Source organism: Mustela nivalis, assembly GCF_964662115.1.
Source record: "Mustela nivalis genome assembly, chromosome: 11".
In the NCBI taxonomy this organism is placed as follows: Eukaryota; Metazoa; Chordata; class Mammalia; order Carnivora; family Mustelidae; genus Mustela; species Mustela nivalis.
The window spans coordinates 48,338,373-48,626,730 of NC_139030.1; the positions used below are offsets into that span (position 1 = coordinate 48,338,373).

At 40.3% G+C, this 288,358-nt stretch overlaps 1 protein-coding gene across 1 annotated transcript; it reads right to left on the reverse strand.

The window, feature by feature from the left end:
* Nucleotides 1-35,573: 35,573 nt before the first annotated feature.
* Nucleotides 35,574-236,685, reverse strand: MYO3B (myosin IIIB). The gene is made up of 18 exons (XM_082689208.1): nt 236,556-236,685; nt 235,128-235,281; nt 233,914-234,002; nt 232,095-232,224; nt 203,312-203,391; nt 196,059-196,136; nt 193,315-193,520; nt 177,618-177,729; nt 176,518-176,680; nt 174,899-174,979; nt 160,688-160,789; nt 149,161-149,245; nt 122,341-122,401; nt 121,339-121,438; nt 40,589-40,689; nt 40,168-40,214; nt 39,203-39,376; nt 35,574-35,890 (listed from the first exon to the last, which is right to left on the reverse strand). The coding sequence occupies exons 1-17, from the start codon at nt 236,679-236,681 to the stop codon at nt 39,238-39,240; spliced, it is 1,854 nt and encodes a 617-aa protein (XP_082545334.1). The 5' UTR covers nt 236,682-236,685; the 3' UTR covers nt 35,574-35,890; nt 39,203-39,237.
* Between the last annotated feature and the right edge of the window lie 51,673 nt (nt 236,686-288,358).

Sequence of the window (288,358 nt, forward strand, 5' to 3'; positions counted from 1 at the left end):
AAAGAGAGGCAAGAAGAAACAAAGCAGAGGTGGGAAAATGAGCAAGACCACTGGACATGTCCAAGGCCACAGTGGGGTGGAGGGGTAGAAAAAAGCGTGATTAAAACAGGGTCTGTTGGTTTCAGGAGGAAACTTTGAGTCTCTACCTTCAGAACTGAAGTGGGCACAGGAAGCAGATTATGAGATTAAGAAGCAGCTAAAACAACCAGCAGAGTCAGGGCAAAAGTGTTTGTGCTTTAGGATGTGGAAAAAGGAAACAGTAGAAAGTGGGGAGCTGTAGGTGGGAAGCTTAGAATCTGGAGGTTTGCAGCAGAAGTCTGAGAGTTCCCTCTAATGAGGAGAGGAACCTCTCCTTCCCAGGCAGAGAGCAGCCAGCAAGTCGAACTGTAGGGAACTCCTGACCAGGCTGTTGCCAAACAAAACTCCCAGGAGAAGCTTCTCATTTATTAATCTGAAAGTAAAAGGTGAAGTTATTGCTAAGAGTGTTTGGGGTGAGGGGTTCCCACATTAAAAGTGCAGTTGGAAACTGGTTACGGATCAGGATGCTTACATTGGCTTGTGCCAAACCTTGTCTTACCTGTTTTACTTGACCACATCCAAGCTTCACACACTTAAACCTTTTCTTCTCATTCACTCTGATGTCATTTGGATTCCTCAGACAAGAACAGGGACCTTCTCCTTACTTCCTTGATTTGCAAAGAGAAGAATATTGCTAATGTCCTCCAGTGCGGCTTTTGAGCAGGGCAGAGAGAAGGGTTGGGGTGCCTCCCATGGTGGGGAGGTCCACAAATAAACATGCTTTTTTTGGCATATAAAATTGCTGTTGGGGAACCTGGGTGGCTTACTTGGTTAAACATACCACCGTTGGTTTCGGCTCAGGTCATGATCTTGTGGTGGTGGGATCGAACCCGCCTAGAGCTCTGTGTTCAGCCTGGAATGGGCTTTAGATACTCTCTCCCTCTCTCTCCCACTCACTTACTCTCTCTCTCTCAAATAAATAAATAAATAAAATCTTTATAAAAAATTGCTGTCAACAGCATTGCTCTGAGCCATCTATAGGCCCCAAAAATGTCCCCATGCCAAAAATCCATCTTAGGAAAAGATAGCACCAAAATTTATTTCCTAAGCATATCTTTTCCTTCTCATTTTATCCATGAATATCCATATTTCAACCCTATGTTTTGATTCATCACATGAGCCACTGGATGTCAAGAGAAATAAAAGAATAAAGAAGCCCAAGGACGAAGGTCATGGCAGGAGACTGCAGGAGCACAAGATACCATTTTGTGGCTCTGTCTGCCATCTTTCTTTCTAGGTACAAGGAACTGAATCTCTGTGGATTACAAAGGACATCTGCTCAGGAGAGCTCAGGCATTGTGGAGGACTCCCAAGATAGAAGATGAACTCTGCCCTTTGGACTATCTGGAATCCAGAGCCGAGGAAGAGCAATCAGAGGGCAGGCACAGTTGGGTCCCAGCATCTTAAGACGGTGAGAAGGGCTGATAAATGTGATGAAGCCCAAAGAAGTGAGGTGGTTTCCTGAGATCACACAACACAGTGAAAGAATTGAGTTATGCATTATTTTTCTATGCTGATGGGGAATGGGAGTACTGAGGGAAAGATTCTCCATGATTTAATACTCATTTGTGGGGTCATTTATTCCCTTAAAAGAGACAAAAGTGACAAATAGAGCAATAAAATGGATACAGCAATAAAAGAAAAACATGCATTATTATACAGGAAAATCTCTTTGGGTGCAAGCCCAATAAAGATCCTGTGTGCATATCCAGAAATGATAATAACATCTGGACCCTTCATTTCCAACCCTTCAAGTCCAGCACTCCTGAATAGAAGAAAGAGTTGGCTAAATTAGTTGGAGAAAGGAGTGCTGGTGAGGTCATGGGTTTGCATCATGGGTCTGCTCTGGTTTGCTGGTGGTGGTCTTTGGGGTAGCCCTGTCTGTGAACACAGACACTTTCACTCGTAAGTGTGCTTATGTAACCATGTGGCTGGAGGACCATGATTCTGTGGCCAACTACAACTCTAAGAAATCTCATCAGCTCTCTTACTCACCTGATTTTATGGATGGGGAAATTGTAGCATAGAGGAGTTAAATAGCATGCCTAAGATCCTACATCTTGTTATTGGTGTTGAATCCGGCTACTGCTTTTAATCATCAGATTAGAGTGTCTCCCTAAGTGAGTGCAAATTTCTATCATTGGAAAAGCAAATGAGTGTGTGGGTCTTCAGTGATATTATTATTTTACAAGATTTACTTATTTATTTTAGAGCGGGGTAGGGGCAGAGGGAAAGGAAGAGAAAGCCTAAAGCAGACTCTCTGCTGGGTATAGAGACCAACCTGGGACTTGATCCCAGGACTCAGGAGATCATGATCTGAGCTGAAACCAAGAGTCAGATATTCAATCCAGGAGCCCCCTGTAGTGATATTATTAAATAAGAAGTCAGGGATAATTTCTTAGCCACATTACAAGGTGCTATTTGCTTTGTGATAAGAATGTCAGTCTCACATGTGATGTTTTAATCTGTGTTACCCAAGGAGAAATGTGGATTTTCTTTTTTCCTTTTTTAAAAGATTTTTATTTATTTATTTGACAGAGAGATTGAGATCACAAGTAGGCAGAGAGGCAGGCAGAGAGAGGTGGGAAGCAGGCTCCCTGCTGAGCAGAGAGCCCGATGCGATGAGGGGCTCCATCCCAGGACCCTGACACCATGACCTGAGGCGAAGGCAGAGGCTTAACCCACTGAGCCACCCAGGTGCACCGGAAATGTGAATTTTCAGGGTTACAGTTCAGATCAAGACTGTCCTTTAACTTCTAGAATTTTCTTTTCTCTCCCGTGCCCTTTATTTACCTTTACCCCAAGCCACCAGGGGGCACACAGAATCAGCTCTCTATTTTAGAAGTTTTAAGGCTCCAGTTTTAAGGATACAGGTAAATATTAGATGGTATCTTTATGGGTCCAGCTGAGGACAGACTAACACAAATGTCAGGTCTCTGCATGTCCCCAGTTCCATTTAAAAGGTCACCTCTACTTCGTATAGCTCTGGCAAGAGTCTTAACCTATGGGTCTTTTGGTTTTGAGAAACAGTGCCCTTATTATTGGGGTTCTAGGATCTCAGTTTAGTTTCAAGTTGGAACTGTTCTTTTTACTCAGATGCTCCCTTTCAGGGTTTCAGCGCTGATCTCCCTCTCTGTTTGCTCTACTTCCCTCTCTAACCTTTTAATGGCTGCTCCCTGGAATAGTCCTAATTCGTTGTTTCTCTAAGATTCTCCTAAGTGGCTGCAACAAGAGTCTCCAAGCCCTACATCAGGATCTCTTGCTCACCGTATTGGTAAGCAACATATTCAAATGTCTTAGGGACCGAGTGGCGATCTAAAGAAACAGAGTCTCAGATGAGCTTTTAGGAAGGCCTCCCAGAACCACACCACAGACCTGGGTTTACAAGGGAGCCACTGCCCCTGCTGGGATCAGGCTGCGGTGGAATCAGAAAGCTGCCTGCCTTCTGGAAAGCCACAGAATCCTGCCACCCCTACCGTGGACCTTGCCTCTGTGACAACTACCGTAGGTAAGGCGGTGACATCAGGACCTCTGTTACAGCTGCCACAGAAACAACGAATGTGCTGCACCCGCGCTTACCAGCAGGGACAACAGGAGTGCAGTTCCTACCTCGGCTGTGTGCTTCTGTCTCCCAGTTTTGGGATGCTGCATCTGACTGGTCCAGTCTAAATCATACACCACAGAAATCTAGCTGCAAGAGAGTCCAGGGAATATAATTTTTAACTTTCTGGCCTTGTAAGAGATTGGGACAGCTACTGAATGAACCAATCCAAGCTGTGCTACATTTGCGGACTATGAAGTTGCCTCACTTGAATTCCTGGTCTCCTTTCCTAGACCCTTACTTCTCCAGTAGGGAATGGCTGAAGTATGGATATGCTCTTTCTTCTCATTTCAAACACTGACTTGGCCCAGATACTCTGGTCCCAGTCACAGTGGGGTGATGTCATTCAATCAGTATTTATTGGATTCCTACCATATGCACTCTCTGATCATCTCCCCCTCTCATGACTCCTAAGTGTGTCTCCAGCATTGACTTTGGCCGTTCTCTAGAGCTCCAGCCCTGGATTACTAACTTGATTACCTCCTTGATGTCTCCTCCACAAGAATGTCCCATCAGATCTCCAAAATAAATATATCCCCAGGAAACAACACCTCTTCCCAATTTTTAAACCAACACATCTTACCAAGATATCTGATATGTGATTTTTAAATTGGTGCAGGTCGAGAGTCACTTGGCCTTTCTCCTTCCTCACTCCCTACTTCATCATTACTAATTCTGTTTCCATACTATTAATCAATTCTTACTTTTCTTTTCCAGCTTCCATTTTCCTGGTTGAAGCTTTCATTATCTTTAACTCCCTTTAGAAGGCCCTTGTGACTGTAGACTGTATTTTCATGGCAGACTATTTGCAAGAGATGATCCCAACTAAATCTCTTGTACAAGCTGGTCGGCCTTAATGACTTGCTTAGAGTCAATGGGATGCAGCAGAAGTAGCCATTAAGGCTAGGTCAGTAAAAGCCAAGTGGCTTCTACTTGGTTCTCTTGGAATGTTCACTCTCTGGTTGCCCCTCTCCCTGCCTTGATATTCCCCTTCTTGGAACCACCCAGCTGTGAGAAGCCTGAGCCATGTAAGAGGCGAACTCTAGGTGCTCTGGTCAACAGTCCCAGCTGAAGCCAGCTTTCTAATCACACTAGCCCAGAAGCTGACATGGGAGTGAAGAAGCCTGTGGGTAATTCCATCCTTCAGCGGTTTGAATTACCCCAGCTGAGGTGCCAGACATCGTGGAGCAGAGATGAACCATCCTCTCTGTGCTCTGTCCAAATTCCTGACCTGGAATGTCCACGAGCACGATGAAATGACTGTTGTTTTACTCCGTTAACCGTAGGGTGGTTTGCTCTAAAGCAATAGGTAATCAAAAGAGCCTTCAAATCTATATTGCATTGTAATGTAATCTGACGATTACTTTTCTTAAACATTGAGCAGCTTATATTTTTGCTGGGTTCAAAAACCTTAAATGTCTCCCCACTGAATAGGGAATTAACTGAATGTTTTCCAAGCTTGCATTCAAGATGCAGCATAAGTTTTAATCTTCCTGCCTTAGCTTCCACTTTAGCCTTCATTCCGTTTTTACCACGCATTAAATCTTCGCTTGGCCAGGCCTAAAGCTTTCCTTCCTCCATGAACATTCACAAGCCTTGGCTTTTACTTGGAATCTTTATTTTCTGTATCTATCAAATTCCCACCTATCCTTCCCTGAAGTCCAGCTTCGACCTCACATCCCCTAAGACTGTGTTATCCAATAGGGTAGCCAATAGCCACACAGGGCTATTCATATTTCAAGTTAATTTTAATTTTTTAAAAGATTCTATTCATTTGTTAGAGAGAAAGAGAACACAAACAGGGAGAGCAGTTGGCAGAGAAGGCAGAGGGAGAAGCAGACTCCCTGCTGAGCAGAGAGCCTGATGTAGGGCTCAAACCCAGGACCCTGGGATCATGACCTGAGCCAAAGGCAGACGCTTAACCCACTGAGCCACCCAGGCATCCCTCATATTTCAAGTTAAACCGATTAAATTAAGGTTTCAGTTCCTCAGTCTCAATGGCCACATTCTAGTGCTCAGCAGCCACTTCCTACAGGAGAGCGCTGCTCTGAAAACCTTCTCAGCATTTTCTTTTCCAATTAATCTCTCTTTCCCCCACAGAATCTTAAATCACAACTTTGGCAATGTTGACTTGAATATCTTGAAAAATCATGTAATCCACTACCATAAAATCTCACTGCATTTTGGTTTTCTACCATTCTAGTGTGCTGCTCTGAACACGGTGGGCAGCTCAAACACTTCCTGAGTTACAAGGAAGCAGCAGTGAATCTCTAGCGAAGAGGCTTGGGTCAAATGATCTCTTAGGTCCTTTTCCAGTAAAATATTCAATCAACAATACAAATCACATATTTTCACCCATATATAGTCTCCCTGGAAAGCTGTTTTTCAAATCATAAACGGTTTGGCAGCAGGAGGGTCTCTGGGGAGGGGTATCCCAGTGTAGCCTTTTCTGCCTTCTCTACCTTTTCCAGCAGCTAATGCTTCTAGGGATCTAACTGTTTTGGAGTGTGTAGTGTGCATGAGTGTGTGTGTGTGTGTGTGTGTGTGTGTGTGTGTATGTGTCTTTTGTCTCAGATTAGGCCAATCTTTGCCCAGTCCTCATGGCATCTTAATCTATATGTCAACTCTACATACCGTCAATCCAGTGAGGGATTTCCCGTCAATCCAGTGAGGGATTTCCTTCTCACTGTTCTTTCTCTGAGCAGGAAGGACATGGGAATAATCTGCTACCAGATGATGACATTCCATGCAGTTTAAAGAAACGTTATGGCTAGTCCAAAATACATAAAGCAAAACTCTAAAATTATATACTATGTGATAAGTAAGACTACTTCATCATACGTGTGTGTGTTTGTGTGTGGAAATAGAGAGTTTTTTTTTTTTTTTTTTAAGTAATCTCTACATCCAACATGGGGCTCCAAAAACTCACAATCCCAAGATCAAGAGTCCAGTGCTCTACCAACTGAGCTAGCGAAGTGCCCCAGGGGGAACGAGAGAAAGAGAAATTTTCAACTTCACTATCTAAATTCTTTACTGGTCCAATAAAGAAAGGTCATTAGGCATGTGGTAGATTCCCTGGGCTCAAGAGCACAGCCTTCTCCAAAGCCTGTAAAAGAGATGAGCTTTGATGATTTTTATGTGTGACACTATGTGCTCATGTCAACGGTGTTTTATTATTATTTCCCTTCGCTTATAACCACAGAATGAAGCTCCTACTAAACTTGGGACATTTTTGAGGTTAATATTTACTTAATCGAAACATTCTATTTAAAATAGAAAACCTGGACTCTGTACTGGAAACACTTCTTCAGTTACTCAATAACCTTACTTTCATTGGACAGCAATAAATGGGAATTTTTAAAACTGTTTTTGGGATGGATGCTGAAGATTAGGATATTGCTGCCTGGTTTTGGATACAGTGACTTTCCAATACCTTTGGGGCACTCTCACTTAGCTCTCCCTTTAGAATAATTATTAGTTAGCCCCAAATGGCAGTATTTTAGGCTTGGTTAGTTAGGATGGGTTTTTAAGATGCAGAAAGTATTAACTTCTCTTGATATTTTAGAATGGTGCCCTTGGGTCTCAGCATTATTATGAAGCAATGTAGGTTGATGCCCTTGGGGCACAGGCAAAGTAAAACCCGGCCTGGGGCATCTCAGTGTGGCCCTGGGTAGGTGCATCACCGCCCATCCTGCTCTCCTGCTGGGGAAGGGCTGTGTCCTGGTTTTTTCCTCTGCCCAGCAGGTGGTACCCAGGACTCCCAGTCTAGCAGCTGGAGAGGGTTTTAATAACTTGCTGTGTCATTTCTCATAATGGCAATATCACTCTTCAAACCTCAACAAATTAAGAATATGCTGGCTTAAACTTAAATCTAAAATGAAGAGCTATATAAAATACTGCTATATTTTGTTCTCTATTAATATAACTAATAATTGACAAAAATATTATTTCTCTCCTCTCTTGGCATAATATGAAGCATTAATACCATTTTATTAATATCATTTTCTTCTAAAACCAGTGTAGGTTTTTAAGATTACAAAATAGTGGGGCGCCTGGGTGGCTCAGTGGGTTAAAGCCTCTGCCTTCAGCTCAGGTCATGATCCCAGGGTCCTGGCCAGAACTCAGGCTCTGGAGATTTGCCCCTAAAGTACTCCTTCCACCGCAGGATATGGGGGGCTGCATTTTGGGACATTCTAAAAGAAGGTGAAGAGGTTTAAAATAGCATTAGGTAGAAGGGAAAATAGCATTGATTATGCTGGAAAACAAAGCATGCCCTTGGGAATGTGGGGCAGAGCTGTGGGAAGAGGTTGGGGCAGGAGGAAGGGATGGCAGAGGAGAAGGAGAGGGAACACTGATCTGGGGAGGGGGGCAGTGAAATGGGGGGAAGGAAAGAGTGGGGGCAGGGAGAACAGAGCTTGTGGGGGGAAAGGGGGAAGAGCCAGATTGGAACCTAGCGACAAGAAAGACCCAGACTTGGACGCCTGGGTGGCTCAGTTGGTTAAGCAGCTGCTTTCGGCTCAGGTCATGATCCCAGCGTCCTGGAATCGAGTCCCACATCGGGCTCCTTGCTCAGCAGGGAGCCTGCTTCTCCCTCTGCCTCTGCTGCCACTCTGTCTGCCTGTGCTCGCTCTCTCGCCCTCTCTCTCTCTGATAAAAAAAAAAAAAAAAAAAAAAAGACCTAGACTTTAAAAGAAGCTAGTGAATAAATACAAATATTCTGCCCTAGAGTAGCTAAAATAGGTTTACCTTAGGCCTACCTCCTCCAATCAGCTAAGTTTAGTGAAAAATCATGGAGTTTGCTATTGTTCCTCCAGGCCCCAACACCTGTCCTTGTGCTCAAAATACTTGAAAACAGAATCAAGGCTTTCCGTCTTAGATTGCAAATGCCTAGTTAGGTAACACATTGATTGACATACTGCCCATTAAAGTACAATCAACTAAGACTTCAACAACTGCATGTGATTTTTGTCAGGCTTTCTTGTTTGGGATTGTGGAGCAGAATTGGGAGTTGCTGGGATTTCTAGAAAGGGCAGTATTAATTGTGGAATGACCAGAAAGGGGAAGCCCCAAGTTGGGACCCCTGTGTTCTTGTGCCTGGAGTCGGCCTTGTTTGCTTGTAGTTGCTACAGGCTTGGGGATTTCGAGGCAGATCTGCCTTGACCAGAACAAGATGATTGTGGGCCCAGAATTTCACACAATTTATGAAGATTTTACTTTTCAACCCCAGTTAATTCCTTGCACAAGAAAGCTTTGTCCCAGGTGCTTCATAAATAGCGGGATCAGGCAATAAATGTTATACAATATGTGTTTTATAGACACCCAGAATGTATTTGTGCATAGCCCTGAGAACTGTGATCTGATGTTCATTTAGTTTGAGAGTCTTTGTTTTCTAAGAACTAAATCTTCAAAGACTTGCAGAAGAGAGCAGAAGCCACCTTTACGGTGGACACAATTTTCTTCCTCTCCCATGCTCTAACTCCTGGCTGGCTATAAAGCTATCAGACTCATTTCCATATCAAACAAAGAGGAGGCAGGAAAATACTCCCCTGATCGACATAAAAAGGCACATTACTGGAGATTGTCTAAGAACTTGTTTTTATGGCCAAAATTAGCAAATTATTCACAGTAATAGGTGAGTTGGATGACAATAGTGTTTAAGAGAACAAAGCTACTCATTAGGACTTCGACCCCAAATCTGCCCCATGGTGGGTCCCCAGCTGCCAGAACATCTCTCTGAGCACAGACAGCCAAGAGGCTATAAAAAAGAAAAAGAGGCAGCCAGGAAGTCTGCCACTTACCCAGATGCAGCTACCAGAAAATGCATTCCAGGGCTCATTCCTGCAGCTGCCCAGAAGGCTCCATGGGTGGCCACTGTGTTAATGTGGGGGCACACGTGGCTCCCATCTTGCTAGCGGTCCCAGGGAAACTGGGGAGCTTCAGATGCCCAATATCTATTTCCTCTCTTGAATTGAAACTCTTTCGGACATTTTGGAGACTTTCAGCGGAAACCTAATCTGCCAGCTGCCAAGCATAAGTGCTTGATTTCTTGACCTGCACTTAATCAATACCAATTTAATAACCCTTTTGAAAACATTCATGTGCATTGTGTTGCAAGGTGGTGAAAAGACGCTTGGCACCTTTCTGTATGAGGCCTGTCCCAGAGACAGTTTATCACATGGTAAATCAGTGTTAGCCAGCTGGGACTCAGCGACCCTTCCCATGAGGCATGGTCAAAGAGTCGATAGACAAGCCCTTGAAACAGGCACTGCTAAAGGGGCCCTCCAGGAGGGGAAGAAGTCGTAAGGCAGGACCAGCAATCCGACTGTGGACATCTGGGCTCAGACTTCCAGGGGTCACATCAGCAAGGCGAACCAAATGGGGATTTATGCTGCTGCTCACTGTTCACTCTCTCTGCTCCACGACATAATTAATGAGGGCCTGTCTGCTGTCCTGGTCTCCCAAGGACATGTCTTCTCTTGGGTAACAGTGAGGGGAACTCATAAGCTTCCTCTTATGTTCTACTCGGGGCTCTCGAAGACCATTTTCTGAACTCAAAAGAGAATACCTCCAGCTGTAGGATTCTGGGCACTAGCTCACAGGAGCTTGCCTCCGGCTGCAGGTGAGAATCATTTGAGGAGCTTCTCAAAAGGTATGGAACCCAGGCCCTACCCGGATTAATTAAATCAGAATCTGTGAGGCCTGGCCATTGGCATTTCAAAAAAACCTTTATTTTGAAATAATTACAGGTGAATAGGAAGTTGCAAAAAGAGTGTCAAGATGTCCCATTAGCCTTCATCCAATGTTCCCAATGATTATATAGCTATGGTACATACACCCAGGAAACCGACGCTGGTACAGTATGTGAGAGTAGTTCTATGTCCCTGTGTCACGTGAGATTAGTGTGACCATCACAATGATTAAGATGCAGACCCATTTCATCATCGCACACCTCCTTCTTGCCACCCGTAGAGTCCTGCCTGGCCACATGCCCGGTCATCCCCAACCCTTAGGATCTGCCCTTCACTGTCCTAATTTCATCCCTTTGAGAATATTATACAAATGGAACTGTATGGTGTGTGACCTTCTGATGCTGACTTTTGTCACTCTGCATAACGCCCTCCAGAGCTGTTCAAGTCGTTGCATGAATCAGCAGTCGCCTCCTGTTTATCTCTGAGTCGTGTTCCGTCACACGGATATGGCTGAATTTACCCATTTACTTCTTGAATGACATGTTGGTTGTTTCCAGATTTGGTTATTTCCAATAAGGTTGCTATAAAATTCATGTATTGGGTTTTGTGAAGACACAGTTTTCATTTCTTTAGAGCAAATTTTCCCATTCACTTCTCAGGCCATTTCAAGAGGGAGCAGGGCTAGGAACTCTCAGACCAGGGAAAGTGAAAAAGTGGCTACCAGATGTCTCAGACATTTCCTAAATGCTCCATGTGACATTGTGCTAAGCGGCAGGGAGTCTAGAAGAGTAAATAAGAGCGTGGATGTGGGTGTCGCCCTGCCAGGGTTCATACTCTAGCTCTACAACTTTAGGGCTTGGTCTCTGTCTCACTAGTGCATCTGTAAAATGGGACAGTCACATCAACCTCAGAGTAGGGTTGTTAGCATGAATGAGTATTGCTACGGCCCGAATGTTCGTGCACCCCCCAGTTCATGTGTTGAAGGCCTAATCCCCAAGGTGACAGTATTTGGAGGGAGACCTTTAAGGGGTTACTACTTTAGCTGAGGTTGTGAAATGGAGCCCGCATGATGGGATTCATGCTCCTGTAAGAGGAAACCAGAGAACTTGCTCTCCCCTTCTCTCTGCCATGTGAGATTACAGAAAGACAGCAACCCTCCGCCAGAAGAGAGTTTTCACCAGGAACAGAATTGGTCGGCACCTTGATCTTGGACTTGCTCAGTCTCCAGAGCTGTGAGAAATAAATTTCATTCAGTCTGTGTATTCTAACAGCCAGAGCTGACTAAGAAATAAAATCAAGTATAATTCATGAAGAAGCTTAGAACATATTAAGAGCTCAATAAGTGTTATTAGCACTTACCGTTGCTAGGAAGTGAATTTAGGTCACATGAGTTTCTGGCTTTAAAACTCTAAAGGCTTCGAACAGGTGTGAAATGACTATTAAAAATTTAAAAACACATAAATACAATGGGAACGAAGGATTGTGGAGACAATCAAAATCACAGCCGTGTTGATGCTAGCAAGGCTTCCTGAAAAAGACTCCATTTGCTGTCTCCGTCTGCCTTCACTATGCCACACTGTGATAAATATCTGGAAACCGGTGAGGCTCGAGCAGGGAGTGCTGGACACCACGCGACCCATCCGCTCAGGAGGGACCAGAAGTTGCCACCATCTGATGTCTGTCTTGTGGCCGCATGAAAGGAGTTGGGGGTATAAGTCCAGTTCCTGGTGGACAGGTGTTGGAAACCCAAAGCCATCCTTACAGTTGGCACCCTTGGTGAGGCCTCCGCAGACAGGCAAGGATTAAATCGAGGGGAGATGGCATTGCTCTTCCACTCGGAGCCGGTGGCCCCAGCAGGGCAGGGCTGAGGCTGACTGACAGAAAGACCAGCGTGAAAGCCGCCACTGTGCTCTGTGCCCTGAGTCGCAGAGGAATCACGAGTTCTGGTCCCCAGAGCAGTCAATCCAGCAACTTTCACACATACTGTCATATGCACATTATACTTCCATCTGGCCACAACTGTTTCAAAGAATTAGAGGCATCCCTTTTATTATCAAAAGAATAATATAATTAATGCAAAGTGTTAGGCTCTGAATTCTGCTGTCAGAAATGAAATAAAAAAAGCAGTGCCCTGGACAGTACCTTTTCTTCAGAAGTTTTTCTTAAAGTCAAAGCAAAGAATGCCAGGAGGAAAGGAGTTTTGAGTTATCTTGCTCTCGTTTCCTACTAGGTTTTCTACAAGTTTAGAGTATTGATTTTGTTACATGGAGATTTTCAGAACCCGAGTGGGGTGTAGAGCCAAAATCAGCAACAGGAAGAAAACACCTCCCTCTGAAATGGAGATCACATGTACATGGATGACATTGTTGCATCTCTGGAAATCTCTCAAACAACCAAGAAATTATTCACATATATGGCTGCGGAACATTGTTTCCAACTCTCATGTGAACGTGTGACTAGCACAGGCTGAGCAATATCGTGATGACTGGTGTTTTGCCTGCCCCGGGACAGTGCTGTAAGGTCAGAGGATCATGGTAGAATATTGGAAACAATTTTGAAGCATGAAGTATTTGTCAGTTTTAAGAAGATGGTGCTCTGCCAGTGGACACAAGTGGCCTTCTATGAGAACCTGTCACCAGGCGGGGGCCTGCTGCTGGAGGCGGTGCAGACTCAGATCAGCGAGCATGGGGGTTGGCGGGGTGGGGGGGAGAGGGGGCGCTCTGCCCACACCTTGTCTAGCCTGCCTTGTTTGTAAGACCGGTGGTTCTCAGCTGGAACTTTGAGAAATGTGCACACTGCCCCTCTAACTTGTTGACTTCATCCTCCCCTGTCATCTTGATCTTTTAGAGTCTCCACTGACAACAAATTGGTATCCTGTTTCATAAATCTGTCTTCTGCAAGATTAGTGAGACGGAAGTTTCAACTTGCCTACAGGCCTAGGTGTTCAGTGGTGTTCAGAGGTGCCTAGGTATTTGGGGTTGAGAGCGGGAAGAGGGGGAGCAAAGGCCCTCCCTTGGTGTTTCACAGACTTTTTTGACTTCACGAGAAGGCAAGCTCTTGACAGAAAACATTCTGAAAACCATTGAATCAAGTAGCCCATCCCTTTTGAATGTTTGTAATTATGTTAATTATAGCAATTAAACTAGAAACAATTTAGTTTTTGCATGTACTGCTAATTTGTTCATTAATTTGTCAAATTATTCCTTTAAATGTTAAGAATTTAACTGTTACTGATTATACGATTTAAGAAAAGAATTTTTCCTATTAAAAAATGCCTTGTACAAACATAAAGGGTTCTGGCACTGTTTTTTGTTTGTTTGTTTTTAATTCCAGAGTTTTCTGGGTATTTGGAGAATTCTGAAATTGATGACATTTCTTGACAATCCTAAGAAAATGTATAGGTCACTATTTATTTATTACCTTTTAATGGGCTTCATTAGCTCATCATTCCTGGTTTTTCATTAGAATCAACTTTTGCTTTTGTCTTTGCTAGGCATGTTACAGTTCACTATCTCCAGAGAGATGCGGTGGTAAGAAAAATGATGTCAAATATAGCACTTATTTATGAGAGAACATTTGAAGGAAGCAGCATAAATCCAAGGACTTGGTTTATTACAACAGCTGGTGGAGTGGCACTGAGATGAGTCCTAGGGTTGCTGCTCTGGGTGCTCCCTTTTCCATGGGCTACTCCAAGGATCACTGCTGGGGCTCTGCTGGCAGCCAGGAGGGGACATGGTCCAGCCCCGGCAGTGGGTGTCTAAGACCGTGGCCAAGGCGGCAAGCTCTGGGTGCTTATCTCACTGACAGACAGGGAGCCTCATGTTGTTAACCTGAAGACATTGGAAAGGGCCACGAGTCCCAAATCCCATGCTGTTCGCTAATGCCAGATCACCTGTTGATCTGATCCTATTGAAAGAAAAATAAAAGTATAATTCCCTATAGAGAAAGAGGTGAATTTTGCGGTACCTGTAAAATCAATGAATTCGTTCATTCTTTTCTCTTGCTCACGGCCAACTACATTTCTAAGTTCTGGAGAATCTGATAAACTGGTGACAGTATTTAAATGGACTGTGGTGCCTGTAGGTGGCTTATAGGACTGAAATAAAGGTGTTGGAGTTTTGGAGGGAGGGACTGGAATTAGTGGACAAGATCCACATTCTAGCCATGAGACCAACCTAGTTTTCAGACAGTGTTAATGCTTCCATTTCTAAAAGCTAAAGCTCCATTTCTTTATTTTTTTTCCTACTTGAAACTGTTTATTCCTAATGGTTTAGAAAAGTGCCCTAATGTATATGGATAATACATAGGATTTCTGGGAAGATCACACTTTAGTGGGTGGCTAACAGTATCTGTGTGAAACCAGTGACTGGAAAACAAAAAAACGATGCAAAGCCAAGCCAGAGGTTTACTAAGTGTTGCTGGAAAGAACATGTAATTGCTTCAGCTCTCTTCCTTCGTGGCTTTCCCCTAAAAAGGGAGGGCAAGTTCCTTCTCCCCTACATTTAATTGTCAGACTCATCTGCATCTTTTTTTTTTTTTTTTTTTTCTTAAGTTGGATAGACCAAGCCTAAAACATTCTGGGGGTGGAGGGTTTCATGTCTACAGCATTTTTCTCACTCTTGACACAGTGAAAAAGAGGTCATGCCAGCTCTCAGAGCTCTGGAGCCTGGTCTCTCATGTTCACCTCCGTATCTTCCGTTCCTGGCACAGTGCCTGGCCTGTGGTAGGTGCTCATTAAACATAAGTTGAATGAATGGTCATGTGGCGTTATGGACTGGAGAAAGTACCCCCCAAGGAAGAACTGTAACTTGTCCTATGCACTTCACAAATTATGGCAATTGAGAATTAGAAATGGCATTCTGTTAATTTTGGAGACTAGATGGATAACTGAACTTACTTATTCCAGATGACTGAGCTAACTCATGAGAGGTGGAATTCTTCATTATTCCTTTCTCTGTCATCTATACCTTTCTTACCGTTTAGAAGACACACATCATTAGCAGTCCCCAAATTAGCAAGCTGAAAGCTAAGCAAAGATTACTAAATATAATGAAAATTTCACATGCTTTAGGCATCTAAAAAGGTGTGTCTAATGTCTCCTAATTTAAAAAGAGTTTATGTTTTGTAGTTTAATTAATTTATTTAATGCAAACACTCTCAGATCTGTAATAGGCCTGTTGATAGAATAAAGCTTTGTCAAATAGAAGGGGCTGTTGCTTAGCCAGCATTCACCCATGTTTGCAAAGAGTTGTGTCTGCGGCCAATCAGGGGAGAAGTTTTGTAAATAAACAGTCTCTCTCCTAATTGAGAGTTGCAGTTTAACTGGTAGGGAAATGCCAATTTTACAAAATATTGGAGGCACAAAAGCAAAATCTCTTAAGTCTTGTCCTGAAAATAACTTGACATGAACATTTTTTTCCCCCATTCCGAAGGTCTGGAGCTGGGCTCTGTAATTTACATGACACGATGAAGATGGTTATATGCCATTTTAGACTATTTATGTAAATTGGAAGGAATTTACTCCTTCACTCATTATGGCAAAGTATTTACTGTTTATGTGTACTAACTTTAATAAACGTTCAGTTTGCTCCTTTTTGTAGCTGTGGCTAGTTGCCTTTAAGTGCTCTTAATTTGTCCGTGATAACCAGGCATCTCTTTTTGAAAGATCGAAATTAAAATCCTGGATAAGGATACAATCACAGACAAGGCACCAATACAAAATACATTTTGCCAGTAGTTAGTCATCTAATTTGGCAGAGAGGAATTTGTTTTTGTTGCTGTTCCCTTAGAAGATACAATGACAATAATATAGTTGATTAGATTTTTTTTCCCCCTTTTAACTTTTTTCATAACGTTTCCGGGCTTTACTACTTGGCAAAGACAACTTGGGACAGATTTCTTTATTTTCTCCTCTGGCCTAAAACGAAAAACCCCCACTTTCCAAACTGTTACCACCGAAGAGTTTATTAAATGGCTGAAAAAGACAGCTGGTCCCACCATCTGTTAAAATTTTTCAGGGGCCAAATAAAACAGGTTACACCTTTAGCCATGCCAAGTCTTGCAATACCCCCTTCCTCTCACAGCCTGGGGAGGGCTAATCTGAATTTCACGCTCTGATTTTGCTATTGCTAATGCCTGAGCTGCATATGTAGCTTCTCCATGTTGTTTCTATTACCTCTCTTTTTTAGGTACAAAGCTATTCTCACATTTCAACAAAGCTTATTTGCAACCCATTGCCTTACACCTCCAGAGTCTGTATAGTTACACCCAGCAACAAGAAGGAAACCCACAGATAACTAACTATTTTCTGACTTTTCAAGCAAAAGGGGAGGGCCAAAAGTATGTTTCCGTTGTTTTGCAACCATTTTTCTATAAATGCTAATGGAGGTAATTCAGATTTTGGAACAAAGGCTTAGCTCACGACATACTGCAGGTGTGAAAGGGTTGAAACAAAAGAGATGCTAACCCTAATGGTATTTCTTGTCATTAACAATTCTTTGATGTTCACACTGGAGCCTCCCTTTTATCTTTTAGTTTTTCAGCCATCTTTGTTAACACTCAGCTCAATTGAATCTTTTTTTTTTTTTTTTAACCTCCCCCTGGCCTTTAAAGACATCTGCAAAATGTTTATGCTAAGTTAGTTTCCACCGCATCTTTTAGTACCAAGGCAAAGTAAAATGAGATAAAGCTTGTGAGGTTATTATTAAAACATCAGTAAGTTTCTATCATTAAGCTGAAGGGGAAGATCAATAAAAAAGGAGCACTTAATGTTACTTTAATAAGGATGAGTTTCCTGTAACAGGATTTGGGATTAACATTAGTATCACTGAAGTGGGCTTTACGCTAACGTTGCCGTGATGAGAAGAGTTTGACTTGCCTTTACCCAATTAAACAGTTTGCAAATACTTTGAATGTACTTGATCTATTATTTCCTGTTTCTTTGAAAGCTTTCATGATATAGCATATTTTAAGAATATTTGACTAGAGCTTTTTCTTCTTTGTGGATGAGTCCCTGGCAGGCTGCCAAAGACTTTTGCAGGCAGGTTTGCCTCTGTCTGTCCTTCTGTCCATGGAGGATTGGGGAAGGAGGAGGTGAGATGACAGGGAGTGGAACTGCAGCTTTGAGAAAAGTTTAACTCACTTTGATGACAGCAACATGTAGGGAACAGTCAACACTACATAATATACCGTCCTAAGCTATTCAGGGGCAGGCTCTGGGACTCGGAGCATGGGTGCAAAGTAGAATCATATGTTTCCCACGAAATGGTTTGGCTGATCTTACTATTCATTAATCTATTTTTGCATTGTTTTGAATAAAGCAGAAACGTTTATTAATTGCTTCTGAATTAAAACACCTTTCCTTTTAACTGTTGGCGGAGATGCGAATGTTTAACTAGATAACTTGAGTGCAAGTGGGGAACCTCTCTGGACAGTTGATTTATTTTTACTTGAGAGCTCATGTTTTGGCAAGTATTAATTTGGAGCTAGTTTAATACTGTAGTTCGGGGTTGTAGTAAACCAGGCAACTCCCTCAGCCTTTATATACCTAGTTCTGCCCCAAATGTCAAATGCTAGGGGGCAGATAATAAGAAAAGATAAAATACAAATTAATGTTAACAATGTATCTATTTTATGATTTTCCTCTCATATTATTTAATAATTCTTAGCATTTATATGATACTTTTCATCTTCAAAGCACTTTACAAATGTTAGCTAATTAACCGCAAGGTAATGAGGCCTGGGTAATCATGTAGCAGTAAATTTTCTCTAGCTCAGATTATGAAGTAAAAATGGAGATCATGTATTCATACTTCTTTTTATAGCATTAGGTGGTCTTGGAGATTTTGTGAATCTGAAACTCAGGCAATTTATCTTTGTGTAGAACTTATGTTTCTCTGTAAAAAATCTTGGGCAATTCAGATGCTCATGAACTGGAAGGATTTTCCCATCTAGCAGGTGGTTAACAAACTTTTTTTTAATCTTAGCTTCGTCTGTTCTTATTCCTCGTTATTTTCACCTTGATCGCTCTCTTCTTGTCTAAGAACAGAGAAAGGTCCAAAGGGAAGGAAGGACATTTACTAGGAGGAATTAGGGACAGACATTTTGGTTTTTTCCCCAAATTCCCCAAGTTGTTTTAGTTTATGAGCTGCATGCTAAAACATTGGTGCTATTTTACATGGCTTGGTGTAATGCTGCTAGTGCAGGAAGGTTTCAGTAGTTTAGAACGGGGTGTGTGTGTGCACTGTAGACAGTCGGGCTTTGTATAAGGCCTAAATTAGGTAAATTTTCAAGAAAAGCATACTTTATTCTACACAAAATACCATCTGATATAAAATAGACTCTAGGAAGGAGAACGAAGGCAGCGTATTTCATGGCAGACTAACATTACAGACTAGTAAACACACTGCTTTCTGAGAATGAACTGCTCGCTGTACTCGTGCTCCGAGGGCTGGTCTTACTTCCCTGAACTCCTGATTTTGGAAAGCTACTAAAGTTAATCAGATTCTCCTAGTCATAGATAAGATCCTGATGATTCAGAAGGAATTTTATTTGAACCACTGAGGGTCCCACAGACTACGTTCTAAATTAGAACAACTTAACGAGGATTTATTCTATTTGTTAAACGCTTTCCTCTCCTCCATCTAGGAATTATATATTGGGCTATGTCCACATGCCCCAAACACAAGACTGAGAAGTGGAGGTTCTAGTCTCAGACCTCATCCTCCTGAGACTTGGGGAACACACTGATACTATTTGGAAAAAGCCAGATAATGACTGGTGCATGACAGACTACAATGTCCAGGTGATGGATTTTTTTTCACTTTTCAGTCTGATAGCTTTAAAGTCCTGAGCACCAAGTGCCAGCCTGTATGCCTTTATAATAATATAAATCATCAAAGAAAGAATCAATTGCTACAATATTCTGAATCTGGGTCTACATATGCCTTAATGATATGGCCTCTCTACCGAACTCATGCCTGGTAGCAGACTGAAGATAAAATATACTGTTATCATCAAACTAGCATCCCTCAAAGAAATTAATTGTATGCTTAACTCATAAAGACATAACTTGATCAGCTGGAGCTTACAGTATGCTGGTCAGGGACAAGTGTTTCTGTCATAAATCACGACCTTGTTCTCACCTTTTGTTCCTAAGCATACCCTTAGCTTGGTGTGCCATCAGGATGGCCCCAGTCTTCAGATGGGGGTGGAAGAAGGGTCAGGAAGGAGGAGAAACAAAATAGGAATCAACCCTTCTTGTCAGTGACACCGACCAAGCCTCTTTCCTATGTGTAGGGGGAAAGGAATGGACCCCAGTGAAGATGGAAACCAAACCAAGTACTTTCATATTAGTCCAGTGAAATCTCTCAAACACTTCCTCACCCACTGATTTCATTTCTGTTGAGATGATGAATTTTTACATTTTGGAGAAATATTATTCATCAAGTATTCCTAATCTGCTTTGCTTACTCTGTGGCACCCTTGTTATCTCTGTATATTTGTACTCTAGAAACTTTCTGTCTCCGGCAAGAATTCTTGCATGGAGACTTAGCATAGATTCAATTACCAAGAAAGGTTTAACCCCTGGCCCCCTTCTCTCCATCTGAACTCCAAAGCCGTGGCTCCCTTCTTTTATTAGAGCAGAATCCATTTAGATGGAGAGATGTATCCAAGTGGGAAAGGAGTATGACTACGTAGTGGACTACTGTGTATACCCTGACGTGAAACTGTCCATAAAATTTACTGATTCAAAAATACCACATGGTATGTGCAATATGATACAATTCATGTTTTAAAAGCTTCTATGTGAGGGCGCCTGGGTGGCTCAGTGGGTTAAGCCGCTGCCTTCGGCTCAGGTCATGATCTCAGGGTCCTGGGATCGAGTCCCACATCGGACTCTGCTCAGCAGGGAACCTGCTTCCTCCTCTCTCTCTGCCTGCCTCTCCATCTACTTGTGATCTCTGTCTGTCAAATAAATAAATAAAATCTTTAAATAAATAAAAGCTTCTATGTGCTAAAGAAAAGCATGAGAATATGTATATTATTTCAATGTTTTATAATAAGGCTATATAGGCTTTTAAAATCATATGCTCTTGACCAACTCCCACACTTGTTCAAATCTTACTCAAATGTCTCTGGTTCAGTCAGATCCATCCTGGCCACCCTGTTAAACTGCAATCCACTCTCTGCTCTCCCTGTGCTCCATGGTCCTTAGCATCTTCAAACATGAAGGGTGACCATGCAACTTGCTGATCAAAGGGAACGTTTTTGCAAGTGAGAGGGAGCATTAACTGGAATTGAAGGGGGCCAGAATAATGTACATAATCTGAGACTATTTTGAGCAAAGCAGAATGTTTGATTACTTGAGATACACTATGTAGTTGGTTTATTTATTATGTTTATTGCTTATTGGCTGCCCCTCAACCCGGATTGAAGCTCCATGGCAGCAAACAGGCAAAGCTTTTTGTCTGTTTTTATCTATATGCTTACTGGTGTATCCCAAGGCCTAGAGCAGTGCTTGGCACACAGTAAGTGTTTAATAAAGATTCACTGAATGGAGGAATACAACAATAAATGGATAAATACACTGAATGAATGAAAATAGGAAACTCATTTTGGGGAAAAAAAATGGTGTATAAATGTGAAAGTGTTCTAAGCAAAGTCACAAGGCTCTGAATCTTTGCCACATCCATGACACTTTGGGGAGTGTTCTGCACATAGCAAGAATATGCTGAATGAATGTTTCCTGATTCCGTGACTATTGAGTCTGGAATTCAGTGAATTCTCAGAACACCCATTCCTATTAAAATGACTAACTCAAAATTTGTTCCAAAATCAAACCGTGATGCTATTTTCATGGAACAATGGGCTGATGTGCTATTTTCCTTCTGTTAAAAAGCAAAATTCAACTGAGTAAATTTGAAGATCTAGATGGGTTTATGCAACAATTCACAAGCCAGGCAGTATCCCTTCTAGCAGACAGAAAGGAGCTCCAAAAGGAGCTATATAAAATGGAAGACATTTACAGGCAGAAGGAGGCAGGCAAGAGTGATATTCTAGCAAAGTGGGTTATTTCAGGCAGGGTCACCTTTCATTGGAGGAAGGTAGGGGTCTCTCAGGCAGATTTCCTCACTAGTTATGACTCAGGAATTCCAGATTGACCGGTTAAGACTATATTTCTGGGGAAGACTGAAACTGCTCTTATGTTAGGTATCAAGTCTTTGTTTGCTGGCATGGGGCTTAGTGCAAGTGAGTCTATTTTGGGCTTGTCTTTTTCTTTCTTTTTTTTTTTTTTTTGTTTAACATTTTATTAGTACAGATAAATGATGAATGACTTAACTTGGAGAGCAATTTCATCTTTCAGTAGGAAAAGTTTTCTATTTACATTTTATTATTTTTTCATATATGTTTTATTTTGGGGGGCATGGATTAAAATATTAATTTACAGAGGGCCTTCTCATATGGTCTGATTTCAGGTTCTCCCTAGTGTTTTTCTTCTCTCAGGTATGAATCAATAACTCATGCTAAATTAGTTCCTATGTAGTTTCCATTTCCTTTTCTCATTTTACCACTACAATGTATTTATACAATATCTACCTTAACACCCACGTGTGTTTTTCATATGGTCAGGAGGAACACCAGAAAGACTGTTCTTCAGGATTAAACATTTATTCTTATATTGCTTTTATTCAACCCTCTCCCTTATTTTGGTGTGATTTAAAGCTTGTCTGGGTTACCCCACAAGACAATATTATGAGGACAACTGTTATTCTCTTTCTTCAAAGTCCAGGTGGCACTTGGACTTACTTTAAAAAATGATTTAAAATGACTTTATCATTAAATGCCTTTTGTTTAACCTAATGTTCCCAAAGGAAGCCCCTTGTCTCATTTGGGAAATGTTTTCAATAATGTATGGAAAGGACAGTGTTTAGAGAAAAGTAAGGGGCCTGGGAGAAAAACTGTACACTTAAGGCAGGTCAGAGAGAGGAACAAGAGAAGGCATGACCCCAAAGAGCTGTGTTTATAGTTGAACATCTGATTGGGGTGTCTTTGATTGCTGTCTCCTATAGATGGCATGAAATTGGAGGCATCTCTCTTTCTAAAACCATGTGGAGTGTGTAAAGGAGAGTAGGAACAAGTAAGTTAGAAAGGTAGAGGGAGGACCCGGCCATCGGTGGAAGAATTGCCAATGGAGCAAAAGGCTTCTGAGAGCAGCAGGCTGAGTATGGAAGAGACCACTGGTTGTCAGTCTGATTAGACAACACAAGAATATGTTAGAAAGAGGGACTGGGGAACAATCCTGTTCTCTTGGTGGGGATAGCACACATTGTCGTAATAATTATTAAGAAGTTGAGCTTCTGAGATAATTTGGAAGGAAGTTCCTATTTCAGGCATAAACTTTCCAGTCTTGTTAATTTTTACAGACAGAAAGTAATATATATTTAAATAGTTAGGAAATGTTTACAACAGAAATGCAAATGCTTTGTTCTCTCTGCTGTTCTCCTTTTGCGGACATTTTGTTAGCCTTGAGCTGGAAATGTTTGTGCCTGCTCTGCATCTCACCTTTAGTCTTTGTGCAGTTGCTGCTACAGTTGCTTTGTTGTTAGCTCTAAGGCCTCTTCCTATGGGAAGAAAAGAAGAACAGAAGGATCGGGGAGTAGGGAGAGAGACAGAGGGATTTGGAAAGAAGAGTGCGGGAAGGGAGAAAGTCGGACACCCAGTCCAAGGTTAATTTTTGTTGTTCAAGATGATGCTTTAAGGACTTGAGTTTTAATAAACTCCACTCTAATATCTTCTACACCGGTTTAAATCAATGTTTCAGTTCATTCAAAGTTAAGGACTTGTAATTTAACTCAAGCTATAAAGATGTGCAGCAGGGTTTCTCATACTTTTTTGTGCACAGGAGTCACGTGGGGTAGAGATCCCTCCTGTGACCTCCAGAAGTTCTGCTCACGTAGGTCTGGGTGGGCCCAGGAAAAGGCTGTCTTTAGCAATCTCCCCTTGTGGCTCTGATATTCTGAGCCAGAGACACTTGGAGAAGCACTGGGTTTGCACTCATTATTCTTACTTCACCTGGATTGGGTTAGGCCCCAAGAACCTCCTCTGACCTCTCTTTTATTTCTGAAGAAGGAAAAGTGGCTCTCACTTCTCTCTGCTCTCTGGAGGTAAAGGAAACAACTAAGTTCCTGTGACCCCAACCTCATCCCTTTCTTTTATTCTCATGGATGTTTCAAACATATCCTGAAGCTAAACAAGCAGCCTTCCTTTCCAGGTATCAATGGGATGGGAAAAGGGGGCACTATCACTGAAGTATTGTTTAAATATGTTTTGACATTCTGAGCCCCTGAAGCTAAGCCTATTAGATGAAAATGAATAATGCCACTGATGTCCTTGTAGGAAGTGATTTCCCCCCTGTGATCTTTATGTGAAAATCTCAAGAGGACAGCTCTGTATTTAGCAGAAAAATCACAGAACTTGCTTAGTGTGGCTTATTTTAACAAGAACATGGAAACAAGAGAAACTCAGAATAATATAAGGGTTTCACATAGAGTGTAGTTGCATAGTTGGAGGTGTGAGTTCAATTCCTGGCATAGAGTAGTTATTTATTTTGTAATATTTTTGAAAGATTTATGTATTTATTTGAGAGAGAGAGTATGTATGTGTGTGTGCAGGGCGAGGAGTGGAGGGAGAGGGACAAGCAGATTCTGTGCTGAGTGTGGAGCCTAATGATGGGCTCGATCCCACAATCCCAAGATCACACCCAATTCAAAATCAAGAATTCAATGCTCAACCAACTAGGACACCCTGGCGTCCCTAGAGTAGTCATTTAACACACATTTGCTGAATAAATGAATATATTTTAAGATAAACTCAAGCCTTGTTTCCAGCTACATAATACTAGACATAAGAGATACACAGATAATTCCTACTACACTTCTTCAGAGACCTATGACAAATTTTCAATCTCAATTGAGCTCTTTGGTCATATCATTACCACGATTGTCAAAAATCTATAACTACCCAGTTGCATGCCCAATTATGTGATGCTCTTAACTTGACCCCAAATGGATAGGTTAGCTTGCAGTTAGTTGTTAAGAACAGTATCTTGTCACATTAAGCTTATGTATTAGTATTGGTGAAGAGATGTAGATTTGCTAGCAATTAAAATCACTCAGACATATTACACATAAGTGACTGGAGAGATCTAGCATCCTGAATGGACACTTCAGTGGTTTGATGATTGTTGACAGTGCCGTTCAATAACATATCTAAATCTGGGAGTGAATGCAGGGTGCTGGGTTTCAGGACATGATGTCTTGGGATTTTGTGATGGATGGTTCAGGAAAAGCCAAGGACGTTAATGACTGAGGGTCCTTGGAAACCCAGGTGTAGGCTCTAGAGAAAAGCCTAATGTCCTAACTCGACAGGTGAGGAACTACAGCTTTGAAAGGAATCTCTCTGCTCTTTCTCTTTCCAGCCCCTTAAACCTTGTTTCTCCCTAACCCCCCTTTTTTTTCTGAAGGGTTGTTGGTGATCTGTTAAGCATTCCATACAGCCTTCCTTCTGCTCACAGTTATTGATAATACGTGGTTCCTTAGATAGGATTACATCATGAACTCATACCCCATAGGCCTATTTGTATAGTATAGTATTAATCATGCAACTTAAGAAAAAAAGAAAAAGGCAATAGAACCGTATTACTAGGCTTCTTGTCCAAGGATTTTTCATGAGGCCAAACCTTTTCAGTAACTCTCAGAATGGTTGGAAAGTGGCTAGAAAAAAGTTTTCCCCTCAGTTCTCTAGGTAACAGTCTAGAGCAGGCATTGGCAAACTTCTGTAAAGGGCTAGATAGTGAAGAGTTTAGGCTTTGGGGGCCTGCCATTGTGGTGTGAAAGCAGCCATGGACAATATGTAAACAAATGGGTGTGTGTGTGCTCCAATAAAACTTTATCCATAAAAGGAGGTTGTGGGCCAGAAGTGATCCATAGGCTATAGCCTATCAAAATTTAGCCTTGAGAAATACCATTTCCCTGGATGGCCAAGATTAGGAAAAATTTCTGCACTTCAGTAGTTGAGAAATTTGGTGTTATTTATTTTTCTCCCTGGAATTAAACCCTCAATAGCTGAGGAGAAAGGCTGATGAGGTGTATTGATTTTTTTTCAGTCTGAATGTTCTGTGAATGAAAGCAGAATTGACTTAACTGAAAATTAATGTGACATAGGAATAACATGCTATTTTCAATGAAAGACTTAAAAAGAGAGACAGTATGTGTTTAGAGCTATATTACTATGTCAGTTGGATATTGGACTGGGTCTTTTAGTTTAGGTTTTTACAGTTGGAACGACAGAATTGAGAGCCAGTGGAGTTTTCTCCAGAGTTTCCCAGTTTTCCTTTCAGCTTCACGTTGCCTGTGGGCACTGTTGAAGCTCCATGCCTATAGCTGCCTCTGCACAACTTGCCCCTGACTTCTTACTGCCCATCGGTCCCCAGCAAACTTATTTTTCCTAGTGCACTGCTTCAGGGTCAGCTCTCAGAAGCGAACTCATTTGAGAAACCCCTTACACAAAAGTGTAAATTGCGACAATAGTTTTTTGCATTCTTTGGGATAGAAGACGGTGCAGGTTGGTTTCCACATAGAAAGCTCTCCACCATTTTTGTCACTGTCTTGTTAACTGTCACCAAGAAATCAGGAATTTCTCTGGAAATCCCCAGCAAGGCTATTCTGCATTGCCTCAAGAACTTCAATAATTTCCTGTTTTATAAACCAACAGTTGGTTCAAGTTTCTTCTCAACTTGGCTTTCATAGAGCCTTTGGTAATCTAGTCAATGTTCTTGACGGAGCCGCCACTTGACCCTCTCTGCAGGACTCTTCCTGAGGTTGTGGGTTTTACATGGCAGCATGGAGTAGGGATTAAGGGATACTCCGAAGTCACACTGTCTGGGCTCACATCCCAGTGACACCACACTCCAGGGTCTTGGGCATGTCACTGAAACTTTCCTGTCAAAATGGCATAATGACAATGACAGCATATATCTATCTAATAGGTTAATGTGAAGGTTGAATGGAGCGAGAGGAATCAACACAGGACTTGACGTATAATAACTACTCAAGTGTGTCCGTTATATTGTTCTCAGATAAAAATCCGATGGAATCCTCGGCATTATTCTATATTGAACTGCATTTTGGTTATTGTCACCCTGGGCAGACTGTCATTGAACTGATAGCATTCCTTGAAGGACAGTGAAAAACACAGGATGCTTGGCTCCTGGAAGGAGTCTGGTTTGGGACTCTGACACGGCTGGGTTTGCGTATTGCTCCCCCCTACAGGCTCTCTGACCATGTCAGGTAACATAACCTTCCTGAGCTTCCCATTTATGCCTTTTACCTACTTAGCATAGCTGGTGTGAAGACTATAGGAGAGAATGCCAGTGAAACTGCATTAAATAAATGCATTAAGAGGGGCCTGAGTGGCTCAGTTGGTTAAGTGTCTGACTCGATTTTGGCTCAGGTCATCATCTCAGGATTGTGAGATCGAGCCCCCCATTGGGCTCTGCACTGGGCATGGAATCTCTCTTTCCATCTCCCTTTGCTCCTTGGCCCACCACTCTTAAAAAAAAAAAAAAGGAGATAATAAATAAATAAATGTGTCAATTTTTTTTTATTTCAATAATGGCTTTATTATTGAAATAAAGGGCTGGCATCAAGCGTCTTCCATTGGGAGAATTAGGGAAATATTTTTGGCAAGAAAATCAAAATCTCTTTTCTAAGCAAATTATCTGCTTAGAACCAATTAAACTGTGTATAAATGGGGCTGGTCCTAGGTTATATGACATCACTGGGAAGCTGGATAGTTTGGTACAGAGACTCCAGAATGTAGAATAAACTAACCTAGATTTTTGTCTTTACTCTGTTACTGACTCACATTGGGACCCCTGGGTAAGTCACTGGCTGTCTGCTCTGTCATCTGTAAAAAGAGTGATGTTGGCCTAGTATTTTCTAAGTCTTCTTATTGTTCTAAAGTAGAATGTTCAGGTGTAGTGTCAGGTGCAGTGACAGGTCATTTTTATGGGACTGATGTGGCAAGTGACTGCCAACCATCCAGTGTTAACAAGGGAAGGTTAATTGGTAGAAACATTTTCTTTGCTTTTAGCATTGTAATGGGAGTGGCAACAAGCCTTTTGTTCTTTGCTTTGGTTTTGTTCCTCTCCTTTTATTTTGAATGACACATGGCCCAGTAAAGCTACAAGAGAGCGTGAATGAAGAAAACATTCTGGGGGCACCTGGATGGCTCAGTTGGCTGAGTATACGACTCCTCATCTCAGCTCAGGTCTTGATCTCAGGGTCATGAGTTCAAGTCCTGAACTGGGCTCCACACTGGGCATAGGGCCTACTTAAAAAATTCTGTGTGACTCAGAAGATTAGCATTCTTTGCTATCATGGATCAAGAGGCTGGTTTGGAGAACAGTAAATACCAGAGCTTCACTTAAGTGGGAAACATTACCCAACTAACTAATAAGCATAGGCTCTTCCCAACTTCTCATTTTATTCATAAGTTGTCACTGGTTCCTCGATGACATGTATAAATGCACAAAATCCTTCTCTTCCTTTATCAGAAGCTGAGTATACCGAAAATAAGATTTGGCTGGGCACTTCAGTTAAATTGCCAAACTGGTGTTTACGCATAGATGCAGTCTGAACTGATGACTGGGTTAGTCATTCAACCAATTAACCTGATCAATAACCAGTCCATGACCTTACAGAGAGATCATCAATGGATCAAATGTTTCAAACCACTGGGTGTGATTAAATGTGGTCTTGTGAATGAGTCATGGATACAAAGAAAATATTTAAGAGGAAACATCTCAGCATCTCTCTAAAACTTCTACTTCACAAAAATTTGTCTTAGGATGAACATTAATGTAATTAAATAACACCTACATAGAAAAAGAGCATGATATGTTTAAAAAAAAAAAAAAAAAGGAATCCCCAAACATTTCTTTTAGGAATACTCTCTGAACTTTGAAATATATGTAAGTTAATATATATGATGTAACAGTCCCTTTCTCTTGAAGGTTATTTTAACTGTCATCGGGAACTGACAATAAATACATTACAAAGTCTCAGGAATCAACATTGGCAGTGTGAAAAACCAACAAACACAGCTCTGAGAAAACCACCTTTCAAACTCTTTTAATGATTAACATGTACCTGAAGTCCAGTTATTACACGATTTATTTAACTTTGAATCTCAGCTACTCTATTAACATAAAAAAATTACTATTACCCATCTTCAGTGTGAACCTTAATCCTTACCCTTTTCTTCAGCCTGCTTGCATCCTACAAATCTGACCAATCCTGTAACCCCCTCCTTGAATCACCTTTCTTCCTCTTTCCTCCTTTTTAACCACTGAGCTTCTGGAAAATTAGCCAGCTGCCACAGGAAACTAAAGTGACTGTCCCAGTCACCCAGCTGATAAATTGCAGATAAGTTTCAGATTTCAACTTATTTCTTCTGCAAGGAATCATCTTTATCTTTCCTCCACCCATTACTTCCCCAGTCCTTACTACCCAATCTGCAAATGATATTTTTACAGGTTGTACTGGTTTCACACTTCTTTTATTCTCCTTCCGTCATTCTAGCTTTGGTCTTTAATACCTTTGGCTGAACTGCCACCCCATAAGTCTTCCAACTGATCTCCTCGCCTCTCACGTCGTGCTCCTTTGCAATACTGCCAACAAGCTCCTTCCAAATTCCAGCTGTTCGTGGCATTCCTTGGAACACAATCCCCAGTGGTTTCTTGTTGCCCAGTAAATAGAGTACAAACTCCTTAGCACAGTATTCAAATTCCTCCATAAACAACTTCCACAGTTTTACCTCTTATTTACTTTCTATGCTCTGTCAAACCAGAACAGGACCTGAATTTTCTTGATGCCTCAGGCTGACTAGGCTCTTCCAGGACACTTGGTTGTTCTATTTCTATAAAGACGCTTAGAATGGGGGTGGAGAGGGACTTTTTTTTTTTTTTGCTAATTTGCATCAAGGGCTAGCAGCTACCCTTGTGTTTTACTTTATAGGATGCCAGTTTATTCTGCCTTTGCCCATCTCTGCTCTACCAAATCTATTCAAGATTTGGGTTAAATGCTGATTCCTTTATGAAACATTTCTTTATGCTTCCTCTCTGCTCTTACTCTGCCATTTCCTACTGTAAATATCTGTATATGTGTCATATCTCCTCTTCTATATTATAAACTCCTACATCAGCTCAACAATAGTGTCTTAAAACAGTACTATCTGGGGGGTGCCTGGGTGGCTCAGTGGGTTAAGCCTCTGCCTTTGGCTCAGGTCATGATCTCAGGGTCCTGGGAGAGAGCCCCACATTGGGCTCTTTGCTCAGCAGGGAGCCTGCTTCTTCCTGTCTCTCTGCCTGCCTCTCTTCCTACTTGTGATCTCTGTCTGTCAAATAAATAAATAAAATCTTAAAAAACAAAACAAAACAAAACAAAAAAAACAGTACTGTCTGGAATTTAATTGTGTGAAACTAATAATTCATTATTAATAATAGTTCAAATATACTGAATTGTATACTTTAAAAGGGTGAGTTTTATGGTATGTGAATTATTTCTCAATAATTGATTATAAGAATAATAGTTCAAATACTAATATTTGTATATGACTCAATTAATAATAATTTTAATTATTATTAAATAGGATAGGTGACAGCAAGGCAGATATAGCATGCACACATTTATATCTCCTATTTCCTGAGATCTCATTTAAATGGCAGTAAGGTAGAACTAAGAAGAATAAACTCACAATAATGATGAGAATAGAAAAGAGAATGATCAAGGGAAGAGAGATTTCAATATATTTCTGGAAGATGAAAAATAGGTAGAAGAAGTCACCTGGTTGCCGTAATAAAGGACTAGGTAGTTCAAACTGTACTCTCCTTGAGCCAAATAGTAAATTAGGACAAAATTTAAAATACACTAGGATTTAAGGCACTGAAAAGCTAGCAAGAGAATGAAAAAATATCGAATTAAGGTCGAGAAAAAAACAGAAGTTCTGAGAGAAGAGCTTGGCATTGGGGGGAACTTTTCTTGGAGGCATTTGCCAATTCTAAAGAGACAACTAAGAAGCTGTGAGGCTGAGCAGCAGGGGGAAGCCAAGGGACAAAAGTTAGAGTCTTAAAAACCTATGTTCCCAGGGTGCCTGGGTGGCTCAGTGGGTTAAAGTCTCAGCCTTCGGCTCAGGTCATGATCTCAGGGTCCTGAGATCGAGCCCCACATCGGGCTCTCTGCTCGGCAGGGGAGCCTGCTTCCTCCCTCTTCTCTCCCTACCTGCCTCTCTGCTTACTTGTGATCTCTCTCTGTCAAATAAATAAATAAAATCTTTAAAAAAATATTCTTCAAGAATTAAGATGCAATTAAAACATTTCTTAGTTAAACAAAAACTTATAGCAGCCAACTCACAGTAAGGGAAACACTAATGGTGCTCTTTAGGCAGAATGAAATGGACCTCAGAATAAAGGTCTGAGATGTGGATATGGAAGAAATAAAGAGCAATGAAAACAATAATAAGATCTTGCAGGATTTAAAATATATATAAAATTAAAACATACCACAATAGGGGCACCTAGACAGCTCAGTTGGTAGAGCATGTAACTCTTGATTTTGGAGTAGTGAGTTTGAGTCCCATGTTGACCGTAGGGCCTACTTAAAAAAAATATACCACAATAGGGGCAATATAATCAAGGAGGAATATGTAACATAGATAGAGATTTTGGTAGTGTTTTAAAGTCCTTGAATTCTTGAATTGTCCAAGAAGAGGGTAAAAATGTACAAGTAATATTAGATTTTGGTTAAGTCAAGGATGCATGCATACTGTAATTTCTTAGGTAGTCAAAAAAAAAAAAGGTAAAAGTATGTATATGTACCTAATAATAAAGATTTAAAATACATAGAGAAAAAAATTGCCAAAACTAAATGGAGAGGGGCAGCTGGGTGGCTCAGTCATTAAGCATCTGCCTTCTGCTCAGGTCATGATCCCGAAATCCTGGGATTGAGCCCCATATTGGGCTCTCTGCTCAGCAGGGAGCCTGCTTGTCCCGCTCCACCACCCTTGTATTTGTGTTGGGGAACTATCTCTCTCTGTCATAAAGTCATAAGTAAAAAAACAAAACAAAACAAAAAACAAACAAACAAAAAAAACCACCAAAGAAACAAACAAACAAGATAAAAACACCTAAGTGGAGAAATAGACAAATTCATAATCATAGTGGGATATTTTAACATACATCTCTTAACTGATAGAAAAAGCAGTAAAAGAAAAATAAGTGAACATTGAAAAGATGAGAGTTAACAAACTGGACCTATTGTGCATATATAGAAGACTGCAAAATATAACTTATTTCTAGTATATGTGGAATATTTGTGAAAGTTTTACCAAAAAAATCATATGCTGAGTCATAAAATCTCAATAAATGTCAAAGTCTTGAAGTAATACTGAATTTGTTCTCTGGCCATTAAGAATTATTAAGCTAGAACCCAATTAAGAAAAGTATAGGAGAAAATCCTTGTATGTTTAGAAATTAATAAACTGAAAATCTTATGAGTTAAAAAAGAAATCATAACTAAATGATAATAAAATGCTTCCATTTGCTGCTAATTTCATACTTAGAGGGAAAATTATAGCCTAAATAAATATATTAGAAAAGTTAAGATTCCAAAAAACCAGAAAAAATAACAGCCATTTTTACCAAAGCAGAAATATAATAAGCCTAAGAACAAAAGTTAGTGAAGTAGGAAACAAATTGGTAATAAAAAAAATAAGTAAAATCAAAAGTTATTTTCGTTAAAACACTAATAAAATTGGCAGATCTGGTAAGAATAATTAAGGAAAAAGAAATCGCAAATCATCACCATTACAAAAGAAGGAAGGGGACCTGACTATAGATTCTACAATATTAAAAATATCTATAGACTTTTTTGAATAATTCTAACCAAATTTGACAATGTAGAAAACCAGACAATTTTCTAGAAAATGAAAACCTAACAAAACTGACATAGGAAGAAGTAGAAAATCAGCATAACCTTAACATTAAGAACCATATGAACCTATCAACCATAACATTAACAAAATATAGGAGTAAAATCACAGAATTATTTAAAAACAAAAAATAAGCATGTGATAAAATAGAACATCCACTTATAAGGGGGAATTCCTCTTGAGAATAGAAAGGGACAGCAAATACTATAATTAATGATAAAATACTGAATGCTTTCCCTCTTTGAGATTGCAAAAAAGACAAGAGTACTTACTATTAGCTCTCCTAACCAACCTTGTACTGAAAAACTTAGCCAGATCAGTCTGGTATTTTGAATAAGGAAAAAAAAAAAAAGACTCCAATTCTCTACTTTTCCTTGTATCTACACCCTTTGCAATGTAATGGGACTCTGAAGCCCTTCTTGAATCCAAGCCGGCTTTGTATTTTGCTTTGGTTAAAAGAATATGGCTAAATTGACAATGTGCCATTTCTGAGCCTCAAGAGATATTTTTCTCACTCTCCCTCTCCTCCCTTTGTTTTCCAGAGACTCTGGCACTGCCCCTGGGGATAATAACAAACTGGAGGATGAAATCATGTTGAATAGAACTAAGGTGGCCAAGCTGTCCTTGCTGTGGCCCTAGATATGTAAGAAACCCAGCCAACATCAGCAAAGGCGCTTAGTTGAACTGCAGCTAATCACAGATGCACAAATGGATCCTGGCAAGACTAGTTCAAATCAGCAGATATAGTCATCCAACCACAGACTTGTAAGAAATAATTTGGGGTGGTTTATAATGCAGCAAAAACATTATAAAACAGACAGTAGGTCAAGGAAAAAAAAAAAACAACAACCAAGGTATAAAAGGAAGTATGAAGTATGAAAAAGGAAGAAAATGTCTATAGTTATTTGCAGGGGGTAAAACTATGTAGAAAATCCAAAAATATCTAGCTACATTATTGGAATTAATGACTTAGCAAAGTTGATGGATCTCAAATACAAAATATCCATTACACTTTCACATAATGGCAATGTCTTAGTCTATTTGGGCTGTCATAACAGAATACTATAGACTGGGTGGCTTAAACAACAGAAATTTATCTCTTACAGTTCTGGAGGTCTGGGAAGTCCAAGATCAAGGTACCAGTAGATTTGGTGTCTCGTGAGCATCTGCTTGCTGGTTCATAGATAGGCATCTTTTCGCTGTGTCCTCATGTGATGGAGGCAAGCCTGGTCTCTGGGGTCTCTTTAAAAGGATACTGATCCCATTCATGAAAGCTGTACTCTCATGGCTTACTTACGTCCCAAAGACCCCACCAACAAATACCATCACATTGGAAATTAGACTTAAGCATATGAATTTTGGGGGGACATAGACATTTAATCTAGAGCAGGCAACCAACAGTTAAAAAACTTAAAAAACACTTCTAAATACTATAAAATTATATATGTACATATGGATAAAACTAACAAACTATGTGTAAGATTTCACAGATAAAATTATTTGTCATTATTAAGGGAAGAGAAGGAATAACTACATAAATAGAAGGATATACCATGCTTTGGAAAATTCAATCTTGTAGACATGACAATTCCTTCCAAATTGACTTACAGACTGAAGATAATTCCAAAGAAATACCAATAGTTCTTTTTTTCCGTAAGTTGACTATTTGAATCTAAAATATGCAAAGAGCCCAAACTAATCAAGGTTCTCCTATAAAAGAAAAACCATGTTAGAAGACTTGCTCTGTCTTATACCAAAGCCTATTTTGAAAGTATAGGATTTACAGCAAGGATAAAAGGTCAACAGAACAGAATAGAGAATCTGAGAACAGATCCATGATTACTTGATTTATGTAAATGATACTATTTTAGAGCAGTAGAAAAGAGATGTACTTTTCATTAAATGGGGCTTTGACAGCTGAATATCCATTATTAGAAAACATGAAAATTTGTCCTTACCACACAGTATTCACAAAATTGATTCTGGGTGAGCTGAAGATCTAAATGTGAAAGGCAAGACAATAATGCCTCCAGAAAATCCTAAAGGTAAATACTTCTATGACCTTGGGGCTGGACAAGATTTCTTAATAGGCTATAAGAAAGTAGTAATCAAACAGGAAAAGACTGATTAAGTTGTATTATGTTAACAGTACAACACTTTTTTTTTTTTTTTTTTTTTTTAGCACAAGATACCTTAAGGGAATGAAAGGACAAACCACCTAGTGGAGAAAATATTTGCAACACATATAACTAACAACATATAATACATTTCTTCAAATTAAAAGAAAAAACATAGTTAACCCAAATTAAACTAGGCATATCACAAAAGAAGGTATCTAAAATGGCCATTGAAGTATGAAAATGTGCTCAATATCATTATTAATCAGAGATATGTAAGCTAGAAATCAACAGTGAAATTCTAATATATATTCATTGGAGTATCCGTATGAGGACTAAAAATAACAAGAATCGGGGAGAATACAGAATAATGGAAGCTCTTTTATGTCACGGGTGAGACTGTGAATTGGTAAAATCACTTGGGAAAACAGTTTGGTATTACCTACTGAAGTGCAGATATGGGTACCTTAGAATTCTGCCATCTTAATCCTAGGTACACAGCCAACAGATATGCATGAAAGCAGACACCAAGAGACATACAACAATAATAGTAGCAATGTCCAGAATAACCCCAAATTGGAAATAATTCATATTTGTCTATCAAAAGCAGAATGGCTAAGTCAGTTGCTCCGTATTCATATACTGGAATGCTACATAGTTTTGAAAATAAATGAGCTACATTTATATTCCACAACATAGATGAATCTCACAAATAAAACACCAAATAAAAGAAACAAAACCCAAAAGATTATATACTACGTGATTCCATTTATAGAAAGCTCCTAGAACCTAACATAAGAAGCCAAATTTAACTATAGTGTTTAGGGATGTGTGTAAATGGCAAAATTATAAAGAAAACCAAGGAAGTATTTATACCTGTCATGAGAATGCTTGCCTTTGGAGAGGTGGGTGATTGGGAATGGATAAAGGGAGACTTCTAGTATGCTGACAATGTTCTAATGGACCCACAGATAGTTTATATATATACTTTCTAATAACCTTCAGCCTGTAGGAGTGGTTACACAGATAACTTGACTGTAGGGGCAGTTATGTAGATACCAATTTTCTGATAACTTATTGAGTTGAGTCTTCTGATTTGTGCCTTTTTCTGTATTTGCATGACATTTAAAAATAAAGTAAGTTAAAGTGGATGGAGGCATGTCTGCAGATGTACCAAAATGGAAGAAAAATCAGCAGCTCACAACATGAACACCAATGGTTTTGCAATGAAGCTTTTAAAAACTGTGGTATTCCCAGGATGATTTCTGTTTCGTCCAGGGTCAGTTATTTTGTCTTGACAGCATTTTTCACCTTGTTGGTTTTCTTCATGTCAGGTATTCTTGCAGAGATACTATCTAAAGTCAATGACATACAAAAATAGGTGTTTAATTATATAATTTAAAGTTTAAAAGGTAATCAACAAAAATTTAAGCATCAAATTATAAGCACTGGAAGAAGGGCAGGGAGAATTGAAATAAATGCACACCTTTCACAGAGGGGGAGAGTAAATATTATTGAAAATAATAAACCAAGAAGATGGAAGTAAATTATTCACCGACGTGATGGAAACTATTCAAAGAATTAGAATTAGAAATAATAAGACATGGTTGTTTCAGTGGGGAGGGACTAAGGTAGGGACAGGGAGAAGAAGATTGATTTCCATTATAAACCCTCTGGACTCTTTGATTTTTGTTTTGTTTTTGCCATATGCATATTACTTTAATAAACTCATAGGACATTTCTGAGATTCCAAGTTGCATCATTCTCATATACTTGATCTAAGAACTGCTTCTTGAGTTCGTGGCATTATGACTAGTCCAAGAGTAACATCTACAATCTGTTGATGGTGTAGCTGGTAGTGAATCCCATTTCTAAAGTACTGTTAGGAGTAAGAGCTGTGGCAAAGACTATTTATTACAGATCTTCTAAATTATAATTTTATAATTATTTGTTTCCTTTTAATTTATTTATGGAAATATTTAATTAGAAACAAGGCAGATAACTATTATATTGTACACAGACAAATGGGAAGTTAGGAACACTTTTACTCAACAGTTTGAAAAACAGCTAATATTAGCAAATCAAAAGTAGAAAAGTCAGTGATAAAAGTAAAACTTCCAAAATAAGGAATATCACCTCATACCAGTCATAATGGTGTGATAAGAAATAGCAAGAGTTGGCAAGGATGTGGAGCAAACAGAACCCTTGTGCACTGTTGCTAAGCATACAAATTGGTGCAAACACTGTGGAAAGAAGTAGGGAGGTTCCTCAAAAAATTAAAAATAGAAATATCCTAAGATCCAGTAATTCCACTACTGGGTATTTACTCAAAGAAAATGAAAACACCAATTCAAAAATATCTATGCAACCCTATGTCTATTGCAGCATTATTTATAATAGCCAGGCTATGGAAGCAACCTATAAATCCACTGATAGATGAATGGGTAAAGAAGAAGTACTGTGTATATGTATGTGTGTGTGTATTATATATATATGTAATGGAATATTACTCACCCATAAAAAAGAATGAGATCTTGGCATTTTGTGACAGCATGGATGGACCTATAGGGGTATTATGCTATGTAAAGTAAGTCAGAGAAATACAGATATTGTATAATTTCATTTACATATGGAATCTAAGAAACAAATAGATGAACAAATGGACAAACAAACATAAAAACAAAAACCAGAAACAGACTAAAAAATATAGGGAAAAAACAGTAGTTGCCAGAGGGGAGGGGTGGCAGGACAGGTGAAATAGGTGAAGAGGATTAGGAGATAACAGACCTCTAGATGGATTGATAGGTTGGCTGGTTGATTGATGGATGGAGGAGAGGAGAGGGAGAGGGAGAGAATTTTAAGCAGACTCCACGCCCAGTGTCTCACAACCCTGAGATTGTAACCTGAGCCAAAATCAAGGGTCAGACACTGAACTGACTGAGCTGCCCGGGGGTGAGGGGGCAGACTTCCTGTTTCAAATACTAAGTCACAGAGATGAAAAGCGAAGCACAAGGAATACTGTCAAGTATGCGGTATGGTGAGAGATGGGAACTACACTTAGAGTGGTGAGCACTGCACGAGGCACAGAACTGTCGAATCACTATTTTGTACACCTATGCTATACTCCAAAACAAAAATACTTACCTTAAAATAATGTTAAAAAGCTACATAGACTACATATTTTTTAAACAATGAAGTTCATTTATGTTTCTTCTGCTGTACTTGTATACCTTAATAAACATTACATTTGGGGTGAATATGTGAGGAAAAAAATCAAGGCTCACTTTTTTAAAAAGTAAACTATTGGATAATTGGATTTTCCTATTTCTTTTTCTTTAAAAGTATAATTTCTGAGATCTTTAGATGCCTCGTTTCAGTATTTTATCTTTGTAAAATGTGTATTAAAATTGTCCTCTCTGTAACTCTGGCTAACAATTTTTTCTATTTTTTCCACTTATTTTTTTCCCCCAAACCTGGGTACTCCCACATGTATGATCTGCCAAATATTTTAAAGCAAAAAAAAAAAAAAAAAAAAAAAAAAGAAAGAAAGAAAGAAAGAAAAATCCGAGAACATCTGTTCTAGAGAAAAGGTCTTGTAGGTTTTTTTGTTTTTGTTTTTGTTTTTACATCATAGAGCAATCTCACACATTGTTTTGCATGGAGTAGTTGCTCAAGAGATGTTTGTTTTATTGAATCATATTATATATATTATAATATATGGTATAACATTACTATAATAGGACTAGCCCAACCTGGAGTGAAAAATCAGAGCTTACAGTGTAAGAAAAGTGATTAATCATGAGGAAGGCACAATTGACAGCTACTTTCCTGTCACATATGTAACTAAGTGAAGTCTCACCATTCATGTAAGGCCACTTACTAGATGTCCATTCTGTGCCAGGCACTGTCCTAGGCTCTGCCCACAAAGACAGGCACAAGATAAGATCCTTTCCCAAAAATTACTCACAGCCTCATGGACACCACTGACCGGAGAATGGGAATTTACTAAGCCATGTGACATAGACTATGACAGGTCCAAATTTTCTTTCCCTCTAATTTCTTTGTTTTTACTGTGAAGATGATGGAAGTAAAGAGTCAAGTCTTTATCAGCATAATAACTAGCAGGAGAGGGGTTCATCAGCCTTAGATAAAGATTAGGCCTCTCCCCCTAAACACAAAAAATTATCCTGGCCTAGGAGACCTTGAGTGGGGACACACTCCAGTGGAATTCTGACTCTGGAGAGAGGCCTGAAGCATCTCTCGGAGGAGGTGGGGAGTGCAGGGGAGAAGTGAGGTGAAAAGGGAGGCCTGGATTTTCACAGGGGCAGATTTTGCATGGACTGATGTGGCAGGAAAAATGAATATCATCAGCATTCATGATTGGCTTATTATCCTCTTAGATGCTGAGGGCACGAATGATGCTTATTGCTGTAGTCTAGAAGGATGTTCAGTGTCCCACAGGTACCCATGAGATGAGAAAAGGAAAAACTGCCCAGTTCAGGTTGCACTGCAGATGTGGGGAGGGCAGTGGAGATTTGAGAAAATGGTTAGGTATCTGAAAATTATTTGGCAAGGCTCAGACCCAGACTATGTGTCCAAAGAAGCTGGCCCCATCACACCTCTTTCTTATTAAATGATAGTCAGTCAATTACCATGATTGTTCTTACCCTGAACAGACTGGGTGGGGGGCAGAAAGTACACCTCAGAGCTGAGCAAAAGATGCTCCTTTTGAGGGTGAGGAAGAAAGGAAAGGGCAGGATGGGTTATCTTCCTCAGGAACAGAGTCCACAGGTGACAAAGATTTGTAATATTCGTCTTCTCCATCAAGCACTTTGATTTGGCTGCAACAAAGAAAAGAGTTTTCAGCAGAAAAAAAAGGAAAAAGGGTACAGTCATCACTGCAGCAGCTGAAGTTGCATATGAGAACAGGATTGGGTTCCCCCAGTGGGAAGGAAGGACAGCTTAGGGTAGGTAGCTCAGGCTCTCCCAAAACACAGGAACTGAGGTCTGATCCACAAAGCATTTCACCTCAGGGTCACAGGCCGATATTGGGCCCAATTTAGTGGGGTCTGGAAGTTGTGATCAAATTACAATTTGCCTGCATTGACTTGTCTGTCCCTGTTTGGTTCCTTCTAGAGGAGAAAGTTCCCTCCTGTCCTCCTCCAGTTCTCAAACTGGTACCTTACCTATGTCACTATATTCTCTATCGGCATACTAACAAACCAGAAGAGTCCTTTAACCACTGGGGGAGATTTCCCTTTGTGTACCTTTAAGGTCCAGGGGTAGGGTGATGTGGGAACTGGCATATTTGCATTGCATGGAATGCTCTTATTTGTGGAAGAGTCTTATACAGTCTGCTACATCTGCAATTATGAGGGAAACCCCAATTTCCTGGGATAATTGTGAAAAATAACATTTGCCTTTAGGTGACAATTTCAGCCTTTTCGGACAGAATAGATTCAAGTTTTATAAAGCTGCTACTGTGAAAAGTAGTTTCCAATGTCAATAATAGGGGTGATATCCCTATTTGCATATTTTTAGAAGCTTCTCTGAAAAGTTTTGCATTTTCTGTAATATCACAAAGGACCCCTTCTGTTTACAGTTGCTTAGAACTAAGAAGACAGATATTTACCCAAGTTTTCTTGGCTTCCTCTTGCTCCCTTGATATTCTAGAGTTCCCTGTGGAGAGGGCCAAGAACACACAGTCAAAGCAAAGCAGCAAGTCGTTAATTTTTAATTCAAAGTGATTTTGTGTTGAATGCAAGCAGATGCTGATAATATCAGAAGTCACAGCATAATTTTTTTGATCAAAGGGCTCAAGTGAGCCTGATGAAGCATGCATCTTGCTCGTCTTTGATAAACCACATCAATTATTCACCGTGAAGGCAGACATCCTGACATGAAAGCAACAGATAAAGAGCCTAAGCACATGTTCAAGAAGAGAGCATAAGAGAGTGGGGGTGGGGCTGGAGGGGCTGGAACAGGTATTAATAACAGAATTATTAACTGGAAACAAAGCCAGTGAAACAGCTTTATGACCACTTTGAACTCACATTTAACTGGTTATAGTACATGGTGTCCTCAGGGCTACTCAACATTTTGGGCTGCTGACATCTTCGGCGAGGTGTTCGCTGCTTCTGTATAAGACCGTTTTCTGAAATTGCAGCAAGACAGCAAAACTTCACTGTAAACCATTCAAGGTGTTGGGAAAATCAGGTAAAAAACTGCTCTTCACGTAGATGCACTTAGAGGAAACCGTGTCCCGTTTTAACAGGTATGCTAATATTGGCAGAAATGTCATGCTAAGACACATATGCACACACAGGAACTGCTAAGGCTAAACAAGGACCACTATAACTTTGCCTTCGTCGCTCTTATCCAAGTCAGCCGTCAAGAGTGACAGAAAGCAAACTGGGTTCATCCATGCTGGTGAAGCAGAGGTTGGTGGTCAGCCTTTGTAGAGTGTGGAGTGGTAGCTTAGTGCGATAACTCAGGACAACGAAAGCAATCTGGGATAGTTTGTACCACATTCTACATTGAGGGTTCAAAGACATCTGGAGCACACACACTCCTGGGTAGATGAGAAGCAAACCTTTCAGTGGGATACATTTTGGAGGGAAAATGGCTTGAACCAGTATTTACTGAAATGCTTTGAACAGTACCATTGATCCGTGCAATCTCTGGAAATACAGTGGAAAGGAGAAGGGGAAAAGATAATTGCATGGCTTCACAGAGAAGTCTCTCTGTGTTAGCCCTGATTTCAGAACCCTGGACCAAGAGTGAACTGAAGATTAAGAACTAAGTGTCCAGGGGCACCTTGGTGGCTCAGTGGGTTAAGTCTCTGCCTTCTGGCTTGGGTCATGATCTCAGGGTTCTGGGATTGAGCCCCTCATTGGGCTCTCTGCTCAGCAGGGAGCCTGCTTCCCCCTCTCTCTCTGCCTGCCTCTCTGCCTACTTGTGATCTCTCTCTCTCTGTCAGATAAATGAATAAAATCTTTAAAAAATAAAAAGCAAACCACGTGTCCAATGAAGTCATGATTTATTTCCTTTCCAAGCAGATGATTTTCGTGGAATCTGCTGTCCTTTTCACACTATATCTGAATCAGGATTTAGCAGCTCTAACTTCTTGCCAACATACACGCTTGCGCGCACGTGCACACACACACGCATGCCCCAGAACTGCCACAGGATATTGTTCACAAATGTGACAGTCTAGAGAAGAGATATAACTTTCTTCTACCAAGTGTATATCATATTCATAAAGTGGAGTTGGAGATTTGTACTTGGAACTATAGCTTGACTTCACTAGAGGTTCCTACTATTTAGGGAAATTCTGGGGGAATTTTCTAAGTGAAGATTGACTCAGCAAGGGGCATTATGAAGAGCAAATCAGCAGTTTCCTAAGTATGAAGTTTTGCATTTGCACTTTTCTCGAACAGGAACATATCTATCTTGAACAAGGTGATTAGAACCATACAGGACTTTAGCAACCATTTATTCTAAACACGCATTTTTTTTTTGAAAAGAAAACTGAGGCCCACAAATGTTGAATGACTCATTCCAGATGAAGTGGTAGAATGAGGACACAACCCTAGATTCTTTTTTTTTTTTTTTTTTTTTTTTACAACCCTAGATTCTTATCTCCTGTTCTAGAAGTGTTCTTTTTAAAACTACAGCATATTGTTTTTCTTAACAAGAAACTTTTTTTGTAAGCTAAGGTGTAAGTAAAAGTAAGCTCCATGAAAACATATTATTTAGCATAGCACAATGACGCATTGCTTGCAGAGGGCTCGAGTAGCCTTTAAAGGTATCCCTGTCCATATCTTCAGGAAGTCTGTGCAGAAGGCCGGACTCCAGCTCTCATGCTGCCGTTGTCCTCAGAGTAGAAGGAATCCAGGATGGAAATCGGTTCTTTCTGATATTTCCAACATACCTACCTCCTGCTTGCTTTGTGAAGTCCATAAACTGTGATATGGTAGGACACAAAGTCCCTTGTGTCACCTCCTCTGATTTATAGATTAATGAAGAGAAGTGCCTGGAGGTAAGGTTGTTGGGGTGAACACACACTGGAGATCTGACATCTATTTTCCCTTAGACTTCCTAATATTATGGGAATTCCAACCTTGGAAACTCAAAAGGCTGATCTTAATAGTTTCTGAGTTCAGCTGGAGTTCAGCCCAGTTCAGCTGGACTTCATGTAGTGTTTACATTTGATCAGAAGCTTTTATTTATGTTCTCAATTGGGTATGCTTGATATAAGATGTGGTTTTCAACTTTTGCTCTCGATGAACTTGCTGTTCCATGGGTGGGTGTTTTTTCATATTCTTAGAAGAAATTAAGTTATTGGGTAGAATCTTCTCAATTTTAACATTTCTCCCACAAATAAAAAAAAAAACGACGGTTGGTTTCTGATGGCATCTATACTATACTACAATCTAATGTAAGTTAGTGTCTGATTTAGCATCAAGTTTTAATTTTCATTATTGTAGCTTAAATATCTCCATGTTTCATGATGTTTTACAGAATGCCATAACTTCGAAGCATTTTGCCATTGGAAGAAATATGAGTACCACTGATATGTGATCAATAATAAGCAACCCAATAAATATTTAGGAAATGAATCATTATTTAATAAATGCTGTTGGAACAATTTCATAGTAAGATGCAAAAAGTATAACTTGAATATAGACCTTATAAAATTTATCCTGTATGTAATATAAATATATAAATTTTATAATTTACAAAATTATAAATATTTTTTATTGTGGGGGAAAAAAGGAAAATAAGACAAGGTCCCTATCTTCAGTCTAGTAGAGAGCACAGGGTCTTAAGAGGTTGAGTGACTTGTCATAAGTTAGTGCTGCTGGACTCCAGTTAATTTTAAAAAATTCTAAATTGTTTACTTTTCTCAATATGCTTTTTGATTCTCACAGGCCACAATAAATTCCAGATGTGTTATATAGTTAAACATTTTAAATATTCCTATAAAAACCTTAAAGGGAATGAAATGGATTATCTTAACTATGGAAGAAGATATTAATGACAACGATGGGTTCAATTATAATATAAACAAGAAAGTAAAATATTCTATATGATGGACAGTAACAAAACTAAGATGAAAGGAAGTACATTAGAAAGATTATAAACAAATTTAAAAATATATACACACAGAAGTCTACCAACCATAATGTGGAGAGGAAGGCAAGAGAAATATGGAGACACATTCATACATATTGAAATACAATTAAATGAAATGGGATACTGAAATGGTTTAGCTATCCTGACAAACAGCTTCAACTAAAACAACTACTACTGCTTTTCTATTAATTAGGATAAATTAAAGATCCAAAGACAATGTGGGAGTGGCCCTACATACACAGATGAGCCCATAGGCTCCACTTTGCCTGAGAGAATAAATAACAACTTGACAACAAATAACACAAGCTAAGCAACTTGTTCCAAGAAACATGTCCCAGTGAAGGAGACCAGACGGAGAGAAAAAGAATTTATATGAAGATGGATTATGATGACACTTTTGTAGTGGAAAAAAGCTAGAAACATGACAAATATTTAATAATTGGGGAGAAGATAACTCTGGGATATGGACATGATATTCCCATGTTCCCACGAAGGCATCAACAAAGATCAATTAATTTATGCTGTTGAAAGATGAAAATTCAAAATTCAGAAAAAGAAGAAAAAGACAAAACAGCATATATCACATTGATTAAATCTAAATAGGTGTGCACATTGAGAAGTTTATCATGAATTTTTTCCTTTAAAAGTTAAAAGAAAAAAATTAAAATAAATCAATGAGGCGTGTAGGGCAAAATTATTCTTTCTTTCTGTAGATGAAGAAAGTATAGCTAAGAAAGTTAAATCTCAAAGAGGCAAAGCGGAAGCTAGAACCCCTGTCTTTTGGCTTCCAAGGCAAAAGTTCGTTTCTAAGAGGTATGAAACAATAGGGTATGTGGCAATTTACCTAGTTCATTTGACTTGTTTATGTAGGTAAATGGGTAATTCAAGTTTGAAGATAAACATTAGTATATGAGTCATTTGAAGACAATGATGTTCATAATCTGAAAGTGGCCTATTTCTGTCTAGCTCACGCAAACGTGTGTAAGCCAAGCGAATGTTCCAGTTTGTAATCCTCTGGAGGTTACCTCCTCTTAGCAGTTTTTGAAAGTATATGATGTCATGGATACCATTTGACACACGTCTTTTCCCCTTTCAAGAATCCCTGCACCTTCTTTTCCCCTTGCGTCTTCTGATTTCATATTTGAGACCTGAGCACATCTTTCTCTTAGGAGTTCTGTCCCAGAACCTTATTATAAACTGCAGATAAATTCATTGCAAAATGGAAGACTTGTAAATGGCATCTCAGTCAGGAGCACGGGGTCAGGCATACTTCTGGATCCCCAACCCCAAATCATCACACTGTGTTTGCACAACGGGCTAAGCCCTTGATGGTTCAGTTGCCAGCTTCGTCGCAAAACTTCAAACAGCTGATTTGGAAATTTCATATTTCAATTCTCTTTATTGAACATGCAGGTATCCCCACACTAGAGTTGCCAGATCAAATACAGAACACCCAATTAAATCTGAATTTCAGATAAACAACCAATACTTTTTTTTTAATCTAATAAAACCCTGTGCAATACTCAGGACATACTTGTATTAAAAAGTGATCAGTTGTTCATTTGAAATTCAAATCTAGCTGGGTGTTCTGTATTTTTTTGTTGTTGTTAAATCCGTGCAGCCCTGATTCCAGCACCATTTCAAGTCACAAATAAGGCCTTTTGTTCCCTCAGAGGGTCTCAGAGATGAAGAAGGAAACTATTTCCCACTCTGACCTGCTGAGTTACAGGTATTTTGGCTACAAATGCTCTTCCTCCAGACTGTCCCCTAACAGTTTGTCCCCTAGGGTTTCACTTTTTTTTTTTTTTAAGATTTTATTGATTTATTTGACAGACAGAGATTACAAATGCAGAGAGAGGAAGGGAAGCAGGCTCCATGCTGAGCAGAGAGCCTGATGCGGGGCTCGATCCCAGGATGCTGGGATCATAACCTGAGCCAAAGGCAGAGGCTTTAACCCACTGAACCACCCAGGTGCCCCGGGTTTCACTTTTTATCACCCATTACAGATGGTTCATTTTGATCTATTTTCTAACAGGATCATAATGAGGGGAGGAGCACCACAAGGGAGGGCAGGATGGGGCATACAGTCCAAATATTCCCCTTCTTAGTGGGGCAGCATGGATTCTGGGCCCCTGAGGAATGGACAGGCAGTGGGCAGGGTTCCTGCGAGGAAAGGGAGAGAGCACACTGGGAGAACCATAGCCCCGCACACACTCCCTGTGGGCCCTCCTCAGGCAGGAATATGTTCTGGGCGGTAAGACTGCTGATCTGATTGCCGTTTGTGGATGAGGCATTCCCTTGGTTTTACTTGCCAAGTAAAACATCCCCATGAAGCAAACAGTGTTCAGTGTTCTAGATTTACAAATGGCAAATCCCATATGGGGTTACTAGATATATCCCTGGTGCACAAAACAGAATTAGATTTATGCAATTAACTTACAGAGCTCTGTCAAGTCCGTGCATAAAGGGGGTACATCATTTCTATGACCAAAGTTCTCAGGGCGGATGGGGGTGACAGCAGCCTAGCTGTCAGCTGGATAATCTCTCTCCTCCATGACTGCTGACCATGCTGTGTGGTACTCCACTGGACACTTAATGAACTAGCCTCCAATGATTTGACTTGTCTTTTCTGGCCCTATGTCTCTTCCACTTACCATTTCATTTTTATGGATCAAGTCTTGTTTTACAAAGTAGCTTTTCCTTCATTTATTCTCATTTTTGGGAAGGATGACAAACCCCAAAGAGATGACAGAGGCATAGGGAGATCAAGAGATCACACAGCAAGTTAGAAGCAAAGGAGAATTTGGGGTTCCAAATGTCCCAAAGATCATTTTCTTTACGTTATACCAGTAGAAATACTGGTGCCCAGGTCAGGACCTAGGCACTGATGTACCCCCCCCCCCCCAAAAAAAAAATCTCCTTGGATTGTTCTAATGTACAGCCCATATTAAATCTTTCCTTACGGATAAGAGCCACATCGGTAGAGTCTGCGATAATCTGTACTACCTTAAAAATGCTGTCTATGGAAGAAGCTTCTCGATGTGTTGTAAACCACTTGCTCCTGATATACCCTTAGGTGCAGGCTGTTTTGGGGATGCCCAGACCCCTGACAGGGAACAGGAGGGAAGATATTATGCCCTGGGAGTTCAGATTTTCCAATTTAAGTCATGGCATGGAGGATGATAAATCTCTGTGGTTTGGCCCCTTCCTTTTATAGCTAAGGGGTCTAAGTCCGGGGAGCACGGGCCTCTCTCTGGTCTCCCTTCAGAGCCAGGGCTAGCTCAGGTCTTTTGATTCAAAAATCTCAAAGCCCAGGCCGTGGCCTTTACTATGATGCTTGTTCTTTTACAGAGACATTCTTAGAAGTTTTCACCTCGCCCTGTCTAACTTCAGGAGGGACTAAGGAATTCAGTGTGCTTTTGTAAAACACACACACAACCAGAAAGAGAGATTTTCTCCTGGGGTGCATGTAATTCAGATCTTCCTTTCGAAGATGAAAGGAAAGCTACAAATTTTCCCAGTTGCCGTGTTATGTCATGAGCAATCTTCCTCAAAATTGCAAAATTGCTACAAAGAAAACATCCCTGAGTTAAATTAGTGCCTGTGGAAGATGGTGGAGTTATAAACTGTCTACATGGAATTTTCTCCTTACTAGTTAGGGAAGTGGTAATAACTTCCCCTAAAACTATTTTATAGCTCAGGGCTTGGTACACACTTAACAAATAATGAATGAATACACGGTGACCGTTCACTATTTTTGTTAAGATCTGTTCCATCTATGTGGCTCACTCTTTGGTTCTGTCAGTCAGAATATTACTGTCAGGGCTTCCAATAGAAAAAGGGCCTCTCCTATCCTTGGACCCCTCTGGGGAAACTAGCCTACCAAGGGTGGAGATGAAGTCAGCTTCTTAAAAACAAAGTTGATTGTCACTGTTGTATTTTTTTTCTTAATACCCTTTCAAGATTTTTCTAGGAGTATGTATTCATTTTTCTTCTTTTCTCCCCCCCTCCCTTATAAAGAATTAGTTTATTTATTTGGGGGAGAGAGAGTAGTAGGGGGGAGGGAGGGGGGAGGGGCAGAAACAGAGGGAGAAGCAGGCTCTGTGCTGAGCAGGGAGTCCAAGGCAGGGCTCAATCCCAGGACCCTGAGACCCTGACTAAGCCAAAAGCAGACATTTAACCTACTGAGCCATCCAGGTGTCCCTGCGTTCACTTTTCTTAACAACAAAAAATTTACTTGTTATTGCTTTCCCCTCTACTTAACAATAAAGTCATATTTTCCATGATATTAACCTACTTGAAAAATAGTGTATTTCTTTGAGAGTTACATTTTTTTTTTTTTTAAGATCTGATTTTTTAAGGAATCTCTACATGCCAACATGGGGCTCAAACTTACAATCCTGAGATCAAGAGTTGAATGCTCTACCAACAGAGCCAACCAGGCGTCCGTAGAGCCACATTTTTAAAGTAATAAATGAACATGATGTTCAAATAAATTAAGCACAAGAGTCCATCTTTCTTCTCCCCTCTGTGATTCCATCCCCCCAAACAGCAGTAAATCCTGGAACAAGTTACTTGTCTTCCAGATTGGTCTCAATGGAATCATTTCAAATGGTTGTATGGTATTTCATTTAATGGATGATGCATGATTAACCAAAATAATCTCCTATATTCAGCATGAAAGTTGTGTCCAGTGTTTTTCTCTAAGTAGTGCTTTGAGAAACATCTCATGATATGATCTTTGATAATAATCCACATTATTAGTTTCTTAAGATAAATTCCTAGAGGTTGAACAATTGGCTAAAAATTATACATATTTTTAAAAGTCATGATTTATCCCAATTGCCATCCAGAAAGTATGTAGCAAATATCCTTCTACCATCTGAACCTGAGATTTATCCATTTCTGAAGGCCCTCACCAGATGGGACGGCATCCTTAAGATAAAATCTGATAACTGAATAGGTGAAAAATGGCACCTCATTTGTGTTTTGATTTTCATTTCATTGATTACTTGAGAGGACAGTGTCTGTTTTTCCCCCCTCCCTGTTTATTAGTCATTTGTGTTTCAGGATTGCTTGTGAGCTAAAAGCAGTAGCTAAGTTTCCGGCTGGACCTACCCTGGATGGAATGAGCTTTGCCTGCCTGTTGCGATGGGATGATAGAAGAGACTTCCCACTGGCTACCAGGTGTGGAGATGCCCCTTTTGAAAATGAGCATGTTGTTGGAAAGCATATCTCAACCTTCTGTCATCATCCACCACTTAAACATTTTTTGCTATATTCAAGACACCTGTACTATTCTTCATGTAGTATTTTTAAAATCAACTACATTTTTTTTTTTTTACTTAAACACATTAAAAAAAAAATGAATCCTAATTCACTCCTGTGCTAAGTGGAAAGCCAGTGCCATCTGCCATAAACAGAAGTAAATCATGAAGTAAATACAATGAAAACAAAAACAGTACTATCACACCTGAACTAGATTCTATTTACCACAGAACGTTCTGGGCTTCTTTAAAAGGTTTGATAAAAGGAGAGGTAAGTGTAAGAGGAATTTAAAACCTATTAATACAGTCACGATTTTCTCCTTAATATGAAGAATTTAAACCAGAACTGAAAAAGGAGTAACTTTCTTTTACACAATCAGTGTTATTTAAGGTCACATTCAGACACCATCTAAAATCAACTTGCAGACCACTAGAGGACCGTGTCCCACACTTTGAGAACTATCGGTGTAGTGAAAGAAAAAAAACCCAGCAGGTTTAGAAAAACTGGAGTCTGAATTCCACCTCTAGCACTTACTAGAGGTCTGACTTGGTGATGATGATCACCCAATTAAGGTTGTGGTGAAGATGACAGATAACACACGAAAAGAGAAAACCTGGCACCCAAGGCAGAGGAGGTGCTCCTAAAGGGTTTGCCCAATTCTGGTTATATGGGGGGTGGTTCTCTACCCTGGCTGCATGTTAGAGTCCTCTGAAGAACTTTATAAAAAGTACAAATGCCTTAGACTCACCCCTGGACGTTAGTCAAGTTAGTCATTCAGTTAGTCAAAGGTAGAGCTCTGCTTTTAAACACAGCGCCACCCCTTCCCCCATCCCTTTCCAGAAGATTTTAACTTGTAGCCAGCTTTGGAAAAACTAAGGACTTAAACCTCTCCTAAAAGCTTAGATTGATTTCACAGATCAGCTAGCCATCATCTGTGGGGCGCCAGGGGTGGGAGGGGGTGGTCGAGAAGTTTCAGTTGGGCTGGAGAAATTGTGGGGAAGGGACAGCAGCTCCCGGAGGACTACTAGCACTGTGAGGTATTCACTTTGTGCCGGAAGCCACGTCAGATGGCTTGAGCTTAAAGCTATGGACACCGGGAAAATCATTTTTCATATCCCAAGAGAATAGTTTTGTCGACCACAGGAACATTATCTCTGGTGTCCAGAGGGAATGATGCTGCTCAGTGCTCTCTGGCAGGTTTTGGTGTGAATGAATGACAAAGCTGAAAAGCCATTCTGCCCTACTAAACTCTTTTTAAGTCAAACATAACGTAGGGCAAAAAGCGCTGGAGTGTCGGGAGGGTTGAAACAAGTAAAAAATGTTTAGAAGGCACAAGCTTAGAATCGGTAATATGGATTCAGCAATGGGTTGCTGTTGGTTTCTTTCTTTCTGCTTTATGTTTCCTGGTCAGCCTACTCAGAATGCTCGCATCATGTCCCATCGCTCTGCTTTTAGGAGTTTTTAAACTGCTTATTCTGAGCTCTCGCAATGTTCCCTTCCAGCCACGCGTCTTCCCGTGGGGATGACTGACTTCATCTGTTACCGTTCCTGACAATGGCTATTCCCTAACTTTGGCCCTGTTGGGGGTGTGGGGGCAGGAATTAAGGCCAAAATGGCCACCCAATCTCTGCCCAGTGAAAAGCAGCACTAATTCAGCTTTTTCAAAAATGTCAATGTGAAAAAAATCCAAGACCTGATCTGATGCTTAGCAGACCCACAATGCTAGGCAGCAGGCTGGAAGATGTCATTTCTGGAACTCCTAATGAGATGCAAATCACCTAGTGAACTACTCGGGAGCTGGGAAACAATGTCCTGGGTAAAAGCAGATAAAAATGGAACGAAAGAATGTCTTTGAAGATTGGAACGACATTTTAAATGCTTGAGGATATGGGACACCAGATAGTGCTGGTTTTAGTAAACTAATTGTGACTGGGTCTTTGATTCCTCATGGCAGGGGATCCTGGGGCATTCATCCCCAGCTCTGCCTTGCTTTCTAAGTTGGGACCTGGTTCTGCTTTTTGCTATTAGTGTGCAAAGAGCAGGTCAGCTGTAGTGAAGCCAACACTGGACTTGAGGTCAGAAGGCCTGGGCATAGTTCAATTTCTGGAACTCTCTGGTATGTGACCCAGGTGAACTGCTTACTTTTCTGGCTGCCATGTTTTATCTGTGAAACAAGGGGTTGGACCAATGGAATGATTTTTCGACAAAGGGTGGTAGTGCACATTTTCTTGCCTGGAGATTTGAGGCTGTTATCCCTGAAGTCATGCTCCTTCCCTGTGAGTGTCTGTGCATAGTGAGAGATGTACCTGATGAGAGTTAGTTGTGTGAAAGCAGGAAGAGAGAGAACCATCAGCCAAGAGACTCTTTAAGGTCCATTCCAAATTTAAGATGTTATGGTTGCCAAATTCCAGCCATTCATTTTCAAAATGGACATAAATCCTATGGACCCTATTGGCCTTCTTGGAATTTAAAGAAGACCCATCAAACTGCAATCAGGCTTCAGGATGGAAAGTTCTTGGTAACTATACCAGAACGTCACTGTAATATGATTCATTCACTTCATGGGCAATGCTGCACAAGGGGGTGCTCACCCAAACCCCTTTCTTGGTCATTTGGTTACTGATGGACTAAAAGACCACACTTGAATCTCACCCACCCTTCCCAGCTGTGAGCAAAAACTGCAATGCACAGGTTAATGCCGTACAGCTGTACAAACACCCACCCAGGTTCACAAATTGTAAAATATTTTTACATACAGAGAGCAGTCGTTAGTATGATGGACTTGGTTTGGGGGAGATTATATGCACAAATGATTCGGAACTCTGTATGTGTGTGTATTGTGTGTATATGTGAAATTGTAAAGAATGGAATAATAGACCAAATGAAACCACAGTTGTGATTTTTGTTTTCTTTATACTAATAAGATGCAAAAGTGGAATCAATGCAGTATTAATGGTGAAAAATGAGATCACTCTGGTTCTTTCTGTTTTAATCTCCAAAAGCCAATAAATAGGAAGTATCTGGGGGAAATAAAGTTAAAAAGAAAATAACTACATTTGGGTTATTGTCCTATTTTTGTGCAAGTTGGAAAAAATTTCCTTGGTACACTGTAAATTAAATTTTGCCCAACTATCTAGTACATCTTTAAGATTTATAAAAATATTGAGACACAGAGGTTTCAGTTCTCTGCTCCAATCAAGAGTTTAGACTCTAGTTCTTCCAGGTCATACAGAACTACTAAACTTCTTGGCCCTGTTTTCTTACAATCTGATATGAGCTTAATCCATAATGGAAACAATATACAGACTAAGAGCCTCTCATACCCTCCCTTTCCCTTTATTCTCATGGGAGGTTATCTTGTCATGAGGAGGTCATAAGAGATCTGAGTCTCTCCACAGGACTCAGGATCTCTCAAGAAATTAACGTCATCAACATTTTTTTCCCATTTAAATTGCACTTCTCTGAATCACTTGATCAGTATAGCTATAAGCCCATTCCAGCATGTCAAAAACAAAACAAACAAACAAAAAAAAACAAGCCAAGCTTAACAAAGTAAAAACTTAGTTGTTAGCATATCTGAAAATGGGTATCTCCTGCATTATACAGTTATTTAGGCCTTGAAAAGGAAATTAATTACCACTTTTACTCGGGCTTCTGTGCAGTGACTTTGTATACTGACACACTGTGCTCTGACCACTCGGTCTGACCAGGCTAAACGACAGGTTCAGTGCATTTAATTTTAAGTTTACAAACTAACATATTTTAGGGAATCTGTATCAGCTGTTCTCCACTCTTGGACCTTAAAGGAAACACTCTTTCAGGGACTCTGGTATCTTGGCTTAGCCAAATAAAATATTAACAATCAGAAACCTGGTAGCATTTATCTGACAATAAAGAAAATCATATTAACAGGAGCTCTCCACTGGAGCGATCTTGGACATCCGTGATGGCGCCGGGAAACGCGCCACTACCTCTGAAAGAGCGAGAGGTCCAGGCTGACTTGGCACCTTCCCACTTCCAGCTCTCACTGCCTCTCACCCTGCATGAGATGGGAACCCAGCAGAGTGGGGTTAAATGGGTTGGGGAGCCAGTCCAGCTGGGGGTCATTAGCAATCAAGGACCAGCATTAAAAGGCAGCAGGAGACTAAGGGTCTCTGACAGCCTTGGCTCCACGCACCATCTGGAAAGAAAGAGGCTGTAGAAGCTGGATTTAAAAAAAAAAAAAAAAAGGAAGAAGAAGAAGAAGAAGAAGAACTTCATGGAGATCCCTTCTTGGAGATTCAAATATAAAAAGTGATGTTATTTTCAAAGGGGGTCCTTCATTTTTGAGAGTTGGGCCAGGTAGCCACATTTCCAGGTCAATCTCTGGCGATAATGACAATTTACTGGTGCCTGGGTTGGGACCAGCCCAGGAAACTCTGTCTAATGGTTTGATAATGGCTAGTAATCAGAACATCCATGCTGGATAATGTGTGAAGCCTGAAGTATGGGGGGCAGGGCTCATACCAAATAACACATTTAGCTGTACTCTATACCCTATAGTATGATCTGTGATTAAGAGGAGAAAAGCAGAGAGCTTTACTTTGGATGTGCCCAAATTGATAATTTAAACTGTTAATTTTTCACACAATGAACATGTTTTTTTAAAGATTTTATTTTTATTTATTTGACAGACAGAGATCACAAGCAGGCAGGGAGGCAGGCAGAGAGAGAGGAGGAAGCAGACTCTCCTCTGAGCAGAGAGTCCAATGCGGGGCTCGATCCCAGGACCCTGAGATCATGATCTGAGCCACGGGCAGAGGCTTTAACCCACTGAGCCACCCAGGTGCCCCAACACAATGAAAACTTAAAAACAAGCTGGGACTCACTTTCTAAGGTCATTCTAAAATAATCTGTATAAAGAGGTGGCAGTCATAGATGTCACATAGGGCATATACATGATCACTAACTTTGGCTGACATTATTAAGTTGCCTCTCTCTTTTTTGCCGTTTAGACTTTTGGATGTCCCTCCTCCTTAATTGTAAATACATAAGAAAGAAAATGTGTTTAAAGTACGGAATTTTATTTCTTTTGATCATACATTGTTAGACTTACAGAACAAAGAAAACTTACAATGTGATCCTTAAGATGTATTACAATACTAATTTAGAATGAGCTGTTATTCTCACAGTAAGAATCACTAATATAATATTATAGTTGAATTCAAGAGAGGAATTTGCATTCCAGCTCATTACTGTGTGGTTCTAACATTAATCTTCAGAATACCTTTAGTTCTGATTACAAAGCAGCCAGTGCAAGGAAAAGAACTCAGGCTTGTATCTGTTTTTAGATGGTGAATGTACTTTCCTGATATTGTTAAGAATGAATAGTAGCTAAAATTATCCTCATGAAGGTTTTGGAAAGGTTCTAGATGCCTGGGCTAGGGAAAAAGTAATGGGAACAATCTAGGACATCATACTATCTCAGATTTAGGGTCACGTGATGGGGGGCTCAGATGACACTGGCTGCTGACTCAGGGAGTAGACATCATGTAGAGAAGAAATCAAGGTGGTTATAGACCAGCAGAAATGTGCAGTTCTGAGCATCAAATCTCAATCATTTTTTGTCCTTAACTTTGGATAAATTTACATTCATTATTGGCCAGCCTATCAGAGATAGTGTTTTACTTAAAGCTCTAGTCACAAAGAACAGAGTTTTTTAAAAGAGACATACAGATCCCCAGAGGGAGAACACTGTGGTCATAAGACATGGACAAATCCTATTCTTAAGGTTCTGTAGTTGGGCTCATGTTAATTTTGACAGTTCTCCTGAAAGCTTTTAGTTTCTTTTTTTAGGTATATAAGGGTGACAATGTGAATGTGACTTTTTTTTTTTTTTAAAGATTTTATTTTATTTATTTGACAGAGAGAGATCACAAGTAGGCAGAGAGGCAGAGAGAGAGAGGAGGAAGCAGGCTCCCCGCTGAGCAGAGAGCCCGATGCGGGACTCGATCCCAGGACCCCGAGATCATGACCTGAGCCGAAGGCAGCGGCTTAACCCACTGAGCCACCCAGGCGCCCCATGAATGTGACTTTTAAATCATGGAAACCCAGTACTGATTAGAGTTATGGGTCTCTAGGAATGGATATGAAGGGTTTCTTTTAAGTAGGTAAAAATACCCAGACTTGATGTCTACTGCCCAATCTCACACTAAAACTTCATAAAAGACTTGTACCTTGATTTGGTATGGAAGATTGTTAGTACTAACTTACTCAAGTTCACTTATCTCTGAGAAGCAGAGAATAGAACCCAGGATTCAATTGGCAACAAAACCCACACCCTTTTTGTTATGGCCTATTGCTCCCCTACACTTCACTGGTGAGAGAGGGGGAATGGCAAGGGATTGAAGAGAGTGGGGAAAGCTTGAAATAGATGCAGAATGGAATGGGAGTGGGTCCTGGTATGGGACTAGTATTTGGGGAGCATTATAGGTCCAGCCAGGATTGGAGATGATTATTTTGTGAAGGGCACAAAACTGCCCAGGTAGGATTTTCAGCAATAATTCTTAGGAGTACAAGTGAAATGCAGAGGAGGAAGGATTAATCTGGAGCTTGGATATTCCACATGGTGGAGGGAAGGACCTAAAGTTTGTCAGAGTAACTGAATTCTAGTCTAGGCTGAAGGCAGGTAGAAGGCAAGCCAACAGAGCTTGGAAGGCAATGGGAGAACAGCTGAGACACGGGTGAGAGAGCTGGAAAGAGAGGTTGTGTTCCTATGGGGAGCAGCCCTTGATGGGTCAGGTCAATGTAGCCATTGGCCATTGAGGTAGATGCCTGGTGGAAAAGAGATGAAGGTCACTGGTGTGAAAGGGTAGGAAGCAGTAAAGTTTAGGAGTTGGACAGATTGTATGGCTGTGAAAAAATCTCTCTAGTTGGTGGTGAGATTTGGGAATAGAGAAGATGATAAATTAAATACCCAAATGCTCACTGAATGTGAAGTGACCAGGATAAGATCAGCAAACAACAGGAACAGAGGGTGATCAAAGGAGATATAGATAGCAATGGCAAGTTAGCAGGATGTGAATTTTATCCCTGACCCCTCCCCCACCCCAAGGTCCTGCTGATGGGGCTCCACTCAAGATTTCATGGGAAATGGTGGCCAGTAGAAGCGGCAAGTCAGAGGAGAGGAAACCCAGAAAACGGTGGATAAGCAATGACACCACGGGGCGAGTAGAGTGCCTTGAGTTTTGAGGAGTAGCCAGTGGTGACCAGCATTCAAGGCAGGCTAGAGAAAGTCAGCTTAAGGTCTCAAATGGAATAACCTTTGTTGGGAAGTTCCATCAGTGCCAGCGGGAACTGGTAATCATGGAAGCTAAGCGCCAGCAGGCTGAATGGTTCAGGACTCCAAACCACTGATTGGTGAAAGGTTATTTTCATGCTCCTGAAAGGCAAATCCTGAATATGGGAGAGAGATTAGTAATGATTAATTTATTATTGGTAGGCCAGTTTGTGGGAGTTTGAAAAAAAACTGGGGATGAGGGCAGAAGAAAAAGAGAGGAGACGCACCAAAGTCCAGGTGGATGGAGAAAGGGGCTGGACAATGGCCCTCTCTTTCCCATTACCAGATTAATCTCTGGCCCCTGGTGTGAGGTGGGCCCCTGGTCCCAACTGCTCTGCAGGACCTTTTTTTTGTAAAGTGAGAAGGAAGACATCAGGGGCTCATGTCATGCTCTGCTGAGAAAGGGTTGTTGGTTGTCCTTAAGCATTATGGAATTGAACAAGACCTCTTGCTCATTTCATAAACACAGTGTCTTCCTTGTCAGCAGGCCTGCCGCAAGCCTTGGCACAGTGGGATGAACCCAAATACCAATGGTCACGCTACATCAGAACCGTGACTCTCTGCTAACCCCTGGCACCGCTGGTGAGGGTAAACATGTCTTTTTCTCCCTGAAGGTGAAATCTGTCCCTTATTGCTTACTCAATTTTATTCAGGGTCTATTCTGTGCCAGGCCTTGGGAATGGGGCAGTGAACAAAGATCTCTGCCCTCAAAGAACTCACCAGTTGGTAGGGGAGAAACACAATAAAGAATAAGCATAGGGGTGCCTGGGCAGCTCAGTGGGTTAATCCTCTGCCTTTGGCTCAGGTCATGATCTCAGGTCCTGGGATCGAGCCCCGCATGGGGCTTTCTGCTCAGCGGGGAGCCTGCTTCCTGCTCTCTCTCTGTCTGCCTCTCTGCCTACTTGAGATCTCCCTCTCTGTGTCAAATAAATAAATAAAATCTTTAAAAAAAAATGAATAAGCGTAGTGAATTGTATGGTATATGCTAGAAAGTTATGAAGATTATTAACAAGAACAATAACAATAATGATAATAGGGCAGGGCACAATGACTAGCCCATTGTCCTTAAGGTCCTGAGCACTGGTGCTGCTGGGCTTCCTTCCCCAAGGTCTGATGACACCCCCACAAACCCTCAGATGCAAATACACACCACAGGTGACTCTTTCTCCACCAGGCTTCACCTGGGCAGTCATATGTTCCTCCTTGTAAAATTTTTGGTTCGTGGGGGGATGGACCAAATCTGTGGACCAGGTGACAGAGAAGAGATGCCTTGGCATCTGGGCTACCTGGTAGAAGTGGAGCTTTGTAGGGAAGGGGTGGCTCAGTACAGGCTCTCTTTCCTGTCCAAGTGTCCAGGGAAGGTTTCACCCAGGAACCCATTGCTGCTCCATGGGTGGAACTCAGTGTCCATGAGACCAGCCTGGGGATCCACTAGGTTGCTAACGACATGGTGTTTTTCTGTTCTTCAATGTCTCTTGAGCCAACGAGGAAATGAGGTTCACAAAAATCAATTCATGAAATTTGAAATGTGTACATTTTGATGGAGGTCCACAGAGGAAGCAAAGAAAATACATAAGCCCCTCACTGAAGCTACAGGGAAAGAGAATCTGACATTTCCTACAAACAAGGGAAGGTATGTAGAAGTTAATCGTGCTATACCCAAGGTTACTGTTTTCAAAGATTTATAAGATATTATTGCTGTTCTCTTTAGTGTGCCTTTTTCTATTTATTTTATTGGATGCAATAGTAGGAGGCTTTTGAATTCTGCCTCCTCCTACACCATCCCTAGGAATGGAGCTGAGCCTCAGAGAGGAAATATGAACTACTCTTTTTAAATTCATTATGATTTTTTAAAAGATTTTATTTATCCATTTATTTGACACAGAGAGAGAGAGAGAGGGATAGAGAGAACAAGCAAGGGGAGCAACAGAGGTAAAGGGAGAAGCAGCCTCCCTTCTGAGCAAGGATCCCAATGCAGGGCTTTATCCTGGGAGATTTCAGGACCCCGGGATCATGACCTGAGCAAAAGGCAGACACTTAACCAACTGAGCCACCCAGGCATCCCTGAACTACTCCTGATTCCATTTCTAATCTGTAGTATTCTCATACGTTTCAACGTCCTCGACACTCCCATTTTGTGCAAATACAGTTCCGCTCCAATAAATGTTAGCCCCAGAGCTGGTTGTTGGAGATCCCATTTTGCTAAATGACTCTGGCCCTTCTCCTTAAAAAAAAAAAACAAAAACAAATAAACAAACAAAAAAGCATAATCACTAAGACATACCACTTGTTGATAGAAGCTTCCCTGAAGTAAGATTCCTCAAATGTGGGTTAAATGTCTGTGTGGAGTTATGTAAGTAATTTTGAGGCAGAATGTCTTTAATCAGCCAAATTTCTGCTTCATAAGGACCTAGGTGGTGCCTCATCTCGTTGCCAACAGGGTCGACCTGCTAATTCTCTCCATTCCAGAACATGGTTGTTTGTAGTTTCGATGGATTTGCCATGCTGTTAGCTGGGGTTAATCTGCGATTCCTACATGAAGGTTAGGATGCTGCGAGCTAGGCTTATCCTCCACCTAGAAGGCAGATAGACTCTTGGACGCTTTCTGACCCCCCAGATCTGCAACGGCTTGCTTTGGAGACTTCAGTCTCTTTCCTGTGATAACACATCTTTTTTTTTTTTTTTTTTAAAGATTTTATTTATTTACTTGACAGAGAGAGATCACAAGTAGGCAGAGAGGCAGGCAGAGAGAGAGGAAGGGAAGCAGGCTCCCTGCTGAGCAGAGAGCCCAATGCGGGACTCGATTCCAGGACGAGATCATGACCTGAGCCGAAGGCAGCAGCTTAACCTACTGAGCCACCCAGGCACCCGATAACACATCTTTGAAGAGTATATTTTCACCTCTGTGTCCTCGTACTGAGAATTAGATAAACTAGCTTCACAATATATAAATTGTTCAATAATTGGAGCAGGCATCTCACATCAAAATATGCAATTCATATTTTATCTACTACCCAAATGCAAAATTCTCAAGGGTGTTGAGTTATGAAATTATTCAAACACAGAAATTAGCATTTTAAAAAGTTCTCAGCTGATAGAAAAGTACTGTTCTCTGATACTTTTCCCCATGTGTAACTTAGCAAGTACTGGATATTTAGAGCCAACACAACCCATGAAGCAGAACAATACTTCAGGATGTAGCAGCAAGCAAAAAGAACATTATTTTATTTGACAGAGCTACCATATCTGGAAGAAGAAATGTATATAGGTATCTCATTTCTATATTCAAGACCCCCAGAAGTTTCTGTTTAGAACTCAATGGAAAATTACTGACCACCTGATAGAGGGCAATAACTTTTCTAACAAAAGTCAGACTTCCTATAAGTTCCTAGAGATCTCTGCCTTGGTCTCCCTTCTGAGAATCAGCTACACTGAGGAACTGAGCAGTTTGAATATAATGGAAATAAAACTCTCCAGGCGGACATTGTTTTGCCCTCTGATTCGGTTTGAGAGCCTCCTCTTTACTGTGGGGACCATATTTGACGTATTTGCATGTGACTGATCCCCCCTCCTCTCCCTCTTCCCCAGGTTCAGGTTGAACCTGTAGCCCAGGCCTAGCCCAGCAGAGTTTTTTTTTTCCTTTCCCATGCACAGTGGTCCGTTCGGGGGTTGGGCACGCAAGCCAGGCAGGGCTAAAGTTCCTCTAAGAGACCTGAGATAGGGCACTGGAAAAGAGAGTGCCTTTGTCCTTCGGGATCTTGAGACAGGATCAGTGGTCATTTTACCAACATTGAAAAATGACAGCCCCAAAGGGATAAGCAGCACTGAGAAAGGGAGACGCAGGAGAGAGGGAGAGGCCTAAAGCCATTGTTTAAATCCCAATAAATTACATTTTGAACTAAGTTAGTTTGAGACGGGTTTCTGGTTCTCATATCTAAATGAGTCCTTTCATAGTTTTTATGAACACATAACTTACATAGTATTGCCCTTCCTGATAATCATTAGCTTTGACACTCTGCACTCCACAGTGAGGAGCACCCTAGGGTCCTTTCCCTTAGCCTCTTGGACAGCTCTAATGCATCACGGATTAGGTCATTAGGTCTTTTTGAGCCACTAAAATTTAATATGTGGATGTCCCTGAAGGAAAACCCGCTTGGTGTGTGTGTGTTTGTGTGTGTGTCTGTGTGTATGGCATTTCATTACTTTAATATTAGCTAGAGGTAAAACAAGCTCAGCATGCCAGTGTAATTTGTGAGACATCCATTTCTTATTAATGAAGTAAACAGAGGCATTTGTGAGGAAGCATGAGCAAGGAACTCAGCAAGCACGTGGGCGATTTCCCACCTACACCAGACGAAACATGAAAGAGCAACTCTTAATTACAACCAAATATTAGCTCTGGCTCCTGGGAACTCATCATCCCATCTCAAGGTCTATATTTATGAAAATTTAAGCAATGTCTTAAAACATGTTAATTTGTTCTTTGTTTATTTCTCTCCCTGACAGATTAATTTATTCCAAGGGACTTTGGTTCTCAAGCGCTAATATATTGATCGGGCCCATGTACGACATAGCTAATAGCCTGGGGAGGAGATTTTGGTGGAAAACAAAAGTCTTTCTTGTACTTTTCCTTAGGTAATTAACTTTTATTTGTGGGCCCTGGAATGCTTCCAGTTTTCTCTGGATTTGCATCTCTGACTTTCAGATCAATGGTTGATTTCATGAGAAAGGGGCCGGAAGCACTGAAAAAAAGAATTACACGTTAGGCTTGAATGAACCAGTCAGATCACATTGAGGCCAAGAAAAAAGTTACGAGTCTTTCCCTATGGGGTGATATCCTTTCAAGAACTTCTATGTAAAGGACATTCAGACAGTCATAAGAATCCAAAGTATGAGAAATACTGTTTATCATTTATGGAAACTTCTCTTGGTGAGTTTTGGAACCTTTGGTCTTGTCTAGTCCCACTGGAAACTCAAAGCAATGCTCATAAAGTGCTTTCCTTTTAATGTCTATTCCTTGATTCTCAGTTCTTTTGTAGCTCGTGAATTGTCCTGAGAAGTCTGTGGAACTTACGCACCATATATCTATATCTGTATCTATATCTGTATCTATAGATATATATCTATATCTTGCAGAAAGAGAAAGTACATAGCAAGTAATAAATGAAATTAGCTGAGAACCTATATGTTCCCAAACAACCTAATGCTTTTAACTATCTGTATCATTAGATGAAGTGGAACAGAAAGTCTCCAGAATTGCACCTGTTCTCAAAATTCAGGCAACTCCTTAAACAGTCTTGGATTTTAGTTTTAAAGGTCTGCAAGTTTAAAGCAGTACATGATGGGGCACATGGCTGGCTCAGTTGGTGGAGCAGGCAATTCTTGATCTTGAGGTTGTGGGTCTGAACCCCATACAGGGTATAGAGATTACTTAAAAATAAAGCAGCACATCAGAAGTGAGTGACTCCTAATTATATTTCCCTTTCACAAACAAAATCTCTCTCTCTTTTAAAAGATTTTATTTACTTAATTGAGAGAGAGAGCATGAAAGGGGAGCGGTCAGAGGGAAGCAGACTCCCCGCCGAGCAGGGAGCCCAATGTGGGACTTGATCTCGGGACTTCAGGACCATGACCCGAGCCAAAGGCAGTCAGTTGCCCAACCAATGAGCCACCCAGGCACCGCCTTTTTTTTTTTTTTTAAACTATCTTGAACTATATCATTTTTTAAAAAGATATTTTATTTATTTAATTGACAGAGAGAGACAGAGCTAAGAGAGGAAACACAAGTAGGGGAGAAGAAGAAGCAGGATTTCTGCTGAGCTAGGAGGCCAATGTGGAGCTTGATTCCAGGACCCCAGGATCACGACCTGAGTTGAAGGCAGATGCTTAGCGGCTGAGCCACCCAGGCACCCCCACAAACAAAATCTTTGTAGTTAGCAAGCCAACTAGAGAGATTTCTGTCACTCTTAGAATTCCTGAATTCTACATGCTTTGTGCCTTGACCTAGAGCTTCTCACTAAATACAACAAGCATACATCATTACTTATAAAGTGCTAAATACAAGTCAGAATGCTAATGTAGATATTTTTATTATGTAATATTACTTTTACAAATAGGTTAAATGGCATAAACCATGTGCTAGGATATATGCCTGAAATTCAGGTACCTACTATCAGATAAAAGCAAGAGTGGCTTGGAATGACTGTAGTAGACTATGTAACTTTTATACCAAATATTCCTCTTGCTACCACTCAAGTGCATCTCCCAGCAGGAAGATTTACGTCCCCACCCTACTAAACTCAGGAGTGATCAGGTGGCTTCTCTTGGCCAGTGAAATATACATATGTCAAAAGGATGTGTGTGTTTCTATATAGAAGCTAGGATATGATTGGCCAAGTCTCTGCCACAACTACCAGTAATGATTTAGATAGAAATCACTCCAGCAGACTGGGTCCAGAAGTGAAGATGCCATAAAGCAGAGCCACGGCTACAGCGGGGAATCATGAGTGAGGAATAGGCCTTTGTGGTGACAAGCCCCTAAGATGTGGGGGGTATTTGTTTCTGCAGCATAAACTAAGCTATTCTGACCAAGAGCTTAAATTAAATATGTATACTCTATTGATTTATTAGTTTGATCCTTATGACATTACCATTTGGAAGTAAAAACATGATCTAATAGCAGCAATCTCATATGATTCAATTTATTATAACTGAGAAAAACTGGAATATGAATTTCTACTCATGAAACTCTATGTACTTAGAGTATGTCCTTAGTATAAATACCACTTATAAGTTGTACTTACATACAACCATAAGTACTTAGTAAGAGAAGGGCATATTTATTACTTTGATTCTTTTTATTAAAAAGATCATATCAGAGCTAGAAAAAGGGTTGCAAAAAAATATACATTCCCAAATCCACAGTGTTAGCAATAATCAATGGACAGGTCATCTTCCAGGTGATAGTTCCTAGGGATGCACTGGTGAGCAAATAGACATGATTCTGCCTTTATGGAGATTTTGTTCTTTCTAATGATGGTGTTCAATTTTGAACAGGTCAGTTACTACAAATCTTGGTGCTTTCAGTTGGATTTATGTAGGAAAGGGGACTAAAGAGGGAGACAGCCCCTCAGGAATGACAGAATGACAGAAGCTAGCCATGTGAAAAGCGGTATAAGTGGGGGTCAGAGAGCATTCCAGGCTGAGGAACAGCATAGGCAAACACCATACTCATGACCCTGAGGGAGATCAGATCTGACCAGTGGGGATGGACTGTAGTGAGAAAAGGAATAATAATATGTGATAAAGCTGGAAAAATGTGCTGTGGACAGGTCACGCAGGGCTTTGATGGCTATGGAAGAATTTGAATTTTAAGTCAATGGGAAGTACTGAAAGAGAATGGGAAGAAAAAAAGAGAGAATTTATTTCTTAGCAAAACCCACTGTCTCTAGTGGGAGTTCCATATAAGTAGAGCAGAAGAATGGAAACAAGGAGACCATTGAGGAGGCTATGGTGGGTCAGAGGCAATGCTTGTCTAGACTGTTGTGCTGAAGAGGGAGAGAAGGAGACAGAAGAGATGTGCAGGAAGTCAGAATTTGCTGATGGATTGGATGTGGAGGGTGAAGGAAAGGGAACAGTTACTGATAGCTTCCAGACTTCTGATGTGGGTCATTGATTGGACAGCACACCATCCACTGAACTAGGGAAGAGCAAGGGAAGATTAAGGTTCTGAGGTCATGAGGAAATCAAGAGTTCGATTTTGGACATGTTAAGTGTGGGATGCCTGAGAAACATCTGAGTGGAGAGATCAAGTGGGAAGCATTTCTAGAATCCAGAGAAACAATCTGGGCAGGGCATAGGTACTGCAGAGTCATCAACCCATCAATGGAATGTCAGGTTTGGGGAATAAATGTAGAGGGAGAAGAAAAAGGGTTCTTGGAGGCCCAAGGAACTCTAGCATTTCGAGGCTTTAGTAGGAAACAAAGAGCAGACATGAGGCTCGGGGACTGCTCTAGGGGTGAGTCAGTAACTGAGAAAAGAGAGTGTTTTACAAAGGGTGAGGTGGTCAGCTTTATCAGAGCTGCTGAGAGTTAGAGTAAGAAAAGGACAGAGAAGGTTCTCTGAATCTGGTGACCTGGAGGTGGTCAGCCACCCTGACAAGTGTGTCAGGAGAGTGATAGGCCCAGGGGATTCTGTAGGGGAGGGAATACAGGCAATACATCTAGTCAAAAATGTTTTAAAATTTGGCTGAGAAGAAGATAAGAAAGAAAGGTGAGGGAGGAGAGCCCAGAATTAACAGTATTTAATAAAGAGATATTACAACAAATCCTGGAAGTGGTTGAGTTTACCTGGAAGCTACCAGACTATTTTCCACTATCAGCAAAAATGTTGGCTTGAGAACTAGCTAACTAGTTATAATCTTGCACATCTGTTTTACGTAGCCTCTTTCTGCAAAACCATGTTCTTCAAGTGTCATCTCCTCCACTTTCTTTTCCTAATATTTCTGGAAGGCATCTGTTTGGGTCACTGTAATTAATATAGCTTTTTCTAACCTTGCTTGATCTTATTTTGTCTTTTAAGCTCTGAAAAATATGCTGTCGTTGAAGAATGCTCTTCTGTTTAAGAGGGCTTTATTTTTTTCCCTCTAACTCCACAAATGCTGACCTAGTTGGTTTCTGTATCTCTTGGTACAGTTCACTTCCCTCTTAGCTTAAGTGTTGTTAAATGAGAATAAAATTTCATTACAAATTTTAGTCAAAAATGTTTAATTAATATTTCTAATAAAAAATCCACACATTTTAGGTATAGGGAAAAAGTCAAATAGCACAAAATACTGCTGAATGGAAAATAAGTCCTTTCTAGAACCCTAGATTCTGCTTTAGAGGCAACCACTGCCATTGCTGTATTGTGTGACACAGTCTATGCGGACATATTCCTAAGGCTCTATAGTGCTTGTCCCCAAAACAAAACCACAACTGATAAAATTTCAAATGTGAGCATACTTCTATACTCTGTGGCTTGCTTTCCTTTTTTTTTTTTATTTTTCAAGATTTTATTTACTTATTTGTCAGAGAGAGAGAGAGAGCACAAGAAGGGGATGCCATAGGCAGAGGGAGAGAAGCAAGTTCTCAGCTGAGCAGGGAGCCTAATGCAGGGCTCCAACCTAGGCCTCTGGGATCATGATCTGAGCTGAAAGCAAACGCGTAACCAACTGAGTCACGCAGGCTTCCCTGCCTTGCTTTTCTCACATTTTGATGTAAATGGAGGCTACTTGAGAATATATAGAAATATACCTCACTCCTTTCCATGGCTCCATGTTTATGGCTTTACCACCGTTTAACAAGGTTTCCACAGATGACCCCTTAGGTTTTTCATGGCACTTTATTTTTATTTATTTATTTATTATTTATTTATTTTTAATCTTTTTAAAGATTTATTTTTAAGTACTCTCCACACCCAGTGTGGGGCTTGAATTCATGATCCCGAGATCAAGAGTCACATGCTCTATCAACTGAGCCCGCCAGGTGCCTGGAAGTTTTTTGTTGCATTATAAAACCATAAATGTTCTTAAGTGATTACACAAAACCTCTATCCAATATTAATTAAACAATTATTAGCCCTAATCCCAAAGCAAGTTAGGTTGGGAATAAATGCAATTTTTATATAGTTTGTGATAAGGAAAGATGGCTGGTGTTTTTATGACTCATCTATGAAATTTGAGTATCAGCAACCATAATCTCTAGGAATAATATGAATAAGTCATAGGAGAGAATGAATATGAAAGTTTTAAGACATTCAGAAAAGTAATCCTTTAGAATAAAGAAGTATGCGTTATCAAATGGCTTACTCAGTAAGTGCTTGGTGTTTTGTTTTTTCTTGGATAAATGCTATTAGATTTTTCTTCCAAATAGCAGTTTTCTAAAAATGTTTTCTTTCACACTTTATAGTACATGGACAATTAGTATTTGCAATTTCAAACAATACTACTACTTTTATTTGAGGGAGTTTTTCGTGGACCTAATTAATGTAGTATGGAGGCAAAGTGCTTGTAGGCCTACCCCTAGAATCACCACTAATTATGAAGGTGTGTTTCAGGGGCAGGGAAGTGGAGACTTTATTTTGGAAATACATGAAGTTTGGTTGTGAAGGTTTGGAAGTCAGTTTTAAAGATTCTGTCTTTTATCTCGTGGGCCCTAGGGAGATGCTGAGGCTTCTGATCAGGAGAGTATCATATAGTACTAGCAGTGTTTGGATTGGAGGAGGGACAAAAGGAAGAATAAAAAAGGACATTGCAGTAGTCCGAGCTAAGGTAATGAAAACCTTGGCTGGAGTGAGAACAGCAGAAACAAAAGTGAAAAGGACCCAAGAGTGACTCTTTAACCCTCTTTCTTTGCTCCACCACTGTAGTAAAGTAAGACAAATCCCATTAATTGACAGTTATTCACTCTGTATTCAAAATTTTGTTATAAATGCAGCAGAAAACCCAATTATAAGGCTAAGCCATTAAAGTGTGTCACAACAAATCATTAAATTATAAATAAATGAGGAAGTGATTGTCTTCAGAGTTTTCTATTGTGTATGCTGAGTAGGATGCTTTTAGCTTTTACCTCCTGTCACTGGTGCCTTCCATGAGCCATCACTGTCATAAAGTAGCAAGGCAGGACTTCCAAGAAGGGAAAATAGTCAACAATGATGATTGATTTATGAAGTAAATCATCTGTGCTAGATAAATTCTGATAGCTCAAAGGTAAACATTTCAAGGATATTTATATTAAATCTAAATATTAAAAACAGTGCTTAAAATGATAAAAGAAGATATGTGTGAATATATAATCACAAGGGTGGAAAAGATTTCTCTAGGCATAAGTAAGACCAAAAGCAGATAATCTAAAAGAAAATAATAATTGACTACATTAAAAGGAGAAAAAGAAGCAAGAAACAGCAAAACAATCAAAAATAGCTAAAACCCAAAAACAAATAAAAACTAAACCCAAACAAAACTGAAAGGCAAAAAATAAAGTAGAAAAATATTTGTAACATCTGTATTTAGCAACATGTAACTACGTCTAATAGATAAAGAGCTATTATAAATCTTTGTTAGTCATTGGTTTCCTATCTCGAGCTCCCTTTGGAAAATAAAGCAGACTGGATATACGCCTTTTCTCTGATGTATAGGCAGCCAGCCATAACGGCCCAGAGTGTGGACAAATGGGTACCCCCAGCACTAAGAGAATTATGCCTTGACTTGATATAGTCCTTTCTACTGGGTAGTAAGGGGATAGAGGGTGACTAAGGAATGTGCCACAGAGGTGGGGGGAAGGTCTTGCAGGGTGAAATAAAGTCAGGTAAAGGCAGGATGGGTGGAGACACTGAAGAAAATGAGTAGTATACTAACTCTATTTTTTAAGCGACACACTACACCACGAAGGCTGTAAAAGCATCTAAAACATAGGACCCAGATTGCAGTAGGCTTTAGTAAATTTATATGTTTTGAATTTAATTAAGCAAAGGCATGACAGGACTAGAAGCAAAGAGGCAGAGACAATAGATCCTGCCTTTAATAACAATGACAACAGTAGCTCGTTATGTTATTATAGCTTACTATGTACCCGATCTTTACCTTAGATCTAGACATGGATTACTTTATTTAAATCCCACAATAACACTGTAAGATTAATACCAGTATCACCATTTTATAGATCTAGAAACTGAAATGCTGTGCTCAAATTCACACGACGAGAAAACGGCCAGGTGATTTAAGTTTGACTACCGACCCACGTTTTTACCACTACGCTCTACACTTCCTCACTGGCTGTCCCTCACCATTAGGTTGACCACATGTGGTCCAATGGACCGGTGTCCTCGGTCTGCAGTTACAAATGTGATTCTTAGAATGCTGCAGTTCTGAATTTCCGTACAGGATCGCTGAATTCCCCAAGCCCAGGAAGATTCAGGTTAAGCTAGTAGCCTGGGAGACTGAAACAGGAAGAGTTGCCAAAAAATAAACAGTCTTTTGGGCATTCTTTCTAGTGACCAAACTGTACTTTGTTTGTTCAGATGGAGGTGGGCCCTGGTGCTAAGCACTGCACACGTTACAGGAGAATTTGTGAGGGCCTTTGATGTCACATGCATCCCAGGAACAGCCAGCTAAAGCAGAGAGCTGCTTCGTGTTTACGCCTCTAAACAGAACCATTTGAGTACACATACCGAAAGACCCTGATCTGGGAGCACTGTGTTTTCTCCAATAGAGTGATTCATTACTAATGTCTTCATTTTGGACACTGCAGTTGAATGTGAAGCCATATGCTTTAAATTAAAAGCACACTAAGCAAATCACAAGTTTCTCAAGATGGTTCTTAAAGTCCGCTTTGGCATCTGCTGGTTGCCAAAAGACCCACATGATCCTGTAATTAAACGACAAATATTTTCTGCAAAATCAATCATTTTTGCTGTCCTAAATGCTGAGATTATGATGTTTAGATGCTATGTTGAGAAATAAGTTGCACAACTAGATCCTTGTCAGGTTATTTGTTCTCTACTCCAATATTGCTCTGCTCTTTCTCTAGCCATCTTATTACATTTGATTATATCAGAAGCAAAGCTTTTTAGTTGCAATGAGCAATAAACACCAGAGCCGCAAAGCCAGAAATGTGGGCAGCAGAAGCACCACAAATAGGGACTATTGTATCTACTCTACCAGAAAATTTATTCACCATGAGGTAGGTATCAGAGTAAGTCAGGGGTCTTGGATATATAGTCATTAGAAACCAATTGAGACCATCTTAAGTGAAAAGGGAATTACTGGGAGGAAGTCAGGGATTCAGGAAGTTGATGGGGAGGCAGAGAAAGAGCCCAGGCTGGACAAGAGGCAGGATCAAGGGACACTCTGGAGAGTCAGAGAATGGAAAGAGGCATGGCTACCGCCGTGCTGGTGATTTGGCCTTGCCACGTCCTTGCGTGGTTGACTCTAGAGTATGGGGAGCACCAGCGTGCCAGGGCTTCTTTTAAAGTCCATTCTATGGCCATTCTGTAGTGGAAGAGAGAATGGTGTTCCCTAATTCCATCGAGACAGTGAGGAGATTCCCCAGTGAAGATGAGAATGCTGAGGGCAAGGGAAGGTGAACACCAGACAACCAAAAGTTCTGGTACCACATTCCTAAGATGGAGACCAATTTTCATTTTCCAGTCATGTTTTCCTCCTAAGCAGAAAAATGTGTGGCCAGAAAACCAATGGCATAAGGCTCACTCCGAGGCAAAGGTAGATCATATTACCTACCTAATGAGCAGGGGCTGGCAAGGAGAAGAGACCTATTTCTAAAGAAATTCAAACTTCTTTCATAGGCTTGTACCTGGTGAATGTATGTTAAGAACAATGGCTTCCGGGGTGCGTGGGTGGCTCAGTGGGGTGGGGCCTCTGCCTTTGGCTCGGGTCCTGGTCTTGGGATCCTGGGATCGAGCCCCACCCCCTGCGTTGGGCTCTCTGCTCAATGGGGAGCCTGCTTCCCCCTCTCTGTCTGCCTGCCTCTCTGCCAACTTGTGATCTCTGTCTGTCAAATAAATAAATAAAATCTTTAAACAAACAAACAAAAAAAGAACAATGGCTTCCTGGGCCCACCTCAGGTAGGAGATGGCCTTCTACAAAAGTCATTGTTTTTCCTTTCCTTTCTTTTCTTTTCAGATTCTATTTATTTGGGAGAGAGTGAGCAAGAGCACAAGTTGGGGGAGAGGCAGAGGGAGAGGGAGAAGCAGACCCCCTGCTGAGCAGGGAGCTGGATGTGGGTCTTGATCCCAGGACCCCAGGAACTTGACCTGAGCTGAAGGCAAACACTTAATTAATTGGCTGAGCCTCCCAGGCGCCCCATAAAGCATTGTTTCTTATCCCCTTCAAGGGCCTGCTCTGCCCTGGAGGGCAGATTAGCTATGCAGTCCGGGTGTGTGAGGTGGGGCAGAGGAGAGAAAAAAAGAGAACAGAGGAAGAGATACTCATTTAAAATGAGCCATTCTTCCTCCTATGAATCTTTTGGGTGGGAGAAAACGTATAGTCAGAATTAAGGAATTTCATGGCCAAATCAAGTCCAATTAGGAATGGGCGGTAATGCTTAGGTATGTGGAACAGCTAGAAACAGTGTTCTGCACGATTTACGTTGAGTTCTGAGGCCCAGCTGAATTTAGGTAAAAGTGAGCTAAATGAAGAGAAGGCAGAGGGAGCCCCAGGGGCTGGTAATGATCCACAGAGGGACCACCTAGGAGGAGAGACGTGAGGGGTTCAAGGGCCAGTCCTCTTCCAAGCCTGGTACCAGAAATGACAGCTTTCTGGGCAGGGGTGGCCGAGGTGGGGATGGTTAAAATAGAGGCGCTGCTCAGCATGGTTGCATTGGGGCTTTTTAGATTATTTTCAGTATTATAACAAACCCAGCCAAAATCATAGGCAAATTGGAATTCTAAATTTCTTTCCTTTGGACCTGAAATGAACTCACTCAGTGTAGCAGCATTGACTGTATCATGCTGGTGAGTTAATCCGTAATGGCAACCATTCCCATGATTAATAAAGTGAGAAAATTAATTTTAGTAAATAAATTACACCATTAGGAGAAGATAGAAATTCAAAATATAGCACAACAGAATAACAGGTGTTATAAATGGCAAAAATGTTGCCTGGATTCAGGCAATTTTACCACAAAGGATCCCCACTAAAATGCAACCATATTTGGGAAGAGCGGGTTCATTAGCAATAGTGACCACAGGAACCTCGATCATTCATCAGACAAGCCGAGAAAGGGGTAGGGGTTAGTTAGGGTCAAAGTGAGAAGGAAGACCTATGAAGGGGCAGACGGCACATTCTCTGGAACTAGGAGACCCAGGAATGCTCTTAGAGAGTAACAGTAAACAAGAAGGGGGCAACACAAGAGGGTTTGCAGAGATAGAGGGTGAAGAATGGTCTCAGAATGTAGTCTTGCCTGTCTAAAGCTGTGCTGGACAGCTTACCTTCCCAGCGGCCATGCTACTCCCACCGACCATCCGGCCATCTTCAGGTAAGACAGCAGTGCTTCATATTTTGAACACCTGCATGCGAGAGGCTGGACTGCGTGGATGGCATAAATTCTCTTTTCCCTGCACCACAACCCTGCAAGACGGTGGTTCTTGCTCCCATTTTAGATGAAACGTGTCTGAACTCGCAGCTAGTGAACGCCGAGGTGGCTGGGATTGGAGGCGTCAGAGCCCCTGTAACTCCTGCACAGGCTTTCTGGAGCCCGGGGCATAACTCTGCCCTCAGGCTTCTCCACACCACGCTCTTAGCAGAGAAGTAGCCGATGGGGATTTAACAATCACACCTTCTGTACCCAGTACTGGGCGCCTTTTAGTAAAATAGATAGAAAAGTGACAGAGTGTCAATCCAGCTCAGCAATGATGGGTGTGGATGTGCTGGGAGAGAGTGTGTGCTTGGAGCGGCCATGAGCCAGAGAGAAAGGCGAAGGAAGAAAGGCTGCAAGGAGGAGGTGGGACTGAAACACAGGTGGGACTGGGGTTGGTGCAGGAGGCGCAGGTCTTAGCGGGACGGCAGGGGGCTCCTTGAGACACACCATCCTCCTCAGGGTAATGATTAGCACAAAGTTAGCTGTTGTGTTCATTTCCCAAATACACAGGGTAAAATTCCCATTTGCTATTAGAAAATGTATTGGATGTCTGTTGGCTCAAGCGATACAAACCATCTTAAATTAGTTTAGGTGACACATGGAACATTTGATGGAAGAGTCTGGAAGAAGAACTGGCTTCCAGGATTCCCGGGCTTTAAATCACGTCACCTGGGTTTTCTCTGTTTTTCTGTCCCTTGCCTGTCTACAGCTCACTTCCCTCCATCTCTTAGCTCTGCTCCTTCCTATGTATCGACAACGCTCTCTTTTACTTTATACAGATTTCTCTACTTGACAGTGGAGGTGGCAGTGGGGGGAGAAGGGTGAGAGGGTGGGGATAGGCAATTCCAATAGACCAGCCCCAGGGCAGATACCCGGCATTTTGACCAGAAGTTAGCATAATTCGCCGGAGAGCCTCATCAGAACCACATGAAGTATGTGTGCTTGGGGACAATTTCCCAGAAGAAGTAGGTGATATCAGAGGAAGTGAAGGCGAAGGAATGCTGGGCTAATGACACTAACAGTTGTTGGCTACAGTGTTATTATGAATATCACAATGTGCAAAATCAGTGAGCTCCATGAAATAATATGGATTTTCCGTGAAAAATGGTTTGCCGTCCCATGACATAGGAAAATCTTACAGATGCTCCTGACTAATGACTACCAGAGTGCACATCAGAGAGAGCCGGAAACAAGACAGTGGACATCTAAGGCTGCATCATGTTCAAGTGTATGGAGCATTTATTTTAAGATGTGCAGTTCTCTTTTAATTATGATACTTCACAGCATACTGTAAGTGGATCCCAGCATATTTTGTGAGAATAATGACATCATAGGACTAAAAAACCTCTCTCAGATCTCTTGTTCTCCAGCTCTTGCTAAGACTTGGGAGAGAGGCAGTGAAATGTGATACTTACATTTGTGTATCTGCTTGGAGATTTATGTTTTCTACACTGATGTGTGCAAGGAGTTGTGGGCTCTGGAGTCAATGGGTAAACTCTGTGAATGTGAGTCACTGAACCTCAGTTTTCTTATTTGTAACATGGAGATGGTAAGTCTTTCCTTAAAACTGGGGAGAATTCATTCATTAATGTATTCAAACAGTGAGTGATATTTATTGAGCATCCACTATGGTGATGTGAGGGGCACCAAGGTTAAATCACTAAAGAGGACAAATAGCATCCTTGCCCTCAATGAGGGAGACAGGAAAGGAAATGATATTCAAAAAGCACCTGGCATGGGAGCCTGGTACACAAAAAGTGCTCAGTAAATGTGAGTTGTCTTCTCTACCCTTTCCCTGCCAATTCAATCACTCATCTCATCCTAACCTAAAAATGGTATCAAGTCCTTAATTTCTGAAAGTCTCAGTTTTCTTTTGGGTTTATTAAAGGGGTGGAAAGACCTTCTGATGTTTCCACTTGTTCTAAAACTTCTGCAACTCTTTGGTTCCCTTTCCTCTTCATCCAGAGTACAGAGAACGTGAATCTCACTGGGGACTACCACCTAAATCCTGTCTTTGAAGAGCAGCTTCCTTATTGTTGCAAAGCTGCCTATGAACCATCATCTTGAACCCAGTTTAAAGCTTATTAGGAATATTTCCACCCCATCCCACCTAAAAAGTCCTCAAAAAGTTCCTGTATCAACAGAGAGGCTCATGTGAGAGTGATTTTAAAATGCACTTAGGAGGCAGTGTGGTTATGATAGGGCTTTGGGTCAGATAGGCTTGGCTGAAATCTCAGCACTTAGCTATAGGATTTTGGATTTAACCTCTTCATGCATCAGTTTCCACCTGTATAGATGGGAATAAAAAAATCTATTTCAGCAGGGTTACTGTAAGGATTGAATACAATAATGTATGTGTGTGGAGGGTGTGGTGCCTGGTGTGGAGTAAGCATTAGAAAATGGAGTATACTCTCCTGGGTTGAGAAGGGAGTGCATGTTTATTGCAATATGGTAGGTGTAAGAGACTTCTTGTTAGTCTTGCAAGAGACTTTATTTGTAAGAAACAAGTAAAGCTCTAAATTTATGCTATCAAGCTTAGTGCATTTTTAATGAGTTTAATACAGAATATTTGTATATTCTGCATATACATTATTTTTTAGCCAAAAACTAGAGGAAGAGACATTTAGAAAGTATGGTGCTCACCTGTAAATCAAGAGGCCTGTACTAGATCTCCTCTAAGATCCTTTTTAATTCTAAAGCTCTATGATTCCAGGCTTTGTTGAAAATCTGTGGGAAAATTTGTCAAAAAAGAAAAAAAAGTCTTTTGTCCTGCTCTGCTTCCCTCTCTCTTCCCACACTAGACCTGCCAACTCATGACTGTTAGCCATCCCTTGCATCACTGACCTCTGTTGTCATTAACCTCACGTTTTCATAGAAAATCTCTTTTGTCCACTGAAATGTGAAAAGGTGTGGTTTACAACCCAACACCTCTTTGATTTTTTATTTTTGATCTCAGAGAATGGGGTTTGAACTCATTTAGCATCATCATGGGAAATAACAGAGGCCCTATGTACCTTTAACAGAGAGACCCAAGAGTTTTAGGCCTTCTGGGAATGAGATTAGCATTTCTGAAGGTCTAAAATTGCAGGCACATATTGACACTATTCAAGCTCTTAAATCCACAGGAATCCGCTGGTGCTCCAAGGAGAGCAATCAAAAACCTAAATTAAATAATTGTATCAATAGATTTCACTCAGGAAAGAAAAAATTATCATGCCTGAGGCTATTGGGAAAAAGTAAAAGTTCTAAGCAGGGAGGGAGAAATAATAAAGCATCCAAAGGCCCAGTTTGATGCTGTTCACACTTTTTACTGTTAAGAGCAAAGGTGGTAATATGACCTTTTTCCTCCACCAGCCTGTTGTAGCAGGAATCTGCGGCCTCTGAATACTGAGACATATTCTCTCCAGGGCACCCTGGCAAAGTCAAAAGTCTTGAGGGACTGTGAGTGTGAAGAGAAAGTCTTGAGGGACTGTGAGTGTGATGAGAGCGGTTTGGCCAAGGGTTTTCCCCAGCACCATCCTGGTCCTAAAGGAAAGAAGCCACTTGGAATACTACAGCCCATATTCCAGAAAATTCTAAATTTGGTATCAAAAGTGTAATACCCCGTCCACCCTCCCTGCCTGGGTTTAAAAGAGAGCAGCAGACTTTTTTTTTTTTTTTTTTAAATCTCCTCCTTTTTTCTTTCACCCTTTAAGCTAGATTTTCTTAGCTCCATGACCTGTCCTTCATGGAGGAAAATGTACAGATAAAGAAAAAAAGTTCTCTTAAATGATTGGATTTTGCTGATTAAGAGAATTCAGAGCCCCCCCCCCCCCAAAAGAGTACATTACTTCTGGTAATAGAAATGGAAATGTTTGGAACAAAGTTTAAAGAAAGTAGCTTTAGCTGGTGTATGGACAGAAGAAGAGCGTTCGGTTGGTTGTGGTCTGCTTTGTGCCTGTCTCTCTCAATACAAGTAGCTTCAAAACGAAATAATGTGGGGTGTGGGCATAATGAAAAATTTCATTTGATGCAAAACAAAATGCAGAAAACTATTTCCAGTTGTTTCCAAACAGCTTGGGTAACAACTCTTATACTCAAAAGAGAAAAATTAAGATGGAACTTTTGAGGAAAAAACCTGAATTTTGAATCTTTGTCCTTTTATTCATAAGAAACATTCATTCTTCTCCTATTCATTTTGGCTGTTTTCAAAGAAAGTAACTCTATAAAGATTTTGTTCTGGACGGGAATGTCCTATTTCATATATATATATGTGTGTGTGTGTGTGTATATATATATATATATATATATGCACATATAAATATACGCAAAAGGAAATAATGTATTATACATACAAACACAGATATGTGTATATACACCTTTTGCCTCTGATTTAATTTGGACAGTGATTGTGATAGAATATTAACTACAGAAAGTGAAAGATTTGAGTCATATTTTGACCAAGCTAATAAAGACATAAATCCTTTAAGTTTCTGTGTTTGGGAGTAGTTGTTTCTTTCCATTACCTGTGTAAGTGTGAATTCAACAAAACCACTTTAAAGACCCATGTCATGCACTGTTGTTTCACAAAGGTAGTTACAAAATGCTATCTAAATGTGTTCTATTACTGTTAGTTGACATTACTTTTCTACATCACAAAGTGTACCTACAGCTAACATGCTGACATTCAGCTTGTTTGGCACTGACCAGACTTGGCAAGACAGAGAACCAATATGCTGATTCATTTTAAAAAATCCAAATTGAGTTCCAAAACTTTTACTTAAGTGATGCTTACACAAACTGTTAAATATTTGGATAATCAAGTGTCAGAGTGGCAGTTCCTGGAAGAATCATGTTCCACGAAGTTAAAGCATCTCATTTTTAAAAAAGATTATTATTATTATTGTTATTATTTAAGATTTTATTTTTAAGTAATCTCTACACCCAACGTGGGGCTCAAACTCACAACCTGAGATCAAGAGTCACACGCTCTACCCACTAAAGCCAGCCCGGCATCCCCTGAAGTATCTGATTTTGACATAAAAATTAATTTCAAAAATTTTAGATTTAGTTTAAATCAAATTTAGATTTGATTCAGGGTCATAAGTAATTAAATTTTATGAGAACACAGCAGTATCTCTGGTGCCTGACAAAGTCTTCAGGGCAACTGAGACCAAAATTTCCACCATGTGACCTTTATTCAGGGGCAGCTCTGCTTTTAAATTAAGAACTTTTCCTCTTACAGAAAATGGAAAATAATGAGCAATTTCTTTGGGTCACATATCTCTATTGCCAGAAAAATAAAAGACATCAAATTTTTCAGTAACATACATAACAGGCACCATTTTTGCTTTTATGTAAAGTATCAATTCCACATGTAATTGCTGAATATTTTCTAAATTAAGAGCCCATGTGGTGAGCGGGTGCACACAAAGAGATAATCAGAAAAATCTCGGCATTAAAATATAGTCTCCAAGTAAAAACACATAAATCACTTTGGTGAGGCCGAGTCTGCTGTGAAAAGTACTGCTCTCAGCCCATTTTTTCAGTTGGGTCTAGTGCAGAGGAACTGAAAATCGACTGGGCCCAAGAACCTTAGGTCATGAACTAAAGGGAACATAACAAATGGCTGCATACCAGAAAGTCAAAGGCCAAAGACATGCAGAGATCTATAAGTGAGTTATAACAGAAGAAGACCTCTTTTTATTTTCTAGTTTTCATTCCACTGCTTAGTAAAGTTTGGATCCCTTGGGTCTGTTTTACTGCCTACAAATGGTACCCCGAATGCTGGCTGGTCATCTCACAAATGTCACAAGGAGGTAAGCCTGTGAGCCTGGCTGTACCAATGTACAGTGTTCGCTCCTGGGAAACCATGGAAGGGTATGCAAGAGAGAGCGGTTCTGTCAGAGTCAAGACTCAAATGCTGGGAGGAGGTACGGATGAGCAGACTGTTCATACTGGCTGCTCCTTCCTGTCCCGAGCTCTCCAGAGGTGAGCCAGGTATAAGAACAGATACTTTTTGCTCCTCCATAAAAGAAAGACATGCTTGGGGGCGCCTGGGTGGCTCAGTGGGTTAAGCCGCTGCCTTCAGCTCAGGTCATGATCTCAGGGTCCTGGGATCGAGTCCCACATCGGGCTCTCTGCTCAGCAGGGAGCCTGCTTCCTTCTCTCTCTCTCTCTCTGCCTGCCTCTCAGTGTACTTGTGGTTTCTCTCTGTCAAATAAATAAATAAAATCTTTAAAAAAAAAAAAAAAAAAAAAAAAAAAGAAAGACATGCTCAAGTGATTCCTGAAAGCCCTCTTGGCTGTTCACCTGGGATGTATTATTCAGGCTCACAGAAACATTTGCAACCCGAGGACATGCTGGAATGTACGTGTAAGACTTACTTATTATCAGACTTCTTCTCTGTGCACATCCCTAGAGCTATAATTTTCAGCCTTGGCTGCACAATAGAGTCATCTGGAGAAATCTGAAACAATTCCAATGGCCAGCCACACCCAGAACAATTCTATCAGAATCTCAGGAGGTGAGGCCCAGGCAGGTGGACATTTTTTCAAGTTTCCCTGGCAATTCCGATGTGCAGCCAAGGTTGAGAAGTACTGTATTAGAGGAGGAACAGTCAGGGGCATGGGTCTGCGAAGGGTGGAAGTGTTCTCAGGCTGACTTGCTGAAAGCATCCCAGATTGCCAAGGTAACTACCTAATGTCTACTGAAAACTGATTTCAGTTTTCCTCCTAAGGGTCAGAATCAAAGGCAGACAGCCTAAAAATAACTCATCAAGCAGCCTGTTTGGCTGATGGCAATGCTGGAAATTCTAAGTTGCCTTTTAACTTCAGCTTATTGCCTTTTCCCTTTGAAATCCTTTAACTATTAAGAATCAAGTTACAGATCAATAAAAGGTCTTGTTAACCATGTTAACAAGTGTGAAAGGTCCAAATCAACACCCAGTCCCTGAGTAGGCCCCGGTACTTATGTACCCCTTTACCTAAAATTCAAGAGACTTAAAGGGAAAAGACAGCAAAGATAGCTGAAGAGAACTGTATTTGCTTAAAGGAATGACAAGTGATACATTTTCCATACTAATTTATATCTGCCCTTCATCTCCACAGGCTCAATTAATAAAAGCTATGCATAAATCATAGGAGAGATCATTAAATCAACCAGTTCATAGTGCTGACTAATTGGTAAATAAATACTTCATGAAAATGGTTGATGGGTGTACAGAGTCCGAGAAAAAACAAACCAGAAAAAAAAAAAAAGCTTCATCTCTAGCTCTGATAGAGTTGTCCACACCTCCTCCACTTCAATTTTGTAATTTTTTCACGTTTTATGAGGGAGATATACCATAAAAATAGAACTCCACAGGGAGACCACGTCCTAGATGAGAAGTTTAAAATCAAATTTAAAAACCCAGATTCATTTCGTTTGTCAGCTGCCTGGTGGCAGGCACAGAAGACACCCTAAATCTGGGTGCTGCCACCTTTTAAGTACTAGTCTAGTTGTGTGCTGTTGTGTGACCGTGACTGTAGGTGGAGGACAAGGAGGGAAGACAGGCCCATATTAGACTACGCTGAATATAAAACAGGTGCCTCCGAAGTCAGCTTGCTTTTTGAGGTTTAATTTTTTCAAACTCTATTGCTCTCTATAAAAAATAACATCTTTAGAGAGAAATTTTTCCCTCCTCACCATGAGACCCGAGTGTAAGGTTAGGTGGTACTGTTCGCCAGCTGTGGGACTTTGGGTCTTATAAAGATGTTTTCTTATTTAAGACATAATGTGGAAAAACATTATATGCCCAGGTGAGGGCATAGAGTAAAATCCTCATGAAATAGCGGTTACTGTTTTTGTCATTTACTATGTGTAGATAAGCCTAGTACTGATCTTCACTTTCCCAGAGAGCAAAGCAACTCTTCAAAAATGGATTTCTCAAGCAAAGACCTGGATTCAGGGGTGAACAGAGAACAGTGATTCTAAATTGAAGATTCAGAAAAGGGATGTTCCAAGCTTGACCTATCGTTGCCGTTTCTCACAGAGACCCTGAATGAGGCCAGTGGAATGGTGAAGGCAAACTCAGAAGTGATGTGACGGTCCCATGGCCGTGAGGGAGAAGAGTCTGCAAGAAAGGAGCAGACGACTCACTGAGGGTCGCTGCTGCATGACCACAGGTGAGGCCGAGACCTCTCTGGACTCGATGGGGACCAGAGGTGGAATGAGACCATCCCCATTCTCAAGAATCTGTCAGTCTGGTAGGGGACACAAGGGTTAGTCACCCACACAGATAAGCTCAAACACTGAAATGGGAGCCCATCCGCATTCTGTTCGGGCTCTGCAGTGTGCAGTCTTGGGGGAGAGCCTGGCTCCCAATCCTCTGGCAGGGGCTAGTTCTGCAGCCACGGAGAGGGGTCTTGTGCCCTCACCAAGTGCTGACTTTTATACCCTCCGAAGCAAGCTGCTGCTGAAAAGGGTCTGTCGACCTCCAGCGAGCAAGCTCAGGAAGGGATCCCATGGGAGCATGAAAGAGAACGTCCTACTGTGTCTCTCCCCTGGGCCCCAAGAGAGAGCAACATCAACTGTTTTTCTTGACAGAAGGTTTAAATATTGAAGGCCTATTGCAGGGTACTCACTGCACTTTTCTGGGGGACCTAGAGGTCACACCTCCTGCTGGATTTTTTTTTTAATATTTTTTTTTAAAAAGATTTTATTTATTTGACAGACTGAGATCACAAGTAGGCAGAGAGGCAGGCAGAGAGATAGGAGGAAGCAGGCTCCCCGCTGAGCAGAGAGCCCGATGCGGGGCTCGATCCCAGGATCCTGGGATCATGACCTGAGCTGAAGGCAGAGGCTTTAACCCACTGAGCCACCCAGGCGCCCCTGGATTTTTATTTTTTATAGAAAAAGATGAGGAGGAAGAAAAGAGGAGAAGAACAAAACAGGGGCAAAATGAGAGAAGGGGAATTGTGAGGAAAGGCGAAACACAAAGGGAAACTCTATAGTTGTCACTGGGCACCTGTAGGTAGTCGGGCACTCCAGCTGGGCTCCACCCTGGCATGGGTCAGAGCAGGCCAAACGAGGGATGTGTGGCTGAGCACAGTGACCCCCGGCTGTGGCCAAAGGACTGGAGAAAAGGGCAGTGAGGTTGTCTTCCTTTAAAAACAATGTTCTTCCAAGGCTTGACTCCATCCCACACACAGTTGTCTTAAAGCCTATAGTGTTCTGTTTTTCGAAGAAAGCAAGCAGTAGATAATATACCAAACTTCACATCCTCACCCTCAACTTTTCCCAAACTGCTTCTCCGAGTGACATCAAACCCCAGTAGCTCCCTTCCTGTCCCTTTGCTTACTGGCAATCTTCCAGACCTACTATTAGTGTCCGTGAACCTGATCACAGTCCTCGAACTCCACAAAGTTATGTTGTGTGAAACAGCCTTTGCCCCTATGAAGATTTTTTTTTTTCTTCCTGAAAAGTGGGTAAAAGGTAACAGTCTGCTTTAATGACCATCTGCCTAAGCCTGGGGTATCTCTTAGATTAGTTTAATATGAGCCTCGATTTTTTGGGTTGTTTTTACTGTTATAAGGACACACGTTTGTTGGCTCCTTTCCACTGCATATATGTATTTTTATAGCTTTGTTAAAATTGTCACAAAAGATCTTGCCTGAAAAGATAGTTCATTTACATATACTGCCACCATCAAAAGTACAATGTTATTATTATACATAAAGTATTAGCTTTTGTAATGAATCAGATAGAGGTTAAGTTGCTTCACTATAAGTGTGATGGTTGAGCAAGATCCAAATTTGCAGAGAAGGCTGCAGCCAGTCACAGAGCCAAATGATAGTTTGGCACAGCTTTGGCACCCCTGCCCACCCCCACCCCCCATAATCAGCCCCCGCATCCCTTCCACAACCATCTAAGTAGATACACAATCTTCATAGAAGCAGTGGGCCTACAACGTAACACAGCTCTCTAACCACCCTGCAGTCTCTACCGTCTGCCCATGTGGGGATTCTGGAGCCCCAATGGCTATAGCTATTTGAGAAACAGTGCTTGGAACTGTCCGTTTACCAAGGAGATACACAGAGAGAAGGAAATCTAACTGACCTTCATATTTAATCTTTTAACAAAAATTAATACCTACCAGCAAGCAAGGAGCCCTATTAAGGGGTCACAGAAAATGCCTGTAGTGTAAGATCCCAAGTCCTTAGTCTGATTTCAAGCCCGTCCCTTGTCTATCCCTCACATTAATGGTACATTATGTACCAGGTGGACTGGACTTTTCCCAGTCCTTCCAGTTTCTTCTTTATTCTCTCTCTCTCTTTTTTCCCTCTGTGCTTCTGCATCATTCCCTCTGCCTGAAACACAGTTCCTGCTATACTGCATGAGCCCAATTTCTACTCCTCCTTTAAGCCTCAGTTGAGTTTTAGCCTTCCTAGGATAGTCTTCTCTGAGTCCGTGGACTAGGCTATGTTCCTTTGCCATATGCTACCATTGAATCCTGGACTTTTCCTTTCACGTTTATAATTTTTAAATATCTTTCTTCCTTTCTGTAAATTTCATGAGGGCAGGGACTACCTTTGTCTTGTTTATAACTATGTCCCATTAGCCTAATACTACATGCCTAGCACATTAATAGTTGCTTCCTGTTTACTGAGTTATTTAAATAAATAGAATGATCCCTGCCTACAAGTGCTCCTATGATAGGAAAGGTGAAAAAAATTAGATAAGTGCCAGAGTGTATGTAAGTACCAAAAATTAAATCCGGACAGCAATAACTAAGAAAAAAACCCTCCAAACCAAGACTTGCCAATTTATGGTTTTCCCAATATGGAGCAATATCCTATGGGTCGGCTCTACTGTTGCAGATATTTATCTACTGTTTATGAGAATGCCTAAAAAAGACTCAGTCTCTGAGCTGAATCTTATTCTCCTATAGAGCTCAAATTTACATATTTTCTTTTCCCCAAGGACAAGGGTTCAAGTTTGACTTCGCTTGCCCCGCATAGGCAAGTTGTATGGAGTTTAATGACTAATAATGAGATGAGTACATGTGCTCTGGCGCCCAAAAGCATCACAGTGAGAGAGCTCTTGGCAGCTCTGTCAAGCAGGGCTCTGCTTAAAAACCTCTGCAAAATATTTGCTTAAGTCGTTGATTCCACAGAACTGTGCTAAGCTCCAAGGAGAAACGATACAACTGTAGCTCATGCTAGTAGGCATTAGCAAGCAAAACTTAGTAGTCTATATAAAATACACTATGAGCAAGTAGAATTCCAAGATTTCACGAATTTCGGGATTTAAAAAGTCTATTAACGTACAATACCAACATACCACACTAATTAGAAAGTTAAAGTAGACTAAGCTAGGGGGACCTGGGTGGCTCAGTCGGTCAGATCACCACCCGAGGATCCTGGGATGGAGCCCCGCAGCGGGCTCCTTGCTCAGTGGAGAGTCTGCTTCTCCCTCTGCCTCTGCCCCTTCCCTGGCTTTGCTCTCTCTCTCTCTCAAATAAATAAGTGAATAAAATCTTTAATTAAAATAAAGTAGACTAAACTATAGGCTCTAAAGTAGAACTTCACTTAAGAAATAGCTTTCAATGAAATGTAACACTCAAGTATTATCAAACTATGAATAGAAAATAATGTACTTAACTTCATCAAATATATTAAACATTTACAGCAAAAATCACACTCAGTGGTGAAACCTTAGAGGCATTCTAAAATCAAGAACTAGGCAGTCATGCTCATTAACTCTGCTTATATCCAATGTGGTACTGAAGTTCCTACACATTGTTATTAGGCAAGGAAAAAGGAGGGTATAATCAGAAATGAAGAGATAACATTTTCTTATTTGTTACAGTATGATGGATACACAGGAAAACTGAGATAATCCACAGACTACTGAAACTAGTAAGAGTTTAGCAAGATGATGTTCAAAATCAGCATACAAAAATCAATAGTGTTTTCCATATCCCAGTAATGGCCAATTCAAAATATAATTTTTAAAAAATCCCATTTATAATAGCAACAGAAAATAGAAGTGTGGTAGCTTGCTTCTACAAGGGGCTCGAGGGTCTCTGCCCTCACTTTCCTGGAATTCTGTTTAGTCAATAGGATACCACAGAAGTAATAGTCTGTGATCTCCAGCCTTGGGTCACATAAGATATTTAGCTTCAACCTATCTCTCAAGACTCCTGAAAAGTGGAAATGGGAAGCAGAAGGAGTCAGTGTCAGAGAGATGTTACTGTGGGAAGGACTTAGTCTGGCAACTGTGAGTTTCGAAGATGGAGGAATGGGGCCATGAGCCAAGGAATGCAGAAACCATCCAGAAGCTAGAAAAAACCCAGAAAACATATACTCCCTAGGAGTGCAGGGAGTGCAGCCTCTGCCTGGAGTGCAGCCTAGCCAACACCTTGATTTTAGCCCAGCAGGGTCCGTTTTGGACCTCTGACCTCAAGAGCTGTAGGATAATAAATTTATGTTGTTTTAAGCTACCAAATTGGCAGTAATTTGTTATGAGAGCAATAGGAAAGGAATATGATCTACCTTACAAATCACTGAGGAAGTGATGTACTATTCAACAAATGTGGCTGTCCCAACTAGTTATCCATATACAAAGAAAGGAAACTAAATCCCTCTCTCATGTCATATGTAAAGATAAACCTGAGGTAGGGTGAGTACCTAACATGTAAAAAAGAAAGTATTAAAATAAAAATAAAATGTTTAATATCTTTATGAGCTTGGGGAGAGAATTCTTAAGGCACAGAAAAAAGCACGAGCTATAAAGAAAAGAAACTGATAAAACTACGTTAAAATTAAATTAATCTGTTCAATAAAAATTACTATATATAAATACAGAAGACAGGACACAGACCAAGAGAATATATCTGCAGTGCATCTAACTCATAAAAATTAATATCCACAGTATAGAAATAATTGTGATAAATCAACGAAAGAAAGACAACCCAAAAGAAAAATGGACAAAGGGCAGGTTTTTTAGGCAATTCATAAGAAGAAATTCTAATGTCCATTAACATACGAGAAAGTGCTTATCTTTATTATTAGTTTGAAACAAGCAAAGAAAGGGATACATTGTGTGTTTCTGACTGGAAAAAACTGAAAATCCTATGGGTTGGTGAGGGTATGGAGAAAAGGAAGGCTCACAGTCTTCTGGTATGAGTACAATTTTGTATTTTAGTTTTGAAGAGCAATTTGGCAATATTCTGAACTATAGAAGATGCATATTTTGTGTGACTCAGTGATTTGTTTCTAGAGAAAGAGATAATCCAGGAAACATATGCTTATGCTTATACATAAGGAGACCTACACATCTGTCACAGTGTCATCTGTAATACTGAAACTCATGAACAACCTAAATGTCAATAAAAAGGAGAATAGATATGATGCTGTATTCACAAAATTAATGAAACATTGCTACATGCATCAACATGGATAAATAATGGAAACATTTAAAGGGAAAAATAGGGGCACCTGGGTGGTTCAGTGGGTTAAGCCTCTGCCTTTGGCTCAAGCCATGATCTCAGGGTCCTGGAATCCAGCCCCACATTGGGCTCTCTGCTCAGCAGGGAGCCTGCTTCCCCCTCTCTCTCTGCCTGCCTCTCTGCAGACTTGTGATTGCAATCTCTCTGTCAAATAAATAAAATCTTAAAAAAAAACTAAAAAAAGGGAAAAATAAACTTGCAGAATAATAAATATATTCTGTATTTACATAAAACTTAAAAACACATATTATTTATGTGTAAATAAATGTAAATGTAAACTTTGTTGGGGCCTGAAGCTTAAATAATTGTGTGTCTTTAGAAAAAGAATGTAAAATTATAAATGTAAACTCGATCTAATATTAATTTTGATTATTAATTTTGAATAAGAAAAAAAAATCACAACTATAAATCTTTAAAAGCTGACAAATACCACAAGAAAAATAAAAAAAAAATCAATGTAACGTTATTAACTGTAGGACGCCTCTTTATAATACCATTCCTTTGGCTCCAATTTTTTAATACATTTTTTTTTTTTTAATGTAACAAGATAATTCTATCTTTTCCTTAGCATGGCTGGTCAACAAATTTAAGAAAAGAGATAGCTTAGCAAAGATTCTTTGAACATCACAATTCTGTCACTTCTGTCCTTCCGGGCTAGCAGAGTGAAATGAATTCTCTAGGCAGGCAGGGCTTCCAGAGCAGCCTGGATCACGGCCCCTCAGCCAGAAGCAGATACTTCCCTCAGGGTTGAATATGATGAGGGCAGAGCATCTCGGGCTGCTGGGAGTTGTGAGACTGTGGAGGTAGTCCTGGCAGCCCCAGAGTCATGCACTCCAGGGATGGGTGTTACTCCTGACTTCCAGCCCCTTGTTGGGGCTGCTTCTGTGACAAGGGCCCTGACAACTTCTGGGCCTTGGGAGGAAGCAATGGCAATGCCCCCGCTGTGCTCAAACAAATTGAAAAGGTCTTGTCCGAAAAGTGTATTGTTTGTAAATTACAAATCTTTAAATCTGGTGATGCTGATTCTCCAGTTCTTTGCTGGTCATAGTTTCTCCATCATACTACACAACCAAGAAGTGTATCTTATTGCCTTTATACGAATAACTTCTATAGTGATAAGCTCTATAAATATGCTGAGTAATTGCGTTCAAACCATAAACTTTTAGTTTGCCCGGGATTTATGGACTCATTAGGATATGAATTTCATAAAAACAATAACTTGTTCCTTATACTATATAGAATTTCTGCAACGAGGTCATTTTTCTAAGAAAATGCCAAACTCTTTGGAGCCTACTACTAAAGATCCAAGCCTTCAGTAAGCTGTCTGGGCCTCCTTCAGTAATGCCACCACCAGCGGGCAATAGCACAATTCCTGGGGGGCGGAGGGGGGCTGTTTACTGAGACCATAACATCTACTCTTTACAGCAAGATTTACAAGTGAACACGGTGAATATTTTCAGTTACTTCAGATAAATGAGGCAATTTGTGGATAATGCAGTGAATATATTAACAGCTTAGGATATTTAATACATTTTTAACAAAGTATAAATTACACAAAATGCACATTTTAGCAGTAATTAACAGTGTTCACTGTATTTACCTCTGGATGCTTTTGAGACCGCCCACTGCTTAGGATATTTAATACATTTTTAACAAAGTATAAATTACACAAAATGCACATTTTAGCAGTAATTAACAGTGTTCACTGTATTTACCTCTGGATGCTTTTGAAATCCTTTAACAGAAAATGTTCACTAAGTTTCCAATACCTCCTCACAGGGAACTACTTTCGATATTACTTATTTAAAACACAACTACTTCACAGCAGCTCAGGAGAGGGTGAAATTTCAAATGCAGAACAGCTGTTCTGTTTTAAAGTCCAGACCAGACCTTAAAACTGTGCTTTAGTAAAATCGAGCTAATTAAAATTAATCTGCTTGGTCACCCCTTGTGTCCACGCATGGCTCCTCCCCCCAAACAACCCATGTTTGGTCTCTAGGCATTACAGTCCCAAGAGGGCATCGTGACCTTGGGTGTATGAGAATCTACATTTCCTCAGGCTGACAGCTTGGCTGTGCTCTGGGGAGGCTGTATACTCCTCCTACTTCTTCCTAATGAACCCTTGATAATACCTCAGACAGGTATTGTTCATATTTAGGTGTTTAGAGAGTGTTTGGGCATAATATTAAATTTATGTCAGAAGTATTAAACAGGAAAAACACACGTGCATATGTTCACACGTGTGCACACACACACTTTCACATACCCTGCAGTTGTAGAACAATTTGCAGTTAGAGCAAAGTCTTTCCTCTTCACATTTAATATTTGGAAATGCTTGAGGTTTAAGGAAAACATTTTCATTAAGCGTTTGATGTTGTGGAGGAGCTCCGGGCGGTGGAAGACGGCTTTGGTTCACATTTCAGGAGCTCCTCAGGAATTGGGAAGAGGAGCTAATGAAATGTTTCCCTGTTTAAAGTCACGTGCAAGAAAATGAATCTTCTAAAATGTAAGATATTCCATTTAAAAGTGCACAGTAATATTAAACACTACCCCAAAGCCATGACACTCTGAGGGGAATAGAGACCTCTCTCCTCTGAGGAACTCATGTACTTGTAATCTTCAACCCAATACCAATAAAGGGGGCTGCTGAGTCAGATTACTAGAATTTATTCATGAATCCAGAGACTGAAGACTCTGAGCTTTCATGTGTGAGCTAGCAATATTAAAATGAAAACGAAAAGATTTTTAGTCCTTTGATACTAACCAGTTAGGCCATCTCTGGCTATCTATTGACCTACACATTCAACCAGCATTTACTGACTGCTATCAGGATACAGGTGTTAGAAGAGGATCCCCTGACATACCTACACGAACCAGTCACAGACTTTGCCCTCCAGGAGATTAAAGTTTGAGATAAAAATATATTTTCAAGGGAGCAATAAATGAGAGATAATGGGTCTACTCTGGAATTTTTTATTACCTTCTAAATAATTAAAAGTTTTATATAGAATTTTTGCTTTTGTCCCCACAACTTCAAGTTTTCCTGGTTCAAAGGTCTATGTATCCAAGAAAGGCATGCTTCTACCAGGGCATGCCACAATGGTCCCACTGAATCAGAAGATGAGACCGCCCACTGCCTGGCATTCTGGAGTCCTTATGCCACTGCACCATCAGGCAAAGAAAGAGACTACTCCGCGGGATGGACTGATCCTGATGATCAGGGAATTGCAGCTACACAATGAAGGGAAATGGGATTCTCTCTGGAACCCAGGATATTTTGGGGGTACCTCTCACTACTTCTAGGTCTAACAGTAAAAGTTCATGGCAAAAAACAGTAAGTAGAAATATGAAGAACCCCTGAAAATTCAGACCCCTCAGGAATGAAGCGTGGGCTACCTTGCCAGGTAAAGAATCTCAACAAGGTGAGATCTTGACTGAGGGATGTTAGAGTAAGAAATAAGGAAATGATAAGCATCTACCATCTGTTAATGAGCATTTCATTTACAGTAACAAGGATGACAGCAGCTATACACATTTCCTTCTTGCTTTTCTTGGTTCCTGTCATCATCACCACAGTGAGAGATTTTCACTCTGGCAGTGAGGGTTGGTTCCAACAGTTGCAGTTGGCTCCATTTTGCCATTTCTCCTGCTACCAGCAGCAGCCTCACTGCATTCCTTCAGACACCAGCACCAGCTGGACATGACCCTGCTCAGAGGTCTAGGTTTCAGCTCCATGAGGCTCCTCCTCTAAGCCCAAGTTCTCATAGTCACAACATCTTCTCTTTGCTCCTGAAGCTTTAAGAGTGGTAGACTTAACGTTTTTTTTTTTTTTTTTTTTTAAATCTCTGGGATACTGCAGTGTCCCTCTTTGGCCTTTTCAGTTCTTTAATGTTGGTTGACAACTGAAGAGTTGTTAAGTTCCATTAAAATAATTGGTGTGTCGACATTCTTGCCATTTGCGATGATGTGGATGGAACTAGAGGGTATCATGCTTAGTGAAATAAGTCAAGCGGAGAAAGACAACTAACTATCATATGATCTCCCAGATATGAGGAAGTGGAGATGCAACATGGGAGGGTTAAGGGAGTAGGAGAAGAATAAATGAAACAAGATGGGATTGGGAGGGAGATAAACCATAAGTAACTCTTAATCTCACAAAACAAACTGAGGGTTGCTGGGGGGAAGGGGGTTGTGCGAAGGGGGGTGGGGTTATGGACATTGGGAAGGGTATGTGCTATGGTGAGTGCTGTGAAGTGTGTAAACCTGGCGATTCACAGACCTGTACCCCTGGGGATAAAAATATATTATATGTTTATAAAAAATAAAAAAATTAAAAAAATCATTAAAAAAAAAACCAGTGTAAAAAAAAATAATTGGTGTGGTTCCTGTCTCCTGGCTGGTCCATGACAGATATAATGAACACTGTTGTATCTTCCAAGTCTACTCCACACCTTCCAAAATGCACAGCAGTCATCATTTGGGAGGCACTGAGCCCACTCCCGGATTCAGGGATGGGCCCTAATAGGTCTACATCAGGGTAACACCATTCCCTTCCTTACCATAAATGGTGCATAGAACCCAGGCACCAGCCACTCTTCTGGATTGGTGAAGGGTAGTCTGGTCAAATTCTGGGCCATGATTTTGTTTAAATGTAAAGTCAACAACTGCTGCCAGCCTTTTTGCCATCTTAAGAGGAACCAAACTGAGGATAAAGTTTATCTATGTAGGATGGTAGAGTTAAGGGAATTGCAAGGAACAGAGCCTGAGGTCCTGACCAAGTTATACCTCATGTACTCAGGACATTTCAGTTAAGTGAGCCAATAAATCCTCTTTATTGTTTCAGCTAGTTTGAGTTAGGTGTGTGATTACTTGCCAGCAAAAGCCTTAAATGAAGTCATCTTGTAATTAAAAATATGTGTGATCATAAAGGACAATGCAGTCTTCTTTAAAATGCAGTTTAATATATGTGTATTAGTCCCTCACAGGTATATAACCAGTATAAGTAAATATGGTAAAATATAAAGAATGGTTAAATCCTTGACCTTTGACTTCAGCTAGAATTGTACTTTATAACCTGTCTCCCCTCTACACCCTAAAAAACCATAAACCTTTACTTGAATAGGAAAAAATTTTCTAAATTTGTTCTTTTGGTTGTAAAGGCATAGGAACCTGTTTGTTTTTTTAATTTTGGGGTTGCTATTTCTAATATCCTAAGGATATGAATTTAGAGCCATTAGAACACATACAGGTCTAAATTAATCATAACCTAGAAGTGACTTAACTTCCATCAGCTTTGCCTTCAGCTCTTTATGTTAGCATATTGGTAGGCCAGTAGGAGGAAAAGACCCGAGGACAGTTTATTGCTATTTTTAGAAACTCAAGATCTTGAAACTCTATCAGGGCCTTCCTCTACCCTCCTTCATTGGTGAAACATTGTGAAAGCCTTAGCCTCTCGCCTTTGACTCTTTAGCAAGAAACAAAGATGCATAATAAAAATGGCCTCTTACATTTGCATAGTGTTTGAGTTTTCAAAATATTTCATATAGATAATTTAATTTGGATACCCAGCTCTCTGGGAAGTGGACAGGGGAGTTACTGCCACTCTGCTGACACTGAGAACCAGAGCTGTGACTGACTTCTCCTTCTGCCCCCTGCCAGCCTAGCAAAGTGACCTCCATATAATTCCAGGAGATCAAGAAATGTTGGCTAGTGAGTGAAAATGAAAGACAAGAGAGTTTCAGCTCAGCTTTTTTCCATAAAACATTCCTGGGATTGTAGAGTGAGGAGGTAGAACTAGGACCAGAACCCAGGACCTCCGGCTCTAGTTTTCTGCCCTTTTTCTAGATAAGGCTGTAGTCAGAGAGTAGGCCAACTACGAGAAGAAGGTCTAAAGACCTGGAAGGAACCTAGGGCAGCAGAGAAGCTCCTGTGGAGAGGGGCTGGTCAGGGACATGTTCTCACAGACGAGGGCTCACAGTTATCCACCCCACCAAACCTTCGTAAATTGACTCTTCTTTCATAACTACACGAATGTTTCCTCTTGTAGCTAAATTGTTCTACATATGGGGTGCTTTTATAAAAGGGCACCAAGCTTCTGGTGTTTTCACATATTAGCCTACAGAATTGATTGTGGCTATTTTTAAAAAAGGAACCACAAAGGGAAGAAGGGTACACACAAAATAAAATGATTTGGAGATTAAAACCAACCAACCAACCCACCCACCCACCTGCCCACTGATCTTGCCTACATCCAATGGTGCCTATGGAGGAAGTCAAAAGAACAGTGTACAAGGAGTCTGGAAGCATGGGGCCAGCTGGGATTCTCACACTGATTGCCTTGCATCTAGAGCAAGCTGTTAAGTTTTTGGAATCTTCACTTCCTTTTGTGAATTAAAGGGTTGAACTATTTGTAGATCTCTAAAGATCTTTCTAGCCACGAGAGTATAGGAGTCAATGGGCATAGTAGAGAGGGGTTTTCTATTCAAACCTTGCCCTTATCACTTACTATTTGTTAAACCTGGACAAATTCTTTCTTTTAAAAAATAATGTGGCTCTTTTGTCTGGGCTGCCAACATGCCGTGCAGACAGAGGAAGACCAGGAAACTCCATGATTACATGAGCCATAGCATCATCGGCTCGGGGAATGCTGGTGGCTTGCATCTCACAGAATCAGCTTTGACACATACTTCCCAAGTTACTTGGGAAAAGTTGGTACAAGGCATTACCACTTTAACAGGAACAAGAGCTTCCGCCCAACTGTCAACCTTCATAAACTATGAGCCTTGGTCTGTGAGTAGACATGGGCAAACGCTGCCAAAAACAAGCCTGAAGCTTGCTCCCATCATTGATGTGGTGTGACTGGGCTACTAAAAAGTTTTGGGGAAGGGAAAGCTCCCCAAACAGCCTGAAATGGTGAAGGCCAAATTCTTCAGGAGAAAGCTGAAGAAAAGATTAGTGTATGTATGTGTGTGTGTGTTGGGGGGGGACTGTGTCCTGGTAGCATGAAGCCAGATACAGGGAGGTTCATGAAATGATAATAAGTGTTTAAAAAATTATGTATATTCTTTGCTTCCTATTAATTAAAGTGTTACATATGCATTATAGAAAGTATAGAGGGACCCCTGGGTGGCTCAGTCGGTTAAGCATTCAACTCTTGATTTTGGCTCAGGTTGTGATCTCAGGGTTGTGAGATCAAGACCCATGTCAGGCTCTGTGCTGGGCATGGAGCCTGCTTAAGATTCTCTTTCTCCCTCACCCTCTGTTCCTCTGTCCCCTCTAAAAAAAAAGAAAAGAAAAAGGAAAATGTAGAACACATAAATAATAATAATTAATAATATTAAGGTAGAAAATAAGGACCTCTTACAATTTTGTTACTCAGAGGTAACTATTTTAAGTCATTAAAATAGAAAAGTTATTTCTTTCCATAACGTAAACTGTAACAACCCTTGGACCAAACCTGTTGTTTTTGTATGGCTCATGAGCTAAGAATGGTTTTCACATTTTTAAAAGGCTGAAAAAATTCAAAAGAATAATAATACTTTGTGGCTCATGAAAATTATGTGAAATTAAAATTTCAGTGTCCCTAAATAAAGTTTTATTGGAACACAGCCATGATTATTTGACTATGTACTGTCTATGTGGTTTTTACTCTATAACAGCAGAGCTAAGCAGGAGACCCTGTGACCCACAAAGTCTAAAATATTTACTATCTGGTTCTTTATAGAACTGCTGGCTTCTGATACAGATAAAATAAATATAAATATATAGGTGTATAGAAATACATATGAAAAATTATACCAAATATCTTACATTCTATTTTTTTCTTTTAACATTTAAAAACAAACACTTACTAGTAACTGTAAACAGTCGTTGTAAACATGGTTTTAACAGCTCCCTAATATATCATGTAAGAGGTACTATAATTAAAACACTCTTCTTTTGTTGGACACTTGGTTTATTAAAAATTTTCACTTAAAATTGCCACAAACATCCTTAAGCATAAACATGTGACCATATCTCTGAATAGTTCCTAAAATTAGCTTCCTAAAAGTGAGATGACTAGCATAAAGTATACAAACAGTTGTACAGATAATCTAAAAATGTACTGTGTAAACACCCATTACTCTAGGTGACCGAAAGTGCTTCTTTTCTTTTTCTTTTTTTTTTTTTTAAGATTTTATTTATTTATTTGACAGATCACAAGTAGGCAGAGAGGCAGGCAGAGAGAGAAAGAAAGGAGGAGGCAGGCTCCCTGCTGAGCAGAGAGCCCAATGCGGGGCTCGATCCCAGGACCCTGGGATCATGACCTGAGCCAAAGGCAGAGAGGCTTTAACCACTGAGCCACCCAGGTGCCCAAAAGTGCTTATTTTTTTGTACCTTTCTTAGTAAGCATCATTAAAGCAGAGGGGGGCTGGGAGGAGAGGGAGAGAAGAAGATTAAGATTAAGATCAAAATTGATATTAGGTCCAGGGTCATGTGCCTCTATGAGCATATTTTCACTTCACTGAAATGGGGGTAAGAGTTCTAGGAACTAAGTTTTTCTTTGAGGAAAAAAGATGTAAGGGCACTTTGTAAACTGTTAAAGCACAATAATTGTCTCATAACTATTATCATGAGTCTATGAAAGCTATATATACACGAACCAGCCAGTTGTTCACCCTGAGGGGAAAAAACCCAACTCACTATAACTGTCCTTTTTACAAAAGAATCAGGTCTTAACTTTACAAAGACTATTTCATCCCTGTGTTACATTCTTAAAATTAGATCCATGTGTTTCTTTTAATTAGTACTTGATATAGTATTAATATTCTTATTTATCTTCTGCACGCCATATGGATTAAATTCTCATTACCTTTGATCTTAATACTTTTAAAATATGTAAATCAGCAGACACCGTCTTTAAAGCAGTGTTTGCATCCCTGTCTATTATTGCCTTGGGCAAAAGGAAAATATCTGCATTGAAAATCCCCAAATTGTGTTGAAATCCTAAAAAACGTATATTACACTGGTCAATGTCAATAAATTAGATAATGGCCAACTAAAAATGAAGCCAATTACAATTAAGTATTGCTTAAACCTGACAAAGGTTAATGTGAGCCCACCATGCGTGCATATCATCAAGGTGGTCACATTTCAGAACAAAACTAGTTCAAGGCTTTATAATTTACTGAACTTCAGCAAATAGAACACAAGAAAGCTTTTCTGTTTAACAAATATATGCATGCTATCCGAAGTGCTTTTGTATTCCGGAAGTCTTTTTATTTGTTTTGAGCTATAGTGAGTCATATCCCTTTCTTGGTCATTAGTTTCTCCCACCATAAAATGGGGTGAAAGACAAATTCCCCTCTAAGTATTAACAAGAAATAATTATAAGGCAGTTATTGAACACATTTTAAAGAACTCTAAACTTAACTGGGACTATAGTTACTAAATTAGCTCAAGAAAAAATGGAGAGGGGAAAGGACAACTATCGCTGATTGACGGAAATTAATCTTAAACAGGACCATTTATATACCTACTGACGGGCACACTTATTCACCCAGATGTGTTTTCCCTTTTCTTAAAATATATTGTGAAAAATATATTAGCATTATTTTCTCACCTCCTGACTTGAAATACTTTTCTAGCTTATGCTAACACAAGCATTCCCTCCCCTTAGAACTTATTCAATTAATGATACAAAATACTTTTAGGAGAATTTTGTGTCAAAGGGTTTATAAGCTGTATGCCACTAAATGCCAGAAATTATTCCTACTTATTTACAAGGTTAATTGCTTTTTTTTCAGCTGTTCATTTTACTTTAAAAAATAAACAGATTCCCAGACTCATAATGGAATTGATAGCCTTCTTGGACTATGGAAGGCTTATGTTCTTAAGCCCAGGTGTAGCTCTTTCTGGAAGAATGCAATCATGTATTCACTTTGAATTAATCACTTCAGTTGCCACTCTATAGTTTCTGTACTTTGACAAGTATCCTGCATCCCACCAGTTACTAGATAATGCAGTTTCACAATTCAGGCAAACTTTGCCCAGTATAACTTAGTCTATGTATGTAAAGTATTTCCTAGAAGCAGTCCAATGTCCAGGATAACAGATATCTTCTACTGAGAGTGGCTCTGATTTAGAGAGTTTACAATCTAGCTTAGAAAATATAAAGCTTCCACTTGAGCCATATCCCTGACTAGGACGACACATAGAGACCAACTGTGCAAGGCACAGCTGGGATATCAAATATGAAAGACCGGAAATTATATGGCAAATTACTAAGGGATAAAAGGGCCAGGAATATCTAAAGGAAAACTAGACGTGACATGAATTATTTCTTGTAATAGACTGGCCTAGAAAAATGAGAACCAGGCATAGATTCACAACACATATTACATTGTTTGTTTCTTCAATTAAGCCATATGTTTATAGATATTTGTGTTTGTTGAAATTATTTCAAGAAGTGCATTACCCAGGGGAGCCTGGGTGGCTCAGTCTGTTAAGCACTGACTCTTGATTTCAGCTCAGGTCGTTATATCAGGATTTGGGAATTGAGCCCCTCATCGGACTCCCCACTCAGAGGGGTCTGCTTCTCTCCTTCTCCCTCTCCCTCTGCACCTCCCCCTGCTCGCGTTCATGCTCTCTCTTGCTCTCTCAAATACATAAATAAATCTTTTTTTTTTTTTTTTTTTTTTTTTAAAGCAAGTGCATCACCCAGTGGAAAATCTGCCATGTTGCCCAGAGGAGCTTATGTGTGAGAAGGTGTCAATCTTGGCCATGAGGGCAGGACCTGTGCTGCTGGTGGGAAGAGGAAATGCCAACCTGACCAGCACTGTTTGATTTCCGTACCAAAAAAACGACCCTTATTTTCACACTTATCTCTCTAGCATCATTTTATCATAATCTACAGCTGCCTTTGAGACTCAGTGCCTTAAAGAAATTGCTGAAAAGGCACCACTTTTCTATAATGTGTTCAGGAAGAGCACAATCCAGAAACAAAGGTATTTCATTCCAGACCCTTCCCTCTCCTAGTCCCACTGTACATTAGTCACCAGGCCTTGCATGCTCCACTTTTTTCCCCGCTGGGAGAATCATTCCATCTATCTCACTGCTTTAATTCACACCTTAACAACTCTCGTCTGGACCACAGCGCCTCTCTCCTAGTCTCATGTCTGGTTTTGCCCCATCCTGTCTATCTTCCACATGGTAGCCAGAGGCAATTTTCTAAACGAGCATGTCATTCTTTGCATAGTATCTTCGATGTTTCCCCATAGCTTTCAGAACAAAGATGGCATTCTTCAGTTCAGCACACATGGCCTTTCCTGATCTAATACCTAACTTACCTTTCCGTCTCATCTCCAACTGTTCCTTCGAGCTCAGTCTCCGCTCCAATACAACAACTCCATCTGCTCGCCCTGTAAGAACCAGTTCAGGCTCATCTACTTCTGACCTCTTCCCTAACTTCCAAGTCTATGTGAAATGCCCTAACACTGGGCTCCGATTTCATTCTGTGTATAATAACATAATAAGAATTATCCCACATGAAAGCAGGTACAATCATATTCATCTTTCTCCTTCTGTGGCCTGGATCACAGATGACAAATGTATATTCAAGAAATGAACAAGTCTTTTATTTGTTCTTGCTCAAAAACATCTCCACCAACATCTCTAGTTCCTTCAGAAAGTCCACATTGCTAGGTGAAAGCCAGCTAACTAGTCTGATAAATGAACTCTAAGTGTTACCTGTCTTGAGAAACACAAGGTAGTTTTAACAGCAGGCTTTTAAGGAGGTAATTCTAAGTCAGTAAGGGAGATGTTACTGGGAAGCCTTTCAGGATGACGGGATAAACATTTATGTCAAAAGGACTGCCTTTCAACTAGCAGCACATTAGGGAAAAAGCAATAGGTTTACAGATAAGGCTAAGGGAACCGCAAATTCCCCCCTATCATTTACAGGTGGGTTGCTGGGTGCTGCTAATTTGTAGAATAAATATTTATACTGATATCTATGTAACATTCGAGAGCTGTAGAGATCTGCAAAACAATTAAGAAAAATTGCAAATAAAGAATCCAAAATCTAAGCGAGAATAAAATATCAGTGATTGTCTCTTTAAGGACAAATAACCAGATTGGTCACTTGCTGAATAAAATCAGCATAGTCAGCCATACAATGATTAAGAAAAACTACCCCAAAGCAGGGTTAGGGTCTCCTATAGACCAAAAGTTTTTGTCCCTCAGCTCCCAAACTTTGTATGTTGAAATCGTAATCCCCAGTGTGATGATATTTGGAGATGGACCTTTGGGAGGTGATTAGGAATGGGATTAGTAGCCTTAGAAAAGAGATGCAGGAGAGCTTCCTTACCACTTCTGCCATGTGAGATCACAGCAGAAGGACCTTTGTCTGTGCACCAGGAAACAGGCCCTTACCAGACACTGAATGTGCCGGCACCTTGATCATGGACTTCTCAGCCTCCAGAACTGTTAGAAATAAATGTTTGTTGTTTAAGCCATGCAGTCTGTGGTATTTTTGTCATAGCAGCCCAAATGACCCAAGATATATCTCACGACCTTGAGTAGAATAAAATACTTCTGCCAGGGAAGAGAACAGAGCATGGTGGCCCAGAGCCCAGCTTGGCAGTGAGAAAAGTCTGTGTGGAATTTCGGCTCTGACACTTTCTAGCTATGTGAGTGTGGACAAGGCACTTAACCTTTAGAAACAGGAGTTTCTGGGCGCCTGGGTTTCTCAGTTGGTTAAGTGACTGCCTTCAGATCAGGTCATGATCTCAGAGTCCTGGGATCGAGTCCTGCATCAGGCTCCCTGCTCAGTGGGAGGCCTGCTTCTCCCTTTCTCTGCCTGCCACTCTGTCTACTTATGCTCTCTGTCAAATAAATTAAAAGAAAAAAAAATCTTAAAAAAAAAAAAAACGACCAAAGAAACAGGAGTTTCCTTATCTGTAAAATGGGGGCATTTGGTTATTTTGTTCACAAAGATCTAATATAAAAAAGATTAATTTTATCTCTAGTAAAATATGGTTTTCTCGCATAAGAGAAGAAGCTAGATAAAAAGACCAACAAACCAACTCAACTTCAACCCTTCAAACTGATAGATACTTTTCCTTTAAACAACACAGCTCCTATTACAGCAGCTGGGAGAAGTTTGTTCTCTCTACAAATGGGAAAACGCTTTGTCTTTACCCGAGATCACATATGAGGTCTAAATCTGATTCTCAAACATTTGAAACAATAGTTGTGTAGCTCAGTAGATTAATTTTGGCTCTTGCCCCACAATCATACCAGTGTCTGATTCTCCTTAATCCTCTTCCAGGTTAGTTAAATTAGGCTTAGGTGGATAAAGCATTTAGTAAACACTCTCATGTTCAAATAATCCACATCTCCCTATAATGAGGACACTGTTAAAAGAACCACATCTTGCAGGAAACAACAACAACAACAACAACAAAACAAACAACTGGCAAAGTCACCTGAATTCTAGGATTTAGGAAATAAAAGCGAACATTTCCACAGCTCCCAGTTTTCTATGGATCACCGTTCAAAACTTAAATCTTGAGAAAATAATCGGTTTTACAGAGTCTTTCTTTCATAAGGTCCTGGGAAGGAAATGACTCTTTGGCTTCTGGGTTAACACACAATTCAAGTCCAGCTTCATGGATTCTGTTGCAAAATCCTTCAGTGGCTGGCTCTTGATGTAATGTGTTGATGTAAGGGGGTAACTTATTATACGACTGTTCTAACTCAAGATACCACACTAGTGTGAAGAGAAAAACATATTTGAATATTACTGGAAACTGCATTCCACCCCCCACCCCGGGGGGGGGGGTGATGCAAAAGTGAAACACTGACTTTAGCTCACTCTTGGAAAGATGGGTGAAGAGCCATTAGGAAAAGCTGAATACAGACAAAAAGAAAGCAATATACAGAGAAGAGGAAAGAAACCTAGCATTCCACTGTTTCCTGCAATAATATTCAGGCCCCAAGTCATCCAAAAGTGAGGCATAATGATTAACAGACAAAAAAGGTAACATTCACAATTTTATGTATTTCTAGTATTGTAAGATTTTGTTTCTCTTTTTTTGTTGTTGTTGTTGTTGTTTTTTCTCTCCTCCCATTTGTCGTCCCCAAGGTTAAAAGGGAAAAATGAAAGAGAGGATGTCTAAAAATATCTTTGGATATTAAACACCAACTTATATAATAGGACACATATGTCACTGAATTCATTTTTGTAGACCTTGTCCCTGGACATCCAACCTTTCAAAGAAATAGTTGGCTTCCTCAGCTCTAGTATCATGGCTAGATTCCTGCTATAGCAACTGCCCTCTCGAATCTAAAAATCTAAATATTTAAATCAACGATCCATAGAATTTCATGGCCTCCTTTTATGCCTTACCCCTAATATTCAAGATCCAGCTGAAACCACTGTTGAAAGTCTCTGTAATTTCACAAATGAAGGTATTTTAGGGACAAAAGCCCATACCTCTGCAAATATGGAGAAGCAAACTATAGAAGACAAACCTGGAAGCTGGACATTTCAAAGAGCTATGGTTCTCATCTCTTTTTCTGAGCAAAAGAAGATCCAAACAAAGTCACACAACAGCTAAACCAATGCCATCTGTGTGGAAACCATATTTTAAACATAAACAAAATCAAACGCTCCATATGCCTTCACTCTCGAACATTTGCTAGAACATTTCTGAGTATTTATTGTTAGAAAGTCAGTGTGGTCAAGCAAAGGAAGCAAAAAAGCCCTTTGGGAAGTCCTTGGCTTTCTTGCACTGGCCTGCCCTCACTCTGCCCGTTATCACCACACACCCTGTGCATTCTACCTGGGGATGCTACACTACCCTCTTTCTGCCTCTGTGTATTTATTACCCAAATAATTTAACATGCTTCTTTTTTTTAGAATTCAGGGATTTTACAAAGTATATTCGTAAAGCAGGTTTTTTAGCCTTTGCCATATCACGACACACATAGCAAGTCAGACTATCTGTACAGCACAGCCTGACCGACAGGGGCACCCCGAAGGCCCAGTCCCGCCTGACTGCTGCAATATCTTGGTAGGACCACAATTTATCCAGGGCCCAGCAGAACGCCAGAGTGCCTCACTTGAAGATCTGCTGTAAAATGTATTTGTTTCCAGGAAACATTAATGCTACTACTTCTTTAAAAAGTTGCTTATGGAATATGAAATTTTAAAATTTTTTTCTATTTATTTGACAGACGGAGATCACAAGCAGGCCAACAGGCAGGCTGAGAGAGAGGAAGGGAAGCAGGTTCCCCGCTGAGCAGAGAGAGAGAGAGCACAGAGGGAGAAGTAGACTCAGAGAGCCTGACATGGGACTTGATCCCAGGACCCTGGGTTCATGACCCGAGCTGAAAGCAGAGGCTTTAACCCGCTGAGCCACCCAGGCGCCCCTGAAATTTTAATTTAAAGGCACATAAAAATGTATGCAACTCTTCATCCCATTTCTAAATCTCATCAAGTTTTTTACAACTTGGCTGTGTGAAGACTGCTTAAGGCCCCATTTCCAAACACCTGAAGTTGTTTCTGTTCCCTATAAGAAACAATGAAAGGTGGCTTTTCTACAGTGGCATTCTGTTTGTGACTCTGGCTGTGTGTTATTTTTTTCACTGAGCTTTCTGCCTGGAGACCTTTCAGCATGAGAGTGGAGCCATTTAGCAGATCATTCCTTTGCAATCTCAGCCACAAACAAAACAGCCTAGGCTGATCAGAAGCCAAGCTCAGTGACTTGCTCTTTGTTGTTCCGGTCTCTGTTAACGGTCTTAACAATTCCATTATTTGACTTTTTACATACACAAAGGAATGTTATACTTGAAAGTCCAAAGAGAGCTTCAAACATTTCTCTAAGTCCTCTTTGAATCTCCCACATTCTTCACTAGAATCACCTAAGACCCACTTTGTAGGAGATATTAGGGGAGAAAAGTTACATTTTCAGTTGAAAAATTCAAATTCACAAAGATCTTATTGAAATTCTTGTTAATTTCATGAACAATCATCTAGCTATGATTTTGGTATTAGAATGACAGTTTCAGTAGAATATATTATAATTGTTTATTTATTTATTTTAAAAAATTTCTTTTCAGTGTACCAGAATTCATTGTTTATGCACCACACCCAGTGCTCCAGGCAATACGTGCCCTCCTTAATACCCACCACCATATATTATAATTATTGTAGAGGCTGCTTTTAGGCGTGAGCAATGTAAAGCTGAGTAAGGTAAAATGGCCCACAGTTACCACCAGGCTAAATGTAAACAGGCCCTTTAGGTGATCCACCCTGAAAAACCAAAAGTCCTAGCTGACCAATGGGCTACTTTATAACCAGACACAGGAACCAAAAACGGAAAATTCTTTATGTTCCCATACCTCCTCATTTCCTCCTTCGCAGTCCCTCACCACTGCCTCCTGGCAGATAGCCTCTCCTTTGCTGTCCTGCCCACTGCTCCCTTGCAGTGTATTCAATAAGTTTCTGTCTCCTTTATTCGGCCTCTAGTGAATTCCCTCATTGCCCATGCTGCTGGCCTCCACATGATTGGGTCGCCCTACGCTTATTACAAATACAGTATTATTATAGCATGATAATCAGACTTACGTAACATCAAGCTTATAACTGGAATCACTCCCTCTCTTTCCTCTGTTGCATCATTTTATTTTTGCTCTTAGGAAACAGACTCTGAATGACAAGAAGACATCCTTTTCATGCCAATAAAATTCAAGAAACACAGTTCAAATTGTTTTAACTGAAGGCTGCTTACAAAAAGTGTACAACCTGTTTCCCACATGCCATGGGCTAGGTGTCTTATTTAAAACTGTCACTATCAAAGGTTAGATGGTTGACAAACACCCAAGTTTAAGTCCTAAGGCTCTGAGTCTGACTCATGTATAGACTGCTGCAGTTCTTCAGCTGGGTTACTGCCTTGCTCCCAAACCTGGACTCAATCATGCTGAGATATGAGGAAATCACGCACACTACTAATCTTATTGCCTTCCAGGAGGTACCAATGAGACAGCAGGACACTAATCAGAAACATTTGAACTTCAGAATTATACAAAGAAGATTTACTTACTGAGAGTGAGACCCTTTTCAAAATGCCAAACCCATTCACACTTGGTGCATAATTTTTTAAAAATTGAGCTTTCTTTCACTACCATGATCTAATAACTCCATCGATTTCAATGTTTTAGTAAGTTTAATGCAGATAACGGTAATAAATTAGTGGAAAATGTTGTCAAAGAAATACAATTTTTCTTACTGGCCACTTAGAACTCCCTCCATAAGATGGATAATAATATTTAGTTAACGGGATAAGCAGAGCTTTGAAAAACTCAAGCGACAAAATTCTAGCTGTAATGTATATTTAAAAGGAGACTAAAATGTAAGCTTTAACATTATTGCTTATACAATTCACATGGTAAAAATTCTCAGGTATTATAGTCGACAAAATAATAAGGCCCTAGCCATATTTTAAAATTCATTTTTTGGGGTGCTGGGGGGTCAGTCAGTTAAGTATCTCACTCTTGATTTCAGCTTGGGTTATGATCTCAGAGTCAGGAAACTGAGCCCCATGTCCGGTTCCAGGATGGGCGTGGAACCTGTTTTAAGATACTTTCTCTCCCTCTTCCCTCTGCCCTGCCCCTTCCCTTCCCCCAACATGTGTGTTCTCTCAAAAAAAAAAAAAAAAAGGAAAAAAGAAAATGATTAAATAAATAAAACTCATTTTTTTTCTCAGTTACCATGTTATATACCTAAATGGCATTTTCTATCCAGAGTCTTTCTAACTGAAAAACATTACTTCATCCTTCCCTTTGTAAGAGAAACAGTTAAGTCTCTTAACCTCTATTTTAGATGCTTTCTTGTATTAAGTGATTTGAACACATTCTGTTAGGAATTTCTAAGAAAATAAACACTGAAAGTTGCACAAGTTTCTAATTCAACATATTTTCATCATTAAAATCCAAGTATATTCTAATGTGCTGATATAAAGACCAATATTCCAAGTTGTCCTCACTGATTGTTTCAGCCGAATTCTTTTGCAACAAAGGTTTGGGGATTTTTCAGGTGTGTTGTGGGGAAAATATTTGATCAGAGGAGAAGAAAAGATATTGAAGGAAACTACATCCTCCTTTTAGTAGGGCCTCAGACCATCTCTCCAGACCACGCTAATTTATCTAAAATGATCGTGCTTACCAATCTGATGACCCAGTTTAGTTTCCTGACATTCAAAGCATTGGATACAGCGAAATAAACCACAGAGCCACCTGCTTCAGTCTATTCCCCCCTACAAACTTTTCCAAGGCCCACTACTAATCTCACTACTAATCTAGTCTTATTTAGAGACTGCATTTATTTTCATAATGAATTTGATTGTATTAAAACACACACACACACACACACACACACAGAAAGAAAGAAATCCCATTTCTTAAAGTCTCCCACTGTTCTAGACAGATGGCTGTGCCCCATCTCCTAAGCTCTAGTTTCCACGGTTACAACTATTGGCCAGAAATATTTACAATATGCAACGAAAGTGCAAGATCCAAGATGCTTTTTGAAACAAAGCTAATTTCCTCCAAAGAGACTCCTTTCTGAAATAATTTGTCACTCGATTAACATTTATTAAGTGCTTCCTATGTGCTAGATACCATGTCCCATGTCAAGCACATCGTGTTTCTCTTTTCATCTACTATCATTCTCTGAGCAACTGAGAATTAACATCACTGAGTTGTGTTTATATGTCAATACAACCAGTAACAGAATAGAATGCACAGCTTCCAATATTCTTACTCAATCATGAAGAGACAATAAGATTATAGAACAGGTTTTGCTGGATCATGAGCAAACTGCCCTCTGAAGAGGTTGTTGGCCCTGACACAAATAACGTTATGAATGCTTGTTTCCTTAACGTTATGAATGCTTGTTTCCTTATATTACTGACAGCCTATGCATCATCTTTTTCTTCTAGTCTAACCTGTTTCAGAGGCAAAAAATAAATTTTCATTTCTCATATTAAATTTTGAGGTTGAAAATTTTGCATATAGTCATGAGTCATTCACATTTTCTCCTTTTATGAATTGCCTTTTAAGTTGTCAATTTCTCTCTAAAGGAATGTTTGGGGGCAACTGGCTGGAACAGGTGATTCTTGATCTTAGGGTTGTGAGTTCAAGCCCCATGTTGGGTGTAGAGATTACTTAAAAATTACATCTTTAAAAAAATTTTTTAAAAGATTTTATTTATTTATTTGAGGGAGAGATATAGGGAGTCAGAGAGTGAGCACGTGTGCAGAAGCAGGCACAGAGGAAGAAGGAGGCTCCCCACTGAGCAGGGAGCCTGATGAGGGGCTTGATCCCAAGACCTTGGGATCATGACCTGAGCCAAAGGAAGATGCTTAACCAACTGAGTTAGGCACCCCAAAAATAAAATCTTAAAAGAAAGGAGTATTTGTTTTTTGTGTTGTTGTTGTTTTTTTTTTTTTTCTGAAGTTCAAGGCGGTGACAGGCAGCAATGGAGTGGAACATTTAAGTCCTACTAGGATGGGGGCTACAGCCATTCCAGTTGGATATTAAAAGAAAGGGAGATGTAGAGGATTGGAATACTCAGGCAAAACCACAGCAGAACCTTAGGCTGTTTTGACAATAAAACCAATTCATGTTTACTATCTTACATGCTTTGTAAATGTAGTTTTTAATCATCATGTATTATTTCACAATAGAATTATATCAAATTTACTCAATTGTTCTCCTAACTTTTTCTGGATGTTTTAAAAGGGCAAATTCTGAGTGAATTATTGGCATAAAGTATCTGAACAATTTTTTAAAAGGATCTTAATACACATTGCAAAATACTTTTGCACAAAAACTCTTCTTTTATACTTTCACCAGCATGCTAACAAAATGTGTCTTTTCCATTTCTCTTACTTTTGGACTCTATAAGAAACAGGTTCATTTCATTTGCACTAACTTTCTCCACAAGACACTTGAATATGTGCCTTGGAATTTGATAGCCATCTCTTTAGGTGGCCTTTTTCTTACCTGAAGGCCTTGATTTTCCATGAAGCAGCTGAGACTAAATCTCATCATTCAGGAGGGAATATCTGATTCATAAGACTTGAGAATTCCCAAGTTCAGAAATGAGCATGAAACAAAGTCCTGGGCATATGTGTAGAATTTAATCATATATTAAATTCTACACATATATGATTAAATTCTACCAGGGATAGATATTACAAGTTGTCTATTCAACTTCCATTCTTTCTTGTCTCTTTTCCAATAGAACCCTTACATAATATAGGGCACAATGTGACCAGCTATGTTTTCCAGCTTCTTCTGTAGATAAAGGAGGCCCATGAGATGTAAAGAGAAGTCATTAGGTAGGGCTTCCAGGAAAAGCCTTTTTGCTCTCCTGCAAAGAAAGTAGCCATGATGGCCGGATCATGAAAGAAAGCCAGGAGAGTTGCATAGGCTTGGCTTTGCCTGACATTCTTGATTTCCTGAACCAATGCCAGAAACTGTACCCTCCCTGGATTTCTAGTGACATAAAGAAAGTAAACATTTGTCTATCAAAGTCACTGTATTTCAGTGTCTGTTTATTAAAGCAGGGAGTGATTCCTAACATTCCTAATGTTAAAAAAAAAAAAAAATCTTCCAGATAAGTAGTTTTCATTTCTATGGGAGTTGCTATGAATTTTATATTAGGATTGAAGTTATATTGTGTCCTTTTTAAATTTTTTATGTTTTTGAGTGGGGATGCAGAGGAGCAGATGGGAGAGAGAGAGAGAGAATCTTAAGTAGGCTCCATGTCCAGCACGTAGAGTCTGAGGCAGGGCTGGATCTCACAACCCTGAGATCATGACCCGACCCCAAATCACGAGTTAATACTTAACTGACTGAAGCATCCAGATACCCCTATATTGGGTCCTTTTAAGTGATGTAGCATTCCTTCCTTACAGATCCATTTTCCATCCATTTCTACCATCTTCTCTGCCCCAGAAGCTGACCTGTATGGACTACTGTGGCTTCCCAATGATCTGACCACTAGAGAGTCCTAGCAAGAAATCAGAGGGAAGAAACAGAGTGAGTAAAGAAAGAAAATACTCTCTTATTCTCCAGGTCCCTTTCTGTGGTGTTGTCTTGTGTTTAAGGCGTCCTTTGCCGAAACTCATCTCTCTTCTTCTCAAGCTCATTTTTTCCCCCTTATTAATGAAGAGGTAAAAGACTATATAGTAACCTGCCTTGGCATTTCTGAGAAGCCAAAGCTCCATCCTTTTTAGATGCAAATACATCTTCTAGTCTAGTCCTAAGGCCTTAGATTCTGGCATAAAACTTTACTGAATGAAGTCATAGGTTTTAAGGGTCATTTGATGAATTGCAAAGCCAAAGAACTCAAAGAGAAGTCTAACTAAGAAAGCTATAGCAATCTACAAATATTTGAAGTACTGCCATATATTAAAAGAAGTAGCCTTGCTATTCAGTTTTTGGGAAGAAAAAAGAAGCCCTTCTATTAAGCTTTCTAATCATGAAATGGATAGTCTTCAAAATTAGCCAATAGAGTCTTCAAAATTAGCCAATTCCTCTCATGAGAATAGAGATTCTTAACCTGGGATGAAGACACTGATAGGAACATGAAGGTATTCAAAGAATCCTTGAAATTATATGCACCAGATTTCTAGGTTCAGAGTACATGGATTCCATTGGCTTCTCCAAGAGGTTCATGATGAAAAAGGTCTGCAAAAGAGTGTATGAAATCATCCTGGTTGACCATTTGTCAGAAGTACTGAAGAGAAGATAATCACTCTAGGGTCAATGTTTATAATTTGCTGGTTACAGATAATGTAAACAAAGCCTTTACACAGTGTGTGTTCCATCTTCTAATCTCTCAGCAGCTATTTACAGGCGACCCCTATGCTCATTTGGGTTGATTTGCTCAGAGTGGTAGGTTAAAGGGAGCACCTATTCTAACTCCCTAAGAAGAGAGACCAGGGATGTACTTTTTTCCGGTGAAGAAGAAATAGAAATTGCTACATGAAGTGTGGGTTCCATTAGTGGACTGATTAAGAGGATGTAGTCTAGAGCAAGGAATGACCAGCCTACCAGAGATGAGAAGAGATCTGGGCTCCAGGTGGCAACCCAAGTTGAAAATCAGAAGGCAGAGTACAAGCATGATGCTGTGAGCTGAACTGCTCTGAGCATGGGTAAATAGGGCAGTGAAGGACAAATGGAATGGACACTTTGTAATTTGATCCTTGGAGATTTGGAGTGAATCCTTGGATGTTCCATCCCCCACCCACACCCCAGACATTCAGGACCTTGTGTAATGAGTTAGCATATGAACTGTCCTTTGGAGGACAAATCAGTTAAGGACAGAAACAAACCTAGAGCTCTTGGCACTTATCTGATTTCCGCACAAATACAGAGTTTGACATTTAAAGTTGGCGTGTGCCCACTGGGAGAGCTCCGCCATTGTGTTCAGGCATTAAAACTTCTCCTTTGAAATTAGGATAGTATGTAAACTCATCCCTTAAGAGCTTTGTGGATCTCTTGCATTTGTTTCTTGGACCTGTTTGAATTTGTTCTTTTAAATAGGCTGCTTAGAGAAAAATACCTGGCACCGATTTAATGAAAAGGGATATCATTAATTTCTTCCTTTAAAAAGGAAGGGTCCCTTTGGGAACACTGAGTCTTCATGTATATGTCAGACAAAGCCAGCCTAATGTCTAGGTAGACTGGCTGTTGTAATTGCTCACTGCTAAGCAGCTGAACAGACCCTTTTGGATAGTGAAGAAAGGAAATGGAGATCAGAGTTGCTGGGAGGGGTATAGTCCTTATACCATTTACGTGGATTAATGAAACAGAACTCCTCCCATTACACAAATTGCCAGACCCAGAAAATACCAACAAATTAGTCCCACTGTTCTTAAATGCAGTAAAGGTTCATGGTGATAAACTCTTGAGACTTGTGGTGACATCGAGGAAAAACCAAGAGCAGTTTATAAAAATCTTAGCATACTCCACAAATCTTGACAATTTGAAAGGAAAGGAGGAACTGTTAACTTGGAAACTGCTCCTTTCAGAAGTGATTCTCCCTTGAGGGTTAAGAAATCGCAGCAGCAGCTAAATGTTTATTAAGTGCTTACCTTGTGCCAGGCTCTATTCTCATGCATTGAACTGATAATCTGGAGTCTTATTTTTGTTGTTGTGGTTTTGTTGTTGTTGTTATTTTAGACTTTTATTTATTTGACAGAGAGAGCACAAATGGGGGGAGCAGCAGTCAGAGGGAGAGGGAGAAGGAGGCCCCCGCTGAGCAAGGAGCCTGACATGAGGCTCCATCCTAGGACCCTGGGATCATAAGCTGAGCCAAAGGCAGACGCTTAACCCACTGAGCCACCCAGGCTCCCCTGGAGTCTTATTTTTGAAGGACAAGTCCTTACCTGGAGTTCCCTCAAAGCTGCCAGAGCATCACACACATATAAACACACACACACACACACACACACACACACACACACACACGTACCCACATTCTTACGAATGTGGAACAGAGACCAAAGAAGTTCAGGCTGATCAAAGGGTTAAATACCAGCGAGGTCCTGGAAAGGCAGGCAAAATATGAAACTAGAAAGTTTTGGGGCTGGCGGTGGGCACTGCTCAGAAAAGTCTGGTTTAGGAACGAATGCAGAGTTGAAGCAGGGGAAGAGAAAGTCACTGTGAATTATTCTTCCCTTGGAAGTAAATTGTGCATTCATTTAATGTCAGTTGTTTACCTTGAATTGCTCCTTCCTGTCATTACCCCAACTTCAACTTTATAGTTCAAAAAGAAATATATTCCTTAAAAAAAAACAAGTAATTTTAATGCAAATCTGACAGCAGTCTAAGTTAAACAGAACACCTATACCTAATGTCAGTAATCCCTGAGGCATAGTTTTATGTCCCTTATTTTGCCTGCTTGCCTCTGAACCTAACCAGGGTGGAGCCCATCAAATCGTAAACTCTGGCCAACACACAATCAAATAGCTTGGGCATAATGTAACAGATTTCACAGTCTACTGCTGCCCATAGAGCTAACTGATCAACCCTTTGGACTTTCCGTTTTTCCCTTTCTTTGTAGAACAAAGAGGAAAATACATGTAAGAAGCTAAAGTGGCTGTCCAAAGAACCATCAAGAGCAGTCTGGGCCATGAGAGTGGTCTAGAGGCACCATTTCCTTGATTTCTCTCTAGAACCCAGGTCTGTGTTGACCTCCTGGGACTCTGTTTCCTCATCTCTAGAATAAGAGGGTTGAGGAGAATTATCTCAAAGCCTTCTCTAATTCCAGATCCAGATAAGAACTTACCCAAAGGAAAATGAGCTATTCCCATGAATAAGAAACAGAACCCCACGCAGGAGCAAACTTCTGTTGAATGCTTACTATATGCCAAGTAATGTGGGAAGTACTTTATATACATATCCCAGGTTATAGGTATTTTTATTCCCATTTTATAGATGAGAAGAAAGAGGCACAGAGAGGTTAAGTAACTTGCCCAAAGTCACAAAGCTGTTAGAGTGGCAGGGCTGAGATCTCCATTTAAGTCTCCCCGCTATGCCATACTACTGAGGGTGTGGAACCATCATCCATGGGCATCTCTCTCTCTCTCTCTCTCTCTTTTTTTTTTGTAAGAGGTCTAAACTGGGAGCAACTCAGATGCCCAGTGACAGAAAACTGGATTCATAAAGTAGGATACTCTGTAGCAATGAAAATAAACAAGTTAATCTTAAAAAATGTAATGTTAAAGGGTGCCCTGGGTGGCTCAGTAGGTTAAGTCTCTGCCTTTGGCTCAAGTCATGGTCTCAGGGTCCTGAGATCGAGGCCTGGATTGGGCTTTCTGCTCAGCAGGGAGTCTGCTTCCCCCCTCCCTCTCTGCCTGTCTCTCTACCTACTTGTGATCTCTCTCTCTGTGTCAACTAAATAAATAAAACATTTAAAAAAATGTAATCTTAAGGGGAAAAAAGAAGAAAAAGCTAGAAACCAAAGAATATATGCTGTGTGATTCTAGTTATGCAGTTTAAAAACAGGCAAATGGAACTATGGTATTTAGGATGCATTCTTAGGAAGAAAAAGAGTCAAATCAGGAAAGGGTGTGCAGGACATTTCTGAGGTGTGGTAAGTTCTTTTGCAATCTCAGTTGTAGTTATGTGTGTACTTCCTTTATAATATTTCCTTACACTGCCCATCTCTGTTTTAAGTTTTTTTTTTTTCTTTAGGCATGTTACATTTCAGAATTTTAAAAAATATATTAAAAACAAGAACAACGAAAATCTCTTCTCTTTCCCATGTGAGCTTTTCCAGGTGTGGAAAGGGAACAGTTAGAGGACTGGAGACACCTTTCTCCCCTCTTTGCCTGGCAGATTCTTAACCCCCCACCTTTCAGTTCTCAGTTTTGGCTTAAACCTACCTGGCCCTTCTCCACTCTCTGAGACCTGGTACCCTTGTTGGAGCTCAGATCAGTGCTCATTCTTATTGACACTTCAGTCAAAGGAGACTTGATTTTGGAGTTACTTGTCCATTTCCCCCTTGGAATGTAAACTTCACAAGGACAATCCTAGATCTTGCTACCTTGTACACCACCAGCATCCAATTTGGTGTCTGCCACTTAGTAGGTGCTGAACGAATATCTGCTGAATATCTAAATGAATGAGTAATAAGGATTCATTTCACTCTTCCAGCCCGCTCTGATTTAAGCCAATAATTTTTCCTCTGCTAATTACAGTTTTTACTGGAAGCTAACAACTGGAGTTTTCTTGGTCATTTTAGGAATTCTAGTGAGTTTATCAGTACAAGTAGCAAGGAAACAGGAAACTCAAAGAAAAATGAAAACTGGAAAAAAATCTTAGCATAGTTCTGCATATAGTCATACTTTTTTTCTTATTAACTTTGGACTGGGTCTGTCTTGCCTCCCTATAGCACTTAAAATTGATCATATTTAATTTGGGAAACACATTTGTGTCAGGTTCTCATATGTTTAACATCTAAATGTCTGATTATCTTGTTCCTTTCAGACTACTAACTTTCTTGGATGGGGAATGGGTGCAAAGCCAAGATGGGAGTCAGTTTGATTTGAAAACATTTTTTTTTCCTGGTTATATACATATAAAAAATTACTTCCTGCTCTACTAAAGACACTACTTTAAAAATGAAAAGACAAGCCACAGACTGAGAGAAACATTTGTAAAACATATCTGGCAAAGGACTGGTATCCAAAATATATACAGAACTCTTAAAACTTAACAATAAGAAAACAAACAACAATTTAAAAATGGGGAAAAGATCTAAACACAAAAGAAGGCAAACAAGTGGCAAATAAGCATATGAACAGTTGCTTCAAGTCATATGTCATCAGGGAAACAGAAATTAAAACAACAATGAGATAATACTACACACCTACTAAAATGGCCTAAATCCAAAACACTGACAACACCAAATGCTGACGAGGACTTGGAGAAATAGGAACTCTTATTTGTGGCTGGTGGGAATGCAAAATAGTACAGCTATTTTGGAAGACAGTTTGGCGGCTTCTTAAAAAGCTGAACATACTCTTACCATATAATCTAGCAATCACACTCTTTGGTATTTACCCCAAAGAGTTGAAAACGTATATTCACACAAAAACCTGAACAAAAATGTTTACAGCAACTTTATTCATAATTGCCAAAACTTGGAAGCAACCAAATGTCTTTAAGAGGTGAATGGATAAACGATCCACACAATGGATAAACAGCCACACAATAGAGTACTTTCAGCAATAAAAAGAAATGGACTATCAAGCTGTGCAAAGACACAGAAGAGCTCAAATGCATACTGGTAACTGAAAGAAGGCAATTTGAAGAAGCTTTGTATGTAATTCCAAGTATATTTACATTCTGGAAAAAGTGAGATTTGTAAACAGTAAAAGAACAAAATCAAACAAGCAAAAAACAACACCCCCCACCCTTACTCCTGAAATAGATATTGCCCTGAGCTTAGGGGGAGGGATGGAGGGATAAAGAGGTGGAGCCATAAGGGATTTTTAGGCAAGTGAAACTACTCTCTATGATCCTACAGTGGTGGATACATGTCAAAACCCATTTGTCAAAACCCGGAGTGTACAACACAAAGAGTAAGCCCTACTGTGAATTCTCGACCTTAGTAAATAACATATCAATATTGGCTCATCATTATAACAACTGAGCCACAATAATGCCAGATGTTAACAACAGGGAAAACTTGGGGGAGGGGAAGACATAAGGGTTTATATGAGAATTCTGCACTTTGTTCAATTTTCTGAAAATCCCAAACTACTAGGGAAAAAAAGTCATTAATTAAAAAAAAATGTATTACTCCTAATCTTGGAAAACAAGCAAAAGTAAAAAGAAAAAGCTCTCCACTCCTCATTCCTACCATTATACAACTGTATGTTTAATTTTAAAGTTGAAAAGAATCCTTTAAAATAAAACAAACTAGGCAGCCAAGGTTAACAGGGTAGTCTAGAGAGTATGTGCTGTTTCAGATTTATCAAGTAAGAAAAGAATTTAAAAATAAAATTCCTATCAGCACGTTTTATGGCCATGCCATCAGCCTCCCATTCTGGAAGCGAAGTACCCTAACTCACCTCACTCACCCCGCCTTGCATTGTCTGGCAGCTGCGCTCCTGATGTCCTGGGTCAACGCCAGAACTTCACTTGGCATCCGCAGAAAGTGCATCCTGACCTGACACGCTCAGGAAAGCACCGGAAAAGTTCCTGCTGAACTTGCCTCAGATACATTTGCAGTCACAATCTAAGCAGAAATAATGACCCCAAACTATGCAACTTCATAATGTGCTTTAATGAGTTGCAGAAATGAGAACAGACTGTCACAAGGCCTTCCCTGAGCCATGCAGCCTTGGGAATGGTGGCTGAGCAATGACCTCCTGGACTGTGGCCACCTCCCCTCCAGCTTCAACTCCTCAGGCAAGGTTGGGATCTTGCCGCCTCAGCTGGCGGTGATGCTGACCTCTGTGGACTGCATCCATTCTCCTTATCATCCAGATCCCCAAATTTCAGGGAGAAAATTGTGTGCCAAAATGAATGTTCTCTTGTTGGTAGTCAACCTACAATTCCTCCTAAAAGTCATAGTTTTGGACAGAAGCCTCATTTGGGGTAAATGGCCAGCCAGCACTCCATTTGCATTCTCCAAAATTACAAAATAAAGCCAAACAAAAGCAAAACAACCCCAAATCCAGATCTGGGGGTGGTCTTTGAAGCAAAAGGAGAAAAGTATATGATTAACATAAATCAGGCTAAATTAGAAATGAAGTTTGGGATTAGGAGAGCTATAATCTCTTTTCTTTCTCCTTCCATCCTTTACCTTCATGCCCATAAACCTCAAACCGTGCAATCCTTATGCTGGCCTTGCCTCAATTGTTTTGCAGAAAACCAGAACACAAACATTCTGGTGATGACATACATATAAGAGATCTGTGCAAATATTCAGATCTGGTGGGGTTTAGAGCAATTCTGCCTTAAGGGAGGCTGGCAAAGCCTGGCAGAGTTTACAAAACAGAAATATCCTTTAAAAGCAATAATTCCTAATAATTTTAGAAATTGAGACACTATAAAAATCTGGAACACTCCCCTCCTCCTCCTCTACAGCAAAGTTACAAGTAAATTTGTTTACTTGTAAATTACTTGTAAATTTTACAAGTAACTTTGTTCTTCACAACTTCCTGAGAATTTAATGAGACCACTTGAGATAAATAAGGACACTTGTGTATTCCCAAACCTGGTTTGGAAAATAACAGCTGTAAAGACCAATATATTAGAAATACATTACACTCTCTAAATATCTTATTTCACTTCTGGGCCCATGGCTGAATACAGTGAGTGCTCAATAAGTGTTTGTTGAATGAATAGAAAATCATACATATATGGTTCACTTTTTCTCATTCAGTGTGGTATTGCAGAGATAGGGGTTATCTAGAGCAGTGGTTCTCAAACAGTAGTCCCCAGACTAGCGCTATGATGTCTCCTAGGAATCTGATAAAAACACAAATCCCTCTCCCATCCCAAACCAGAGATTGTAGAGTGGGCCCACTGATTTTGATGCACCTTGAAGTTTAAGCACCACTCATCAAAAAAGATCCTTTAACAAGGAGGTGTTTTTTCCCCACTTCCCATGCTAACAGAGTAAGAATTCTATGCCTCTAATTCCTTTACTATCTCACTGAGAAAAGTCCTGAGACAGGATTTACCAGTTTCACTGATGAGGGTTTACGGTGAATTCTGTGGCATCTGGGCAAGAAGAAAAGATGTCTCAGGTCAATGATGCCAAAGGAGGAGGCATTTAGAGTACTGAAGACTACCCATATATGAGGGCATAAGAGAGGCCTTGAAATCTCATGTGTGACATTCCATAATGGCATTGGATGCAGGCCACAGAGGCCCAGCAGCCTTCCCTTCACATAGGGTTTGGTTTCCATGTGCTTTCCCAATAGGGATTATATTGCCTTTGAGACTCCACTGCAGGAACATGCTCTTTTGGTCAAATGGGTGACATCTGAGCCTTTCATGGTCACAGTACTTGCTGTTTGGTAAGCTGCTTGTAACCCCTTCCAAACATAAGCAGGCAGTTCGAGGCAATTCTGACTCATGGATCTAAGGCTTTGTCTTGCCTGGAAGAGTGATCTAATTAAAAAAAAAAAATAGTTCCTCTCCAAATCAAGTTCAACTTCTAGTATCGTAATAGGCTGACCAACTCGTCTCTATGTGCCTGGAGCTGTCCTGGTGTTCGCACTGAAAATCTTACATCGAGGAAAACCTCTCAGTTCTATGCAGAACTACCTCACTTAGGTGAGGTATCACAGGAAAGGGTAGGTGGTCCCATTTCACAGTGATCTCTAGGACCCTCTCTGCATTATGGCCCCGTGTGATAACTGTTGTTAATGATCATGTTCTGAGACACTACAGAATTGTATTCATTGCACTTAGAATGAAAGGGAGTGATAGGTTTTAGAAAGTTTCAGCTGTCTGGAAAATGAAACTTACCCAGAATATCTCATTTCACTGATGAGATCTGTAGCCTATTCTTAACCAAGGGGCTAGAGTAATCATTTTAGAACACAACTCAGGTCAAGTCACTCCTGGGCTGAAAACGCTCAGCATTCTGCATTTCACAGACTTTATACCCTCACTGTTGTGGGCCTCAGTGCAACAATACTGGCAACCACCTGGAAGCTTATAAGTATTGCAGAATCTTTGGAGCCACCCAGACCTACTGAATCAGAATCTTCATTTAGACTAGATCCCTGGAGTGCTTATTATGTCATTAAGAAGTACTGACCTGGGACGCCTGGGTGGCTCAGTTGGTTAAGCAGCTGCCTTCGGCTCAGGTCATGATCCCAGCGTCCTGGGATGGAGTCCCACATCGGGCTCCTTGCTCAGCAGGGAGCCTGCTTCTCCCTCTGCCTCTGCCTGCCATTTTGTCTGCCTGTGCTCGCTCTCTCCCCCCCCTCTCCCTCTGATAAATAAATAAAATATTAAAAAAAAAAAAAAAAGAAGTACTGACCTGAGGCACCAGACTGCTTTGGTTGGTAGAGCATGCAACTCTTTTTATTTTTTTTTATTTTTTATTTCTTTTAAGCATGCCCCATGCCTAGCACAGAGCCCAACATGGGGCTTGACCTCAAGACCCTGAGATCAAGACCTGAGCTGAGATCAAGAGTCAGACACTCAATGACTGAGTCACCCAGGTGCCCCGAGCATGGAACTCTTGATCTTGGAGTTGTGAGTTTAAGTCCCATATTGGGGGTAGAGATTATTTAATAAATAAAAGTTAGAAGAAGTAGAAGAAGTAAAAGTAGAAGAAGAAGGAGAAGGAGGAGGAATAGGGGGAAGAGAAGGAGGGGAAGGAAGAGGAGGGGGGAGGAAGAGGGGGATGGAGAGGGGAGGAGGAGAAGAACAGGTGCTGATGTGGCTCCTCACCTGTATCATCTGGCTCTTCACCTCCTACCATTTCCTCTGGTTCTCCCAGCTCCCACCACAGGGCTTCTTTCCACCACTCCCTGTTCATGCAGGCTCTTCCCTCACGGCCTTTGCCATGGTATTCCCTTTGCCTGGAATGCTCTTCTCCCAAATACTGCATGGCTAATTTGCTCACCACTTTCAAGTCTTCTCAGTGAAACCAACCCTGTCCACCCCATTTAAAAGTGCTGTCATCCCCAACCCCCTCTTCCATACTTTGGCTACTCTGAAAGTCTCCCTCGCAGTATTTTCTCCCTCATAACACTTGACCCTTCTAACATCCCATACCACTGACTTTAGTACTATGCTTACTATTTATTGTCATCTCCCTCTGCTGGAACGTAGCACTGTGAGGACAGAAATTTTTTACTGTTTTTCCCTGATTTATCACATATGCCTAGAACAGTGTTAGTGCTGTATGTGGTGTGTGGGCTGACTCTTGCTACTTGTCCCAATGAGATTAGTAAAGAAATTTAGAATAATTTAGAGTAAGAAATTTAGAAAAGTTTAGATCATTTTGATATCGATACATCTAAGTATGCAATTATGTAACTAGTAGGTAACCTTTGAAAAACACAGGTTTGAATTGTGTAGGTTCACTTATACAGGGTTTTTTCCCAAAAGATAATTGGAAATTATTTTTAGATTTGCAACAATTTGGAAAAGCTCTTAGATGAACTGCACAGTTTAGAAATACTGAAAAAAATTAAGAAAAAGGTATTACTATAAGAGTACAGTATATAATACATATAACACACATTATAGCATTAATCAACTACTTATGTTATCAGTAAGGTCAACAGTACATTATGAGTAGTTAAATTTTTGATGCACCAAAAGTTCGACATGGATTTTTGACTGCGTAGTGGTCAGCACTCCTAACCCCTGTGTTGTTGAAGGGTCAGCTATAATTATTTTCTATTTTATTCACAAAAGTATCTGTGCAAATTGGAAATTAAAACAACCAACCCAAAACTGATCTTTTAAAACAGTATAAGAAGTCCGAGAACAGGACAGTTCCTGGCACTTAGTAAGTATTAGTAATTGCTGAGTAAATAGATGGATAATAAATATAAGGACAAATATCTAAAGAATACATTTTAAACAGTAAAATCAGACCAAGCCTGTCTATATGCCTATCTGGTCTAATTAAATAATTTCACTGCTTGAATTAGTTGCAAAGTGATTCTTATTATGTACTTCCTAGGTATTCTGTGCTTTCCTCTTCTATGTAAAGATGAGTCAGGCTCAGATGGACAAATTAAGGACTACTTCTGAGACTCTCTGACTAAGGTGCTGAAGACAGCCTTTGTACAAGCTCCACATCTGTACACTTCTTTGCATGCCTGCCCTGAACAGAGCTGGCCTGACAGGAGCTTTAGATTTATTCCCCACCTTCCTCCACCCCCCACCCCACCAGACCACTCCATACAACAGTGAAGTTATTAGCAGTCATTGGAAGTTACAAGGCTAACTTGTTGGATGTTAGGGGGGTTTTTTTATACTGAAAGATCACAATATTCTCGTTCAGTCTTCCATAGAAATATAGGTTGAAACAATGGGTAATTCAAGGCAAAAAATTAAACGCAAAAGTATAACTTGCTGAAATGTTTCTTACAGAATATACTCTTATTTCTGCAGCTGATAACCTTGAAAACATATAATTGGAGAGCTTCTGCTCTTTGATCCATCTTTGCTACTTTCTACATAATGCATTTTCCTGCCTAAACCTTTTTCTTTCCCCCACTCAAAACAACAGCAACAAAATAAAACAGGTTGGATAACTTTAACCTGATCTAGTGGTATACTATCCTATATGGGGGTGACTAAGAGACATTTATTTTATTCCAGGATTATTAGAAATACATTTTAAAACTTTTCTCTGCCTCATTCAAGAGCTTCATTACATTCTTGCTTCCATTATATTTCATCACGGCTTTGGATGCTCAAGAATTCAGTTAGAAGATGTAGGCTAGGGGCACCTGGGTAGCTCAGTGGGTTAAGCCTCTGCCTTCAGCTCAGGTCATGATCCCAGGGTCCTGGGATCGAGCCCTGCATCGGGCTCTCTGCTCAGCAGGAAGCCTGCTTCCTCCTCTCTCTGCCTGCCTCTTTGTCTACTTGTGATCTCTGTCTGTCAAATAAATAAATAAAATCTTAAAAAAAGAAAAAGATGTAGGCTAGGCTGTGAGGAGAGAATACAGAAATGAAAAGATAAAATCCCAGAGAGTTTAAAATCTAGTAGATGAATGAAAATATAATGTAAGGCAGGATGTGATAAGTACTAAAAGAAGAGTCAAGGGAGTCTTGACTCCCTTGAACTATGGGGAATCAAGAATGGAGAGGACCAGGGAGAATGAGTGGCTCAGTCAGTTAAGCATCCTAATCTAACTCTTGATTTTGGCTCAGGTCATGATCTCAGGGTCGTGAGATTGAGAACTGCATTGGGCTGTGTGCCAGGCATGGAGCATACTTAAGATTCTCTCTTTCCCTCTTCCTCTGTCTCTCTCTCCCTCTTCCTCTCAACTCATGTTCTTTAAAAAAAAAAAAAAAAAAAAGAATGGGAAGGACTGAAAGTGAACAGGAAGAAGGATAGATGGGGCAGAGGGCACTGTGTGAGCCATGTCACAGAGGAGAGGAAGGACATACTAGGTATGCTTGGAGAACAGAGAACAGTTTGGATATTCTGAAGCAAAGAATGAGGAAGAAAGATCAGTGGAAGATAGAGCTAGAAAGGAAGTTTAAGACCATACCAGAGATAGCCTTGAATGTCACACCGAGAAATTTAGAGCTGATGCTGAAGCAATGGGGAGCCATGGAGGAATATGGAGGAAGGGAATGTTAGTATCAGAGTATGCTTTAGAAAATCTCCTCAGGGGGTGCCTGGGTGGCTCAGGGGGTCAAGCCTCTGCCTTCAGCTTAGGTCATGATCTCAAGGTCCTGGGATCGAGTCCCACATTAGTCAGCGGAGAGCCTGCTTCCCTTTCTCTCTCTGCCTGCCTCTCTGCCTACTTGTGGTTTCTGTCTGTCAAATAAATAAAAGAAAAAAAAAAAGAAAAAAATCTCCTCAGATATCTGTGCAGAAGATAAGTTGAAGGAGGAAAAGAACGGAAGCAGGAAGACTACTTTGGATGCTATTTACAAGAGTGTAAGGAGAAGTAATGGTGATAGTGGCAAACCCAAGAGAAAACCATCCAGATTGGAGGGAAAAAACAAGTGTGACAGGAAAGTGCATCTGAGCCACTTATAGTAAGTCAGATGTGTAGCTTATTAGTGAGCTTGACTTTGGAAATACTTTCCTAAAGACCAAGAAAGATGATTATAATCAAACAAATCTCTTTAATAGTTAACTCAAAATACAATATATTTTTACTTCCTATAGACTCCTACCAAAATTTAGTGCCTTACAATAAGAACTTTATTTCTCTGTTTTTCATACTTATAGATTAAATTTGCATTTATATAATATCAATAGCAATGAGTACAACAGCAACAGCTGAAATAATGTACCGTTGTCATGAACCAGACACCATGCTGTGCTCTTTGCTTGTACTACCAGCTCATTGGATCCTGAGGATAACCCCTCAGCTATGAATTACCATTTCCTCGTTTGATATGTGTAAGTACTGAGATAGGGATTTGTTTCATAACTCAGTTAATACTACACAGGAGAACAGAGATTTGAATCCAGGCAGGTCTCATTCTAGAATCTGTGCCTTTGGCTACTCAATCATACTTAAAATTTTTCTTTTTACATATATTTTAAAATAGAATGTCAAAAGTGAACTAAGATTGGATGGGAGAAATTGAAAACAAACAGCAAGATGGTAAGATTTAAGGCAAAAATACATCAATAATCACATTAAATATAAATGGTCTAAACAATACAATTAAAAGGTAGAGATTGTCTGTTTGGATAGAGACAAATGCCAACCAAATTCTTGCATAATGGATTCTGCTCTACCACACTGTCTTTTCCCTAAATTTCCCCCTTTTTTTGTACTACTCCTATCCCTACCTCATTGTGGCCTTATTCCTGAACACCATCTGGCTGTGTGGGAACACTGAACACAATGGGGCTAATATTCCCTTTGATAGATTTATCATTTTCTGCATACCCATTTAAAAGGCTCTGCTATAGTACACTCATCCTCTCTTGTCTCTCTCCAAGAGCCTAAGTTCCATATAGACTGAAGTCCTAACACACTTATTGTACATTCTTCACTTCATATTGTACTACTTTGTTACTAAAAAACAGGCTAAGAAGAAATTTGGAGAGACCTGAGAATTTATTGCATATTCCAGAAAAATAGATGAAGTCAATACTGAGTGTAATGTCAGTATTTTAAGCTGAAAAAGTTTCTTTCTTTGGAAGATCCACATTGCTCTTAGTATCTTCTGGTTCTTAAGTATTTCTTACAATAATGCTTCTATTTTATCTTCCAGAAGTACACATAAACCACACATTATAGCCACACATAAACCCCAAACTAACTTTCACCATATTCTGAAGCAAAAAATTTAGAAAGGGGGCCATAAATTGCTATTTCCCAAAGGAGTGTGGCAAGATGTGTGTACTCTTGCTGAAAGAATTGCCAAATGTATTGCCAAAAGAGCAGAACTACTCTCTAAATCCATATTCTTTACAAGCCCTAGATTTTGACCCAAAATGATCTGTTCCACTGGACGCTGACCAGTTGTCTGTCTTTCCTTTGACAAAATGAAATTGCGAGGCAGTTTCCTAATTTGAGGTTCTTAACAGGTTAAGGGAAATAATGGTCTTTGATATTCTCTTTCTTCCCTCAGAGAAGTAAACTTGAGTGGCATGAGGAAGCAGTAAATGGGTACCTTTATTTTTATTTTTATTTTTTTAAGATTTTATTTATTTATTTGACAGAGAGAAGGAGAGCACAAGCAGATGGGGTAGAAGGCAGAGGGAGAAGAAGATTCCCTGCTCACTTGGCAGGGATCCTGATGCAGGGCTTGATCCCAGAACTCTGGGTCCATGACCTAGGCCAAAGGCAATCTCCCAACCAAGCCATCTAGGCTCTCTATGGCTATTTTTTTAAATAGATTTTATTTATTTATTTGACAGAGAGAGAGAAATCACAAGTAGGCAGAGAGGTAGGCGGGTGGGGGGACGCAGGGGGGAACAGGCTCCCCCCTGAGCAGAAAGCCTGATGCGGGGCTCAACCCCAGGTCATGAGATCATGAGATCATGACCTGAGCTGAAGGCAGAGGCCCAACCCACTGAGCCACCCAGGTGTCCCATGGCTACTTTTAATACATGTTTTGCTTCCAGCCTTAAAGGCTGCACAAACCTGAATTTTTCGCTAACATTAAGTCATATTACTGAGTCCTACTTTTTAGATAGTCCTGCCTAACCAACTCATCAAAAAATACACAAGCATGCAAAAGGGAGAAGCAGCATGCAATTCAAAATGTTCTTACCAAGCTTTGTAGGGGCTCCTTTTGAGGGACTTGGTCCTGGGCAACCTGGGGCAGCATGGCATGTCCGAGAAGATAGCAGATCAGTCCCAGAAATGGAGTGCTTCACAAAGAAGAAGAAGCAGCGTCAAGGACATAGCTTCCATTTAACTAAGGGACCTTTAACCCTGATGATATGTGGAAGAAGCTAAGTATATTTGGGTCATGTGAGTTGCCCCTGTCTTGCATGAGAATTGAGTGGAGGTCCTCTCCTTGGGACAATTAGTAGCAGAGTCTCAGCACCTTTTGCTTAATTCATTTATTTCTTCCCCTGAACAAGTCAACTTAGCCCTCTCTTAAATTAATTATAGTCCAGAATATAAAAAACAGCTATGTGCTGATTTTCTCCTATACTTAATTTTTATCCCTAAGAAAGAAAAAAGAAAACCTATAGGAAGGTATTAATCTACTTAACATTTCTAAGTACATCATCCAAAGGATTTTGTTTTTTTAATCTTACATATGCTCAGCAGAGTTACTGGCAAAAACTGTACATTTTCTTCATTTCATCCTTTCAACATCAAATAGTAGGCAGCAAAAATTGGATCAGACTTCAAAGCCTGCTGTGGGCTCCAAGTCACAGAGAGACGCCTCCATTTCACATATTGAATTCGAGCAGGATATCAAAGTGCTACCAAAGAACCTCGGGTCCTTACTCAAAAAGAGGCTCTAACATCTGTAGAGAGTGGAGTGCACAGACAAATCACCTCAGGGAGCAGCTAGCATTTATTCTCAGCAGCAAATTTCCAGGCTTTTGATTCTCTCTTCACTGTACCTCCCTGTCTCTCTGCTGAACCAAAGTTCTTTAGCAAGCTGGGCTTTTGTCTCAAAGACTTCAAAATATCACTAACAGTTTCATGTTTGGATGACCTGACCAAGCAGCCACAGACAGGCTTCACAACCATCGACTTGGACAAGTCTGAAATAAAGATACACAGTCATTTTGGAATCAAGGTGTCCAGCTACCTTATTTGAATGTCCTGCGGAGACATCACACCCTTTTGGAGAACACTGGGTTTGTGGATGCCTAAAAAGAAAAATAATCATTTATAAATGACTTGAAATCATGTTTTAAGAACTTAAAGAGGATTGCTTTCCTCCAAAGAGGTATCAGAACATACTATGTTCCCATTATTTTCCATTCTGGTCCTCAATTAAAAGGACATGGTCAACTGAAGAAAATGCATCCTACTAAGTATTACTCCTATAGTCCTAGTCAGCCTGAGGTTCTAAGACTGTAGTAGCTGCCCTTTTTAAAGTTGTATGATACAATTTAGTTCACTATTGGGCTTTCACAGACTTTACCAAGAAGTCAACAAAACTGATGCTAAGTTTGTACTTCCCAGCCAGCACACTGTAATCAAATTGTTAGATAATTCAAAATAAATTCTGTAGTCAAATAAGTATGGGAAATACTGAGTTGTACAGTTCAGGAATAATCTTTTACTATCACAACATTCATTTATGGATTCCTAAAGGCAGGGTTGGAAGGTGGGTGTAGTTTCTCAAACTAATTTGATCAAGCAACTTAAAAAATGATAATCTACAAACACCTATTAAAATACTAATGTTTTATGGAATAAAGTTTGGAAAAATCAATTGTACTGTATCCCTAATTTCTAGTAATTGAAAGCCATTGTATAAAAGTGTGGTAATTATTACTCACTGTTAAAATACGAGCTGGCCCTTTCAGATAGAACCCAGCAGAGTGCAAAGCACTGACTAGGGGAAAAGAAATCTGGGTTCTAATTCCTGTGTCAAGATCCCTGGTGTCTCTCTCTCTCTCTCTCTCTCTCTCTCACACACACACACACACACACACACACAGACTGGGGATATTTCTACAGTATTCTGGTTTCTAATTTTCATCATCTGTAAAATGAAGGGATTGAGATAAACCATTCCTAAGGTATCTTCTAGTTCTATATTAAAAATTGTATTCTTTATTGAAACTGATAAATTCATTTTCTGTATTTTCTATGAACAGTTCATGGATAATACCTTCAAAATACATCCATATGGAGAGTATAAGCAATATCTCATTTAAAAAATATCACATCATGGGACGCCTGGGTGGCTCAGTTGGTTAAGCAGCTGCTTTCGGCTCAGGTCATGATCCCAGCGTCCTGGGATCGAGTCCCGCATCGGGCTCCTTGCTCAGCAGGGAGTCTGCTTCTCCCTCTGCCTCTGCCTGCCATTCTATCTGCCTGTGTTCGCTCTCTCTCCCTCTCTCTCTCTGACAAATAAATAAATAAATCTTTAAAAAAATATATATCACATCAGTACCTGAAGACAGGAGACTATAATGATGCACTTATTTGTGTACATATTTGTTTATCATATATCTCCCACTATGGAATGTACATTCCAAGAAGGCAGGGATCGGAGCTGCTTTATTCTATACTCTCCATCAGCACCTAACCCTAGGAGCTGGTATGTTGCAAAGTGCTCAATAAATATTTGACAATATTTATTTGAATGAATAAAAGAATGATTAGTAGATCCTCAAATATGAAGATCAGCAAGAATACCCTTAACATTAACATTAAATAAATGAGCTTTTATTTATTTATGTATTTATCCCCCTCCCTTTTTAAATTGACATATAACGTATTGTTTCAGGGGTATAAGTCTGTGAATCATCAGTCTTACACAATTCACAACACTCACCATAGCACATAATGAGCTTTTAAATAACACTTCATATTTTAAAAAATGCTTTTATAATCTAATGAGAATTTCACAACCATTTGAGCTAAGTGCTTTAATTGTTCCTATTATATAGATGAAGAAACTGTAGTTCAGAGAGGGTAAGGAACTTGGCTAGGGACCAGGTTACTACCTGGCAGAGCTAAAACACTGACCCCTTTTGGTCTGACTTCAAATCCTTTGTCCTCCTCTGAAACTTGACACCCTCTATACCTTTTGGTTTCTGTGCATCAGACCAAGGAACTCATTCCTGTCAGCCTAGGCAAGTCCCAATGGTTCTGGGACACCTAAATGACAGATGGACTCTGAGGTCCTCGAGGAGTGAGTCCTGGAAAGGTTTGAAGACAATCGAAGGAAGAGAGGTTAGCTGTCACATTACTATGGGCTTTCTAATTTCTACCCTACAAGCCCCAACATGGAAATGAAACCTCTTAAGAACTCTGCTCACTTGTATGGCTTTGTAGGATCCAAAAGCCAGGAGCAGACATCTTCCAACTCTCCGCTGAGGGTCAGCTCAGCAGTCTGAGCCCCTCCTCGTTCAAGCCCTTGGGAGAATCTAAGGCAGCTCAATACAACGTTTATATGTATTACTTGGTTTTATAAAAGCAAGGATGGGATGGGTAGTAATGATAGGCAAACAGATTAGAAAACACCTGATTTAAGCAAATACTTGACTAAAGCAGATTTCTTTTTTTTTTTTTAAGATTTATTTATTTATTTATTCGACAGGCATAGATCACAAGTAGGCAGAGAGGCAGGCAGAGAGAGAGAGAGGTGGCTCCCTGCTGAGCAGAGAGCCCGACACGGGGCCTGATCCCAGGATGCCGGGATCACGACCCGAGCCGAAGGCAGAGGCCCCAACCCATTGAGCCACCCAGGTGCCCAAACTAAAGCAGATTTCTTTCTCAAGAGGCTTTCCAGAACCTTTAGCTTAATGCCATGCACAGTGAAACTCCACCAGTAGAAAACAACACACAGCATTTCCCAGATGTAATCTTAGAGTGGCACCCTTCTCCCAGGGAATATGTTAGGGGCCTACTGGTTCCTATAACATGCCTTAGGAAATTCTAATCTGAGCAGCCCTTATTTGAGACAAATCCCAACCTGCTATTATGGGCCACCTAGGTAGTTAAGCCTGTTGTGTCTGCCTTGGCTCAGGTCGCGATCCTAGGATCCTGGGATTGAGCCCCTCATCAGGCTCCCTGCTCAGAGGGAGTCTATTTCTCCCTCTCCCTCTGGACCTCCCCCTGCTCGTGCATGTACTCTCTCTCCCTCAAATAAATAAAATCTTTTTAAAAAATAAAATAAAAAATGGTATAGTTTTCTTCAAAAGTCTAACTGCCTCAACTCCTTTGCAGCAATTTATCTGATATTTTGTCATCTGCTTCAAGGACTTGAGACTGGCAGTCAATGATAATGCTCCATAAGCTGTCACTTAATGAAATAAGTAACAAGCACAATAATAAGGAAAATCACAATAATAAAAAATAACCAATGCTTATTGTATGCATATATCTCACCAGGCATCGGTCAAAGAATGGATACATGGTCATTTCATATAACACTTCTAACAGCCATGTGAATTGGTTATATTTTTATACCCATTTTACAGGTGAGGGAATCAAGGATCAAGAAACTAATGACTTGGTTCATATCATAACTAGTGCATAAATAGTGCACCACAATTTGACAAAGTACAACATCCATTCATAATAAAAACCTCAACAAATTAGGTTGAGAGGGAACATACATCAACATAATACAGGTTATACATATGAAGAACCCACAGCTAGTACCATCCTCAATGGGCGAAAAACTGAGAGCTTTCACCTAAGGTCATGAACAAGACATGGATGTTCACTCTCACCACTTGAATTCAACATACTACTAGAAATCCTAGCCATTGCAATCAGACAACAAAGAAATAAAAGGTATCCAAATTGGAAAGGAAGAAGTAAAACTTTTCATTATTTGCAGATTACATGATACTATATATAGAAAACCTGAAAGATTCTTAAAAACAAAACAAAACAAAACAAAAAAACACCTGCTAGCACTGATAAACTCAGTAAAGTCACAGGATACAAAATCAATGTTCAGAAATCTGTGACACCTCTATACACCACTAATGAAGCAGCAGAAAGAGAAATTAAGAAACCAATCCCATTTACAATTGTACCAAAAATAATGATACCTAGGAATAAACTTAACGAAAGAGGTAAAAGACCTATACTCTGAAAACTATAAAACACTGATGAAAGAAAGTGAAGATGACAAAAGAAATGGAAAGACATTTCTATGCCCATGGATTGGAAGAGCAAATATTGTTAAAGTCTCTATACTACACAAAGAAACTATACATTTAATTCAATTCCTATCAAAATGCCAACAACATTTTCCACACAACTAGACCAAATAATCTAAAATTTATATGGAACCCCAAAAGACCCTGAATAGCCAAAGCAATCTTGAACAAGAAAAGCGAAGGTGGAGAAATCACAATTCTGGATTTCAAGTTATATTACAAAGCTATAGTGATTGAAACAGTATGATACAGGAATAAAAACAGACATGGAGACCAATGGAACAGAGTAGAAAACCCAGAAATTAACCCATAACTATCTGATCAATTAATCTTTGACAAAGAAGGAAAGAGTATCCAACAGAAAAAGGACAATTTCTTCAACAAATGGTGTTGAGAAAACTGGACAGTAACATGTGGAAAAGAAACTGGACCACTTTCTTACACCATAAACAAAAATAAATTCAAAGTGGGTTAAAGACCTAATTGTAAGACTTGAAACCATAAAAGTCCTGGAAGAGAACACAGGCAGTAACCTTTTTTGACACTGGGCATAGCAACTTTTTTCTAGATATGTCTCCTAAGGCAAAAGAAATGAAATAAAAAATGAACTACTGCGACTACATCAAAATAAAATGCTTCTGCCCAGCAAAGGAAACAATCAATAAAACTAAAAGACAACTTACAGAATGGGAGACTATATCTACAAATGACATGTCCAATAAAAGATTAGTATCCAAAATATACAAAGAAGTTACACACTCAACACTCAAAAAACAAATAATCCAATTAAAAATGGGCAAAAGACATGAACTGACATTTTTCCAAAGAAGACATCCAGGTAGCCAACAGACACATGGAAAGATGTTCATTATCATTTGCCATCAGGGAAATGCAAATCAAAACTACAATGAGATATCATCTCACACCTGTCAGAATGGCTAAAATCAAAAACAAGAAATAGCAAGTGTTGGCAAGGATGTGGAGAAAGAGGATCTCTCCTGTACTATTGGTGGGAATGCAACCTGGTACAGCCACAGTGGAAAACAGTATGAAGGCTCCTCAGAAAGTTAAAAATAGAACTACTCTACAATCTAGCAATTACACTACTGGGTATTTGCCCCCAAAATACATAAACAACAATTCAAAGGGATACGTGCATCCCTATGTTTATCACAACTTTATTTATAATAGTGAAATTATGGATGCACTTGTTCATCAACACATAAATGGATAAAGACAATTTGGTGTCTATACATAATGGGCTATTACTCAGCCATAAAGAAGAATGAAACTTTGCCATTTGCAAGGATGTGGATGGAACTAAAGAGTATATACTAAGCAACCTAAGTCAGAGAAAGAAATACCATATGATTTCACTCACATGAAGAATTTAAGAAATAAAATAAATGAGCAAAGGGAAAAAAAAAAAAAGAGGGAGAGAGAGAAGAAACAGACTTTTTTTTTTTTTAAAGATTTTATTTATTTATTTGGCAGACAGAGATCACAAGTAGGCAGAAAGGCAGGCAGAGAGAGAGGAGGAAGCAGGCTCCCTGCAGAGCAGAGAGCCCAATGTGGGGCTCGATCCCAGGACCCTGGGATCATGACCTGAGCCAAAAGCAGAGGTTTTAACCCACTGAGCCACCCAGGTGCCCCGAGAAGAAACAGACTCTTAACTATAGAGAACAAACTGATAGTTACCAGAGGGGAGGTGGGTGGGGGGATGGGTTAAAGAGGTGATGGGATTAAGGAGGGCACTTGTCCTAATGAGCACGGGTGATGTATGGAATTGTTGAATTAAAATATTGTACGCCTGAAACTAAAACAACACTGTATTTTAACTAACCAGAATTAAACTAAAAACGTTAAAAAACAGCACAGCATAAAACCTGCTGACATAGAAAAAGAGATTCCAAAGGGAAATTATTGAATTAGGCAAGGATTATCAAGAGCTCATTAGACCTTCTGAGAAATGCTTGATAGTTAATGGGACAGTCCTATGCTGCCAAAGCACCTCCACACTGAGTCCGAAGATTAATTGGTCAGGAGAGCAAGGTAAGGGTACATCTTAATCCAGCACTAGTTTTAGCACCACTAATGCCTAGACAACATTGTCTTGTGGTGTGAGGCAATGTGAAGTATTTGACATTTATATATATATATTTTTTAAATTTATTTATTTGATAGACGGAGATCACAAGCAGGCAGAGGCAGGCAGAGAGAGAGGAGGAAGCAGGCTCCCCGCTGAGCAGAGAGCCTGACGTGGGGCTCGATCCCAGGACTCTGAGACCATGACCCGAGCCGAAGGCAGCGGCCTAACCCACTGAGCCACCCAGGCGCCTTGACATTTATATTTTTTGTTTCAGTCAAAAACATTTAACTTGAATGTAATCAAAGCTTTCAATCTTCCAGTTTACCTAGAACACAGGGTATCTAGGGATACGCTAAGACCACAAAGAATCAAACAAATAGAGAAGGTGAGCTATAATTAGCTCAGTCTCTTAAAAAAGTCAATGTGATGAGAAAGTGAGTATTCTCTATTAAATGAGATTTAGGGACATAACAACTCAATGCAAGGTAATGACCTGAACAGGATCCTGGCCTGGACAAAGAGGTGTAGGGGACATTTTCAGGACAGCTGGAAATTTGACAATGAATGGGCATTCGATGGTATTAAGGAATTATTCATTTTTATTTATTTCATTTTTTTAAGGAGGCTCCATGCCCAATGTGGGACTTGAACTCACAACCCCCATGAACAAGAGTTGCATGTTCTATTGACTAAGCCAGCCAGGTGCCCCAGGACTTAATCATTTTTAAAGTGTGAGATTATTTTGAATCTGTAGGAAAACTAAAAAATACAATACTATCCTCAGCCTCCATTAGGAATCACATGCTAAACAGCAGAATTAGTGACTATGTCTATCTATCTATTTATATGTAGATAGACATATATCTACCTACATATGATGCTCTGCATATTCCAAGGGCTCCTCTAGCCTCTCAGAATCCATGACTAACGTCTTAAGCAGATTGCCTCCAGGGCTTAGCCCCTCTGCTGCTTTGCTGCCATCAGTTCACTCAGCTGTGTGTTCTTGGGGAGACAGAAAAAATCTCACTCCTCACTGACAGTGCTTCTGCTGGGCATCTTCCCTGGAAAAGTCCCCCCAAACAAAACTCACATAGAATTCTTTCTTAAAGAATGTGACTGGATGAGAGGCCGGGTGCCGGCTGGCTCAAGGGAGTGGGGCTGCTGAGAATGCCCTACCATCTCTCTTCTACAGCAAGGATGCATGAGGCCAGCTGGCTTTGTCATGCTGGGCTGGCAGCATTCAGTGAAGTCACCACGCTCCCAAACTGGGTCTCTGCTTTCATAGGCTCCAAAATTCAGTCTGCCAGTTCTCTGAGAGGTGATGATTTTTTTAGAGTGGAGTTGTATGAGTTGTATTAACCAAACTCAGAAGAGTCAAGTTTGGAAAGTAGAATGCCAGCGTGTGATTTTACAGTGTGTGGTATAATCTGGACCATACTCTCCCCTTCACTAGTTGGCTGAAATAATCTGGAGACAGAGTTATGCATTAGAATTAAAACAAAGGAAGCAGAGTACTCTTTGAGCACTGATCAATCAATCTAGTCTTGTAACTGACCTTTTTTCTACTTTTGGGTTAGAATTAGTAACTTTTTTCCTGGGTGGGAGTAGAGACACACTAGTCACACTCTAACCCTCTATTTTATAAACTTCATTTACATTTCTTTTTGCAGTTTTTATTAACGTTGGTGAAATCTGCAAGATTATGTCTTACTTTTATCAATTATAATTTAGAATGGCTGGTAGACAAATGAAAAAATCCATTAGTCGTTCATACTTGAAAGCACATTCTAATTTCAAAACAGGATAGGTCGCTGCTAATTCATTGTGGGTTGATTTCTGTTAGCTTCCTGCTGTCTCTAGATTTGGGAGTAGTTCTCATCGTAAATTCGTGTCGTCCATGACAGCCCTGGGAGAAAGGCTAATCAGCATAACCAAGCAAATTTGTTCCTGCTTCTTTGATAGCCCTGAAAAAAGAATCTGTTGTATATGGAGCTCTTAATAAGAAGAGGCCAATTTTTTGTTCCCAAGCAGCAGCAGCCAATCCACCCTCCAGAATATAAGCTCAGACCAAGATATTTTAATATTGTAAGATCCGCATGAATCTTGAGGGAGGCACATTTCAGACAAATAAGTCATGGAAATTACCATGAAGGATAATAGAAAATATAAACATCTTTGCAAATGGTTTCAATTAAGTTCAAGGTAAGGTAAATAAAGACATTTAAAACATGACATCAGAGCGAAGGACACTGTCCTTTGTAAAAGATCCTGTGCTGACCTGAGTGTTAACAGGACTTCGATACAAACTGGCCACAGATCGAACCTCAACTGGCCACTCTAGCATTCTTATTTAGTTCTTACATGGCACCTGTGAGGGTTGTGGGTATACTAGATCCAAATCTCCCCATATTGTCACTGTGCATCTACTCTTCCCAAATCTGCATCAGCTAGATATTCACTGCATATTCTCCTTACTGCTTGTATTTATTTAAACAGCTCTAAAGACACAGAGGATTGGAAGACAAAATGTTCTACAAAGAACACAAATTATCACATTAAGTTTAAAGGTACCCAGAATGTGTAAGATAATGCATATTGTATTATAAAACTTAAAAAGCTAGGATTTCTAGAATGCTTTTGTGTTGTTTGTTTAAGATTTATTTACCTAGTTGAGAGAGATAGAGGAGGGAAGGGGCAGAAGGAGAGAGAAACATTAGCAAACTCTGTGCTGAATGCAGAGCCTGATGTGGGGCTCCATCCCACAACCCTGAGATCACAACCTGAGCTGAAACCCAGAGTCAGATGCTCAACAGACTGAGCAACCCAGGAGCCCCTACAATGCTTTTGTTTGCTCTTCACCACCATCACAGCACATCAGCATTTGCCAAGCCCCCACTGAACCTCCTCAGGGCTGTAGTCATACTTCTGTGCTTTTTCCTGGAATCATGTCTCCTGTCTGGCCATTGCACCCTCACACTTTAGCTTGGGTGTCCACTCCTGAGAAGAGCCTTTTCTGCCCACCCTGGCCACCTCTTCCACTCTGGGCTGAGTTGGAGCCTCCCGGTACATTCCACAATCTACTGAGCACAACCACACTGAAAACTTGGTGCAGTAACTAACCCATCTGCTGCCACATCCTGACCAATGAAAAGGGTCTGCAGATCAACTACTGACGGTCAGCTTTATCACATTCTGATTAAGGGAGGGAGAGCAAAGAACAAGCACTTGGTTTTTGAGATAGCAGAGGTGTTCCTATTGCTGTGTTCATCAGTTTTGTCTTTTCTTCTTTATATTTTAGTACTGAAAATGCTCCAAATTCCCAAAAGGTCTGAATATTCACCCATCACTAATCAATGAAAGTGGAGTAATCTTTGACTTTCTCCCCAAAGTAAACAACTAAAAGAACAGGTGGCAAAATGTTTCCTTTTTCTTTCTCTGATTTAAAAAGGTTTTTTTTCTGATAAAAAAAAGTCATGTATTTATTGTTGTACTATCTAAAATAGATACTCAAGGAGAAGAAAATAAAGCTCAGGGATGTTTCCCATATACAGGTATAACTCCTGTTAATATCTTGCTATGTATCTTTTCAATTGTTTTTCTATGCATATAATATACATTTTAAAAAACAAAGGCTTATGATATGTTTGCCATTTTAACTTCCATTTGGTAGTTACAAGCATCTTTTGATGTCTTTTGTGTAATATGCACATATGTAAATATGCATGTAAGTCATATTTATGGCTTTATAGTATTATATTGGGCAATTATCATAAATTATTCAATTAATCTCTTATTTTTAGAAATTTGCTTCTAATTTATGATATTATCAATAATGGATCGTGAATTATTCTGTGCATATAATTATGAATACTCATGTAATTATTTTCTTGGATGAATCTTAATTGATGCAGTTGGGTCAAAGGGTAAACACATTCTTTACCTGTTTGTTTTTTTTAAAGATTTTATTTATTTATTTATTGGACAGACAGAGATCATAAGTAGGCAGAGAAGCAGGCAGAGAGAGAGAGAAGGAAGCAGACTCTCCACAGAGCAGAGAGCCCAATGTGGGGCTCGATCCCAGGACCCGGGGATCATGACCTGAGCCGAAGGCAGAGGCTCTAACCCACTGAGCCACCCAGGCACCCCTTCTTTACCTGTTTTAAAACTTTTGAATTATATGACCAAAATCTTCTCTAAAAGGCAACAATAGCTAACATTCATACTTGAAAACTATGAAAGGACCCACTTCCCATATATCATCAATACTGGGAATTATCAGTCTTTTTAATCTTTGCTTACCTCTTTAGCCAAAAAAATCGGGAGGTGTACCTCATTATTAGTTTAACTGGGATACTTTAGGAATTTGTTGATTCTTAAAGAAGGAAAACATTATTCTTGGGCTTTGGTATATAACATGAAGGAAACACAAAGAATACAGAAGAAGTGAAAACAAAGAACAATCATACAAAAATAAGATCACCAGTATTGCAGGGAAGAAGGGAAACAAGAAAGAATGATCACAGCTTTTGTATTGTTTTTCATTAGGTTTGGCCACTTGGTAGCTTTCATAAAGATTTTGAAGGCATGCCCTGTATCTCAGTATCCCAACCGGTATCACCGCTGAATAAGTTGAATATTTAAGTTCCTTAAATAGATCGGTATTTGTTTGTTCTTAGACACATAATTATGTTAAGTTTTAGAATATGGCTCAAGGACAAATTCATCAAAAGGACTAAAAAAACCTGATACATGTTTCATAATGCCACTGCTCGAAGTTAGCACTACTAGTTAGATGTATGTACTTATGCTAATTTCCCAAGTCACACTGAGTCCTTTAAATTTGATATGTTTGCCTCATTGCTTTGCCCCAACCATAAGCCCAGATAGCCTTAATTTGCCAGTTCTTGTATTCTTATTTCTTTTTTTTCTCCTTTACTACTTTATGGCAGGCAGCTGTCATGCCTTTTTTAATTCTGCTGAGAATGCTTCCCTTATTGGAAAAAAGGACATTGAACTAAGAGCCCTTAAAATAACCCATACTTAAAGTAACCCATAAAACTTACTTCAGTTCTTTGTCAGCAACCAAGGGAGCTAAGAGAAAACCGGCCTCAGACCCAGGGATGGGATTCAGATGCTGTAGTGAGGAGGAACACTGTGACCTGAAGAAATGCAGCCATGGGCTGAACACACTTTACCGTGCTGAGACTCTGACCGGATCATCTTGTTTAATCCTCGTGTCAGGGCCAGCAGCCTAGGTCCTACTAGGGTCCCCTCTTCACAGATGAAGCTTGGGTTGATTGAATAATCTGCACAGGTGGCATCCAGACATCCTGTTCCAAACTCAAATCAGCAGCCTCCAGCACCTATCTTTTTTTTTTTTAATTGGACTCTTTCAGATAGTCCCACAATCATATTTGGGATATCAAATGTTGCTTAGAGTGACTAATATTTAATTCTAGAAAATTTGCCAGGGAGTAGATTAAATTAAGTCCAACTCCATCTAGAGATACAACTTGATCCCTGACCTGCTGACCTTTTATTTACCTTGTATCCATGGATTAACGTTAAGATAATGTACACTGTATCACAGTCAAGATTCTAATTTGGTGGAAAGACTTCTTAAGATTCTGTATAGTTATAAATACAACATACATTACAAGGGCAATAAGAGGTCGTCAATGATCTCTCAGACATCATTCATTCGTTCCACAAATATTTATTGAGTACCTTTGTCTCTTGCTATTATTGGGGCTACTGCAATAACAAGGAAATCTAAGATTCCTATCCTCTTAAGAACCTACATTCAAGTGGGGGAAGCAAACAATGAAAGAAAGAAAGAAGTAAATATGCCAGCACATTAAACAGAAATGCCAAAGAAAATTGAAGCAAGAAAGGGGCATAAGAAGCGTTGGAGGAAGGGTCTGCAATTTTAGATTGAATGGCTATAGTAGATGATATCTGAATAAAGCCCTTAATAAATAAATAGGAATTGATGTCTTTGGATATGTTTTCAAGAGAAAGCTCCTATAGGTTAAAAAAATTACATGTTACAGCATGTAGAGGCCAGAAGGCTACTGTAAACACTGGTAATATTTAGCAACATACTTTATGATATATATTTATAATATACATGTACATATTCATGACATATTAGTTCCAGAGCACTTGGGCTGGTGCTAAAACACACCCACCTAATGGCCTATTTTGAATTTTAAGTATATAACAAATAATTTTTTTTTGGTATAAGTTTTTTCAAATATTTCATGGGGCATACACTAAAAAAAATTTTATATAAAATTCAGATTTAAGTGAACATCCTGCCTTTTTATTTGCTAAATATGGCAACTCTAACTCAGGCAAATCAGTACCTCAGGCAAATCAGTACCTTCTTCATCAGGAAAATATGAATAAAAATTCTTGCCAAACTGAAGGTGTTTTTAGGCAGAATGAAATGTAAATATAAGACAAAAGGATTTTAGAAGAATCGGGAGTTATATGTATGGTCAGAATTTAGAAACACACACATAGCAAGGTGTTATATTAGTCTTTAAAATTCTGTACTTTTGAGAGACAAGTCCCTCAATGGGGAAACTTCAGGCTTGACAGAAAGGAGAGGGATAATGACAGGTATCTGGGGTGGCTTCCTTTCTGGAACCTCTGTCTCTACTTTGGGTGGGGTCACAAGGTGACTTGTGGGTTGAGTTAATTTTGAGTTACAGTTCTAGCACTTTGAAGACTGAATTAGGCCAGGGCACAGACTCATGGAAACAAAGGAAACTTCACACGTTTTCATGCTGTACGTGGCATAACTGAGGCCTGAAAGGCTGACGTGACTTATTCAATTCAAGAAGAGGAAGAGACAAGTCTAACATCCACATCCTTTGCTTGATGCTCTCGTCACCAGTACACTCCCCAAAGAGAATATTTAACCCAGTTTTCCTCTTTGAATTCTGGAAGCAAGGGTCGGTTCAGAGAATGAGAAGCAAAAAATCCTGAAATAAAGTGCATGATGAGCATGGTCTTAATGATAGGCCCAAAGACAGATGAGGGAGGGGGCAGGAGGGTGCGGAGGAACAGTTCAGGGAATTAAAAAAAATGGGGGCGCCTGGGTGGCTCAGTGGGTTAAGCCTCTGCCTTCAGCTCAGGTCATGATCCCCGGGTCCTGGGATCGAGCCCCACATCCGGCTCTCTGCTCCGCAGGGAGGCTGCTTCCTCCTCTCTCTCTGCCTGCTTGTGATCCCTCTCTCTCTCTCTGTCAAATAAATAAATTAAAAAATAAAAATTAAAAAAATAGGTGAAAAAGCCTCAATAAGAGTGTGGCAGTCAGCAGTGTCACAGTGGGGAAGCTCAAGGACAGACAGCATGCAGGGCAATGCTGTCGTGAAGACACATTTTGTTCTGGACTGAGAGGAAGTGGGATCTAACTTATACCAAAAAAATTATTTGTTATATACTTAAAATTCAAAATAGACCATTAGGTGGGTGTGTTTTAGACCATTAGGTGGCTGATGAAATGCCCAGCCAAAGAGCAGGTAGCAGCCGTGAATTGATTTTTTAAAATTTTAACTTTTTATTTTGACTTAACTTCATATTTATAGTAAAGATGAAAGAACAACAGAAGGGATTCTGTATATTCCCAAGCAGATTCTGCAAATATTAGCAATGTACACATTTGCCATATCCTCTCTCCCCTCTTTTCTCTTGGTACATGTATACTGATATCTCATATACACAAAAAAATACATATTTTTTTGAACTATTTCAGAGTCAGTTGGATCTGATGTTCTTTTATCCCTAAATACTTCAGTGCGTGCTTCTTAAAAGCAAGGACACTGTCACATATGACCATAGTACAGTAACCAAAAAATCAAGAAATTAACATTAATACATTCTATCATCCAGTGTATAGAACATTCAGACTTTGCCAGCTGTCCCAACAACATCTTCCTCTACAGAAAAGAAAAATTCTGGACCATACACTGTAATCAGTTGTCATGTTTCTCTAGTCTCCTTTCATCTGGAACAGGTCCTCATCGTCCTTTGTCTTTCATTTGGAAGCCTACAGGTTAGTAATTTTGGAAGAGGTCTGTTTGTTTGTCTGCTGTTTCTCCATGAGATTCAGGTTATGTACATTTGTCAGGAAATCCACAGGAGTGAGGTTGTGTTCTCCTCAGTGCATTGTATCAGGAGACACATGCTGTTAATTTGTCCAGTTATAGGCGATGCTAACTTTCACCATTCGGCTAAAGCACTGTCTACCAGATCACCCCCCACCCTACTGTAATTGCTAAGTATCTCATGGAGATTTCCTCAGGGAGTATGTGAAAAGCTTGTTATTCCTTAAACTTTCATCTACTGGTTTTAGCACCCACTGATGATTCTTGTCTGAAACAATGATTATTTTGGTAATTGCCAAACAATGATTTTCTGTTTTCATCATTCCTTTTACATTTCTTGTTTCACATTTTATTGCAAAGAAAAGCTTACACTGTTACTCTCTTTCATCCTCCTCCTTTCTCTCCCTTCCTTCCTTCCTTTTTTTCTATCAGTGTGGATTAATGGATTCTTAATTTATTCAATAGAGTATAGTCTTTTATTATCATTATTTACTTTGATACTGAAAGTGTCCTCAATTTGGCATTGGCTTAATGAATTAATTTATTTCTTAGAGCAGGAGAGAGCGAGGTAGGGAGGATCAGAAAGAGAATCTTATGCACACTCCATGCCGAGCATGGAGCCAGACATGGTGCTCGATCTCGTAACCCTGACATCATGACATAAACTGAAACCAAGATTCAGACGCTTAACCAACTGAGACACCCAAACACCCTGGCACTGGCTTATTTTTAAAGAGTTAAGAATCACAGGCTTCAAAATGAATGCCCAGAAAAGAATGTAGAACACTAAAAAGTACACAGAGAAAGGTGAGTGCTTCAGAGAGAGTGATAATAACTCCCTCTTTACTATTTGAGTGCTTTTTATGTGTCAGATGAGACGCCACATACTTTATATATGTTATCTCATTGAACTTTCTCGACCTGGTTAGGTAGACATTGTACCATTTTGTCTTCTATTTAAAGATGAGGAAGTGGAGAAAATAAGTTCATCAAGATCTTTCCCTTAGTAGAAGCAGGTCTAGTAGACTGTAGAGAGCCCTTCCTCTCAAGTGCCAGGCAGCCCTACAAAGTGTGGAAATCTTCAGGAAAGGACATAGTCTTAGAAGCAAGTCTGCACTGTTACTGTGGGTAGCTGGACATTTGTTCCAGCATTTATAAGTCATCTAAACTTTCTGCATTTTTACAAATGGGGCATTTGGAACCTGTCTACAAGTCTGTCATCAGTCTAGGAACTTCCCTAACCTGCCCTGTGGCAGCTGTCCAACCCTGCCTGCAATCCAGTGAGGAAAGCATAAAGAAAGAGTTCATTTGTGCCAATGTCAACTGACACAGATCCAGAAAAACATGAGTTGGCCTAGTCACCCAGGCAAGCATTCCCATGGGTGAAGACAAGTGAAAGCCAAATTTAGGAAGAGAGGAGAAAGCGAAGGGACCAGCAGAGCAGGGATTCTTAAGAAAGCTGTGTTCATTCCAGTCTTTAGATCCCACATGAAGACAGGGCTGTAGTGTTGCCCTCCTGGCAGGCTAACATACCAGATTCTTCTTCCTACAACAATACCATCCCCTCCACTGCCACCACACCACCACTTTTAATATTAAATTCCACATCTATGAAAACGCACTTAGGTGAAAGAAGTACGCAGCATGCGAGTGAAACGAATGGAGACAATGGCTGTGCCCGAGATGGAAAAACACAATTGGATCTGAGAATAACATCCTTATGCTCCCAGGAGGAACAAACTAAAAATAAAAGACAACAAGGTGCTTCCTGCCAGTCTGTAAATCCAATAAGCAAAGGAGATGCCTCAACCTGGCGCTGGGTAGTTACCCGTCAGCCTGACTCCCTCCACCCGAGAGCAGCCATGTGGTTCTCAGAGCTAACAGCTGCCAAGCAGAACCCCTCAGATTAACCCATAGGTGGTGTTGAACCACTTCCCATTAAGATATTTGCAAAGCAAACAAAAATGATAGCCCCACTCTGAGTGCTGGGAGACAGCCAGGAGCGCTGGCTGTTCTTGTTGACACAAAGAGCTCTCTGGGGAAGGTCTGGGCCAGAGCGAGGAAGGCCATTCCTGCCTGTGTCTCCAGACTGTGTTGATTTTAGGCCATTAGAATCTTGGTAACAGGGTCTGTTTATTATCTAATTTCCCAATCACAGCAGTCGCTAGAGCCCTGTTTCACCAAAGCTCTCTCTATTCCTGTCTTCCTGACCTACACCATTCAGATGAAAAGAAGAAAATTCATCCCTCCTTCTGTTTTGTCTACTCATCGAGGAGACAAGTCTGAGAAGTCACTGAGATACACACAGAAAAAGTGTGGCATTACTACTGTCAACAGCTTCTGTGGTGAACACTTGCTTAGGTTTCTTCTTAGTTTAAAGTGACTGGGGCAATGCTAACGGGAAATAGAGTGGAATATTTGCGCCCTACAGGTAGAAGCCAACTGCCACTGAATTCACAAAACACACTTGAAGCAGAAACGCTGATTATTTTTTCCTTTCAACCCGAAAAAGAAAATGAAATAAAATTAATAAGGTTATGGAAATGTACAATGTTAATCCTTCTACCTGCAGGATTATGGTCTAGGTTTCCTTAACTGTTGATAAAACACTTTTATGCAGAATTCATTTTTACACAAATTTTGTTTCCTACAGTTTTCTTTTCTCAAGTTTTTTTTCTTTATTTCAAAGTAAGTTCAACACGAAAAGGTGTTTTTGCCAAAAACTCATTCTGAGCCTGAATTATAAGGGTATGGTTTAGGATATAAGCAAAGTAAATATCAGAGATATACTGAATTTCTAGAAATTCCTACACTCACAAATGGGTAATGTAGAATGGGAACAAGGGGTAATGAAATGGTCAGAAGAATCTGCCTGATTTTGTCATTACTTGAAATTGTCCTTTAGGTGAGAAGCCAGGACTTTAGAGGTGTAGGTATCAACTGTATAAGGAGAGAGAGATTTTGAGAGAGAGAGAGAGAAAAATTGATTTTTTATAAAGACCTATTTGACATTTAAAGTACAAAGTTAAAGAGTAACATTTTAGAACCTTAATACATGATTCAGTTTTAAATGATATTTATCCAAATAAAATTACATGTCATTGGACCAAAGCTCTCTATAAATGTTCAAGTTTTCCAGAGAAAAAGCGAATCCAACTTTGCAGGTCAGTTCTGCAGAGCTCATGCCATCATTTGCTGACAGCATCATTTGCTGATGGCAAATGTGTTCGTGTTTTAACTTCAGCTATACGTAGGATATGGTAAACCTACCAAACACTGGTTTTCATGCCAAACTGCGCAAATCATTTCTGAAGATGCTTTATGTTTGTCTAATATATCAGGTGCAAAACATTGCCTTGAAGTGTGGATCTCATGTATGTGGGGAGGGTGGTCAGAGAACCTATGTCAAAAATGTGTTCTAATATCATTTCTGCTTAAGTTTACTACATCTGGTTTCTAGCAACCTACCCTAATTTTTTTAAAAACATTATTTTTTTACTTATTTGAGAGAGAGCACCAGTGGGGGGGGGGGGGGAAGAAGGAGAAATAGGCTCCCTGCTGAGCAGGGAGCCCAACTTGGGACTCAATCCCAGGACCCTGGGATCATGACCTGAGTTGAAGGCAGACGCTTAACCAACTGAGTGAACCAGCTGCCCCTGAATCAACCCTAAATTAACATATTAACCATAGACAGTTACCTGCCAATAAATGAGCTTCATAAAGAAAACACATAATTAAGCATCTTCCCAGACCTGGATCTTATTTTGAGTTAGGCAGTTAGAGCCATCATAGAAAATGAGACAATATTAACTTTCCTTTCACTTATTTTGTTAGCTTTGTTAGGTTTCTGAGAAAGACAGATCCCTAATTTATTAAAAATCAATTATTATATTCAAGTCAAACTCAACATAAACAAGAAGCTTTTCTTGAGGTCAAACTAATTAAGTTTACCTCTGGCTCCGACAGAAATAAAAACTCAAAGAGGACATATTCATTCATCCATTACCTTTATGCTTATGATGGCCCATGATTCTAGATCCAGATTTAGTGGAATCACTCAGAAGTGAGTGACCGTTTCAACCCTGGAGTTTATTATCTCATGTAGAATGTAGTAATAGCAGTTAACGTTTTTGTGCATTTACTACATGCTAGGTAGTCTTCTAAACATTCCGTATAGTTTATTCTCACAACAGCCATAGGAGATGAGTGCCATGACTAGACATCCACTCTAGCTTGTTCAAGGTCGTGGAGCTAGCTGGACACACAGACCTGAGCCTAGACAGAAGCAATCTGGCTGCAGAGTCTTGTGACCTAAACTGCTTCCTCTGACTGCAAGGTGCCTCTGCACATACTGGGCAGGAGTCAGACTTAGATGCTCGTGGGGCCAGGCCATGAATTAAGCAGACCATGAGTAGGTATCAATGAAAGACAGCTTCTACACGGTTTGGTAGGCTGCTGCTAGATACCCCAATTTTTCAAAAGCCATCAGAAATCTGAATTGTTCCAGGAAATCTATTTTTATATGTTAGAAACTAATTAAGACTTTCAAAAGCATTGTTTGGGCCAAACAAAATATGTCTGCAGACCACATTCTATCCAATGGCTGTATGTGTACATCTTTCAGCTTATAGAACACGGTCCAAATTTGATATTCTGTGCATCTTTTAAGCCTCCCACATCTTGGCTCCCATCTGCCTTACTGCCTGTTACAGTATTCTCTGCATTACCCCACCCCCACCCTGTCCCCTTCAGCCTTCATCCCTCTGGACCCCTCACCCCCCAAGAGCATCCCGACATCCTGCCTCTGGACCACTTTTTCCCACCTGGAATGCTCTTCTCCTAGCTCTAATCTGTTTCAAGGCCTTCCAGGAGGTGCTACCTACATGGGTAATATAGCAACAGGTAAAGAAGGAACTATCAAGGAAATTCTGTTCAGAGGGAACAGCATGAACAGATATACAGAAACAGGAAAACAAAAGACATATTGAAAACCACCAAACAGCTCCAAATATTTTAAAGGAGGCCTCCAATCTTTGGAATCTGGTCCTATAAAGAGAACTTGGACCGCTGGCATTCTTGACATCCATAATCCTTCTAAAAGTCTCCTTTGCATAAGGATAACTGATGATTTAAGGTTTGTTGAAATAGTTCAGATAAATATTTATGTACAGCCATAGGCAAATCCACAAGGAAAAATATAACTCAAAACAGATTTTTTCCCTGCAGCTTCTTTAGCTGGTGATAAGGTTTCTGGCTTCAAAAAGGTTTTGAAAATGAATGTGACCAATTAATATTTTAAAAATCAAGAAACTCAGAGAAGAACCTAATAATTGAGTAAGCTCTGAAAGTTATCATTTAAGGATGTGCCAGTGGAATCCTGGCCATACTGGCAAGGGTGAGTCAGGCCCAAAGTCAACCTCAGATTTATCCCTGAGATAACAGCCAGGAATACAAAAAAATAAAATTTGGCTCTCAAGTTAAAGCAGAGAGTAAGCATTGTTCAAAGTTTCTAAAGTGTTGGAATCCTCAATGTTTATTTTAATCTAAAGCCCTAGACCAAAGCCAGAGGGGTTTTGACCCTTCATATCAGGTTAGCTTTACAGTGACCCTTTATTTATTTTTGGAAGATTTTGTTTATTTATATTAGAGAGGGGACATAAGAAGGGCGAGTGGGAGAGAGAGAGAAGCAGGCTTTCTGCTGAGCAGGGAGTCCAACACGGGGCTCCATCCCAGGACCCCGGGATCATGACCTGACCTAAAGGTAGATGCTTAACCGACTGAGGCACCCAGGTGCCCCTACAGTAACCTTTTAAATACCATTACTGCCATTATTGCTACCACTTCCACCACCACAAGCAACAGCAGCTAGTCTTCATCCCTTGAGCATTTATTGTATGTCTAGAACTACACTAGTTCTCTTACATAGATCATCTCTAATCCACACTCATTGCCGTTTTGCAGCCCAGCATATTGAAGTTCAGAAAGATGAAAGATTTGCCCAGTGACTCACAGCTTATAAGGCATTGAACTAAGGTTTAAAACCAGGACTGTCACCAAGGCCCATCTGCTTTCCACCCAGATGAGATAACACACAGACTATCTTTCACATCACCAGAGCTTCATCGAAGAAGGCCGCCACCTCCACCACTGCTCCCACACCTACTGCCTATCTCCTTCAGGGTCCTCATAAGGTCCTCTAATGCCTTAGTGCATTGACTTGGCCACAGCGGTAGAAAATTCGCTGGAGGGCACTAGCCTCCTGAGGGGGTGAAATGGAAGTGGAAGGAAAACCGAGCATGGGGACTGACGGGTGGGAGAGGAAAGGTCCTCCTGATACGTAAGAAAAGTTGTTTCGTTTCATCTTCTTCGCGATGCCACATATTTCTGCAATGACCCCCCACGCAGACTGTGTGTCAAGAGATGTGGCAATCTGTACTTTCACAGCCCACATGAAAATCTGGCCCACAGTCGGCCCTGACTGGGAGGCTGTTCCTCTGGCTCATCGATTCTGAGGTCAGCCCAATTGGCTCCAAGCCCCAGAGCTGCAAGGATGACACACGGGAGAAATATGTGCTCGTTTTCCCCTCGCGAGGTGCCAGCTCTGCTCGAGCTGCCTGAGTCGTGAAGATTCCCATCACTCTGAGTCTGAATCCTTACTCAGGCAGCCCCCACGAAGCAGCTTCTCCGGAGGTGTGTTACAAGCTGCTGGGCAGAAACACGTGTGCCAGCATTAGCAAGCTTCTGCCTCCCTTATAGGAAGGGGCTTCTTTTTATACTACAACAGGCCGGCTGTGCTAAAGAATGTCAAATTAAAGCCTAGGGAGAGCTTTGCCATATGTGGGCCAAATTAAATTAAGGAGCATAATCCTCACTATTGTACTTATCAGCATTAAAATAGAGGATCACCATCAGGGGAACAAAGCCCCAGGACATAAAAGACTATTTCCTTTCTGTCATTGCTGTACACAATTACAGGCTCACGGAGGAAGTGGGGTGGAGGAGTGACACCCTAGCCACCGATTTCTACTTTCAACCTGGAGTTGCCTTCTCCTTAGCCATATTAGCTCCCACCCCACTGTACACAGAGGGGAGCACCTATCTTCTCCACGAGGCTTTGTCCCCAGACTTCAGTGCTGACATTTTTTCCACCCATCACAGGATGACAGTTTTATGCCAGTCAGGGTTTATTCCTTAGCTGGCTATGATTTACAATTTGTTACAATGACAGTGACAAAGAACACAGAGCAGGAAAAAGCCATGGGCTAAGCATCTGGAGCCTGGAACCTAGATTGACAGCAGAATGTAACAGTATCTCAAAAGGGTCAGCTCTGGAGTCAGAAGGCCTGCATCCAAATCCTGACTCTGTCACATGACTAAGCCACGCTGGCAAATTACTTGTTTGTTTGGTTTTTTTTTTAAGCTTCCACAAAGGCAACTGATTAACAGAAAACATTAATTTGAGGAATCCTGTTCATAGACAGCGACCACGGCAACCCCGCTTCCTATAAGTGTTGTGGGGGGATGGGCCGTGAGATTGACATTCTCAACCCACCTGACCTTCACTCCTGAACAAGCAAGGGCTCTGAGGGCTGACTGGGCCTTGGGTCCTGGGGTTTGGGTTCTGTTTCCTCCTGTGACCTGGAGTTTGATGTGGAGGGCAGTGATGCCCAGAGATGTGACCCTCTGGGTTACACCCTGGGCAGCCAACATGGCAGCCTAGGAAGAGGACTCATCTGGGTTAGCCTTCACCTTCATCCCACCAGTCACATGGCAGATGGTTTCCTTGTCAGAAAGATCGGTAACATGGACAGAAGTGTCACTGAAGGACACAAAGATGTGGCAGATACCACACTCATTTTCTCTGTTAGCTACCTGAGGTCCAAGGCTGAGGACCTGTTCTTCCTTCTTTTCTTTCCCCTTCAAGGGGCCATTTCTGCAGGGCTTCTCCAGACTCCGCCACCAGAGAGCAAATAACTCATAATAACTTGATGTTAGAAATTATAAAAAGTGGACCTCTTTCATCTGGTAGTTACATGAGGATTAAATAGGGTAATATATGTAGAACACTTAGTACAGTGCCCAGGAATTTGTTAGTAAGTGTCAAATGTTAGTTGTTTTTAGTGATGGAGAAGTTCTGATTTCAAACCCAGACCTGCATTTATTCTCTGTGTGACACTGGGTGACCCTCCCGACGAGCTGATTAGGGGCAGGAGTAGGTAAATCTGATACGTACAACTTAGCACTGGTCTCTGGACCAGTATGTGGGACCTACTCATCTTAGCCCTCCCTGTTTGGTTTACTTATCAGTAACATGGAGTCAGTGATACCACCAGAAAGGCAAGAATGAGAAACACGTGAGATCACTGTGGGAAAAGATCTGGACTCACAAAAAATGTTGAGTGAATCTGAATGATTATGTTGTTTTTATTCCCGGCAATATTTCTTGTCTTGTTTGGGTCTTCCTTATGAACTCCTCCCTCTGATTCTGCCTGCCCTTTATCTTTCCCTGGTACCTATCTGCTCCCTACACTACCCCTCCAGGACTCTTCTGGCATGTTCTCTTACAAAGCTGCAAACGCCCATCCTCACATTCCCAGCTTGCCCTGCAGCTCCCTGGCAGGGCCACCCCGGAAAACTGCCAATTGCTAGCCAGTGAGATGTAAATGTGTCCTAGGGACTTCTGGGAAACAGAGACAGACTCCTGAAGAGCACCTCCTTCCCATCCAGCCCTTCCTTCCTCTTTGGACATTGCCTGGTGAGGAGGTAATGCTTAGTGCTGCTTCAGCCACCTTGTGACCCTAAGTGGGAGCACTGCTGATGCACTGAAAGTAGCCGAGAGATGAAGAGGGCCCATGTCTTAAATGACATCCCCAAGCAGCTGAACCAGCACTGGAAGTTTTGTGTTTAGAACTCTATCCTGAGGGATTCTTTTTTTTTTTTTTTTTTTTAAAGCTTTTATTTATTTATTTGACACAGAGAGAGAGAGATCACAAGTAGGCCAAGAGGCAAGCAGAGAAAGAGAGGGAGGAAGCAGGCCCACCGCGGAGCAGAGAGCCCGATGCGGGGCTTGATCCCAGGACCCTGGGATCATGACCTGAGCTGAAGGCAGAGGCTTAACCCACTGAGCCACCCAGGCACCCCCTGAGGGATTCTTAAGTATACTGGTTGGAGGGTCTGTTAATTTGCTGCTAAGAACATCAACATTGGCATGATTTAGCTTTCTTCTTACTCTGCCCATTCCTTCCCCTGGCATCTCCTTCCCCTTGGCTTCCTTCCTGTCAACCACTGGGTTGATTCACAGGGCATTCAGGTGATCAGCAAACACAGAGGGCAAAATGAGACTTCTAGCTCCCTGGGGCAGGCATGTCCTAGCTGATGAGTTATTCAGTATTCTATTGTTGCTGCCACCACCCAACAATGGAGCAAGAAGAACACTTCTTTCATAAAAATCTGAGCCTTAGGAGGGGTATTGGAAGTCCAGTCTAGAGACTTACTGAGTACCTACTGCACGTACTGAAAACAGGGAGAAGTAAGATTCAGCCCTCACCTTTGAGAAGTTGACCTGCTAGCATACAGTCAACCACAACACCAGGCAATATGTGAAAAGCGACAGAGATCAATAAACCAAAGCATGGTCTGTTTATCACCAGAGCCCTGACTGTGAGCTATTACTGCTCACAACATCCTAAGGAGTTTGTGCCAGAATGTAAATCAACTTATCACCAAGTACATTATTTAGCTGGACTGATATTTTTTACATAGCAAACTTTCTTGATGAGGAAAGCTGTGGGTTGATTTACATTCTGATAAAAGTTCACTATTTTGTCTCGAACCAGGATTTTGAGTAGTTCTGTTAAAATGGACTACAAAGGTTCAAGGAGCACTGATGAGCATTGAGGTCATCATGGAGGAAAGGGCTACGACAACGTATCTTGATGAGATTGGTAAGAGCTGAACAGAAAGGCATGAGCAGAGAGAACAGAGGTAGATGCACTGGTCAAATAGTAAGTCTGACTGCACAGGGTGCATATTGGGACAAGGTGGAGGTGAGTCTGGAAGACAAAGTCCAACAAGACAGAGAGAGGCTGGATATGGCACACTGAGAAGTCTGAACCTCTTTTGGTCTAAAATGGGAAGCCATTAAAGTTCTTTGAAAAGTCAGAATATGCTTAAGGACAATTGATCAGGTGTCAGAAATAAAAGCTGCTCTATAAAGACAAGAAACAAGAGACAGAGGGGATGAGATAATGGCAGGTCCGGACCAGAGAAGGACTCTAAGAAAATGACTGGAGGTGGAGATGCATGAGAGGCAGGGATCAAAAATGACTGCCAGAAAAAAAAACTGACTGCTAGTCCACTGAGAGTGTCTGTGCAACTCACCACAGTGGGAGAGTCAGGCACAAAAGGTGCTTTGCTGGGGACTTTTCTGCCAAGGCCCTGGTGTGTAAGTCAGAAACACATGGTCAGCAGGGTTGGGCATGGGAGTAAGGGATTCAGAACAGAGACCAGAGAACTATGCTCCCTGAGCTAAGAGTTGATATCAGAACACACCAGTGAGAGAGGATATCACCCAGGTGAAGAGCAGAGAAGAAAGTCAAGGACCTGGAGAACTGCCTCATTTAATGGTGGGTGGAGGAGGAGAATGGAGCCAGAGAAGACAGAGACCAAGGTATCCTAGAGGAAGAGCTTGAAGTCCCCAGGTCCACAGACACCCAAGAAAGAGGGCAACCTGAAGCCAGCATGGCCCATGGAATGGATGCTGTTGAGTCTGATGAAGATGAGGTTCTAGCCACTGGGAGCTGAAATTCCAAGAGCAGTTGTAGAAACATGGGGAGGGCACAGATCAGATTTTAGGATCAAAAAGGGAGGGGTAGGTGAGGGAATGAAGTAGATGACTTGGATATCAGTCTAAGAAAATCTGATAGTAAAAGTAAGAGGGAGGCCAGTGCTAAGAGTAGCCTCTTTTGTAGGATGTGGAAAGGTATAAGCAAAAGGAAAAGAGACAGGAGAGAATGAAAGCTGTGGAAGTGAGTGTGTCCTCCAGGGCCTGAGGAAAGGACCACAAATGAAGGCATTAGTTAGCCTGTTCAAGGAAAAGACCTGTAGTCTTTTGATAACAGCAAAGGAAGGAAGAACAGCTGAAGAGAGAGATTCTGAGATTCAGGAAACCAAGTTGAAGTTGCTCACAGCACTATCCTAATACTGTATAAAGTCAGCCACCAGCTAACGTTGAGCGGGGTCAGGCTTGGGCTGGACCCAAACAGGGTCACTGAGTCATCCAAGGTCAAAGCGCTGGAAAATGGCACTAGGACCAGAACCTCAGTCTTCCATCTGCAAAGGTCAGTGGTCTTCCTGCTGCATCAGAAATTCTAAACTTTGTTATTCTAGTATGAGGTGACAGGCCTATAATATTTCCTCAAGTGCCCTTGAGTGAGCTGTTTTATTGGGAAACTAGTCTACTTTATGAGCAGTCCAACAACAGCTTGAGACCACTAGAGAAGGATTGATAATGTAATTCGTCAAGTCTCAAAAATATTAATAAGAAATCTCAAAAAACTAAGAAATATTTTTAAAATTACATATCAAAACCACTTCTTTTTCCAAGTGAAAAGATGCACAGAAGTTTCTAATGATCTGCTTCTTTCTCCAAATCCTGGTGTAAATTTTTAATGAAAAAGTCCCTACAACTGATTTAGAGGAAAATATAAAAGGCAAGCTTCATGCTAGTTAGACCTTCCCTTTGCCACAGTCTGCTCTTTCCTGTACTTGCGTCCTCTTCCTGGTGACAGATATGACAGAACCTAAAAACATTTTCTGGGAAAAGGTAGGTTATGGAGATATCCCTGAAGAACTGGAAGCCGGGGTGTTCCTTGAGTCTCCCGTGCTTGATGTCCTGGCCTGGCCTGAGCTGACTTAAAGTGACCTGAGCCTACAGTTAGCCACGGATATTGTCCTCTGCAGCCCCAAGCAGGCCCTGTGTACCATGAAGATGAGCTATAATGCTCTACTTATTTTGAGTTATATTTAACTAGAAATTGTGGGTAAACGGGCAATTATACTCCCTTTTTGCTTTATCTTAACCCAAGGTTTTCCCACCTTGGACTACTTTGGGCTAGACAATTCTTAGTTGTGAGGGGGCTGTGGTGTGCAGGGTGGGATGTTCAGCAGTACTCCTGGCCTCTGCTCACCAGATGACATCAGCACAACTCCTCCCCCTGAGGCTGTGACAACAAAAATATCTCCAGACACTGCCAAATGTCCCAGAGGAAAGAGGGGCAAAACTGTCCCCAGTTGAGAAAAATCACTTTAACTGAATGAGGCCAAGCACCTGCTTTACTATGAAAAGAACCCAAAAAGCAGGATTGTGTCCAGGTTGCCCTGCAGAGTGAAGACTTTTTGCCCACAGAGGAATGACCTCTGACCTGGGAGAATCTGATAAAAAACACTTTTTGGCTCTACTCTCTCCAACTCTTCAATATAACACATTGTCAGAAATACTTCTGTTCAGTGTCCTTGGGCACAGAGCACCTAAGTGTAAGACTAAGAACAGTATGGAAATGACTCACCGATTTTTCTCAGTGACAACAGGAGAGTTGCTTGAAGTCTCTGCATGGCCACTGTTGAATTCTGTTTGTGGACTTCTTTTATGATCTATGGGAGCCCCTCAGAATGGGCAGAAAACAAACAAGAAAACAGACAAAAAACTTAGAGATCTATGGCTAGGTTCAGAGGCAGGGTTAGGCTTTAGTGCCTATCCATACTCCACAGCACCCCTCTCCCTGCCCTCTTGCTGTTCTACAGCCTTTGTCTACACACATCATCAAGACTGACCTGCTCTGTGATCCCAGCCAGCAAACTCGGTAAAATAATTCACAGGTACGGGAAAACAAGCTACCTTTCTCCAAGAGATAGAGATGGTGGACAGAGATTAGAAGCCCCCGGGAGAGGCAACTGCCACAGTGGTATGTAGGAGTTGGAATGGCAGTGGGCTAGACAGCAGGCCAGTTTCCAGTTCCAGCTAGGCAGGGCGGGGCTGGTGCTGATGCAGAATGTTCATCAGGGAATGGACTGTCCCAATATGGATAGGATGGACTCTAACTAGGGAATCACTTCTGGAGTCATCCATTTCTACACTGTGAAGGAGGGCAATTCACTGATAAATTTCTCAAGAGTGGGAGTAACAAATACAGTTTCTCCTTTCTGTGACCATGGGTGCCTAGCCCTACCTAATCAATCATGCCCCTCTTTTCCACTAAATCTTAATTCAGGTTCAAGTTCCCTTTTTTTTTTTTTTTAAAGATTTATTTATTTATTTGAGTGAGTGTAAGCTTACTTGAGTAGGGGGAAAGACAGGGAGAGAGAGAGAGAGTCCCAGGCAGCCTCCCCACTGAGTGCAGAGCCCATGGGAGGGGTTGGGTTTGACATGCGGCTTGATCTCACAACCCATGAGATCATGATCAGAGCCAAAATCCCGAGTTGGATACTAAAATAACTGAGCCACCCAGGCTCTCCAGCTTCAAATCCCTTCTCCTTCTTCTTCTTCTATTTTGTTTTGTTTTAAATATTTTATTTACTTATTTGACAGAGAGAGAGAGAGAGAGCACGCACAAATAAGTAGGGGGAATGGCAGGCAGAGGGGAGGGAAAATCAGGATCCCCACTGAAAAGAGACCTGGATCAGGACCCCAATCATGACCTTAGCTGAAGACAGACACTTAACTGACTGAGCCACCTGGGTGCCCCTCAAGTTCCTTTTTAACATGTTTTACATCAGAGGTTCCCCTGGTGCAGGTGCCACATGGTCATGACTTCATGAGGACAACAAAGGAAGCATCAACATCACTTAGAAACTTGTTAGAAATGCACACTCTTGGGCCCCACCCAAGACCTAGTGAATTAGAATGTCCAGTGGTGGTAGCTGGCAACCTGTTTTTTTTTTTTTAATTTTATTAAAATTTTTAATTTTTTTATAAACATATAATGTATTTTTATCCCCAGGGGTACAGGTCTGTGAATTTCCAGGTTTACACACTTCACAGTGCTCACCATAGCACATAACCTCCCCAATGTCCATAACCCCACCCCCCTCTCCCAGCCCCTTTTCCCCCAGCAACCCTCAGTTTCTTTTGTGAGATTAGGAGTCACTTACAGTTTGTCTCCCTCCCAATCCCATCTTGTTTCATTTATTCTTTTCCTACCCCCTAAAACCCCCATGTTGCATCTCGACTTCCTCATATCAGGGAGATCATATGATAGTTGTCTTTCTCCGACTGACTTACTTCGCTAAGCATAAAACCCTCTAGTTCCATCCAAGTCGTCGCAAATGGCAAGATTTCATTTCTTTTGATGGCTGCATAGTATTCCATTGTGTATATATACCACATCTTCTTTATCCATTCATCTGTTGATGGACATCTATGTTCTTTCCATAGTTTGGCTATTGTGGACATTGCTGCTATAAACATTCGGGTGTATGTGCCCCTTCAGATCACTACATTTGTATCTTTATGGTAAATACCCAGTAGTGTAATTGCTGGGTTATAGGGTAGCTCTATTTTCAACTTTTTGAGGAACCTCCATGCTATTTTCCAGAGTGGCTGCACCAGCTTGCATTCCCACCAATAGTATAGGAGGGTTCCCCTTTCTCCACATCCTCGCCAGCATCTGTCATTTCCTGACTTGTTAATTTTGGTGTGAGGTGGTATCTCATTGTGGTTTTGATTTGTACTTCCCTGATGCTGAGTGATGTGGAGCACTTTTTCATGTGTCTGTTGGCCATCTGGATGTTTTCTTTGCAGAAATGTCTGTTTATGTCCTCTGCCCTTTTCTTGATTGGATTATTTGTTCTTTGGGTATTGAGTTTGCTAAGCTCTTTATAGATTCTGGACACTGGCCCTTGCAAATATCTTCTCCCATTCTGTCAGTTGTCTTTCAGTTTTGTTAACCGTTTCCTTTGCTGTGCAAAAGTTTTTGATCTTGATGAAATCCCAATAGTTCATTTTTGCCCTTGCTTCCCTTGCCTTTGGCGATGTTCCCAGGAAGAAGTTGCTGCGGCTGAGGTCAAAGAGGTTGCTGCCTGTGTTCTCCTCAAGGATTTTGATGGATTCCTTTCTCACATTGAGGTCCTTCATCCATTTTGAGTCTATTTTCGTGTGTGGTATAAGGAAATAGTCCAATTTCACTTTTCTGCATGTGGCTGTCCAATTTTCCCAACACCATTTGTTGAACAGACTGTCTTTTTTCCATTGGACATTCTTTCCTGCTTTGTGGAAGATTAGTTAACCATAGAGTTGAGGGTCTATTTCTGGGCTCTCTATTCTGTTCCATTGATCTATGTGTCTGTTTTTGTGTCACTACCATACTGTCTTGATGGTGACAGCTTTGTAATAGAGCTTGAAGTCTGGAATTGTGATGCCACTAACTTTGGCTTTCTTTTTCAATATTCCTTTGGCTATTCGAGGTCTTTTCTGGTTCTGTATAAATTTTAGGATTATTTGTTCCATTTCTTTGAAAAAAATGGATAGGATTTTGATAGGGATTGCATTAAATGTGTAGATTGCTTTAGGTAGCATAGACACTTTCACAATATTTATTCTTCCAATCCAGAAGCATGGAACATTTTTCCATTTCTTTGTGTCTTCCTCAATTTCTTTCATGAGTACTTTATAGTTTTCTGAGTATAGATTCTTTGCCTCTTTGGTTAGGTTTACTCCTAGGTATCTTATGATTTTGGGTGCAACTGTAAATGGGATTGACTCCTTAATTTCTCTTCCCTCTGTCTTGTTGTTGTAGAGAAGTGCCACTGATTTCTGTGCATTGATTTTATATCCTGACACTTGACTGAATTCCTGTACAAGTTCTAGCAGCTTTGGAGTGGAGTCTTTTGTGTTTTCCACATATAGTATCATATCATCTGCAAAGAGTGATAGTTTGACTTCTTCTTTGTCGATTTGGATGCCTTTAATTTCTTTTTGTTGTCTGATTGCTGAGGCTAGGACTTCTAGGACTACATTGAATAGCAGTGGTGATAATGGACATCCCTGCCGTGTTCCTGACCTTAGCGAAAAAGCTTTCAGTTTTTCTCCATTGAGAATGTTATTTGTGGTGGGTTTTTCATAGATGGCTTTGATGATATTGAGGTATGTGCCCTCTATCCCTACACTTTGAAGAGTTTTGATCAGGAAGGGATGCTGTACTTTGTCAAATGCTTTTTCAGCATCTATTGAGAATATCATATGGTTCTTGTTCTTTCTTTTATTAATGTATTGTATCACATTGATTGATTTGCAGATGTTGAACCAACCTTGCAGCCCTGGAATAAATCCCACTTGGTCGTGGTGAATAATCTTTTTAATGTACTGTTAGATCCCATTGTCTAGTATTTTGGTGAGAATTTTTGCATCTGTGTTCATCAAGGATATTGGTCTGTAATTCTCTTTTTTGATGGGATCCTTGTCTGCTTTTGGGATCAAGGTGATGCTGGCCTCATAAAATGAGTTTGGAAGTTTTCCTTCCATTTCTATTATTTGGAACAGTTTCAGGAGAACAGGTATTAATTCCTCTTTAAATGTTTGGTAGAATTCCCCTGGGAAGCCGTCTGGCCCTGGGCTTTTTTTATTTGGAGATTTTTGATGACTGTTTCAATCTCCTTACTGGCTATAGGTCTGTTCAGGTTTTCTATTTCTTCCTGGTTCAGTTGTGGTAGTTTACATGTCTCTAGGAATGCATCCATTTCTTCCAGATTGTCAAATTTGTTGCCATAGAGTTGTTCATGATATGTTCTTATAATTATTTGTATTTCTTTGGTGTTGGTTGTGATCTCTCCTCTTTCATTCATGATTTTATTTATTTGGGTCCTTTCTTTTTTCTTTTTGATAAGTCTGGCCAGGGGTTTATCAATCTTATTAATTCTTTCAAAGAACCAGCTCCTAGTTTCGTTGATTTGTTCTATTGTGTTTTTTTGGTTTCTATTTCATTGATTTCTGCTCTGATCTTTATGATTTCTCTTCTCCTGCTGGGTTTAGGCTTTCTTTGTTGTTCTTTCTCCAGCTCCTTTAGGTCAAGGGTTAGGTTGTATATTTGAGACCTTTCTTGTTTCTTGAGAAAGGCTTGTACCACTATATATTTTCCTCTCAGGACTGCCTTTGCTGTGTCCCACAGATTTTGAACAGTTGTGTTTTCATTATCATCTGTTTCCATGATTTCTTTCAATTATTCCTTAATTTCCTGGTTGACCCATCATTCTGTAGAAGGATGCTGTTTAATCTCCATGTATTTGGGTTTGTTCCAAATTTCCTCTTGTGATTGAGTTCTATCTTCAGAGCATTGTGGTCTGAAAATATGCAGGGAATGATCCCAATCTTTTGATACTGGTTGAGACCTGATTTATGACCCAGGATGTGATCTATTCTGGAGAATGTTCCATGTGCACTGGAGAAGAATGTGTATTATGCTGCTCTGGGATGAAATGTTCTGAATATATCTGTGATGTCCCTCTGGTCCAGTGTGTCATTTAAGGCCTTTATTTCCTTGTTGATCTTTTGCTTGGATGATCTGTCCATTTCAGTGAGGGGAGTGTTAAAGTCCCCTACTATTATTGTATTATTGTTGATGTGTTTCTTTGATTTTGTTATTAATTGGTTTATATAGTTGGCTGCTCCCATATTATGGGCATAGATATTTAAAATTGTTAGATATTCTTGTTGTACAGACCCTTTGAGTATGATATAGTGTCCTTCCGCATCTCTTTTTATAGTCTTTGGCTTAAAGTCTAATTGATCTGATATAAGGATTGCCACCCCAGCCTTCTTCTGATGTCCATTAGCATGGTAAATTGTTTTCCACTTCCTCACTTTAAATCTGGAGGTGTCTTCAGGTCTAAAATGAGTTTCTTGTAGGCAGCATATTGATGGGTTTTATTTTTTTATCCATTCTGATACCCTGTGTGTCTTTTGATTGGGGTATTTAGCCCATTTACATTCAGGGTAACTATAGAGAGATATGAGTTTAGTGCCATTATATTGCCTGTAAGGTGACTGTTACTGTATATTGTCTGTTCCTTTCTGATCTACTACTTTTAGGGTCTCTCTTCGCTTAGAGGACCCCTTTCAATATTTCCTATAGAGCTGCTTTGGTGTTTGCAAATTCTTTCAGTTTTTGTTTGTCTCTCCTTCTATTTTCAATGATAGCCTAGCTGTATATAGTATTCTTGGTTTTCTCGTTTAGTGCTCTGAATATATCATGCCAGTTCTCTCTGGCCGGCCAGGTCTCTGTGGATAAGTCTGCTGCCAATCTAATATTTTTACCATTGTATGTTACAGACTTCTTTTCCCGGGCTGCTTTCAGGATTTTCTCTTTGTTTCTAAGACTTATAAATTTTACTATTAGGTGAGGCGGTGTGGACCTATTCTTATTGATTTTGAGGGGGGTTCTCTGCACCTCCTGGATTTTGATGCTTGTTCCCTTTGCCATATTACGGAAATTCTCTACATTAATTCTCTCCAATATACATTTTGCTCCCCTGTCTCTTTCTTCTTCTTCTGGAATCCCAATTATTCTAATGTTGTTTCGTCTTATGGTGTCACTTCTCTCTTGAATTCTCCCCTCGTGGTCCAGTATTTGTTTGTCTCTCTTTTGCTCGGCTTCTTTATTCTCTGTCATTTGGTCTTCTATATCACTAATTCTTTCTTCTGCCTCATTTATCCTAGCAGTAAGAGCCTCTATTTTTAATTGTACCTCATTAATAGCTTTTTTTTATTTCAACTTGGTTAGATTTAAGTTCTTTTATTTCTCCAGAAACAGCTTTTATCTCTCCAGAGAGGGTTTCTCTAATATATTCCAAGCCTTTTTTGAGCCTGGCTAGAACTTTGAGAATCGTCATTCTGAACTCTAGATCTGACATATTACCAATGTCCGTATTGATTAGGTCCCTAGCCTTTGGTATTGCCTCTTGTTCGTTTTTTTGTGGTGAGTTTTTCAACCTTGTCATTTTGTCCAGATAAGAATATATGAAGGAGCAAATAAAATACTAAAAGGGTGGCAAAGACCCCAAGAAAATGCACTTTAGCCAAATCAGAAGAGACCCCAAGTCATTGGGGGCAGGGGAGAAAGGGGATAAGAAGTTCAGAAAAAAAAGATTAAAAAAAAAAAAAAGAAAACAAATTTAAAAAATATAAAAAAGAAAAAATATATATTAGACTGGTGACTAGAACAGGGTCACCCACTTAATTTTGGAAGTATTTTGGTCTCTTAGAAGAAACTACCTCCTAAAATTTTAAAGAATGAAAAACATATATAAGGGTAAACACAATGAAGGGATGGAATATGCCTATAAAGATGAAAAAAAAATTTTTTTTAATTTCTATAAAAGGAGTTGATAAAGTAAGTTGGTTGGGAGAATAAAGAAAAAGAAAGCGGAGAGATTTTGCTCAGGCTGGAGATTAGAACAGGCCCAGAGCTAGATTTAGGGCATATTTTGACCTATTAGAAAAAGTTGTACCCCAGATTTTTTAGAAGAAAAAACCCTATGTGTATACAAAAAATAAAGTTAGATACAATGAAGGATAAAATATGACTACAATCATGAAGGTTCAAAAAAGATTATTTTTTTTTATGAAAGGTATTGTTAAGATAAACTAGTTAAAAAACGTTAAAAGAGGAAAGGGTAAAAGTTAAAAAAAAATTAGAATAAGAAAAAATATATAGTTAAAAAAAATTAAATTAACTGCAAGACTAAGGAATCATGGGGAGAAAGCCATGAATTCCATGCTTTGCTTTCTCCTCCTCTGAAATTCTGTTCTCCTTTGTATGTTAACTTGTTCTTGGCTGGATTTCTTGTTGATCTTCTGGAAGAGGGGCCTGTTGTAGTGATTCTCCAGTGTCTTTGCCCCAGGCGGAATTGCACTGCTCTTACCAGGGGCCGGGCTAAGTAATCCACTCTGGTTCGCTTTCAGGAGCTCTTGTTCCCTGAACGCTTTCCATAGAGTTCCGTTGGATGGGAATGAAAATGGCGGCCTCCCAGTCTCCAGCCCACATGAGTGGAGAGCTCGGGGCCCCACTCCTCAGTGCGCCCTCAGAGACAAGTGTTCAATCACTCTGGTGTTCCTGGCCTCTGGCTGCGCTCCGAGCTCACCCAGCCTGTGACCAGTTCAAGGTGACCCTGAGGTGAGAGCTCACTCCTCGGCTCTGTCTCTGTAGCTGGCTTCCTTGCTGTAATACCTGCGAGCACTGTGACACTCAGAAATCCCCAATCCTTCTGTGACCCCATGGGACCTGGGGCCACGCTGACCCCGCATGGGCGTCACCCCAGTTTAGCCTCTGGAGCGATATCCCTCAATGGAGCAGACTTTTAAAAGTCCTGATTTTGTGCTCCATTGCTCCACTGCTTGCTGGGAGCTGGACCCTCCCCCCGCAGTCTATCTTCCCGTGACTTTGGATTCACTTCTCCACTGGTCCTACCTTTTAGAAAGAATTGTTGCTGTTCTTCTCTTCGGTCTCTTGTTGGATTTGTAGGTATTTGCAATGGATTGATAAGCTATCTAGCTGATCTCCTGCTACCTGATATAGTCTCAGTCTGCTACTTCTCCGCCATCTTGACCACAAACCTCCTCTGGCAACCTGTTTTTAATAGGCCCTCAAGGTGATCTGGATCCATGCTGAAATTTGACAGACACTGCTCCAGATCAATGATTCTTAATCTGGGCTGTATATTCAAATAACCTGGGAAGATTTTAAATATACCTAAACCCAGCTCCTAGAGATTCTGAAATTGTCCTGGGGTAGGATTGCGTTAATCTTAAGAAGCTCTCTGGATGATTTTACCGTTTGGCCAGGGCTGAGAATTAGTTTCACATAGTCACTACTAATCAGTTGGGATAGGGGAGAGAGTGCATCTATTTGCTATCCTTATTTCAGGTCATCTAAAAGCAGCCAAACCAAAATATAAACATGAAGATATCTGTAAAATTGGCAACTGTGATATACTACAGAAGATGAATAAAATGTATAAGGTTGGGGGTGCCTGGGTGGTGCAGTTGGTTAAGCATTCAACTCTTGGTTTCAGCTCAGGTCATGATCTCAGGGTTGGTAGATGGAGCCCCACCTCGAGCTCTGTGCTCAGTGGGGAGTCTGTTTAAGACTCTTCTCTCCCTTTTCCTGCACTCTTCCCCTCCCCCATCCTGGGCATCCTGGGGCTCTTTCTCTCTCTCTCTCTCTAATAAATAAATCTTTAAAAAACTTATAAGGTTGAAATTATGATGATTGAACATATAGCATGACAAAGAGTACAGAAAAAGAAATATATAAATCAATTGTTTTATGTTGTCTATTCTGGGAAGGGTAAGCTCTGATTCTGTGTTATTAGTTTGGTTCCTTAAATATAAATATCTCATGTCTAAAAGAAATGTAATTCTTCGAGCTATCAGTGATAGATAAGACCATCTGTTATTGTTATTATTATTGCTATAAACACCAAAAGAATAAAGATAAAATTTTAAGTGGAACATTATTATATTTTTATTATTACACAAAAAAACATTACGACCAAACAGTGAAACAACAACGTTGAAAGAAGCAGCAAAAGAAATCAAGAAAATTAGCTGCAGCCTTCCAGAATTTCATTAACTGATTCCCTTCCTTCCCTTCCCTGCCATCCCTTGACTGACCAACTCCTCTAGTGAGAGGATCAGGCAGGTTTCCCCCTCCTGGAGATTCTAAAACACTGGCCTAATCTCACTTGTAATACTGTGACAAGCAACATAAAAGCAAGAACTGACTTTAAAAGGAGAAAGAGGAGCCTACTTCAGGACACAAATAACTCTGCTTCCTTATTAAGAAGGAACGTTGACAGGAATAATCTTTACCCCTGTGCTCTGGCCCAATTTGGCAGAACCAATAGCTACCACACACTGATCAAAGCCCAAATGGTGTCACCCAGGTGGAAAGCTGAGATTGCTGTTGTCTCCACCTATCTGAGATCTTCGGAATAAAGAGAAGGAGTAACAGCCTAACAGTAATTCAGAGAGGAACGAGCAAAGCCAGAAAAGATCATCAAGCCCCTTTTGGTTTGGGACTCTCAAGAGAAAGGTGCTACGTCCGCCTCCAGAGAAGAAGCTTCACCATCTTTCCCTGGAACTTAGCAAATGTTCCCAGTCTGGGTTTCCAATAAAAACCCACAGAATTTCTGTTCATGTAATTAAAGGGAAAACTTACTCCATGTTTCTTATTCATTTACACTTCAGTCATCAAAATATTGATTTTTAGGAGTTATTTGAAGTATAAAAATCAAACAGAAAACTTTCAGAATATTCTTAATAATTCTTAATAAAGCTTAGATGAAGTCTGTTCCTCCACCCCCCAGCTTTGCCTGAAGATCAGGGAGAAGGATTTGAGTCAGAGTAAAAACATAAACTTAAATAAGAAGGAGGCCAAACTATTGAGTTGAAAGCAAACCCAAAATTGTGAAATATTTTTAAGTATGTCCTGGTGACAGTTGGAATCATCTGGCATCTCTTTGGCAAATTAATTGCTGAACAAGGAGATTGGAGAAACAAAGATACAGAGAGAACCAGAAAGGTAAAATAGGGTGGTCACTCGAAGTGAAGATAGTAAGTGAAGGAATAAGAGCAGTGAGATGGTGGTAAAAAAATTCAATGATGAGCTTGCATAGCCGACCTGAGGTGCATACAGGTGGGGCAACAGAGGCTTCTCCAGATGGGGTCTCTTCTCCTTAGAGGAACATCCCTAAGTGCTTCGGTTCAATGAAATGAATCAGTTTGAGGAGGGACTTCTCTGAAGGAGTTGAATCCTTCCAAAGTTGAATTGAACTCAATGAGTCATTCATATTTCCCAGGAAAGTCAAGCCAATTCTCCACTGGACCATTTTGGAATAAGATGGAAAGGCATTTGGCTGAAAACATGGGAGCAGGCAGTGTAAACTCAAATGCCTCTGGGGCATCCCAGGTAACATAAATGTGTGCACTGTCAGGCAAAGAGGGTGGGAAGTGGTGGGGTTTGTGTGAACCAGAGAATGTATGCCTCACATAGAGACTTTTGGGTTCAAAGTTTTGTTAAACTGTGTCTGGCCAAACAAAACACACCTTCATGGTGATTACAACTGGAAGACCTCCTATTTGTGACTTCTGCTAAGTAGAAAGTGTCAAGGCCATGAGTCAGTAACTGCTAGGCATCCTGTTTCTGAAAATGGAAAGTGTGTCATTGTCTCCAACCACAGGTCTCCTCAAATTCAGGAAACCCTGCTGCTCCCTGGGCTCCCCATCTTACCACTGCTCCAAGATAAAGTCCCATTTCTATATTTCCTAAACAGAGGCTGGGTGGCAGGTTCCAAAGCAGTGGGAAGTGCCCAGAAATTCTTCACTGGGCCTGGCAGATAAACTGCAAAGTCTACTGTGAAATTCAGAGCAACTCATCTTTATGTTTCAGAAAATGCTGGCATTAGCATTAAAGGCCATATTTTCTAAAATCACAGCTTCTTTCAGCAGAAGTCCAAAAACTTCAAACTGCAAAAAGGAAAGATTCTGGTATTTTTTAAATGTTAAAAAAAAAAAAAAAACAAACTGGTTTAGTCCATCAACTGCTCTCATTTTATAATGGTGTTAACTAAGGAGGGAGGCTTAGACCAGGTACTCAAGTTTTAATTTCTTGTCCATGGTGCTCCTCCCCACCATAAATGTTCTGCATTTATGGTTTGAGATCCATGTATCAATGTGACAGTCATAGAAAGACCTTAAGAAGCCAAACCAAGGTAGATCAGACAGAAATGTGTCCATGTCCACTCTAAGAGGGGGAGTTGAGGAGAAGCAATAGGTAAGGAGAGCCACAACTAGATCAGTTTCCCCAGTAAACAGGTCAGTTGGCAGAGGGGGAAGCTGCAGGGAAGCTGAGAGTATCTCTGTCTACTCTTTCCCTTTTGTGAAATCACTGGTTGGGATCCTCTGTAAGGCTGCCCCTAAATTTAACCAGCTGTCTCCTATAGAAAAACAGAGAGTCCATATCAGGTGGTCATTTCCATCTCCAGAACCTTCTCTGGAATGTCTCTGAATACAAGACACCCATCCCCAAACTCTAATGACCTCACCTGTGTGGTCACTAGGTTCACCATGGTCTTGATCCTGGACACCTCCCTTGCTTTCCCTTGTGACAGTGGGCTGCAGATCACTGCTTTGGTCCGAAGGGTGCCCTGTGGAATGAAACAAAGGAGGAACTTATCAAACTTATGCTCCCACACCTGGATTCACTACCCAAGTGGGTGACACAGTGTGGCTAGGGAAACCCACACTTGTCTCACAGTTCTAGGCACCTACATGATAAACCTCACCAATAGATCTGGGGCTTATTTTTAAGATTTAATACAGTGTGGCCGTAGAGGGCCTAATTGTAGAAAATAAGGGAAGTGGTTAACTGTCCTGACTGGACTCCCTGCTAGTTTTGTGACTTGATAATTCAGATAAGCTCTGTCTCAATGATTGTGTTAGTCAAACAGGGAGTTTAAGTGTACCAGGATAGGGCTTCTGGTTGGACAACTGCATGGTTTTCCTATTTCCTTTTCAGTTGTACCACCAGGAAAGTAAAAGGAGGGATTACTCCTTTCTTCCACATCTCTGCCCCTTACTCATGTCTGTCCTTTCCTTTCATCCTGTAGTCCTGTTCACTGATGTTTGTGGGTTGACAACCAATAATGCTGTCATGAAAAAGATCGACTACATGTTCCACTAGGATGAGGACGCTCACAATTGCAGCTTTTCATTGTCCAGTCAGTTTAGCTCATGTTGATAAATACCTAAATACTTCTCTACCAAACAGCTCATGACTTGAGTGGAAAAATACTGAAGGGTCTGTCCTGGTGGTCACATCTCTTCTTCCACTCTCCATGACCCTCAAGGGCATGATGGGTTGAAGATGTTCTACCACCTCAGACTACCTCAGGTATCTGAAGAGGGCTGCTTCTTTCCAGTTGGATCCCTTGGATCTAGAAGAAACCACACTGGTAGCAGGGCCCCTAATCCCTGCAGAGGAGATATGCTGCAGGCTTTGCCCTTAGGCAGCCCCATCTCCTTTTCCTCTGACCTGAGATATAAACCTTGTTCTCTCTCATCCCGCACCTTCTTTCTGACTCTGGCTGTTTCAAATATGTTGGTAGTATTTCCAGATATACCATATTACAATATTTGGGATCTCTGACCTTTTTCTGTTTTTATTTCTTTGGATGGGATTTTTTTTTTTTTTCCATCCTGTCCTTCTCTCTCCTTCTGAGTGACTCTCCTACCTCAAATATCACCTTCCCACACCCAGCCTGATGGCACCATGTCTCTCTAGTCCCTTGAGGTGGCCCAGCAAACCCATTAAGCAATGCCTCAGACTATACTTAAAAAGATACTGTCCCTACTCTCATGGAGCTTTCATACTAATACAGAGAGTAAGAATAAAAAGGGATAACAGATGTAAAAACACCCTAAAACTTTTAAGAGGGTGAGCTGGGTAGACTAGAGTCCCCTCAATATTCCTATCTATCTAGAACCTCAGAATGTGACCTTACTTGGAAATAAGATCTTTGTAGATGTAATTAGTTTAAGATGAGGTCACACTGGAATAAGGTGGGTCTTAAGTTCAACGATTAGTATCCTTATAAGAAGGCCATGTGAAGACACAGACACAGGCAGAATGCAGTGATAATGAAAGCTAAGAATGGAGTGATGGGTCTACAAGCCAATGAATGCCAAACATTGTCAGGAACTACCAAAAGCTAGGAGAGAGGTATGGAAAGAATTCTCCCTCAGAGTGTCCAACACAAACCAAACTTGCTGATTTTGGACTTCCAGCCTCCTGAACTATGAGAGAATAAGTTTCTGTTGTTTTATGCTACAAAGTTGGGGTAATTTGTTATGGCTGCCCTAGGAAACTGACATGAAGAGGTAAAGCTGACAGATGTTAAAAAAGAAACAGAAGAAAAAGATTAGGTACATGTATTTAGCTTGATTTTGTTGTGGGGTGGGGGAATGTTAAGAACAGGAGTTAGGGAAATGTCCCGTTATTTTCATTTAACAAACAAAGATGTATAGGTTATTATGTTCCATGCAGTGTTCTAAGCCCTTTATAAATATTAACTCATTAATCCTCATAGTAACTCTAAAAGGTAGAGGCCACTATTTTCCCCATTTTACAGTTAAGGAAACGGAGGCCCAGAGCAGTTAAATGACTTGCCAAGAGTCACTCACAGTTGGAGAGTGGCAGAACCAGTGTTCAAATCCTAGCAGTTTTGCCCTAAAGCCTGAATTCCTAAATATTACATGGTACAGCCCCATTTATGTAGACATTTAAAAAATCATTAAACTCTACTCTTAGTTCTTCCTTTATAAGTGGCAGTAAGAATTCAGACTTTCTTTCTTTCACGTGCCTGGGCCTCTAAGGTCCCACAGATCAGGTGCTATGGGAGGAGGCTCAGGGCTGGACTGGCATTTGATGACCTGCTTGGAGGACAGACCCAGAGGCAAGGTTTCCAGCAAGGGCACTGTCTAGGTAGATTTCTTGGTTGGAGATCTAGGCCGGGTAAGCTTTTCTGGCCTCATAATGGGTCTGGCAAACAGTGCCTACTGTATCTGGCAGAGGAGGCGCATACAGATGAGGCACAAAAGCCCAACCTTCCCCTCCTCACCACTGCTGGCCAATTGCAGCAGGAGCCCATGTCATTTCTGGCTGGAGTGACAGCTGGTCAACAGCCATCTTATCAGAACAGAAAGAGGCCAACTTGTGGGAGGTCTGACAGGCAAATGCCACCAAAAGCAGCACTGAGAAAGTAAAATTATTTTTCTAAAGAACAGAATCTCATTGACAGATTTTTTTTTTCAATAGCCACATCAGAAACCCTGGTCTCAACATAAAACAGTTCTGGTAATTCCAGGCCTACGAGAACATTCTCCACTTTGATTCTCCTGTGCTTAATGCCAGTCATTATCCTGGTCAGACTTTGGCAGAGTTCAAAGAAAGTCTTGCCTGGTAATTGTTTTCTCTAACTTGGGAACTAAGGAGGAAGGTTTTCCCTTATCCTAAAGATCAGTTTCTTGTGTTCTCTGGAACATCACTGTTTGGGGAATTCCCCTTGCCTTCAAGCACCCAGGGATTGTCACTGTTCTCTTCTGACTCCCAGCAGCCTTGGGTGGGATTTACTTCTTATAATTTATGCCCCGTCTGCTTCCGAAAAGGACCAGAGCAAGCCTCATAGATTGTTTGTTTCTTGTGCTTGTGTTAGTTGTCTCTAGCTTAGCATTCCTCTTAAGCCTGGGGCAGATGTGTCTGTCCTGGTTCCATTTGAGACTGTTTCTCCCACCTCCATTCTAAAAGATTTTATTTTTAAGTGCAGTTTTAGATTCTCAGCAAAACTGAGAGGGAGTTGCAGAGGTTTCCCATATATTCCCTGCTCCCGCGTATGCAGACACTGCCAATACCTCCCACCAGAGCGGCATATTTGCTACAATCAATGGACCTACACTGACACTTCTTAATTACCCAAAACCCATAGTTTACATTATGGTTCACTCCTGATGTCGTACATGACATGGGTCTGGACACATTATAATGACATATATCCATCATCCTGGTGTCATACAGTAATTTCACTGCTGTAAAAAATCCTCTGGGCTCTGCCTATTAACCCCCTCCCACATCGTGGCAACCATTGATCTTTGTACAGTCTCCACAGTTTTGCTTTTCCTAGAATGTCACATAGTTGGAATCATGCAGTTCGTAGTCTCTTCAGACTGGCTCTCTCCTCGTAAGATGCATTTATGTTTCCTGCATGCCTCTTCGTGGCTTGAGAGCTCATTTCTTTTTAGCACTGAATACTATTCCATCGTCTGGATGTACTACAGTTTATTTATCCATTTATCCACTGAAGCACATTCCGGTCGCTTCCAAGTTCTAGCAATCACGAATAAAGATGCCTCACACATCTGTGTGCAGGTTTTTGTGTGGACGTAAGTTTTCAACTCCTTTGGGTAAATACAAAAGAGCGTGAAGACTGGATCATATGGTAAGAGTATGTTTAGTTTTATAAGAAACTGCCACACTGTCTTCCAAAGTAACACCACCATTCGGTATTCTCATCAGTGACGAATGAGGTTCCTGCTGTTCCACGACCTCACCGGCATTTGATGCTGTCAGTGTTACAGATTTTGGCCCTTCTAATAGGTGTGTAACAGTATATTGTTGTTTTAATTTACATTTGCCTGCTGACATGATGTAGAGCATCAGACTGTCCCCCTCCTGGGGAAAAAATAAATTTTATGTTGCTTGTGTGACCACCCCAAAAGCATTTAGCAGAGTGTTCTGCACAGAGAGGATGTTCAGAGAATGTTTGGGGGAAGGACACCAGATCAAGAGTTAGGCAGTCTGTACCGCAGGGAGGTTTCTCAGTCACCATCTGTAAAATGGGGTAAGATTCCCAATCTACTTCTCAGGGTTTCGGAGATAATTACAAAAATAAGGTGAGTGAAACTGCCTTGTATAAACTAGGAATTGCTATGCAGAAATATAGCATGTTAGGAAAATAAGTATTTCTGCTTGTTAATTAAGAAGGAAATAACTCCCACCTCTATGATCATTCCAGCTTATACAGTTCTGGTTTCCCATAAATCAAAGTTATTTACTTTTCTATAAATCTCTCCTAAAAAGATAAAGTTCTAGATGTATATAGCAGCTTTATTCATAGTCCCCCAGAACTAGAAACAAAGGTCATTCAGCTAGTAACTGGCAAAACTGTGGTATACCCATACTCTAGAAACCTGCTCAGCAATGAAAAAGAACAAATTACTCTTACATGAATCAATACTGATGAATCATAAAAGTATTATATCAAGTGAAAGAAGCCAGATGCAGTTTACATACTGTATTACTCCATTTCTATGACATTTTGGGAAAGGCATATTATAGGGACAGAAAATCCATTAGTGGTCCCCGGGAGCTAAGAGTGTGGGGAGATGGTCACAGAATGGCAGGAGAGAGCTTTTTGGAAATTTTCTTTTTTCTTGATTGTGAAGGGCATTATCTGACTGTGTTCAACCAATTTTATCAAACCATTTGAGTTTTACTGTATATAAATTATACCTCAATAAATATGACTTTTTAAAAAATTACCAGAACATAAAAAAATTAAAAGATAAAGTCTCCTCAAATTGACTGTTCCCAGAAAGCAGGATCCAATCATTACTAACCCACGAGGAGGGAAGTGTCTGGTGGGGAGAGCCTTGCTGTTGATGAGGGACCCTTCACAGCCATTTGTATCATTGACCATAGCTGGTTTTGACACTAAGTACTTGGCTCAAAGTCTACAAAATTAGCAGGCTCTGGTTGCTTGTACCTCTCAACCGTCACAACTTTATTGATGAGAATGGCTACCAGCTGTCACCTCTGCCTCCACCTCTGTGCTTGGTGATTTAGACTTCATAGCCACAGCAAATCAAGCCATGATCCTGCTATGGCTCTTCGTGTTGGGGTTTGAACTTCTAGCCAAATGGCTGTCGCTCAGCTGTTAGGCTGCCAATCACCCGTCACTGTGGGTTAAGCATGATATGCACACTGAGATCTTCCAACTCCTTAGACATCTGAAAGGCAACTTGCTTTCCACAACAGCAGGCAGCAAATCTGGGTGATATTTAACTCCTGGATTTTAGAATTTCTGACTTTCTGGAAGGGGGTGGGGGGGGGGACTTGGAATTTTACATTACAAGTTGCAGAAAGGCCTCAAACCAGTGGACAGGAAAAATGATGTCATTAGTATACCACCTAAATCTTAACACATTTGAGGCCAGTGAAAAATTTATCTACATAAATGAATCAAGCTCTTGGCATGATGGAGCACAGTTTTTTTACAAAAACAAAAACCAAACCACTTCAAATCTTTCATATGATATTATTGTATTTTAGTTTTCCTCTGTTAGATAAGCAAGACTTAAGATTCAGAAAATTCTCTTTTATAAAGGCTTTACTGTAACTGTATTTAAGATTTGACAGGTACTACTTTTTTTCTCCAAAAGTAAGAGAAATGGTTTCATCTGTTTGAAGTTATATTATTATTATGCTCATCCATGAAGAGTAATATATAGACAGATTTATTTCCCTGTGAAATTTATATTTAGGGAGGGGGTGCAGAGAGGGAACTAATAATTACTGACTATCTACCACAGGACAGGTACCACCCTTTGCATGTAATATCTGTAATCACCTTTACAATGGTCCTGAAAACTAGGCCTTTAGGAGTTCCATTTTATAGGTGAGGAAACTAAAACTCAGAAGTCAAGTAATTTTCCCTCAAACCATATGACAAATTATGGCACAGCAGAGATTTCAAGTTGATTGCTTTTTGTTTGTTGTTCTTTCCTTTTTCTTAAAATTTAAGTATAGTTGACACACATTACATAAGTTTCAGGTGTACAACACAGTGATTCAACATCTCTGTACATTACGCTACACTCACTACAAGTATAGCTGCCATTTGTTATCATACAAGGCTATTACAACACCACTGACTATATGCCCTGTGCTGTACCTTTTATTCTCATGACTTATTAATTCCATAACTGAAGCCTATATCCCCCAGTCCCCTTCAGCCATTTTATCCATCTTCCTGCCCCGCTTTGCTCTGGCAACCATCAGTTTGTTCTCTGTATTTATACATTTGATTCTACTTTTTGTTTATTCATTTGTTTTATTTTTTTTTAGATTCCATATACGTGAAATTATATGGTCTTTGTCTTTCTCAGTCTGACTTGTTTCACTTAGCGTAATGACCTCTAGGTCCATCCATGTTGTTGCAAATGGCAGAAATCTCATCCTTCTTTATGGCTGTATGATATTCCATTGTGTATGTGAACTGCTTCTTCTTTAACCGATCATCTATCAAGGGACACTTAGGTTGTTTCCGTATCTTGACTACTGAAAATAATGTTGCAGTAAACACAGGGGTGCATATACCTTTTTGAGTTTGAAGAAAATGAAAACATTTTCTTCAGGAAAATATCCAATAGTGGAGTTAATGGATCATATTGTATTTCTATTTTTAATTTTTTGAGAAAGTTCCATACTGTTTTCAATGGTGGCTGCAATAATTATATTCCCACCAGTACTGGACCTGGGTTCCTTTTTCTCCATGTATTTCACCAATACTTGTTATTTTTTTATCTTCTTGATTTTAGCCATTCTGACAGATGTATAGTGACATCTCATTGTGGTTTTGATTTCTATTTCCCTGATGAGTGATGCTGAGCATCTTTTCATGTGTTTGTTGGCTATTAGTATGTCAAGTCCTCTGCCCATTTTTTGGTCAGAGTTTTTTGGGGTTTTTTAGTTAAAGTAAAATTTTTTGATTCCAAAGTCCACTTGCTTAGGTTGGTATATGAAACTCTTTCCAAAGCTTTGGCTGGTACCCTATATCCATGTGCCATATCCAAGACAGAAACAAATGACAGATAGTGGTCTACAGGAAAGAGCACTGGGTGAAGACTGAGAAGAGGGCTTTGACACCAATTCTTCTTCTTCTTCTTCTTTTTTTTTTTTTTTTAAGATTTATTATAGAGAGAGAGAGAGAGAGCACCAGAGTGAGCACACATAGGAGGAGGGAAAGAAGGAGAGAATCTTCAAGCCAGCTCCCCACTGAGCATGGGGCTCGATCCCACAACCCATGAGATCATGACCTCAGCTGAAACAGAGTCAGACACTCACCCAACTGAGCCACTGAGGAGCCCAGCCAATTCTTAAGCTCACATAACACATAACAAGAGACAACTTACTTAAATTCTCTGTGCTTCTGTTTCATCTGTTAAGGGGGAAAACAAAATCTGTCTTTCCACACACAGGAGTCTTTCGAGGAAAAGAAGTCCAATCACTCTTGCCAGAGCAGTTAATTTTGTTCCTAAATGTTTCTTTATTATTATGTGGATATAGCCTAAATAACCATGATTCCATATGAAAAAAAAAGAAACGTGAAAAAAATCTCAAGATCTAGAATAAAGTCAACTTGAGTGCATTATTGATTACAGTCAGGTTGAGTATAGTTGACAGGTTGAGGTGGTAAAGATGCCACTTTGGGCAGCACCTCTTTATAGCCAGATTCTGGAGCTCTTTACGAGGTCCAGAAGGGAGAAGCAGATTCAAAGTTCAAGTACTCCTGGACTTCCTCTGAAAATTTAAACTTGGGTCTTGGGGGTGCAGACTGCTGCACCAAAGTTTCATCTTAAGCACAATATATGCCGTCAATCTTATCAGTCACAATCTTCAAGCCCATGTTGGCTCTTCACAACTCCCTCTCTGTGAATTAGGTGAATAGCACTCTGGGCATTTCATTCTAACATGGAAAATAATTTGATTTCATCGCAAAGGACATTCCTTTGCATTCCAAGTTTTTCATGGCAAGAATTCCATTGTTTGTGCCTAAGTGAGGTTTAGCAGGGCCCATTTCTTGAAGAAACCCTGAAGCACAGGCCAGGCCTTCTCGCTGTTATACATCATTTCCTTTAAACCAAGCTTCAGGAGCTCTGTATGTCTTACATGTGTCTGCATGTATCCTGTCACAAACAGGGCATATTTTCCCAAAGTAAAGGACAAGACTTGTCCCTACTAACAATTCCTCCCTCCAAAATGTTAAGTCTATAGCTGTCAGAAATCAGCCCCAACTTTTCACTTACAGAGAGCTAGAGAAATCCAGGCAGTGTGCAGGTAGACTGGGCCGGACTCCTTGCACGAAACTGAAGGTACTCTGTCTTCTATTAAACAAAGATGTAAAAGGCAGTGGAGCTCTTGTGTATCTCATAGTTCATCTCAAGCGTCCATACACCAGCTAACGCTTTCACCTAGATGTTACTTTACTCTTATATGATACAACTTAAAACAATAAGAAAGAGAGGAAGCTGGTTCCTGGCCAATGGCCAAGAATAGTGGAACATGTCTTCTCTCACATTTTGAGGAGGTAAGCTTTTGTGTGAAGCGACCAGGAATCTTTCTAAGAGGCAGAAGTGGAGTGAGTGAAGAAACAAGAGAATAAAGGCAGAATGGCAAATAGAGATAAAAGGAGAGGAGTGATCAAAAGTATACTTGATTTCCTTCTATTAATTCAAAGTGGACCTTTGCCCTCAATGGTACATTCACTTGACCTTCCTCTACTGTTTGGCTTACAATCAACAATCTGCTTATGCACAGCTTTGTCAGAATGAAAACTATCTTCTGTAATCATCTTCATCTTCAAGAAACATGGGTTATTTCACTGTATATCCTCAGCCATATTTTAGAATGATTTTGACTCTTTGTATTACACTAGAATTTTCTAGAACTCCCTCCCAGTATGTGTTGACATTACACAGAGTACCTGATTTATACAAACAGCATCTCTCTGAGGAAGAGCATGCTTCATCGCCCTCTGTATTGGAGATGGGAAATCTGATGCCCCAAATTAAATCCCATCCTCACCATGGTCACTTCAGCATACAGTAGATACTAAAAAAATATTGAATGAAGAGAGACATTTCCAAATTTAAAATATAGCTGTCCTGCAAACCTAGAGATACTTCTGGAAATCTAGTTCCAGGAAATGACTGCAACCACCCATTCAGTGCCAACTCACTAACAGTGCTAAAGGAACCAACCTTTTGAAGTTAGAAAAGACCCGAATGAGGCTTTACCTAAAACAGATTTAAAAGTTCAGGCAGTTTAAAAAAACAAAACAAAAAAAGATTTATTTATTTGAGTGAGAGAGAGAGACAAAGATAGCGACAGAGAGCATGAGCGAGAAAACCTAGCATGACTGGGGAGGACTGGGGAGACAGGCTTCCTGCTCAGCAGGGAGCCAAATGCGGGGCTCAATCCATGGGCCCTGGGATCATAACCTAGCTGAAGGCAGATGCTTAACTGACTGAGCCACCCAGGTGCCCCAAGCTCAGGCAGTTTTAAACACGAAAATCTGGTTTTGTTATGAAGTAGGGTCAAGTTTCTAAAAGAAGTTTAAATAGCCTCTGATAGGTTCCCATCTGAAATTGTATCCGAGTGTGCTGGAACCTCTCTGGGCATGATGCTTGCTTTCCCCTCTGGAACCAGCATTTAAAGTAACTCTCATTGTCCAGTGTCACATGACGTGCCCGGCAGTTCCAGCTGAATCTGGTTTAAATGCCTGTTCACAGGCTCAAGGAAGCCTAAGTCTTAGCACAGTCATGGCTGAGGCTCCAGAAAGCACTCTCCTCAAAAGGCATTGGACAGAGAAATGGCCATCGCTTATCTGGGTTGTTAGAAAGGCCAAGGAGGGGGGGTAAGTGGGACGTTGATGGAGGACAGAGAGGGGAAACATTTTCCACTGCACTGAAGCAATTAGATGACAATGTGCTGTAAACCAATGGGCTCTTCCTGCACCCAGGCATCTGGAGAGAATGGGAAAGGGGGACTGGAAGAGGCTACTCCTTCCTGGAGACACTCTGAAATTCTGGTCCCAGCCCCTAAGGCTCCACTGTCACCTACTTGAGGCATTTTCCCTCTGAGATGGGGAAGACTACCACTTTGCTCTCATTTAAAGAACAGATCTTGAATTAGGGGAGCAGTTTTCAAGACAGTGCTTTCAAAAACTTAAAGAATAAGATACTGTAGACCTTTTAAAAATTCCCTGCAGGTTATGTGTTTTGATAGTATTTACTAAGGAATAGATGCACTTTTATTTGAATAAATCTAGTTATATCCAGTTTGTGATAGCAAAGAGTTCATTAAAAGGGAATGACATATAACTTACTTTTTACTTAGAATATCCCATCTATCTGAAAACTAGTATGTGTCATCTTATCTTTCTAATTAAAAAAATATGAAATTTAAAATTCTTTGGTGTTTAAAAGAGTATGTTTTCCTTTGGCAAGAGCCTATTTTTAGCATTAACAAATAATAAAAACATACAAAACATGTCATTTCTCACCCAGATGACATTCAAAGCTGTTCCACTGGCAAAGAAAAAAAAAAGTTTTTTGCCGATAAACTAGGCTTTTGCTTGGGATCCCTAGCTTTCTCTCCCGGAGATTCCTCACATCTCACATCTCAGAGGCCCTTTATTGCTGGTACAATGTTATACACATAGGAAATGGATGCGTAGTTACCTAGGGTATTTTTTTTCATTTGTTTTCTCTTCCAGCATTTGATCACTGGCTGGTGAACTGTTTGGGCCCACAGAGATCTCTAGACCACCAGCTCATGTATTTGAAAGGCATCTGTTTATTTTGAAAATGCAAATGTGGCCTACCTCAAAGACTGACAGGCAAGAAATGACCCACTGAGCAAGGGGAGAGGTTTCCAATCTGGAGCCCTGTCCCTCCCTCTATCAAACCGAGATCACTCGCTGTCAAAACAACTTAAACAAGCTCCAGGAATCTGAGTGAAGGGCCTACAATTAAAATGAACAGGCCTCTGTGTGTGTGTGTGTGTGTGTGTGTGTGTGTATGTGTGTGTGTGTAACTCCTTCCCTCTCTATTTCAGGAATTAACCAGGCAGATCATTTCTCACCTAGTTTAAAGTAATGATGAGATCAGTTACTAAAGGACTCTGCACCTTTGAAATGGTGGATCTCCATGGAGGGCTGCCTGGAGGAGGGCCCTATAACAGGGACACTGGCCTCTTAACAGCCGCAGCCCAGTCCTGGGGACAGATTCCCGGAGAAAGCCCAGGAAGGTTAATACCCTGACTTTGATCTCTGTCAAGGCAAACCAGCAAGAATTAATTTACATTTCAGATGAAAAAGGTTGACAGCATGAAAAGGCATCTTGTTTCTGGTATGTGAACGTGCTGTAATAGATCGGGAATTCTGAAAGGAAGTTCTGAGGAAGCTAAAGGGATAAGCTGTGTGGCTGCTTTTATTGGGAAGGAGATGAAAGGAAAACAAATTTCCATATGCACTGCTCTGTAGCAACATGTAGGCCAAATGCTTCCTAAATTTCAAGGGCCGCTCTTTTAAAAATATATAACATATCTTAGCAACACCACTAAAGAAAAAGAAAGGCAATGGGCCAGAACTTGAAATACAAAGAAATGCATTCCATAGAATCTAAATTTCAAGTGAAATGATTTGTTGGAAAAAAAAAAAACATAAATGAAAGAGTAAGTTTTGAAAACAATCAGAAACAGTCCTACTAGGATAACCTCCTTAAGCCACTTCCTGTAGGGTTCCCAAGTAAGGGAACTGCTAGGTCTGGGGCTTGTTCTACTCAGAAACATCCTAGTAGTGGGAAGAAGAGCTTGTAATGAGATTATGCTCTGGGAAGAAAACCCCCCAACACCCCCACCCAAACAGAGAAGTTGGAATGAACTGCTTTGCTTTTTAGATCAACAGAACCATGCTTTCCAATATAAAGATAAGGAAAACATTCTCACGCGAAAGTAAACTGCCCATAAAATTGCAAATGCTGTTACCCTGTCCAGGCATCTTTTCTGCTAGCACAATACCAGCACCTCAACTCACATCTGTGGTGTTGGGCTGAAGAGCAAAGAGACTGTCTGCTTTTTCTCTGGCTGCCACACTACTTCCAAGAGGGAGGGGTGGCATTAGTCCCACCCTCAATGTCCTCCTCTCCGCCCAAGCCCCTGTGGACTTGGAAGTTCCCTATGCCACTTGATAAGTGGGAACACAAGCTGCTGGACTAAAAAGAAAAGGGAGGGAGGAGGTACTTGCAAAGCTTAAAAAAAAAAAAAAAAAGAAGCTCCTTGAAGACATGTGTTCTCTCCAGTTTCACAAAGCAAGATTATCTTTCCATGGTACCTACCGCAAAGGTGCTCTACCAAAAAGATGCCATCACGGCTGATGACGAAGGAAACCTGTCTCTGTTTTCATGCAGCTCTCACTTGGCAACAACAGAGTGCAAACAAGGAATCCTTTAAAGATCATTTTCAGAGAAGGAAAAGGTGATTTATAATCCTATATACTGGACTCAGTGGATCAAAAATACATAATCCAAAGTTTATGTTTTAAAACATATGTTGGGCTTTGGGCCAAAATGCAAGATCAGAAATCAGTCCAGGAGACTGTGGGGAGAGGGGTGTGTGCATGCGTGTGCGTGCGCCGTGTGGTGTGATGTGTGGAGGTGGGCAAGGAAGGATCAAATGCACTTTGAGTACTCTTTCTTAAGCTGCAACCAGAAGTGGATCCTTCTTCCATTGAACTCTTTGAAGTTGTAGAGCTTAGAATTCCTAGGAGATGGTGTTAAAACGTACACATTTGCATCTCAATGACATCCCTTCCTTCCAAATATTTTGGTCCTGAATGAAGATGTCAGGTCTCTACAGTGGCCAGAAGAGAGTTTTGAGAAGTGTTCCTGGAGCCAGGTTCTGGGCAGGGACTGCCTCAAAAAGGCTGCAGCTGTTTTATTTGAGAGTTTGCTTCAAAGCAGCAGTTTCTGGAACCCTACCCGTCTTCAAGCTTGCAGAGTCAATGGACTGGCAAATGCTCTTTCGCTCTGTTTCTGCACTCTGGACTCTCTGAGCTCCAGGCATGCTCTGGGGACCTCTTCTTCCCAGGGCCTCACTTGGGTATATCCAGCTTCCAATGATGACAGGAACCCAGGCTGGCAGGCACCATAGATACTGCCATTTGCAGAAGAGCAGAGTCACCGAGGAACCAGGAACAGGTCGGGTGAGGCAGGACCAGACCTTGAAGCACTCGGGCAGCCAGGCCCAAGCTGAGCCCAGCTCAACTCCATGGGGCCCAGAGGACCACCTTAGCCACATACAGGTTGGTGTGTGGGGAATCCCATTTGCATGGAAAGTCCCGGAGCAATTCTTATCTCTCTGATGCTGAACGATGAATGCTGCGCATAATCGGAGAATTCCAACCTTCCAGACTTAACCAGACTTGGGCCTGCGCTCTCCATTTCACAGCTATAACGGAGGTGTGACAAAAAGGAAAGGGCTTTTTTCCGTTGGCAGGTACGAAGTTGACTTTATCTGACTTGCCTGTGTTCAGATGCTGAGTCTGCTACTGGCCAGCTGTGTGACTGTGGACAAGCTACTGTGCTTCTCTGTGCCGCAGTTGCCCTCTTTATAAACTCAGGGATATTAGAGCACTTACTGAGAGGTTCCTTACACAAGGATGGCAAGCAGCAAATGCACACTGTCAGCCTTATCAACATCACACCCGGGGTGTATTAGAACAAGCCCCAGAACCCCCACTAGAACTCACAACTCCAATTCCAGGGCTCCTGAATTATTCACCTCTCAGCTTTCTAAAATTGTATGAACTCAATCACAGAATATTTTCAAGTGGATGCTATGAAAATGATGTTTTAATTACCTGCTTGAATAGGAACCACAGACTCACTCCTTCTGTTGCTTATTTTCTTAAATTTCTTCCGAGCATCATATCCTCTCCAGGCTAAAAATATAAAACCATGTGCTAGGAATGACATTAATTTAAGAATGTGCCAGTGAATTGATATAAGCTGTTTTCCCTCCAATCTATTACCCCTCTTATACTCCCTCTTGCTTTCTCACTGAACAAAATCAGCAGCGAAACGTGAGCAATGATGGAGAAAAGGGGCCTCTCTGTACTCTTGGCTGGACCTCCAAGATGCTTCTGAGAAGGAGTTATTTTTGTTCTGGCAGTGAGTTTCCAGAACACTCTGGATGCAACTTACGAATCACTGGGGACCTCTATCCCAGGTGAGGCAGTTCCCTGTCATTCTAATCCCTGGAGAAAGCTCTGTGTTCAGGACTTGGGAGAAGGGTGGTTTGTTGGGATGGTAGGAAAGAATGGAATATCCTGACCAGTTCGATTGTTCTTGTTTGGAAGGAAGGTATGAACATGAAATTTGAAGGAGTGAAAAATGAAGAACAGAGTCAGAGCCTGGGGTGGCTCAGTAGGTAAACTATGTGCCTTTGGCTTAGGTCATGATCCCAGTATCCTGGGATTAAGCCCCGCATTGGACTCCCTGCTTAGCAGACAGTCTGCTTCTCCCTCTCCCTCCCACTCCTCCTGCTTGTGCTGTTAGATAAATAAATAAATAAGCAAATAAATAAGAAGGGGGTCAAAGAGAATAATTAATAGCACAACACCTGCATTTGGGAAGGTGAACCATGGCCCAAGAACTGTGCTTCGGGAGAAGAAACTATGCAACAGTAAGGCATAAGGCAAGGAAAATGGATGAGGAGGAGAGCAGAAATCTCTGGGGGTGTGCTGAGTCCTATAGACAGAGGACTGGGGCCTTAAGCTGTCCACCAGGGGCATGACCACCTTATCTTTCTGTCCCTCCCATTAGCATCACAGCTTTCCAATTGCTGAGTGCGGTCATGAAGTCCAGAGTGGACAACGGGAGTCTGGGTTATGAGAGTATGAAGGAAATTGTCCACTATGTTCAAGATTTGACGCTTTCTTAACCATTCATCAATAGCACAGAAGCTCAGATGCTGTTTGTAACACAAATGACACACACATGAACAGAGAAACACTGAATGGGCTGCGCATATGAGAGAGCCTGGTAATTTGTTCCCTTGGTTTATAAGCTCTGTCTGTACTAGAAAGCCATTGGGAAAGGGCATTATAATAATTTTGATGCTGAGAACTTGGTGATGGGCCTGAAATGTATATTACATCAGTCATCTGGGAGAAGGGGCACAGGTCTGTGTGCTTTGGGTTTTCCCTCTGCCCACTTCACGCTACTTCTACCAAGCCACTGACCACAGTGTGTTGTGATGGTTTGTTTGCTCATGTGGAGGTCAGAGGGACTGAGGTTTTCTTGCTCATGGCTATATTCCCAGCATCTACCATAGGGCCTGTGATAGGCACTCGATAAATATTTGCTAGAGCAAGGAAGAAGGGAAGGAAGGGTAGGAAAAAGAGAAGAAGCCACTGAGAAAAGCAACAGGTGAGTGGCCATAGTAGTTGATGAAATGCCAAGATTCAGGACTATTTACCTGACTGGATGGCAATGGCCCCCTTCTCTCTCTTCTCTCTGATTCTTTTGTATCTCCTGGCTCCAAGCCACCCCTTGGCATACGCCTGCAGCACAACCACTCTGCCTATGACTTCTCGCAGCAGCAAATTTAACTGCTCGACATGATAGTATTTGAGAAAAACCTGAAATGAGATATTAGTTTTAGCATTATATATGGGCTCCCAAACAGAAATTTAGTCTACTGCAGAGTATTCTTAGTAAAAATCTTAAAACCATTATCTACATAAAGTTTACAGCGATTTCTTTTGTGCTAACATTACTGACTTCTTGGGAGCAAACACAATACCCCTTCTAAGGTTCAGCCAATTCTTGATTATTGATATAAATAGATGATGAGGTTAATGGGATTAAGGAGATCCCAAATACTCTCCAAGTCTGCTTATATCTGCCAGGAGTTCTGTTTTCTCAGTTTGATTTCTACTATCTCCACAGCCTTTGATGGAGGCACTAACCAATAGAACTGATCCGTGGCCAACAATGGATGTTCAGAAGGAGAACGACCTAAATGACCCACAGTGATGTAATTCCTGCTGAGGAACAACCATGTTGCTATCTACACACAGGTTAAGATTGGCTTTGTACGGCAATTCAGAATAGATCGTAAAAATCTGGGACACGGATGGGATGTTCCCCAAATGAAAAGCTACACACGATGAGACAACTAACCAGGGTGCACAGTAAAAAACACAACATGAGTCTAATGAAAAATGGACAAAACTGTAAAAGATACTCATTATTGTGATTAGTGAGATTTGTGTATTTCCATGAGTTGCTGGAATAAGCAACATTTAAAAAGGACATTTTTTAAAAGAATCCAAGTTCTCATTCTAGAAATGCTAAGTGGTTCTCTCAAACTACATGCAGAACAGGAAACAAACCCTCCTCCTCTTGTCCAGAGGTCTGAGGACTCCTGACCCAAGACCAGCAAAGATCAGCATCAGGTTGGGGTGTTGTCTGCTAAGCCACACAATTTACAAAGCCATTCATATCACTGACAAGAGACAAAGATACACTGTAGAGCATCACAGGTGACAATTTGAATAAAAAAGAAAGAACTACCTTTGTTTTTCCCAGCACCCAGTGATCTAATCTGGATTTTTCCAAGATAGCAACACAGCTCTCTTTGTTAGCAAGAGGCATTTCATGTGCTTTGAATGCCAAGTAATAATACCTACAAAATAAAAGAGTAAAATAAAACATTTTTAGTTATCATTTGATTCTGTATAGTAGATATTCTCTGGACCCACTGTCATGCCTTGTTTTTATAATAGCAAATATTTCTTGAGCACCAATATTAGCATACTAGGTAGTGAAAGGTATACAATTTATGCTTATTAACTTGGCTCTTACTTTTATATTTTCTGTTATGGGTATTTCCCTTTTAATATTGCTTTATAATTCATGTTCAATGAATATTTGGTATCTCATGCAAAATCAAAGTATCAAAATCCTTTAAGAAAACTTAAATTTAGTGAAAGTCATCGTTTTATGTGTTAGCATTGCTATAAAATAATTTGTAATCCCATTGTATAAATTTTGACTCTGCTCTGAAAAGTCCCCTCTAGAGGAATCTATAGATAGCAAAAGTGATCATAGTCTAATACCACTGAATCAGTATGCTGAGCTACATGTCGATTTCAAGGTACAGAGTAGGTATGGGGTTTTTTGTCTTGTTTTGTATTTTTTTTAAAGATTTTATTTATTTATTTGAGAAGAGAAAGAGAACACAAGTAGGGAGGAGGGGGCAGATCCCCCCTCTACCCCACTGTGAGCAGGGAGCCCAATGGGGGACTCCATCCCAAAACCCTGGGATCATGACCCAAGCTGAAGGCAGATGCTTAACTGACTGAGTCACCCAGGTGCCTGGTATGTTTTTTTCATAAAGATTTTATTTATTCCAGAGGTGGGGGGAGAGTGGAGGCCAGAGAATGGGGAGCAGAGGGAGAGGGACAAGCAGACTCCACACTGAGCATGGAGCCCAATGTGGAGCTCAATCTCAGGACCCTGAGATCTTGACCAGAGCTGAAACCAAGAGTCAAATGCTTAACTGACTGAGCCACCCAGGCACCCCAGGAGTAGGTATGTTTTTTGATACAATCACCAAAACCACATTTGTTTTCCTAAATTACTCATTTTAATGAATCTCCATACTTTCTGTATAGATTGAAAGACCACCCACCGCAAAAAGGGTTTTTCCCCCCTCTCCTTTTTTTTTTTATTCTTTATTCTCCCTGTTAAAATACACACACACACACACACACACACACACACACACACACACACACACAGTGGAATAGATTACCCTTATAGAACAAACACCTTACCTTAGTTTTTCTTTAAAAAACTTTCAAGGATCTATTCTCTGCTCTTTGCTGCCATCTATAATTAAATTCAACCCCTTGGAAGTTTAAAAATAAACCTAATTTCCGTGTCAAAGGCTTTTCCTGCCATTCCTCAGACAAGGCTGATCTGTTATTTTAGAATTATTGTACTTTTAAATGTAGAGCTGCTTTTACTTTTCAAAAAAATCACCTAAATACAAAATATGACTCTTCTTCTTGCCAAATATTCCCTATCTTTCAGTTTCTGGAAAACTGAACATACTTGATTAGCACTTCAGTCATTTCACTTTATCTTTGTGCCATAAGACTGTTTTATAGGTTAGGATATAATGCTGAGTTTGCCAGAAATGTTTGCATTCGGAGATCCTGGGAATGTTTTCAAGGCTTGGAGTCTGTTTCCATTGGTCAGGGAGAAGGGATAGTGCTCTCACAGATCCCCTGAATGACAACCAGGACCATGCTAGAACATTTGACCAAGCCCAGGAACCTGTTCACAGAAGATGCCTACTGGAGGTAGGGGGTGGAGGGACAACTGGAAGTCCGGCTTAGGCCTATCTGGGCTGTTCATGGCATTGGCACAGATTCTTCAGCCTCAGTTTCTCCAGGACTGTTGTTTCAGTCAGGCCTTCTCTGACCTGACTCCTGCTGAAGTAAAAAGACTGTGTTCTGGAGCACACCAGGATGGTGGGAATGGATGGCAAATCTCTATGTGTGAATGTTTTGGGAAAGCTGAAGTACAGATAGCTTAAAGTATAAAAGAGGTAAAACCAGGAATTCCTATATTCTTTCTGTTAGGCACATTTATAACATGAGCTCCCCTAGCTTTAATACCCAGGCTTGATACTATTGACAATGAAGTATTTAAAGAGAATCTAATGAATGACCCGTCCTGTGCAAGATACAAGAGGAACGCAAGATATGTTCCAGCTCTCCAATCACGGATTTCTACTTGTTTATCAGGCATCTCTAGATGGCTCCCAGCAATTTTTAATTTCTAAGTAGGCAAGAATGAATTCTGAACTAACATAAATATTAGAGCTTAACTTTGATTTCTGATCCCTCAACCCAAATCTCTTAATTTATTATGATGATAATATTCACATTTGGCTTAGTTCAGAAAGAGATGGGTAACAATACTGCAAAGAAATGAAGGTTTCAAAAAGTACTGAAGAAACATGTAAGTGAAATGTCTGTAGTAATCATGCCAGATAAGTCTAATGGATTCCCTCCATGGAGTAGTTCTGAATTCTGGCAGGTACCATGGTTAAAGAAGCACTTTGGTTGAGCTCCTATGTGCATCAATATAAGGGCAAAACTGACAGGAACCAAGAAAAAAAGATCTCTCAGCAAGAGGGGTCTTTTTGGTAAGATCTATTCCACATCTATTTCCTGAAGCAGTTTGATGAATTAAACTAAAAGCAGTTCTTTGAGGGTGTCTGGGCAGCTCAGTCATTAAGCATCTGCCTTCAGCTCAGGTCATGATCCCAGGGACCTGAAATCAAGCCCAGCATCGGGTTCTCTGCTCAGCGGGAAGCCTCCTTCTCCCTCTCCCACCACTCTCCCTGCTTGTGTTCCCTCTTTCTGTGTCTCTGTCAAATAAATAAAATCTTTAAAAAAAAAACCAGATTGATACAAGAGAACCTCCTCAACCTAATGTTAACAAGTCTATGAAAAACTAAAAGAGTTAATGGTGAATGACTGAACACTTATTCCCCAATGATTAGGAAAAAAGGCAAGGATGTCCATACTTGCAACTTCTGCATTGTACCACATTGTGCTAGCACTGCAAGGGGACCACAGAAAGAAAGAAAAGGTGTCTGTATTAAAAATGAATAGAATTGTCTTAAATCAAAGATGACACAATTGTCTATGTAGAAAATTCAATGGTATCTACAAAACAAAACAAAACAAAACAAAAAACAACCCGTATGGGAACTAATAAGTTCTAGTAAGTGAGTTTAGCAAAGTTGTAGGATAAAAATCAATATACAGAAATTACTGTATTTCTATATATAAAAACAACATATTGGGAACTTAAATTTTAAAAATAATTATCATTTATAATTTCTCTCAGTGTATACACACACACATACACACACACACACACACACACACACACACCCTATTGATTGTATTTCTCTGGAGAACCCTGACTAATGCAGTACTGGTTCCCCCACTGAGTGGAGATAGAGCCAACCTTGGTAATACATTTCCTATAATGGTATAGGCTGTTCTTTAGTAACCTCCTTCCTCTCTAACATTTCTTCTCGCTTTGTCACTGTACTTTTCAAGTTTCCCATAGATGCTGGGGTTTCTTCCCTGTACACTGGGAATCTAGGACACCCCTGCCCCATCAAGTTGCTCTTCCTCATGTTCACAAACAGATGTGCCCTGCCCTCTGTCAAAACTCCTCATGCCTAGGCATTCCCACAGGGCCATCTGTGGAAGGGACTGGCTTGCTCCTCAAAAAAACATTCAGATCCTGAAAGGAACTTAAAGAGTCACCAACAAAATTCTTGTTTTGTAAAAAAGAGAAAGCTAGAGAGGAGGAATTGGCTCAAGATCACAAATTAGTAAGTGGAGGCCTGAGGTTTGCCCATGTCTTTTAACGCCACGTTCAGGCTTCTTTACATTCATCTAACCTGCGTCCACTCTTATCTCTTACTATATCCTTGGTCGTGTCTTTGACTTTCTAACAAGGACCTTTGATACTCGAGCACTTTTCAGCTCATTAGAACTTGTGTCTATAGCAATCTGGAATATTGGGCTTCTGACTTTGGTGAAGTGTTGATTTCCTACATCTGAACACCAGCTGTCAAGTGCTCCTTGACACGTGTGGGGATCCAAACAATATTCTATTTGAACTAGCGTGTCAGTAAGGCATTGGTACTTAGGTGGAAAACTGCATACACCACCTTTAGCACACCCTTCTGGGTAATCAGATTCTAGCCCTGTTCATCTTCTTTGAGCTAATTTGCAACTCTGTAAATTGTAGGTAATTGATAGCTATGTACACCCTATCTAGTCCCGTGATGATTTTTACTTCCCTCTGTGGAAAATCCAGTTTCATCTCCATTTCCAATTCACCTCAACATTCTCTTAAATTAAATTTAATTAACTGCTTATGCAGTTTTAAATTTTTCTTTGAACCAATGATAATATCTGCTTGATTCCCTTATATCATATAAATAAAATATATTCTTTAAACACATCCATCTTTACGTCCATATGTGACTCATGATGCTACCCTTCTGGAAATTATCTTTTAACAAGAGGAAGAAAGAAGTACAAAAATCTAGACTGTAGACATTTGACCCAAAGGAGCACAAACCCAGGGGCAGGTTGAGGCAGGAAGTCATCACACTTAGGTAGACCCACTGCTACCAAGCAATCTTAAAAGATCCAGAGGTTCAGAAACATGGCCACTTTTCTACTTAATAACCTCTAAAGTGGAAACACTGGTTAGTATAATGTTCATGTCGGAGCTTACTAAAAAAGCCAAGCTGCTTCCAAAGTGATCAGACATAAATACCTCACCAGAAGAGCCTCAAAGTCTTGTTGCTCTCTATCCCATGCCAATCCAAGGAATTATCTGTCTTACTGGTTATTGCCAAAGTAAGTATCAAATGATAAATTTAAGTGTGGTTTTAATGTGCATTTCCTTAATTACTAGTGAGGTTGAATTTTCCTTTTGTTTTCATAGAAGTCCTCCGACAATAGACAATACATACGATGAATTTCCTTTCTCTATGTTCTCCTAATGACTACCCATACTCCTAGAAGAGAAGAGGAGAGAGAGAGAAGAGCAAGAACTAAGAGTTGCCTATGTTAGATAAAAATTATACAAAAAATTCTGCAGGTAGGGCTCAGCAGTCTGTGTTTTAAGAAGGCCTCAGGAGATTCTCATGTATGGGAAGGCTGAAGAACCACTGACTTATTAGACAAACAGAACCCCGAGGTACAGAGTGACTTGCCTAAAATGACACAATCCATCTGAGGAAAGAAACTGGCTCCCAAGTCTCTTCATGATCTTTTCTTTGTCAGGACCAAATGACTTTCTGGAGCACATCACTTTCCCCTGAAAGGTCAATTAGTTGCAAAATCTACCCTAAAGAAATTCTCACACGTGTTAAAATGTAAGATTGTTTGAGCATTGATGGCAAAAAACTGGACACAATGTCAATTTCCTCTAACAGAAGAATGGCTACATGAATATTACCAACTTTAAAGACAGAGTTAAAAAGGAATGCATTGGAGCTATAGAACAACATAGTTTTATCTCTAATACGTATTGCTAAATAGAAAAGGAAGTTACCAAATGGTATAAAATACGTGATTTGAGTTAAACTAAACATGTAGCGTATTTTTTTCCCTTGCTTGATCTTTTTCTTCCCCCTATGTGTGTGTATGCATGTATGTGTGTATTCTGAAAGGCTAACACTACCAAAAGAGTAACAGTTAACTACATAGGGAAGCGCCATCATGCAAGTAGGATCCTGGGAAATACAATTTATGATGCACAAAGAAAGATGTTAGTCTTACATGTAATATTTAAAAATTTTACAGGAAAAGGTAGTCACACGTTATTTTTGTAATTAAAAGTTAGTTTCAAACATTAAGTAGATTTTTAAAATACAATATGCCTCTATCCTGGTCAAAGAATCATCTATCTATTAATTTGGTTACTATCACTTGCATCTAAGTGGATACATCCCCAATCAGGCAGCAAAAGTATCAACCCTTTTCCTATTTAAAAATAATCCTTGAGGGACCCTCAATCAACATTAGTGACCACCCAGACTGTCTACTCAGATATCCAAAATACGGGACAATTATCTGAACAATTCAACCCATATAAATAATTTTCTCTTAGGTCGATAATGGAGGAAACTGAGCTATTCTGGCTTGGATAATTTGATAATTACCTCCAATTGCCCATTTCCCTTTAGTGTGTATGAAAATCCAGATTTAGTTTTTAAGTTCTTTCTTATATTTACCATAAGCCCCTTTATTTTAATTTTTTCCCTTCATGTTTGGCCTTCAGTAAAGACAGAACAGCTGGCCACCATCTGCTACAAAAAGAAAAAAAAAAGCCATTATATTCTTAGGAAGACTCTTAAATTTAGGCCTTGGGATAAGAAACCACGTTGATCTGTGCTCTTAGATTGTGGAAGCCCTGAGACTGTAAATTCCTTCTAATTCAGTATTACTGGCAGCACTTAGCACACACAATAGGTGCTTAATAAATGTTTCTGATGCTGTTGCTGCCTCCACATAAGCTTTAAATGGGAGGCTTTCTAAAGGAAAAAAAATAAAATAAAGTGGGAATTCAAGACTGAGCCTGAGTTTATTCACAAATTTGTAATAGAAAGTTAAACTTTAAACCAATCAGTCTATTTTACATATTTACATTACATATTTACATATTTACATTACTATTTTTTTTAAAGATTTTATTTATTTATTTGACAGAGAGAGATCACAAGTAGGCAGAGAGGCAGGCAGAGAGAGAGAAAGGAGGAAGCAGGCTCCCCGCTGAGCAGAGAGCCCGACGCGGGATTCGATCCCGGTACGCGAGATCATGACCCGAGCCGAAGGCAGCGGCTCAACCCACTGAGCCACCCAGGTGCCCCCATTACTATTTTTGCAATTGAATTCTATAGACTGATTTCACAGTGAATATTTGGGTTATGTTCAATGGTCTCATTTAAATATTTTGAAGATGGGCTTTGGAATCAGGTAGACTCTTATTTCATATCCTGACTATACAACACATTATGTGTGATTTTGAGCCATTTTCCTCATCTGTGAAACTGAAATAATTTCATGTATTTGGGGGGATATTATCAGTATTTTTTTTATAAGCAAGTTTTATTTATTTTAGAGAGTGAGTGAGTAAGAGAGGGGTGAAGGACAGAGGGAGAGGGAGAATCCCAAGCAGACTCCCTGCCGAGCATAGATTCTGATGCAGGGTGTGATCTCAGGACTCGAAGATCATGACATGAGCCGAAATCAAGGTCGGGCACTTAACTGACTGTGCCATCCAGGTGCCCTAAGTGAGATGATGTCTGAAAGCACTAACATGAAGCCTACCATCAGTAGGTAGTTCATAAATACCCCTCTCTCCTATCTTCATCCCTTTGGCAAAGATGTTTTCCCAAATGTATATAAAAGAGTGGCTAGCAATCTTTCCTTTGAGTCATCCCTAAACCATGGTACTCAGGGGTGGGCAGATATTTACTGTCAACTGAACAGAACTTGTTCAAATGAGCACAAGTTCAACCATGGATCAGCTGATGGACTGGGCAATGGTTTCCTAGGGCACCATGTTGGGGAATTCCAGGGCCAGGAATTCTAGGCTGTGAAGGCCATTGCCTTGGTTGAGGAGCCAGGTCTGTAGCTGGGGCTGGAGAGAGATGTCCTGCTCATCTGCCATCTCCGTGTGAGGTTTCCTCACATTCTCCTTTCTCCTCTTCCACCTTCTCTCCTTTCCACTCATTATTTTCCCTATTCTTATTTGTTTTTGCTGCTTCATCATTATCACTACTTAACATAACTCAGTCCCACTCGATTTTTTTAAGAAACCTCCAAGTAGGGACATAGAGTTTTAATTCAGCCACCGATTTTCACAGAGTAAGCCAGGCAGCCAATCCAAAGGTCCAGAGTGGTGGTCTTCTCAACAACACGGATACTAACACTCCATAACATCTTTCTTCTTTGCTTCCTTTGCTATTTCTTCCTGCACTGCTGCCACAGCAGAGCCATTGCCTGCTGTGTTTCTACGTCCTCCTGGGTTGTTTCCTATGAATGGATTATTTCCTGAGTCTGCCCACAGTGCAGGCATTAGAAAAATAAGGAAAGACAGCTTGTTATTATCATTACAGCCTCTTCACAGAGCCTTTGGAGAAGAGTCTGACTGATATTACCTCTTGTCTCAACTTCTCAAGTCACCACTACAAATTTCAGGCTGAATTTGCAGAGCTATCAACTACAGAAATGATTTTTCCGATACTCGAATAGTGAAAGACAGCTGTCAACAATGTGGGCTCCATGAGAAAGACAGGACCTTAAAAGAATGGGTTTTGGGATTTTGAATCATCCACAGCCTTAGGCAAGGTGGGAAGAACCCACAGCCCAGGCAAGGCCAATAAGAGCCCATTCTGTCCCCTAAGAATAGAGAGAGGTGGTCACAGAGACTGATACTGCCAACCTCCTAGAGGTGGGACCTTGGGAAAGCTGCTTCTTCTCTCCGACCTCAGCCTCCTCATCTCTGAAATGGAAAGTTGGACTGGGCTACTTGTTAGAGTCTATCAGTGATATTGTAAAAGGAGCTTTTAAAGTTTTTTTCATTTGATTTTTTTTTAATTTAGTACACTAACCAAGATTATAAAAATGGTAAATGTAAGAATTAAGAGAGAGAAGTCATCCAAGGTCTCACCTGTAGTTGGGGCAAGGTGGCTGACTCATTCTCTCAAACACAGAACAATGGGCAGGAAAGACAGTATACAAGGGCAGCAGCTGTTAGAGACCCCTCCCAGAGAATGCCACCACTCCACTGCTACCCTTAGAAGATAAATGCAGTGACCGTTCACATGACTATGCGACATGCTTACTCACAATGTTGAAGCTGTCCATTACCTTCCTTACATATTCTCATAATGTGTCCTTCACTACGATGCAAATCAATTTGCAAGGAATTGCAAGGATTCTTTCCACTTTGCTGCAAATCTACTAGTTTATCTGAATGGCACACTAAGATCTATTTGATGTCAGGCTCTCACCTGTGTAGCTACAGGTAAAAACAAAAGAAATGCAGGAATATCCTGTAAGAGACAAGGCATGGTATCACCATCCTAGCTCTTGGAGGATTTGTGCCTTTCTAATCACTGCTTAATACTCAGAGAAAAAAGTAGAAGCTTTGTTAGTTGAAAATTGAAACTTGGGATTTCAGGATTTCAGCCCTTCTTGAGATGTCTGGATTCTTTTGTGCGTTGATTTTTCCTCTCATTTCCTGTCCTATGAGCCAGTGCTAACCTTGGCTCTCTGTAAGGGAATTTCAGGGACCCTGTCTTTAGGTGGAGTTTTCACAGTGATAACTGATGATATTCAGTTCATTTTGCAAGAGGTAAAAGAATTTGTTGCAGGTTTAAAATTGCAAACACACCTTTCTATAGCAATGGAATCAAGGGGTTCTCAGTCTCTTGCCTATTTTTACTTAGGCACTTCTGAACCTATTGCTAGTTCTTAAGCTACCATGTTGAGCAAGAAGCTAGGGAGCAAAGAATGAAAAATGAGTGGGTCACGGGGAACAGAAAGTATTTATTCAAATTCATTCAGCCTCTTATTTACTTATTCCCTCATTCAATTAATAAACATGGGATTTCTTTTCTGTGATAAGCATAATTAATGTGTCTCTCATTTCTATTCCCACTTCTTCCTAGCTAAAAGAATAGTAGTTTCTATCTTTTGGGTGACAGTGTTCCCAGCCCCAGGCCTCTGTCCTACTTTCTAAGCCCTTCTCTGTAGCTAGGAATGATTACGTGACTCTGTTCAGGCCAGTGAGATATGAAATGGCTTCTGGGAAAATGTTTTCTTTCCTAATAAAGGGTGGGACAAATATAGCTGGCTTAGTCATTCCTCTTGCCCCTTTCTTTCTTTGACTATAGACATGATGACTGGAGAGACAGCAGCCCCATTGTGACCATGAGACTATAAGTCAACCCACATAGTAAAGATGGTAAAAAGGAATGAATGAAGGTCAGAAGGTATATTCAGGTTCCTGGTGACATCAGTGAACAGCTGAACTAATATGAAAAATAGCTTACCTCTTTTTTGTTTTTTTTTTTTTTTTGTGGGAAACTAACAAATAAACCTATTTGCTACTGGTTTTAAATTTGAGAAATTAGGTTCCTGGGGGACGTTTGGCAATATCTGGAGACAGTTTTTTATTGTCATGACTTGGGGGTGGTGAAGAGGTGATTGGCATCTTAATAGGTAGGAGCCAGAGTTGTTACTGGTACATTATACATTCTTCTAGGCATAGGCATAGCCTTCCACAACAAAGAATTATCTGGTCCAAAATGTCAGCATGTTGAGAATGAGAAACCCTGGTTCAAGCACTAAAAATGTTTGTTATTCACAATCAGATGCATTCCTGACTGATACATTCCCTCATTTGGGAAACGCAAAACAAACACCATGGAGCACACATTATACCAGGCAAGATGCGAGAAGCAAAAAAAAAAAAATGAGTGAAGTCCACTCCATGCCCGCAGAAGTTTAAAGTCTAGTGGGCTAGACAGACATGTTTGGATAAAAATGAAAGTACATGTTCTAATACAGAGACATCAACATCCAGATGTGGGCCAGAGGATGCAGGACCTGCCAGCTCTGTGGAGCCTGGGCCAGCTTCAGAGGGAAGGGGACTGGGCTAGAGATTGAGAGGTGGGGAGAAGGTGTAAAGAGGTATAAAGGCCAACACTGTGCATGGCCTGGAGGGTCCATGGTTAGACTGACAGCAGTCTAGGGTGTGAGAGAGAGAACAGTGGGGAAATATGAGAATGGTTGGCTGGAGCTTACCTACTGAGAAACGCCTGCCTTACCTACTGAGCTGAAGGCTTTGGATGTTATCCTATAGGCAGTGAGGAGCAGGCACAAAATTTCATTCACAAGAATGACAGGATTACATTTTTAGAAACATAACTAGTGGCAGTGTAAGGAATGGCTAGTAAACAGATTGGAGTTAGGGGGCGCCTGGGTGGCTCAGTGGGTTAAAGCCTCTGCCTTCGGCTCAGGTCATGATCCCAGGGTCCTGGGATAGAGCCCCACATCGGGCTCTCTGCTTAGCGGGGAGCCTGCTTCCTCCTCTCTCATTCTCTGCCTGCCTCTCTGCCTACTTGTGATCTGTCAAATAAATAAATAAAATCTTTAAAAAAAAACAAACAGATTGGTGTTAGAAAGACATATTTGGAGGCTCTCCCAAATTCAGTTGGGAGACTACCCTTAGTATTCTGAAAGGTACAGCAGGGAGTAGTAAAAAGGAGAGAATAAATGTTAAGGATGTTCTGTGTCATATGCTCTTTTGTAATTCATGCCCTCCATAAAGGTACTTTATTCTTGTCATTTTTTTTCTTTACCGCTTTTATTTATTTATACTATAAGGAAAAGGACACACAAGACTCCTTACTGAGGGCATCTCCAGAGCTGAAGAATTCACTTTCTTGGATTCTAGAGCAATCCTTTGAGACCCAGGTATTCTTGCTGGTGGAAGTTCTGGAGTGTGTCTAGACATCCAGACTATTTTTTGTTTTTTTTCAGTATTTTATTTATTTGACAGAGAGATCACAAGGAGGCAGAGAGGAAGGCAGAGAGAGAGGAGGAAGCAGGCTCCTTGTGGAGCAGAGAGCCCGATGTGGGGCTCAATCCCCGGACCCTGAGATCATGACCTGAGCCGAAGGCAGGGGCTTTAACCCACTGAGCCACCCAGGCGCCCCCCCAACCAGACATTTTTAAAGTTGACATTGATTTTCAAGTCTTTCATATTTGGACTTTGACCCTTAACTTTGTTAAGGGTTTTTCCAGAGTGGTCCCAGGATGAAACCAAGAGGTAGACAAACATGTCACCTACAGGACTTCTTAGCTCCTGGCCGTGAATACAGCCTCCATGTTATCAAGAGAAAACGTCTAATGAGAACCTACCTATATGGCAAGTTCCATACAAGGTGCTAAGAACACAGATGAGGCACATTCTTGCCTTCAGCATCATTGAGTTTAGAATCATTCGATCCACATTTTTTGAGCACCTACTCTGTGCCAGGCATTCTATTCAAGACATGGATACATACGTAAAGGCAGAGGTGTATAAATGACTTTTAATGAGACAGTTCTCACAAGGGCACTTTGATTCTTCACAAATGTTCAGAGGCAACTCTTGTGTCCATAATCCTTGGCATTCATAAGTCTTCTCTGTAGCTGCTAGAAATTCTGCTACTACTTGGAAGGTGGTTATAAAATCAGGTAACTCATTCACAAAAAGGTCATACCCAAACCAACAAAAAAGTCCTAATAATTGTGGTTCCTTTTAAAAATCACTCATTCTCCAGCTCCTTGGGACATTACATGCTCTCTTTGCCATAAATATTTAGGACTCATTTATAGAATCTATATCTGAACTTCCACTTAAAAGCCTCAAAGTTGGGGCATCTGGGTGGCTCAGTCAGTTAAGCATCTGCCTTCGGCTCAGGACATGATCCCAGGGTCCTGGGATCTAGTCCCATGTCAGGCTCTCTGAGTCTACTTCTCCCTCTGTGCTCTCTTTCTCTTGCACACGTGGATGTGCCCTCTCTCAAATAATAAAATCCTAAAAAAATAAATAAAAGCCTCCAAATTGGTAAATTTTTGTCATGTACATGTGTTAATTTTCAAAAAGAGCTAAGATTAATTCAGAATCTAAGATTAATTCAAAAAAGGTGGTCAAATTGGGTGTTCGCAGAAGTCAAATAAAATAATTGTGTGCTTTTTCTGAAGGAAAGTCCAAATAAGAAATACTTTGAATAACAGCATGGTTTGTTGGAAATAATGTAGGTTTGTTTATGCAGCTGCTGAGAGGATCACCCCCCACCCTCAATGATTATGAAAAACCAGTATCTATTCCATTAAGCCACACATTTAGACCCAAACTCTACTATGTAATTGTATACTTTTTCTGCCACTGCCAGGAAATTCTACAAGTTTACAATACTTTAGTGATTTCATTTTAATTACAAAGGGAAAACACAGGAAGAGAATAATGAGAAATAGTAAACTATTGAAAGGGATGATCTTAAAGAAAATTTAAGGTGTTGTGTTCATTAGGGAGATCTCAAATAGTCCTATGATCACAGTATAAAAAATTTCAAATGTAAGACAAGTAATCTTTCTAAGGTGGAAATTCCCTTTATCATGCGGTACAAAACTGTGATGTCCTGGGTCAGGGGAGTAAAGGTCATTCTGTTTAACACATTGATTTAGCAACTGTTATGAATTGGGACCTGGGAGATATTGTTCTCCTGCCTGTGAGCTTGACTGGGGGTGAGTGGTCTTTCTGGAAGACTCAGAAACCAAGTTAGGCCAAAAAATCTACATGTGATCCCTGAAACTCTTCAGAATATGGGTTCTTTGTAATCCTGCCTTCTCATGCAGACAAGGAAATATTTTTTACAGAATGTCAAGTAATGTGCCAAACACTACATCCAAAAGTAGATTAGAACCCTGATCTCATTACTAAGTTGCACTCTTCACTGCAATAGTTTAATAAACAAATGGTAAGACTCTGAACTGAAAGTGCAGTCCTAACTTACAGACATTTGCCAGAACACATCCCAACACATGCTATTCTGTGTTTGCCCCAGCAAAGACCTTCTGTTGACCATGCTTCTGACCAGTGACCATGAAGCCAATGAACATTCAGTCATTTTCTGTGATGTCCCTGAACAGTACAACTTCAGGAGGCTTCAGCTACCTGCCCAGTGCTGCCAGGTGACTTCTTCCATACCTGTATGAGAATAAATAAAAACTTCCAACCCACCTGGTACCACTGATGAGAAGGTGTTGGGAACAACCTCTCTCCCCCAAGGCTCCATGAATAAAAAACAGAAAGGGCACTTCCAAGTGATTTTGCCGAAAAATTCAAAGACGATGGGGTGAGAAAGTATTTTAGGTTTGGCCAAGTGGCAGATTTGGGTAACTTGGGCAATACTTCCCCATTCTGGAACCCAATAACATAATCCCCTAAACACTGTCTTTCTGGATTCTGTCCCGAATGCCAGAAAGTACAAAAAGGTAAAGAATAACGTAAAAGGCTTTACCTTTTATTTACCTCTACCCAATAAACCTAAATGACTCTGTTCCCTGCCTTTGATTGTTTTGTCTGCTTATTTCCGCTAAGAGTTTACAAAACAGCATTCCCAAACAGGAAGATAAGAGGCGCACCTATTTGTTGAATAAACATCAAGGAAGAAAACTGCTAACTCATCTATTTTGTTGTGAAATTGCTCAAAAGGATCAAAATACCAATTAACTTCCTGGCTCAGAAATCTTTGATACCTTCAGATTTACTGACATTTTGAAATTCTTGTTCATACTTGCCTAATGGCTTTCTGATTACGAACAAAGAAGTGCCAATCTGTTTAGCATTTGACCTGTTTTCTTAAATATTTTTATGTATTCCACACTTTGTGGCTAAAAATACTTGACTAGTCACATTCATGTGCTAAAACAGTCTCTTTTTTTCTCCTTCTACTTCCAAGTTTAAGAGGAAAAAGGAGCTCAAAGACACTTCTTTTTTAAAAAGCCATTTTGTTATTTTTAATTGGAAAACTCTAACTGCAAGGAAATTTCTTTGCCCTTTCTTCTCCATGGAATGTAGTGGTATTTTGAAGCCTCGATGAAGCAAGATACCTATTAGAATCCATTCTTCCTGGAGAAAAAGTTGGAAAAATGACCTTGGGCACAAGTTTCACAAAAGAGGTAAAAAGAAACTAGAGATGGCTAATGGGGTGCAAATTTTAAAATGGGTTTTAATTTTCCTCTCTGGTGTCTTCAGACAGCAGTGTATCTCACTGGTGGCTTTTTGTTATTGTTGCCCTCTATTTCCTCACAGAAAGTTTTGTAAAACTTCTACTCGTAATCACATGACACAGAATCCATCCCTATGGCCTTGTATAGACAAGAACAGGTTTTCACTAATAGATAAAGTCAATTTCTGGGTCTAAAAAACTCCAAAACATTTCAATAAACATTGAATGAATGCAATGGACTGAGGAGATTAAATGTGGATGCTGAAGACCGCCCGGGTTCAAATTTCTGCTCTACCACCTACTAGCTTGGAAAAGTCACTTACATTTCTTTCTGTGCCTCAAAATTTCCTCATCTGTAAAATGGGAATAATAACAGATCATAGCTTACAGCATTTTTCTATGGATCAAATGAGATTATACATCTAGGACATTCTAGGTGCTATATAAATGTTAACTATCCTATGACACCATAACATTGTTTTAGCCTAAGAGAGGATCGGCTGCTTGGGTGTATTTCACATCCACTAGAATCTTGACCCACTTAAGAAGGAACCCTTTCAACATGTCAGATAAATATCTGGAGGCTCTGAAACCTAAGGATATATGTAATATATAAATATCTATGGATGTTTTTATTTTTTAAAAAGTGGTCAGAAGGGTGCTTACCCTGTCTTCCAGAGCACAACAATTTATATGGAGCACAATAAAAATGCAACATTTCAGCAAGTAAATGGTAGCTGGTAACTAGCCGGTTACATGTTAGGAGGCAAACAAGCAGGAGGAGCAGTCCCAGGGGATAGGGATAGCCACAGGACAGCTATATTTAACAGAATGCATTTCCCAAGATGCTGGCCTGACCTTTTCACAAACTCTGCAAAGAGGATGCGATGGGAATAGCCCTGCCTGCGGATGCTGACTGTCTCCAGGATCCCTGTGGAGCGGAGCTGGGCCAGCACACTCTCTCGGGAGAACTTCAGGGCCTCTCGGTCATCATTGGGTTTAATGCAGCGCACAAAGTGGGGCTGTCCGACCACCATTTTGGAGAGCAGATCCATCAGAGAATACTACCAGGGGGAAAAATACACAGGAAATGAGGTTACCACAAACATAATGGATAATTACGGCACAGGCCCACGGGGCCCTCTAGAGCAGTTTGTGGGCTTGTAAACAACTCACAGGCCTTTATAAGGCAGAAAAAGAAACCAGCTATAGGGGGTGATAATATAGGTTCTGTGAAGTACTTATAGCTGTCTGTGAATTCAAAAGCATTTTTGAAACATCACCTAGGGCCAGGGCACCTGGGTGGCTTAGTTGATTGAGCGTCTGACTCTTGATTTCAGCTCAGGTCATGATTTTGGGGTGGTGGGACTGAGCCCTGTGTCAGGCTCCCTGCTCAGCCAGGCACCCGAGATTCTCTACCTCTGACCCTCCCCCCTGCTCGCATGCTCACACTCACACTCTCTCTGAAAATGAACAGATGAGGGGCATTTAGGTGGCTCCATCAGTTAAGCATCCAACTGTTGATGTCGACTCAGGCCATGAACTCTGGGTCATAGGACTGAGCCCTGCAGCAGGATCCTCACTCAGCATGGAGTCTGCTTGAGATTCTCTCTCTCTCCCTCTGTCCCTCCCCCCAGCTCATGCTTTTTCTCTAACAAATAAATAAATTTTTTAAAAATAAAGAAAACAAATAGATAAATCTTTAAAATATAAATAAATACCACCAAGTGCCAAGCAATATCCCTATGTGGCAGAAGCTTAGCTGTCGAAGAACATGCTTAGGTTACCCTGTAATGCCATCGCAGAACCAGCTCATGTGGTATGCTAACACAGTATTCCATAAACTGTATCTGTAATGTAAAAGGTCTAGCTTTTAGGAAAGGGGTCAGTTTCTTCTTCAGCCTAAGAACCACCAGAAAGTCTAAGCAAATCCTATGGATACCACTGGTAATAAAGCAGAAGAGAAACAAGAAAGAGAGAAAAAGGACAAAGAAAACAAGAAAAATTGAAGAAAAGGAGACTATTGTGAAGGTCACCTAACATCCATCAAGTGGCTGGCAGGGGGCTCCCACAGAAAGAGGGCGCATGGAGAAGCACTGCTGTGTGGGACTGTCTCAGCTTCTCATAAGAGGCAGCCGCTTTTGGAGCTTCTCTGTGGACACACCTTCAGGGGCAATTGCAGCTACACAGGAAATCAGTCCCTTTATTTCATAATCACATCTCCACTGATCCAAAATGGTATTACCTAGCTTGCCACTATATTCTCTTTCTTGGAATTAACTTTTGGGGGACACCAAACTGATTGTCATGGATATATTTCTGAAAAATCATAAGGCAAAGGTGGCTTCATCTGAGAGTTGATCCCACAGGGCTGCTCAAAGTCTCCAAATCTCCCAGAACAGGGACATACACATGCACACACGTACACACACACACCCTGTCCCCCAAGACACTAGGAGGATACAGCCACTAAAGTGGACAGGACTAGGGTAGGTCTCAAGGTAAGAAATATATGGCAATTAGAAATGTCCGGCCATTAGAGTGATGAAATAGGATCTAAATATCTACCTGTCAGAGAAGCTGTAGCAAGAATCAGCATGAAGGTGGAGTGCTGGACTCAAAGGCCTGTGGGCCCACTTCACACCCTCTGGGCCCAATTTCAGTCTACTTCTGAAGTATACAGCTGATGAGGTCAGATTTCTTGGCTTTGGATGCTAATTGAACCTGCTAGCTTTCCATGGAGACTTCCCCCATGGTGCTGGCTCCCAGGTCCTGTCCTCCAGCCTGCTTCAGCAACTCCAGCTCACGATCACTCAACTCCCATCCCTGCTGAGTCCCTTCCTATCCCAACTCCACCCTACAACCTGAGATCAGTAATTCTGTCTTTGGCCCAATAGCATCTCCACCACAAAGCTGCCTAGACCTTAGTTCCCAGTGGGACATGAACTCTAAGGGGCTTCCAACCCTACTGCTTTATAATTTGAAGATAAACAAATCTGTGTGAATTGGTAAAAAGTGTCTGTGTCTTACCTTTCCTATATAATATGCATTTAACAGAGCCCTTCTAGGCACAATTTTACTCAAAGGAGTCATTTTACTAGATGAAATATCAAGAATTGGGGCAGCAGAGATGGGAAATAACTGTGTCTGGCAATGGGTCAATTTGAACTAGGAAAATAAAGTTAAAACAAAGACAGATTCCCTCAGGATGTGAACTTAATAAGCCACCTTCTGGAATTTTATTAACTTTATTTTTCAGTAAATATGCTGGAAAAGCGGTGGATTCCAGTAGCTTTAAGGCTAAGGAGCAGCTCAAATACTAACAGAATCAGTACACTGAATGGACAGGCTCTGTGCCAGTGACAGAGAGTGTCCCGTCTGTAGACACATGGGATTTCATTTTATCTTTCTGAAATCAGAAAAGGTATACGTAAAGGTGGGCTCTCCACTTTAATTTTTCTCTCCCCACACTCCCACCTTTCTTAACTAACTCTTGTACTTTGCTCTTATTTCACTAATTCCATCATCTCTGGGCCTCTCACAGGAAGGGATGGCAGTCCTTTTTGGAAACAGGTAGAATAGAGATCAAAAGGACTCCGTACCCGGAAGTAAGAAGCCATGGTCTGCCTCTTCATGTTGGTGGTTTCTTCGGGATGTCGTATCACCTCCAGAGTGTCCACCTAGAGCAGAGGCAAAGGGAAGTAGTTTTAGGGTATAGGCATTTTCTGGTTCTTCCAAAATCTGAAAGGTTTTTTGGTTAAATACCCAAGGGACCTTGACGTTTAGAACACGATAGTGAAAACTATGGGAGAAGTTTTAAGACCTATAAAAGAAAAACAAAATTTGCACTATCCTACTCGCTTGAGAATGGACCCCATTCTGTGAAGTACCATACTGTGAAGTCTTGGTATAAATTCCCGTCACTATTATTTCTGTATTTCTTGATGTTCTAATGGGCCCCTGTTAAGCTCTCCAATAAGGATGCATGAGACCAAACTATTTCTTAAAAGAAAACTGGGCAACGACCCATGAGGCTGGGTGATTACAAAGACATGGGCTCAAAGCCCAGGTTGGACTGCAGGGAATTAGATGAGCTGTAGTCCCCTTCCTGCCACCCTCCCACATCACACAGCTCCCACGTGCTCACTGGAGACTGGAGCTTGAGATACACCTGTTCCCAATCATCTATCCCAACCACCTAGGCTGACTGGAAGAAATTTATGAATAAAAACAACTGTAGGAAACAGCCTATTTTGTTATTGTACCTCAACAATAAAAACCCCCACTCCTGCACATATAAGCTATTTGGTTTGCAAAGTGCACGAGTGGCATTTTAGCGCCAGCCTCTGCCATGGCAGCCTCCCATCTGCTCAGAACAGGTGGCAAGGGGATGAAGCAGGAATGTCTGAACTGGAGATGCCGCGGTCAGCAAGTGTGTTCTGCTTGGTGGATGGCTGTGCAGAGAGCCACCACCCCACGGGGTGAGGATGTCTGCAAGCTCGTTCAGCAAAAGTGCGAAGAGGGTGCTAGAAGGGTTGAGGGCATGAGGGTGGGGACAAATAATGAGACCTACCTTGAGGGGTAGTTAGGAAATGGTGCATAGTGGAAGGAAATGCTTCAGTTGGCTTCAAGAAAAGTTTATTTATGAAAAGGAATAAATGGGGAGCTAAGTTTTTAAGAACTAGAAGAGCAACCTGCATAGTGAGCAGGAATATGGGGCTATCACTTCTGAGGCAATGACGGGGGGCAGGGCCGTTTCCTTTCCTAGGCTGCATGTTGGATGTGTTTCCAAAGCCATCAGCTCATATGCATGCAGCTGAAGCTATGGTACCACCGCCTATGGTTTGATTTTTTCATTTTTTTTTAATGAGGAAGGAGGAAATGAAAGCTTGGTGTTGAGCAGTAAGGCTATTCTAAGAGAGAAAAGGGAAAAATAGACACTACCACCTGCCCCATGTGCAGAGACTATACTGTATTCTGGAAGTCTTCTTTGCCCATCCCATCCCTCTCTGGAGGATGGAGTTCGGAGCTGGTGAGGTTTGGGGTCACAAATCAGGATTAAAGGGAAGAGGATGTTGGTTAGGGCCTGCCTTCTGCCAAACTGTAAATTCTAAGTTTTCTTGAATTTTTTTTCTCTTTAATTTCTTTCCTCTCAACCTGACCTTCACACACACTCCCACACATAAACACACACACATACATTCTAAACTTGGGAATTTCTCTACCACTTCCTTTTATTCAGAGACACTCCCTGAAGAACCCTGTCTTACTTTGAACCTTGCTTTTCCTCCCTCATTTCCTTCTCTTTTTATTCAAAATAGTCAGGGAGTGCCAACCCTTCAGGGCAGCCCTAGGGCACAGTAAAAAGGCAGCTTAAAAACTCATCCATATTTCTCTATTAGTAGGATTTACCTGTTAGCTTCCCTCAGAACATACAATGGGCCCTTGGCATTTGATAATTTAACCGTTTAGTGGTCAGAAAATCCTCGGTGGATATTAATTGTGCTGTTACATAATTTAAAAGGTATACTAAGAACTGTTTTCAAGACCAGCACTTGTCCTTTGCAGCAAACTGGAAAAATATAGAATGAAGCACTAATTTGCACTCCAAAAGTTGTAAGTCTGTTGGGCTCCCCTAACTACCCAGCATTACCAAGTGCTGTCCTTCTACTCACATACAGAGTAACTCTTGGGAAGGAAATAAAAACCCGTTTGGCATTACATACAGCTTGGAAGTACTAATGCTTGTCCACAGTTTATCACCTACATAGTTAGTATTTTAAAGAATTTTAATGAATAAATAACTTGCTAATTTAAGAATTTGGAAAGGTCTTACATTGGTCAAGGACTTCTAGTATAGTCACAAGGTTGTCCTGAACATGGAGTGGATTTGAAAGAGGGACTTTGGACAAGGGACATAGCAGAAGTTGAGTCTCTTGGTACTTCAAACAAGGAGACTCAGCACAAACCTCACCTCTGTCTGCACCAGGTCTATCATGAACCCGAAAGAATGCCAAAAAAATCCAAACCAAAACAGAAGTTAAGGTTGTGGTCTGACATAAAAGTTTGTCATCCTGAGCTAATTTAGTTAAAAGTAGCTTCATTTAATTAAAAAAGAAAAATCTTTTAGAAAGAATCCAGAAAATAGATTTCTTTAGGAACATCATCTAGCATATAGTTCTTCTCAAAGATAGGGCATTCCCAAGAAACAGTCTTCCCCAGAGGATCTGATAAGCTTTTACCTCAGATAGGGGGAAAAGACCCTAGAAAAGCTTTCCTGGGTTTAGAGGATATATGCCATGGAACACAGAGTTTTGGAACTGGACATCCTGGTTCAAAACCTGGCTCTTCCACTTATTTCTTGTATGGACTTGGACTTGCTATTCAACTTCTCAAAACCTCTGTTTTCCTTATTAGTAAAACTGCTCAGTAAATGCTACCACCTCACACACATGCAAGAAGTGTATCAGTTTCCCTTCCATTATTACCATGATTGACTTAGTTCTAGTCTAGTGATGAATGTCAAAGATGCAGTTTTCTTCAATGGCAAGATGGCAAGTACTAGCGCCCATGCAACACAGCAAAAAGATCTTTTCACTTATTGGCAGAGAAAATACTTCCAATGAAACCAATTTCAAAATGATCAGCAGAACCAATATTCGGGATCAAACAATTGTATGTCTAACCCAATATCCTTTCTCATCCAGTGCCAATTTATACAACGATATAAGTCAACTAGAGATGAGCAAGCCTGCTTTCTGCCCACATGACAAATGTCCTGCCCAATTCCTTGTAAGAAGCACTGGTTAGTGTTTAAAGTAGTCCTGAGTCAGCTTTACAAACTGTAACACAGACTCCAAGTGCACAGGAAATGAGCAAGTTTCAGTATACGTATGGACTCCACACATGGAGTTTTAGATGGGTATCAAAACAAGAGCAATAAAACATCTATTGTTCCAAGGTAAAAAAAAATTACCGCAGTAACCACTTTGCCTATATTATGCCAATGAGGTCTCAAAATGATCCTACGAGGTAAGTACTATTATTATTCCTATTGTACCTAATAGGAGGTTAAGGCTCAGAGATTCTAGAGAAATTATCCAGTCTTGCAACTAGTAGTTGGCCATGCCTACATATGAACCCAGTTCTGATTCCAAAACCTTACTTCTTAAACATTATATACTGCCTTTCTATGTGATTTGATATTACTTACAACATGGGTCTGAAAGCATGATATTACTAAAATTACTTGCCTCATCTGTCAACAGAATTTATTCTAGGATAAAGACAGATTCCAAGAAGTCTCATAAACCATCTAGATTTCAGTTATCGCCGAAAAAAACAGAAAGATTCTTTTCCTGATCTCAGTAAGTGCCCACTATTTGCATCCTGAAACCTCACAGGGGCTTATATTTGTCTTCCTGACAGCATCTTTGTCAAGAATTTTTACTGCTATCAAGTGATCCAACCACCCTTTAAGGAAAAAGTCCTACAGCATCACTCCTCTCAAAGCCTGCACAGCCCTGAATGGAAAAGCAAGACTGGCATTGACACTATCCGTGCATCACAGTGTGGTGCTGCTGAATGTGCTGGAGTCCAGCTTCCTAAAAAGACCACCTGTGTTATCGGACCTTGGCCAAGACAGAAAAACTATTGCTGTCGTGAAACGTATTTTCTGGTGCCTTAACTATAACTTTCAACTCATCCCTCTTCCAAATGAAACCAAATCACGAGTTACTTTCATCTCAATGATATACATTATTATTATAATGATGTAAATATATGCCATATACTAGAGGGCACACTTGTCACACAGGCAAGGCCTGAACAACAGGAGGCAGTTTAGAGAAAGGTAACTGCGCTGGTATTCGGGGTGTGGAGGGCAAGGGAGCAGGGTCCTAGCAGAATCCAATAGCCACAAAATCAAACTGAAGGAAGGACAGTAATGTGGTCTGATAAAGAGTATTACAGGGGAGTCTTTAATTTTTTTGTGTCATGGTCTCTTTCAGAATCTAGTGGGAGCCAGTGTTTCCAAAAAAACAAATATAGTTGCTCCTCATTCTTTGTGGATCCTGTATTTGTGGATGTGCCTACTTTCTAAAATTTATTTTTAACCCCCAAATCAGTACCTGCAATGCTTTCATGATCATTCATAGACATACGGAGTGGAGAAAACTTTGATCACCTGATGCATGTGTTTCCAGCTCAGTTTGAACAACGTGATGCTCTGCCTTCCTGTTTTAGCTCTCATGCTATAAGCAAGTATCCTTTTCTGGGTTATTGAAGTGCCAAATGTTCTGCATTTTTGTGCTTTTGGCTAATGATTTCAATGTATAAAATAACCCCCAAGGGGCTCCTCGGTGGCTCAGTGGGTTAAAACCTCTGCCTTCGGCTCAGGTCATGATCCCAGGGTCCTGGGATCGAGTCCCGCATCGGGCTCTCTCCTCGGCAGGGAGCCTGCTTCCCTTCCTTTCTCTGCCTGCCTCTCTGCCTACTTGTAATCTCTCTCTGTCAAGTAAATAAATAAAATCTTTAAAAAAAAAATAAAATAAAATAGCCTCCAAGCATGGTGCTAGAATGCTGTCTTGTCTTTCTAAGTTCAAGAAGGCTATTAAATACCTCTTGGAGAACATATGTGCATCAGATAAGCTTCATTCAGGCATGAGTTATAGTGCTGTTGGCCTTTATTCAATGACACAAATACTGTGATTAAAATATTATTTTCAGAGCTCCTGGGTGGTTTAGTAGGTTAAGCATCCAACTCTTGGTTTTGGCTTAAATCATGATCTCAGGACCCTGCATCAGGCTCCATGCTCAGTGGGGAATCTGTTTGAGATTTTCTCCCTATCCTTCAGCCCCCATCCCACTTGCATTTGGTCTTGCTCTAGTTCTCTCTCCGCTCTCTAAAATAAAGAAACAAATCTTTTAAAAAATAAAATATTATTTTATATAAAAAATACTACATATAATTATCTGCAAGAAATATATATTAAATAATGTGCTTCTAAATAGAAACACACATGAAACAAGATTATATACTAATTGGTTGACAACAATGTTGTGAGCAGAGGCTTTTGGGAACCTAACCACATAAATCCCCTAGGAGCAATGCTTCTGTATTGGCTGATTCAGTGTTCACAGCAACTTGATAGAACATAATTTCATGAAGAATAACAATCAACTGTATTTACAAACTTTACATGTAATAATATCAAGAGGCTATTAGAACCAATGAAACTCTGATGTAAATCTCTCCTAGGGGTCCCTATAACCCATGTTATATAGTCCTAATATCTTGCTACAAACTCACAAGACTGAAAAAGTAATACATGTGTTTATAATAGCAATGTGGGTAAAAACATTATTGTTAACAAAAATGATCTGAGTCCCTATTATGTAGAGCTAAGTTTTTCATTCTCAAAGAAAGTTAAATATCAGTATCTATGTCTGTATCAATTTTGAGACTATTCAACAGTATTCTGTGTGGCTGAAGTTGTTATTTTTTATTAAATAATTCAATGTTCAATGTAAATAAAAATATATGAAAATTCAGAAATGTGATCTACTTATTTTATTATTCTATCACCTTTTAGATATTTGGGTGTTGGTGTTAGTATATACAATGAACATTAACCAGCCAATCCTTGAGATCCTTGTGAAACATTAGCTGGAAGAATTTAATAGTTAAAAATATTTTACAGTGGGGTCACCTGGGTAGCTCAGTGGCTCAGTGGCTTAAGCCTCCACATTTGGCTCAGGTCATGATCTCAGGGTCTTGAGATTGAGACCCGCATCAGGCTCCCTGAGGGAGCCTGCTTCCCCCTCTCTCTTTGCCTGCCTCTCTGCTTACTTGTGATCTCTGTCAAATAAATAAATAAAATATTAAAAAAAAATTTTTACAGTGGGATATTTATTAACCCTTCTAACATTCCGTTTGCACAGACAAGTACACTCCTTATATTTCAGAGAGCAAAGCAGAACGACAGGAAATGGTTTGATTTCTTTCCTCCCTGCTGACTCTATTTGGTCCCTGTTACCCTCCTCTGTAGGTTGGTGACAGCCTCAAGGAAAAGCACTTCATCTCTTCCTAGAAAGACTTTACTTTCAAGTGTCATTGTTCTGTATCTTAAGTGGTCTTTCTGAGAATCACATGAAGGGGTCCAGAATATGCCATGGTGGCATAGGTATTATTTCGAGTTGAACATCTGAGAATCAACAGTTGCAAGAAGAGGCTTTTTCTGAACTCCCCTTATCTGGCTAAAAACAGGGCCTCTCAAAATCATCCAACTGCCATAAATCTCCTCCCTGGCAGTTTCACAACCTGCCATGGAAGACTGACTCCTATCACCAGAGATGAGAAATGAGCACTGGGATTTCCAAGAAATTGCCTAAACAGACACTATCACAAAACTATCATATCTCCCATCTATTCTCCTAAGGGACCATTTGTTTTTCCCAAAAGTCATTTGTTCTCCCACAAGTGCCCCTCTCCCCCATTCATCCCCTATTAAGAGGGTATATAAGCCTCAAATTCTAACTACCCCTTTAAGTAAATTTTTTGAATTCCTGTGTGTATATATAATTAAAATTTGTTTTTTTCTTCTGTTACTCTTTCAGGTTGAGTTTAATTCAGTCTCCAAAGAACTAAAGTTAAAATGGTACAGGAGACATTTTCTTTTGTAACACAGGATTTTAAAGATTCCATGCTGTTGTTTCAAATTTCCTAACCTCTTATTTCCTAAATGCCTTCCATTTCTTAACCAGACTTCCCATGGGCCAGAGAAACTAAAGTCGCCTACTCTAGGCAGGAACACCCCAGGGTCCACATTATTTTGAGTCCAAACCTGCTACTCACTTTGGTTCTCCCAGCACTGAAATGTGGAGGCAAAGATCTTGAGGCTGCTGTTATCCTGGCTCTTGTCTGGGCCAAGTTACCTGAGCAAGAAAGACAAAAAGCTAAACTGAAGGAAAAATTAAGGAACAGAATCATGAGTAATATTTTCCCTTTATGTCCTTGTAGTTTTATTAATTTTCCAAATGATCTTCTCTGAATATGAAAAATTTAGAAGAATTTGAATTTTGAAACTTGAATGACATTAATTATAAATAAATTATAATAATTTATAAATTGTAATTTATAATAGAAATTGTATTTATATTAGTCTTGTAAGCAAAAAATAAATAATAAAAAACTCCCCAATTCACTCAATAAACTAGCAATAGAAGGAAATTGCCACAACATAAAAAGGACATATGTGAAAAGCCGATAGCTAACATATTCAACAGTGAAAGATCAAAAGCATTTTCCTCTAAGATCAGGAACAGGACAAGAATGCTCATTTCCACCACTTCTATTCAACTAGCACTCAAGTTTAAGCAATCAGGCAAGAAAAAGAAATAAAAGACATCCAAATTGTAAAGAAAGAAGTAAAACGATCTCTGCTCATAGAAGACATGATCTTATATATAGAAAACCTAAAGATCCTACCAAAAATCCTGTTAGAACTAATAAATCAATTCAGCAATCTTATAAGATATAAAATCAGCATCAAAAACCAGTTGTATTTCTATGCACTAACAATGAAAATTTGCAAAGAAAATTAAAAAAATCTTATTTACAATGGCATCAAAAAGAATAAAATATTTAGAAATAAACTTAACCAAGGAGGTAAAAGACTTGTACTCTGAAAACATTCCTGGAAGAAATTAAAGAAGACACACAAATAAATAGAAAGACACCTTGTTCTTGGGGAGGAAAAGAATCTTTTTCCTCTACTCATCTTATGTTACCCATCTTTTGTTAATTTCCTAGGGCAAATAGACTGACAGAAGACAGATTAACAAGAGAAAAATAAACAGAGGTTTCTTAATGCATGTATCACACATACACACAGGAGTATTTGGTGATAAGTAACTCAAGCGGTAGTAAGAATTGGGCTCACACAGTATCTTAACAAAATAACAATAAATTTCTAGGTAAGTGACCAAAGATCTTTGAGTTTTTAGGGGCAATAAATTATGGGAAAGTAAATATATGAGGAAGCTAATGGAAAGTAAGGTCAAGTTAGTAAAGTTTTGTTATACAGATTCCTCTGGTGCTGTCTCTGGGCTGATAAAGGTCTATAATTGTCTCTGGTGATTAACTTCTGTCTTTCCTGGTAGAGAGGGGTGGGGGGATATCTCTAAAAATTTATGTCTTGCTTTTATGTAAACAGGGAAGGCAGGGAGCTTTTCTTATATCTACATCTTCTCAATTACCTTCGGCTCAAATAATCTTTATGCCAAGGTGGCACATTTTTTGTGGCATATTTTAAGTGTTCATGGATTAAAACATCTAATATTGTTAAAATGTCCACGATACTCAAAAAGATCTATAGATTTAATGTAATCCCCATCAAAATCTTAATGGCATTTTCACAGAAACATTAATAAAACCCTAAAATTCAGCTTCTAGAACTACAAAAGATCCAAAACTCCAAATGACCTTGAGAAGAAAAAGAAAAGCTGAAAGCTTCATATTTCCTGATTTCAAAATATTTTATAAAGTAACAGTAATCAAAACAGAATGGTACTGGCATAAAGAAAAACATACAGGACAATGGACCAGAATACAGAGCCCAGAAATAAATCTATGTATATATGGTCAAATCATCTTTAAGGTGGATATCAAGATTATACAATGGGGAAAGGGTGGTCTCTTCAACAAATTGTGTTTGGAAAACTCAATATCCAAGTGCAAAAAAAAAAAAAAATAAAACAAAGAAAGAAAGAAAGAAAAGAAACTGCACACCTATCTTACACAAAATTCAATTCCTCCTGGATTAAAGACTTAAATGTAAGACCTGAAGCTATAAAACTCCTAGAGGGGAAAAAAAAAAAGGGCGGGGGAAAGCTTCATAACACTGACCTTAGCAATGATTTCTTGGATAGGATATCAAAAGCACAGGCAATAAAAGCAAAAATACACATGCGGATTTACATCAAATCAAAAGCTTCTGCACAGGAAAGGAAACAATCAAGAGGGAAAAGGCAACCTACAGACCAAATATTTCCAGACCATAGAAGGGGTTAATTTCCCAGATTTATAAGGAACTCCTATAACTCAACAGCAAAAAATAAAATAACATAATCTGATTTAAAAATGGACACAGGAGGGGTACCTGGGTGGCTCAGTTGTTTAAGCATCTAACTCTTGATTTCAGCTCAGATCATGATCTCTGGGCTGTAGGATTGAGCCCTACCTTGGGCTCCACAAACAGCGGGGAGTCTACCTGGGATTCTCTTTCTCCCTCTGCCCCTCCCCCTGTATGTGTGTGCATGCATGCTCTCTCTACAAAATAAATAAATGAAACTTTAAAAAAATATAAAAAGGATAACAAAGTAAAAATGGGCAAAGGACTTGAATAGGCATTTCTCCAAAGAGGATATAAAAATGGCCAACAGCTATATTAAAGATGCCCAGCATCACCAAGAATCATGGAAATGCATATCAAAACCACAATGAGATATCACTTTATACTATTAGGATGCTCATTGTATAAAACAATAACAGTAACAACAGAAAAATAACAAGTATTGGCAAAGATATGGAGAAACTAGAACCTTGGTGCACTCATTGCTAGTAGGAATATAAAGTAGTGCAGCCAATATGGAAAATAGTGTGGAGGTTCTTAAAAAATTAAAAATAGAATACCATGTAATCCAATAAGTCCACCTCTGGGCATTTATCCAAAACAACTGGAAAAAGAATCATGAAGAGGTATGTGCCTCCCATGTTCACTGCAGCATTGTTTACAACAGCCCAGCTGTGAAAACAAATTAAATATTCACCAAAGGATGAGTGGATACAAAAAAAATGTGGTAGATGTGTACAATGGAATATTATTCAGCCTTATAAAAGAAGGATGCCTTGCCATTTGAGACAACACAGACGAACCTGGGACATTATGCTGCAGACAATACTGCATGATTTCTCTTATATGATGTATCTAAAACAGATAAGCTCATAAAAACAGAGAGTAGAATGTTGTTTGCCAGGGCCTGCGAGAGCAGGGAAATGGGGAATTTTTTGCTCAGTGGGTAGAGTTTCAGTAATGCAAGATGAAAAAGTTCTAGAGATCAGCTTTCCAACAATGTGCACATAGTGAATGATACTGTACTATATACTTAAAAATGTGTTAGGAGGGCAGGTCTCATGTTATGTGTTTTTATCACAATAAAAAAAAATTTTCGAACTAGGATACTGTTAAGAATTTGAAAGAGATGGGTAAGCAAGAAAAAAGATGCTGGGAATTTTCCCAAAAAGGAAATTGGGCAATTGAGAACCCCACTGTAAAATTTTAAGACATAGACACTGTTCAGCAGATCTGGAAGAATGGGCCCCCTGGCACACAGGGAGAAAGCCTGCCATGCAGTAGACCAGAAGACACGGAGAGCATGGGCATCAGCCACTGAGTTTTGGGGACTGATGGGTTTTTGCATTTGCCTGGGGTGTGAACACGTTAGCTAATATCTCAGTGCCCTGGTTTCCTTATCTATAACATGAAAACAGTATTACCTCATTCTGACGGTTGTTGTGGGCATTTCATGAGGGTAATTCACGACAAGCATTGTGAATGCAGAGTTTGTTCAAGGTAAGCGCTCACTTCATGTTAGCCAGCACTGATTATTATTAATATTATTATTATCATTACTTGCTGTGAATAGTCCATCCACACAGGTCTCAAAACAGAGAGTAGAAGGCAAGAGAATACTAAGGAATCTTACTAATTTGCTACTATGAGAACTGGTCAGTCTAAAAACTAATGATAAGGCAACCTCTACTTTGAACCTCCATGTCTTGGCCACTCTGATTCCCAATGTTTTTTTTAACCTTTAACGGATCTCAGTGGCCTGTCCAGACACTCTTCTCCCCTCACCACCCACCTACTCTTAATCTCCTCTTCTATCCCTAGCCTCCCAAACTCAGTGCTTGAAGATTTGTTTGCTACTTTACTGACGATGTCATTTGATTCTGTAGCAAAATAAAAAGTTGTCAATGAAAGGAAATGCTGCAATTTGTGCCTATGCAAGACACTTGAGATCTCAAAGTTTTTAGCAAGTCTAGCACAAAGATGTCCAAATGTTTTCTCTGGCGATATCTTCAGAGGCTAAACTGTGATTAATAGCCCAGAAAGAACCCTTTGAAGCAGGATTGGTGACATCAAAGTCATAATCCAGGGGTGGCAGGAGCTTTATAATGAGTGGGAAGCATTTTAACACATTTCAAAGGATTTACAGCATGAATAAACAATAGACCTCAGCAGATGCACTGCACACACCTTGCAGAAGCATAACCTATTAGAAGTTCCCCATTTTAATTTAAATGTAAATACAGTGTTCACATTTGTTTCAAAGCATCTTCCCAGCTTCAGCCCTCGATAGCCTCTTTGGCTAAGGATGCCTCACTGCCCCCAGAGCCCCCGAAACTGTGACTACTGACGTGTGTTGGGAAGAGAAAATGGAAGTCAGAGCCATCTAAAGGAATTTATATCCTATGTGGGAACTGGGTTAAGAAAAAATCTGAAATGGAGCTTACAATGATCCCACACAATCTCTCTGTTTCCAACTTAAAGAGAAAGAGACAAGTGGTCTGAAGACAGAGCTGGAACTTTTAAACGATGGCAATTTCCTGCCTGCTTCAGAGGATTTCTTCTCTTGGAAAGTACCCAGGACCCATGATTTCATCTTCAGTTCCTTCTTAAAAATTGTCCAAAATGATGGCTGTTGTTTAAATAATCACGCACAGAATTCGGCTTCCCTCTGCTGCCCTCTCTGGGTTTACAGAATTTGTTGCAGGGTTCCCGTGGTAACTGCTAGTGGGCATTTGGAAAATTTTCCTGTTTAAATTTTCCCTAAAACAAGGTATAAGCTCATAAGCCAATAAATTACTGCAAAGCAATGCTGAAATATAAAGTCTCACGCCAAATTGCTGCTAAGAAAGAAGCTGCAAATGAAAAAAATCAGTTTCAGTTCATCTATTACCAGAGCAAGTTATCTGAGTAGATCTGAGAACTGAAACCATCGATCCAAAAGTCTGTCTGGATACTGAGAACCTAAACCACACCATACTGTCTACAGGGAAATGACTCTCCACTGGCATGGATTTCTTTTTCCAGTATTCAATACCGGAACTCCCTGCAAGATCTTAGACCATCAACTCTGCAATGGAAAATATCAACAGCGATTTACCCTTTAGGATTCTTTGAATCCCTGGGCTCAAAAATCCTCACCTTGTTCTCCCCATCAATCGCAGACTTTTGTTTTGTGATCCTTACCCAACCCTTATCAAGCCCCCTCGCTTTGAAAGACCCACCTTAAAAAAGAATGTCCTGGGGTGCCTGGGTGGCTCAGTGGGTTAAGCCTTTGCCTTCAGCTCAGGTCATGATTGCTCAGCAGGGAGCCTGCTCCCCCCCCCCCTGCCTGCCTCTCTGCCTACTTGTGATCTCTGTCTGTCAAATAAATAAATAAAGTCTAAAAAAAAAAAAAAAAAAAGAATGTTCTGATCCTGCTTTTCCTTCTCCAGGACACTGCCAAAACTTTGAGAGGTGGAGGTCTCCATTATTGTGTTAAGTAATGAAGTCCACTTTGTCTTATCAACAGGTTGTGTGGATGATGTTTACAAAGCCAATGTGGGACAGACCAGGGCTGGTGTGATGCCTGCTGTGCTCGCAGTGTTCTAATTCCAGCCATAACACCGCAGCTCATAAAAATGCACGGAGTCAAATTCAGTAGTTGTATAAAACACACCATAGTATTTTATATGCAAAAAAGCTTGTTTTTATATACCTACCGATCCTAAAAATAATAAGGATTTGTTTTAGATTTGATACACTGAGATAACTTAAAACAGCTACAAAAAAAAAAAAAAAAAAAAAAAAAGAAACAGTTGGAGGAGGCCAAAAGAAAAAGGGTGTTGTTAGATTTTGTTCTGCAAGTTTTTCACTTTCTCCCCTGGCATTCATCTATGGCTTTGAGAGTGAATATCAATAAATGGGCAGTGGGGAGGTGGGTAATTAATCTCTCAAGCAAAGAACATTGATAATATATCGAATAGGCTGTAGTTTTGTGGAGGGAAGGCAACAAGAGTAAATAAAACACCAGCCTGTCCTCCCAGCTCTTTTATAGAAGAAAGATACACACATAACAAATTCACTCTCTTTTCTGAGTGCACAGCCTTTAACATGCACATGGGTAATTCAAAGCCCAAAGAAACCCCTCTCTCATTCCTGTATTGACTTTTAATTGGCAGTTGTCTGGCATCTTAGGAAGTTCTGCATAATTAACACCTCTGGACTATCTGCTTAGAAGGAAGCCAAACCAATGTTTTTGCTGCTTTTTAAAGAATTATTTTTATTAACATACAATGTATTATTTGCCCCAGGGGTACAGGTCTTTGAATCATCAGGCTTACACACTCCATAGCATTCACCATAGCAGACACCCTCCCCAATGTCTATCACCCAAACACCCTCTCCACATCCCCCCCACCCCTAGCAACACTCAGTTTGTTTTGTGAGATGGCTTTTTTTTCTTTTTCATTTAGAATGTGAACTATAGCTTTAAAGATTGGTGACCCAGCGATTTCAAAATTTTGTAGAGCTGAGGAAAAATAGCAACTCCTTCTTTCCTCCTTTAAGCTTTAAAACTCATGAAGAGGGTATCAGCCCACCAAACAACTGTACTGGATCATCAGAATTCAAGGAGACAACAGGCTTCCCTTTCCTAATTTGGTCAATAGTGGAGCAGAGGCCCTCTATTTTCTGCATTTTATTGCCACATTGGCAGAAGCTGTTAGTTCAGTCCATCCTCATGATAAGAATCTCCCCACTAGTAGAGCCATATAAAGAAAAAAAAAAAAAAGCTCAGGGTGCCTGGGTGGCTCAGTCGGTTAAGTGCCTGCCTTTGGCTCAGGTCATGATCCCAGGGTCCTGGGATGGAGCCCCATATCAGTCTCCCTGCTCCGCGGGAAGCCTACTTCTCCCTCTCCACTCCCCCTGCTTGTGTTCCCTCTCTCTCTGTGTCTCTGTCAAATAAATAAATAAAGTCTTTAAAAAGAAGAAAAAGCTCTTCATATTTCCTGCCTTCTCCATGTTTTCTGATGCAGTTTGCTTGTAAATGATATGACATGTGTTCACAAAAGTACTAGAGCCTAGACTGTTGATATCTATCAAAGAAGACCTAATCCATCCAGGGGGAAAAAAAAATGAAATTCACATACACCTCTCTGCCAGAACCGACGCATCGCTGACATGTGACATTTATTCCAGCTTCAGAGCAACATCCCTATGCAGCAGAACAGGTTTGAGTCCAACCAGTGCTGGTACTGGACAAACTGTAATTTAGGCAAAGGATGTATTCAAGTTCCACACATTCCTTTTCACACCCCCATTTCCACTTCTGGAGGCCCACATGGCTTTAAGGCTGCATCTCCTCCCTACTCCAGCAGCTAGATCCCCTACTCCTTGTCCCACTCCTGAACTTGACCAGGCAGTATAGACTTCCTCCATCAAACCTCATGTTCCAAATCTTCAGGTTACTATTCTCCTCTGACAATTAATGCAGATCTCCTTTGTTCATGGATAGAGAATGGTATTACTTCACTCAGGTGAGATGTTTGCAGGATATGGAAAGCCTTCTTAGGAACAAAACATTCTCAGAATGATTCTGTTGATGAAAATGTTAGGGACCTATAGACTATCCAGTCTCTGGTCAAGAGGGTAGTTTGGAAGTAAAGGCACTTTCAGTTAACGGTGCTCAAGTTACTTATGCTTTGAAATAAAATAGTAAGGGCCCTCTGTGGTTCATCTAAAGATGAGCAGAACACAGTTCTTCATCTCAAGGAGAGGCTAGCCCAGAGAAGCTGCGGGGGAAAAGGGAAAAGACAGACTTATAAACAATTCATTGCAATTTGAGCAGAAAGTGTTACAATAAACCTGAATGAAGTGACATGAGAGGATGGAAGACTACGTTTTCTTGTGAGAATGAGAAAAAAAGCTGAAAAGTAGGCAATAAATGAGCTAGATCTTGCGGACTAACAGTAGTTTGACAGAAAAGGGATAGGATTCTACCTGGAAGATGCGGGCACTTAGTGAGAAGAGAGGTCTTTAAAAATTCCAGAGACTGAAGCATCTGGCTGGCTCAGTCAGAAGAGCATGTGACTCTTGATCTTGGGGTCATGAGTTCAAGCCCGATGTGGGGTATAGAGATTACTTAAATAAATAAAAACTAAAGATAAATAAGTTTATTAATAAAAATTACAGAAACTTTCAGAGACCCTATTCATCAAACTCCCAAGGGGCTCCTCACTTTTATATTAGACATATAATAATAGCAAAAAATATTTTTTTCCCTTATAAGCATAAACACAAGTTACCCCTCCTACCAATGAAAACTATGAAGGCAAGTTCTGGGGGAAGAAAACATGGAAAAGGAAAGCTCTCTTAAGGTTTCATAAGTTACTGAGACCATGGACAAAATCTTTGCTATTTTGCTCTTCCAGACCTTCAGGTACTCCCCAACCATTTGTATGGCCAAAGTTGGATGGTTTGTATGTAAACCAGCAGGGGACTCATATCAGTTAGTTGATACAAGCAATAATGAGGCCAAAGTCTTCAGTAAAATCTCAATGTGGATCCAGTAGATGCAGAGAAAAGTGACGTTCCATATCTAAGACTAGAATCCTAAGTAAAATACCCAGGCAGGAGAGAATAAACTGATCACTGTAGATTTTTAAATCCCCTTTAGAAGTTCTGCTCAATACAACTTATCTATTGATGATGAGTCTGTTGCATGATTTCTTTGTGTGAAGCACAATACTTGGGGTTCCTTGTGTTTTCAGTGAAGACAGAGAAAGCCAAAGAGGGCTTCGGGAAATAAGATGCTGTTAACTCCCATTGTGCAGGATAACAACTGGGTACTTGAAACTATAAATGTTCCTTTGGTTCTTCCTCTTCAGCATGGAAGCAATGAAAAGGACTCTAGATACAGTTGAGAGTGAGAAATCCTTATTTTTATTCCAAGCATGCCATTGACTTTGTATCACTGTACTCTCTGTGACTCACTTTTATTATATGTCAAATGAGGAGTCCAAGTATATTAGTGGTCTTCTACTTGTATGCCCTAGCATTCTGCCACAGCACCCACAAAGCAAATCCTTTGTGGCTATGCAGCTTTTAGATCAATACCGGGCAATGTGGTGTTAAGAGGGGTAGAACCTTTTTGAGGGGGAACTAGAAGAACTGCATAATGTCAGCCTGGTACCAGAAAGAGATTATGTGACATCTGTGGCCAGGATATATGAGAAAGTTACCTGGGCTATAAATCAGTGAGCTGGTCAGGGCAATAAACAACATTGTTCAAAAAGCAACATCAGAGAAAATTGTTTATAAATTATAGATCTGATAAAAGGCTGTTACCCAAAATATACTAAAAATTATTAAAATTCACTAAGAAAGCAACCCAGCTGAAAAATGAACTAAAGATTTTTTTTTCTTTAAACTTTATTTATTTATTTTTTTAAGTGATCTCTATGCCCAAGGTAGGGCTTGAACTCACAACCCTGAGATCAAGAGTCACATGCTTTTCTGACTAAGCCAGCCAGGCACCCCAAAATGGACCAAAGATCTTAAAAAGAAGGAGGAGAAGAAGAAGAAGAAGATGGCTATACCATTTTGCATCCAACTGGCAATGAATGAGCATTCCTGTTGCTCTAAATCCTTGCCAGCCTTTGATATTATCAGTTGTTCTTGATTTTGGCTATTCTCATAGGCGTGAAGTGGCATCTCGTTGTTATTTTAATTTGCATTTCCCTTTTGACATGTAATGTGGAGCATCTTTATGTATACTTATTTGTCATCTGTATATCTTCTATTGGTGAAGTTTCTTTTCTTTTCTTTTTTTTTTTTAAGTAGGCTCCATGCTCAGTGTGGAGCTTGAACTCAAAACCCTGAGATCAAGACCTGAGCTGAAACCAAGAGTTGGACACTTAACCATCTGAACCACCCAGATGCCCCAGTACAGCCATTTTTGGAAGAGAGTTTAGAAGTTTCTTACAAAACTAAACATACTCTTAGCACGTGATCCAGCAGTCCCACTCCTCAATATTTACCCAAAGGATTGAAAACTAATGTCCACACAAACTCCTGTTGCCAAAAATTGGAAACAATCAAGATGTATTTCAGGAGGTGAACAGATAAATTAACTAAGGTACATCCAGACAACAGAATATTATTCAGTACTAAAAAGAAGTGGAACTATCAAGTCATGAAAAACCTTGGAAGAGCCTTAAATGCACATTACGAAGTGAAATAAGCCAATCTGAAAAGGCTACATATTGTGTGATTCCAACTACATGACACTCTGGAAAAGGCAACACTATGGGGATAATAAAAAGATCAGGAGATGGGGGAAGGGATCAATAGGAGAGCATAGAGGACTTTGATGGCAGTGAAAATAGTCTGTATGATACCATGATGATGGATACATGTTATTATACATTTGTCTAAACCCACAGAATGTACAACATCAAGTGAGAACCCTAAAGTAAACTATGGACTTTGGGTAATAATGATGTGTCATTATAAGTTCACCCATTGTAATAAAGGTATGGCTCTTGTGGAAGACACTGATAATGAAGGCAGCTATGCATGTGTGGGCATGGGTTATATGGGAATTCTCTGTTCCTTCCCTTCAATATCACTATGAACTAAAACTGCTCTTAAAAAGTAAAGTTTTTTTTTGTTTTTTTATTTAAAAAAACAAACAACATCATAATGACCAACAAGCAAATGAGTAAGAGTAGGAATTGTGGATGCAAATTATAGTAAAAGAGATCAAATAATGTTGGGCTTCCATTCAGCTCTGAAATTCTACCTACAGTTGTAAAATCTTAAAAGAATCCTGAGGTGGGGGAAATAAGAAAGAACAAGATAAAAAAGACACAAATAAAATCTGCACAATGTATTATTGTTTCTTGGCAGTTTGGTAGGCAACAGAAGGAAGAGGGGGTGGTGATGATAGCATTGCTTAGATAAATGGAGGAAGCATAAATGATATTTATTGAGACTTGGGTATATAATTTGTCAATGCTCTCTTCACAGCTGATCACCCTGAGCAACAGCAATGGTTCTGATTCTGTGATCTCTTTAGTTCTTCCTCCTTTACTTTGCTATTATGGCTACAGTGATCTTATTCAGATCCCCAATTTTTATATCACTCTTCTTAGCACATGAGAGAGGAGACAGAAGTTTAGGTTCTTCTCCACAATGTATTTAAGATTATTTAAGATTAAGGAATTCAACGTGCTTACCTTTAACATCTTCATAATATACAGTCTTTCTAGTTAAAAAAAAAAAAATCCTCCTTCTTTTAGATTCGACATTAGGAAATACTCACCATTTTGAAGAACTGGTACTAATATGAATGCAACCATCACTTACATAAATCTTTTTTCCATTGAGTCTCTGCAAGCATCTGAGGTTAACTTTCAATCTGTAGTTACCCAAGTCTGTTTTTCACATTTACCAGTTATTTTGCTTTACTCCAAAGAATGACTATTCCATATCACCCAGCTCCTTTTTTAAAGGACCTAGTCTGAACATCCAGGTGCACATCTTTGAGAAAAACTACAGAGTCCAGAAGATAAGGAAAAGCATACAGGGAAAGGCCACATTCTGCAGGCAACAAAACTTACAACACACCTAAGCGGCCAGCATTACTCATATCTAAGCTACACTGCCATGTGTTTTCTGAACATCCACACTCCACATTTCTCTCTTATATGTAGGATTTTTATTTTGTTGTTGTTATTGTTACCAACTCATAAAATGACAGTGCCCAGAAAATTCTACTGAACCGCATATGCATCATGGTGGTGAAAGATAAAATTAATCTATTTTTATTTCTTAAGTACAGGCATAGCCTTTTTGAGACCCTGACCTTATGATATAGCATAAAAAATAACAATTTTATTTCAAAAACTTTGTAAATTCAAGTTTTATCCTACATACTAGAGATGCTATAATTACTGTTTTTAAAAGAACAGAATCGATTAAGAATAAAGGTCAGCAAAAAAAAGATTCTTTCTCTAATGAAGTAACCCTACAAGTATCATAATCTGTGCTAATTCTAGAGGCTGCAGCTAGTCAGTGTACTTGTGTCTGAGTCTTTTCAAGTCAAAATAAATATTCTACCTTATGTGAGTATTTTTGTTTAGGAATGATTCTTTATAGAGATTATAAGCCCTTGGAAGCCAGACACCAAGTATTTCTATTCTCAATGAAGGTTTAAATGTTTCTAGAGAATGTCTCATCAAAAAGTATTCCTTTTGCACCTGCTAAAGATTGGCAAAGTGTCTTACACATAGTAGACACTAAAGAAAAACTATATAGGTGATTTCTACCCTTGCCTTCTGGAGATGGATCTGATCTACTACCTCCCGTCAAACTGCAGCATCATCGATTCTTCCTTCACTCATCCAAGAATGCCATGGCTCATTATCCTAAGGAGATAAGCAATTGACTGTGAACCATTTTGCAGAGTTATGTAGCACCACAGATGAGTAATGAATCTGAATGAAACAGATTTATGGTTTAAATGTTTCTAGAGAATGTCTCACCAAAGCTAAAAGTGTTCCTTGATTTTACACTGAAAGCTACCCATGAATCTAATTAACACTGCATCTCTCATTGGAGTCTACGCTCCATGAGGGAGGACACTAGGTGTATTTTATTTACCACTCTATACCTAGTGGTCTATTTAGCAGAGAGTAAGCATTCAAATGCACGTGAATTAGAGTGAATAAATTGTGCATTAAATTTTTATTTAACATTACCTCTAACACTCTCTAAGAGCAGCCCCTAGAGTTCATCTCACTTCCCTCCAAGTATCCTGACCTTTTTGCTGGTCTTTGTCCATGCCATGCTCCTTTCATATTTCAGACCTTTGCTCATTTTCTTATTTGAGGTCTTATGGCAGAGGTGAAGTAAAGACTTTGAGTTCTGGGGTCAAACTACCTGGAGTTTGTCTCAGTTCTGCCCCTTACTGGTTAGGCATGCTTGAATGGGTTACTTACTTTCTTTGTATCTGGGTTTTATCATCCAGAGGGCTGGACAAATGTTTATTGAGCTCTGGGAACAAAGTGTTCTTATTAAATTTATAGTTAACAGAGTTTCAGTGGTGAGCAGAGATGCAGATGTTGCTGGTATAGGGGATTTGATTAGAGCCACATGGAATTCCTAGAAATCCTAGTGGGCAAGGAGTTTTAGTTAAAGCCATATAACTTGACTCAGTGACAATCTCTTCAGCATACCCTTTGAGATTTAAAAAAAATATTAATTAGGGATTCTGGTTAATCACTGTTTTATAAACTATCCAATTTTCTATGGCCCAGAGCCTCATTAAATGTTGGGTTGTTTGACTAGAAAAGAAAGCAAACAAACTGAGGATTTAAGAGTTAAGATTAAGGGTTTATTTTCTTCTGTTTATTTTCTTAAGCTATTATTTTTAAAACACAGAAATCACAAACTCTCAACAGAAAGAAATATAGACCACAGTACTATGTAATAACATCCTTCTTTTTAAAAAAATGCATCAGAGATAAGGAAACAAATGTAGAAATCCACTTATCTGGCCCTATATTTGTCACTTAGCCACAGATTAGAAAAGAGTTAACAATTCTTTATTTTTTTTTATTAAGATTTTCATTTATTTATTTGAAAGACAGAGATCACAAGCAGGCAGAGAAGCAGGCAGAGAGAGAGAGGAGGAAGCAGGCTCCCCGCTGAACAGAGAGCCCAACGCAGGGCTTGATCCCAAGACCCCGGGACCATGACCTGAGCCAAAGGTAGAGGCCCCAACCCACTGAGCCACCCAGGTGCCCCAAGAGTTAACAATTCTTAAATACTAACATTCCCTGAATGTTTACAGGACAGTAGCTACTGTGCTAAGTGTATGAAATGAACTATTTAATGTGACAATTTTGTCACATTAATACCTCCAATCTATAAGGAAAGGAAACTGAGGCAGAGAGTATTCAAGTTTCTTGCCTGGAGTTGAATATCAGCAGTGCAGAGCACTGAGCAGGAACACTTAAGAAAGCCCATCATCTGAGATGGCCTAACTGAAGATTTTGCAGTAGTTACAGGGTTTTTGATTGTATCCAAGGCAGACCACCGAGTAATTGATGGGACTGCTGCCTGACCAAACTGATTGAACCCAACTGATTTTAGATGATGTCTGGATTTTTTTGGTCATTTACACACCAAACCAGGTCAACCTCCAGTGATCCCAATGATTACTAAGCAATCACCTTTGCTGTGGCTAAGCCAAACCTAATCATCTGGGAAACGGCTGATTCAGTTTTTGGGTAACCTGAACTACCCTTATGAAACACAAAGAATGGAGCGACTTTGCTAAGTACAAACCTTAAATCTTAGCAGTCTTCTCTCCCACTTCCAAATCCCAAGTTCAGTTCAGTGACATTTTATTTGGTTTACTGATGTCTCACATGTGCAAACCAGTAAAGTTCACAATTGTTACTCCATACAGCTGTGGTTTACAGTTTTTCTTAGCACACGAGCTGGCACCACAGCCAAATGATTAACTTTTATATGCTTCTAACATATGGACCAGACTGTCAGAAGCTAGCCTTGTATTCTAAAGAGAAAAATACAGTTTCTATTGATATGACCCAAATTCCTGGGGAAAAAGTGTTAAATTGTGATCTATCTCTAAGTAGAGAGATTATAATTATAATTATAATGGCTTTGTTTCTAATTCATTTGATTCGAAGTGCCTGGAGTAATCTTTTAGTAAGAGAAGTGAGGAGGAGGGTTAAAATGACCTGAAAGCCCCATTATAAAGAGATATTATAGTAGGATAAATTAATAAACTGTAAATGGCCTTGAGACTTTTTCTCCAATATGAGCTATGAAATAAAACCAAAGAACCTTTCATCTTAAATATGAACATATTTCTTTTCTATGAATGAGAAGGATGCTGGTTGAGAGCAGCAGAACCTACTTTTCTTGCATTTTTGAACCTTTGAAAAAAATCACAGCTGCCACATTTGTTATACTTGACAGGATCATTAAAGAAATAAAACAGAAAGTCTCTAAATTGAACTGCCACTTTAAAGTAAAATGTACATTCACTGTCACATTTAGGAGCTATGAAAGAACTATTAAAATGTGTTGAGGAAAGATAGTAGATCTGATTCACAATAGATACTAATGTTCCCAATATTAGAGCCACTATCGCAACTCATTATTGAGCTCAGTTTTTCCTTCTTAAGAACATAGCATCAACAGGATCCCTAGAGCCAAGAAAGCACAAGAAACTTTTGGGAATGGAGTTAAAACCCACACAACAAGGTTGCCCTGGAAAAGGAAGTCAGGGAGAAAATGTTCTGATCAGCATCGCCTCAGCAGGTCCCACTTGACTCCTGACCCTCAAGATGCTTTCTAGAAAAAGCGGTTTCTTGGTTTTGGAAGCCCTGTGCATGAGAAACATCTCTTGGCATTTCTGCAATAAAGATATATATTGGATTTTCACAATCAGTATTTCCCATACTTTCTGACCAGGAAATCTCTTATTCACCTCACACCTCTTTATATCCCACAAACCCAGTACTTCATGAAACACATTTTGGGAAACACTGCTCTCACTACTGATAATATGGGAATATTTCTATCTTTGCCAACAGAGTCAAGAGAAATTTTTAAAAGCTTGTGCTAGAACTTGGCAAATCCAGAAGACCGATTTTTCTCATACTCAGGAAAATAGTCTAACGTCCAATCTGGACACAATAAAATATTGTTTTATGAAGAAACAAGACTTCATTTTCCTTGGGAGGACCAGCAAGAAGAGCTCTTTGTCATCTCTGCACTTCTCTTTGAAAGCAAGAACAAGGAGGCACTTCTGTGGCCAGGACAGCGATCCTTTAGAGCAACAGCTACTCAATATGGCAGCTCCGGAGCACGTGGAATGTGGCCAGTCCAAAGTAAGATGTGCCATAAGCATAAAATACATACCAGATGTAGAAAACTTAGTACAACAAAAAAAGTAAAACATCACATTAGTAAGAATTATACTGATCATATGTTGGATGATATTATTTTGGATACACTGATACATTATTAAAATTACTTCACCTCCACCTGTGCTCTAGACTGAATGTTTATGTCCCTCTCCATTTTTATGTTGAATCCTAACCTCCACTGTGATGAGAGAGCCATGCACCCCCCAGCCCCCAGGGAGACGGAGTTTCTGAGCAGGGAGGTGGGGCCTTTGAGAGGTGATCAGGGGCTTCATGAAGGCAGGAATGGATTAGTGCCCTTCCAAGAGAGGCCCCAGAGAGCTCCCTTGACCCTTCTACCATATGAGGACATAGGAGAAAGGCTCTGTGCATCAGGAAATGGGCTCTCATCAGACACTAAACATGCTGGTACCTTGAGATTGGATTTTCCAGCCACCGGAACTCTTAGAAAGTTTCCTGTTGTTTATAAATCACCCAGTTGGGTATTTTGGTATGGCAGCCTGAACAGACTAAGACACTGCTTTTTTAAAATGTGATAATAGAACATTTTACATTACATTGGACAGTGTGGTTCTACAGACCAACACGCAGAAGAGGGCCTAGTGAGCGCTTTCAAACTCCAGACCGAAGGTCTGGGCTAGAGATTATTAGAGGTTTGTCTGTTGGACCTTAAGGTTCCATCTAATCAGGTGACGCTCTTCACACAAACCCCTCAATGTGCAGATGGGAAGCTGGAATGTGCAGATGGGAAGCAGAGAATTAAATCTGAGGGGTACAAAGGAGCAATCTCTATCTCAGTCACCTGATTTACAGTCCAGGGCTCCTCACTCTACCATGGCTAATGGGGTAGAAGAAACGGAAGGTGGACTTTTAAAAAAGAAACACTTAAGCTGCTTACACTTAAACACAAGGAAAACAGCTCCTGGAGAATGCAAACTCAAAACCTAAAAGCATTCAGGGATAGGAGAAAAAAAACTAGAATTACAAGAGATGCTTTCTGCCCACTACCACTGCCCTACACATGCATTTTTGTCTTCAACAAGGCCTTTGGCTGAAAACCACTGACAAAGGGGAAGGTGAGAAGGTGTGAAGTTTCTCCCAGGGCTGTCTAACTGTTGCCAGGACACTCTGCCTCCTCCTCCAGCCCGTCAAAGGGCAGAGGAGGATGCTGCCCTCGTGGAACCTCACAGAAGCAACAGAGATTGCAGCAGTAAGGTAAGGGAAGCAACAGAGATTGCAGCAGTAAGGTAAGGGAAGCAACAGAGATTGCAGAAGTAAGGTAAGGTATGGCCACATTTCTGAGCAAGTGCATGGATCTCACGCTTCCTAGCACAATCTGTCTGTTAATCCTGTGTGTGCTGTTTGCTTCTGTTTGCTTCTGGGACAGCTCCCTCCATCACCCTCCAGACGAAGGGGGCTAGCAATCCACTGCAGATGCCAAATGTAACTGCAATTTCACCTGCACTTCCGTGGTCCCTGAGTCCAAACAGGGCTCCACACCTGTTCCAGATTCAGATTAGACAATTCTAAGTGGAGTTCTTCTTTGAATTTCACAACTTGTGAACACAGATGTCTGATGATGGGCTTCCAACTGATGCCATAAATCACAGGATGGTCCAATATTTCTGACAGCTTCTAGGGCTTTCAGGACCACCAGGAAACTCTGGTCCTAAATGGCACTGCCTAGCCAGAACAGACAGAGTCCACTGAGCACCTCCTACGGGCCAGGGCCTTCGCTGGGAGTTGGAAAGAGGAGCTGACTAAACGGACAATATCCTATCCTTGTGGAATTTACATTCTAGTGGTGCAAGGAATTGGACACAACCCAAAACTTCCTGGAGGAGGTGAGGCTAGGGCTGAGTTCTGGAGATTAAAAAAAAAAAAAAAAATATTCAGAGGCAGGAGAGGGGGAAGGATGGAAGGTGTGATGGTGAGATGATGAGCACTGGGGGTAGGGGACAGGTGCAACTCCAGAAAGCAGAACACAGGTGGGCAACAGCGTGGAGCTGTGAAATACTGTGAACCATCCCAACTACATGGTCTCTATATACATAAAACAGAAGACACACTCTCTGTTCTCATGGGACTGGCTGTCTTCTCAGATAGACAAGATGGTTACAGAACTGCAGAGCTGGGTAGACCAAGCACTGAACTGCAATTCTGATGACAGATGGTTGGGAGATGAAGAGCCCATGTAATTAACATTTGCTGTTTCTGTTCTTCATGAGTGACTTGCCCTATTCAATGACACTTGCCCTATTCCTGAGACAAAACTCTGACTCTGACCCGCTCTAGGCTGGTGCTGGGAGGAATCCACAGTGAGTGATGAAAACTGCCAGCCTCCTAAGGTCACATGTACAGGAAGCTTTGTGGTTCTCTGCTGTGCCTGGAGCATGAAATCAGCATACAGAGGCATCTCAGTTCACTGGGGATAAACAAGAAACATATCTGCCTTTTCCTGTTATTTCCCTCACCCACGCTGACCTGCCTTTCTGTGAGGATGGCAGTTCCCTTAACCATATTTCTGCCCCAGGTCATAGATTTTCAGATGTTTTCTGTTATTAGAGATTACTTTTGGTTTTAAAGATTCATTCTTATTTGTTTATAACTTTTGCCATCATACCAATTCAAAGCTCTTTTTCCCATTCTCCCTTTCCCTCCAGACTGGATTGATGGTCTTCATGGCTTGGGGAATGTTCTCTCTTCTCCAGAGTATCTAGTCTGGAGAAGTCTTCACCTCCACCTGTGCTCTAGGCTGAATGTTATGTGAAAGGAAAAGGGAGAGAACAGAGCTCTCCTTCCCTGACTGGGTGAGGCTACAAACACTCTCTGGCAGGTCACAGCTGTCCTTTGGGGAAAGGTGGTAGCCCCAACGTGTCCCACAGGGAAAGAGCTCGTATCTAACAGCTCCCTCAGCTCCTAGTGATCTGTTACATGTTGCATCATATCCCCTCACCCAAATTCATAAGTTCAAGACCTAACCCCCAGTCCCTCGGAATATGACTGCATTTGGAGATAGGGCCTCTAAAAATGTGATTAAGGTAAAATCGGTAAGCCCTAATCCAATCTGACTGGTGTCCTGGTAAAAAGAGGAGACTGGGACACATCATATACACACAGACCAAAGGTGACCATGTGAGGGTACTGAAAAGGCACCCATCTGCAAGCCAAGGAGAGAGGTATCAGAAGAAATCAAACCTGCCAACACTTTAATCTTGGAATTCTAAACTCCAGAACTCTGAGACAATAAATTTCTGTTGTTCAAGGTCACTTTTTATTTGTGTTGCCTTGTTATGGCAGCCCTTGTAAATTAATATATAGCCTTAAAGTGGGAGTCAAGATTTGGGTTTTAGCTTTAGTTTCTACCTTGCAGGAGTTACCAAGTTATTTAACACACATTTATTGAGGACTAACTATGCACTGCTCTGAGCCCTGGGTATACCATGGTTTTAAAAAAAAAAAAAAAAAAAAAAAAAAGGTTGATAAGGTCTCTGTTCTCAAAGAGTTCACAGTGTGGCATAGGGGATGGGGGAAGGAGGTGATATATAGACAGAGAAGATAATGTTAGATCCCAATGGAGATAGTTAAAGGGGTAACATAACAGAGTAAGAAGTGTGGGGTCACTCTCCATTGGTTGGACAGAGAAGGCCTCCCTTTGGAGGTGACATCTGAGCAGGATCCTAGATCACAGAATGGAGACAGAGCTGTAAAGATCTGGAGAAAGAATGTTCCGGGCAGAATGAGCAGCTGCCTACAGAGTGAGGACAAGGCTTGGAATATATGAGGAACTGAAGGAAGTCAGAAAGTGAGGGGTAAAGTTCAAGTGATGGGAACAGAAAGAAGGGCAGGGACAAATCATGTAAGAGTTTATAGAAAAGGAAAGGAGTCGGTACTTTTTTTTTTAAAGATACATTTGTTTATTTTAGAGAGAGAGTGAATGAGCAGGAGGAGGGACAGAGGGAGGGGGAGAGGGGAAGCAAACTCTCTGCTAAGTGGGGACCCCCACAGGTGGTTCAATCTCACGACCCTGAGATCACAACCTGAGCTGAAACCAAGAGCTGGACATTTAACCGACTGAGCCACCCAGGTGCCCCAGAGGTTTGGATTTTATTCTAGGTGTGATGAGGGGCCACTGGAAGCTTTAAACAGGAGAGTGAGATGATCAGAGTTATATTTTTGAAAAGATAGTTTAGCTGTTAGGCTGTAAAAGGCAAGAGTAGAAACAGAATTTCGTTCAGAGGTTCAGGTGAGAGAAGCTGTCAAAGCACCACCCTGCTCTCTGCCTTCATCTTCCCATGGCACTCTCCCTGTGTGCATCTCTAGGTCCAAATGTTTCTTTTCTGTAATGGCAGCGAATGTATTGGATTAGCACCCACCTTGATGACTGCATTTTACCATGATTACTTCTGTAAAGACCTCATTTCTAAATAAAGTTGCATTCTGAAGTGTTGGGTCTTGGACGTGGTGTGGGGGGGACACACAATTTAATATACAACAAGGAGTGAAAAAGATGGAAAACACTATGTTGTTGAGAATGATCACATTAAGAGGGATAAACAGGGGCTCTTGGGTGCCTTAGTTGTTAAGAATCTGCCTTCAGCTCAGGTCATGATCCCAGAGTCCTAGGATCGAGCCCTGCATCAGGCTCCCTGCTCAGCAGGAAGCCTGTTTCTCCCTCTCCTACTCCCCCTGCTTGTGTTCCTTCTCTCGTTGTGTGTGTCTCTCTCTGTCAAATAAATAAAATCTTAAAAAAAAAAAAAGAGGGGTAAATAGATGATGCAGAAGAGAAGAGGAATAACTGCATGATCAAAGTCCTTATCAAAATGAAAGGGGAAGGGATAGAGAGGACAAGTGGAGAGCTGGCCTATAATAAGGGCAGGCATAGTCCAGTCCTTTGGAAGGAAGACAGAAATAGAAAGAGATTTAGTTCATCCATCATTTATTCAGTAAACATAAACTGAATGTCTATTACATGTCAGGTAGGATGGACAAACCAGACAAAAATCCCTGCCATCTTGGAACTTACATTATGGTGGAGGAAGGCAGACAATAAACAAGATAAATAAGTGTATATTGTATATAAAGTAGTGGTAAGTGTTAAGGAGAAAAATAAAACAGGAAATAGGAATATAAAATATTAAGTAGGTTAAAATTTTAGCAAGAAGAGCAGATTGTGATTAAAAGACCTAAAGAAAATGAAGGCGCTAGGTATGGGTATGTTTTAGAGGAAAATATTCCAGATAGAGGGAATAACAAGGCAAGTACACCTGCATAAAACCTGTAGTTAACATCATACTTAACAGTGAAAGACTCAATGCTTTCCCCCCAAGATCAGGAACAAAGCAAGGATGTCTCTCCTCTAACTGCTTCTATTCAACATTATACTGTCCTAGCCAGTGAAATAAGGCAAGACAAATAAATAAAAAGCCTAAGAATGGAAAGAAAAAGAAATGTTCTTATTTATAGACAACATGCCTGTCTATGTAGAAAACCATTAGAAATCTAAAAAAGTAAAAACAAAACTACTGAGTTTAGCAAAGAGAAATAAGGTCAATCCACAAAAATCAACGGTATTTCTGTATACTATCTGGACAACTGAAAACAAACAAACAAAAAATGTAAACTAGCTCCAAAAGTTAAAATACTTTGGTATAAATCTAACAAAACAGGTACAGGATCTGTATGTGAAACAAAATACAGATGACTCTTGAACAACAGGAGTCGAAGTGCCAAACTCCTACATGATCAAAAATCGACAAGTAACTTTTGACTCCCCCAAAACCTACCTACTAATAGCCCACTGTTGACTGGAAGCCTTACCGAATAACATAAATAGTTGATTAACACATATCTTGTATGCTATATATATTATGTACTATATTCTTAACAATCAAGTAAGCTAAAAATGAGAAAATGTTACTAAGAAAATCATAAGAAAAATATGTTTGCGGTACTGTATTATATTTATCAAAAAATCTGCATATAAGTAGATCCATGCAGTTCAAACCTATGTTGTTCAAGGGCCAACTGTACTGATTAAATAAGATTCAAACAAGAAGACATACTGTGTTTGTGGAATGAAAGTCTCAACATAATGAAGATGTCAATTCTTCCAAGACTGGTCTATAAGTTTCATGCAATTCCAAACAAAATCATACCACGATTTTGTATAGATATAGACAAACTACTTTTAAAATTTACATGGATAGGCAAAGGAACTGAAATAGCCAATACAATTTTGAAAGAGAAGAATAAAGTTGGAGGAATCGCACTACCTGTTTTAACTTACTATAAAGCTACAATAGTAAAGACAGTGTGGTATTGATGAAGAATTAAATACTAATATGAATGAAACAGGCCCACACAATATAACCACTGATTTCTGACAAATGCTAAAGCAATTCAATGAAGAAAACACAGTCATTTCAACAGTTTTAGAGCATCTGAACATACTTATGGGAAAGAAAAATAAACTTCAACCTCATACCTCATCAAATATTAACTCAAAATGGATTCTACATCTAAATATAGAATGTAGAAGTATTTATTGAGCATCTACTTACACACTTCGCACAGACAAGTAGGGCCTACCCTGTTCTCCCTAGTCAGTCTTTAACACCCCTGCACAAGTTTTCCTTTCTCATCCTGAAACTCTTCTCTCCAAGAGCATACTCTGACCACCCGGTGTATCAGATTGGCATCAGAAGCCTATCCTTGACTCAGTAGACTGCCATCATTTATCCATCTTGCTTCCTTCTCTCTGCCCTGAGTCCTTCCCTCATGCACTATTCACTTAATTATCTCACTGCCTACCTCTCCTTTTCAGTGCTGTAGACCCTGGCTTACAATGCCTCATTACTCCCAGACTGCTCAATTTTCTCTCCTCTCCATTAAAACAAACAAACAAAGAGGAGAGAAACAAACAAACAAACAAACAAAAAACAAACAAACAAAAACTTTTCAAGGGCACCTGGGTGGCTCAGTTGGTTAAGTGTCTGCCTTTGGCTTAGGTCACAATCCCAGGGTCCTAGGATTGAGCCCCACATGGGGCTCCCTGCTCAGCTGGGAGCCCGCCTCTCTCTCTCTCTCTCACTTTCTCCCTCTACCCCTCCCCACCATGTTCTCCCTCTCTCTCCTGCTCTCAAATAAAATCTTTTAAAAGAATTGAAAAATTAAAAAAACAAAAAAACTCTTCCATGAAGTCTTTGTAATTAAAAGAAATTTTATCCCGTCCTGACATGCATTTCTAAGACTTTTCCTTCTGTTTTTACTTCAATAGACACAATGCTTATATTGTCTCCATTTATTGATTTACATGCCTATTCAGAATTTACATTATTTTGTGCATACTTTATACATTTAGGACACACAATCTTTCGGTGACTATTCGAATTGGGATTTTCTTTTATTCCTTCTAGAAAGCACCTATGCACAACACCATATCTAGACAGACCCTAAATATATAATTATCTACTGACTGAGATACTCTCAAATTAAATAGAAAGAAGCAGACCTCTGTGTGAGTAGGAACTCACCCCTCAGGGCTTCCTGATAAGGTCGGCTCATTAGATCTGCTGTTTCAGGAGGAAGCAAACACTGTCCATGTCTGTGACCCTGGAACCTTGTCATTTAGAGTCAGCTCATCCTACTAGACCATTTTCTGAATTGCCAGCAGGGAGGAGAAGCCATAAGTGGAAAATGAAAACTTCCAGAGATAGTGACCAAAAGGCATCCTCTTCAGAGCTGAATGCTGAATTTGGGGAGTGACAGAATCAGGAATTTCAGTATTAATCATCAAGTATTTCAGCAGTGATGGTGTTAGTCCTTTACAGATATAACATGGGGGCTTGCCTTGCCCCCTCATCCAAATAAAAAGAGGAACCAATGGGAGTCAAGATAAAGAGAACTTACTGCTGATTTCACTTCAAATCAAATTCCAAGGGAACTATCTGGGAAAGCCTGGACAGGAGAAAACAGAGCCAAATTCAGTTCTAGATTCTAAAGCAAAATCAGAGTTAGAGGCTAAGAGAATATTCCCAGAGGGAATATTCTTTCTTTCTTTCTTTCTTTTTTTTTTTCCCCTAGTTTCTTCCAAGTTTCGAACTCCTTTAAAACCCCAAACCCCTACTTGGAAGTCAGAATTCACAATTCAAAGACAGAAATGGATTTTTTAAGTTCCTTTTGAAACATCCTCTTCTCTTTCTTTCCTTGAGCCTTTTGAACTTTTCTCTCATTTATTAGTAGCAAGAGGAACATCCCCCAAACAAGAAAATATGTGATGAAACCTTGTTATAACATCTTTCCTTTTAATGTTTTTCTACCTAGATCGTGCAGTTTGAAAAGTCCCAGCTGAAGGGTTAGAAAGCAATGTTGCTGCCACATCAAATTTTCACCCACGAAACCTTCAGAGAACTTCCTATCAATAGGAAGGATTACAAAGAAAATTTCACCACGTCTGAAGTGGCCCATCTAGAGGCAAGAGAGACTTCCGTTAATTCTGAATCCATACTGCCTGTAGCTGCCTCTGTGTGCCTGATGGCCAGTGAGTTCCCTGGAATAGGAGTGTGTCTGTCAGGCACAGGCATCTCTCTCTCACCACACGCAGCTGCATGCCAGGGGAAGGGGCTGCTGCTAAGGTGGCTACAGAAATTTGGGAGGAGCCCTATTTCCTGGTGACCCTTTGCCTTCTGACTTCACACCCCACATTTTGTTTGTTTGTTCCTTATAAAAAATTTTTTTGTTGAGGTATAATTGACAATGGAATCTATATATTTTTTGATGTTCATGTGTTTTTTTTGTTGTTTTTACTAACATATAATGTATTATTTGTTTCAGGGGTACAGGTCTGTTTTTAACCTTTTTAGGATTTGGGGATGTATAACATGAACAGGAATGTGGATACAGGAAACAGGAAATGGTCAACTGGATTACTCTCTCTGCTTTTATATTACCGTTTCACACAAGACACACAGACGTTAATCCTCTCAGCCTTGTTAAGAGATTAGACAAAGAGAACCAATAATTCTGTTTTATAAACACTAACGAAGGGCTTGTTACCTGCCCAGCAGCCCAGAGACAGGACTGTCAACCAGGAGTTCTTTGATGCCTGCTTCTGAAAACAAGGGCTGCAATAGTCTAGCTACCAGGAAACCTCAATTTAACAGAATGGGAAATCTTAGACAACGGAAGTTTTTCTTTGCATTTTAAGCTCTCCTCTCTATCTCCTGGAAAATAAAAGTGCTATTGTGGGGGCACCTGGGTGGCTCAGTGGGTTAAAGCCTCTGCCTTCAGCTCAGGTCATGATCCCAGGGTCCTGGGATTGAGACCCACATCGGGCTCTCTGCTCAGTGGGGAGCCTGCTTCCTCCTCTCCCTCCACCTGCCTTTCTGCCTACTTGTGATCTCTCTCTGTCAAATAAATAAATAAAAACCTTTTTTAAAAAAGTGCTATTGTGAAACAGAATGAATGTACAGAAAAGTGTGCAAAACAAATGTACAACATAACAGATATTATAAAGCAAAGGTAGATGTGACCACCACAAGGAGCAGGAGCCAGAGCACGGCCAACATCTCATCTCTCAAAGCTAAGGAGTCCAGCAATGGACCTCTTTTCAAAGTCTGGGGCTAACATCCTCCTAAGCATCCCGACTTTGATTTTTTTCCATTCCTCTCTGTAGTTCATCTCCTAAAGAAGTTTGAAAAGTAACTACCCATATCAACGCTCTTTGAACTAGTGACCCATTTAATTTTAATAAAACAAATATTTAAAGGTTTGAAGCAGGGTAAAAATAAAAATAAAAACAGCAAAGAATATGGTTTCTCATGCTCTGAAAATATTGGCATATTCAGGTTTTGAGGGACTTTGCTTCCAGCAAGAATGCTGTGATGAACAGCCCACATCTGCTTTCATAAGAGACACGTGCTGACACAAGTAATTGCAATTTCAGTAAAAACAGCACGAATTATTTCTGTCCAGGAAGGTTTTCACACCTTCAAAGGCTGTAATATTCTAAAACCAAAAAATATAGAATATGGATGTTTTAAAACTTAGAATCTTAATATTCTGTCCTTCAACACTGGATACACAATCTCCTTAGAACTGATTTTGGAGGCAAATATCATCATAAGGACATAAACACTAGACAGAAAGTGAAGGAAAGGAAAGTTACTGTTGCTTTAGGGCAAAGCCATTTTATCTTTATCTCCTTGCTGCCTAGATGGTGTCTTATTATTAGAAGCTGTTCTATAAATGTTGATTGAAGGGATTTGTTTATGAATAATTTCAGAAAAAGAAAAAAGAATTATGCTTATTAGTTTTGATGTGTTTTGTGGCTTCTAAATTGTACTCAAAATGTGGAGAAAATAAAGCTTAGGATTTCAAAAGGAAATTATTATACACAATGCATGACTCAGGAGTACAAGGAAGCTTATTAGGAAAACATTTGTTTCCAGTCTTCTTTTTTACTTTTATTTCCTTCAGGAGGTATGGAATGCAGTTTGAAGGCAAGATTCACAAAGTTACAAGATAGGAGGAAAGCTCTTTCAGGAAAAAAAAAAAAGAAGAAGAAGAAGAAAGAAAAAGCAGAGGCTATCTCTTTGTTCCTGGTTCTTCTTAGGCGATCAAGGGCAAACATAAGGCTTGCCAGCAGAGCCTGACTTCTTGCATCACGCCACCTAGTGGCCCAGGCTGCGAAATTGTTTTTATTTTGCCAATGGCTGAAAAACTGGAAATTCCAGAGTTGTTAACAGATTTGACAGATCGTTACTCATATTTATGAGAGAGTATAAATGCCAACTGACAAGTCATTTGGATAGATTTCACTTCAAAGTATACGTATTAGGGGTATTAGTGATGGCTGTATCTTTGCCCCTGCATGTAAGTTTCCTGATAAGACCTAAGTGTCTGGTGAGGGAGCCCTGCTCACATCTGGCCCACTCTGAAACAAGTATTTGTAATTTCAGCAAAAACAAAAGAAACCACTTCTGTCCAATAAAATCCTCCCACCTTCAAAGGCTGTAATACATTAAAACCAAAAATAAGTGTTTTACAATTTAGAAGCTTGATTACCACCCTGAACTCTAACGTAGGATGCACCATCTCTTTTTTTCTTTTTCTTTTTTAAAATTTTTTATTTTTTATAAACATGTAATACATTTCTATACCCAGGGTTTATTTTTTAAAAAAACATTTTATTTATTTATTTGACAGAGAGAGAGATCACAAGTAGGCAGAGAGGCAGGCAGAGAGAGAGGGGGAAGCAGGCTCCCTGATGAGCAGAGAGCCCGATGTGGGGCTCAATCCCAGGACCCTGAGATCATGACCCAAGGGCAGAGGCTTTAACCCACTGAGCCCCCAAGCGCCCCGGCACCATCTCTTTAGAACCAAGGTTTGAGGGTAAAGTTCTTCATAAGGAGATAATGAATCAAGTCCTGGCTCTGCCCAAGGGAGGTATGGAAAGAAAGGCAGAGGCAGCTTTCTCATGGGCACCCTACTATTTTTGTTTAAAGGAGCATGTTTGAAGAAAGTTAAGAACTGTTTTCAACTTTCTTTCCAAGTAAAGATGATGCAAAGGTTGTGGACTGCGGCTTTTTTCTTAGCCAAGCTTTTCATTCCTCTGCTTGTTGCTAAAAATCAGACCTGGCAGCCACTCCCTTTTAACATACAAAGGCCCCAAACTAGACATGGTGCCAATGACTTCAAGAGGGACATGGGAAGAAAGAAAAGGAAATAATGAACAATGACAAAGAGGCTTCTCCTCCTACTTTGTTTCCAGACCCACAGCTGTTTCCAGACAGACCCTCAGAACATAATGTCCTTGAGAGGAAAGCTGTGAGAAGGCCTAGTGGGCTGCCCAGCCAAAGGCAGCAGATCCCAGGTAAATCAAAGGAACTTGACCAAATGGGAAAGTATTTGGCAAAACAGCAAAGACAGGGAAGTTCTGTTCTTTGGCCCTAGTTTCCTGCTTCCCATCATAAGAACTGAATGAGAAGCTAAACAGAAGTCATTAAGCAGGAGGTGGCTGTGAGTGGCCGGGCATGCAGGCCAGTGATGGACCTATGCTAGGTTGGTTAGGAGAGTGGGGGGTGGGGTCACTGACTGGGGAGTGAATTGGGCCAGGTGACCTCTGAGAGCCCACAACTGGGTGACCTTTGGATTCCCCACATTCCCTTCACTTAGAATCATACATGAACAGAAATAATCTTCCCAAAAATTCTAGGTCAACTGAGACCACCCTAGAGTGCTTAGCATGAATGAATGATAACATGTGGTTTTATAAATGGAAGAATGAAAAGAGGCAAGCAGAGAAAATGAGAAGTCTAAGAGTTAACGTTAAAAAAGTGTGTGTGTGTGTACATAGCACATATACACTGATGCTGTGCGATTACACTGCAAAAGAAACAATAACTTTCCTTTTCTTGAAGTTAGTTTAATGGACTTTTACCCCTGCTTAAAGTTCCAAACGGTAGTAGTGCAGCCCTGGCCGAATTTCAACACAGACAAGGAAATGCCAGCAGTGCCTATGGAAGCGTCAGACCCAGGGAGGTCAGGGGGCTCCATGTACCTGTTTTGGTCAAAGGAATTGAGAAGAGTTGCTGCAGAAGCTGGTTTTCTGACGTTCTCAGAACCACAACCACATCAGCAGGGAGCGTGTCTCTGTTTTTCTCCAGAACCCCAGAAGCATCATACAATACCTGCAACAGAAACGGCAAATAGCAAACTAGCCAGTGTCGTGCACTGTCGGTGACATCGGCAAGCTGTCTGAGGTCAGTCACTCATCCACCCATTTAGAGATTTTATCTTGACTTTATCATGACACAGCCATGCTTGTAAATCCAGACCATGAGATAAGGAGGAAAAAACTGTAATTTCTGACAAGCCAATTTATCTTAACTTCTCATTCAGGTGTGCTTTGAAGAAAAGGGGCATAACAAAGATATATCCTGTGAGAATAACTATGAAAACAGATTGGGCACTATGTGCATAAAACACCTATCCCCATTTTACTGGTGGGCAGAGACTCAGCGAGAAACTGAATGACAGACTGTGGTCACACATCTCACAAGTGGCAGGCAGGCTTCCAAACCCAGGCAGTTTGGGCTCCCTGCTCATAATCACCAGACTGTTGTAGCTCCCCAAGGTACTCACTGCACGTGAGTGACTGCTCAGGGATGCGGAGCCATTTTCAGCTCTTACAACAGAAGGGATCCAGGTCACAGAAATTTTAAGGAACACTCCAGAGAAATAATGAATTCAGGAAAGGACACGAAGCCCAGAAAGAAAACAATCCTTTCCCATCCTCCCTTAAAATCAAGAAAGAAGAGAGAGAAGGGGAAGATGGGTGAATAGGAAATTGGAGTAAAAGGTCACAGAGACAGACGGGCAGGTGCGAGGAAGAGGACAGGAACGGGGGCAGGGCTCAGGATAGATTCAGGTATCCCAGACATGGAGGATGTTAATATATGGTCAGACATCAGTGCTACAGTGAATAGGTTGCAATTTCTAACAAAGATCCAAAATATACTCTATGCACTATGTGGAAAGAAAAACAATTCTCTTTACTTATATTAGAACTGCCTTTCAGCCAACCTCCAGTCAGATAAAATTCATTTCAATACCATTATATGAATATAAAAAATAATTTCAATAAATCTTACTATTGAATCAATAATATAATCCAAAGCATCTTTTGTTGAACTGCTACCCTTTTTTTGGACCCAGGTCCTCAGCACACCCCACGAGAACAAATTAGCCATAATTCCAATGACTCCTCTGAGAGTAACTCGAGCAATGAGTTGTTGGCTGCAGAACCAGAGAATTTCCCAAATTAGTCACTTTATGCTTCCTCTGCTTCAGAAACTTGAAATGAGACTGAGGCATAAATAATGAAAGGTGGAAATTTTGGTTAGTGTTAAAAAAGCGTAACATCTGGATGATGAAGGGAATTTTCTTCCTTTCTGTCTAGACATTTTTGGTGCCCTGTAGACACAGAAAGTGCTAAAAACCAAGCCCCACTGTGATATTAACCCTCCTCTTTTCCCTGCACACTTCCCAGTGACTTCAGAATGTGCACATTCAGGCTAAGCACTGGGAACGCGACACCACATTTTCCCTCTGGAGAGCTGTCACTTCTAGGTCAAAGCTCAGGTGAGAAGCAGAAGGCAGCACCGCAGCCAGCCCAGCAAGAAATGGCTTTTGGCTAGGGGCGACTTTTTGAAAGCAGAACCATGGAGAAAGTTTGGGAATTATGATTATGTGTTCTTAAAGAACTGAAAGGAGAAGGAAGTTGGCAAGCAATTTTGTGAGCAGTATAGACAGGCTAATAGGGACACTTACCCCATGTCCAGTTCAGGTTTACTGACACAGACACACACTGGCCTCACCTTCCCAGCGTAGTGCAGAATGCCAAAGCACAACTCCACTCCCTTAGGCCTCCAGAAGTACTGGCTTCGTAGATTATCTTCAAATTTATCTGTGTGGATTGTCATGTTTACAAGTTACAATGAGAACTGTCAGCTCCTTCAAACAAAGAAGTGCTCCTTGAGCCAGGAGTGACCCAGAATAAGGGATATTCAGGGCAACCTGAGGTTATCACTGTATGTACAACGATGGAGAAAAAGGACACAGGCTTACAGTCAAGTCTTTGCTTAGTTGTTTCATGTTGTCTTAAGTGTCAGGTTATGCCCTAAGACCTCTTGTTCTAAGAACTCCTAGCATGGACACTGATGACACCAAAACTCTGGTCAATTAGCTTTAGAACCATGAAGATATCCCATGGAAGTCAAGCCAACCTGGCATGAACTTATTGTGGCAACTTCTGATGATTTTATAGGTAAAAGAAAACCACCAAGTGTGACAATTTCAATGCCTAGAAGGGAATCTCTCCCACCAATCAATTTTCTATCTGGCAAAAAGGCTTGGAGCTTTCTATTCCTCCCTCAATATATAATTTTTGCTATTGTTGTAACTCAGGGTCTACTCTGTGTGAGGAGCTGTGCTAAGTACTGAAGGGATGCAAAGACTGGTGCTTTGTTGCCCAAAACATCTCACAATCTCAGTGTGGGATGAGATTGTGTGGAACACCAATGATTAGAGGAACGGGGATAAAATGTAGAGGGCCTTTTAAATGTCAGGAGGAGGTGTCTTATCAGCATCCTACAGACAACAGTAACTTAATGAAAAGGAGGTTTTAGAAAGACTAAATTAGCTGGGATGTTTAGGGTAGAGTGGGTAAGTATGAATCTAGAGGCCAAAAGACCAGAAGAGTCTTCTATACAAACCTGGACTAGACAAGGATGGGTCCAAGCAGATACATGACAGAAGGGTATGAAAAGGACAAGAAGCAAGTATTGATTATAGGAAATAAGGGAGAAGAAGGTATAAAAATGATATTGGCAGCAACAGGACAGTGAGGAGGGCTTGGTGATGGGTTTGCCTTAAAACACAAATCTATGAGGACATCTGCTGAAGATATCAATTCATTAAAAACAGGCTCTATACTTGCACAACCTAGTGGGAGGGCCAGAATACCAAGTCAAAATACCAATGAAACAAGTTCTCTCCTGAGTGTATTATGCCTTTTCCAAGAGACACTTACCAACTAGGGTCTGATCAGTTGCTTGGGGAAATTGACTTTCCTCATCCAAAAGCGCAAGCAGTCCCAGGGGTTTTTGGAGGAACATGTCCAGGAGTGGGCGATTGTCCTCATACACCACAGGTGTAACATCAATGCCTTCATTCTGATATTCCATCTGGAGGAACACAGACTGTGAGTCTCTCCAGCCTGAAACTGGCCTATGTAGCACCAGGCTGCTTCGGTGTGCACTTCTGTGTTTGGCAATGCTGACTGTATGTGGGAAATAGGCTGTCTTAGGACTGTAGTAAAAGGCTCTTCTGCATACCCCACTGTTGAAGCTTTGGGTATAAGTCTGGCCTACAGGCAGCCTGTGGCAGACAGCTGAAGCAGCAAAAGAAGGGACAGTGCTGTCTCCCAAACACCAACTCAGTTAGTCATAATTTAGAAACTGACATGGAATAGAAGGGCAACTGAAAAAAAAATTATTTTGGTGATAAATATGGCTTAAACCAGGAAGAAAGCAGACTTTAATTTTCTGTAAAGCATTCTATAATGGAATCATCTCGGACTGAAAAACTAGAAAACTCCAGATTTCCCAGGGAATAAATACAAGGAGCTGAGTGAAAAGAGGTTGAGTTTTGTGCAGGGTAGGAACGGAGAGGAGAGTGATAGAGCTCTATCCAGTTCCACTGATAAATCCAATACTGATATTTTTACTCTATGTCTTGTGTTTATGTAATCACAGTGCAGTGTGCGTGTCTTCGCTCCTAAAGCAAAGGGTTCAGTCAGAATATTTCATTGTTGAACTACTCCATACAGGACAAAGTTTTGGGTTGTGGTAGAAACTGGGGTGGAGGGGAAGTCCTCCTAGCCTTTGGGCACATGAGCTTCACACTCTGTTTTATTTACCATTAACCTCATAAGGGAAAGATTTTCATTTGGAGAAAACCAAGAACATAGCTTACGCTTCCCTGGAGCCACTCCCCCTCCCAAGTCCCTGGAGCCACTCCCCCTCCCAAGTCACTGTGGGATCTGGTGTGCAGGAGATGGGGGGTGGAGAAGGCCTCTTTGGGAGTTAGGAAACACAAGAATCTGTGCCCTGAATTCAAGTCCATCCTGTGTCATTCTGGACACAACATAGATGCTTTTAGTCAAATAAAGTAGAAGAAAATGTAGCATTTTGGACAATGTGCATGAAATAGTTTGGAAGCAATATTTAAATAACTGGCTTGTCACCAGCTCCACTCAAGAGAGAAAATGTGACTTTCCACAGAAATCAAGACTTTTTCTCTGGCAAATTTCCGCTATTTATTTTGACAGACTGTCTCACCAGTGTTTTTTCCTTAGAATCTTTTACCTGTCAGCCTAACAGGGTTTCTGCTTCAAATTGTGGGCAGCCTGGAGACACCTTCCCCATCAGGTTTAATTACTTTCAGAGTTCACTGTTACCTGCTCAAGAGCAAAAACGTGCTGGTTGAAATAGTACTGGATTTGCTCATTGGCGATGTTTATGCAGAGCTGTTCAAATGAATTTCTCTGAAAGTTCTCGAATCCAAAAATATCCAAGATCCCCATATTAATACCATCATCTGCACTACTGCATGAGAGAGAAGAAAAACGCTTTTTAGGGGAGGAAACATTCATCTCAAGATGATGAAAATGTATGGGCCCATGCGCTTACCAACTTACAGAACCATCTGTGGAAAGCAGCATTCAGCTGACTCTAAGGGAAGAAACAGTTTGTCTTACACCAGTCCTTCCTACAGTTTTTCAACAGTATTTCCAACTTTTTTTTTTTTTTTTTTAAAGCGGTAGAGTCCTTTAAAATCTCATTCAGAAGCTCCTTATAGAGATTAGGGAGGAACCACTCGGTTGGAAGGGGCTAGAACTGCTGCCCACTCATTCTTCGACCTTCCCACCCATTGGACTTAATTGGAAGAATACTCTAGAATTTGATGTTGTTAATTCTTCCACAACATAGAAACCACTAATGCTTAGGAAACAAAAGGTAGTAGGAGCAGCAGCAGTAATATTATAAGACATGGAGCTCTAAAACTTTTCATGAAACAACACTATGAGGAGGATATTGTGCCCCTCATTTTACAGAGGAGAAAACTGTGACTTAGAACATGGGAGCCTATCAAACTATATAGCTAAAATGCAAACCCAGTTGGCCCAGCTCCCAGATAAGCCTGTTCTCTTAAACACTACACTATGATAGCTGTCAGTCATGTGCCTCTTCCATTCTCCTGGATCCTCTTCTCCTTTCAAAGGAAAAGACCTGAGAGCTTCACTAAAGGAAACTCAGGAGAGGACCTAACACTTCCTCTTGCACATCCTGAGAGACATCAGGGCCACTAACAGCTCTCCCAAGGCCTCTGCTTCCCAAGGGCACTTGCCATATGCTTTTGTCTGGCTGCAGGAGTGTATTGATGCGATTGACAATCCAACTGAAGAGCCTCCCATACAGCGCTTTGGACATAGCATCTCGGACATCCGCAGCCCTATCGACAGTATTGGCTCGGACGATGGTCTCACCACGGGTGACCACACAGTATGAGATAAGAGCCTCTTGGAGTTCTTCAGGACTGATGCAGAGAACGGAGGCAGCTGCAATAAAGGGTAATGATGACACCAGAGAATGTACTCATCCATCCACCCATCCACCCATCTGTTCAGCCAGCACTGACTCAACATCTACGATGTGCCAGGCTCTGCCTAGGCACTTCAGATGCAAAAGCAAGGAAACCAGGCCCCTAACCCCAAGAAGTATCTGGATGGATACAGTATCTCCCAAGTGGTTCTAAAAGCTCTTCACAGGTGTTTGATGAGAAAAAGTGAGAGGAGATGATCTTTGGTCAAAGAGTTGGGGACTGTATTCAAGAGTCATGAAGCATCTTAGTTTATTAAAAGCAGTGAAAGATGCTGCAGGTGTTTATTTAAATCACTTTTTTTCTAATTCAGGATTCTCATTCCTTGTGTCATCATTATTACCCTTAGAACTTTAAACAGGTGCCTGCTTGTCCCCTGCAGCTGCTGATACAGTATGGATTCAGACAGGGGTCCACCACTTGCATTTTTTCAAAAAATTGTAGATGATTTTCAAAAGTAGCCAATGTTGACACCACTGCTAGACCTGCTATGGAATTCTTTTTGGCAGAGCTTATGGAAAGAATATTGATGTTCCACAAGTCATCCTTTGGAAAATCCTAGTTAGTGAAAACACTCACACTATATTTCACAGCATCTCAAGAAACTACCAAGATGAAAACTACCAAAGTGAAAGAAACATGCAATTTGGCTACACAGGGCACAGATATCAAACAATTACCGTTTTTCAAAGCTTCAACATTGGGCACCTCACTTTTATCAGTTTGATGTTGAGAGGAAATAGCCGCAAACTCAATGCTTCCAATATTTAAAATCCCAGCCAAAATTCTGTACACTGAGTGCACCTCCTGAAAAGGACAGCAAGAACTGTGTTTGGTCACTGCCAATCCAACCAACAAACCACTAGCACTGCTAGCTGTCCACCTAAGTCCAACACCCCCCTTTCCTGAGCTCCCTTGCAGTTACGCAGTGGAACTCAATTCCCAACAAAGGAGCAAGTAGGATGATGTGGGCGAATTCAGAGCCTAGCCTTACAGAAGCAAACATGCCTCCTCCATGCTTTCTTTCCCATTATTGCTGGCTGGACCTCCCAACAACCCAGCCTCCCACACAGTTGTCTAGGATTCCTGAGACCAATGACTGCATGGAACAAAGTTGTTCTGCAACATGAACCTCTCACTTTGAAATGCTTCCATAAGGAACCACTGATCTTCTTTGTTCTTTAAGCCACTTTTAGCCATTTACCCTAACTAATACCAGCTCTAAATTCAGGTATGTTCTTTCTTCAAAATGAAAGAGAGGAGTTTCCTTTTCCACTTTTGAATATAGCTTTTATGAAATAGTTATCAGGGACACTGAACATTTTGAAGTTAAATAATGGAGTACAGATTTATGAATGAGGTTGGGAAATACTCTGACTCACTAGAAATTATCTGTGATATTGTGATATAATAAAAACATACATTTGGTCTTCGTACTGATTTCTTGCACAAGAGCTAGACAACCCATGGAATTATGAGTAACAGGTGTTAAAGGAGTATCCTCTTATTCACAATAAGCCCCTCAACCGTAACTGAGTTTGTGCCAATGAAGTAACTCTTGGGGAATGGGGCTGGTTGCTAGAGAGCACACATGTGGGTTGGAATTTTTAGCTGAATCATGGACTTCCATGAGTTAATCACCAACTGACAATAACTTAATCATTTATTCCTATGTAATGGAATAAATCTCTAATCGATGAGGTCCAGAATACTTTCAGGTTGTGAGAAGCGGTGAGAGAAGGTGGTACTCCCTTTCCCATGACCTTGCCCTATGCATCTCTTCCATTTGGCTATCTATTCCTGAGTTGCATCCTTTATAATAAACCAGTAATATTAAGTAAACTGTTTTCCCAAATTTTTTGAGTCCTTCTATCCAATTATTAAACTCAAGTTTGGGGTCCTGGCACTCTAAACCTCCCATTTTGTAGCCACTTGGTCAGTAGGTGAACCCTAGGGCTTGCAATTAGTGTCAGAAGTGGGGACAATCTTGTGGAACGGAGCCCCTGACTTGTGTGATCTGATGTTAATGCCAGGTAGACAGTATCAGAAATGAACTGAATTGTAGGAGAATTGGTGTGAGGGGGGGGGGGGAACTCCATGCATTTTATGTCAGAAGTATTGTGAGTAAATGTAGATTATCTAAGTCCTATTTTTATATCGAAAGTTAAATACATAAGTAGCATTACTGGTTTTAAAAAAAAAAGTGTATTTACTTATTTAAACATATGCATTTCCTATAGGTGAGACAAATATGCAGCCAGGTAATTTCTGCATCTTATGCTTATAGATGGAGAAAAGTACTTCCACAAAATACACTCAAGTGAGAAACTTGATTTAGTACTATACATAGCAGCAAACTAATAGGAACTCTCATTAGACCACTGATAAAAGGACTGTTCCCAAAGTGAGCCCTCCACTGAACACAGACTGTAATAGTGACATCTGCTGGATACCTGATAATGCTACAAAGACAAATAAGGATTTTAACCAGGCTTCTACTACAGATAAATACTGTTCTTCAACCTTCTAAATCAAAGGCAAGATGTCATTTTTTTGTGTGTCAAAAATCACTGTTTTAATCACACAACTGAAGACTGGAGAAGAACATCTACCAAATGGGTTTTCTGGGACTAGTCTGGTTTTAACATGACAGACCTCATTACCTTGATCAATACATCAGCCATGTGCCATATGGTAGAAGATAATCAGTAGTATGTTCATCTGAGGGATTACACCTCTCCTCCCCCGCCACCCCCACACAGAACTTCTTGATCAAGCCTCTTCTTTTCTTCCTACACTAGCCTGATTTTTCACCTTCCTCACTTTGCTTATTTCCTCTTGCCTGGTCTCCAGCTATGCAGCCTTTCCTGGCATCCCTGCCTTTGCTACCAAATCTTGCTATGATGCTCTTATCTTTTTATTTCTTAGGTTTCCAACTTACTATATGATAAACCAAAATAATGTCATTCAGGACAGGAAATACTATCAAGAAGATTAATGACTTCTCTAGCTGGTTTCCCAATTCATTGCTGGTGAGTATGAATTTGTTTTCACCAGCAATCAGTAGAAGTGGGATCTTTGCTGCTGCTGCTGCTGCTTTCTTCTTCTTCTTCTTTTTAAAGATTTTTAAAAAGATTTTATTCATTTGACACAGAGAGAGAGAGAGAGAGAGAGAGAGAGAGCGCATAAGTACGGGGCGTGACAGGCAGAAGGAGGGGGAGAAACAGACCCCCTGTTGAGTAGGGAGCCTGATGCAGGGCTCTATCCCAGACCCTGGGATCATGACCTGAGCCACTCAGGTGCCCCTCCTTTTTTCTTTTTCTCAGGAGACACTCCTTTCACTGTTTTAGGTATTCTTTCAATAAAGTTGAGGCTAAGTAGAAAATAGAAAAGCACCTTGGTTTTCTGTTAGCCTGGAGCTAATTAAAGAAATCGCTCCCAGCATGGTTTACAGCCCTTTCATGGTAGTTGTTTCCCAATACCTTCCTAGGAACTGACCTGCCCTCTCAGTGTTTTTTTACCTTGTTTCCATTTTATAGGTCTCTCTCTCCTTTTTTTAACCAATTCTGCCCTAAGTACATTAGATCCAATTAAAGGGTTTTCTCCCTTATGTGCTCTATCCCAACATCTATCTTCAGGTTCCTTTTCAAAGGCTCACAATATTTGTATCTTGAAAGCCAATGACTGGTTTTAAAAATTGGGGGGTGGGGTTTGTATCAATCATACATCAATAAAGTAGTGTAAAAAAAAAAAGTCAATGCTAAGTCCTATTTTCTGTCATTAAGACATTGGATATCCCCAATTTATATTTTCACATATAACCCTTCAGTCTCTCTTCAGCAATACTCTCCCAAATTCATCATTTATCTTGAAGAAAGGGAGAAAATTCTGCCCTAATCTCAAAACCTTCTCCTTAATCTCTTCATCTGTAGTAAATATCCAGTGTTGACCATCATGCAGATCATCTACCAAAAATGTTTTCATGTAGTATTAAATATAAATATGTTATGATAAATCATATACCAGTATGACAATCATATTATTAAGCAAAATAATATGGTTGACTCAAAAAAATAGGACTCCAAAAGTCTGGATCTTCATAATAGGGTTTTAGGTATAATCCCACCCTAACCCTCACCCCTGCCCGATACCCTGCAAAGAGCCATCATTGTTAGTGGAAGTCTCCTTCTACCAGGGAGGCTTCTTTACAATAAAGTCAGGGTCAAGTGTTCTTTCAGATACTTTTGGCTGGTGTCCCAGAATTAAAATTCATGCTCCCGAGTCCACACTGAGGTGTGCTATTCATAATTTTGCTGTAAGAGTTTGGAAGAATCTGAGTAATACTAGGAACATTTCTGCAGGGAACTAATGACATTATAAGAAAGAAGGGTGACCATAATTTTGATTAAATTGACCAGTTCATTTAAGCTCTGTCTAGAAATGTCCCTCAGATAAACTTAAGAAAATGTTCTGATACATCAGCTATTTGGCATCTGCTCCCTGACTACATTCTACTGAGTCTTTCTGAATTTAGCCAAACTATTTTGAGTTTATAAAGTGAATTGAGTGAATTCAGCAAAAAAAGGTTGTCTGTAGAAACACAGACAAAGATATAACCAAAAAATTTAGGGTCAGGGAGATATGAGCCAGCCTCTTCCTTCCGTTTCCAAGGTTGCTAACTGACGTAAGTTCTTTTCCAATATGAATTAATATGGGACATGGTGAACATTAATGCATATATATACACTTACATTCTGGTTATTCATTTTACAGTCCAGATCCGACAGAAATCAAGTATGTTTACCACTTTTTACATTTCTTTCTTTTCATATTCATTCATTCATTCATTCATTCATTTCTACTCCACTTTTTTTCCACAAGGGTTAGAGACAGCTTACTTCAAGGACACATATGTAGCATATTTAATTTTTGTTTTTAATTTTGTTTTCTTAAAATAGCATTTGTTTGATTACTATTTGCACTATATTTCTATTATTAGAAAAGAGCCATTATAACCCTCTTTTAGGGCTAGGACCAATCTCTTCACAGTATTCTATAACTATCTTTACACTCATTGAAAGCAAAATATTTTTAAGATTTTTATTTATTTCAGAGAAAGAGAATGTGCATGCGTACAGGCAGGAAGAGGGGCAGAGGGAAGAGAGAGAGAGGGAGAGAATCTCAAGCAGACTCCACACTGAGCATGGAGCCTGACCTGGAGCATGACCCTGAGATCATGACCTGAACCAAAATAAAGAGTCTGACACTTAACCACCTGAGCCACGAGGGCACCCAGAACGCCAAATATTATTAACCTTACAGCTAACTCTCTATCCTTTTATCCTGTACCCTTTTAAAACAGTATGCCCCTGAACACTTTGGCATGACCCAGGTGACTTTAAATTGTTCTACTGCCATGTCCACCACGCTTGGACTCTTCTGGTGATGCATCTTGATAATAACCAGCTCCATAAATTAATAACTATAAAGGCCCTTTAATAAGGCTTGAACCTGTTTAATTGCTCTCCTCTAAGGAGCCAAGGGAAATACAGTTCTGTTTTTATCTGTCCTTTGGGATTTTCCACTGTCTGTCAGTCTAAAGTCAGTGGGAGGCCAAAAGAGAAAATTAACAGCTGCTTAGAAAAAAGGAAGGTATTATTATGACTAAAATCAGCCATGCTGGGGAGGGAAGGGCTGGCCAAACTCATTAGATTACAGAAGCAATCCTTTACCCAGAGTGGCTGTCCCAGGGTAACTGGAGTGTCTTGTAATCTAATCCCTTAAGATTTAACAATCTCACCTACCTCCTAATCATTCACCACCTTTGTTGAAAAAGTAAAAGAATCTGTGTATTTTGCCAAATTGATGGCATGAAGCCCAGAAACTATGGCATAAATGTATCACAGAATAATATTTGAACCTAGGGTTATAAATATCTTCTGTCACCCTGGCATATATTTAATAGAGACAGCCTGTATCTAGAAAGATTAGAATAGTACAATACTTAGAGCTAGAGGTAATCATGTGCATCTGTGTACCACAGAGAAGGAAGTGACTGCAAGAAAGTTGAAAAGCTTCAGATTAATTTGTTTTGGTGCAGAAGGAGCTACTAGCATAAATGTATTTCTGTGGCTGGGTGTAACTTACATATCCCCATACTTCTATTACACAATTCACTTTAATGCCTGGAACAACCTCAACTCAAGAAAAGGGCAGTATTGCTTTGGTTTTTGTTATCATAGCTGTAGTGAACTGGTGACAATGGGAACAATTTGCAGGTATGAGGCTGTTACGACAGTATTTCTACTTTAATATTCACCTGTGCATCTTGTTTAAAATCAGATTCTGGTTCAGCCATTCTTAGATGGGCCTGGGAGTCTACAAGTCTGCATTCCTTCTTTTTAGAGAGGGAGGACCGGGAGGGGCAGAGGGAGAGAAAATCTTAAGCAGACTCCACATCCAACATGGAGTCCAACATGGGATTTGATCCCACGACCCTGAAATCATGACCTGAGCCAAAATCAAGAGTCAGACATTTAACTAACTGAGTCATACAGGCACCGCCCCCCCTTTTATATTTTTGAGCCTGATTTTTTTTTTTTAAGATTTATGTATTTGAGAGAGAGAGAGAGAAAGAGAGAGCATGCGGGACAGAGAAGGGCAGAGGGAGAGAGAGAGAATCTCAAGCAAACTCCCCGCTGAGTGTGGAGTCCAACTTGGGTTTTGATGCCATGAACCTAAGATCATGACCAGAGCTGAAATCAAAAGTCACACTTAACTGACTGAGCCATCCAGGTGCCCTGAGAGTCTGCATTTCTAACAAGCTCCTAGGTGAAGACAGTATTTCCGGCCTCCAATCATATTCTGAGGAGCAAGAACTTATACAGAATCAGATGACGGGGGAAAAGAAAGGATCCTCCTCCAAGTGAGAACATTCACATCTTCACTCACATTGATCCAAGAATATGAACACTTGAGTTTCTTTTTCTCTTGGCAATCACTTACCTTGTCAGTGAACCCTATAATTCTGAAGCAATGCTGAATTGCTTCAAATTGTCTTCTGTAAGACTCCTTGCTAGTTATGTCATGTATCACCCTTCCAGTTTCATCGGCTATATACCTAAATGGGGTAGGACCAAATACAATGAGCATTGTGTTGGCAAATGGCCCCCGAATACCAGGCCGTCGCTGGGCTCCTTCTTCACCAGGGCAATTCCCTTTCAGTCTAATGGTGAAGTAGGATAATGGCACACACAGCTGAGTAAAATGGCTACAGTTAAGTTTCCGAACTTTCTTGAAAATGAAAATGGTGAGACATAGTTCCCGCCATCTTATCCTGGGTATTTCAACTTAAGAGACTATCAGTATCCAGTTAGGAAAAACAGTTCCATTTATTTCTAAGTTTTCTCAAATGCTACTTACACATTCATTAGAAATCAACAACTAAAACCCCTGACACTTACCTAGGAGGCTTTTCCTCAGGAAGTCTGAACTCAGAAAGTTTCTTCTGGTGATAAAGACCAGCATAAATGTAGTAAAATATGTGAAAATTTTTCTCTCCCCTGAAAAAGGGGAGAGGGTATATTATTAATAACATATTCTGCTTCTGCATTTCAAGTAATTTATACCATTTCTGTTCTATGAAAAATATTATCCTGTGGCAAATTTGCATTTTTAAATATGCAAATTAAATAGGCCACAACCCAATTATAGAATAGGAATAGTGATAGGATTAGTTTAGTAATTGTCACAGTGTCACATTATTAAACACACTTATCTTTACACAGAAGGAGGTTTCAGAGAATGGAACATTCACACATAACAGCTCAGGTTACACATGTTTAGAGATCTTTCTAGTATAGCCCAAATGACTATGCCTCTGTGCCACTTACTTTCTATTTGTAGTCCACATTGTTTAAGAGACAACTGTTATCCAGCTTAGAGAGCTATCAACCAATCTCCTTATTTTATTGGGGCCCCAGACAAGAAGTGGGTCTCCAGTCCTATGGCAAGTTAGGAGCAGAACTGGTCCCACAGCTGAGGTCTCCACTCTTTCAAACCTATATTCTTTCAAAGTGGCATGCACCAGTTCCCTGGCCTCCTGCTGTCCACCCTCTTTTATCCATCATGGCCAAGGTCCTTTCAGATCTGTGTTACTCTAAGTGTGGTCTGTGGATTGCTGTCAGTGTACATGTCTAGATATTTTATACCATGCGACATTGCCATGACATCCATGAGTATGATAGTTTTTTGGATAATTCATTTCCATTATGTTTTACAAGGTATTAGTTCACAATGGATTGAGAAATTTTTAACTGGTCCTTTGGCAAAGACAGTTTGAAAAAGCCCTGCTCTGGGTCCCTTTCCTTCCTCTGGAGGACAGTCTCTTTTGTTGATATCCCTAGATTTGGCAAATCCTCACCTTGGCCAACTTAGCTCTATGGAAAGAAATCTTGTTTCTTTCCCTTGTTCTCTGCTGTGACATGGGCCCCACTCTTCCCTTCAGTTTCTCCTAGGTATTCTGGTCTTCCTTTGGTTATTTATTGTATCAAAGCTCTTCCCCTGTATTCTTACTCCTGTCCTATATTCTAGATGCCTCTGCTTGCCATTTCGTACTCATTTGTTCCCTCAACTAATAAGTTTACCAAATGCCAATCATGGTTGGATGACACCATGGTGCCAGGAATACAAGACTAGGAAATTTTATTCTTTCTGGAGCTTTCCTTCTAGTGACAGAGTTTGAGGAAACAAGGAAACCTGTGATGAGGGCTTTGAAACAAACAAAAGGCTGACACGAAGAACAGTGTTGGGGGATGAGGCCTACTTTTGTCAAGTCAGGAGAAGGACTCTCTAAGGAAATAATACTTAAGCCAAACACTGAAACATGAGAAGGGCCTGGAAGGAGCTACAGAAAGAAGGGAGAAAGCATTCCAAAGACAGGGAGCAACATATACACAAGGGCTCTGAGCATGATACCCACATAGAACAACAACAAAAAAAGCTAGTGAGAAGGGGGTGGGCAGGTGAGCAGGGCCAGCCCACACCAAGCCTTGTTAGGCCATAATGAGGACCTTGTTAATTCAGCAGTCAGAATTCTTTGAAGCATTTTAAACTGGACCCACATTGCACTGTAAGTATATGGCATGAGGAGATCCATGTTGAAAAAAGTACCTTCTAGCTGCAGGATGAAGACTAGACTATAAAAAGCCAGGATGGATACAAGGAGACCAATCAGGAGGTCCAGGTGAGACAGCAAGTGACTTGGATAGGTAGCGATGCTAGTGATGATGGGGAACAAGGGTAAGCTTAAAGGTCTATTTTGAGGAATAAGTAAAAGAACATCCTGAGAGAATGAATGAAGGCAGTGAGGGAAAGGGATCTGGATTCTGCCTCCCAGGTATCTAACTTGAGCCTCTAGTAACTATACATCTATTCACAGAGATGGTAAAGCCCTTTTAGGGCTTTATGAATCAGTATGCCTGGTACAAATGCCACTTATTTTTTAAGCTCTGATAACAACATGCTGGCTTTGGCTGACCCAAATTGGTCTTGCCTTCTTATAGTTTTTTTTTTTTTTTTTGCAGATATTTCTAGTTCTGAATTCTTCTGAACATTGCCTACCAATATCTACCCCTAGCATAAATTCAATTTAGTTTTCTTCCCTGTATATATCTGGTTTGGCTAGGTTTGGTTGCAATAACAAACATCCTAAAAATGTCAGTGGCAGAAGGTCACTTCTTGCTCAGAGTACATGTCCACTGAGGGCTAGCAAAGGGAAGGGGGCTGTGCTCATCATAGTCACTCATGGGCCCAGGCTTATGAAGCAGCCACCATCTCACACTTTGCCAGAGGGTCTTGCCATTAAACGCTCAACTGCTAGAACTGGCCATATGACCACATCTAACCCCAGCATACCTAAAAGGGAAATCCCTCATGTGCTGGAAGGGAGCAGACAAGAAAGCTTAGGTGAACAGGACCTTCACAAGCCCCATTTTCTTCCCTCATCCAATATCTTCAGTCTATTTTACCTCAGCACTGCTGTCGTATTGAATAAATTTAATAATCATAATGTTATGGTATATTAGATACCTATTATGTTTCAGATTCTGTGTTTGGTATAAATCACATATCTCATTTGATTCTCATAATAGCCCTGTATGGGTGATTTTATTATGCCCTTTTTGCATATAAGGAAAGTAAGGTATGAGGATATTATATTAAGTGACATATACAACAAATGACATAGCTGTGATTGGAACCCTCTCCATATTATCTTTGCAAAAGACCACTTTATATTTGTACCCAGAAAACTGTATTTTCCATTATGTCAGAGGTAGCTCCATAAACTTTAAAATCACCCTAATTTGGGGAGAAAGAAGCAAGGGACATCATAAAAATTAATCAAGAAGCCACAGGGAAGCTAAAATAACTCTCACTCTGTCTTTTTGTTCATTTGTTTAATTTGCACGCCAGCCCCTATTTTGTGAGGAAACTGCAAATGTATGACAGAGGAGGACACTTGAGCTCTGACCCTGGAACAAGTGCTGTGGACTGTCCTTGCACAGTAGCTCTCAGATTCATCGACTTCTTTCCACCTCTCTCCACTGCTATGCTTCCAGTCCAGGCCAACATTCTGCCTCACAGGGATCTGGCAACAGACAGCCTCCTAATGGTCTCAACAGGATCCCTACTGCATCTCCAATCCATTCTCCCCACTGAAGCCAGAGCAGTCATTTGAAATGTAACTTGGGTTTTGTGACTCCTCTGCTTGAAAACATTAAATGGCTTCCTACTGCCTTTATTTTTCTTGAAGATTTTATTTATTTATTTGACAGAGAGAGTGAGCGAGAGAACATAAGCATGGGGAGCAGCAGAAAGAGAGGGAGAAGCAGGCTCCCCACTAAGCAGGGAGTCTGATGATGCAGGGCTCAATCCCAGGACCCCGAGATCATGACCTGAGCCAAAGGCAGACACTTAACTGACTGAGCCACCCAGGCATACCCCTACTGCCTTTAGAATAAGGTTCAAAATCCCCAGCCTGGTTCCAAAGCCTAGACCAGATGATCTGGTCTCAGGCTCATCTTTACCTGTCTCCCTTATTGGGAGGAGCACCACCTTGTTTGCCAATCCGTAGTGATCCTCAGTCTCATATTAACTGTCTCATACAGAGGGAGCCCCTCTCTTCCTGGTCTAGCTTATGTGCCTTTCCTTCTCCTCTCTTACCTTCACAGCACCTTTTACTGTTTCCTAGGACTTATCCTAATCCTTCTGACTTTAAGTTTATTTATTTGTTTAATGCCTGTGATCCTCCCTCCTCCCCAACCCCCACCCACTCTGAGCTCCATGAATACTGCCGCCTTGTCTATTTTGCTTACTCCTGCAACTCCAGCAGGGAGCACAACACTAGCAAACAACAAGCATTCAGTAGATAATTACTGAAAATACATGAATGGACCATGTTCCTAAGGAAGTCTAGGGTCCCGCAATAATAATAAAAAGCATGGATAGCCCTCTAATAACCTGTACTGCACAAGGCACTTTTTAAACTAACTTTATATACATGAAATCATTAATCTTCACAGCAAACCCATGAGGTAGGTACTACTGGCATCTCCATTTCACAGGTAAATCACAGAGAGGTTAAGTGACATAACCAAGGGCAGTAAATGTCAGAGCCGCCAGCATTTGAATCCAGAAAATTCCATACTATTGATCACTGTTGCTAGACTGCTCTTCTTAAAACAAAATCATTTTTTTTTTCCTTTTCAATCTAGGGACAAAAGTGGTATGTGGAATATGACCAATGCTTTTTTTAATAGTTCAATTTTAAGGTATCTAGTGAGTTTTTTCTGAAGACGTATTTACTTATTTGAGAGGGAGAATGGGGGCAGGGGAGGGGGAGAAGGAGAGAGAGAGAGAGAGACTCTCAAGCAGATTCCATGCCAAGTGTGGAGCCTGAAGCGGGTCTTGATCTCACAACTCTGAGATCGTGACCTGAGCTGAATGTTCAACCAGCTGTGCCACCCAGGTGCCCTGGTATCTAATGATTTTTAAAAGTGTTCACAATGTTTTAAATTCTCCCTGGCATAACCAAAATATGGGATACTAATTCCAAAGTACTCCCACCCAAACCCTTGTACTTGGTCCGCAAATATCTTTAAGGTCAAAAATGATCACTTATCCTTTGCTTAAATAATTCCTTGTTCTTGGACAGGCTGGGGGTGGGGGTTTTGGGGCATGGATGCTAAGAAAAAGGTGAAACGGGGCCATTAAGATGACCAAAGCTGCCCGGTCTATCTTGCAGAGCAAAAATTGAGTGGCAAAATCATGCACCTACACTGCCTGTTTTATAACTCTGGATTTTTCAAGGAGATACTCAGACATTCTTGCCCCCATCACAGCTCCGGTTGGTGTAAACATCATTTCCAGATATTTTCCAAAACGGCTGGAATTGTCATTGATGGCAGTGCATGCATTTCCAAAGGCTTCCACCAGGGAGTTGACTTGCAGAATTTTCTCTCTCAAGGTCTGATTACTGGCCTGTGCCAAACAGACAACAGTCAAGAGGAGCTTCCAGAAATATGATCTTAGCAAAATTGCCAGGCACCCCTCCCTGCCCCCCACAAATTCACATTATCCTTTTGGGAAGAACTTCACTTGGGTAAATTAGCATCAACCACCAGCACTGTTTTCTCAGACGAGCAACTCCCCAGGTGCACGGGTATCAGATGGGGCTAGATTAGGTTTTCAATTTTTACATCCAGTCACACTTCACTTAAAATCCTTGACAGATAAAATGCCTACACAGTTTAGAAAGAGTTTTAAATAGAGAGATCCCATAACTTTTCTCAGTCATCCATTATAACATTCAATAAACCTCATCTGTAGAAAATATTCCTTAAATTCTTAGTCTCATAATACACTAATTCTGAGTCTAAGAAACTGCTACACTATTTTTAAGTCATTCCTTCAATGTCCATTTTACCAAGCTAAAAATTTCCATTCCCTTCAAGTTTTGCTCAAAGATTTCTATTTTCCAATCCTTTAATCGCCTTAGTGGCTTTCCTTGAGCCTGTTCCTAGTGTTTAACCACTTTTGCTACTTAATGGCTAAATGTTTCTATTACATTGAAAACATAAAAAATTAATTGCTGATAATCTAGTAAATTCGTGCTGGCATTATTTTCCTCACTACGTGAGAGAGGGATGGCATGCTGACATCTTAAGAGGCCTCGCTATCAGGAATAAACATAATAAAGATGGAAGGTTTTTACATAACAACTAATAAAAACCAGTCGTTCCATCATTTATAAAATATGCAGTTACACTGGCAAGGATTCTAGCCATGACACATAAAACAGGTGGTCGATACCTTTCCCAAGAAAGTCAAATGCTGAACAATCAGATGGGCACTTTCTGTCTTCCCAGAGCCACTTTCTCCACTGATGACAATGCACTGACACAGAAAAAGGAGTGAGAGTGAAGAATTCATAGCACAGTATGTTCAGGGATGGTTTTCATATAATATCCACCACTATACACCTTCCTTTTGTTCATTGAATGATTTATCTACGGAATCTTTCCATTTCCGTACACTGAGAACTTCTTCAACCTTTTCACCGCTGCTTGGTCCATTGTACAGATGTACCAGAGTCAATTTAACCAGTCTCGTATTGATGGGTACATAAGGAGTATACTGCAATGAATAACCCTATACGTAGGGCATTTTATTTACATGCAGGCTCTTCTATAGAATAAATTTCTAGAAATGGATTGCTGAAGTCAAGGATAAATACATTTATAAATAGGATAGGTAGTACCAAATTGCTTTCTTAAGGACTGGACCAATCCCTGAAAGTGCCTGTTCTCCTATTGCCTCACTAATAGGGTATGTTGGGTTTTTGCCAATTGGAAACACACGAGAACAGTCTTGGTTTCAAGACCAAGTGTAGTTGTAACTTGCATTTATTTTGAGTGAGGCTGAGATATTTTCATATGTTTAAAGTTATTCATATTTTCTTTTTGTGACCAGCCCATATCCTTTGCCTGTTTGTTTGGTTCACTCCTAGGGGCTCTTTATGTATCAAGAAGATTAGTGGGTGTGGTATAATAAAAAAACATGTAATTGGTCTTTGTCTCTGGTTCCTGGCACAGAGCTCCTAAGACCCTTGGAACTTCCTGAATCATAGCAGCAGTAGGACCATCTTTTGTTAGTCACAAAAAAGTCCCCTTCAACCAAACCTAACTGCTAATCAGGTGGTTCAAGGTAGGGCCCAAGATAGCTTCCCAGTGGGTGCTGGTCACCAAAAAGACCAAATACATCATGAGAGAGTAGAAACTTTCAGCCCTATCACCCCAACTTCTAGGGGGGAGAGGGGGACTAGAGATTGATTGAGTCATAAAAATTCAAAAACAACAAGATTCAGAGAACTTCTGGTATGAACACTTTGAGAGGCTGACAGGGGACATGGAAGCTTTGCGCCACCCTTCTCCCCTATATCTTACCCTGGATAATCTCTTCCATTTGGCTGTTCCTGGGTTGTAACCTTTATACTAAGCCAGTAAATTTAAGTAAAGTGTAAGTGAAGAAATTCAATGAAGCGCGGGTAAACGGTGGGAGTAACTATGACTCTCTTAAGGTAGCCAAATGCCGTCATCTAATTAGTGACGCGCATGAATGGATGAACGAGATTCCCACTGTCCCTACCTACTATCCAGCGAAACCACCGTAAATTTTAAAAATTAAATTAAAAAAAAATTTAAGTAAAGTGTTTTCCTGAGTTCTGTGAGTTGTTCTAGTGAATTGTCAGACTTGAGGGTGGTTGTGGAAACCCCTGAATTTGTAGGCTGGGCAGAAAAGTGTGGGTAGCCTGGGTACCTCTTTTGTGGCTGGCATCTGAGATGGGGGCAGTCTTTGGGGCTGAGCCCTGACCATGTGGGATCTGTGCTAACTCTGGGACATGAGTATCGGAATTGAATGAATCAAACAATTGGGCATCCAATTACTGTTGGAGAATCGAAGAACTGGTTGGTGCTGGAAAAGACACAACCTTCAGTGTCAGAAAAAACTCAGTGGGGAAACTTCTCAAATTTAGAAATACATGTGTCTCTCTCCACTGATTCCCTTTCTATGAAATCTATGAACACTTCACAAGTCTTTGGGAAAGGTCAGAACGCAGAGAAGCCAAGTTTCTAACCTGAAAGTGAATCCATAGACTCTATTTTGTAACTCGCGCTGTTATAGTTTCATCTATTCCTTAACAAACCCAAAGCTGGGACTTTAGAGATGTCAGAAAATTTACACACAGTAACTCTCTCAAAAAAATTTCTTACCCACTTTATTACTTGTATTTCAAACATACTAAAGACACAAACGAAAATATGCATAGTAAAAGTAAAGGAAGGGTTAAGGTTGGATATATCACCACCTTGACTTGAAGATCCAGAAAGGGAAACTTCATGGGTGAGCTTTGTAGTTAACTAGCATTGAATTTAAAATCTGTTCAGTCTCTACCAAATCCACCACAATTTCTCACCAGCTAAATGGTGTGGGGCTTGATCGGTCAACCTGTGCGCAATATTTCATACAAAAAATATCAAACCATGAAAATTCTGAGACCTTAGTAAGAAGGGATTTCATTTATGTCATTCTACATGCTGTTTTTATTACAGTTGTAGTCATGTAATCAGGTTTTTGTTGGCTCTATGCTTTCATATCATAGTAGAAACACTTTCTACATTTTATCAGGGAAAATGAGTGCTTATGACACCAATGCTTCGTGTAACTCCAAAAGAATTTTCACGTTCTCTGCCTGCTGTAACTTTACCACCATTCCTGTATCACTGAGCTACTGTTTCATTTTCTATTTCCTTGAATCAGCACCAGCAACCAGAATGGAGTTTTCAGGAAGACATAAGAGCTGCAGAGGAAGACATTACACGTCCTACTGGATGAGTTGCTAGGGAAGGAAGGAGAGTTCTTACCTGGTCTTTGCTAAAAGTAACCATACATTGGTAAGCAGCATCTGCTGTTGCAAATATGTGGGGGGGGTTTGAGGCACGTTTCACCCCATGATAAAGTCTGGAAAACTGAAGGAAAAAAAAATAAATTTAAAGATGACATCTAATGCACCAGTACCTGTTGCCCATGAAACCAAGGCTTTGTTACTTGTTAGGGGAATTATAGCATCAGAAAGGCTATTGAGCCACAGACTCTGGAGTCTGCAGGCATAAGTTCAAATCCCAGCTCTTCACTTACAAGTTTCATGAGCTTTTGCATGGGAGTTAACTTCACCATGCTAAGTTTCCTCATCTGCCAAACAGTTTTAATCATCATGCCTGCTTCATAAGATTACAAGGAGTGAGTGAGATAAGCCCGTTTCTGGCATGTGGAAAGCACTAACTGAATGTTTGCTATTACCATTATATCTTGCTCTGAAAAGTTACCCACGAAATGGAAGAATGCCATCGGTGTTGTTTTATCATCTGCAGGTTGGGGTATATACTGCAAAAGCAGCAGCAGTTTATTCTCGTTTTTCCCTTCTTTTCACTTTCCCTTGTGGTTTTTTAATTTCCTATTAAGGAGTAACATGCTCTTACAGCACCTCTTACCTGTGGAGAGTATATGCTTAGATTCTGGAAGGGGTTTAAGGCAATTAAGATGTCTCCAACATATGTGTAGATCACCAAGTCCATGTAACGCTTTTGCAACTGACGAATAATTGAATCCTAAGAAGAGTATAGATAGTACTGAGAGTAAACACTATTTATAACTAAGAAAGAATTCTCAAAATAACAAATTTAGTCTCATAAGAATTTTTTTTTTCTAAAAGAGGAAAGTAGCAATTTAAATTATACAGTGACCCTAAGGATCCTCAATGAAGATATTTGGCTTGGAAGAAGAAAAAAAAATAGGAATATGCTGAAAGAATAAGGCCTACTTAGGACTTGCTAAAGGACATTGAGATAGCCAACAGGGTTTTATTTGTTATTACGAAGAACCTGTCTTATCGAATCAAAATGCTCTACTTAGAATTTGGTTTAATAAAAGTATAGAAAAAATAGTAACTTCTTTTCTAAAAGCATTACACTTAAAATTTATGTAGTGGGAATATGGAATTGAACACTTCTATGTTACACTTTAGTGATTCATGCATTGTAGTTAAAGGTCTCTGGAGTTAGAATCAGCAAAAGCAGTTCCAGTGCAATTAACAGCTCTATTAAACATGCATACTTTAAATGGAGATTATCACAGTTTTCAAATTTAGAACTCAAGCTGTATTATCCTCCACTATTTCCCTAAATAAAGCTACTCTTTATGAAGAAAAAACAACTATCTTTTTTTTTAATTAACATAGAATGTATTATTTGCCCCAGGGGTACAGGTCTGTGAATCATCAGTCCTACACAACTCACAGCACACACCATAGCACATACCCTCCCCAGTGTCCATCACCCAATCACCCCATGCCTCCCATCCCCCTGCCTCCAGCAACTCTCAGTTTGTTTCCTGAGATTAAGAGTCTCTTGTGGTTTGCCTCCCTCCCTGGTCCTATCTGGTTTCATTTTTTCCTTCCCTTTCCCCTAAGATCCACTCCCCACACTGGCCCTGCCTCTCAAATTCCTCATATCAGAGAGATCTACCCTGTAGTTCCATCCACATCCTTGCAAATTGCAAGATTTTGACAAACACCTATCTTGACTTCAGAGTTAAACTGCACTTCCTCTAAAACAGAAAACAATTCCTGGCGATATAATAAGTCATTTAGGCTTATAATATAAAGGGCTTTATTGGAAAAAATTCAAATCCTTTCCTCTTCATCATTTAGGACATTTGGGGGACTATAAATGAACACAACACAGGATCACAGTCACAGCAACCAAATGCTCTGTGAGCTTCACCTCAAGGCTATATAAACAATTAAATTTTCATGTGACCTTAGGAGAACATGGTCTACAAGAAAAAGGTCAGATCATTCACATGAAACAAATGTCAGCAGTGAGAATTGCCTACTAAATATTTAGTACCTCATCCAGAACCTCTAAATTGACCAAGTCATCCTCAAGGCAGTATTTTTCAGCATCTTCCACATGATAGGGTCTTCTGGTATGCATTCTTTCATGCCTAGAAATGTATCCAGAGAACATTAGCATTAATATAGTAAAAATTGTAGCAGAATGTAGACCACGAGAATGTTTCATTCACAATCTTCCCACATGTGTTGAGAGACTTCAGTGATGGGGACAGAAAGAGCAAGTGCAGTCCAGGTCCCCAAGCCCTAGAGCCCTCTGTGGCTGTAGAGCTATCCAGGGCAAGGTGACCTACAGACCTCAAGCCTCCTTTCTACCACAGTGAGGAATATTGCCAAATGGGCCCATCTAATACCTCTGTTTGCTTTTCTTAAATGCCAACCACAGCTTTTCCAGAAATAAGTATCTCATGTTCTTTCTGCTCATTGGGAGGAATATAGTCCTCACCCAGGTACTGCCCTTGAGGTCCCCTCGTGCTATCCACCAGCATCAACCCCAACTTTTTGAAAAATATTTAAAACTGAGAGAATAAGCAAGCAAATATCAATAAATTAAAAATGTTTACATTTTACCTTATTTATTTGAAATCTCTGTTACCCACGTTTCATCCCACTCCCCTTTCCTGAATGACGACTATTTGGTGGGTATCCTTCCAGTCTATTTTTTAAATACTGATCATACACATGAGCCATATACATATTCTGTATGTTGCTTATAAAAATGATATACTGTTTCATTCTGCAAAATTGTTTTCTCCCACTCAACATTATGATTTTTTAAACTATATACATATACATATTTCGGTCACTTCAATCACTGGGTAATGTTACGTTATATAAATATATACCAATTTATTTACTCAGTCCTATGATTATCAACACTTAGATTGATTCTGATTTTTGCTATTTAAATAAAGCAACACTGAATATATTTATATGTATCCCCTTGTCTATGTATGTGAGATTTTTCTCTTGGGGGCTTTACTCCACAGGCATTTAAAAAACCTGATTGGCAAAAATAAAAAACAAAAACTTGGTTGGCAAACAACGCCAATCTCCTTTGGCATACTAAAATATAGTTCTTTAAGGTATAAAATCAGTTCAAGTCAAAGTAGGCCTTCCTGTAATTCCTTCATAAAGGTATCACTAGTCAGTGTGGTGTAGGGGGAAAGCAACAACTTAGAAGTTAAAAGCTCTGGGTCCTCATCTCAGGGTTCTGAGGAATGCGTGGGCCACTCAGCAATCAGCCTGCATCTCAGTTTTCTTCATCTATAAACAGAAGGTCTCAAAACTGTCTGTCTCACAGGGGCTCTGAAAGCAATATGGTCATGGATATAAAAATGCAAAAGAGTTGCAAACATGTACCAAGTATTGTCAAAACTTGGAATCAACAATTTGCACTACTCTGCATATTACTTGGAATACTGAACAAAATCATGTGTAAGATCCCTTCCAGGCAGTCAGTTCCGAAGCATCACTGCATGGTCCTTCGCTGTCACCTGCTATGCTCATAGGATACAGGATACAATTTTATTTTGCCAGGTTCCAGAAGCTAGTCTGACCCAACGTGTTGCTATATGTGCCGGGTGGGCGTCATAGCATCCCGCTGTACACTCTGTCCCTTGCTACATGCGTTTCACAGGCGGTAAAAAGAAAGAAGTAAATTCAACAACTCTACATATTGAATCTTGACTTCATAACGTGAAGGAAATGGACAAAGAAAACACTGAATTTTTTCCCTCTTCCTGCCTATTAAATTTTACTTCCTAATTCGCATCACTGACAGATTTGAAGAAGGGGTATCTGAAGTGTAGTATTAGTCATTTCCAGTGCTAGAGCTGGTTTTGCTGCTAATCCATATAGAGATCCAAGATAGAGAAAGCTTAGTTTTACTTAATAAAATCAAATTTATAACCTAAGAATTTTTAGAATTATTAAACAGAAGGGTTTGTTCATCTGTGTCCTAACATATTAGTGATGTCAAAGAGAAATCAGATTGAACTGAAATACAAATTTTTACTAAAACTCAGAGCTGCTTACTTCTAGCTAGGCACTTTGCTAAATAAAACATCAGGAGGGTGCCTATTTCTGGCCAAATCCTCTTCATGTAAAACTTAAGCATACTTTCCCTTGAAGCTCAACATGAAATGAAATATACATTTAAAAAATAATTAAATTCTCATATTAAATATGGTTACCTTATCCCCTTTCTAAACCCCTACCCTGCAATTGTATGAAATAGGCTAAGTTGGAGTTTATTCTATACATCTTCAACAATGAAAATGAGGAATTCAAAAATCATCCACAGATCTGGTTCCAGTCAAGATGGAGTAAACTCTCTCCAGTCTGCCTCCCTACTGAATGCAACTAAATGCCTTAGAGAGAATGCATGGGACTTTGAGAAGTAAACAGTAACAGGAAGACTGGGGAAATAAAAATCTGAAATACTACTGAATCAATGGCAAATTTGTCATGGATTATTTTTTTCCTCCAGTAACTCCTGACCTGAACTTAAAGGCAGTACAAACGACATACAGGGATGTCAGGCTTCATTCTGGATGACATTTTTACAGCCAACCAAAAATGGAAATACTGACAAAACCTCACTTGCAATATCAAAAATAAATAAACTCTAGAGAAAGCTGTGACTTTCAAGGTGAACATGTACAATGCAATATACCACCAGGATCGAAACTGTCATCTTTTGAACCCTGCAGAAGATTGTCTATCTGCCAACACAGATTTAATCTCCAGGAATCATGCAGATGCTATCTGCAAATCTGAGCTTGATTCTCATAAGAACCTTCCCCTTATAATATTTTATAAACAACTTTTGAAAGATTTTACCCGCTGTGATTAGCCATGTATCACCTCTCTCCATGCTTGTTGGCAATCAAATTGCTTAGACTTATTTGCTTCCAAAATTGAAGCTGGCAATCTAGAAGCTGATGTTGATGCAAGGTATTTCCACTCTATCAAAATCACTTCATTTTCTCTACCAGCAAAAAAAAAAAAAAAAAAAAAAATCTCTTAGCCCCATCTTTATCTTTCCCAACTAGTGCTCTCACGTACTTCATTTTCCTCTGGCTATGGGGTTTGTAGAGTCTACTGAAGACAAAAAAATAAATAAATAAATAAATACTTATTCCAGCTTTTATCTGTTCTTTTAAAAATTATCCTAGACCTTACATACACTCATAAAAAATATTACTAAAAAATATTCACTTACACTCATGAGTGTATGTAACATTTGTTTATTTTTAGTTGAAATTAATAAAATTAACTTGGTTTAATTTTTTTAGTTTTCTTTCATTAAATTATTTGTTGTCACTGGCAATTACCAGTTTACATTTCCTTTAAATTCACATGCTCCATCTAGTGCCTTACTTGAGAATAGCATATATTATCAATCTTTGCTGAAGAATTCCTTAATGTGAAAATTATGAACTTCCAACTACAAGGTACTTGAATTGAATGTTTCAAAGCTCAGAGAAATGGATAGATAGATAAGTGGATGGATGAATAGTGAAAGGCATTCTATTAAATCAAGAGGATAAGTTTTAATGACTCAAAAGTCATTTTCAAATCCCAGGAAAGTCTGTACTGCTTTTGGCTAGATTCTTACTTGTTTTTTATGAGGCTCTAAGTATGTTGGCTGTCAAGTCTGGCCTCCTTGACAAATGGAGTTTGTGGGGTTAAAGCTTAGAATGGAAGAAACTCAAAGTCCTGGCTTGGGCTGGTTCCTGGAGTGTCAGTTCGTGGGGGATGCAGGATAGTGAGTAGGACTGACCTTAGGTTTCAGGGATCAGGAAAAGAGGGAACTGGTGTCAGAATCCCTGGCTTAGGTGAGCTGGGAACAAGGGCAAGTCTGAAACATCAAGCCCAAAGAAATGGGTGGAGAGTAAGAACTAGATCTGAAGAGTGGGTGAGACAAGTAGAGGTTAAAAGTTCCGTAAGACAAAGGTACAAAGGTAGGCACAATCACAGAACATGGGAGAGACTTTGGAATGTCTTAGGCCCAGCCCATGAATGAGAAACAAGCCGTAGAGGGTACCAAACTGGCTCAGACACTGGGGGGATTGTTCTCTTGGAATAAATTCCTGAAGTACTGCTGCCTTCACTACAGTTTCATCTCTATGCCAGCCTTATAGTTAAAACCATTTGTGCATGCATGCTCTTTAATATCTCATCAATGGGCTACAGATTTCTTTGTTCAAGCTGCTGGCCCTATGAAGAATTTTGACAAATATTATATATTTTGTCTGAAAGTAATCCTTTCATCCCTTAGCCTCTTCCTATCTGTCAACTATGCCTGTGGAAACAGTGACTTCCATGTAGGTAGGTCAAAACAGGGCTTCACATAGGTGTAGTGCATTCTTTCCTTTATCTCCAACTATGATGAAGAACAAAGCAAAAGGAGGCACTCTAAAGCATAACTCAAGATGGGAACGAAATAAAAATGTTTTAGCCTAATAATTACAGGAGCTGTGCTAGTAAGAGAAATTAAACATTGCACTGAGAAATGCCTGATGGTATTTTGGGGACAGTCACGCTGTGACAGGACCATTGTGAAGGATACTTCCCTGTCAGCTCCTCCACACTCAGGCTCAGAGCCCTCCCTCCAACCAAGAGTGGAACTGGAAAGAGTAGAGAATGACTAAGTCTCCCATCAGATTCCAGACACTAAAAGAAGTAAAATCTGTTGATGGTGGAGAAAAAAGGGGGAAGAGAAGAGAAGGAGTAAGAAAAAAGGTCCAGGCTCAAAGGTGGTGGTCCTCAAGACTCTAAGACAAAGGCTTCTGTGGCCATGGACAGAGCTCAGGAACAAACTGACAAGCTGAATAGATCAGACGTACGTGAGAGATCAGAGGAACTCCCTTATCACCACATTCAATGGAGTCTATATAGTGAAGAAAATATTACTAAAAACTAGAGAAAGAGTACTATTATATTTCTTCCAAATCATTATTAACATTTTAATATACCCTTTGATAACAAAGTTGATGAAAGAAAAATTTCTATTTGACTCCAACTATATAATCATGGACCTAGTATGAGAAAAACAACGGCAGACCATCTAGGTGTGATACCATTTTACCAAGAATCAAGTACAGATAGAGATACCACCTAGATAACTTTAACTACTACATGAGCTCTATCTTGACCTAAAACGTAAGTTTGTATCTATCCAACAAACATTACAATACACAGACTAAAAGAACAGAATTGTTGGGGGGAGAAATTACTATAATATCTCCCTATCTGTTCATCAAAGCACAGTTTGGGCCAGAATTCCAATTAATTAGCATCTTATCATCAATCATATTAAACGGATTGGATATACTCGCTTTCTCTAGGCAGCAAGAATCAGTGACAACATCAAAAAATTAAGTATTAATCTATTCATTCAGTTACAGACATACAGATAGACAGCAGATACTACTTATATTGGTGTGGATTTATTTTGTGTCTGTTAGGAGGACAGATCTTTCTGTCATGGCCACAGAAAGATATTTCACCTCCTATGTCAAGCATTCTCAGCACTTGATAAAGTAATCATTTAGAAGTCATTCACTTACGCTCATGAGTGTATGTAACATGGTGGACGTGGATGTATGTTCATGTTTGCAGGTAAAAGAGAAAGTGAGTGAGCAAGGCTTACTGGGGAAGGCTAGACAGTTAAACAGGGAGAATCTGTTTTTAAAGGTCACTGTTGCAGGTTGAAAAGAAAATCAGAAAAGCTGAGGTCATCATTTTAATCAGCCTCAGGCAAATTGCAAGGGTAGAATAAAAATCCATTAAACAGAGCAGAAAACAACCAGCAACTTAAATCTTCTACCAAATAATACTTAGAATAGCCCCCTGGCATTTGAGGATTTAACATTTGTGGTTTTGGTCAGTCCCAAGCCTCCTCAGGGGAAAGACATGCTGGATCTTGTAATTTTACTAAGGATTGCCATTGAGCCCACAACAGGAGACTGGGAAGTAGGAGGCAATCACAGCACAGTCAACCCAGCACCTTCCCTACCTCTACTCACATTCCAGACAGTAGTTTTGCTCTTTTCCCACTAATTCTTTTGAGGTAATTAAAACAAAACATATTTTCATGTCTACTTCTCTGAACGTTAATGATGACATAAGATACTAGCTTATCCTGATGAAGTCAGGGATTTATAAAACTGGTTTGGGGGGAAATTCCTGTTGAAGACCAAGAAAATGGAAGCTGATGTAAAGGAAATGGCCAAATTGTTTAAAGTAAGTAAGTAAAAACAAGACAAGTAAGTAAAAAAAGAGAGCCCCCAACTACTGTTTACAGGATTTCAGGGCTTTTTAACCTCCTTTGAGACAGTTAGCCTTGGTTTTATAATTTCTCTACCATACCTGAATCAAATGTATGCTATGGCAAAATTATAAATTACTGGAGAAACTTAAATTCCAACAGTTACACTCATACACCTTAATCAGCATTAGGAAATTAGTATCAAATTTCAACACAATGGTGCTCTCCACAGCTGCCTCACATACATAATGTGAAAGGGAAATGGATCATGGCCTCACTTTCCACACAACTAGACCACTCAGAAGAATGCTTAGATCCAAGAGAAGGGAGATGGGGCCTCAGCATTCAAGCCCTTCTTCAGGCACACTGCAGCTCCTACTCTATAGTGAACAAGCTGCAGTGATCCCTAGCCTGGCCCTTGAACACTTACCTCTACAGAACTAAAGTAGACCCCTGCCCTGTAACACTCTTGCCCCAGTTTCATTTCCCACCTACTCACGGTGAAAAGGTAGGGGAAGGGGCATCCTCCCTACTCCCCTCTGCATTTCTCAGCCGTGCTTCTCCCTAACCAATCTTGCCCTTTTAAAAATGTCACATCATCCTTATATATCATCTCCTCCAGCACTTGACCCCCATTTTCTTTTCTCTCTATCCATTTCCCTGGTGTCAGTTTTGGTTTCCCTACCCCCCACCAATCACTTTGTTAATTCTTTCCACATGCTGATCTCAGGGTTCATCAACTTGTGAACTCTCTAACAACTTGGATTTCTAGTGCCACTGAATTTGTCCACAAGTTCAGATATGACTAGTTCCCAGTTACTTCTGAAAAGTTCTCTAAAAGGGGGTGGGGGGGCCTGGGTGGCTTAGTCATTAAGCATCTGCCTTCAGTTCAGGCCATGATTCCAGGGTTCTGGGATTGAACCCTGCATTGGGCTCTCTGCTCTGCAAGAAGCCTGCTTCTCCCTCTCCCACTCTCCCTGCTTACGTTTCCTCTCTTGCTGTGTCTCTCTTTAGCAAATAAATTTAAAAAATCTTAAAAAAGAAAAAGTTCCCAAGATCTCAGTTCTACAATTCCTTTCTCATCATCCACTCATGGAATCTGTTCTTTTTCAGCACTGCAACTGTCTTCCAAAAAGACCCCAAGGATACTCTCTTACTCATCTCTTACTCCCTTGTCCACCCATCATGTCTGTTAAACTAGTCTCCAGTCGGAAGACCAGAATATCTGCTCTCTCTACTCCTGCCCCTTGTTGCTAAGAATTTCTAGAGATAATAGACAGGAAAGGCAGTGGTGGTGATGGTAATCTTTTTTGAGAGGTTCTGGTGCTGAATGCTCTCTTAAATACTCTACATGCGTTATGTTAAACAGTGACTAACTTCACTACAATGGAATGCTATTCAGTTAAGTTCCTCCTGGGCTTTCTGTGCTACCGAGCAATCATCATGTCCATCTTTAGTGTACCCTCTATAATATTCCTTTTGGTGGCTCTCTTAAAGAGCTAACATTTTTCTGGTGTCCACAGTCCACTCCCAACTTTGAACCACCTTAATTTTTTTTTGAAAGACAAAAGCCATCACCATAAGGTGCCTTATAGGACCCCTCCTCTCCCTATCCCCACCTTCACCCCTCACATTTTCTGGATAGCTTCATCTAACCCTAGACATTCTTCATCAACCTAGACATTCTTCCTAAGGTCAACCCTCCTCTTAGGCCCCTGTTCCCACTTCCTCTTGCTTCCTCTATATAAGATCATCCTCTTCACCTGTCCAAGTTTGCCCCATCCTTTAAGAACTTATCTTCTTTCCCTCAAACCATTAACGTCCCTCTCCCATAGAGAAAATACTAAAGTTGACAGAATATTCCCTGACTTTTCAGGAACAGTAAGACAGTTTTCCCTGTAGTCTGTAGGTCTCATTTCTCTGTATTTAGTTCTCAAAACTAAACAAGTCTTTCCAGCTGGGAGACCCAGGGCTGTCTGGAATACAGCAGAACCCTTACAGAAAGCTGGAAACTTTATGTAATAGCTGGAAGTACTTGGCATTGCATTTGGTAGGTTAAGAAGAGGAAGCAAAATCTCTTTACTGATCTCTGTCTCTTAGTGTCTTATAATTTCTGTTTGATTGCAGTCTTTTTTTTTTTAAGATTTTTTATTTATTTATTTATTTGACAGAGAGAGATCACAAGAAGGCAGAGAGGCAGGCAGAGAGAGAGAGGAGGAAACAGGCTCCCTGCCGAGCAGAGAGCCCAATGCGGGACTCGATCCCAGGACCCTGAGATCATGACCTGAGCCGAAGGCAGCGGCTTAACCCACTGAGCCCACCCAGGCGCCCCTGATTGCAGTCTTAATCACGGCAGAGAGGCTGCCCAGTTGAGGTAACACTTCTCAATATCTTCTGTTATTTGCAATTGCCATAATCTGCTCACTTGTCTCTCTGGCTCCTGCCTTGCCCAGCTTCAATCCATTCTCTTCACTGCAATCAGAATGACCTTCCTAGAGCACACGCCTGCTTAAAAACCTTCAGTGGCTTCTGAGTGCTTAAGAAACAAATCCAAGCTCCCTGGCCCATCATGACCTGGCCCCTGTCTGCCTTGGTTCTCCCACCCCCTGTTCCATGCCAAGCTCCAGCAAAGCCAACACTAAGTATTCACCAAATTCCTTAAGCTCTCTCCAGCCTCCGTGCCTTTGCCCTTTGCTCATTGCTCATTATTCCCTTCTACCTAGAATAATCTCCCTCTTCAACTCTTCTATTTGTTCTTCAGGATGCTTCAGGGATCATCTTCCCACCAGTTCCAAGGGTCTTTTCCTCCCGGGTGTTCTGGGAAGTATCCCAGGATCCCTTTATCCAGGTACTTTTCATGTTGAAATGTCCTCATCTGATTCTTGTCCGTTTCACATACTCGCCTATGAGTTCTTTATCAGGAACTGTATCTGATTTGCCTTTATAGTCCCTCTGTTCAGCAGACAGCCTGACACATGCACACATACAAATGTCTCTTGAATGAATAAATGAATAAATTATATTTTAAATGAGATAGAAATTGATGTTTTTAACATTCAGTACCTCAGTACTGTTTATTTTTATGATGTTCTATGATAAATAGAGATGAATTTATATAAATTAAGGCTAAGCGGGTAGGTAGTATTTAACAGAAATGAAGGACTCCGAATTAAACAAACCCTGGTATGCTACTTCTACCACAGATAACACTGTGAGGGTTAACTCTGTATCAAGAGCTATTCTACTTATTTTTTTATGTATGGACTCACTTGACCCTCAAAAGAACCGCCATGTTAAAGATGACGAAACCTCTGAACAGACCAATGTAACAACCTGTCCCTGAGTAGCTAAGCTGGGGTTTAACCCTGGCAGGCCAGTGGCTTCAACCACCACACTACGCTGCCTGCCTGGTGATGGTAACTGTACAAAAAAGTGGTAGGTGGGCATCTGCCTCACTTATCTATGTACTTGCCTCAAATCTTCTTTCTTTGCTCCACCTTCTCTTGCAACCTCACAACTTCAGATATACTCAGTCACCAGCATCAAAAGATATTGGAGAGCTTTTCTGGGTGGGCTTAAAAAACACCTATGTAGCCAACCCCTTGCCAGTTGTTACAAGGATGTAACAACGTGGGACAGGTGGCAGGTTAACAGTCAGTTACAGGTACTGTGTTCCCTTTAGAATTAATTTTCCTACCTATTAAGGAGAGGGCTGTTTAAAGTTTTGATTCTTATTTGTGAGGTTGTGGGTTTGTTATTTATTTACTCATTTAGTAATCTCTACACCCAAAGTAGTCTCTAACTCATGACCCCAAGATCAAGAGTTATGCAATGCTCCACTTACTGAGCCAGCCAGGCACCAATGGTTGTGTGTGTGTGTGTGTGTGTGTGTGTGTGTGTGTGTGTGTTTAATGACTTTGAAAGAAACACAAACTCCTGAGTGAAACTGAAGATTATAAAGCCCCTGTAAGAAGCCTTTGCAACCAAATAAGGCTTCTGATAGCAAAGAAGTTTAAAGATAAAAAGAAATGAGAGAAACTGGGTGAGAGAGACTGGAGTCTGATTTTTAATGCTAAAAGAAGGAACATCTTTAAAAAGAGAATATACGTCTGGACAGGCAAAATCAGGCAAATGTGAAAAAATGGATAACTTTGCAACCTAAGTCTTAGAAATTGTTCGACAGCAGATTTCAGAACATAGAGAAAAGGAGGAGAAGACTGATTCAACTTAGAGCATTGAAATGCTGGGTCTGTTTTTTGGCTTGGTCTGTTTGATTCGATTTCATCTTCATTTGTGGTGCTAGTGCTGTCTGTGTGGTTTTGGGACAGTGGCTGGTGTACAGGAAGAAAAACAGGGAAAGAAAAGGGATTTTAGTTCCCTGGGGCTTAAACACAAGTTCAAGAGTGTTCTTCAGAAAGGTACCAAGTTACAAGAATTTCTCTAACCTATGGGCAAGCCATAGAAACACAAATGAGAGGGGAAAGGGGGAAAGAGTAGCAAAAAACTTGTTTTGAACTATCCGAAAGGAAACTTGATGTGGTAAAGAAAATCAGCAAGATATAGTCACCTTGAAACTATGCCTTCAGCTCCAAGAGTTCCCATGCTTTTTTGATTTGTAAACAGTGTTCTGCAGAATACATGAATATTTCCTTGTGACTAGTGATATTTTATCTCCAGTCCTTCAAATGTTCCTTTAATAATAATGGATTAGAGCTTATCTGCATCCTGTCCAGTTTTATAAAACCGAATAATTGCTGAGCTGGGAAGCAAGTTTATTTGCATTTAAAAAAAAATTTTTTTTTAAGAGAAATTCTGCCACCCTCTGGACAGAAACCAAAGATCTATTTCTTAGAGACTGCCACAAAATACCATTTTAAGAAACTGAAAACATTTATTTCTTTAAATCTACTCTTTAGAAAAACGGGGCAGGGAGGGAGAAACACAGTTGTTTTGGATGGCACAGATATTGGCCTATGTTGTGGGAGGGGACCATTTAAAAATACTAAATTGCCTCTAAGGAATTTTTAACTAAATAGGGTCTCAGAGCACATTAGCGAAAAATCCTCCATGTTTAACTTGTAATCTTTCCAAAATCACGCTACAGCTTACATTTCTGCTTTTTAATCAGCAACGGCTAAGTAAAGATTTCTCACACGAACTCAGCCATGGTTGTTTTCATACAGCTACCGTTATTGGTTTGAAAAAATTCCGACATTTATTAAATATAAATATAGATGCGTGTTGGTTTTTAACTAAAACATGAGGGCAGAGTGGGATTTCAGCCACAGTTGAGAGATATTAGCCTAAGAGCACAAACGAACAGCTTGTTCCTAAAGCTCTTCTGATCTCATCCACGGAGTATGGAGTACTTAATGTCATGTAAATGAAACTCTCAAAAATGCAGGGATGTGAAAATTACCAGCACTAATGCTGAGCAAATCAAAACACATGACATGCCATTTTTACAAATAACCAGAGAGAACAAGTAGGAAGATGTCATCTACCATACCTGGTTTTAACAACAGGGTTTAGATGCTTCTGGTCTTGGAGGACCTTGGCCAGTTGTTTTTGCAGAAATAAAACCTTCCCGTGGGCTCCTTTAATAAATGGGTGGTCGAGGAGATGTGTGACAGAAGGCCGCCTTTCAAAATCCTTAATAAGACACCTGTTTGCAAAAACCAACAAACAATCCAAAGTACAATTTTAGATACCTGGTCCCCCTGTCAATATGAGAGAGACGAGGCAAAAAAGCTCATTTATAAAACCTGATCACTAACCTGACACAACTCTTTCTTTATTCATATGTATCAGAGGGTAAAAAAAAATAATAATTCTCTGCTGGTTGAATTAATTACATCAGAAATCTATTTTAGTTTGGGTTAAATCCATGTTGAAAATAGTAAATTTTTGCCATCAACTGAATGTGAAATACTCAAATCACTGAAAAAAAAAAAAAGACTGATCAGACTGAATTTTCTGTCTGAACTTTCACTACAGAAAAATGTTTACAGTGGAGTCAAGTTGGTAAGTTTATATACCTTAGGAACATATAAAAACATATGCTGTCACTCAAATAAAATCCTAACAGATGAAATGTCCACTACTTGATGGTAGGGAAAATGCATTTAGGAGTTTGCAAGGAAAGAAACTAATCATAAAGAAACCGTCACAGAGAAACTCCAACACCTTGATTTCTAATGTTTTCTGAAGCAGAAAAACCTCAGAACAGGAAGTGACTACAATATAATTCAGATGAACTGGAGTGGAATTATGCAAACAGGGTACAAAAAGACCATTGAAAATGGTAAAAATTGGGTTACATTTAAATTCCTCTGTGGTTAATTGGTTAAAACCACACTGGTGTAACCACTTTCCGTTTCAGATTCAAATGCCCTTTTCAAAGAAAACAATGATTTAGTATATTTTGCTGTATGCCCTATGTTACCCAAGATGATTCTGATACAAGGAAATTTCTAGTGAAATTGAATCTGATGAATACCCCTCCAATTACCACTGCATTTCCATTCTGAGTAGCTGCCCTTGATAGGAGAAAGAAATTTCAACAACTGCCCTTTTAAGCTATCAACCTTTAGTTCATTTTGGAAGCTTAGGATAAATGCTAAATGCCATTCTGCCCACTCTGAAACAAATGTTTCCAGTTTCCCCAACAGTGATATACCAGCAACATCTAAAACACAACATATTTTAAATAAAGAAATGCACTCACAAATGGTTTAAAAAAAATCAGCGTCACCTTGAACATCTTCTCAAACATTTAAGCAGAGTTCTTAAAACAATCCTTAACTGTTGGATTTACAAAATGACTTTACCTTTGCAGTTTAAATTTCAAACCACTTTCATATCCCTCACCTCCTAGTCCTGAAGGTAAATTTCCCAGTCAGTCAGTTTTAGAATGGATGCAAGGGATTTCCTATCTATTGGAACTGGAGCTTTCAGTTAGAAAAGGCAAAGAACCTAGATTATCTCCATTCTGCTGCCTGCATGACTATAAATACCACCTCTGCCTTGCCATGGGAAGAAATCAATCATATGACTTTTATGGGTTCAGGGGACTTTCGTATAATCTATTATTTTCCCACCAAAAATAAAAGAAATAAGTGCACATTCTTAAAAAAAAAATACTATGTTCATGCCTGGGTGGCTCAGTCGGTTGGGCATCTGCCTTCAGCTTGGGTCATGATCCCAGAGTCTTGGGATCAAGTCCAGTGTGTCGGGCTCTCTGCTTGACAGGGGAGTCTGCTTCTCCCTCTCCCACTCCCCCTGCTTGTGTTCCCTCTCTGTCAAATAAGTATATAAAATCTTTAAAAAAATACTATGTTCATGTCTTTATATTAGCAGTCTTCTCTGGATTCCATGTATATTCATCTGTACATGTGTATGTGACTACCAAAGGAAAATAAATGTGGTTTCCCTAAGCACCTAGAAAATAAGGAACCTCCTGGTAGTTGTATAGTAAGTAGTACAGGTGTAGTGGCCCTGTCCTTCTAGCTGGAGGGATGGTAGATGAAGACTCCTAAAATGCAAAACAGTCTGTGTCCTCTGAGAGTTCCTACTGCAGACAGATGCACATGGTGACTTCACGTGCCCCCTACAGCCCTGGAGGGCATGCATTGGGCGGAAGTCCAGGAATCAAGCCTGCCCAGTGATCTAGGGCAGGTAACACTACATCTTTCTTGCCTGAGAAGAAGAACTAAAGCAGCCCTCAACCGCCTGCTGTCTACTGACAACACTTCAAATGAGTGTCAGGTCCGATACTGAGTGTGGGAGCCATGTCCATTAATAAAAATTCAGAGCATGTGAATGAGAAATTGGGATGGAACTTCCTCTACTTTCCTCCACAGGTTAGAGGCCTTGGGAGACATTCCAGATGAGACCTAGAAATAAGGTCCTTCTGGTACTTCAATAACTCAAGCTCTTTGGATAAGGTTTGACAGAGGCCAAGAAACCCAGAGTGCACTCTCTACTGGAGTCTGGGGATGTAATTAAAGGTGTTGTATCTTGCTTCATAATTTCAGCATCCAGCTGGGGGGAGAAAGGCTACCAATAAGGTTGCTGGGTCATTTGGTATGTTGAAGAGGAACTCACTCTATATCACAGAGGGAGTAAGAAATGGCAACTAAATCATGAAGGGAGATAATCAGACAGAAAAGAAACTAACAAGTGAATCTACTATCTCTTGAAGATCCCCAAAATGAAGATGGTAGATATTCTACTCTGTGGAAGTAATGTTCAAAAGGATTTGTTAGTTCTCTCAGTAAGACCTGAGTGGGCTGAATGTCATATCATTGGATCAGCAAAACTGAAAATGAGTGTATATGGGAAGAATGCTAAACAGAGTTGTGACATATCCAGCTGCACTGGAGGATTTTTAGGAGAAGGGCATAAAGACCTTGAGAGTATAGCCTTATTCTAAAACACTTCTGCATACTTTTCTCTCATGGGGAGCAAACAGCCAGACTGAAATGGAACTAGTGTTTTACTGATAGAGGACAGTACTACCTTAGAAAAAGATATGGCTGAAAGTCACACATTACTAGGTCACTGGAATCATATATCATTTCATTTGTTTGGCAAACATTTATTACACAGCCATAATTAGCCAAAATTCATTAATTCATAAAGAATCAAGACCGTTTTCCTCAAGGATCTACAATCTAACTGGAAAGATGGATGCAAAAGAGGAACACAGGAAACAGAAAAAGCCAGTGTTTGCGTCTATATTCAGAATAATAAATAATAACACAAAAGTATAGGGTTTTGAGCTAAGGGGCTAAAATTTTCTATTCTAACCCCCTTTGTCACGAGGTGAAGAAGTTCAGATCAAGTCCTGACAGAGATGAGGCCACTTCGATTCCCATGGGAGAACCTTTCTGTTTAAAATGGCACAGATGCAACAGCACAGAACAGTAGGTGGGGCAGGGAGTGTCAGTCAGGGAGGCCTTAGTGGGGGAGGTGAGAAGTGAAGCTGACTCAAGAGGATGTTTTTGGGACTAAACGGAACTCAGTTGTTGAAGAGGTAGAAGACATTTCAAAGTTGATAAACTGGATGGGCGAGGCAAGAAGCCAGACTGGGCAAGCTGTGTAGCCAGGAACACAGAAGGCCACCAGAACATCCCCCTGTACCCCCTAAGCTGACTCCTTTAAAAGCCTAACAAGAATTCTTTGCTTTAGTCCCTTTTCCAAATCTAACTAGAGTATATTCTTTATTGCTTAAGACTCCAAATCCATACTGTTTACATTTTTCAGCTTGTCATTTTTGTCTTATTCCCCATCCAGGCAGGGATTTAGTGGATTAAGATAGAACCAACTACTGGGGTCCATAAGAAAACCTGACAGCCTCCATGTCCTTCATGAAAACATGGTAGAATCCTCCAACTTGACTTGGAGAACAAATATTGAAAACTAAGGAGTTATAATATGCTTATTCATTTCAGGATTGCTTTTTAAACCAGGAACTGCAAATTTCAGATGCAGAATATTTTCTCCCAGCCAGGGACTGAGCAGTTTTTATAAACAAATGCACAGAATGTTGATTTCTGAATGGGAAAGAGGGTCCAGCCAGTGTGAGGTGAATTGGATGAAACACTAGACACATAACACATTCCACTGAAAAATGAAACTAGTGTTCTGGTCAAAAAGGTCTGAGAAACATCAGTGATTGTCTAAACAAGTTAAGTCTGGAGTTTTATAATGTACATGTACATATTAAATGATCTTAGAACTTCTGGGGTAAAGAAAATAACTTGATCTTTTCAAACTGACTTGTCCACTAACTCTTTTTTGCATCAATGCAGAGCCCTCCAAATGACATCCTTTGAAAAGCTGTTGTGAGAAATCAGTACTAGACCCTCACAATGGGTGGCAGAGTCCTCATCTCAGTTGACAGAGAGGAAACACACAAAGTCCTGATTGTCAACAGCACATTTGAGACACCTATATGCTGCTGTTCCTGTAGAAGTCAGTATCTCAAGCAAAGGAAATACATTTCCCAAGTTCAGTTCTTTCCAGAGTCCTTAACCCTGGGAAAAAAACTAAACAAGGACTAGATTTAGGGATACTACTTTTTTCCAAAGTCTTAAATAATTCTTTCACTCCTAGATGGTTTTTAATCATTTTTAAAAATATGGATTTAGGTATAGTTATCTCTGTGTTAAAAGACAGAACAAAACAAATAAATTAAAAATTTTAAACTACCGGGGTGCCTGGGTGGCTTAGTGGGTTAAAGCCTCTGCCTTCAGCTCAGGTCATCATCTTAGGGTCCTGGGATCGAGCACCACATTGGGCTCTCTCTGCTCAGCAGGGAGCCTGCTTCCCCTCCCCCTCTCTGCCTGCCTCTCTCTGTCAAATAAATAAATAAAATCTTTAAAAAAAAATTTTAACTACCATAAGATATATTTCTTGGATTTATAAGGCCATAGTGGGTGGTCTGAATAGGAAGGAAAAGTCCACCAGAGGGAAAAGGAAGCAAATTCCAGTCTTGAAGGAAACCAATCCATTATCTAATTTGAAATTCTAGTACCTTCCATCATACTTTCTCAGCTGAAGATTAATTCTCAGAATTCATTAGTGTCACCACATTAAACACAGGTTGCTGCAGCCATTTGCTGGGATCTCCCAGCCCAGCCTCTGCCAGAGACAGGCCAAAAGAAGACGTTTCCTAGCAAGAAACAAGGTCGGGCTCATGCATTGCACTCCAGAGCCCACGCAGCCAGTGTTCTTTCCATTCCCAAACGATAACACTGTCAAGACACAGCTGCCTTGTTGCTGCAAACTGTCATTTCATAACCAAAAAATCAGATGCCTGCAAGAGGAAGCTATTTATCAAGAGTCCCAGGCAGATGTTTAAATGAGTAAAACATACTTGATAAAGAGCAGCTGAAAAGTCAAAAACTAAAAATACTGGTGAACTGGTTGAGAAAAGGAGAAGCGTAAAGCAATCTTATTCCATGCAAAACTAGATCAGAACTTGGGATTTAAGTCTCTTCGCATTTCTTTTTTAATATTCTGTTATGCTTTCTGCTGTTTTCTTGCAGTTTTTGATTGTGAAATGTTTGCTTTGGTACAGAATATCTAAACATTTTTGATCTGAGCAAACGTTTGCCTGCCCCGTGACACATCTTGCTGCCCTGCAGTTCCTATCATCCTCAGACAGAAGCCTGAGTGACAAAGAGGCCTCTGCATCAAAAGGAGAAAATCCTCTAGGGGATATACTAATTATAGGTTAAATATTGGAGCCTGTGGTGCTCTGTCTTGGAAGGAAATTTCCATTCTGGAAGACAGGACTATGACAAACACAGGCATTCTCCCAAGATGACTAATGCCTCCAAAGAAGGCAGGCTAAGAAACTTCACGATGCATATGTTATTTTAGTGAAACATCACCTCTCCATTTGGTGGACTATTTAACTGCATTTCAATTTTCATGAAGCTGACAAATACGACACGTGTTGTGTTTTCAAGTCGTGCTGGAAATACTGGAATGGCATGTTAACTTCACACCTGGGGTGAGAAAGTGGGCTCCTAACCTGAAACAGATAGGTGGGAACCAGAATTGCCTTCACTTTAGTCAGTGAGGGAGGCCTGTAGTTATTAATCAGAGAGAAACAGTATTCACTAAAAGGAAAAAAGCCCTGAGAAGGTAGGACAGAGGGTTTTAGAACAGGAAGCTAAGTCTGCTTTTGAGATGGGCTAACAGGTGCAGATTTTGTGTGGCAAAGTCAGAGAGAGACAACAGGCTATAGGACAACAGGGCAGCTGCCACCTTGCTAGAGATACCAGGGCAAGGAGAACCCAGATGTAGGCTTAGAAAGTCAGTAAGTCAGCCCAAGCTTCCAGCAAAGTGAGCAGCACCATATGTCCAACACTGCATTTCCTGGAACCTGAGGCTGGAGACAGAGAAGAAACAATTTTTCTCACCTAGAGAAAGCTCAAAGGTGAAGAAGGCAACCAGAGAAAAAGCACAGGATGGGTGGAAGCCAAAAGACAGAATCCTCAAGTACTGCTTGTCTGGGGCACTAGCTCGGAGTCACAGCTGGAAGGCATGGAGGGAAACAAAATATACTATGGACAATGGGCAGAATTAATGGCAGAGGAGGAAAAAGGAGTAAAAGTGCCAAGCAAAGAGGTGAAATGAGGAGAAAGGCCAAGTGGAACCAGGTCAAAGGCAAAGATCAAGTCTAGATGGAGTTTGGGGCCCACAAAGTCTGTCCATAAGAAGCCATGGAATAGGTGACAGGGGAAGTGCTGGTTTTATCATAGTCATTACTGACATTCCTACTATTCAATCTGTGCTTCCAGAGAATCATATGGCAGCTGCAGAAAACCAAGATGAGTATGACCTCCCCTGGACATGCCATAGCCAAGAAAGGTCCTGATACTTGTGTCCTACAACCAAGGCAGTCTTAATAACTGTAACCAGTGGCCCCAAGTCACCACCTTCTTGTTTTGGTTTTGTTTCATTCTTCCTTGGTTGTGAAAAGCACATTGCAATTAAATATTTTTCCAGGCAAATCTAGCCATATAGTTCAGTCAGGTTGCCTCCAAAAAAATGAACTGCTACATCATTGCACAGCTTAGTGACTTGCTTATTGGACTGTTAATCTGTTCAAATCCCACCCTCTGCTTCAAAGCATTGGTAAAGTCATCTCTGGGTCATGGGAATCCTGGGATGGCTCCCACTCTCGGGTTGCAGAGCTGCCAGTCTCAAGGGTTTGGGTCTTCGATGCTCCTGCAAGTGCTACTGAGTCTCCCCTCTAGCAGCCACACCACTGCCTTTGGGGCCTCTATAAGGGGCTGAGGTTGGCTGCAGGTCAGCTCAAGACTGAGCCAGTAAACCAGGCACTGGCCTTCGTTTCTTTGAAAGGTCTCCGCTTCAGGTGAAAATTAAAGAAATATTTGCCTGAAGTACTCCAGGATGATGAGGAGTAATCCAAGAGGGAAGTGAGGGCTTAATTTAGAGGAAGTGGTCATGGAACATGACATGGAACATGTCAGGGCAAAATAATCTAGGTGTTGGCAAGTCCATTTAAAAAGATAGTAATCTTTAAGTTAATTATTATCATAATATACATTCATGTAGCATATGATATAGTTATATATTAAATTTTACCAGTCTTAAATATTTAAAATAGTATGTTGATTTATTTAAATAATGATGTCCTTAATCTCCAAACCCATGATTCTCTCAAGCATGGTGAATATACTCACTCATACAGAAAAAATATTTGGTGCCTACTGTTGGGGTGGTAACATAAAAAGTTACAAGTCAGACATTGAGGTCAAACTTAACTCTACTTTTTATGGATATGTGTTGATAGGCAAGTTAATAAAATTCTCTGAGCCTCAGTGTCTTCATCTGTAAAGCAGTAATAATGTCATCATGGGGAGTAAATGAGATAATCCATGTACAGTGCCTGGCACAATGGGCATTGAGTAAGTGCCATTGGGGTGCTGGGGATAACGGTAAGTCAATCCATTGGGGGAAGACAGCCATGGCATGCCCAATTCCAAGCAGCATGAGTGCTATAAAAATAAATGTTTATGTGCAATGGCTCCTTGAGTTAGACTTGAATAATACTGTGTCCATTAATTAGCTACTTTTTCTCAATGCAATTCCCACCACTGCAGACAAAATTCCTGTCTGATAGATGTCCTAATCAAAACTTAGAAAGTTCTGGGGGAAGAGGGGATTTTGAGGGTCTGACAATTCAGCAAAAGCAAAGAACTCTGGCATTTTCAAGTTCAATCCCATAGGCACTCCAGCTTTTGAATGTCTGGCTACTTCCTTTGATTTAAAAATCAGTTACCACTTTGATAAACAGTTATGGTCTTTTTCGTAGTCCAGGCCTAAGTGCTGCGAGATATATGAATTCTAATCCTTCCCTTGATCCTATTTGCTACCCTGCCCAGAATTAAATTCCTAATTCTCATTTGTATGCATTTTTCCCCTACTAAGGGAAGCAAGGGACAGTACCCAACCATCCCCTATAAGAAATAAACAACCAGTTCTATACTACAGTGTGTGACTATTACAAGTTCAGGACTACCTAGGACTGGCATGGAAGCTAGGAGAGTGCAAAACAAACAAAAGATATTATATGCTTCCATAAAAAACATACCTTCCAGGGTAATATCAAACTTACATACATGAAATATTTAGTGAACCAGGTGGAACTGAACTCACTGATTCATTCACACTTATTACGTATTTACTGTGAATGGCACTCTACCAAGTGCTTGTGGGGAAAAGATGCCTAGCATGAGATGCTAGTTTTTATGGAATTTGTAAATAAGTAGTACAATAGATATGAACATAAATAATAATAAAGGCTGAGAAGGATAAGCACTAGAGTAGCTCAGACAAAGTAAACAACTCTAGGCAGAACAGGTGTTTCATGTGAGAAATGAATCTTGGTTCTTAAAAGTGAAAGGGATACTGACAGAAGAGTAGGAGAGGGACATTCCTACTGGAAGGTACAGTAGAAATAGAAGCCCATTGGTAAAATGCATGGCTCATATGGAGACAAAGCAGAACAGAATAATGCAATTGTAATAGAAATGGGGGTGAGAATCTGGCTAGGAACATATTTTCCAGACCCTAGAAGGCCATGCTGGTAAACTTGAGTTTTCTTTCTTAGTATCACTGACTGATTTTTTTTAGGTGGGAGATAACTCAATTAGATCTTTGCTTTAGATAATGAACAGGCAACACATTATAGAGTAAATCAGAGGGAGGAAGAGAGGGTGGCCCTTTAGGAAGCATACAGTCAGAACTGAGGAAATGGGAAGGGAAAGGTGTTGATTGCAGCTGTGAAACTTGAAGACAAGTCAGGAGTGTATAAAGAAAAAAGACGGGGCCACTGGTAGAAACTTCGACCAACTTAAATTTAAATTTACAGGATGTAACTGCAGCTAAACCTTGGTCAACAAAATAATCTACTTTTTATCTTCATTGCCCAAATGTAATCTTTCTCAGAGGAACCCAGGTCTTTATGTTACTGATTCAATGGTCTCTTATTACTTTTCATTCTACTCAGCCACATCCAAGCTGTCATTGATGGCCACTGTTGACCTGCTCCACCTTCTTAAAACATTTTCTTTCTGTGCCTGAAGTGATGCTACATCTCTTATTCATTCTCTTACTTCTCTGACCACTCTTGCTCATTTATTTTCACTGCCACGTAGAGTAAGATGACAAAGGAGATGAGATAGAGTACACATAGACAAGGCAGAGACAAAAAGGAATAGAAATAAAAGATCAGCATTTGTGCTCACAGGCTTGGAATCTGCTGCTGAACACAGACTTTGCCCAGTAGATCAAATAAACTGAACTAGGTAATACGGAGAGGAATCGCATTGTTTGAAGATGAACATCCTTATTCTTAGAGATTTACAATCTCAAGCAAGTCTACAGATTCTGCTGAAAATAAGTGGGCTTAACTTTTATGTGTCTGTCTGGCACTAAGTGAAAAAGAAAAGTATAAAAAAACCAACAAAAACTATTCCATAAAACTCATAGTTGATTAATTACTGCAGATGACTTTTACAATAGCTTTAATATAATTCAAATACCATACAGTTTACCCTTTTAAAGCAAAGGCTTAGTATATTTATATAGTTGTATAACTATTACCATAATCAATTTTCTGACTATTTTGATAACTCCCAAAAGAAACTCTATATCCATTAGCAGTCATTCCCCATTTCTCCTCAACCTTCTCAGTTCCAGGCAACTACCAATCTACTTTCTATTTCTATGGATTTGCCAAATCTGGATATTTCATGTTATATATGTGGTCTTCCATGACTGGCTTCATTTACTTAGCATAATGCTTTCAAAGTTTATCCATGTTGCAGCATGGACCAATAATGCATCCTTTTTTTTTTTTTTTTCTAAATAATGCTCCATTATATGGATAGATCATATTTGTTTATCCATTCATCAGCTGATGGGCATTTGGTTAATTCTACTTTTAAGCTATTATGTATAAAATGCTGCTATGAACATTTGCATACACGTTCTTATATGGACATATGTTTTCATTTCTCCTGGGTATATACACCCAGGAGTAGAATTACTGGATCATACAGTAATTTTATGTTTAAACTCTTGAGGAACTGCAAGACTTCTAAATCTTTTTTTTTTTTAATTTATTTATTTGAGAGAGAGACAGTGAGAAAGAGCATGAGTGAGGAGAAAGTCAGAGGGAGAAGCAGACTCCCCAAGGAGCTGGGCGCCTGATGCAGGACTCGATCCCCCCGGGATCATGACCTGAGCCGAAGGCAGTCGTCCAACCAACTGAGCCACCCAGGCGTCCCAAGACTTCTTTCTAAAATGGCTGCTTCACTTTACATTCTACATACACATACATTCTACATACATTTACATATACTGATATAGATTTACATTTATATCAGTGTATACAATTGATTTTTAAAACTTCATCTTGTTCTAGAAATAATTTAAGTCATCCTACAACAACACATGCTTAAGGTATATGCAGTAAGACAAGATAAAAAATAATCATAAGCAGACAAGAAAAATGAAATAAAGGAGAAATTAGGGAACAAAAATAGAAATTAGAATACCAAGTGAATTATTTTGGTAAAGGTGGCCACAAATTTGGCTCTGGGCTCTCTAGCAGCCAAACATGAATGAGAAAAAGAAATCTATTCTATATTTCTTTTTTTTTTTTTTTAAGATTTTATGTATTTATTTGAGAGAGAAAGAATGCATGCAGGAGCAGGGAGAGGGGCGGAGGTGGAGGGAAAGGGACAAAGCTCTGCACTGAGCCTGGAGCCCAATATCGGGCTCCATCTCACCACCCTGAGATCAAGACCCAAGCTGAAATCAAGCCAAAATTGAGAGTCGGATGCCCAACCAACTGAGCAACCCAGGAGCCCCTGTTCTGTATTTCTTAAAATCCATGATATAAACACAGACGACTGTTTGTAGAGCCATGAAGATATGATAATGATAACTGGCAGGGAGACTAGAGATATAGTTTCCCTGGGTTTTCATAGAAATGACTCTATACAACATAATGAATACTATTTCCCTCCAGTAAGCACAGCCATGAGTTTCATATAGCTCTATTGTATAACACTCTTCAATCCCAACTGATGTCTTCTATCAAAGAACTATTAAAAAAAATTCTCCCTGGGTGGCCACTGAAAAGAGGCACAGAACCCTCTGATCTTTTTTTTTTATTTATTTTTTTATTTTCTATTGACATGTAATGTATTATTAGCCCCAGGGGTACAGGTCTGTGAATTGCCAGGTTTACACACTTCACAGCACTCACCATAGCATATACCCTCCCCAATGTCCATAACCCAACGACCCTCTCCTTACCCTCCTCCCCGCAGCAACCCTCAGTTTGTTTTGTGAGATTGAGAGTCTCTTATGGTTTGTCTCCCTCCTGATCCCATCTTGTTTCATTTTTTCCTTCCCTCTCCCTCAAACCCTCCACATTGCCTCTCAAATTCTTCATATCAGGGAGATCATATGATAATTGTCTTTCTCTGAATGACTTATTTCCCCTAATACCTAATACCTAGTTTAATACCCTCTAGTTCCAGCCATGGCATTGCAAAAGGCAAGACTTCATTCCTTTGATGGCTGCATAGTATTCTACTGTATATATATATATATATACCACATCTTCTTTATCCATTCATCTGTTGATGGACAGCTATGTTCTTTCCATAGTTTGGCTATCATGGACACTGCTGCTATAAACATGCAGATCACTACATTTGTATCTTTAGGGTAAATACCCAGTAGTGCAATTGCTGGGTTGTAGGGTAACTCTATTTTCAACTTTTTGAGGAACTTCCATGCTGTTTTCCAGAGTGCACCAGCTTGCATTCCCACCAACAGTGTAGGAGGATTCCCCTTTCTCCACATCCTCGCCAGCATCTGTCGTTTCCTGACTCGTTAATTTTAGCCATTCTGACTGGTGTGAGGGGTATCTCACTGTGGTTTTGATTTGTATTTCCCTGATGCCGAGTGATATGGAGCACTTTTTCATGTGTCTGTTGGCCATCTGGATGTTTTCTTTGCAGAAATGTCTGTTCATGTCCTCTGCCCATTTCTTGATTGGATTATTTGTTCTTTGGGTGTTGAGTTTGATAAGTTCTTTATAGACTTTGGATACTGGCCCTTTATCTGATATGTCAGTTTGCAAATATCTTCTCCCATTCTGACAGTTGTCTTCTGGTTTTGTTTACTGTTTCCTTTGCTCTGCAAAAGCTTTTGATCATGATGAAGTCCCAATAGTTCATTTTTGCTTCCCTTGCCTTTGGCGATGTTTCTAGGAAGAAGTTGCTGCAGCTGAGGTCAAAGAAGTTGCTGTCTGTGTTCAACGCAAGGATTTTGATGGATTCCTTTCTCACATTGAGGTCCTTCATCCATTTGAATCTATTTTTATGTGTGGTGTAAGGATATGGTCCAGTTTCATTTTTCTGCATGTGGCTGTCCAATTTTCCCAACACCATTTGTTGAAGAGACTCTCTTTTTTCCATAGGACACTCTTTCCTGCTTTGTCAAAGATTAGTTGACCACAGAGTTGAGGGTCTATTTCTGGGCTCTCTATTCTCTTCCATTGATCTATGTGTCTGTTTTTGTGCCAGTACCATACTGTCTTGATGATGACAGCTTTGTAATAGAGCTTGAGGTCTGAAATTGTGATGCCACCAACTATGGCTTTCTTTTTCAACATTCCTCTGGCTATTCAAGGTCTTTTCTGGTTCCATATAAATTTTAGGATTATTTGTTCCATTTCTTTGAAAAAAATGGATGGGATTTTGATAGGGATTGCATTAACCGTGTAGATTGCTTTATGTAGCATAGACATTTTCACAATAGTTGTTCTTCCAATCCATGAGCATGGAACATTTTTCCATTTTTTTGTGTCTTCCTCAATTTCTTTCATGAGTACTTAAAAGTTTTCTGAGTATAGATTCTTTGCCTCTTTAGAACCCTCTGATCTTAATCCAGAGCTAAATCTACCAGCAACTTGGTAAATTTTTAGTCAGAGCTCTTGATTCTTAAAATGCTAAATGCAGTGTCCAGATGCTGGCATCCATCAAGGAAAGGCAGTTGACCACTGAACAACATGGGTTTGAACTCCATAGGTCCAGTTATATGTGGATTTTTTTCAATAAATACAGCACAAGATTGTATACGTATTTCCTCTTCCTTATATTTTAATTACATTTTTCTCTTACTTTATTGTTAGTATTGTTAGTATACAGTATATAATACATATAACACAATATGTGACTTAATAGACTGTTTATGTTAATAGTAAGGCTTCCAGTCAACAGTAGGCTATTAGTAGTGTTTCTGGGTATCAAAAGTTATTTACAGATTTTCAGCTGTGTGGGGAATTGGTGCCTCCACCCCCTCTCCCATTCAAAGGTCAACTGAACTATTCATTGCCAAGAATGGAAAGAAACTTGCTGAAAATTTTAGCCCATGAATGAAAAGCAACCCAAAGGAGGAAGCAATTTAATCCCACAGGTGGGGTTTGGGAGAAGGCAAGAAGAGGACTGAAGCTTTGCACAAGTGGGCATGGCAACAATAGGACCATCAAATTTACTTTTTAAATGACAACAATAATGCTTATATTATAATATAACATATTATAATATAATGCTTATATTATAATAAAGCATGACAACAATAATGCTTCCAACTAAGATTTCAGGCCACAATATATGGTGGAGGTGGAGACAGGAGGAAGATTAGATAGAGAGGAACAATAATGGCCAAGAGTTTGAACAGTGTGGTTGACATGATGTCTGCTCACATTTAGCACCCCTCCATGTGTGCTTTTTTGGGTAAAGACTTAGATAGACTAAATACTGGCTGACTGCCAATTGTATAAATATTATTGATGGTATGAAATCAAATTGTGGAAAATAAACTAGGCCAGATTTTCACTAATAACCTAACCACTATTGAAAAGCCTGGAGAAAATACTGTCAGATAATAAGTAGCTATAAATGTCATGCAAATCAGGATTTTGCATAGCTATCGGCAGCCTCCATTTGTTTGCCTGAGAACACAAACCATCACCGTGCCTGTCACCTGCCATCCCTCTGCCCAACTTCTGAGAAAAAAAAAAAAAAAATGCTTCCAAGGTCAATGAACTCTAAGACCTAAATGATTGTTTCTGTTGCACTTTGGAGAGAAGGTTCTTCCTGAGGAAGTGGCCACCCAAGGAAGCCAGTTAGTGTGAGCCTCTGTGCTTTTAGGCTAAGAAATGAACACTTCGCCCCCTAGGGATGTCAATCCAGTGCCTTGTTCAAGCACTAAATTTTTGTAAGATAAAATATTTTTCTTTTTTAGGCAAGGGAATGAGTAAAGACACCAACTGCCAAAGAGAGCCTAGGGAGTCCTTAACACTTTTCCATTAACATGAAGGAGCAGAACAGCTCCATCTATTATATCAAAGCCTCATCAGAGATCTAATCCTTTCTGAAAGGAACTCTCAGGCAGCCAAGCCTTTAATTTGCTGAATAATAGGTCCCCTGATTAACCCTTGCAAAGCAAATGTTCCCAGGGGTTGAGAAAGAAAGGGGTGGGGGTTGGGATGTCTCCTACTCCCACTATTAGTGAACTAACTCCATGCATAGGTTTCAAAGTGATTAGTTTTCTGTTTTCCTTTTCCATTTTCCCTGTTCATCACTCTCTCTCCTGGGAATACACTACTTCCCTGCTATCATGTGTCCTGAGCCTCAAGCCACTGTAACTCAGTGACATGCACAGATAGGTGATGTGGAATGACTTGTGTTGCCAAATATACTCATGTCATAAATCAGTAACATGAAAGGTCCTTTCAGTACCATTTACCAACAACCCCACTCTGTGACAAGCCACTTGTGCTCTGGAGAAAAAAAGACAGAAAGAAGAGAACGAAAGAGAGGAGAGAAGAGAAAGGAAAGGAAAGCGAAAAGAAAAGGGGAAAGGAAAAAGGAAAGGGTAAAAAGGAAAGGAAAGGGGAAATAAGGAAAGGAAAAAGAAAAAAGAAGAGGACTAGGAACCCACAATTAGAAGGAAGGGAAAAGAAAAAAAGGAAGAGAGGGAATAATGTCAGCTCAGGCATTTCCCCTATCTATTCTAATTAAACAGATGTCTCATGTTAAAAAAAAAAAAAAAAAAAAAAGAAAGAAAGAAAGAAAAGGGGGTGGATAATCCTCCTTGTGGTATCCTACTGCCAGAGGACGACAACTGTATACTATGTTGCCAAGGACAGGTAACAAGATAGATCAGTCCTGGGTTTCACAGTAGTGTATATTAATAAATCACATACATATTGGGACTTCTGCTCATTATATAAGATAATGAGATGAATGATTGATTGTATGACACAGTGGTCAATTATCATGTGGAGGATATAAATTCTGTTGTGCTGAGGACATTTATCTCTGTATTGACTGGCTTGGCAAGCAAGGATCATAAATTACTAGCCTTCCACAACTGTAAGATAAATACTCTAATAACACAATGCCACCAACTCCTGTTTTCCCAATAAATTTCCATATGGTTTCAGTTAAAGAAGCAAAATGCCATGAATGGTTTTCTTAATTTTTATTTTATTGTCAAAAATTTGGGGCACCTGGGTGGCTCAGTGGGTTGAGCCTCTGCCTTTGCTCAGGTCATGATCTCAGGGTCCTGGGATCAAGCCCCACATCAGGATCTCTGCTCAACTGGGAGACTGCTTTCTCTTCTCTCTGCCTGCCTCTCTGCCTACTTGTGATCTCTCTAATATATAAATAAAATCTTTTAAAAAATTATATGCAGAATGAAGACCATAGAGAAGTCCTATCTATCCCAAATAGCAGGGTGCTAGGGCCAACATTTACAAGTTCCCTAGATATTATTGTTACATTTTCAGGAACTTTGTGATCTGATTGATGTTGCATTGGTAGCCTGAAATTGGCTATGGTGGGGCTATTTACACCACAAAATCAGTAAATGATATGAATCAGCCTCTCAGCCAGTTGTTAAATATCAGTGCTCATGGACTAGAGATCTTGGGGAAAACTGATAATTCAAAAGCACTGTGAAACCAGTAGAAATCTCTTTTTACCACCTTTCCCCTCTAATTCTTTTCCCCTCCTTCATTTCCTACCTTCTGTTGGATTGACAGAGTTTTCTATTAGATCCTTTTTTCCTTCTGTTTTAGAGACTAGGCGTTGTCTTCCTATAATTTTAGTCATTATCCTGCATGTTTAAGATATCTACTTAACTATAAACTTTCCAGTACTTCTGTCCTCTTCTTGAGCACAAGAATTTATGCATGCCTTAACCATGAACTGAACACTGCCCCTCCTTGAATTCTGATTGTTTAGATTTTATCCCAAATCATTTTCCTTCTTATGGTTAAAAGTTACTTATTTTACCATTCAGAGTGCTCTATTTCATTTCAAGTGAATTTATGCTTCATTCATTGTGGTGAATAGTTGTCTTTCTTTGCTTAGCCTTTCTTAGCCTCTTCATGTGTTTTGAAATTTCACTTGGCAAGCTCACTTTGAGGAGGAGAATTTTTCCCTCTCACTTTCTTTCTGTGCTCATCCTCTTAATGTATTGACTTTAGGGTTGTGTCTTCTTGGGTCCCTAAGTCTCTAGCCCAGAGCCAGGTTTTAGAATGCCATTTTGTGCTCCTGTCCCAAGGTTTTATTAGGTATATGGAAGAGCTCATCATTGTGGCAGCAGAGGGTCTAGCTGCTTATATATCCTACCACTCTTAGCCAGAAGCTGGCTAAGAGCCATAGTCCTGGGCGTTGGTCAGCTGGAGAACACACAGGGGAAACTGCTATAGTTAGAGCACAGCATCATATGACCTCTCCCTTATCCCATTTTCTTCCTCAGCTTCTTTTTATCAGCCTACCAGAACTACCCCACACACAGGCTTTAGGCAGGAGTCCAATTCTGGACACTATCTTGCTTGGAGCTCTCTTAGTCTTTTTACCCAGAGGAGCCAAACTTAAAGCCATCACTGCTTGCTTCTGATCCCAGCAGACTTATGACTTCCACTCAGCTGAGCATTTTGTGTTCTTGTTCCATTCTCAATTGTCTCAATATTTAGATTCCTTCCTTCCTTCCCTAGTAATATTTTTGGCCTTTCTTTTTTACATGCCTTTGTTACTTTTTTTGGAAAAGTATAAAGTTAAAGATCCACTTTCACAGAAATTTGTGCATAGAAACAAAGATGAAAATCCTTCAAACTCAAAATTATCCAATAATTTCTTCTGCTTACTGCCCTCCTAAATTGTTTCTTTGGTAATATCTACTGCTCTGAAGAATGTATTAATAATGTATATGACCAAGATTAACATCTAGGAGATATGACCCTGCTCTTATTTTATAGAGAGGAAACAAAGTCTAGGTCATAGGCTTCAAAATCCCCCACTTCTTGATTCTTACCCATCACACCTACATACTTACTCCCTTAAGGTAGCCTCAGCATGGCAATGTTTATGTCAGAAGGAAACTGCGAGGCCAGTAGGTTATCATGTCACTGGCCGTGGTCCTGAAACATCATGAGCCACGCAGACATATCTCTTTATCTTAATCCTGGATTCAGAAATGGCTCCTCTTCAACCTTTCTCTGCAATTCTGAACCTGATGATGGAGTACATGGTGGTGGAAAATGGGAAAAGTGGGGTGGCACAGAGTCAGTGGCGGGGGATATGGAGCGGAATAGGCAGAAGCCATTGGAAAGGAATAACCACTGAGATTGGCAGGGAAGATTTGTTTTGACATCATTTTCTTTTATTCAAAACAACCAAAAAAAGAATCCATAGCTAACTATGGCTACACTTTCAACAAACCTTTTTTTTTTTTCTTTCTTTTTTCGTCCACTTTTAACAAACCTGTCATGTTTCTGATGGTTGAACTTTTAGTTTTGGTTTGGGAAAGTGTGTTGGGGAGTGCATGAATCACTCTTTTCACCTCACACCCTTTTCCTTAATATTATGTTTGCAGTTATAAAAACTTTACAAAGACCATGAGTCCTGACACAGATCTTCTAACCCAAGTCTATCATGTGCTGTGTATGATTTTGAACGTATTGCCTCCTCTCTATAATTTTTGGTTCTTTGAAAGGAACTGATGTTTATGGAACACGTGCCATGTGCTGAAAACTGTGCCACACATTGGGGATAACAGCAAATAAGATACACTTTCTGCTTTCAAGGAATTCACAGCTTGAGTGGGGAAATTGATGAACAAACGATTTCAGGATGGCTTGACCCATTCCTGTCTGCCCCCCTTGCTATGAATATTTGTGAAAGGTGCCATGCTGATACACAAGAATGAGGGAAATGACCTTTGAATCATCCTGGGGAATTAAAGGGAAGCACCACTTACTCAATTTTGCTAGAATGTAAAGCAAGTAAGGAGAGAATACTATTGCATATATAGAGTCCATATACTGAGTGACCTTGTGTGTTATTAAAGGCTTTGTGTGTGTCTCATAAGCAATGGAGAGCAACATCATGATTACAAGTAGGGCATGACTTGATAAGTTTGGCTTTAGGAAAGATCATTCTGTTTTGTGGAGGATGGTTCACAATGACTATGGTCACAGAATAGTAAATAGTAAATAGTAAAATGGAAGCTTTTGCTCTAGTTGCAGTAAGAGATGAACCATCATCCAAAAACACCAGACACCTGTATGATGAAATGTTCTGGGCATCCAAAAGAAGCCAGATAGCAAAACTACCACCCTAAATTGGGAGATTGGGGAAACAACATATGTAGGCTGTAGCCAGTGCTTCTACTCCTAGAACCTCTGTGTGCTCTGGCCCCAGATATCAAGAAGAACAGAAGACCTTATCCAAATACCCTTACTTATGTGGGTATAGGGAAAGAAGAAGGCTTTACAATAGTCTGGTCACCTGTGATATGATGTGAGGGTCTGATAGGGAAAACTGTTAAAGATATCTGAACAACCAAACTTGGATCCTCTTCATAGCTCCAAATGGTAGAGCGTGAGGGAGTAAATTCTGACATTCTTCCTCAAAGATACAAAGTAATTAACCATAAAAAGGAATGAAATACTTACACATGCTACAACACAGTTGAACCTTCACACATTATGTTAAGTGAAAGACAAACACCAAAAGCCACCTACTGTATGGTTCCATTTATATGAAATATCCTGAATAGGTAAATCCACAGAGTCAGGAAGCAGATTAGTGTTTTTCAGGGGCTACAGGGGTGGGGGAAACAGAGAATAACTGCTTAATGGAATAGGGCTTTTTTGGGAGTGATTAAAATGTTTTGGAATTAGATTACGGTGGTTGTACAACACATTGAATGTACTAAATAACATTTAATTGTTCCCTTAAAATGGTCAATATTGATGTAAATTTCACCTAAACACACACGCATACACACACACACACACAGCCCAGAGCATCATGAGCTTGAGAACAAGTCTTGGACTATAATACAGACCTGGGTCTGAATCCTAGCTGTCAGTTTCTAGCTGTGAAATATCAGGACAGTCACTTTTTTTCTAAAGGGTTCACCTTGAGCAGTAACCTAAGAATCACTGAAATAATGCATGTGAAGTGCCTTTCACAACATCTGACACATGGCAAGCTTTAAATAAATCTTACTGTTAATATTATCTGTACCCCTTAAACAGACAACCCCAGATTTATTCAACTACTTTAATTTTAACTCTCAGGTATCTTTTAGGCTATACTTGATTTGGCTGAATGTAAGCTTTCTTTCACTAAATGAGTTTTGCCATGAACAAAGATTTTCATGGAGAACTTGGTTATAATTAAAAAGAAAAGTGGATTTTAGGACCACAAAGGTATAAGGTACCATTATACAGTTACTCCAGTTTAGGGTCACAGAAAATATCACTAAGTGATCATGATCCTCTATCCTGGACATAGCCTCAGAATCCTTCTAACACAGCATTCTAGGAAGGCAATCATGTGGTCAGTCTTGGGGATACAAGATGATACCAATCTGCCCTCTCTTTTTATGTAATTTGTTTCTCTCAGACAGGCACAAATGACAAAGAAGTCTTAGCACTGAATATGAATTTGATTCTTGAAGGCCAGCAAACATTGATAATTATAGAAATACCCCTCTTTCACTATTGGGCAGTAGGCTTGGGAAGAATTTCATACAAACCTTTAACATTTGAAACATATTTTAAAAATAAAACAGAAGGGAAGAAGGAAGGGAAAAAGGAAGGAAGCAATAAGGAAGAAAATGCTATGACTTTATGGTATAC

What these genes read in the sequence shown, in the direction of transcription:
- MYO3B (XM_082689208.1), bottom strand. Translation starts at nt 236,681, where the DNA reads ATGGGGATCTTGGATATTTTTGGATTCGAGAACTTTCAGAGAAATTCA. An exon ending in TTTGCAGAGTTTGTGAAAAG is followed by an intron (nt 177,730 to 193,314) that starts GTCAGGCCAGCA and finishes TTTATTTTGTAG; the next exon opens with GTATTATTACTTGGCATTCA. An exon ending in TGTGGTTCCTATTCAAGCAG is followed by an intron (nt 160,790 to 174,898) that starts GTAATTAAAACA and finishes TTCATTCCACAG; the next exon opens with GGCACCCTTCGGACCAAAGC.